Here is a 256,480-nt window from a genome sequence, read left to right as displayed (position 1 = left end):
CTTCATCCTGCAGGAGGATCAGCACCAAAGGAGGTTGGGAGGTATCACCCCAGCACCTGACTCTGTGTTACATGCCCCCCACCATGACCAGGACAAAGGAGGATTGTACTCCTGGATACTGCTGAATCACAGGGCTGAAATCCAGTCTCATTTGATGTCCCATGGGTTCTGTATGCCAGGCATAGCCTGGAACTCCACAGTAGCAGGCCAGAATGTAAAAAATTTGTTAAAGCAAACACTGAAAGATCAGACTTATTTTTACATCTTAAGCCATCTCCAAACAAACAGCAATACCAGGAAGCCGGAGGGATTTACGTTTCCCATGGTATGTTCCCTCCTCTCCTTCCAGCATTGCATTTTACATGTGAGGATGACAGACCTTAACCCCTGTGCCAGTCCTGGGTGGAGCAGCAATAAGAGCATGTGTTTCGCCACCAGACTCCTGAAACATCCAAATCAGCTACAGTGTTACTGGCTAAAAAGCTGAGAACCTAGTGCACAGAAAGGAATAACCACCATTTCTTTTTCACCCAAACAGGAATACATTTAATTTTGAGACTGAAGGCAATCTGGATGGGCAGTTTGTCACTGCTCTGCCTGCAGCCCATATAACCTTTAGCCATTATGGTATCAATGATGAATTCACCCTGTCAACACAGTCTCCTTGTAGCAACACCACAAAGAGCTGTATTCATGTTTAGGCTTGTGACAACAGCTGTTCAGACTCCATGAGTGGCAAAACTGCTTGTTGGAGAAATAATTGGTTTTCCTTCACTATGCACCATACAAAGTAGACCCTGCCTGCCCTCTTTCTGTTGTTACCCTGCACCAGTGCACACAGGATGGTTAAAAAACAGGAGGACCTGGAGGTCACTGTACAGCAGGAAAGCCACGATGTTGTCACAGAAATGTGGTGGGATGAGTTGGAGCTGGGATGGATGACTACAAGGTCTCCAGAAAGGACAGGTGAGGAAGGAGAGGCAGTGAGGCTGCTTTGTACACTGGGGAGTGTTTTGACTGTATACAGCTCAAGGATAGTGAAGATAAGGTTGAATGCCCATGGGTAGGAATTATGGGGAAAGACAGTAAGGCAGATATCCTGGTTGGAGTTTGTTATGGACCACCCAATCAGGATGAAGAGGCAGATCAAGTATTCTTTAGGCAACTGGCTGATATTTCACTCTTGCTAGCCTTTTTTTTCATGGGAGACCTTAGCTTCCTGGATGTCTCCTGGAAACTCAACACAGTAGAGAGGAGGAAGTCTAGGAGGTTACTGGAGTGTGTGGAAGAGAATTTCCTAACACTGCTGATAGGTGAGCCTACCAGGGGTGCTGCCATTCTGGACTTGCTGTTCAGAAACAGAGAAGGGCTGGTTGGAGATGTGGTGGTAAAGGTTGTCTTGGGCACAGAGACCATGAAATGACAGTTTTTGATTCTTGGTGAAGTAATGAAGGGGATTGACAAAACCTCTACCTTGGACTTCCAGGGAGTGGACTTGGGCCTGCTCAGGACACCGGTTCAGAGAGTTTCTCAGGAAACATTCTTAAATAAAAAAGGGGTTAAGGAAGGCTGAACATCCTTAAAGGAAGAACTCCTACAGTTGCAGGAGCAGGTTGTCCCTATGCACCAAAGACAAACTATCAGGGAAAAAGACCAGCCTGGCTGGGCAGGGAGCTTTTGCAGCAACTCAAGGGAAAAAAAGAAGGTTTATGAACTTTGGAAAAAAGGGTAGGCAACTCAGGAATAGTACAATGTTTTTGGGTCATATAGAAAGAAAATTAGAAAGCTGAAAGCTCAACTAGAACTCAATCTGGCATCTGCTGTACAAGATAATAAAATGTATTTTTAGAAATACATTACCAACAAAAGGAAGGCCAAGGAAAACTGAACATGGAGGGAGTACGTTGCTATTAAGGAGGAGGAAAAGGTTGAGGTACTTAATACCTTCTTTGCTTCAGTCTTTAACAGAAAGACTAGTTATCCTCAGGGCAATCAGCCTTTTGAGCTGGTAGACAGAGATGTGTAATCCAGAAGGAAGTAGTCAGCGACCTTATTTGCCACTTAGGCAACCACAAGCCCGCGGGACTGAGTGGGATTCATCCAAGGGTTCAGGGGGAGCTGGTAGAAGAGCTCACAAAGCCACTCTCCATTTTTTATTGTCAGTCCTGGCTAACCAAGGAGGGTTTGAAGCAAAGTTTGATAAGGGAGCTGGGATTGTTGAGCTTGGAGAAGAGGCTCAGCAGGGACCTTATAACTCCCTGCAACTACCTGAAAGGAGGTTGTAGCCAGGTGGAAGTTGGTCCCTTCTCCCAGGCAACTAATGACAGGACGAGAGGACACAGTCTTAAGCTGTGCCAGGGGAGGTTCATGTTGGACATCAGGAGTAATTTTTTCTCAGAAAAGGTTGTTAAACTTTGGAATAGACTCTCCAGGTAGGTGGTGAAGTCATCATCCCTGGAGGTGTTGAAGAAAGGACTGGACGTGGCACTTAGTGCCCATGGTCAATTTGACTCCATGGTGTTCAGGTAAAGGTCGGACTTGATGATCTCTGAGGTCTTTTCCAAAGCAATTGATTCCGTGGTTCTGAAAACTGCCTTCTCCTCACTCCTGCCCTCCTGGAATTGCGTGTGTCCAATACAGTTCCCAGGATGCTGTTCCCACTTCACAGCCCTTTGCACGAGATGTAGCCAGTTGGCTCCTTTTCTGAGCTACTGACATCCACGGCAGAGCAGGAGGGAAGTCAGACCTCCAAAAGTAGGAACATGTTTCCTACCCTGCCCAGCTACAGCTTTGCCCCATGGCTCCTTTGGATCCAGTCAGTGAGGTCCAGCTCTCTTTCAGAAAAAAAGGCAGTGCTGAGATCTCTCACAGACCCTTAACATCTTGAAAATCCTGGTACGGGTAGAGAGGCCAAGGATGCTTGATTTTGGCACCTTCCCTGATCAAGTACTGCCAAGAATGCTTCTAAGGACTTTCTGCTGGCAATTAAAGCTGTTAATTCATGCTCAGGAACTACCTGTGGAAATATGGCATAAAGCCCATCTTTTCTTGAAAGTAAATCCCCTGTCTAACAAGGGTCTCTTTGGCAAAAGCAGATACTGTTGACATACAGGGAATGAAGCCAGGCTTGGAATGAAGCACTTTTTTATTATTATAATTAAGTAATAATAGTAGTATTTCAAGTATTTTCATTCATTCAAAAAGTTTTAAGCTTAACGCACACTGCTCAGGTTTCTGAGATATCTATGTGTGGGCACTCAGGACAGAGTCAGACCTTATGAACAGTGTTGACATGGATCCATACAATATCATGTACCAGGTGACTGCTTATGATACCAAGACAAAGGGAATGGGTTGTTTTAGTTGTTAGTGAGCTTGTTCCTGAGCTTGTCTAACATTTTTGAAACAAGATGAAACTCGCCGTTTCCCTTGCATTAAAGGCAACAGTGATTATGTGTTCCCTTATTTATTGCCAGGAAGTATCTGAATAACAAGCACGTAGAAACTATGCGTGAAAAAGCAAATACAGCATTAATAGCTATCAGCTTATTACTTGAGAATGGACAATAGGATATCCAGCAGCATTACCTTCCAATAATAACATAAACCTGAGGTCAAGATTTCTGGATCTCAGATATATTGGCATTTGTTCCTACAAGGAGGAAGGAAAAAAAAAATAAAGCGAGGTTCCCACAGACCTTAAAAAGCAGAAACATCTGTTGCTGCTATGAACAGTTCGGATGCTGAGTTCAGCAGGAGAAAGTCCAGCAGCTAGGCCGGGTCTCTGCTTACCACCACATGCCTCTGTGCTCAATGGGAAATGATCAGAGACAGTTTCAAGGGACATATCAATAATTCAAAACAGCCAAAACTAGCGTAAACAAATAAGAATTAATGTTCTCTTCTTTCTTCTGCCAGCAAGACTGGAAGATGTTACTGATGCCTTAAATGTGCAGTCTCAAGCATTGTTGTCAGAGCTGTCCCCAGCTGATGAGTTGCTCCACATTGTGCATTTGTTTCATTTTTTTAACAAACAGGTTTGAGCTGAAACACTGAGCAGAAATTCCTAAGAAGTGATTCTTGTTCTCAGCAATACAATCTTCTGTGGGGCTCAGGGAAATGGCAAGTTCTCATGGACTCAGTTATTCTCTTTGTGAAATTAATCCCCATTTCAGTGATCGCTCCTTTCCCAACAGTTCTTCATGCTTTGAGTTTGAGATATTTTAGCTTACACAGTAAACATACCTTCTAACATTAGGTGACATGCAAATGTCAGAGATGCTGTTTCATTAGTGTACTGATGCAAACTGCGCTCCATAAAACTTTTTCTATCAGAACCTCTTTTCTAAGCAAAACTTTTTGGCAAACATCTCTCAGCAATTGCCCAGCAAGTAGCACGGGTAAATATTCACAAAGAAATTCCTGCTTCTACTTGGAAAACATCAAACTGCATCAAGGCTATAGCAATCTGAGTCTAGAAGGAAAATGTTGATCACTTGGCATTTTATACTGCCTAATCTCCTAAATATTGTATGAGGAAACCTCACAGAAGTAGAGTCCTGTCAAAGGAAAGAACCTCTCTATGCCAGATTTCTGTGTAAAAACAGATTTCCAAATACAGGGCCTTATTTTACTTCACATTCTTGTACAAAAAAACCTTCCAGTGCTATGCAGAGTTCAAAAGCAAAGGGAAATGAAACAAGACCTCTGGACCTGAAGGAGTGAATCTTGGCCCTGCTTTCTCCTCACTCATGTGCTGGCATTGTCTTGGACTTCTGCCTCGTTGCAACTAGCAGCTCAAGGAGACCCTAGCCCAGTTTCCAGGGAGAAGGAACCATGGAGTCTGGAAAAGGCAGGGATTAAAGAAGCACAGTCTTTGGAGTGTGGATTCGTTCCTTAAAAATATACCGGGCTGTAACAGACAGATTTTTTCGTTTCATTAACACATTGAAGGAATGGACTTAAAGATAAGAATATGATGACCTATAGTTTAGACCCATGCAAGAGTATTTATGAAGACATAGGGTTAAAGACAAGTATGACAAGAAATAGTGCTACCAGATATGCAGTTTGACACATATGTCTTTTGGCAGCAATGACTTTGTAAGAAACAACCCCTCTTCCTTCATCCCTTTGTTCATTTCCTAACACCAGCTCACACGCATTTTAACATGCAGCACCTGGTCTGGTATAACACAGGACCAATATATCTAAGGACCTTAGTGGTCAAGAAGGCAACAGAAGGAAAGGGCTGGCTCAGACACTGCTGCTGAAAATCCAAGTTCATAAAAACTGGTTGAGGCTTTACTTTGGGGTCTTTTCCAGAAAGAAACTTCCGTGTTATACTGACTCCAAGGCAATTTAAAGAAAACGTGTCCTATGCCTGCCTGCAGACCTCATCCCCTGAGAGCACCATCTCTTGCAGGACACTCCATCTCTATCTGGTCCAAACTTGAGGAACAGAGGGTGTGTTCACTTTTGCAGAACAACTGAAAAAAGAGCAACTCCAAGAGAGAAGCCCACCTACTCTCCTGTGCTCAGCACTGTTTGACAACTCTGTCTTTGCACAGCTTAGAAAGCAAGTAAAGACTTACAGTCTTTGCCAAGTGGTCTGGAGACACTTATGTTCACACAGCTCGGGGCTAGCCCTCTCTGAAGCAGATTGGCATGTTGATTTCAGAACAGTTGCTCTCCTTTGGGAAACATACGGTGTTCCCCTTGCCCTCAACCAACTGGTTGCGGTAGTTGGAGTAGGAAGAGAAAGAGGGATAGAAAGGAGGATCACTTAAGCATCTGAACTGATGTTGGGGCTGTGTTGTAGCCCACCAGTGTGCTGGTTTTACTGTAAGGTTATGTATTATTACATTTTATTAGGGTTATTAGGGCTACATATATCTATCAGTATGTCTATCAGTACGAGTCAGCAGCATGTCCTGGTAGCCAGGAGGGGCAACCATGTCCTAGGGGACATCAGGCACTGCATCACTGGCTGGTTGAGGAAGGGGATTGCTCTGCCCTGCACTGGTGTGGCCTCACCTCAAATCCAGTGTGCACTTCTGGACACCACAATAAAAAAAAGATGTAAAGTTATTAAGAGAGTATTTAAAGGAGGACTACAAGGATGGTGAAGGACCTGGATATGAAGCTGTGTGAGGAGTGGCTGAGGCCACATGATTTCTTTATCCTGGAGAAGAGGAGACTGAGGGTAGACCTCATTACAGTCTACAATCTCCTCTTGAGGGGAATGGGAGGGGCAGGCACTGATCTCTCTGGTGAATGGTAACAGGACCTGAGGGAATGGCATGAAGCGATGTCAGGGGAGGTTTAGGTTGGATATTAGGAAAAGATTCTTCACCCAGAGAGTGGCTGGGCACTGGAACAGGCTCCCCAGGGAAGTGGTCACAGCACCAAGACTGACAGAGTTCAAGAAACATTTGGACAATAGTTTCAGGCACATGGCTTTTGGGAAACCTGTGCAAGGCCAGGACAGCCCCATAATAATCATCCTAAACCTCCTCTGACACAGCTTCATGGTGTAAATGTAACATTTTCTTTACACATATGTACTGATCCTGAAACAGAGTCGACTGAGAAATGGGAGGCCACTGCTTAGAGATCTCAGCCCAGTATCAACACAAAGTTCCCAGGAAACAACTCTATTCTAGGAAAAAACTTCAACTGGAGACCAAAGTGGAAAGCAAAGCTCTCCTGCCCTTTCCCCAACTCCCATTGCACCAAGGAGCCATGCCTTGTCCAAAATTAGCAACACACAGAGTCAGAAGTCCTGGGTAAGTTAGGAGTCTTTACTTGATGTGATATAGATACACTGACAGTGGCCTGTTTTCAGGTCATCTCTGCAGTCTGATCAATACAGTGCCTTCTATCTTTTCCCTTTCAGTGGGGAATGGAGACGTGAAGGTATAGGGTACTTCCACCTCATTGTTCCTTAACACATGGACAACAGTCACATTTGCAGGCTACTATAGCCTCCTTATGGGTACAAGTGGACAGGGAGAACTTTGGCAAATGAGGGAACAAAAAAAGGGAAAAAAAAAAAGGAAGGAAAACAGAAGAAGCAAAAGAAAAGCACAACAGAAGTGGCATCTTAGTTGTTTGTGAGTTGGTCATACGAGAATCATTGCAGTCCAGTTGTTAAAATGAAGGCTTTAAATTAACCAGCTGTAGATCTAAGAGACAGACCTTAAGGAGCTTCTCAGTACTGTATCATTCACTGCTGCCAAATTTCACATTTTTTTACCTGGTTTACCAATTTAGCATTTCTCAAAGTCCCACCTCCTGAAGACACAGTTTGAAATGAGAAGAGCAGGATGAACTGCTCTAAAATATTCCATCTGTTTTAGTTTCAGAGAGATATTGTGATCTGAGCGCTACCAGATGGGAGCTCTCTCAAAAAAGTACTTTTTTCCCTTCAGGAAATGCTGACTCATTTAAGTTTAAACCCATCGCAGAACTCTAACAGTTTTGACAAAAGTTCTCAGATCCAGACTAGAATCATTGGTCATCAGATAAAAGGGATTCCTAAAGAATGTAACTTGGAAAAATTACTTTGAGGCATGCATCTATTAGTATGGGTTTACACAACCAATAAGACCAAGATCTACCAGGATATGTCATTTATTTGAGTTCATCAGAAAAGGCAAAGGAAGAACCCCAACCTACTCATCTTTCTGGACTGAGGTTATTTTTCTATCTCAGGCTTTGTGGAAGTCTGAAGCTAGCAGATATTATTTACTGAGAGTTGGACTTGGTGATCCTTGTAGGTCCCTTCCAACTCATCTTATTCTGTGATTCTTTGATTTTTGAACACACTGGGGTTGTGGCTGGAACTCAACAGGAGAGAAATAAAGTTATCATGGGCACCTTCGTATAACTAGTTTCACTTTAAATGATACTTCTATCATTTCCCTCCTTGACTTCCTCTAAAGTTCTGCCAAAATTTCTTGTTTCTGGGAAGTGCCAAAGCATTTTGCAGGCAAACTTCCTGACAAACTGATTGCACTCTGTTTTTAATTCCCCTCATTATTTCAATATAGATGACTCCCACCTGATCTAGATGTCTTTCTTCAGCTAATTTTTTTCCCTGTGAAAATACATATCCTGACTTTCTCTGTCAGAACAAAAGTCACTGGAAAAGAAATGGGGAAATTGAAAAGAAAAAAAAAAATAAAAAAAAAGACTTCACAGAAATTATTCACCTTCCGTCATTTAACACACACAGCCTTGCCAAGTCAGAAAATGACCAAAGACTAGAAGATGGGCAGAAGATGGAAAAGGGATATTCCTTCCCCATTTTGGGCTATATTTTCTAACACCAGTATGACTCAGCAGTCTAATCCTTGCTGGTTAGCAGAATCACTTAGAGTAGTAATGTTTCAAGAATGTGTTGAAACGTCATTATTTAAAAGTGTTATAATTTGCCAAATAATGGGGAGAGACATGTTTCTGTAGTAGAAAGCAGTGTTGGGCATGCCATCCTTGAACAGACTGTAATTAATGTTCATGTGGTGGTTGGTATCTCAGACATGGAAGTAGTTGTTTTAGTGAAAAGTAATTCCCCATTAAGTCCCAGCTTGCCAAAAATGTTCTCAGCCAAAACCAAGACTACATGTGAACTTCGGTGGGAGAGCACACGCTCCCAACACGGTGACTGTGAGCAGCAGTCAGCACTTTTATAGCATTGGTCTGCAGACCACTTACAGGACACAAGTAGTCTAGCATCGATTTGAATGGCACCAGCGTTATTCTGCCATCGAGTATTGCTAAGAAAACCTATAGGAAAAACATGATGTAATGACCAGAACATAGACTAACATTTGAAATTTTTGTGAGTAGTCCCAGTGGAATAAAAGAAAATAAGAATTGCCTTGGTTGTTGTGTTTTTTGTGAGGGTTTTTTTGTGGTTTCTTTTTTTTTTCTTTTCTTTTTTTTTTTTTCTTTTTTTTTTTTTAATGTGTTGAAAGGATTTGGACAAAAAAGGTGGCTCTCACAAGTTTAGCATCTATTTAGTGTAGAGTCATGCCATTTTGGCCAACTGAAACAATTAATAATGCTGTATTTGTGCTTAACAGCCACGAGAAAGCCTCAGAGAATGGAAAGTGCTGGTACAAAGGAACTGGGCAGACACAGAAAGAAATACTTGACTACAGAAAGTCTAAGGAGTTTTTATGGATGTGGAAAGAAAGGAGCCAAAAATAAAGTAGACATGCACTCACAGTTTTATGGAATCAGTACAGAAACTGCTCATCTCCCACTGCCCCAAAAAAGGAAACTTTTCTGGGGATTGGCATAAAGATCTCCAGAAGATCTTTTTTCACTGAACAGACTTCAGGCACACATCACACATATAGTTGCAACTCCACAATCAGTCACACAAGTCCTTTAAATCTACAGCACCTAATATAAACCAGCTTATTTAAAAATAAATCATTATACCCTTGAGACACTGCCACAGTCACACAGTTGCAATGGGAGTGCTCTTGCCTTGCAAGCAAAACAGATCTCATTTCATTTTCATGTATTTGATTTTTACATGAAAATAACTTCTACACATACACGTGCAGAACTCTAAACAGTTTCATATTGATTTCTTGTTTTAAATTTGTTCTGTACTCATACAGCAGAATGGCTACTGTACTTTTTCAAGTTATTATGAAAGCTTTCAACATCAGCTATATTAATTTGTAACATACACTATACAGGCTGTCACTGATAAATCAGACATTAGAATCAAACATTTTACCCACATAAATGTGGCAATTACTGCCATGGAGATGGCATATATAGCGAAGGAGACAGATGTCACTCATTACACACACTTCCTTTCACAGCACTTCATTATTGCTTTGTATGCTACAGAGAAGTTTGGCAACATTTCCCAGTCAATGTGGTTTGCCCAAGCCCAAAAACTGGGAAAAATTTGTTATTGCAGATTATCTCATTATGTAGATCTGTAACCTCAGAACAAAAATAGCTCTTAGGCTAGAACTGCTACTCCATATGGGAAAGATTTCTCGATACAAATCCATTACAATTTTCCCTTCTCACTCCCTGGGCTTTGTTCTTATCTCAGGTACAAAGCTTGCTCAGTGCCCAAACTACAAAGTAGTTCCAAAGGATGGAATCAGAACTGACTCACTCCTAATTGCAAGTCAATCTTTGACTCTGTCTCCCAACACAAAAGGGTGAAGAGATCATTTAAGAAGTTATACTATGAACAACCACCTTAACCTTGGCAGGCTCTTCCCTTTTATAGTTGGATCAAATCACCCCAAGAACTTTCCTTCTGCAATTGGCTGTGCTTGTAATGACTATCAAATCAACATCAAAGTGCTCAACAGCGACTGCCAGTCAATCTTTGATGCTATCTCTGAACACAAATAATTAACAATAATATTGAAAAAAGCCCAACAACTATTGGAGGGGGGAATAGCAAGGTCTGGCTTTTGGTAGTGTGGAATCCAATTGCCTCTCTCCTACAGCTACCTGTATATAATTTATCATCACAATCCCTTGATGAAGCAATGAATTATTGCTGTTCTTCTTCAGGAGTGTAAATGAGAAAAAACAATTAAATGATTCAGCCAGTGCCATACAAAGATGCTTTGGTGAAGACAGGTATTGGATATACTTAAAGCCCTTATGCAGGATCATAAAACTATTTCTGAAGAAGAAAAAACACTGTAAAGACTCAGTACATCCCAATGAGTTTTTGAGAACATTTCTGGATTTGAAAGTATCAAAAAACATTCTTAAGAATCCAGATTATTGTACACGGGAGAGTTGCTTTGCATTTGAATATACCTAAGTTGTAAGATACTACTATAGGCAGGAGACAGAAGAAAAGTTACACCTTTTCATGGAGAAGCCACATTGCAAAGGGCTGAAAATGTTACATCGTATAAAGGAAAGACACCCCAATCCCCCCACCAGTTTTGCAGGTTTCTTCTTTTTTTCCTGTATGCTTTTCATGGTAATTCAGGTTTAAATCAGACATCGGCCTTTTTGTTTGCTTCTTAATTGAAAAACAAAATTATCAGAATAATACACTCATGCTTTATAAATTAGAAAATGGTGAAAGGCCTTGTGAAAAACAGAGTGGGAACTTTATGTCTCTGGAAGCTCCTGTTCTCCCACTCAGGGTATTCATATCTTAAGTTCAGGTTCCCCACTGAGCAACCAAGAGTACAGGAGGGCATGGCCATGGAGCACCCATGATATCTTGAAGGCAAAGGTTCACTTTCAGTCACTCCTATCTGAAAAAGAGCTAACACCCCTTTGCATATTGTGCAAAATAAGCCAGAGGCATCAGTGGCTGGAGATGCTTCAAATCCATGACACAGCCCACTGAAAGGCCTCTGACAGCATCCCTCACAGTCACTCTTATGGATATTAGGAATATCCTTTAGGTGGATGAGAAAACTACCAGTGAGTTCTTAGTGAGAAAGTTTGCAGTGAAATTCTCCCTGTCTTTCCAAAGCGCTGTACAGGCTGGATGATTTGTCACCACATCCTGACACACAGGAAGCAGCTTACATGAAAATGACAGTTTCCACAGCTCTCTTCTTTCACTCATGAACAGATACATCTGTAAGCTGCTGGTTAACTAAAGAGGTCAATGCCTCTACGTTCCAGATGTGCATTTAGAAACACAGCCCGACCTGACAGCCCTGGCTTTATAAGTGTTTGATACAGAGTCTTTTGGAAGCCATTCATTGTGCTTGTGAAAGCATGAGAAGGCAGTGTGGGAACTACTCAGAAACTCAGATTTATTACGACTGGATATCCCCCAGTCAGAGAGTATCCTCTAGTAAACACACATGTTCCTCTCTTGCGTTCACCAAGGCCTCCTACACAAGCAGAAATAAAGGCAGAACATCCCAATCTGCTTTCTACTGAAGCCACAATGAGTGTTACCACAAATATAACCTCTAGTTGAATTCCCTCTCATGATTTCCTCATAAGGATTACAGCAACACCAAGAAAAAAGCATGGATCATTAAATTCCACACATCTATGCACAACCCACAAGACCATCTCCCTCTCTTTCTGGGAGGCAAGCTCTGCTCTAGAAACCACATTCTTTTTTGTCCTCACCAACCACCCTCTGCAGAAGCACAAAAACGAATATGAGACACAAATGAGGAACACACGTTTAAAAAAAAAAAAGAAAGAAAGAAAGAAAGAAAAGTCACTCCTATCATCCATCTACTAGTTCAGCGAATGACCCAAGATCAACCTCCTGAAAGAGGCACAAAACTGCACACAAAATGCTCCCCCACCACAAAAATGTGCTTGAAATGAAAACATGTGGTGGAAGAGTCATTAAACCTGAATAAACTGACCCAGAGTTCAATAAACAAGCCTTAAGACATTGATGATAAGAAGTGAAAACATCCAGTACAAACATGAATATCACTGCACAGCAAGAACCCTGAGCTACAAGCACTCAACTCCCTAGCACACAGAAACTGAGAGACTGTTCTTCCAAATATTTGCTGTTTATTCCCACTTATCTCTTGTTCAGGTACAACACAGTTATGTCATAGGGATAGTCTGACACATTCATTTAGTGTTTGGCATGTTTCTGATTACAAAGACTTTGATTACAGACCTACGCTGCTGCACTCCAATCCAGGCCTCTGATTAACTCACGTTGATACTAATCAGAACTGTAGATCCTTAAGTAGAGACCAAATATAGTTCATTTCCAATTCTTATCTCCTGAGGAAACAGAAGTTTTTACAGCAGCTGCTTTCTAGGTCTAACAGTTGAGATTGTGTTGAGCAGTGTCCTGTGTTCGGACTCTGAATGGACACAACCCAGGAGAGGCAATGGGACACAAGATCATCAAACCATGACCGGTGGTAGTGCTAAGGCAGATCATTTCCAGGGAAACCTGGGTGCTGGGGGTCCCCATTCAGGCTCCTGGTGGTATATTTTTAACCATTCACCCTTCTGCTTGTCCTTTATCATACACTGCTCCTCACAGACTTGTTTTTCTTTGTCTTAGGGAGGGAAGAAGGTCCTGAAAGGTGAGTTGCAAGAATCAGCAGTGTTTCTGCTCAAAAGCACTTGCACGAGTTGAACAACACAGCAGGCACTTACACCTGCTGCCATTAATCTGCAACCACAAAAATTAGGTCTGGGTGGTGTCTCGCACAGCTTAGCCCATTCCTGAGCAATGTTTCCAATTCATTTAACAAATTGTCTGTTGCAGGCATTCAGTAAGGCTTACAGTTGCAGGGAGAGAGGAGAAACATCAGTTCAGACTCTGCTTTGTGGGTTTTCACAGTGGGGCTGTACCTGTGACTTAGAAGAGTAAGAAGGAAGAGGATACAGAATGCCATGCCCAATACCTCAGATGGTCACTGCAGCATCTCATGGCCAGACAGCAATGGTGGTAGAGTTTGGCTGTCTTGATACTTCCTCAAGTGACTTGATACAGCAACTTCCCAACAGCCAAGGCTGTTCACTGAACTTCACAGTGTTGTCCCAAGTGACCCCTGAAGGACCCTCTCCAGGATGAATTTGAAACCTCTCATTTATGCAAATCTCACTCCTCCAGCAATGACTGAAGACAATTCCTGCCCCAGAGGACAGAATGTAGCATGTAATAGGCATTGCTAAGCTGGACCACAATACCTAGATATTTTGAGAAGCAGAAGTTGGGCACAGACCTCTTTTCACTGCCACAGTGTGAGGGTTGGTATGTGAAGAAGGAATCTCACAAGGAGATGACATACAGTGGACAACACTTCTCCTGCTGGACCACCAGTTCTTCTCTAATACACCCACACAGCATCTAGGTGTTAATTCTATGCTAGTCTAGATGTGATTTGTCTAGGTCTGACTAGCTCAGTGTCCCATTTGACATATGCCTTTGTGGAGACGAAGGCAAGACACCATCTCAGAAGGGTTTCGGTTACGTATTGGTGCTACCCATTTCCACGTTAAGGATCTCCCCACTCTCCCACTGCTCTTCCCCTTACTTGTGAGGACCTTTAATGCTTTCATTTCCTTATTTACATTTAAGTCAGGTAGCAGCTCTGTGTCTGACTCCTCGCAGAGCGCGTGATGGGTTGTGTGCACTGCAGAGCCCAGCCCAGCATCAGCTGCCACTTCTCTCCAATGTCCCTTTCTGTCCTATGCCTCATAAGGAAATCCAGTTATTTCCTTCCTCTTTTTTTCCTTCTCCTCCCTCCAGGTGCATATTTTTCTCTCGTGTTTTATCTCTTTCCTGGACTCTACCCACAGCACCAGTTGTCCTATACATTAAGATAGCTCAGGAGCATTGCATTACCCAGAAAAAGCGGATCTCCCTCTGCTCCCTAGCTGATTCACAACACCACTGAAAAGATTGAGATCCACCTTTTTTCTCGTCTTTCTTGTAGTAACAGCACCACCTTTTGGCTCCCGGCACAAGGCTGTGATTTCACATCAGCAGCTGAACGATGTCTCTGCAGAGTGTTGACATATTCCCAAACAAAACCTTGTGTGCCTTAACTGTGCTCGTATTTCATTTACAGTACTGTTGCCTGGAGAGAAGAGGATCCCAGAAGGCACTGAAGTGAGAAGTCACCCCCTCACCCAACCACACATCACCTGAGTATTTCTTCTCCTAACTCAATGGCTTTTCAGATAAGATAAAGGTTAGCAAAGAATTCCATCTCCACCCAGCTCTGCACTCTGAGTTCATCAGCAAAGCAGGTAGTAGCATAGCTCACAGCACACAGTCATTTTCAGCTCTGAACGTGCATAAACATACCAACCCTTTGACCCTTCCCTAATTGGCCTCCAAACATGAAGTAATCAAATGCAAAGCAACGGTGCTCATAAACAAAACTCTTGGAAACAATCAAGACTCAGTCATTTGTCTGGGGCTGGTGGTGCATCTAGGAGAAAAACAGAAACTGGGGAGTTTTTTTCAGGCAAGGCAGTATGAATCTGACACATGAGAAGAGAAATGACAACACATACATATTTGAAGTAAAAGCTCAATCTTAGTGTTCAGTCATGCTTGAAAAAAGCCTGAAACCTTGGGTGTTCACCTCCTTTATAGGTGACATCAGTCGTACAGCTACAACACAAAAATGGAAATGGTTTAGAACAACTACTCTAACACAGACTTTAATAACCCACGATACTGCTCTTTCCCTTCCTGCTCTGATAAATCAATCTGACTTTATTGATATGCTTCCCACCAGCTTGGCTCTGAATCTTCTGCCTGCCTCTGGGGTTAGCAGCACCAGCAGAGATGAGGCTCTACTGATCAGGGATAAAGCAGAACAGATGCACCTCTTTATTGGTGTAAATTCAACCCAGTTCCAGAAAGAAAAGTGTTTCGCTCAGAACTCAGCAGAATATGCTTTTTTGTGAGGGATTAACTTTTCTTTTACAGTCTCTGGTAAATCCCCTTTGGGAACATCTGTGACACCAGAACTAAACCACTTCTTAAAGATCAGTAAACAAATGAACCTGCAGATATCTGAAGATGCAGAGCAGACTACTACTGTCCCTGAAGTCTGAGATTAAAACCAATTACAGATTGACTCGTATTTCCTTGAAATATGACTGTGTGTCTTGACCTCTGCAGCAGTAGAAAAAGGAGTAGTCAGGTATACTTAAAGATGCTCACAAGTATCTACATTCTGATTAACAAGGTGTTCCAGTAACTTTGAAATTATGTCTAGGATTTTAAATCAAATTAACAGTCCGTGGCAACACCTTTGAAAATCTAAGCATAACTAGGCAACAGCTTTCCTTAACTACTTCCATTTACCTGGAAATGACCCTAATATCCATTATTGTGTTATTTTCTCTTGTGTTATTTCTATTGTGTTATTTCTCTTAGTTCAGAAACCTAGTTCTTCAGGAATAACACTAAGGATAAACCACCGGGGGACACAGACACTATCACTAACTTGATGTCCCCATTGCCGAGGTTCAGATGCTGTCAATCTCAAAAAACTGCTGTAAAAGTAGGCAAAATGTCTTATACAGTTTTATCTTTCCCAGTTCAGTCCTTCAGTGGTATTTTAGGGTCATAGTTGGGCTAATCAGCAGCCATCTCTGGAATGAAAACTTGGCTGAAATGAGCATATTAGCCTTCCTGTCACTGTATCTAAACTGAATCCAGAAGAAAAACAAATATTCAAAGTCTGGAACAATGTTTGTCTGTTAAAACAATCTCGATGAGCACAACATAGAAAGGAAATAGCAAAGAGTTCAGGTATACACAATAAAGTTGAACAGAGCCTTTCAGGCAGTTTTTTACAGTCTCTCCTGCCTACCCATAGCTGTACCTGGACAGGAAATTTCAAAATATCCTGTATTGCTCAACAGCTGCTCCTGAAGAAATGAACAGAGGGTTCGCAAAGGCCATCACTAACTACTGTCAGAAGTTTTCCTTTTACTTCTTCTAGCTCACAGAAAGTCTCATTGACTGCTTTAGGATTTCATATGGATGCAAGCCCCAGTTTTCAAATGGCTCAAAAAGAGGAGTAAAGCAACTTGTCCTTCATTTAGACACCTGATGATATGTTTGAGTCTTGATCATAGAATCACAGAAGGGTCTGGGTTGGAAGGGATCTTAAAAATCATCTCGCTCCAACCTCCCTGCCATGGGAAGGGACACCTTCCACTAGACCAGGTTGCTCACAGCCCCATACAACCTGACCTTGAACACTTCCAGGGATGGGGCATTCACAACTTCTTGACAAACAGCCTCATTGAGGTTTGTCTTGACAAACATAACCTTTGTTGGACTTCAGACTGGATGGCTTTTCCTGGGGCACTTAGGCATCCAAATCCAACAGGATTTTTCTGCTGCTAGCTCATTTTTGCCAGCAGCTTGGCAACCCCTTGTGCTGACTGACTTCTCAGTTGTTGCAGCTGGAGCTTGCAGAGACCATCCAGCCCCAAAGCTGTTTAATGTATGTTGTCCTGTTAACTTACTGAACAGAGTTCACTTAAAGCACCACTAAAATACTGATTGTTCTAATTTAACCACAGTAGGTGCGAGGGTAATGAAACAACCCACTTCAAATGCCCTGGAGGTAGCTTTGATAAGACACCTGCCAGCACACAGTCATCAGTAGTTTATTCTCAACCTAGTGCAGCGAAAAGTGCAACGTGACTATGAGAAGGAAAAGCAACACTAAGTGCAAACTGAAAACCAGCAGGATAATAATGAAACCAGCATGAAAATGCTAATATGCAGACTAATGATCCACTAGGAGCAGTCAACTCCCTTAGCAATAAGTTGTGTAAATTTACATTCTTCTTTAATTTTGTATTAAGCTGTTATTTTAGAAGTAGGGGGAAAAAACCCACAAAGATCTTCCCATACGAAACTGAAAATGTGAGTCTCCTAATAAACAAATGGTTATGAATGTTGGCAGTGATTTGTCTGGCCTCTACCCTGGCACTGCCAGCTCTGGTCAAGCTGCTGAGGGGTTGGACACCATCAGGAGAAATACAGCAAGTGAGCAACAGCTTGACACATTTTGACACAGGATTTCCTCTAATTTTTTTTTTTTTTTTCTGGAAACCACCTCTTTGATTTCCCTTGAAAGCCCATCCAAATCCTCCTATCTCACACCAGCTCACACACACAGCAGAGGGAGCCAAGCCACCAGAAAACTGAGAAATGCAGTATAACACAGTCAATTCACAGCCCTAAATCTTTTATTCACTACTGAAGTTCCACTCAGTAGGTGAGGTCCTCTCTTCCAGCCCAAACACCTCCTGAATGCGCAGCTGATGATCAGCTGATGTGCATATGCAGTGCATATGCAGTACTTCTGACTGCATTTCTCTGATTTTTCCGTTTTTCAGATTTTTTTTTTAAGGATTTTTTTTCAAGGATTTTTTTTTCCTACAATTTCCCTTTTATTGGCGTGTTTTGTTCTATATGTTGGATATAAATCCTGGTATTTTAAGGCACTGCAGAAACATTCAAAATTTTTCCTTTCTGTGTTCGCTGTAATCCAGCTCCAAATTCCCATTATCTACCAGCAAACCACGGAACTCTCCTCAGGCACTGACCCTATGCCAGCCTTGGCCAGACCAATCAGAGAAGAGAATTTCACATCAGAAACCCACAATTCCTTCTCACAGTAGCTACATTGCTTCCACCTATGAGGCCCCAGTTCTCATGGAGCTGATTTGTAGGTGATTTGTAGATGGTTTGTAGATCAGCCTTATTACTGCTGCACTGAGCTGCAAGATACTGCAGAATAATTTGCAACAGAATAAAACAGGACAATGAATTGGCATTAAATTAAAGAAAGGTAAATATGAAGCAGTAGACATGGTGGGGAAAAAATCCCATCAGAAAAAATTCTCCCTGAGATGGTCAAGCCTATTCCCCAGCTGAATATCCTGTATGAGGATCACCACTCCAAAGGCCACCCTACGGCAGGACATCACCTTTGTGACTTGCTGCTTTGGGGCCTCAGAATCAACATTTGTCAGCATAAAAAAATAACATTTATTTGCCCTATGTCGAATCAAATTGCTTTTGTATCAGAGTAGTTTAGGATCATGAATTTTTCTTTGCTAGTATAAGAATAGACATCCTGCCTTTTCTATCTCCATCTCTTAAATTTCAATCCACAGAGAATCAGAGAATTACAGAATCATAGAGAAGTTTGGGTTGAACAGGGCCATTTTCAACTCCATCACATAGAACAGAGCCCCACTCAGCATGACCTTCAGTGTTTCAGGGATGGGGCATCTACCACCTCTGAGCAACCTGTTCCATTTGGTGTTTCACCACCCTCATCATAAAAAAAATCTTCCTTATAATAATCTGAATCTACTCTCTTTTAGTTTAAAACCATCATACCTTGTCCTATCACAACAGGCCTATTAAAAAAATCTGTTCCTGTCTTTCTTATTAAATATTAGTAATTGAAAGGCCACAAGAAGTTCTTCCTGAAGCCTTCTCTTCTCCAGGCTGAACAATTCCAAATCACTCAGCCTTTTCTCAGAGAGGTGCTCCAGTGCCCTAATCATCTTTGTGGCCTCTGCTGGACTTGCTTGCCCAGGATGGTATCCCATCCTTCAGATGTGTCAACAGCATCTCTCTGCTTGGTGTCGTTTGAAAACTTGCTGAGGCTGCACTGGATCCCACTGTCTGTGTCACTAATGAGTAGTCCTGGTCTCAGTACAGACCCCTGAGGGATCTCCATCAGGATATTTAGCCACTAACCATTACCCTCTGGATGCAACCACACAGACAATTTCTTATTCACCAAATAGCCCATCCATCAAATCCTTCTCTCTCCAATTTGGAGAGAAGGATATTGTCAGGGAGCATGTCAGAGGCTTTACAGAAATCCAGATAAATGACATTTGTAACCCTTTCATTGTCCACTGATGCAGTCACCTCATCACAGAAGACCACTGGGTTGGTCTGGCAGAACTTGCCCTTACTGAAGCAACACCAGTTGTCTCAAATCACCTCCCAGTCCTCCATGTACCTTAGCAGAGCTTCTAGGGGATCTGTATCATGATCTTCCAAGCACAGAGGTGAGGCTGGCAGGTTGGTAGGTCCCAGGCTATCCCTTTCTATCCTACTTAAAATGATTGCCATAGTCATGCAATACGGAGTTGAAACAATAAGGAGATTTAGTCATTCTTCAGCTCTAAAATACCATTCAGGGAGTAAACAATGTGGTCTTGATGTATCAGGGAAGAAATCACAGGACTTCCACAATTTATGGGCAAGGGAACTGAATCACAGAAACAGTGCAATATTTTCCGGAGAAACTCTGGTCTTGCCCTTAGATGTCCTGAATCTGAACTCACTTTGCTATAAATATAACAACAAGGTCCAACAATCCTATTAGAGGACAAAAGTACTTAGACTCTCAAGTCCCCAAAATAGCCCAGTAACTGTAGCCATCTGCTTTAAAAGATCAATATTTTTAGATTTAGACACCTCTTGGAGATGTTACCCAGATGTGTCCAGTAGGTGTCATTTTTGTCCACCCTTACTTTCTTTACTACAGGTTAATAAGAGTAGCAAGAAGGCATTTTCCCTGGAAAGTCAGAGAGAAAACTATGGTATGTGTAGAAATTATGTGTTTGACCAGCAATCCCCCTAGGCTGAACAGGAATGCTCAGAATTAATTTGATCGCTGATTATTTCTGAATTGAACTAAAGACCTGTACAGGCAGATCCAGATTTTGCTTTAAGCTCAGTTCTGCAGGGTTTGGCACTCTGAAATAAGGACTGTCCTCTATGACCCTGCCCTTTCCACTTCTACATATCCTCAGCCACATTAAGTCTCAGCAAACCCTCTTGGTACCTTCCCCTGTACTGTTGAGATATGAGACATATGCACCACCCATGGGCACTTCTGATGAAAAATTTCTTACTTCATTCCCTTGCTACACAGAAAACCAGAAAGCACTGAAAAATAAACCTCTGCAGAGGGAAGTTAGCAGTCATGGCTGCTGGGATTGGAGTGAAAAAAATGGTTCCCTGTCTGGCAAGTATGCCATTTCTGCATTGCACAAGCCTCTGAAGCAAGACTTCAAGCACCTACTTCCAGCCTCAGCCAACATCAGATCAACACCATGGGTTGCTGTGGGCAAGTGTAAGACATTTTATTAATTTTATAAATTTTTTTTATATTCATAAGATTAATAAAAATTGTCCCCTTTGTCCCTGTACAGGGAACTTCCACCCAACAGGAGAGCAAATTGAAGGAAACACATACTTCTCCAGGGAGGAGTTTAGAAGTAAATCTGGCACCACCTGCCATCAAAACTTTCTAGACTGAGAGACTGCACGTTGGCTGGAGGTGCTGGAGCTCCAGCCAGACATGAGCCTAACTTTGCCAGTTTGGCAGATGTGACTGTAAGCTTGCTGCTCCCTGATCTGGAGGGAGAACACAAGTCGACATGGTAATGAACACCCACACGCAGAACAACTTCTCACAGGTTTTCCATGAGGCTCGCAGGTGGCAAGAGGCCCAGATACAAAATTAAATTGGTACCAGCCACAGAGCTGCAGCTGCCTGTGCAGTACCAGGGGGGCTGAACCCATCTGCTTCTCGTAGGCGGCTGGGGCCAGAGCTGTGGGCTTGGCTGCCACGTGGACTGTGCCCATACACAGGTGCCATGGATGTTCCTCTTCTCAGTCCCTGGCCTGCTTTGAACAGCTATGGAAACTTCACCTTGATGCTGTGAATGGCTCAAATGAGGCCAAGTGACCCCAAAAAGGGCATTTTGCCTCCACCATCCTTTCTTTCTACTGAAGTCAGAAAATTCATCCTTGACCGAGTGAGCTGCAAACTACAACCACACATCTAAAATTTCCACTCATGCTCCTTCATGACATTGAAGCAGAACTAGAAGCAGTGTTGCTTTCATGTGAAACAAAACCAGCTGTCTCCATCTCCCCACAGCTGTACCCAGCTTCTCTACAAAGATATGCCATCAGAAGCAAAAATTTCATTTGGCATTCCCAAAACTGAAATTATTTTTATTGTTCAAGACTATTTGACTAAAATTAACTCCCTCTTCCATGAATCCACACTAGTCATGAGACATCAGTGCAGGCTAATCAACAAATAGAATTTTGATAGATTTAGGTAGTTTCTCTGGTCAAGAACTATGCCTAAATACAACATTCTATTCCCAAACCAATTTTTCAACTTCAAATAATTAGAGCCTGTTGTTGCTCCTTTCTTCTCTTGCAGAGACAACTTGCAGCTGTTTGCAAACAGCTGACAGGAATTTTTGGTCGCCTGTCTAATAGCACAGCATTGAGCCTGCCTCCAAACTGAAGGAATTTATGCTACAGTGTGAATTTCAAAAATGCACTATCAAATTATCTATCGGGAAATAGTTCTGTGAAGGGGTGAGCCATGTCTGAAGGCCTCACACAGTCACACTGGAACTCAGCTTCCCAAGGTGGGATGCTGCCTCTTCAAGCCATGTTGCCCAGACTCCAAAAAACGTCCTCAGTTTCTGAAGGAACCTGCTGCTTTATCATAAGTGTCTTGTACTTCTTTCCTTCTGAGCGCTTTTTCTCTTAAGAGAAAGCATGGATCCTGGGTCAGGAAAACGGGCTCTTTTCACTTTCAGATGATCATTGCTTTTTCAACCAGCCAGCAACAATAAAGCAAGATAAGAGGCACTTGAAGAAGTCCAGGTAAACTACAGTCCTTCTTTTCAGCACCTCATTCAGCCAGATAAACTCCTGACAGCTGCAGAGGTGAAGGTCTTCTTAATCAGACAACACTGACCTTTGATTACACCACACAGTAACACTGAAGGGAACTGCTCAGCCCACTGTGCCCAAAGGGACCTTTGTTACTGATGCTGGTCAGAGAAAATAGCTTTATCACCAGTCAGACAGGGACGAACTACAAGGTGAAGAAAAACTCAAGCATCAACAATCATGTTTAAATCAAAAACATACATACTCTGAGAAGACTTCAAGGTGAGGTCTGAAGTTCTTCACAAAGTTATAAATAGAAAAGATTAATGTACTGGGACTCTGGGGACCTTTCAATATATATATTTACCGAAGTGTGACAAAACCAGGGTGACTGATTTCACTGTGCTTCAAAGCAGGGACTTTTTCAGGATTAAGCTTTTCAACAAGCGAGTAATGTCTGAAAGGCTTGTCACAGAGTCCAAGAATTTCAGTATTTATTTTCTCCCAGACTTGAAAGAGTGATTTTTTTTTTTGTGGTTTTTGTAACAGTAACTTGAAGTTTGACTGGATACACAACTCCAACAAAGCTGGAAAATGGATGGGAACTTTACCGGGCTGAGGGCTGCCTCGGGGGATGACTCACAGCTCTGCTGGGTGACTTCTGGCCAGAGGTGCTGTGCCCACTCATGCAGAATAATAAATTAACCCTCTGTTGAAAGTATGCAATATCTGTTTTCTAGGAGGCTTCACAGTCTCCCTCTGAACTATCTCCTGCAAAACCCTAATTTTCAAACCATTTTCTGAGTGCTCAGGCTTTTGTTTCCTTTTCCTCTCTGCAGAACAGCTCCGTGTTTCCACTCGGAGAGCACAGAACAGCCCTTTCCTGGGAATTAGCCCGGGAAAATCTCTGGTAACAGCTTCCTGCACTGAGCTCCGTGCATCTCCTGTAGGTTTTGCTTTTATCAGCTGTAAGACAGGAAGGTACTATTCAGGTTTTTATTACTGATTCCATGGCCGCTTGACCCCAGCACATGTAAACGTCACACTTTTACCCTTTACCATCTCCTGTACTTTTCATTTCACTCCTTGTCCTTTCCTCCTTCATCCCAAAACAGCTAAAAGGCTCTGGAAACGTCAAAATTTCCCCCAGCCCACTCTTCCCTTCCTCCATGGCGTCTTTCACATCCAAACTCCCAGTACATCTAGGTGGGCAGCACAGCACTGGAGATACCGCACGGTAAAGCCACGGGGTTCTCAGGACTGAACTGAAGAACATTCTCAGTGAGCACCCAATCTCTACCTCTTTTGGAAGCTGGAAAGGTGTTTTGGAGGACTATGCTCACCAAAAAAAAAAAAAAAAAAAAAAAGCAAACTGTGAAGCTGTGTTTGGAAACTCAATGCATTGCCATTATATCTGTCTGTGCCAAGTCTGGGTGGGCATCTTACCCTGAAAATCAAGCTGTTTTCTGTATCTTGTTCATTCCCCCTTTTTAAAATAAACCCTTTTATGTAAGCATGACTGATCGTTATTACGACCTGGCTAATACAAGGAAGGAAATTGGTTAAACTAGTTTTACCACTCAGAGGAAAAAATAGACTATTTTAAAGCAGTTTTCAAAGCGCTTTTTACTCTGACAGCACCTTTACTGCCACGGATCAAACTGTTGAACAGGGTGTTCGCAGTCACAAGGTCATCTTCTTCAAACGTGGGGTCAAATATGGACTGTGTGTCATTTCAGGTCCTCTTTGAGGAAACCTGAATATCAGGCTTTTCAGGCCACCCCAGTGAGCAAATACATGAAATTCTGCCAAAAGCTGTCATCTGCAGTTCCCCCATCCTAGGGCAAAATACAGATAGTTTTTTGCAGGTATCTGAGCAGTGCTGCTATGCAAAATGTGGAGTTTTAAGAAAGCAGTAGCTAGTATACTAATATGTTGTCTCCCAAAAGAGGAGAAAAAAAGGGAAAGGTGAAAAAAAAAAATAGAGAATGAGAAAAGGAAGGAAGGAAGAAGGGGGGATTGAAAAGAAGAAATCAAACAGTCTGTCTAGTGAAGTCTTGACTGGGAGCTCACAAAACTGGAATGCAGACAGTTAGACACCACTGGGAGTTCCTGTGATTTTATCACTTTCCTGTGGGCCAGAAACTTACACTGACACATATCGGGTGGCAGAAGCCACAGCAGAGGGCGAGTCCACTTCTCTGAGCAAGTGGCAGTGGTTGGCACCCACCTCTCTGGGCAGAAGAGGGGTGGCACCTTTTAGTGCATCTTCAATCCAGTGCCCATTATGCCAGAAGTAGGATGGGGATTTGAGGGCTCTGCAAGCCAACAGCAGAGGAGGAGATGTTGCAAGTGGGGTACGTTTCTATCCGTGCTGCTGTGGTCATATGGGTGACCCCCCAGAGCAGCTTTTTTGGGGATACACAGTAATATTTTAAGTCAAGAGGAAAGGATAGCACTGAAGTGATCAAAGTGCTTAATTGGGTAACTGGATTTGTTACACAGACAACAAATAACATGGTGTATCCCACCCCCTGCTCATGCATACTTGCTGCAATGCCGTGAGCCTGGCTCAGTTCCTAGCTCTGTGGCCAGAGACATGAACTTAGGGAAAGGATACAAGTATTCATCTAAAGCTTATGTCCTTCCCTGGGTGGCCTCTCCTTCAACCTTTGTCCTCTACAGCAATGGCTTGAAAAAAAGCAGTATCTTCCATGTAGCTTTTGTGCAATAAATATCAAAGGAATAAAGGAAAATGTTACCTATTGGGTATTTCCATTGAGAAGCTGTGGTTAGGCTAAAACTCCATGACACAGTGGAGACTAGAAAGGATCAACTTTAAGTAAAGACTGAGCATTCTGCACACTATTCAGCAATTTAATCAAGAGCAGAGCTTCTGACCCCACAACAAGAAGTGGCTACTTCTCTAATCTCTGCAGGAGGGAGAGAGGTAAATATATTGATTTCCATAAGGAGTCCTTGGAGTCTTTTATTTTTGTTTTCCCTTTATTTTCTCAGGTTTTGCATTTTCAGACTCTTAGAGAACAGAGTTTAATGGTCTTAGCTGACCTCAGCTTTCCCCACGGTCCTGTTCATACACATGCTTCATCAGCTGAAAGTACATAAAGATTGTCACCAATCTAAGACTTCTAAATGTTATCCTTTTAAAAGGACCCCTATTCCCCATCACTAACATTATCCTACACTAGTCTCTATATGGAGAGGCAAGAATTCCTCATAATTCAGTGTTAAACAACCAGAGAAACACTATAAAAATGGATTGTAGAGAGGCCTCTTCTCTTTTCTCTACCAGAGATTACTGTACTGTGGAAATATCAATTAAGCCCAAAGCAAAGAGACATGAAGATAGATTTTAATGGTGCTGGGTATAGGCTGAAGCATATTTTAAACATGTAGTTTAAAGTTGTTCCATTTCCTCTGTTTCAGTAAATACAAGAATCTGTATAGTCCATAATTACATAGACAAGTTCTTGATGACTGCTTCCTCCTTCACAAAAAAGTTTGTCGCAGTTTTGTTTTTGAAGAGATTCTCCCGTCAGCTGATTTTCTGTGCCGAAGGACATACATTAAATAGACTAACCAGACATCCTCAGAGACAGAACAAGCTTAGCCTAAGTTTATTTTTGTGAACATGTGTCATCATTCCTGGATTTCTGAAGTTTACTACAGTTATCCAGTTCAAGTGTCTTGCAAATTAGGAATGAGTCATACTGGCAGAGCTAGCAGAAAAACAATTAGGTGATGATTTAGAGCTATGATAACCAGTCTGCAGGTTGGTAAGTCCTGTGCAGAATTCAGCCACACTGCCGAACAGTAGTGTCCATGTCAAAAGGGCAAAAGCATTCAGAAGAAAACCTATTCTTGTAGGATTTAATGTAGTTATTTGTATTTAATAGGTAGCTTGTAAATATATAATCTGAATCAAGGAGTCCTTATTTTTCTAGATTGCCAGAAATTGGTAAACTAAAATAAGAGAAATCTATTCTTATCCTGTCTTCAGTAGTCCAATCATCTTCTTTCTCAGGTGTTCCATAGTCACCATTACAGGTACATGTTTGAACCAACCCTACCTGGCAATGCTTAACATGCTGTGCTGACTCTCCCTCAAGCCCAAACCATGGGTTCAAACACTCTACAACCACAGGAAAATGTGCTGATCCAACCATCCCGGAGATCACAGTGACTTTGATCCTCCATTCCAGTAACATTTCTCCCAAATACTCTTCGACTCGCTTTGAGAATTTTCTTCCATCATTACCACAGAATCACAGAATCACAGAATGGATCAGGTTGGAAGGGACCACAGTGGGTGGATCTGGTGCAACCTCCCTACTCAAGCAGGGCCATCCTAGAATACATAGGATACATACAGGATTGCATTCAGATGGTTCTTGAATATCTCCAGTGAGGGAGACTCCACAACCTCTCTGGACAATCTATTCCAGTGCAGAGTCACCCTCACAGTAAAGAATTTATTCCTCATTTTCAGGTAGAACTTCCTGTGCATCGGTTTCTGCCCATTGCCTCTTGTCCTGTTGCTCAGCACCACCGAGCAGAGCCTGGCTCTGTCCTCTGACACTCTCCCTTCAGATGCTTATAGACATTGATCAGGTTCCCCCTCTGTTGTCTCTACTTACGGCTCAGCATTCCCAGCTCCCTCAGCCTTTCCTCAAAAGAGAGGTGCTCCAGCCTCTTAATGATCTTTGCAGCCCTCCGCTGGACACGCTACAGGATCCTCATGTGCCTCTTGTACTGAGGAGCCCAGAGCTGGACACAGCTCTCCAAATGTGTCCTCACCAGGGCTGAGTAGAGGGGCAAGATCAACTCCCTCGACCTGCTGGCAGTGCTCTTCCTAATGCACCTCACAACTCCATTGGCCCTCTTGGCCACAAGGACACACTGCTGGCTCAGGGACAGCTTGTTGTCCAGTAGGACCCTCAAATCCTTCTCTGCAGAGCTGTTTTACAGCAGGTCAGCCCCCAGCTTGTACTTGGGGTTATTCTTCCTCAGGTGCAGGACCCTGCACTTGCTTTTGTTGAACTTCAGACAATTTGTTTCTGCCCAGGAGGAAGAACCATCTCTCCAGCCTCTCAAGGTCCTTCCAAAGGGCTGCCAGCCCTCTGAGGTATTGACCACTCCTCCCAGCTTTGTGTCATCAGTGAAATTGCTGAGGAGGCATCTATCCCTTCACCCAAGTCACTAAGGAGTAAGCTAAACAATACTGGGCCCAGTACTGAACCTTGAGGAACACCACTAGTGACAGGCCTACAACTAGACCCTGTGCCACTGACTATGACCCTCTGGTATCTGTACTCAGCCACTTCACTGTCCACTCATCAAGTCCACACTTCCCGAGTTTGCCTATGAGGGTGTTGTGAGAGATGGTGTCAAAGCCCTGCCACTGGGTGTGACCATACACTGGTCGTTGGTGGGGATGGAAGAGCAGCCAGATGCATCCAGCTGGAATGACCTTAGCTATTAAGAGAACAAGCACGAGAAAGGTCTCTCTCTTCATGGCTGAGTGCACAGCACTTCTTCAGCAGCAGGCTGCCTTCAGTGCTCCCTCCAAAAAGCTCTGCTCTGCAACATGCCTTAGCAACAAACCCCTGCTGTGCGAAGGAGAGGTAAATAGCGAAAAACTAATAACAGGTAAAACCCACCTTTTTACGGCACAGCTGCAATGCCTACAAGTTCTACTTTTATGAAAACTGCCCTTTTCCTCACACCATGAACAATACACCGTGTTCCACTCCTGGGAGAAGTCTGTAACCACCAAGGTCTCTGTATCACTGGAGGTCACTGAACAGGCTCCATTTCCTGGCTGCCCACAGCTTGCTTTCTTAGCTTGAAATTTTTTTCCCCATTCACCCAGAAACCAGGTTTACAGTTTGCTGGATTTGTAGGATCCCATTCTGTTGAGTGGATACAAACAAAAAAAACTGAAAAAAATGAAATAGAATCATAACATGGTTTGGGTTGGAAGGGACCCTAAGGATTATCTTGTTCCAAGTCTCCTGCCTTGGGCAGGAAAAACTTTTACTTAATCAGGTCACTCAAAGCCCCATCCAACCGGGCCTTGAAAATTTCCAGGGATACTGCACTCATAGCTTCTCTGGGCAACCTGTTTCAGTGCCTCACCACACTCAGCGCAAAGAATTTGTTTCTAAAATCTAATCCAATCTAATTTCTTCTCTGTCAGTTTAAAGCCATCCTCCCTTGTCCTGTCACTACATGCTTTTGTAAAAAGTCTCTCTCCATGTTTCTTGTAGATGCTTTAGGTATCAGGAGGTGCTATAAGGTCTCTGCAGAGCCTTCTCCTCTCCAGGCAGAAGAAACCCAACTCTCTCAGACTGTCCTCATAGGAGAGGTGTTCCAGCCCTGTAATTGTCTTTGTGACCTCTTCTGTGCTTGTTCCAGAGGTCCATGTCCTTATTACGATGGGGGTCCCAGAACTGGATGCAGCACTCCAGGTGGGGTCACATTAGAATTAATATAGGAAATCAGGGTTAAGGATATTTCCAATATTTCTCTAGTAATGAATCCTGAAAATATACTAATAAACAAGATGTAATACTGTTGCTTCAGTATTAGATGGGAAACTGTGGCAGATTTTCAATTTACAGTACACTTTGCCTATGTATCTGTGAAAGAATGGGATCTTCCTCTAAACTCTCATAAGTATCAGATGAAATGCATAATTTTGGTGTTTGCTCCAATTACATATCTCTCTCACAATTCAACCATGCTATTATAAGTTATCTGTAAATTAATAGTATAATTCGATCCCACATTAGTGAAATCAGTAACATTGTCAGTTCAGTCCCATGAACCAATAACTCTCACCTCAAATATCTTAGAACCATCTTAGAGCCTAGGATAACTAGATCAAAAATAGCACCCCACAAAAAAAAAGAAAAAAAAAGAAAAAGGAGGGGGGGAAAAAAAAAAAGGAAAAAAAAGAGAACAGTATGGTTATTGTTTATCAAGTCTGCTTAAGTGTTATTTTTTTCTTTAATTTAAGGATGTGGTTGATTGTTAGGACATCATTTAGAGGGAAGGGACAAACTGTTTCAAACCCAGAAGCATTAGAACTTACAAAGAAAAACAAAACAAAACAACAAAACTGGGGACAGGAAGAAAATCAGAAACAGGTATTGCGAAGAACACCATGGGTAGAGTTGCCAATACAAGATTCGGTACATTGCTTATTGTAAACAATTTGTCATTTGGGGGATAAATTCATAAAGATTCTCCCTCATGCCCTGCAACCTTACCCAGAACTGCAATGAGTCATTGACTGATAGCTCTCATGACTCTGATTTCACACATACGATACAAAGAACTTTCTAACATAGGCTTTAGAAAGTCTGACAAGGTATTTGGCTTGTTGTTTTGCAGATGATGTAATTTTCTGAGTTTGGGCAATTGCTGAGATACCACAAAGAAAGGTGGTTTTCATAGTGGTTCAGCCCTGAGCCAAAACTGAAAGCTGATGTTATTTTCTTTGACTAAGCATCCAAACTTCTGTGACTTTCTCTGGTCTAGAGCCTTCTGGGGTTTTAGACTTGACACAATCACTGCCAAATTTATTGGCCAGATGTGCAGTTCTATGAGACTGTGAACTCCTGGGCTGGAGACCCAGATGTCACCATTGCTGGATACACCGTGACTTCTGCCTGAGGTGGCCGTGGTCCCTGCTGGGCAGCGGGAACCTGAGGCTCAGGGTGCAGTGATTGCACTGACAGTCCTGAGGCCAGCTGGTCCCAAAATCTGTGCCCCTGCATGACTTCCCAGGTCACATACCATCGAGAGTACATACTCACCATATGAGGAACACATGCCATGGAGTCAGCAGGGACACCTCAGCAGCCACAGGGTAAACAAGGGTGCCAGGAGTAGCAGAGCCAGACAGCTGCTCTACCCCCAGAAGGAGGGGAACTCTACCAGGGGGGTGCAAAACACTGGCTCCCAATGCATCCTTTCAGGGTGTGAGGGGGATGTTTTCTGGGATACCCTGCTCCAAATGCCCCACAGAGGGGGCCAGTAGCTTTCTCATCCTCTCTGCCATGCTCAGTGGGACCCTATTGGCATCCTATTGGCATGGGACATCCTACACTGCATCTGCTCCCTGGTTCACCTCCCAGGTCACCTGTTCCTCAGGGCACCCTGATATTCTGGTGAGCACTTCAGAGCACCTCCCTCTGACACCCCTGCCAGCAGCATTGTGGTCCAGACAAGAAAAGTACCCATAACACATTACAAGCTTATCACTGCACAGCCTCTTGACTAATTTCTCAGGGTTCTGGCTGCCTCTATGTTGCAAAACTGTCCACAGCCTCCCCCAGAGGCTGCAGGGAAGTGGTCAGCTGCTGGTGACTGTCCAGGTAGGCTTCTCCACCTCTCACCCCTTCTCCAACCCTTTTGGAGGTCATCTGTCACCTCTTCGGCACAGCATTCCCCTCCCCTCTCCCTGCCCACCACCATGCTCTGCCATAACTGCAGACAGAGCCTGGTCACTACAGCCATCCCCTGCTGGACTCCTGACAGCACTTGACAATTAAGTTGCCTTATGTTAAAACAAAAATAAAAGACAAAATGAAAAAGTAAATGTAAAAAAAGAAAAAAAACCCAAGAAAATCCCTAAAAAAACCAAACAACCAAACAAAAACCAACAGAAACAAAAATACACCAACACTGACTTCCTGTGTCTTTGCAGATTGAGAGCTCCTTCTAGATTCTAGCAGCCCGTGTGCACCTTCCCCCAGTTCCACATCATTTCCCACCACAGGATGATGAAATAGGCAGGGAGGATGGCATCATGACCACAAAATATGGTGAAAACCAAGATGCTGTCACATGAAGTCAGCTCCTACACCTGTGCCTGTGGGATACAAGCCACACCTTTCCTCACCATGACTCCCTCTCTGTCATCCCTCTGGGCATCTGTGCTCCTCCATTTCTCTCCTGCACAAGTGGAGCAGGTAGGGATGGTGACAGCCTTGCTGAGGGACACAGGACACACCCAGAGCAACCCAGACTGACAAGAGAGGCATGGAGCAGCTGACACTGGGAGCTTCCCATAGCACATAGAGTCCAGAGTACTGAAACAGGTTGTAAAGTACCAAAAATACTTTGTTGTTGAATGCAACCCCCTTTTTCTTGTTTCCCTTATTTACTTCTCCTTTATACTCCTTGGACTCAGCCAGTGCATCTGCAGAAAGGTCGCTGGTGAGGAAGAACAAGGTGTCCTCACCAGTGAAAAGAGACTTGTTATTTCTCACTTTTTTATTTGCACTCTTAATGCCAAAGGTCACCGCCAGAGCGTTCCCTCACACATCAGCAACCAACACTCCCAGCAGCACACCCACAGCCAAAAGTGTGGGTGCTGGGGGCGAAGAGACACACACCCTCCAACACAGGATTATGGATGCATGGAAGAAGCTTGCCAATGTGGATACCAAACACCTGCTCTGTGCTGGCTTGGCATTCCCTGATGTTACCTGAAAACAAACAAAGCAGGATCTCAAATGTGAGGTTCACGTAGCAAAGAAGGGGTTATGAGCTGCAGCTGGTGGTGATACTACACAGAGCTGCTCCCCATAGCAGGGACCTCCTGAAGTCAAGAAGTGGATGGATCCAGCTGTCAGGTCCGCAAGGTAACACAGAGGCACTCAGGGAGGACAGCACTCCTGTCTGCACCTGACCATCCTTTACAACCACTTTTAGCATCTCCTCCTCTTCTCCATGAGCTGCTTATACCCAGGGAGAAAGGACCCCAAAGAGAGTCCTTTTTGGCAAGAAGGGACAAGCTTCCTTCCATTTCTGTGCAAGGTCATTGCCACCAACACATTTTTTTCTTGCAGCCCTTCATGCCTGAAGCTCCTACAGATTATCTGCAGAGCAGCTGTGGGGGACTTTCCATTTCCAGGGAGGCTTTTGTCTCCCATTTAGAAAAAGCAGCAAAAGTCACACCCTCCTCCCTCTCTGTGTGTTTCTGCAACTGAAAAATAAAACAAAAAAGGAAATGAGCTCATTTCAGTGCAATCAGAGGTAAAGACTTAAAGTGAAACTACCTCAAAACACGGGATGTTGTCAGCATTCTGATACTAAATCTGTTGTCAAACTAGTGATGAGTCAAGTGGTCCCTCTGCCTTCACAGTCTGTGCCACCCTGACAGCTTTCACCCTGACACAGTTTCAACCTGTCCTAATTCTCAGCCAGCACAGCCCAGATAGGGACCTTTCATGTAGAGAGGAAGGGCATACTGCAGGTTTCACACTGCCTCGATGCAGCATGAAGATCCTGAAAGGGAAATAGCCCAGCCTCCCCCAGCAATGTTCTGGTGGCTCGAGTTTGCTGGAACTCACCAGAACCTGAAGTGGAAGTGTGCATGTGTGCACATCCTGCTCCCATAGTCCTGCCAGCTCCTGAGTTCTGGACTGTGATGATCTGCTCAGAATATAGTGTCACATTTTTGTGTCTTTTTTTCCTAAGCAGACATTTTGAAATGAAACCTAAATCATATTCTCATTTCTATTTTTTACAGCAAAGACATGGCTTGAAGATCCCTAATCAAACACACCTAATTGCTCATTCATACAAATCACTGGCAATTCAAATTGTAGAAGAGATCCTGTACTCCTAATATAGAACATACTATCTGCCTTTTTCAAATGTATAGTTCTAATATTTACAGTGAATAAAATACTAGAACACTTTTTTAAGCCCTAAAAATTTCCAGGAAGAAGGTTTCACAAAGATAGTGTATTCCACCTTGGTTCAGTCCCTGCTTCCTCTTATTAAATCAGTTCACCTTTTGCCCTAGGTTCATAGAATCATGGAATCATAGAATCATAGAATGGTTTGGGTTGGAAAGGACCTTAATAATCATATTGTTCTAATCCCCTTGCCATGGACAGGGACCTTCCACTAGACTAGGTTGCTCAGAGCCTCATCCAGCCTGGCCTTGAACAGCTCCAGGGATGGGGCAGCCACATCTTCCCTGGGCAACCTGTGCCAGTGACACATCACGCTCACAATAAAGATATTTTACCCCTAATATCTGATCTAAACCTACCCTCTTTCAGTTTGAAGCCATTAACCCTTGCCCTGTCACTACATGTCCTTCTAAATATTTTTTCTCCATATATCTTGTAGGTTCCCTTCAGGTACTGGAAGACTGCAATTAAATCACCCTTAAGCCTTCTCTTTTTCAGGCTGAACCATCCCTCAGCCTTTCCCCATAGGAGAGATGTTCCATTTAAAAATTTTTCGTCTTTAACTCTGTTTTATGGGATTTAGGAGCACTAAATGATTTTTTATCCAAACAGAGATTGTTCAAACACTGCACTTCCAAAACTCAGCTCAGAGAAATTATTGTTCACAATAGTCTGAAAATCCTCTTCCCGTACGAAATAGCTCCTGTCACAACTGGAGAGCATTGGAAAGGTACAGGAGAGACACTGCAGCACTGAGTCACTGTCTTAGTGTCAGATTAGGAATCCCAGGTCACCATGCTGGCATCCAGAAAAGCTTGATCGGATTCTCAGAGTCTCCTGGTAGACTTCAGCAATTCCCTGCCAGTCACCGATAATGAGCCCTGTGTGGGTTATCAGGTTGCTGGCTCAGCTGCAAGGCAGCAGCATGCCAGGAAAGCAGCAACTGCCTCACACATGGGATTTCCCTTTTTTTTTTTTTTCAATCCCACACCTGCTGCATTGACTATACACGAAAATTATGACAAAGTGCAGAGGAGGTGCAGGAAACGAGGGAACCAGGAAACAAGAGAGCCAGAACCAGAAAAAGATCTGTCAGACCAGCAAGCAATGAAGAATTCCAGAAGTGGAGCAGATTCACATTCTGAACGAAGATAGCAAGACAGAAAATAACCATAGTCACCATCCAAGGGAAGACCTCTGCAAGAACCTTGCAGTAATGGTGCAGCTGTGCTAACACTATGCTTGGCGTTTGCCAAAACACCTACGCACAGGACAAGAGCTCTTCAGCAAATACCAGCCTGATAAACAGCGATCAATGCCAATATTTACTTTACTAATACCTACTTTTGGATAGCAGTTGCAAAGTCTGGCCTTTACAAGGATGTCATCACCTTCACAGGTGCCAAAACCCACTTAACAAACTACCTAGTACATCTTTCTATCTCTTACAACTTTTTATCTCTCTGTGAAGTTTTTGGACCCTACCAAGGGGCTGAATTGGGAATGACCCACAGTGTCTCTGCCTTCTGCTTCCACAGAAAACTCAGCTCACCAAACAACCTGCCCCGACCAGTTTTGAATTGACCATGTAACAAACCTAAGACCAGGAAAACTCTGTCAGTTAGGGTTCCTCACAATTGCTCCTTGATTGAAGTGCACACAGTCAATATAAGCTCTATTACACTCTAATTATATCAAGGAGGGGTTCTGCCATTCAATCCCATCCTCAAACAAATGTTCTTACTCTCAGTAGGAAAATTGTTTGGCCCAACCTGATGTTGGTGGGCAGCACATCAGACACCAATGAGTCATCTTTCCGTAGCATTTTAGCAGGTAACGAATTAGTGCTGCCTGCTTAGCGTAGAGGTGGTTGCAGAGGAAAAAGCGGGTGTTAATCCCTCTACCGGTGACAGAGTACGTAATATATAAGCACCCATGATGCAGTTCACCTTTTGCTAAGAAAATTATGAGTTTAAGCTTTCAAGGAAAGCAGGCAAGAGAAAACAGAACAGGAGGAGGGGTCTAAGAATTAATGGTAGGCATTAGGTAATATTTAGACGGCAAATGAGGTCCGTACAAGTGTGGTTACATCCCAGCAGGGGACAGGCAGTTCTTAGTTTCTTTTTCGGAGTAGTGCTGAATCAAATCATATCATCAAATCAAAGTCAAATTAGCTGGCTTATTTCACTTATCTGCTCAAAGCTGCATCAACCTTTACCCTTGCCATAGTGGAGTGTTGGCAGCACAGCAGTAGCTGCTGGAAGCTGAAGTTTTACTGCAGTTGCCACCAGAATATTGCTAATACAGAACAAAGCCATTTCCTTGAAAAGTAAGGTCAAGATTAATGCTTCAGGCTGGAGGATTAAGGAAGCTTTACTTGTAACGATGAGAGAGATCCCTGAAGGGAAGCTGACAGAGAAGAGCAAACCAGAGAATTAGAGTGACTTAAGAAAAATAATGATAATCAATAAAATAAAATAAAATAAAATAAAATAAAACCTAACAAAACACAACCAACCAAGCAGAAAACCCCAAACAAGCTGAAAAAACCCTGTCCAAGGCTATCATCACACTCTCTCAGCATGGCCGCACCCCGCTGCACTTTCCTGAAATGACCTTGCTTTTTGCTCCTGACAATAGAACCCAGTTTCCTGCTCGGCTGCAAAGACCTGCAAGGATCAACAAAAACTGCAGACTCTGCGGTCTGCAGAAACGGGAAAAGAGAGGGAGAAAAACAAACAGCTTCTGAGTTAACACAAGAGCTGTCAACACCAGGCAGCCTTGGGAAGATGAGAAGATAAACTCCAGTGATGAAACAGTACCAGAGATTTATTTAAGGTCTTACAAGGAGGCAGAAAAACAGCTTGAAAATGATTCAGCACAAATAACTGAGTTCAGAGAAAAAACAGCTAGTTTCCTTTTTCTCCCACTCTTGATTTCATTTCTTCAGATTTCGATTTCCTTTCAACAAGCCTGCCCGCTGGTGTTATGTTTACTGAGAATATGTCACATGTTGGCTTTCAATGACGTGTTCCTGGTAAAACCACATCGCCCAACCACATCACCCAGACACTGGTGAAGCTTGGGCACATTATCTTAACGTGGTTCTCTCCTCTCAGATGTGTAATTGCAATAACTCTGAATGGTGTTAAACAGAAAAAACCTGGAAGGCTGCTCCAAGTGGGCAGTGCTCCTTGGGCTGCTGCTCTGCTTCCTGCCATGGCTATGCCCTCCTGGGGACCCATGGTCCTGCTCAGTGCAGCCATGGCAAGAAAGAGGTTTTGTGGCTGCTCTGGTAGAGCACCTTCCCAGGGGGCTATGCTTCCCACAGATACACCACTTTATTTAGGGGAATTGAAACAAGAAAATGACAGAGCTCGCTGGTGGCTTGAAACCACTATGGACTTATTTTCGCTTTGCCGCTATTGCGCAATCCTGTAATTGGCAGCAGTCGCGTGGTGTGCTGTTCCCGCCGTGATGGGCTGTGCTTTACACATCGGTAAGTCCCTCTCACACCAGTAAAACCCCGTAGGGATGTGGGCCAGAGCTGGAGCTGGAGTCAGCTCTGCTCTAAACAACAGTGGGTCTCCCTGTGTTGCACCACTGCACTCAGACACACGGCTCTCCCTGCAGCAACCCGGGACCTGAACAATATGGGTACTCTGGCTCACAGGCAGGTTTATTTACCCATTTTGTACACTAAAGTGTCCATCCCTCCCTTTGTCCCCACACCCCATCTCCCACCTCCTTTCCCCACCCACCCACCCACCCCCTTCTCCCCCTTAAGGGTTCTTATTACCCTTAGCACTATTTTAAAATAAAACAAAGAGAATAAATTGATGCCTGCAACTTGACTGTCCCATTGGTTTGTGCCCAGCTGCCCTGACAGGAAAGAATCTCCTCTCCCACATATGCCAAAAGAAGGGTCCATCTCTTTGTGCGACTGCAGGAATACAGAGAGAAGTTGCCTTTAAAGCTCGTCTGCCTTTAGGGTGAGGAAGTGTTGCTGAGCAGCACAGGATCAAGGTTAATTTGGTTTTGACCTCACTGGAGAAACAGTCCTTTAAATAATTTGCCCAAATATTTGATCTGTCTCCAAATTCACAAAGAAGAACAAGCCGCAGGTCATACCTGGTTCTGTCTAAACAAGCAAAATGAATGAGCAAAGTAACACACGTGCCAGCAGTGCAAAGGACCAATGCGACCCCATGGCTTGACTTTGTGCCATCTTCCCTGCACTGGGGACTTCTGAGCACAGAGAGCAGGAGGGGCCCGTGGGGGTCTTGGTAAGGGCCCTGGCTGCATGTGCTGACATTCCAGAGGGGCTGCTGTGATTTGTGGAGCAGCCGTCAGGCTGTGGCTGTGAGATGCAGCCCCGAGCATCAATTGCTGTAAACACACACCTCTACCATGAGGAATGACACGTCATGTAGACGTGTTCCCGAACTGTGCATCCGCCTTCCTACCATCTAAAACCCAGCAAATTTTTTTTGGAAGAAACAGTTTCTTACGTAACAGGAATGACGTGGTCAAAGGGCAGTTCTGCCTGAATGAGACTGGGTTACTAACAGGGTTGTTCCTACAGCTGAAAAGAGACCCTGAACACATCAAGTCAAGCAAAATACATCTATATGCCATTTAGGTTAAATACCAGATGAGAGATGAAGGCAATGCATTCTCAAAAACATCAGAAATTCCTCCATGGCCAACCTAAGATGCCCTGACACCAGGCAGAATGCATTGTGTGATGCACTGACAGAGCCAGTGCCCAGCTACTGTCTTGAGAATGCCCTTGCAAAAGCCTCATCCAGCTGTAGCCTTCATTTAGACATCTCACCCTGAAAAACTGCCCTGTGAGCTGGCACTGCTGCCTCTTCCACATGCCAACCATACAACTGTGCCTGCTGCCTTCTGCCAGGCACCAACAGGGCTGAGGCTTTCTACACAGGGAGGGAAATCAGCCATGTTTCAGGTGTGCCATCATTTCTGCGAAATAGGCAGGGAAAAGGGTATCTGAACTGATTTGGTCAATGATTCCCCCTTCTAAGGGACTTCAAAGTCATCAGTTTTTCTACACATTTGACTTCAGATGCTCCTATCCCGTAGAAAGGAGATTCTTGACATCCCCTTGTGGGTCTGTAATACAGACCCACAAACTGTGCCATCTTTTCCTTTGTGAAGTTGTGCTTTGATGGGAGTGGTAATCACTTACTGACTTTCAGCCACAAATCAGTCCTTTGTTATGTCTGACTCATCTGTGCTTTCTTTACCTCAAGCTATTTTCATTTCCCCCTGAAAACAGAAGTCCATCCCATATGTCAGTGCACCAAATATCAACTCTCGCAGAGACAGGAGGCCGATGAGTGATCCATATATCACTGGCAGCTCTCCCAACATTGTGCAACAATCACAAAGACACGAGTGTGACTTTGTTCCAGCTCATTTCTTGCAAAAAGTACCATCTAAAATTACAGCAAGCACAGCTAAGTGTGCACTGGCATGTGTCAGCCAGCACCACGCAGGGTGCAGCAGTGGCAGGGTGGTTGCCCTTTGGTTGCAAGCAGTACCTGAATATGGGCCATCTTCTTTCTCTGTGATTAGTCTGAGGGCAAGGCCACCATCACCTTGAATAGAAAGAAGGTTTAGACAACTGGGGTTGTTCAGCCTGGAGAAAAGAAGCCTCTGGGTTGAATTTATTGTAGCCTTTCAGTACTTGAATGGGACCTGTAAGAAAGATGGGCCTTTTGCAATAGAACAAAGGGTAATGGTTTTAAAACTGGATTTAAATTGAAGGAACATTTAGTTTAGATTAGCTATAAGGAAGAAGTTTTTTACAATGAGTGTGGTAAAACCCTGCCACTGGTTGCCTAGAGAGGTGATCGAAGTCCCATCCCTGGAAACATCCAAGGTCAGGTTGGATGTGGCTCAGAGTAACCTGACCTAGTTGAAGATCTTTCTGTCCTTGGAAAGGAGGTTGGACTAGCTTACCTTTAAAAGGTCCCTTCCAACTCAAACTATTCTATGATAATAACAGACCACATCTCTTGCTTCTGCTAGTCCAAGCACACTCCATCCCTCCATCTTTTTCCTTACCATGACCACAACCCTATCCATCTCTCCAGGACCACCACCACAAGCACAGCCCACCCTCCCATCTCTCTTTCCCTAGCACAAGCCTACCCCATCCCTCTGCCTCTTCTTGCAAGGTGATGCAAACCCCACCTCTCCACCTCCGCTGGCCCCCCATGCCTCCATCCCCTCTTCACTAAGCACACTCCATCCCTCAACCCCGTGTCCCGCACGCACGCCCCATCCTCCCATCTCCTTCCGTCCGGCACACCACATCCCGCCGGGCCTTTTGTGACCGGGAGCGGAGGCGTTGTCCCGGCACGGTCCCGCTCCGCCCGGGCACGCCGCCTCCTGCCCGCCCGGCGCGGGGGGGCGGGATTCCCGCGCGTTTTCCACACGTCAGGACTCGGGGAAACCCCCGGCGAGCCGCACTGTAAAGCACCGCGCTCCGCCCCTGTGCCCGCAGTCCGCTGCCGCCGTCGAGGCGTGAGGACCTGTGACATTCTGCTCCGCACCGAGCCCCGCCGAGCCGAGCCTGGGCGATCAGTGTCCTCCCGAGCCGAGCCCGCACAGTCCGTGCCGAACCGAGCCGAGGCGAGCCCGCACGGTCCGTGCCACGCCGAGCCGAGCCCTCCGCCGCGATGCTGCCTGGCAAGACCCTGCGCAAAGCCGCGCCACCAGCCTCTCCTGCAGGTACCGGAGGGTGAAGCGAGCGGCTGGGGGGGACGGGATGGGACTGGGTAGGACTGGGACACACGGTTCTGTTGCCGGTCCGAATCCAGCACCGGGAGCGGGGGCAGCGCCCAGAGCGGCTGCGTTCGCTCGCCTGGAGGCGAGGGCTGTACAGGCACTGCTCTCAATGTTGTGTGTGGCGGGAGGGAGGGGGAGGTGTGTTTCGTGTTGAGAAAAGAAGTAAAAAGCTGAACAAACTTGTGGGGATTTCTTTAAAACGGAAACCACGGTTGGTGTCTGACGACTGCGTGTGTCCGCAGGGCGGGAGGCGGCGGCGGCCGAGTGCGCCCAGGAGCTGCTCCGCATCGGCGACAGGTGGGACCTGCGGCAGAGGATCCTGAACCTGCTCAGGAAGCTGTTCTGCCCGGAGATGTGGGCTGCCCGCGGACATGGCGCGCAAAACGGCAGGGGGTGATGACCTTGGCTTTGTGGTTTGGAACAAGAGGCTTCACAGACACTGGGAGATGAAGAAACCTCGGAAATCTCGTTGCGTTGTATTTAGCTGCCTGTAGCCGCCTAAGGTTGGCTATCACATGATTTCTCTGAAGAATGTTACAGCAATATTGGCGTATGAATGCCAGGTGGGAAAAAAAAATAGTCATGGGCAGAGCCCCTCACCATGCATTGGTGAATTTGGGGAAGACGGTGACATGGGGAGACTTGGGGCAAGACTGAACTTGCCTTTCACCATCGTCTGAGGAGCCTTCCAGGAACCCGGTTTCCCCAGTTGCCCTCTGCCCACAGCCATGTTTCACCGAGGAGCTGAGACCAACTTCAGGATGAAGCTAAAAAAAAATGGCAGTGTCTTGAAACTTGGGATCATGAATCGCACAGCAAAAGCCAGTTGCTGGGTTTTTGACTGCTCTCCTTTTCTAAAACCTGGATCCTGCTGGACAGGGATCTGGTGGTGGGATTATATAATTTATTCGAGAAAACCACTATCTTTGTTGAATGGTTATTTATCACAGGATTTTGCTTTGCAGACTAAGAGTTAAAATTCTATGAATTAACACAATGTTGCATAGTTCTAGCCTATATTATAAATATATAGTATAAGTTCATATATATATATATAGTATGTATACATAAAATACAAATATCTGCGCTACAAGTGTATGAAACAAGTATTTCACAGAGTTATTAACTGAATGGTGTTTGGGCTCAAAACAGAGTTTGAAAAAATGTTCAAAAAATGGTATAAAACTCGGTATAAAAATACATTACATAAACTAAAAAAAAGTCTGACAATAAAGGAAATAAATCACTTTAGCATCTTATAAGACATATTTCTGAATATATATTACAAAAATAGAGATATTGAGGTAATTGTGGTGGAAGAATTCTTTCAATATTACAAAGAATTTCTTGATAACAGTACAATTTTGCTGTGTCTTTATAAGTAACTAAATAACTTCAGTAGAAATAGATCTTAAAGTCTAATCTCAAGTTTTCTTGAGAATGTTATTTATTCAAAGAAAGCAACTACCTCTCTTTGAAGAAATAATATCAATAGATTTGAATGTTACAGGCATTACAGTAACCTTAGATTTTTGAATGTTTAATTATATATACTTATAAGGGAACGTTCTTCCTGTGTACTTTATTTCCATTTCATTTCATGGCAACCTCAATTCAGTTCCAGAATGATAAAGCTGCTGCAGCACATCCAGTGGATGGTGATGCACTATGCCTATCTCACTGAGGCTGGCTTCAAAGGAGCTGAATTAAACCTGCTGGTCCCTGTCAAGGCAAACAGTAACTCTGCCAGTCCATTCTTGTCAGACTCAATCCTAAACAGTATTTTTTTCATGGGTATAAGTTAACAAGAAAATGGCTGAAGTGATCCTGTTTCATAGCCACCTCTAAGGTGAATGGTCAGAGTTCCTTCTCTTAACTAACCTTGTATGTAAGTACATTTGCATTTTATTAGGCTTTATAATTGCACTTTCTGATATTTGCGTCTATTCAAAGTGTGGGTTTTCCTGCCTTGTAGTGAATTCTTGTTTGTATTTATAATTTATTCTTTGGTTAGCTCTTCTGAATCTGCTGTTCCAAAACTGTCATTACGTATCTCTGGTCACTCTCACACAAACCATGTATGTTATGTATTGACACTGATTTCGGCCACTGAGCAGAAGCTGACTGACTTTGACTGCTTTCCACGTGAAAAACTTAACCCCGTCCCAGTGATGTTACCGGGAGCCTTGCTGTTGGCTTGAGCCACGTGCATGGTTCCCTCCTCCTGTAAGCTAGCTAACACCTTTTGAGTGAGAAGAGAATGTTTCAAGAATAGTTGTTGTTTATCTTAGTACTGCAAAGTAGCATGTTTTGCCTACATGTATGCAGGTCAGTTTTTCAGGTACTGAAAAGAAAATGCAAAGAGTTTTAGTTCAGCTGAACACCAGCTCTCAGGCTAGCACTGCACACAGCTCGGCAAACTGTTCACTGAAGGCAGCTCCAGAAGTGTGGTTGCTGTTGTATGTCTTATGCTTGGTGGAGTCTTGTACTCTTCATCAAGGACACTAAACTATGACCATACCTCTCTGGAACTCTCAGGAAAATTCAGCATTAGCATTTGTATTAGCAACTAAAATGTGTTTGGATAAAAGTGTTCTCAGTGTATGCTGCTTTGAAATTCAATAGGAAATGAGGTGTGGGTTTTATATAGGCAACCCATTCCTTCAGGCTCTAGCTTGAAAACTATGAAATACTATGGAAGAAAAGTATACTCATAAATGCATTGTCATGGGGATATCCAATTTAAGTGTTAGCACATTATTTTTTGTCTAGATATGCAAAGACTTTGCTTTTTTTTGGAAACTTTTTATATTTTTCTGAGCATGGTTAAGACTACTAGCATTCACCAGGAACTCAGGAAGAAGACTTAGATCCAAGAGATCAGTGCCAGTATGTGACCAAGCGCTTGTTGATGTCTGTCCTAGGTTCTTTTTGTTACTTCTGCAAAGGATCTGCTTTATGACTTTATCAGCATGAGTTTGTTTTTCTTAAAGCCTATTCTGGATGCGGGCCAGATGTGTTGCTGTATGCCTCATGCACGTATATCTTGAATTCATGCTGAGATAATAAATATGAAGTGTTTACGAGAAAAATGAGTCACTGTTGTTACAACTCCCATTTTCTTTTGTGTATTTTGAATGCGTGATTGTATTATGCAAATTCCTTCCATACTTCCATGTCAGCAGGCACACACTGGGGCAGTAGCAGAGTGCCAGCAGGTGTGCTTTGGGAAATTAGGCTTTGACTTCTGCTTTTATGAGGAACAAGGTGTAACCATAACCTTGAACTTCAAAATGAGACACCTATTCTAATATTTTCTAGTAACTACTGCCTGCAGAATAGTTGGGTGGTGTCAGGGAGTCCCTTACTTCTACCAGAGGTGCTGCAGCTTTGAAAAAGAGTGTCCCTGCAGATCAGGAAGGGTAGACATTCAGGTTAAGGGGTTTGTCTCAGATCCAGGCAGAAAGGGATACAGCATTTTGTCAAAGTCAAATTTTTACTTTCTCCGAAGTTTGAAACTGGAGCTTTGGTAGAGGTGGAAATAACACCACTTACCACAAAGGAACAGCAAAGGGATAGTGCAGAGCATATTCTTCGCTAAAGCTGGGGCCCAGAGATGTGTCTGTGGACAGGAGAGCCTTAGATCCTCACCTGCTATGCTGTGCACTGACTCACTGCGCTGCTTCCCCCCAGCTTCACAGGCAGGGAGCATCATGCCTGTGGCATGTATTCCCAATGCAAGAAGAACTGAGAGCTTCCAGGCCAAAGGCTCTGTTTTCTAATAAGCAGAAAAAATCCCGAAGGGAAGTAATTCCCCATCCTTTCACAGTTAGTCACCAGCAGAGGCCTGGAAATGCTTTACTTCGTGGGACATCAGTGAAGTGGTCTTGAGAAGGACCACCTGGTGACAAGTGCTACCATAGGTACTACACAAAGGTCTGGTTTTGCAAAGCTTCACCAGCAAGTTAGACTCATATGACTCATTAGATTTGTGAAAATACCCAGACACCTTCACCTGCTGCCTGCTGGAGCCTGGCCCCTCTCCAGCCAAGTCACCTCCAGAACACAGTGCTTGTGACCTGCTCCTCCCTAAAAGGCAGGGGGGGGAAAATCCTGTCACTGGGGCATGACATTACCTTCTAAATGCACTTGACTCACCCGTAAGCACCTGATTTCAGAAAAAAAACCAAACCCACTTGTCAAAGCAAACTGACAGCGTGCCACCCGGTAGTACTCTCCATTAACCAGGCACAGCACCTGCCCCAGCAACAAGTGTAGCCCCAAACTTGCACTGTGCTCCCCTGGGTGAAAACCAGCCCAGTGCCCTTGGCCAGCTCATGCCTTCACACCTGAGAATGAATGCACAAGAGGTATTTCCTAAACAAATTCTAGACAAGGAGACACCTCCTCCTTCTTCCCCTCATGGGATATTTTTATAAATCAACTGAAAAACAATGTCTCGTGTGCTGTTTATTATTTTTAGCACAGGCTGCTGGACAGGACTATATTTTATCACTTTCCTCCAGCTGACACGAGAGGGTGTGAGAGCATGATGTGCATCCATAGAGGCGTAAGGAGGCCGGACAGGAAGGGCTGGGGATGTGATGTGTTGACGTTAAGTCTGGCAGGGTTTTCCATGAAGCAGGTGACTGTCTGATGCTGGGACTGTCAGTGAGCAATAGTTCCAAAAGCTGTTACAGCTGTAAACAAGGGTCCTCACCCAAGTGCGTCAGGACATTGTCTGGCCGATGTAAGAAAACGGCCACACCAAGGCTGCCCTGCCTTCTCATGCATGGTCTCTTTGCAATGCAATTCTCACCAGTCCTCAAACCCTCTCAAAGCATGGAAGCTGGTGTCACTCCTTTAGCAACAGGAGATATCCCACGAAATGACAGCAACCAAAAATAAAACTGGTTCAGCTGTTCAATCTTACAGGGGCTTTGGTGTCATTCCCTTGGCCCCATGAAAAAATGGTAGGAGCACCACCAGGCTCTGTTCCTCTGTGCCACTGTCACTGCTTGAAGGGGCAAGTCACTTTCCTGAATGGACAGGTTAGTTTTCAAATCTCCAGAAAATCATTACTTTCAGCAGTACTGAATAAGGCAAATAATAGGATGCCAGCTCCTCCTCCCTCAGCTTCTGGGTCCTAGCTGGGATCACAGTCCCCTACTACATGGGGCAATTAAGGGCAGAATTCTGCTTGCACCTTCCGCTTCATGCTTCTGAGAGGGATGTGACAAAAGCTGTGAAAAAGGCAGGAGGTCACATCCGTGTCCACCCTGCTCTGGAACACTAATTAGGGAGGCAATTTTTGACAAAAGCAGCTGGACTTTCCCCAGCACCACCACAGTGTTGATAGCAAATGGCTTTGATAGGTAGGGGAAAATGCAAGGAAATACAGCATCAGGTAACTTGTTTGCTCAGTGCAATAGCATCAGACTGATTCAGCATCTCAGTGAGGTGAGGCCAGCACATACGGGACTATTAGCAGAAAGGCAGAAAGTTCTAGTTTTAGTATTGACTAACTTCAGAAAATACCCTGACTGCCAGAAAATATCCTTCTAGTCACACCTTTACACATCATGGGATGGAAGGCTAAGTCCTTGTTTTAAGGAAGGATGTTTATTTGCCTCAAGTGTTCTTTGTTTTATGATCATTTAAAGAGAGGGATTTCTTTAGAAGGGAAAAAAGTTTACTATTCGTGAATTAATTTGTGAAGTCTTTTAGCCGAGTCAAGTGCTTTATGAACACAACTACATGGGAAGGCCAAGTCCAAAACAGGCTTTTACTAACAGCTGCTGGAGTTGGTCTTGTTTCAGCCATGCTCTTGATGAGGAGAAACACCTCAACCTTCTTTGCAGGGGGGACCAGCCTTAGATAACCTGCAAGTAGAACACCTGGTCCCCAGGCATCTATTGATATAAGACTGCTGGACACAGGGAGCAGGTGCTGCAAAAGTGTTTATGCAACCCAGTATTGCATAGAAAAAAAAAAAAAAGGCACTAAACTGCTGAACCAAAAATCTCCCAGTGCAGGCCAAGACAAGAGCCTGGGTTTGGCAGTGCAGAGCCAGGAGGGTGGACATGCCCCCCTGCAGTGATGGCTGGCTCCGGGGTTGACCCTGTGTGGCCATGGGCACCAGGAAGTGCAGCTCAGGGCTGTAGCCTGGGAAGGTTTTGCTTCCCCCTGTCATCATAGTCACATGCTGCCCTGTGGCATCACTTCCCTGCATTCATGGGCACTGTGCCCAGCCACCACCTGCCCTGCTCCTGCCCAGTCACCAACTCCAGGGTGGGCTGCGGGAACCTCCTCCCCACGGTCTCTCCTTCACACTACCCCTGCATGGCAACAATGGCCATTAGTCTTTTGTCAAATGCGGTGAAGTGGCAATTTTGATGAAATCATGGAAATAGAGATGAAGGAACAGCCACTCCAGACACATGGATGCTGTGCAGTTATAAGCAGCATCAAGTGATGCTTGCAGGAAACAGGAGAACAGCAAAGCTGTAAAAAACGAGAAATAAACTGGAACTTTTCAGGTAGAATGATCATAGAATCATATTTCAAATTCTGCATTTGCTCATGCCCCAAGGCCTTCACAACTGAGAGACGTAAAAATTTTCTGCTGCTTCACATGTCTCAGGGGACAAATGAAGTCACATATACTAATCCATTTACAGTTTAAGTCCATTGTGTCTTCTTGTTTTTGTATTCCTCTTTAATTAACCACTGACTGGAACAATTAAGATTTCCATTAAAGATGTTCAAGACTGATCTTACAAGAGCCAAACTGTTCTGAGGCTTGAGCTCTGTTGACCCCATGTGTTAGGAGAAATCAGAAGGACAAACAGGAAGATGGGTACAGGGGAGTCAGTGAAAGAGGAGAGAGGAGCTGGGCTGGCCCAGCAGTGGTGACAGCAGGGGAGAGGAAAAGGCAGAGGAAATCTTTATGACTCACAGTAGTTTCTTCCTTTTTCCCATGCAGCCCTGGGGGAGAAGCCAGGCTCCAGCTGGGGACAGACATGCTGAACTGAGCTCAAGGGGCTGCATGCACTATCCCACACCTCCCCTTCCCACATGAATGATTTTATGCTTTGCACAGTCTTGAGCTGCACAACAGCTCTGCAGCATCCCTCATCATGGCTGTTTGCAAGGGAGAAGGATGGGGGGAAAAGGGGTCCCCATGCAGATGAAAGACAGGGATACCACAGAACTCTTTCTTTTCCCCTCCAGCCCAGGCAAGCATTCCCATGGCCACAGGGCAGGCTGGGAGCCCAGGGCACTGACCTTTCCCACAGGATGAGTCAGCAGAAACGCTGAGCTTATCCTTCCTCGTGCGACTCTTGCTTGCACCCTTGCAGCGCAGCACCCCGAGAGGGAAACCGAAAGCAAACACAGCTTTTCGGGCACAAGCCCGCGGATGACTGAAATGCCCTTGGCGCCACTGGCACAGGAAAGGAAATCCTTCCCCTCACACAAAAACCCACTGGGCCCACCAGGCCAGCACTGTGCACAGGAGGAAATAGTGGGGTTTGCCAGGCACAGCACGAGACACAGGCGAGTGCCATGGGTGTATCAAGGAAAGGTCAGGACTGCGCCGTGCTGCACACCGGATGGAAATTCCAAACTGTGCTGCTGCCTCAAGTGCCCAACCCAGCATTCAAACACAGCAATGCACAAAGGCCTGCAACGCAGATATAAGCACTCAACCTCACAAGTTCCTTCCTGTAGCTCAGCCTTCCCCAAAGTGACTAGCTGATGTGTCTGTGCTGCCAGGCAGCATTGGATTCTGGGTGCCTCTGGCATTCCCCATGTCCCAGCAGCTAGCTTTCTGGGCTGACTCATGTTCCCATAAGGCAGGTTTGTTTCCAGCTGCTATGTAGTTACTGTGAAGTCACCTGTGTCTCTAAAAGAGCAGCATACTTGATGCAAACCTTTGGAGGTTGTGGCATACACTCCCCACTACGAGCTCCACTCCATCCACAGAGTGCCTCCCCACCAGCCCACTTCACTGTGGTTTTGAAGGGGAATTTATCTCCAGGGTAGTGGAAGAGAAGAATGCCCGGCTAGAACCAGTTGCATAAAAAGATTATCTACACACAGAGCCCCATTCCTTTACAGCCCATGGTTGGGGCAGGAGGTAGAGTTTACAGGTGATGTGCTCCAGGGACTGCTGCTCTTGATGAAAACTCCACATTTCACCTTCGACCTCCACATCTTCCTTGAACATGGGCAGGAAAAAACAAAGCATGGCTTCCAAGATATTGAAGAAGGTTCTACAAAACATCTTCTATCACTTCTTAAAAGCTTTATTCCCTTCACACTGAATGGAGGTTCTTAAGAGGGCAGTATTTTACTTCTAGCTGAGATGCACATCTGGGCAGTGTTAACACTTAAGTCTTTGTCTATGCTCTTCCTGACATCTTTGCTCCTGTAATGCCAGTTCCAACTGTGGACCAGACAAACTTTGGCATAACAGAATTAAATTTCTAGTGGAGTACTAAGGATACCATTTATTTTCAAAATCACTAAAAAACCCAAGCAAAACAGTTTATGGCGATACAGATTTACATAAAAGAGACAGCAAATTCAAAAATGTACAATCTATTTCATGTTATTGCACTGACTTTTTTATAATATACAAGGCATATTAAACAGTTTTCATTAAAAGAAGTTTTATTTATATAAATAAAAGTGTAAATATACAATATCATACAATAAGTGTATCAGACTAACACACAAAATCTACCTACAGTGGGATCCCCATTTCTCTCATGAGCTAGTCTACTCTTCATCAATATTTTCACTTGTACATTTACATAACCTAAACATAGAAACAGGTAAACATTCCCATCTGGGAACACTTCCTTCAGAATTTGACAAGAACCACTGCAGAAAATTAACCAGGGTTAATTTTAAGTGAGGGTCATTAGGAAATACGAATCCACTTAACAGTTTCTTAATACTTATCTGTCCTCATATTATTCTTTTTTAGTGACAAAATGATCAAATGTCCCCCATTCCCCCCCGCCCCAATTCAGGTCTAATCTCAGTTTTTAATGCAGATGCAGTTCCTACAAAAGCTGGAAAGAGCTTCAAGGTACAAAAGGCTGCAGAATGTGCAACAGCAGTATCGCACCGCTCTCATACCCAGGATGTGCACCCTCAGCTGCCCCAGGCCTGGATGCAGCAGAGCCCTCTAACACAACTTCTCTATCTAGGAGCAAATTCGCCTTGTCTGGAATGCCTTCAGCTCCCTGGTGAAGAAGTGGTGCATAACTTCATCTCGATTTTTTTTGGTCTTCCAAGATGCAGCTGCAAGTCTCTGGGGAGTCACTGCTCTCCTGGAGTTTGGTTAACATGCTGGTAGGGCAAAGAATCACCATGGGCACCGATATGCAAACAGCAAGGCCGAAAATGGTTGTGTACCTACCGAATACTGATGAACTAATGTAACGCCCTTTGTCACTTTACTGCGACCAGGCTCTCAGAAAAGTAACGTTTACTTTGCCAGGTGCTTAACCAAAGGTTTACTACATCTGCTTGGTCTACCCATCTTGATTGTAATAAAGCAGACACCCACAGTGCATAAATCCTGGGGCCTTTCTGGGGAATGTCACCCCATATGTCAGGAAATGCTACTGTAATCATATGAACACTGGTAGCCTCTGTAAAGATATTCCTTGTTCTTTCATTATAAAAAAAAAAAAAAGTTATTTTCAGAAACAGAAACAATCAAGGTTAAATATTATTCTTTTTCTTGCTCTAATGTTAGTAGAGAAGTGTTATCATTCTACCCATAGTAACTATTATCAGATTTAAAACATTAAACCTATTTTTTAAATTATAGCCACTACTGAATCACACACAAAAATCCCCGTTTCTGTTTGCTGTTACTCAGCCAACACTTATCTACGTGCATGTAAAATAAAATACTGAACAGTATCTGATTACTGAAAAATGAAAGCCTTCTAAATCACTCACAATGAACAGTACCTGCAAATAAGCATCTGAAAATATCCACCACGTATCATCTTAAGACACCTCAAATTAACTTTAATTTACAAAAGACTTTACCTTTGACCTCACACTGGTTTGGGAGTGAGGGAAACATACACCTCCCTGCGATGGAACCTCCAAAATTTTAGACCGTGGACTGAAAAAAAAGCCATTTCCTAAAACACAACTGTGATTTACCACATTAAAGTAGCAAAAAGTCAGTACTGCACTTGCACGTATTATACGTATACAGGTATGCATTCACTACGCTGCATTAAATTCCACATGCATTTTATGTATCTATTATACACGCTATTACAGTCGGATTTTGGTCATTCCTGAACAAGGCCTCACCATTCAATTGTCATTGCCGAATGTCTTCTCCCTGTTTTTCAGCAAATACAAAATATTGCAGGGGTAACATCTTCTATCCCATCACAGGCCTAGAACATCAGTGTGATCCTCCAGCCCCATGTCTGCATCCTCCTGCAGCCTCTCCCACCACGGAGGTGACTGGAGGCAAGGATCAGCCCTGACAGAGTGGCTGAGCTTTGGGTCCACAGGGGACCCAACTCAACAGTCATCTCACAGCACTGAACCTGAATTAACTTCAACAGAAATCCTGCAGGCCAAAGGAGCTGTAGGACTATGTACAGTATTGCCTTTCCTGTAACCAAGAGCTGCATATCTCCCTGGATTCACATGCTAATATGTCACTGAAAAAGAGTTAAATCTATTCATTTTTAGGCAAACGTTGCACAGCTTTTCTGTTCATGTGGTCTCAGGTTGCCTCACAGAACTAAATTTTCCTCTGCACATCGCAAGTTGCAGTCTAATGAAGCTGTCACAGAAATGAACCCAAGCGAGTGCTCCACTAACCTGGAAGGAATTGCTCCAAGCACTGTTGAATAAATGTAAATAAACTGAACTGTAGTATGATCTTGAGGTATGGCCAATTGACAAGCCCAGACCTTTTTGTAACAGCTACCCAGTGTCTTAGCCCACTATAAAAGTAGGCAGCACTTCAGACTTGGACTGGTTCCAGGCTGAGAGCTCTTCACCCTGGGCATGTTGGCTGCGATGAGTCTCCAGCCTAACGTGATGAACAACCTGAGCACTGTGAAACAAACAACTTGTTCTCAGCTGATAAGGACACTGGCCCATTTCCTCCCGTATGTATTTTATGTTGTTTAGCTATCCCAGATGTAGGAAGAGAAATAACAGAGTCTAATCTCTTGCACCCATACATTCTCCTCCCAGCACAGCAGACTATAAGTAACACTCAGCAGCATGGCCTGCTACTGATACCCCTACTGTGAGTAGACATGAGAAAATCCAAACCAAGCGCCCAGGGCACTGCAACCCTTTCTCTTTTGCTGTATCCAACACCATGGTTTCTGCCATCTACACAAACAGTGTTTGGTTTCACCACCCAGAACCCTCAATATCAGCCCAGTCCTGACACAGTTGGGTGCACTTGTGTCATCCACACACCATTCTCACCACTCTCACACAAGCAAAAATAAATACTGGACAGGAGAAAACAAAGAAGACCACTTAAAAGCCACCACAAATATGGCCAGCTCAGATTTAATCTGTTATAATCCCCATTTTTAGATCACCACTTTTCAGCTTGAGTCTTTCAAGATGGGCAGCCTTAAACCTCCTGCAGACAAATAAAGGCAGCCCAGCTTCCAGACACACTTAGTGATCACTGAAGTTGGTGGGATCTGTAAGTGCTCAGCACTTGAAATCATCCCCCTTTTAAAAATATATATATGTTTTAAAGGTGCCTAACATTAGAAGCCTAAATTTGAAAATTCAGACCCCAATTTTTATCGCCCCCATTTTAATCACAACTAACACATTGGTGGACAATCACCTATTATTTGGACATGATTTTCTTACAGATTTCTGCTGCATTAATGCCAACTGCTTTCAGACTCATGTTGCATCTGAAGGCAGATTTAGTTGTGGTGGATGCTGTGTTAGTTCATCAGTTTTAAGAGGAATTTTCAGCTTTGCAATAAAATGCTCATGTTTTAGGCATAAAAGTTGTGCAAAATTATACTCTTTTTTGTCATGCATTTTTAGCAAAACTGCACTTAGAAGAATAAAGTGAGATTGTTCCAGACATTCTCTTATTATAACAAAAAAAAAAGGACCAGACCCTAAGTAAGTGTCCTGAAGTCTTATTACAGCTAAGTGATATAGTACAGTCTAAAACCCATCCTTGTCAATAGGATGGCAACCAACAAGTTCTTTACCAACACTCTGCAGATACTAAAAATATCAGGGACAGGCACAGTGTTATTTATCTCAGTCAAAATACTTTAAATCAAACCCAGGAGAGGTCTTGAAGTTCCAATAAAACTGCCACATAATACAAAATTGTCTTTAACATTTGGCTTCCTTCATCCCCAATAATTAGGTGAGATTTTATGAAGCTCATCATATGCTTGCTCAGTGGTTCTCCAAGGCTCTTAGCACCTCTCTGTAGAGCATTAAGACACTTCTGTGTGACTTTAGAAACAAAGACAGCTTTTAGACAGTTTTAAATGGTTTGTCTTAGCAAGTGTGATTAGATGTGCTTCCATCATACTGCAGTTCTGTGTTTTCTGATTAGTAACTGAACAGGGCCCTCAGGTACAGATTTAATAATGTTCCAGGCATCGTAATGCATGAGGCCAAGTAATGACTTTCCACTAACAGCAAGAATTTCATCTCCAGTTTCTATGTTTCCAGATTGCTCCGCAGCACCACCTAGAAGCAAACGGGGAAAAAGTCAGCATTAGGAAAAAGAAACTGAACCCACAAAAAATGTGCTTTCCCCTGTGATGAACAGCAAATAAACCATTTTTCCAGCCATAACAATTTCACTACAAATCACTTATGTTCAGCTCAGCTCTAGCAACCTACCCCATGATGCACCTCACAGAAAAGGGTACTTTAACCATGATAAATCCTTGTTCTTAGAAAACCTGTCTGTTTTTTTAAGGAAGTAACATAAGTACATGAACTATGCTGGATGTCATCTCCATAGCTTTAAGAAAACGTGGTTGATAAAATAATCATGAAGGTTGTATGTGTCACGGATGTATTTTCTCAAGTGGAATTTTGACAGGGCAATAAGTAGATAATGCAACAGATTGTAAAACCTGGGATGAACAAACCAAACGCAGGTAGCAACTTAGGAAAAACACACCAGACACAGAAAGCTCCTAGACAGAGACACACCCTGCACTGCTGAGGAAAGTATGTTTTCTGGAATGATAATTAAACTAACATCAGGCATCACAGGGAGGAGAAAAGGACTGTATGTAAGGATGTAAATGAATGAGGTCAAAAATTAAACATGCCCTTTACCCTAAGAATCACTTTCTAAAGAGGGGAAAACAAATACACACACAAAAACAGATAAGCAATTCAGGAAACACCTGCTTGATTTTGTTCATTGATGGGAGAACAAATCACTGAAAAGTTATCCTGTAAAAATGCTGTGCACATACAGTTTCAGCTTCCTTCAGAAAGTGCTTCATTTTTCACTAACCTGACATATGGAAGTCACAGCATAGTTCTGGGATTGGTTTCCTTTCTATGTACGGTTCATGTAAGTTTAACTACATACTAACAAACAAAGCATCCAAGGTTAGCAGTTTTTGAATACAAAACCCACATATTTTTAGCAAAAGCTAGTACTAATATATTGAAAAAAAAAAAAAGACAAACATGGTAAAATTAATAATTAGGCATAATGCAGGGTGGTGCTCCAGAACCACACGATTATCTGCACTGTGTCCTTCTTACAAAAGAGAACTAGATAAGGCATGAATGTCTCAGGTCATTATATAGATTACTGCTGCTGTAATCTATTGTCTAGAATAGTGGACAAGCCCAGGAATGAAATGCATCATATTTAGTAAAGCAGATTTTTCCACAAACATTTACTAGCAAATGCAATCCCTAACCATTCCCAGAAGTGTTTTTTTTTTCTCTAAAAAAAGTGGCAATAAATGAGGACCATTGCTTCAAAAAACATTGAATACAATAATTAAAATGTCTGTAAAATTCAAACAAAAGGAGCACTAAGATAACATCCACTGCATGCCTATAGTACCTTTAAATATCCTTTTCACAAGCAAGGGTCTATCTCCAGCAATGGAAGCTTTTCCACCATCAAGACTGAATCCCAAGCCAGCAGAGGTTTTCAATAATTCAACGCAGATTACATCATTCATATCCAGATTTGGATCTGCAATAGAACACACATAACATTTTGTTATGCAGACAACAGTAAACTGCGAGTTGTGTTTGGCTGGGTTTAGTTTTGCTGCAGTGACCAGGCAATTCAGTGTTCAGTTCGTACTCAGACTAGGACATGTCACCTTGTTTCTCAGAAGTGAATGTATATTATTGTAGCCACAAATTGACAGTACAAAGTGCACAATGACATTTTCATTTTACATACTCAACAAAAGCCTGCCAAGGTAACTTAATTTGGCAAAAATTACAGCTAGCAAATTTAGCAAATACTCTAAACGTCAGCAAAATAAGTGAAAAATCACAGAAGTAGTGAGTGGAGAGCATCTTTTTCTTTCATTTGTTCCCAATTGCTTATTCAATTAGTGGTATCTTTTTAAATAACAGTAATCAATGAAATGTTACATTAAGCAAATATGTTCCATCCTCTTATGGAAAAATCTGTAATCACTCACTAGGGTGAAGAATAGTTCCTGGTCTTATATCTATGGATGTAATCATCATTTACTGCAGTTTCACCCTGTCTCCTACATAGCAGATATTTCTGAAATGCAATATTGCTGTAGCTGACATAAAATGTGACTTTGCTTAGGACAAAATAAATCTGCAGTTTTGGAAAACAGGACCCTCTTTGCCCCGTATGAATATAAAAATTATGCACTCCGCATTATTACAAATTACTGCTACTGTTATCTCAGACAACTTTAAATGTTATCTAAAACATCTGGAGATGTGCCTTGCCTTAAAGGATGGAAATATGTTCTGAATAACTCAACACTATGCTGTTTATGAGATAACGTTGCCCCCTAGTGCCTGGAGCCAGCAGATATTCTGCATTACTCAGGGTGCAGAACACAGGGAGTTTAGGGTAGAGAGTTGATTCTGAAGTAATTATATATATTATATCCATGGGGGCAATTCCAGAAAGGCTGATCCATTCACCTATGAAGTGCTTTCTATTTTTTTTTTATGCTGTGGTACAAAGTTGTAATCATAAAACTTCGTGTAAGCATAAAACAAAAGAAACTGCTACAGAAAAAAGAACCCTCCAAACAGCAATGATTACAGCCAACAGACTAAAAATGGGGGAGTGGCAGCTCCATGTCCTGCTTTTGGAGTGGTCTGAGCTGAGTTGCCCTTGAAGGTAGGGGAAGCCATCTCCCAGGGACACTGCAGCAGTGCAGGACTGAAGCAGGTCATCCCCTGCTCCAAAGGAGCAGAATACAGACAGGTACTGAAGGTCTTAAATCAACAAAAAAATTCAGAGATCTGTTTGTAACACTCTATGTACTGCCTTCACACCAAAATGCTGTCTGGTTCCTGAACACAAATCTACTACTCCACTGATACATGTCTGCTTTAACTATTTATCCCTAGCTTCCTACGGGATGCCTGACTTCAATATGGCTAACTTCCATTTACTGTACTATCAAAATAATTTTTCTATGTTTTTAGCAGAAACAGTATGAAATCTGCTATTACAAAGAACAAGTTCAGTCCCTATGCATAACAAACTGCAGAGCATGAGATTTTCTTTGAGCCTTTTTATTTTTTAAATCATTTTTGGTTGTGTGCTTTCTTGCATTTATCCTGGACTGGAAGAATATGTGCAATCACTTACTTAAGTAGAAATTGCATTAGGCCCTAAATTGGGTCTTCTAAGTTTGTGTCTAGTTATGATAATTAAAAAAAATCCAAAACCCAAACTGAATTTAGGCTCCAAAGAGAACAAATAATTTTAAAGGTAATTTCATTTGCTCCCTTCAATCACATAAGGCTTTTAATCTAAAACACATGGACATCTTTCCCTTCAGTCTGCTCTCCAAGGGAATCCTTCCAACTGCTCTTGGACAAAGATCATACCTGTTCCTATTTCCATGGAAACATCCTTTCCAGACCCCACACATTTTCTGCCAGTAGCTGATGTCTCAAGCTTGGAGGAATTGTTTGCTTTGTCTTTTTCCTTCTGGATGACGACGACTGCATATTTGTACAGTCTTGCGTGATGAAGAGTATTCAGGACATCCCCATGGACTGAGCTTGCAAGAGATTTGCCATTGACTGACAGAACAAGATCTCCTCGATGAATAGTCCCTTCTTGAGATGCCACTCCCTTTGAAAATACTCTGTGGACCTACAAGGAAGATTTTAACACATATGTTTTAACCTCATGACCCCATGTAGCATTCTATAGGCCAAGGTGAACACAATCACTCTACCAAAGTTGGCAGTCAGTGCCCACTGCTTGGATATCAAGTACGCAACATTTGCTCCAGTGAACACCCTTGAATATCAAGGACTAAGTGACTGGACAGACCTGGAGTTAGGGACGGGGGAGTTCAGAGGAAAAGATGCTATTATTGCATGGTCATTTCTAAGCCAAAACCAACCAAAAACAGCAGAGGAATACGTAATATCACAAATTACTTAGGCTTTCACTAAATTCCTCAAAGGCCTTCAATTAATGTATTTCAGGTGACACACAGTTTAAATCCACATCCATGCTAGAGCAACCACCAAGAAGAACACTGGTGTGCGACACCCAGTCCCCCCCCAGTTCCCAGTGACTAGGACAAGCATTCTGTGCTGTTTTCAAACACACACTTCTAAGCATCCGTGCACAGAAAGCTCTGACTTACTGCAGCTGCAAAATTGTTCATCTCAATTTGGCTGATCAAATACCATGCAAACAGATGCAGAGGGATGATTTAGTGGCATAAAATGCATTCTTCTAGAGAAAAAAATACTCTATTCAGAGTGGATTAAACTTTGAGTAAAATTCCAGCAAGTTTAGATGTGTGTCATTTACAGAAAGGAACTGACTAAAAGACTCAAGACTCAGTATTTAAGGACTTGCCTACTAGGCACTGTAATTTTAATTTTAGCAGCCAGAATATGGTTTCCCATGGAGACAGTTCTTGGTCTTCCAGGCAAAGGTTCAAGGCATCAAATCTTTGGTCTCAATACTGCATTTTCCTCCAGGAATTTATCCTATTACCAACAGTGAGGTTTCAGAAGCCTTTTGGCTCCTGTTCCCTCTCACTGCAGGGCCACGCTGAGAGGGGCACCTGCCACAACCCTACAGATCTAAGAAGATAAATTTTCAGCCAAACTAAGCAGGCATTCAAAGCTGGCATAATAGCTTCAATAACAGATGTAGACATGCAAATGCAAACAGGAAGTGGAATACAGGAGTTATGCACAGAACATCTGCTGTTTCCCCTCATGTGCTCCTCAATACTGTGAAACTCACCCAAGTGTGGGCACAACAGCCCATCTAAAAAGCTCAGCACCCAGTGGCAACCTTAAATCCAGCTGGGACCCAGAATCCTAGTAGGTCAAGAACGTTAAAATGTTCCCCTCCTGAGCAGTATGCTTTACACACACTGAACAAAGAGGATCTGTGAAGAGTAGGAGCTGATGCTTCCTTGGTCTCACAGCTAACAGAATTCAGGAAAAAGACTTTATCAGTTACTCCACCTGAGAGACTTCAAGATCTTATTTTTTAGGTGGAGTTTCAGTCTCTCGGTGAGGAACTCTGTGAGGCGGTACAGTGTCAAGCCCTCATCTTGCTCACAGCTGCCACTGCAATTGTTTGGGCCAGAGACATAGAACAACTGTATGAGAGAAGTAGATTCCATTCTCTAGACTGTGACCATGTTCTATCTTATTGACAGCTTAATATAAAATACAATTACTTATACTGGTCTTATCTAAAAGTAAAAACCAGAAGATTCCTACAAGGGCTGCTGCAGGCCCCAAAACTGACGACATACCCTGCTTCTAATCTCAGCAGTTAATGGATCTCTGCCTTTCAGGGCAGAATTTAAATGCATATCTTGAGCAAAGAAACTGTCACATGGGAGGACACCGGGTTTCTTGGATTTTTCTGTCTCACTGATCTATTTTTGAACAGTATCTATGTCACTTTTTACGCACCAACATCACTTAATGGGACACAGTACCTCTGGTTCAGAATGCTGTATAAGACTTAAAAAACTCCCAGTCAAACAACAACCTGCCTTTTTGGCCTACTCACAGGCCTCAATAATACAAAAAAAAAAAAAAAATTGTGATGTGAAATGCGAAATTTTTGCTGAGGTATGAAAAAATAATTCTCAAGATTTGAAAAATCCTTCAAAAACTCTGCTGCACAGTGCTTACTTTCAAGGGCTGGGAATGAAAGTCTCCCCTAAAAGACTGCATGCTCTGCAACTGCATGAAATGCAGAATTTTATTTACATGCACAGGATTTATATTGAGCCCATCCCATTCAGTAACAGATTTTTAAGGATTGTAAACATAATTGGTATCCATCTCCAATAATAAAAATTACACTTCCCAGACACTGATTTCAATGGCAGATGGTATGCTGCCGCCTCTGAGAGACACTGTTTTATGATTGTGAATGACTTGCAGTGAGCCTTGATAAATGAGCATTTGATCTAATCACCAGCCTGCTTTAAAGTGAGCTTTGTAAAAAGATGACTTGCAGCCATCACTTACCGTAACTGATTTCTGTTCCAAATCTATTCCTCCAGCAACACTAAATCCCAGACCAGCTCCTTCTTCTTTGTGCAAGACTACAAAGTACGTGTCTTCTTTGCTCTAGCAGAAAAATGGAGGTGCACGGGAAAGGAAAGATGAGACACAAAGTCAAAGACCAAGACCAAGTTCCCACACAAATGACAAATTACCAGAATCCACAGATTACGGCAGGTGAAAAAAAGCAACTCAAGGTATTGAAACAGAGATATTAAATATATTTCTCATCATGCTACAGATGACGAGAAGCCATCTAGGAAAACTCAGGTGACAGTAAAGGTTCCTTCAGTCAGTGCAATGCTAGAAGGCAAAGTCAAAATCAGGGTATTAAAATGGCATTAAACCTTGGGCAACCTAATTTTCACAGGCTGCAATCAATTTTGCATTGCTCAATATTCTGCAGTCAAAAGACAGTAATTCCCATACACCTCTCTGGACCTTTCTCTTCAGGGAATTACTAATACTTTTGTTACCCTAATTCTCCTTCCTCTGGAAAGACAGTTACATAGATGTAATGCAGGCAGTTGCATCAGCCTCTTCTCAGCAAAGCTGGACAATCTTGCAAGGCGAAGTGGATACATACTAAAAGCTTGGGAGGGTCAGATGGGACTACAGAAAAAACTGTTTCACTTGGGAAATAAATGTAAGGAGCCTATTAGTGACCTAGACAGGACTAAGCTGTGCTGTTGTAAAAACGGGAGCATCCAGCACAAAAGGGACTGGTGCAGGATTACACTAGGACTGAACTTGGTTCTGGACCAGAACAAAGGTGTAAAGCTGATTTCTTCAAAGTGATGGCTTGCTGCCAAAATACAGAACTGTAGAATCATTGGATACACCGAGTTGGAAGAGGCCCACAAGGATCATCAAAGTCCAACTCCTGGTCCTGTTCAGGACCACCCCAAGAATTCCACCATGTGCCTGAGAGTGTTGTCCAAGTACTTCTTGAACTCCATCAGGTTTGGTGCTGTGACCACCGCCCTAGGGAGCCTGTTCCTGTGCCAACCCTCTTTTGAGTGAAGAAGCTTTTTCTAATATCCAACCCAAACCTCACCTAACACAACTTCAGGCTACACCCTTGGATCCTGTCACTGGTCACCATAGAGAAGAGATCAGTGTCTGCCCCTCCTCTTCCCCTCACGAGGAAGGTGTAATCTGGTCTTCCCCTCGTCTCCTCCAGGCTCAACAGACCAAGGGACCTCAGCTGCCCCTCATAAGGCTTCCCCTTAAGGCTCTTCATGATCTTCATTGCCCTCTTTTGGATGCTAAGAGCAATAATATCCCTCCTATATTGTGGCTCCCAAAACTGCCACAATATCCTAGGTGAGGCTGGTCCAGTGCAGAGCAGAGCGGGGCAATCCCCTCCCTTGACCAGCTGGCGATGCTGGGCCTGATGCCCCCCAGGATACAGTTGGCCCTCCTGGCTGCCAGGGCACTGCTGACTCATATTCAGCACTGAATTGATTGTCACTGCCATCAAACAGGACCCCCAGGTCCCTTTCTGTAGCACTGCTTTCCAGCATATCATTGCCCAGTCTGCCTGCACATCCAGCATTGCCCCATCCCAGGTGCAGAATCTGGCGCCTGTCTTTGGTAAAATTCATAGTTGGTGATTGCCCAGCCCTTTAATTTGTCAGGGTCCCTCTGCCTTTTATAGAGTCAACAGCACCTGAATTTGCCATGAGAGAAAAGCAGTCCCATCCAGCAAGTCTGGCACTGTGTCACAGAGACCACATTTTGTGGTGTGGGGGTAACTATAAGAAGGAATTTGGGAGCAAAATGATAGTGACCACCTGTGCACAGAGCATCAGACACGGGGAGCAGAAAGCAGGTTTCTCAGATTTTCCCCAGGATCCCATCCAACATTAGTAATTTCCAGAAACTGCCAACACTAAAATTAATGGCAAATCATTAGAAACCAACCTCTTAATCTATTTAGCATTAAATGCCATATTTAGACCACTAAACACATTAACTCAGCACTTGCCTTTTAATTTTGTTTCAAAAGGCACAGGGAATCACAGATTACTAGGAAGTCAAATTCTTGCTCTAATTGTATGTTTTTTGCCAAATAGTGTCTGCAGAAGATTTCCTGCAGTGGAGGCACCCCTGCAATATACAGAGCTAATGTCAGAAACTGATGCCACCTGCTCCACATCACTGATCCATCAGCACTCGGAAAGAGAAGAGCAGTCAGGGCTGAACATCTTTGTCCACAGGGTTTTGTAGATGCTAAGACCCTTTTTACCTCTGCTCAAGTGACAACAGCTTTATGTCAGGCTAGAAATATTAAAATCAGTTAAGTACTAGGATAGCCCCTTTCCAAGTGCAGTGAGGGCAATGGAAACATACACATATCTTTGACTCTTAAGTACAATAGCAACCCTTTTTATTCAAGAGGTCAGGTTCTTTCCAACCCTTGATACCTCAATTTAATTTTCTTACACTTGGGAAGGAAAAAAAAAGAAAGTCAAAGATTCAGATGTTAAAGGAGTTATCCACGTTATCCATAGACCACATGTCCTGGGCCAGTCAACATGACAGTCTGGATGCTGGGTTCCCCATTGGCAAGGTTGTGCATTCCCTCCCTCCCCAGCACTCAAAGCTGCCCCTCGCCAGCACAGATACAACTAGGCACAGAGACCTGGCTATGGGTGCTCACTTCTTGACTTGGACACACAATGGGCAAAACCAGGCCTCCAGTGACCGCCTCTGTTTAGAATGGTAGCCAAAGATACCAGTCACAGAGACATAAATAAAATGCCTTTTTTTTTTTTTTTTTTTTGTTAGGAGTAGCATTTGTTAAGTATTAACAATAAATTCAGCACTGTTCAGAGCAAAAGATGATGACAAACTCTTCCTGGGGAAGCTCTCAGTCCAAATCAGGCAGTCCATCTCATTTTTCAGCAATTGCACAACTATGAAGAACTGTTCTATTGTACATTCAAAATCCATGATTTGAATAGCATAAAATTTTCCAGCCTATGTGCCATACTAGGCTTAAATATGGATAAGAAACTATGCAGACAAGGACTGCATTCCAAAAAGCATTCAGCTTTATAAATATTTGAGTTCTCTAGCTTTGAAAAGTGGTAAAAATAAATAATCTCTCCAAGACCCCCCGCAAAATAGTTTAAAGAGCACCTAATTACCTCAGGCCAGTTGCACAATCCAACACTAATTTTATCAGTAAACCTAGCAAACTCTCTTGGCTCACCAAGCTTTTGAGACTTGCATGCTTCAGCTATGCTGTACCCTGGAAGGAGATAAAACTGGATATTTTGGGGAGGTCCTTTTCCCCCAAGCCTGTTCTACGTTTGAAATAGCAGTCTTTGAGAATAAGGCTTAAGAACACTCTAGACGCAGCTCAGCCAGCAGTTACGCAGACCAGATAGCAGTTTCCCTTCCAGTGCTGTCATTATTTTATCAACTTCTGTTCTGATTTTAAAAGGATGTGGATGTATTCCACAAACAGAAACACTGAAATCAGGGAAGCAATGTTCTGGCCATCATTTCACTTTGGAGGCCTTCTTTAAAAATCCAGATAATGAAGCAGGTTATCTTGATGCGATACCCAGTTTCCACAAGAGAGAACAAGAAGGTCACAGGTGTCTCTTATAAACACACTAGCAGCCACTTTCCCGTGTTGCAATTCAGCATTAAACAAAATAAGTTCAGTTTCTGTGACTGCAGCTTCTAACAAAAGGCTGGTGTTTCCAGGCACAGAGAGGAACAGAGCTTCCTTTGCACAGCGGGGTAACTGAGTTTAACCCAGATGGCCGGTGGAAAGTTAAATTCTGATGTGCAACTACTGACAAATCAAGATGGAGGCATACTTCTCCACTTAAAATAGGTCTATTTATTCTGACTTGAAACTGCTTTTGAACTTTCATATATAAAAAGCCATTCAAAATTATTATGGGTTTATAGCAGGCACTCAAAAACCAGCATTAGTAAAGCTAACATCAGCTGCAGTTGATAGTAGTAAGCTACCACAAGACTACTGGAGTTGCTCTGAAACTGTTTGGAAAAGATTTTATCTGCCATGAAGAAACCCCTTAAAAATCTGCCAATAACCTCGTTTTATCTTTTTGTTTTTACCTTTACTTGTGCTTTGACTTCTTGGAGCACAGCAGCAACATCACATTTTGGTACTACTGCTGACAGAACAGATTGCAGTTTTTGCTGGTCCAGGCTTGAGACAAGCAGCTGATCCAAGCTAAAATTAACATAAAAAGATAAAAGAGCTTTATATTTCTCAACTGTATAGAGATACATTTCAGGTATACAGTGTAGGTTGCATAAGGATAAATGATAAAGCAGAAATCTTGAAAACCGGTAAGAAATGGAAGAACTGGGGGAATGAGAAGACTATTTAAGAAAAACTCTGACACAGTCCCTGTTCTGTTCCCCTCATCCTTCCCCAATGGTTTCAGCAACAGACACGAACAACAAGAGAGCTACATCTGAAGACTGCTTCTGGCAGGACAATGACCTTGTTTGTACCCACAGGCTGTGCTAGCAGCCAGTGCTGTGCAGCCTTCCCTCCACCACCGCTGCTGTTCTGTAATGAGGCCAAAAACCGACCAGCACCAGCTAGACGGGATAAGAAAAAGGATCATATCTAAGCCAGGATAAAATGTTTCATCCTGTACTGGATCACAGCTGCCAACAGACAGCAGCCTGGCAGCTCCAAGGCATCAAGAGCATGAATGACACCCTGAATTGTGAGGGGACAGAGGGCTGGGGCCACAGCTGAGATGTGCTTTGGGCCAGACCTGGGGCAAAGTGGAAGCTCTGCCCTGGGAAGGGCTTGTGGGGATGAAAATGAAACAGTGGTAGCAAACTGACACCAACCTGATGGACCAGCTGTTTTCCCTACCCAGAGAGCTGCCATGGGGAACATCATCATCCGAGGCAGAACCCGGCGTCCCTGACCCACTGTCCCGGGGGCTGCAGGCACCCCTTCCCAATCCAGCTGTCTCTGTAGGGCCGCAGTGGGCTGGCGGAGCTGCCCTGTTCTGGCCAGGCGTGCCAAGGGCTCTGCGGGGCGTGATTTCCAGCTCCGTTTTGAAGCAAGCAGGCTGTGGTGGACCAGAGAACCCCTCTCCACACAGCTTGTCCAGGTCAGGCATACTGAGGGCTCTCAGCTCCCGCAGCCTGGAGCGGGACAGCAGCGGTCGCCCCAGGCCCCGGCTGCGGCGCACCTGCGAGGCCAAGGCGGGGAAGGCAGCCACATCCATCCCGGCACCGCCCTCTTCACTCCTCTGGGGCTTTCTGTCCCCTTTGCCACCCTCAGCCACACGCACAGGCTCTGTGCTGGGGGCAGACTTGGCTGTGGTGCTGGCCGGGCTGGGGCTGCCGCCATAGGAACTCAAGCTGCGCCGCAGCGTCCACGGAGTCTCAGCGGTGCTGGATGGTGCGGCCAACCCACCACACGACCTCCTGGCAAGGGGCAACCTTGCAGATGAGCATATATCGATGGCCTTCACCATGGGCCGGTCAAAATTTGCCAGGTTTTCAAAGGATTTGATCCTCTGTTTGACAGAGAAGGATGAAATAGGGTCATGTGGCCAGTTCAGCTCATAGTAGTAGTAATTCCTTCTGAAGCTCCTCAGCTTATCGGCAGTGGGGTAGCTAATGTCACTCGCTGAGGGGGATGTGTCATGGACCTTCTGGGCACTTTTGGAGGTGTACGCCTGCTCTTTTCCGTTCTGGCTGTTCGGCAGATTCAAGTGAACTACCTTTAACGTCCCCTGGGGATATTTCTCCTCTGCAGCATGGCCGTGGGGGCCTTGCACTGGATGAACCTCCGTAACATGGCAGTCTTCCTTCAAGTGACCCGATAACTGGGCTGGCATTGAGTAGGTCCTTGTCACAGGTTTAGACAAGCCACAGAGATGTTTGTCTCCAGCACCATCTGCTTTTGAGAAATACTGCATGGTCCCCGTCTCTTCTGCGTTCACCTCTTCCGTTTTCTCTAGCAATGGCACCTGCAAAAATGATGCTGGTGAGGAAGAGGCAGATGAGGAGGAAGAAGGGGATGATGAGGAAGAAAGCTTCACCTCAATGAAAGTGCGCTGGATCTCCTGCCCTTCCAGCTGCTCCTGCTGAACTGAGGGGGGCCTCAATGAAGAAGAACAGCCTCCAGCAGATGGCCCTACATTTTGCAGATCTAACTGCCTAAGGTCATCTGCACTATAAATGATCTTGATTGGGTTCAGGCCTGTTTCAGGGTTATCAGTCCTCCCTTTCCCATATTCAACTTCTGATATCCCCTGAGGAGGTGAAGTGACTTTGGACTGATTGTCTCTGTCTCTGAAATCATCTGCCTTAGCACTCTTACCCTGACATGCCACAGGGGAAACCTGCTTTTCTTTTGGCTTTCCCCATGTTAGCTCCCCACAGCCACACTTCATTTCACCACTTGCTGTTGGGCTGCCAGTGCCATTCAGGAGAGGCAAAAGTGAATCTTCAGAAATGACCAGAGATGGTTTATTTTCTAGCTCTGATTTCAGAGTCCTTGAGCCTGCCGAAATACTCCTGCCAGGATCTGGATTTGTAGGTGAATTACGGGACAATGGTGTTTTCTTTCCCAGGAGTTTGGGAGACAGCTGTGGAGAAATAGAAGCCCTTTTCTGATCAGCCCCATTCACTTTGGTAGGATTAAGACCAGAAGAATCTGAATTTGTCTTTGTTTTGCTTTTGATGGTGAACCCTTTTAGCTTTGGTCCTGCTTTGGCCTTCTGATTATTTAAAAGGGTGTCCATTATACTTTTTTGTGCCATTCCCTTAGACTCCTGACAGGACTTTTTCTGTGAGGATGGGCTGTGCGGTACTGCAGCTCCTTTGCAGTGATTTGTGCCTGAGCTTTGGACTTTTCCATTTGAAGTCCTTCCTGAAGTCACAGAGTTAATTTTCTCAATTTTCCCTGGCAAGTCATGAGCTGCATTAGCCTTTGGATCTTTAGATCTAGTGGGAAAGGGTGACCTGAGTGATATTCCTCTTGTTGACGATGCATTCATATGATTGCTGTCTGTTTTAGACAAGTTGGACAAACTGCTGGTTTCTTTATTCACCAGGCAATAACTAACAGCATGATTACAGTCATCAGCCACTGCTTCGCTTTCGGACTTGGATCTCTGCTCATCATGATATCCGTCTTTCTCAAGCAAGCTGTTCTCCAAGACGCTGACATTTGTAGCAGAGCAAAAGCTTATCTTTTTGCAGTGCAGAGATCCTTCCTCTTCAGTGGATTCACAGCATTTCAGATGTCCATTACTCTTCCCCAAATCCATCTGTTCTTCTGTATGTAAGGCACCATTGTTACAGAAAGAGTAAACTTCAGGGATATTGGCTGAATTCTTTAGGATGTCTTTTTCTGGCAGGGAAACTGAGGAGGGAGAACACAAGGATGCAGAGGACACATCCGAACACTGGGAGGGGCATGGAGTGGGACCACTATGATCTTCCAAACCTAGTTTGTTGATGCTTGTTTCCAGTGATCCACACATTGCACAGCCCTCAGTCTGCAAAACTTTGCTGCCATAAGGGTGTAGTGGGGACAGTGAGGATGAGCTTTTTCCAGGTGTGAGATGCTGGTCCTGCACAGGCTTTTGCGGCTCATCATTCGTGCAGCAAATCTCAACTTGCTCCTCATCTGACTCCACTACAGTGCAGGCTGCAGGGACACTCGCAGCAGCACACTGCCCAAGCAACACCTCACTAGCACCATCAAAGGTTTCTGTGACAGACTCTGCGTCCGAGTGAGAATCCTCCGCAGCCCCATACATAGACTTCGGAAATGGGTCGCTCCTCTTACCTTCCAGAGAGTTTGCTGCAGGCAACTCATCCTCATTTAAACTGCTAAAATTCCTAGAATAGTTATTCAAAGAGTTTTTATTCACAGTAAAAAGTTTGCCTGTGTTAATGGAGTCCAACACAGATAGCCCCAATACCCCTTGTGCGCTCGTTCCACAATTCACAGTTTTTTCCAGCGGTTCCTCCTTGGCCACTCGTGGCTCGGACCCGGGGCAGCCTTCGTCGGTGCCGCAGCAGCACATTGTGGTGTACTCATCTCGGAGGGGGCTCTCTGCGCGTGACGGGGTGCGCGAGGCCCTGCTCTCGGGGGCGCCCATCTGGCTGAGCAAGTCGTCAATGTCGGTGACAGGGATGGCAGCGCAGTCCTCCTCGCGGCTGCCTTTCGTGGTACCTCTGTGCACGTCTCTGCTCGCGGCATCAGGCGGCAGTGTTGCTCTCTCCGCCGCGCAGCCGCCACCAGCGTTCTGCAAACCTGCTCGGTCTCGCTTCCCAGCACTTGGCTCTTCCTCACTTGTGAGGACGCTGCTGACATTGGCCTGATTTTGACTGTCTACCCCTGGAGACAGGATGAGGTTTGTAAATCTGCTGACAGCTGTATCATGATAAAAATAAAAAAGAATAAAAAAAAAATTAAAAAAGAAGCAAAATCGTGTCAGATATAAGAAGTGATACACAAAACACCAGCTTTTATTACAAAAACAGACACCCATGTAGTCAGGTTGCATGTTTTCCTTTTGCTCTGCAATCCTCATCTTCGGTAATGATGTTTACAACAACTCAAATTAATCATAACCCTGTCTATTTGAGAAGCACACAGAAGGGAGCAATCCACTTATCCAAGGTGAGTAGTCATGATCTGTTTAATTCTCATCTTTGAAATTGCAACAGCCAAGCAGTCAACTACCAAAGTGTCAGCATGCAGTAAGTCACGCTGAGCAGCACTGCTTCTCATTACTTGTTTGATCAAAGAAGTCTCCAATAGAGACTCCAGAAGAGTACAAAAAGCCCTGACATAGCAAAGGTGATCAGATAACACAGTGACGATCTGTGTATAAAGAACCTGACTCTGACCCTCTTGGCACTTCTGCAGGCGTTCAATGGGACATGCGTGGGTGACGTTATACACACATCAAGCACAGGGGCTTTACAGCATTTCTGGCACAGACCTTTCCTTGCTTCTAGTACATGTTTAACCCACTCTGGGCAACACACCAAGCTCCCTGTCACTGCCGCACTTCGACACATTCCTGCTCACTCATTTCTCCTATCTTCAATTTTCAGCACTTCAAGCTAAGCACCGGATTCCACCTCTCTACATTGCTCTGAGACATGCATCCCCATTTAAGCTGCCTTCTAGAGGCCGGTTACTATGACACAAGGCCCAGAAACTGCATGAAGAAGGAGAGGTTATTCACGGTGTCAGTATCCTTTCCTGAGCATTCAAATGTGCCTGCACATCTCTGTACTTCTTGCACAAATCTGCAGGATTATCCACATCACTGTATTTAGGTATACACATTAAGAAGCGCTGATTCTTCCTGGAGTCAACAAAGGGAAAGACACCTCAGTAGACCGATTTGAAGCAGCCGTGTTAGGATTTTAAGTACTGCCCTGCTTCAGCATGCTGGATCACACACTGAAGAGACTTTCTTTTCTGCCAGTAGGGTATGGCAAGGGGAAGGGTAAAACAGAAGAGATGCCTCATAAAGGAGTGTCAATGTGTCCTTACCCCAATGTCATTGGTTTGCAAAAGCTACAGCAATCTAAAAAAAACAAGAACTAGACTCTGCCAAGCCTGGAATTCCTTAAAAAACGACTGGAAGTCATGCATCTGGAAGCACTTTAGGTTCCCAGGTATTAATAGGTACACAAAGAAGATCATAAGCTAGAGCAAAGCAAAATATTATATTCTTCCTGAATTTGAAAAGTATGCTTTTCTTTTTCAAACACTCATTTCCACACCACATAGTTTGTACAGTCTGTGGGGATTCATATATTGCTGTAGCAGCATAAATCAGCCCTGAGCAGAAAGTAAGGAGGTATCAGATACTTCAATTCACACTAGAATCCTTTTTGTAAAGAAACATGCAAATAAACATTTTTATAAGAATTTAGTTTTCTTGGGTTTTCTATTTCATCTTCCTGTACTTTGGAGAATTCTGACACATGAAAGGGAAAGGAAGAAAGAAAGAAAAGAGGCTTTTAGTATCTTATTATTCATTCATAAAAATGTTACTTAAACTTCACATTTAAGAGAGAGAGACAGGTTTGATTATAAAGGGTCAACAGATTTAATGAACAGGCACAGCAATAAAACAGGTTGTCAGGACAAGGGTCACCGCAGTTTTAGTTCCCAGTCTGCACGAAACGACTCACACCTCTGCACATGCTGGCAGGAAGGACATATTCTATGTGGTAGCTTTGAACGCTTTGCACAGGAGTAGGTTCGCTCCCCTCATCACTGTTGCTAGGGAGGCCCCCTGAAGCCTGGTTTGGTGATGAAATGCTTTGCCTGGCTCACCAGTGCAGATACAATGTCCCCCATCTTCTTCTCTGAATCTGTGCAGGAAGCTGTGGCAGCAGGTCAGACACAGCTGATCTAAGGGCATTTTTGTCACTGGTACCCAGAATAAATGGTACAGAAGCGAAACTACTTTCTCACCTGATGCTGCTTTCTGGATCTCCAGGGTTACGGATGTGGGAAGACACTGCATAAGCAAGCAGATTTCCTCGTACGTCATCTTACTGACGGGGATACTGTTGATGGTGGTAATCTCATCTCCTACAGCCATCTTGCCCATTGATCCCTGATGCAATGAGAGATTCAAGGAAATTGTAAATACACACCAGAAGCCCTGCCACAGGGGTAAAGATTTCAGGGAAGCAATTAACAGCCTGTGAGTAACATCCCCTATTTCACATCACTGCAGAGCACAGGTACCACTGCTGTCAGTTTGCCAACACAAATAAAGAGCAGACTGTACTTCTGCCAGAAGGAGAATTAAAGATCAATCTAAAACAGGAAGGTCAAAACAGCTGCTGGTTTCTCTGAGAGACCAGTATCAGGATGGAGGACACAGGCCTCTTCAGTTATGTTAATTGGGATGAATAAGCCCTGGCTTCTTCAGGACTGGAACACTGTGCATCATTTTTGAATGCCATGTATGAACTATATTCTTGGTGGAACTCTCCTAAACAACTAAACTAGACAGGGACTGAAATCTTGAGGAAAAAGTCTGAGTATGTTTCTAAACACTGTACAGTAAGTTAGAGAAAAAGGAAGGAACAAAACCCAAATCCCCAGATCTCACAGCCCCATTCTAACTATGCTATATCCCCTCTTACTCTAGTGGCCACTAACAAGATTAAAAATGGTACATCCATGTTTGTACACCAGACTTTTCTCCTTCTTCTTTCTCCGCTTCTACACCTAGGTCAGCAATTCCACATCCAGCATGAAGAAAGTACCTCCACGGGCATGTGTGAGATGCAGAAGAGCAATGTGTTACTAGTACTACTGTGGCTCTTGGTGAACTTGGCCAGCACCTAAGGTCTCTTAGTTCCAGACCTGTGTAATACACGATAACGTGCATATAAGATAACAGAGCATAATAAACACTTTTATCACCAGGATATACTTATTTTATCTTTGCCCCTGGTGAAACAAATACAAGAACTGCATTTCCTCAAAACTGCAACTGCAAGTGAGGATGAGTCCATCACGTTGGATCTGCATCCCGCCTCTCTTAGTTTTGATAATCCTGGATGCACTTCTGAATCAGAAACATTTCATTTAGCACCAGCTTCGGAACAATATGGGGTGAGACACTTTGCCCAGCAAAGACAAAAACTTCAGTTGTACTTAGTCTCAACAGATCACTTGCTTAATAATAATAATCACCATCATCATCATCATCCCTTCAATGGGGAAGCAAATCGCAACAAGGCAACTGAAATTTAAAAATTACCATTTCTGCTGCTCCACCTGGCCGCATCCCTGTGACAACAACCTTTAAAGGTACAGCTTGGATTTCCAAATCCAGGCCGAATGACTCATGCTCATTGCGAACCAGAGTGACAACTTCAACCTGGCCCTGCCCAGCCCCATCAGGTGCTTCACACTTCTTGCTGTGAGGGAGCATCCTCGCAACAGGTTTGTTGTATGTGCTATGCTCCTCTGTCCTGTGTCTCTGAAGGCTTCGGCATTCTGTGCTCATCATGCTTTTCACTCTTGTGACTGCTCTGTGCTCAAGTTTTGGTGACCTCTTGGATTCAAGTTGTGCTTCCCGGAGCTCCCTCAAACTCAGGCTGCCAAGACGAACTTCAGGCACACTTGAGTAATCGAATGCTATGATGGGGAAGAAAGGAGATTCAATCTGCTCCAGTGTGCTGTCTGCAGACTCTACGGAGTTGCTGAAGGCAGGAGAAGATGTCTCCATGCCACTGTATCTAGATGACTCACTGTCCTGGCTCTCCTCATCGATTTCCACAGATGAGGTTGTAATGACAATGCCAGCATCCTCCTGGCTCTTGGCCCTCTGGCTTCTGTGCAAGTGGGAACTTTCGTCGTCATCGCTGCCATCCCCATCATAGAAAACAACCCTCCTCTGTCGGTGAAAGGGGCTGCGGGCAGATTTGGGGCTGTCACTGAGGATGCCAGGTCGGACAGACTCCACAGGCTTGTTGTGATGGCCAGTCAGTCTTCCAGTAGCTGTAGGAGTCAGGCCATTTGCTTTTGCCACTCCCCCATCTCTAGCAGCTAGGGAAAAGAGAAGTTATATTTTAATTGTACTTACGGATGATTCTTAATACCATGCCTCTGACCTCAGCAGAATACATGCGGCTCTGTTTTCAGAGGAAGCTTAACTTCTCTTCACAAAGCAAAAAGCATGTTTTGCATGTCCTGCTAAGTACAGGAGGGCTGTAGATAGCACTACCATTTACAGGTAACTCCTGAAATCAGTTCATGGCACATTTGGTTCTATTTTCAGTTTATTTCTAAATTATGTCTGTGCTCAAACAAGAAAGGGATACAAATTCAAATGCGTATTTTAATTTAAACAACAGATTTGCTTTTATATTTTGCTTAAATCTAAGCTCAGGACTGCCTGCATTAAACTTACAGAGAGTGAAAATTGCTCTTCTGAACAAAGGCTGAAGCATACAACAATCAGTCTCAAACTAGGTTCTAACAAACCCAAGAACCCTTTCCACATACTTTGTAGAAAGAACTGCACCTTATTTTGTAGAAAGTTATTTTGTTTTGCTTTGTTTGCTGACTACTAAGGAATGTAAAAATGCTTTTAAACATTAAATAGGTTACAGAGAAAAATAAACTCTAGACAAAGAAATTACCTGAGAACCATATTAAAGGGAGAACAAATGCAATATCCTTTGAAGTTTAGATCAGGTGCATGTCAATAAGGACACATAAGAATCTTTAAGTCAGTTACTAAGGGGAGAAAGACACACATGCAAAATATGTGATGTCAAACTGCACATTTGTTTTTACACTGCTATGTGATATTTCAAAATTGTGTTTTTGAGAGTGCTATGAACACTTTAATTTAAACGTAATAAACAGATGATCATCAGCCACTTGAAAAATACCAGATCTGCAGTGCTGTCAATCTAGTTTCAGCCAAACCAATAAAATAAAGTCATTTTCACATAATTAGAGCAGCAATTTGAACAAAATGTCATGGAAACGCACACCTATGTGTATTGTTGTAAAGCCCTTCAATTTCCCAGAATTTCCTATGATCAGCCACTGGTTTGCACTACACTGCCCAGCAGTTCATACCAGCACAGGGATCACCACTGCTCTCCTGTAAAGCACCCAGTGCTCAGTGACTCTCCCCTCATTAGCCAAATGATCAGATGTTTCCAGCACTTACTTAGGTTGCCGTCATCCGACAAACTGTTTCTGTTCTTGTGACGGAGCTGCTCTTCATCGCAGGGGCCAGTTACTGCATCAGGAAACGGGAGATGGCTTGTGCTGTCGTGTGAGAAGTACTGGGAGAGCTCTGCCTCAGAGCTGACAGATCCCTGCTGGAAAGAAGGGAGCCTGGTGACCAGCCATCATCGATGCCTAAAGCCCCTGCCTGCATGTGAGCACCACAAACTCCACTCTCATTGCTGTGCCAGTAAGGGCAGTTGAAAGCCAATTTTTAAAATAGAGGACTTGTCAGTGTACTGAGAGCCAAACTGTCAAAGTTGGATGGTGGAAATGCTGCACATCATTTTTAGACAGTATAATAAGTAGAAGGGGATTCCAAATCCCACCACTTTGCAGGTGTGGTTCAACGCAGAAACAAGGGATGAAACCATTCACTTCTGTAGTTCCCCTTAAGCACCTTCTACACTGAGAGAAGCGAAGGGTTTGTACCTCTGGAAACAGTGTCTGTGGCTTCCTTGGCTTTCTCAGGAAAAACAGACTTTTCCACTGCAATGGCTAAGTGCTCAACCTTTTGCCCACAGGCTCAGGTCTCGCCTGCTAACTTCACCTCTGTTTCCCACAGAGCAGGGGTGCCTTTGGGGTGGCAGGAGGTGGGAGCCCACAGCCTCATCTGCCATGCTCTGCACATCACCCCCAAAGGCTACAGTCATACAGACAGACCGGAGCTTGCTGCTGTCCCAGTTTGAATGTGTCATGCAAGAAACACTCTTATGTGACAAGGAAGGAGCATATAGGTTTGGGTTTGAACTCCCTGATCAAGTAAGAGCTTCAGTAAAAGCTGAATTTGAGGCAGACATTGTTTTTATTGCACTTAATCATTTTACCCGGCTTGCTGGCTCCAGGAAGCGTTTCATAGTCCAGCTGAGGGGAGATGATGTCTCTCCTTGCTTGGCCTTTACACTAGGAGACGGACTCTTTTGTACAGCTCCTGTTAAACATAGATGAGTTAGATGCCAAAAATTAAAGTTGTGGTCCATATACTCAAAAAAGCTTCTCATTCACCTTCTGAGCTGGTAGCTGTGTTTAATCCCACTTACTTATTATGTGAATTGCTTTCCTAATGTGAGATTTATTAAAGCTTTCACATGGTCTCGCTCAGATCAGATGGGAGTGTTATCACAGAGACATGTTATACCAGCCAGGCCCAGCACAGTGCTATGAAAAGAGAGGTGAGTGGGAGATGGTCTTCCTCACCTGTTGGAGCATCTGCTGACTAGGGGTAACCTCAAAAGGCAAATTAGCAGCCACTGCCAAGGTCAACTTCAAAATAGGTCTTAGCTGACACACATATAAAGGGGATAATTACTAATCTAACATTTCTGTCTGAACATCACCTTACTGGCCACTCTGCCACTGCCAAGAGTTTGCTTTGATCTGTCAGATTTTAGCAAGCACTAAGTCGAGAGTTCAAACACATCACAGAGATGCCAGAGCACACATATGGACATGACTTTAAATATTAAAATGGAATTAAAACATATAGTCCAGTATGCAACACCTGGACTTTTTCAAATGGTCACAATACTTTGGTGGGCAAGTGTACACAGATGGAGTAGATTCCTCCTGTCCTTTCCCTACTGCGATGTTGTGCTTCCCATTCACTTTGAAAAAGGACAGAACAACCACTTCTTGGCAACCCTACTTTCAGATCCTGGCAGCCTAGTGAAACAAAGGCAGTAACATGAGCCACAGAGTTGATCCACCTGAACTGGACGTTTGCGCTAAAATTTCTGCAATGGACAGAGTGATGACACACTCCCTACACTGTTCTGCTGCTTTGAGGGCTCTCAGAATATTGACGCTGGGGGAACTTCAGAGCAGGTCCTTAAACATTCACGCATCTGGAAAAGGACACACTCTAGAAGAGAACAAGTTGTTACCTGTGACATGAGAGGAGCTGGCATCCTTGCTCTCTCGGTGGGTAGTACGTGCAATTGCTTCATCCATCTCCTGCTCCGAAACCTGAAGTTAAGCGGAAGATAGAGTTCAAACTGGGTATGTGAAATGATGAAAGTCTTACCACTTAGTACATGACTCATTTGATATATGCCACCGCTTTTAAAGATGCAATAAGGAAGCCCAAGTTGAGAGCTCCTAAGTCCTCATCCCCTGACTCAGACTCCCCTCCAAGCCACTTTCCTCCAGAAACCAGGAGGCAGAAGCCTGCCAGCTACATGAAGACTGCATCCAAGTGCCACACTATACAAACAAATAAAACAGTACCAGACTTAAAGAAATCAAATGAAGTCATTACAGCACAATTTTAACTCAATTAAGTGCTCTACATTGATTTATTAAGAAAATATTACTTTAAAATAGACAAAGACTGCCTTTGCACAAGCATACATCAGAAACTTAAACTATTCTACATTTAACTTACAGGAAGAATACCAGACTTCCCATAATACTAGCTGTCTTTTTAATTTTCATTTCTCCTTGCTTTTAAAAAAAACCCTAAGTCAGTAATTGGTAAATAATGTTTCTCTGGTTTAAGAATAAATACTGGTTTACCATATTTGCTAATCTAGACCTTAATTACTGGCATACACTTAATTCTTATTACCGGAAAACATATAATTTTATAACAGGAACAACTACTCTGCAGGAATATATATTTAAGAACATAAAGCAAATTAATTCTGTCAAAAATAATTTCTATGCACATTGTTTTACATGAATTAAAATTCAGCATAAATAGAGACTAGAAACTTGAATCTTCCTGAACCATGAAGATTTGAAAGATTCTGAAGCAAACTCAGCAGTTTAAATATAGTGTAAATGCCATATTCACTCAGAATAACAAGAAGAAAGAAAATTTTGTGGTATTTCTCTTGGAAGTACATGAAAACACTGCAGTGAACATATTCAGCAACAAAATGTACTGTGGGCCTTTTGTGTTATAAAATAAGACATTAAGTATAAAAATGTCCGAAACAACATGAACATTTGTAAAAACACATCTCTGTTTCCAACCCGTAGTATGACCTTATAGCAAACCAAGAGCCCCTGGGCTCCTGGGGCACAGGAAGTTCCTACAGGACATGGACTGAGTCCTGAGACGATGATCCAGGGCCCTGACACAAACCTTTTGGTACAACATGTCCCAGGAGTAAAACCAGGTCCTGGGCACACTGCAATATTTGTTTAAAGTTAACCAAAAATCCATGCTTCTGCAAGCTCTGCCAGTTACGATTTTTCGCATCCTGTATCTCAGGCAGTTCAAACTGGAAAGGAACAAGCTAATTTCTAACTCTAATCTGCAGGCTGGGATATTATTGAGAGTTATTTAAATAAAATAAAATTTAATAAAATACTCAACATATCTATAGACCACCCCGTGCTTTCAGAAAATGGGTGACAGTAACAAAAAAATAAATATGGGTCCCCATATGGACACTACTCCAGAGATCCAGCTATGAGGGATGATGGATTCAATATTGCACGGAGGAAAAAATGCTCTAGGGTCTCTCCAGCTCAACTTTTCCTAGCATTTCTTGGCAAAGGATTTGTTGTCATCTTAAATATCACTTATGGAAAACTGTAATAGGAGCCATTTAATAGTTTCCCTCTGTTACTGAGTAATAGCAAGCAATTACCCTAACTCAGTTCATCCTTTCAGCAGATACCAGATTAGGTCCCTCGTCAGCTTTCAAGACCTCACCACAGCAAGATGAAGGATGGAGGAGAAAGGGCAGGCTGTACTCCATGGAGTTTTTATTTCATGCTACTTAGAGACTCTCCACAAAGTCTATATGCCTGAATAATGCAATGACATTGAACCATCATGTTTGGTTTAGCACAGCACACGGACTCCTAGAAATACTGTTATCTTGGGCTATAAGCCCAATTCTTACCCACTCCATGCTTACCTTTCACTAACAGAAGCACAGCCTCTTTCTTTCAAGCAGCACAAGGCCTTGCAGCAATGATAATAAACTCTGGGCAATAGACCCCTATTTGTTGATTGTTCGTATATATGATTTAGCAGAAAACACACGATTAATTATAAAATAAGAAACTTGAGTTCTCCTAGATATGGCTTTATTAAGGCCTCCATTTGCACTTTATGAGTTCAAAAGTCAGAGCTCTCTGGACCCACTAATGCAAATATTTTTACAGCTTCATTCCTGTTTAAACACTCATTCCTGTTTCATACACTCATGAAATTCTTTGAAATACTGAAATAAAAGAAGCTGTTATTCCCTATAGCTTGGCTAAAAGGCTTTCATCTTCTATCATCAATTTTTAAAAAATGCTTGAAAACACTTATTTTGTAAACACAGTCTTATTTCCAAATTGACCTTGCACGGATTTCACAGTAGCAGTACACTCCAAATTCTCACGTTTTAATTCCTGAAGGAAAGCTTTGATCTTTGGACAGATTTTACTTCATTATAGTTGATCAATTCAATCTGTTGATATTTGTTTCCCTGGCCTAAATGATATTCTACTCTAAGACAAACTAACTGCAAACTACCTTTTAGGAGGAAGAGGTCTTGTGCTGTATTTGCATTGCTACTTGATCCAAGTACTGAGAAAGATGGGAACACTTCACTCAAGCAGTTCCAGGAAAATTGCATTCGATCAGTGGGTGACTAAGTAAAAAGCAGCAGGAACAGTCCAGCATTGCTACAACCTACAAAACTGGGAAGCATCATTAAAATACTGACATCTTGCACAACACACGTCTTAGAGAGAAAAATCCAATTTTTTTCATTTGCTGCTTTCCCAACAGTGGGACTCAAATTACTGCCTCAAATGAAAGCAACCCAGATACATTAACTCCTTTTCTCCTCACCTTTGGGTTAGGATGACGACTAATGATTAGGCTGACCGGACCTGGTCCACATTCACTCAGTATCGCGTAGGCTTCGCTCAACGCCGCGTGACGCAGACTCACAGAATCTGCCTCCAGGATCTGATCCCCCCGACTGCAGAGAGACACAGAGCCAGTTAACCACAACCACTTTTTACACAAAAGCTTCTATTTTCAACCGATGGTCAAGCTTTCTCAAAGATACGAGTGTCTGGAAAAGATGTGACTTGCGAAGAAGCCGGTCTTGCTCTTGCTCCCAGTGATGTGAATGCTTTAAGTCCTTTTGACTTCATGAGGAAGGCTCCCTTCTGCACTTACCATCAGTGCTAAAAAATCTTATTAAATCAACTGAGAAAACTGGCTGCATTTGGACCAGGGTGAAACTTCAGTTCCACTTCTGGATTCAGAGACTTGTTGAACACAGAAGAGGAAATACGAGATTCAGACGGGCTGTTCCTTTGCATCATACTGAATTACTTAACATAAACACTGGTAAGAAATTCATGATTTAGATACGAGTTTCTTAAACTACTCAAGGAAAAAACTGAGCTTGATAAGCCTGTATTTGCTAAAAATTAACATATAGAACCCGCTGAAAAGAAAAAAAAAAGGCACAAAAATCTCCTGAAGGAAAGCACACCATCTGATTTTTTAAGGACAAGTAGTGATAGGACAACGGGGAATGGCTTCAAACTGAAAGTAGTGGGGTTAGATGAGAGATTAGGAAGAAATTCTTTACTGTTAGGGTGGTGAGGCATTGGAACAGGTTGCCCAGAGAAGCTGTGGATGCCCCATCCCTGAAAGTGCTCAAGGTCAGGTTGGATGGAGCTCTGAGCAACCTGGTCTAGCGGAAGATTCCCTGCCCTTGGCAGGGGTTTTGAAACGAGATGATCTTTAAGATCACTTCCAACCCAAACCACTTCATGATTCTATGATTAGTTTTGTGTTCCCAGTTTCTTAACTTTTTCTCATGGCACTCAGACATCTGGAGCTATTCAAAAGAAAATATCATCAACTAGGGATATCATTAAAGCAATCTCCACAATTGCTAAAGTATTTGCTTTGAACAGACGCTCTCAAATAATCTACCACTGGTGATTTATGATGGGCTACGTGTGACAATGAAATTGTGTTTGCACTGTGAATACACACACTAAAGGTAAAATGGCAACTGCACATGGCAGCCCTTGGTAACCTGCACTTCTGGTACAGGTTCAGGAAGGCAAAGGGTGACCTATCAGTTGTGCAATCACATTGCTGCTCTGCCCATCCTTTACACTTACACAGCTATTAGAAAGTACACAAATGGAGTCACTTACATAGCCACATGACTGAGAGGGGGAGCTCAGATACAGAGGAGCTGGATTCAAACCTCTCCTGGCACTGTAAAGCCAGTACTTGATTAACAGAGTTTTCCAAAAATCAAAACCATCCTATAAGTTTTGGCTTATGGAGCCATAAATCGTTGGTGGGACAACAGAAGCAATGTCTCAGAGAAGCAAGCCAGAAATCTGGGAAGCACGCCTGGATATAATCAATCACATAAACCTAATAAACAATACAGCTGTTACATACAGACGTAACCAGCACTGCAATCTTTTCCAAAGTGGCTTACAAGTAAGCAAGTTACCATTAAATACTGTCTCCTACAGACATTTCTATACAGTAGAAACTTTCAAGTATTTTGGCAGCAATGCCACCATAAAATTATCTTCTTCCCTTTCTCCAAGAAACTGAATTGCTCTATCGCAGTTTTCCTGATGAGCAAGGAAACAGAAAACACTCTCTAGCCATGTGAAAGCAAGGCATTTGCTCAGCCTCTCTGTATCAGTGCTCACACCACATGTTCAGTGTGGATCACACAGTCCCAGCGTGTTTTCAGCACAATCCCCCCTCTGGAGCGATGCTCCTGGTACCTGCCAGTATTTATGCAAGAACACAGAAAGGTGGGAGATTTCATCCAGTGGTTTTCAAAAATAAAGCCTTCAGGAGAGGAACAGCAAATGAGGCTCCATCACTTAATCCAATGTAAAGCACAAGGGAACCCTAGGAATAATTGCTTCTCTCTTATGGTGCCTTAAAGACATCCAAACTCCAGGACAGAGTAAATGAGTGGGGCAGGTCAGCCTGCAGCAATCCTACCAGACTGACAGTAAGGGCAGAAAAGTGCTGCTGCAGCCACAGGCACAGGCAGCTGCAAGAACATCTCCCCCAGCTCTTTTTAAGAGAGTTTCAGGTGACTGAGCTTTTAGCAAAGCTCTGCAAATTTCCTCCCAGTCTGGGGTCTCTGGCTGCAACTCTCAGAAAAAGACATGAGGCTGCACTTCTTGCTGCTCCCTTTCTCAAAGGGTGCTATTAGGCTCAGCTTTCTGTATAGAGAATTTAAAAAAAAAAAAAAAAAAAAGCAAACCCAAACCTTAATGATCAAACTGTTTCCAGCACACAGAATAATGTTTCCTGGGTATTTAATATCACTTTGGAATGTCTTTATTCAAATGTTTTCTTTTTGGTGAACTCTTAAGAATAAATTTCTTCTCTGCTACATCAACCAATTGGTGAAAACAAAGTCTCAACTGATTTTATTGTAAAATCACTCTAGCATGTTTCTGTTTTAACTAACCTTAATCTGCCATCCATTTTAGCCACTGATCCTGGGGCCAGGCTGTGAATGTATATTCCGGGAGAACTGTTTTCCAGCGTGAGGCAACAGGCACCAATGCCAAGCCCAACCCCCGGCTCTGTGAAAAAGAAGTACAAAGAAACGTGGCAGATTGCAATCACACAGGACACACAAGTGTTTGTGTTCCCACATCCCATCTGAGATCAGGACTCATGTATTGTTTCAGGGCTGGCCTTAGGTGCAGTCAGTCAGGAAGCCAAGACCAACAAGTGGAAATCAGGATTGAAAATAGCTGATCCTGACTGTTTTCTAAGATCCATCACTCTCAGAAAATACTCTGTGTGCCGTGGGAACCTCCTGGAAATGTCGCACACAGTCTGATCTGGTCCAAGGCACAAAGGAGTAGGGGCAGCAATCCAATAAAGATGTCACTTAAAAATTATTGCAGAAAACACGAGCACAGATGATACTGTATTGCTCTCTTTTGTTACATATCTGCATGGCATTTCTCAGCAAAGAGGCACAAAGGAAAGTGAGACACTATCTCTGGTTCAGTGATCACCTCTGTTCACTTTCATCTTTGCTTTATTTCAGGTAACAACATCCCGAAAGTAGGAATTGCTGGACATCTTGCATTCTCTCTCCAAATTTCGAATCCAGTCCTTAAAATCACCAAATTTTAAGTCTTAAAACCAGGTCTGTCTGTTCCAACACATATAGCATGTGCTTTATGTTTATCATGAGCAATTACTGAAACGAGAGCAACCCTCAATGAGGAGTTCAAACAGGTCATCTGGGAACTTTTCAACACTCTGTTCACCTTTGCCTTCCCTGGAGCTGCCCTTTACCAGAAGGGCGCAGCCCACTTGGGATGATGGCCATCCGAGAGGCTGATTCAAATTTTGTCTGGTATCTCACAGCCTCCCTGTTTCAGCAGCATGGGCACTGACTGCTACCTGTAAGAGCCTGCTGGCTCTGGAGCAGCAAAATGGGGAAAGTGAACTCTTCAGAAGTTTTTGTATTAGAGGATATTCTTCTCCCCCATCCTGCGGTTCAAGATCAGACGAACACAGGCAGGTGCCCTGGATATGAGTCTCTAGCCTACTCCCAAAAACTTCCCTAAGAAGCAGGAATTTGTTCTCTAAGACGATTTCAATGGACCCTGACCTTTATTGAGTGTCACGTCCATGACGATCCTGTCCTTTGGGCCAGGTCCTTTGCGGCTGGAGGAGGAACCATCAGTCTCATCGAGGCCGGGGACTGGGATGCCCCCACTGGCACTGGAGCTGGGGGAGCTGGAGCGGCTCAGCAAGGTGGGAGTCACGCAGGGCGTGAGGCTCGGGCTGCGCAGCCGCGTGCGCACTGTCAGGGTCACCACACCTTTCTTGAGTTGCTGCAGAGACAGCAGAGAACCCCAGTAAAGTGACACGATACACCAACATTTGCCAGTAAACCTGCCTACATTAAGTTGTGGCAGCAAAAGAATATAAAACTGAGGGCATGAGATGGCAATGAACGAAGAGGAGCGTGGATCTCTCCTGAACTACATCCATGTTACCTTAAACCTCTGAATGGCCTCCTGATGGGTCAGTCCTTGTAGAGACTCTCCATTAACTTCTAGGATTTCATCCCCTGGTAATTGGATACAAAAAATGAAGTCATCAATGCAAGACTATAAAGATTTAAACCATCTTTCCTGTACATTAAGTGATCCACTACAACAAGGATTCCAACTAACGGCTCAGTAAAAAGCCTTTTACTGTTCTCAGTTTATTTGCACTTGTACTAATGCCTCTACATCAGTAGTTAATAGTGATGAATTAGCAGAGTAGTGTTCTTCAGCAGAGATCCTTAAACTGGCATTCTCATACTAACAAACAAGCTGAAAACACTATGGATTTTAAGTAAAGTCTGAAAATAGATTATTATGACATGAAGTCCAATGGGACTATAAAACTGACTTTCTTTTGTAAGCAACAATAGAAGAAATGAGAAACTAAGTGAAACACTACAGCACATCACTTCAAAGCCTGGTCAGAGAAAACTAGTGTTGCATCTACACACAGAAAGCAAATGTGTTCTCTTACTAAATGCCTGCAAACTGAGAAGCATGTAGTGCACCCACTGTGGTAGCAAACGTCCTTCTCACCCCAAGGAACATGTCCTGTCAGACCTCTACCAGCTTCCAGGCTCTGGGTCTTACTACTTAAAACCACCTGTGCTGATCTACCTTCATTTTATTAAACGAAGGGTCAGCATGATCCAGACCCACTTTCTGCAATTTTACTTGCCTCTGTGCAAAATTAGATGGGGCAGTATCATCAGATAAGTCTACCTTCCCTAGCCTCAGCAAAAAAAAAAGAGAAGAGAGTATGTAAGCTATGAATAGCCTGCAAAGGCTTGCTGGGTTTATGGGACAGCTGCTACTTATTGCCTTCCCATGGCAAGTGCACAACCTATGATGCAGCAGGGTGAGCTTCCCTCTGGCAGCAAGTGTGAGAGTTGGCACCAAAAGCAGCCTCAAATACAACAAGTGTGATAAGATGTAAAGAGAGGAACAATGATATGAGGAGAGAAGTAACACAGGAGCAGCTGGAGAGAAGCAAAGTAATACAACCCCTGCAGGAGAGCTGTAAATCACCCTTCTGAACTCATGGCCGCTTTCTATTTTCAACAGTGTGTAAGAGTCTGTCTGCCACAGTACTCAGACCAGTGTACAACACACACAGAGCAGGTTACACATCCAGCTCAGAGATCAAGACTAGAAAAGCACTAATAAAATCAGGATATATCTGCTTCTCTAACCTGCTGAGTGATCTTACTACCAATCCTATGCTTCCATTTCTCTTTCTCTGGTTAGGACTCTTACTTGTTGATTCTTGTCAAAATCATACCAAGAGGCCCAGAGAGCACAAGGGCCCAAAAGAGCCTCTCCCAAACACGTGTCTCAATATAACCTCTTCTCAGACAAGCATCTTTAAGCCAGATGTTGGGTAGCTATCTATATATGTTTCCCTGTCAATCACCCTTTCCAACGGAAAAATTGCAGCTTATGGTTTGGGCAAATAAAGTTCATGAAAGAGGAAGGGAAAAAAACCAACCACCACTATGCTGCAGTTTCCCCTTCTCAATATGCAATATAATCATGTTAATTGCTATGAATGATCTTCCACAGGATGAATGAGCACGGTGTGTGTGTAACATCCTTCACAGCCTCTTGCTGATGGTCAGGTGCTTAAATAAAGCCATACTTAAATTTTCCTGCTGGATGGAAATAATATCCCACTGTGGTCCTTGCTGTGCAGGTGGATTCTCTCTGCCATACCTTCTTTAAGCCTTCCATCAGCTGCCGCTGCTCCATTTGGGAATATAGTCTTCACAAAAATTCCCATGCGTCCGCGAGCAGAATCCTGACCTCCCACAATGCTGAATCCAAGACCCTACAGAAAAGGCAGGAGAAGACACACAGCTGGCGTATTACTCCATTATCACCTGTGTAGGAAAGACTGCTGGTAACACACGAGACAAAAGAAAGATGAAAACCCAAAATCTTCTGATGAATTGCGCTGCCACCTGACTCTCTCCTTGCATTTCCTAACTTCTTTCACTCTAATATCAACACACTTACCAGCCCAAAACGTAGCACCAGGTACCTCAAGCCTGCATTTCACCCTAAGCTGAAATTGCACAAACTGTACTCTGAGATTACTCTGAGTTTTTTAAAAACACTAGGTCGATGGTTTTATGTAATTCCATTCTCATTTTATAAACAGTAAAACATTGCTTTTAAACTGACAGACAGTAGATTTGCACCCCTGAGATCTATATCCAGGATTAACTGTAGGTTTCTCTTATGTCACAGATCCTACATTTCCTCAGGAAGAAGGAAAGTTTAAGAACATGACATAAGGTCAGTGCTGCAATGTCAGGAATGTAGCTGAAAGGGGAATGGCAAGCGGGGGCTGCCATTCACATGTACATTTGTAATTATTCTGGAGACATGTATCATGTTGTATTTAAATAAATCTAGATCAATAGATTCCCCAGGGCTCCATCCGTTAAATCTTACCCCTGCACTGCCCCTGTTGGTGTGGGACCATCTTCAAAGCTGATCAGGGAATGGATGAGCAGAGCAGAATGAACCTCTTCCCCTTCGGCTGAATTATTTCCCAGACAAATCACTTCCTTGATTTACTCCCCCTGCCCGTATTTCCCCTCTTGTCCCTGCTGCACATGCATTTTACAGAATAAAGAGAAAAGTCACTGACCGGGTGGACAAGGGAAGTGGAAAACTGTTGTGCTTTAGTAATCTGAAGCCACAGGACATTATTAGTGCCTTGGGCAGTGCTCTCCAGCTGAGGGATGCTGCCAGGGTAAGCACTGTGTCGACAACCCAATACAACAACCAGCTCTTTTGTTTTATTCCATGAATATAAAGCAGAGCACAACAGTTTGTAAGTTAGTAATTTGATAAGACGTTACTTATTTCTAGAAAGGAAGCATCTTAGCTGTGCAGCAAAAATAACTGACTGTTCCCTGTGCAATTATCAACTGCAAACCTACAGAAAGCAGGAGGCTTCTGTCACTCCCCTACCTGGACAGAGCAGTTTTCCTCACAGCTCTGTGGGATGGGTTGGGAAAAATATGTCTGCAAAGTACAGTGGCTCCTGTATTAGCCCATCATCCCAGAGAAGTGCTGCCACTGCACAGCAGAGAACCACCCCTTGCAGATCTACCTACAGATGAAAAACTGGAGGCAAACATTTGGCTCCCAGTCACCACACCGCAACTCTGTGGAAAAACTTTTGAAGTCCCATATCTGCACAGAGATAACAAATCAAATGCTACTGCACAAACTGTACACAGGGCAATCCCTAACAGAGGTGATCACCCAAAAGGTGGGTGGGAGGCACCCACAATGGCAGCTGCTTTACATGGTTCATGACCACCAGAGTCTGCAAGCTTTCAACTGCTTCCCAAAACCTTGGAGCTAACTGCAGAAAGATAGGAGAGGGTGACTCATCCCATAGGAAGTAATAATCTAATTTTATGAGAAAAACAGGGTCAAAAAATAGGTATATGAAAAATGAAGAAATATTTGCTTGGAAATGTTATAAAATAGTTCAAGTTCCTAAACCAAGGGAAGTTAAAACAACTGTGAGTCAGTCCACCCAGAGAAATCACTATTTCTAACTCTTTGCTAAACATAGAGCACAACAAGGAAAAGCAAAACGATTTGGTTTGCATTTGTGCTTGGAAGTCAAAACAAGTCTTCTTAGTCCAAAACATATCCATCTGATGACTTTAAAGAGTATTTAATGAAAAGACATGCATATTTTTAGCATATTTATATGACAGCTCCAATACTAGTGTAGATTGGATTAGGGAAAACAATATACACCTAGGTTAATGCTTGTCTATTTTTTCTTAGCATTCAGCCAGCTGGTATCTACACATTATGGGGGGGAAAAAAGAGGACTTTTAGACCCAGGGAATTCAGTGCTCTCAGATAAGCAATAAACCAGGAACCTGCCTTTGAGTTTAATGTTTAATTTGCAGTAATTTTTATTTTTAATATATCCAGATTCCACAGAAAGAAAATACGCTTCTCCATAAATATGCATGTCAACAGGTACTCTTCTGTAGCTGCACCAACTCTGCACAAACATATGTATTTAAAGATCCATTATTAATTCAGTATCTCAGTAATGACGAGATGAACCATATCAGAATGAAAGTCACCCTGTGTCAAGTGCGTGACATGAACATCACCTCCCCTGTATTTTGCAGGTGTAACTTTGGCATTTATGCTTGAACACAGGATTTATTAGCATTACTATTATTACTGGCTACCTTGAGAGCAGCTGGAAGTCCTGGGTATGGGAGACATCTCTCAAATGCCAGCTCTTGCTACACGTGACAAACCAGCCACATGCAGAAATCCTCACCTTGCCTTGCCCTTTCATCAGGACGATGTTGGAAATGATGGACGGCTGGGTCAGTCTCCATGGAGACTCCACTTGGGCAGCACTGAAGGAACGGGTAGATTTCTTCACGATATGGTAGTCCTAGCAAACATCAGCAAACAAGGGAAGTTGCTCTGATTGCTTGGCACAGATACTGGGGACGTCATACCGGGAAAATTGCATGTGTCAGGGAAGAGAGACGGAGTATCTTACAGACATATCCAGAAAAAAAAGTTCAAGGGATGAAACTCCTGCTCACTACAGTCAAAGTAAATCTTGCCACAGTAATTTTCCCACATTTCGCACAGTAGAATAATTTTGTAATGTATCAGTCACAATTTCAATTAAAAAGATTAAAGGTAACCTCATGATATACTTATAGTTCTTATCTGGGAAAGGGAAAAGGGAAAAACAAACAGAAAAGAAAAAAAAGGAAGGGGAAGAAGAAGAAAAGAGGAGGAGAGGGGAGGGGAGCCTACATTATCAAATCATTAAAATAAAGAGAAACAGGATTTTTAAGTCAGTAGCCTTAAGACCCTGTGGCCACAGCAAGCATTATTTGCCTTCACGATCACCAAAGTAGTTCTTCACAGGTGCTCAGGCCTGGTTTCAGTTCCTGTGATGTACCTACATGGTTTTGTTTCATGACCCTCACTCCTGTCTATGAGCTCCAGACAGGTGTCACAGGACCGAGTACAGTGAGGTGCTCACAGCCAGCCTCGCCTTTCCACCCACCTGTCTGGCTCCGGCTGACTCCAGCTGCTGGGGCAGAGAGTGCTTTCTTCCACCTCGGGAATATTTCACCGCTATTTCATAATTCGATTCACCATTCTCCACTGTAAGCTCATCGTCTTCTCCCACAGACTCCAAGCGGGAGCCGGCACCTAGGGAAAACCACAGAAACACATCCTGCAAACATCTCACAGCTGCTTTAACCTCTCACCACCAGGCAATAATCACCTCCTGCAAATCCCAGCTTAAACAGTGCCTTAAAACAATGCTATGCAGTTCCCAACTGGGCAGTTAGAAACCAGTTTTGATCACACTCAACCAAGAACTTTTCTTGCTATTATAGGTTTTCTACAATCTTTCAGTGATGCTGAACTCTTCAGCACTGTCACTTGTGATAGTAAGGAAAAGAAGAAGATAATTGAGCCGGTAGCTCAGGGACAGAAAAGAAATTCAGCTGTTCATACCCAATGGCATTAGCCAGTGCACTAAGCTCTCAAGCTTCATTTATTTAAAATTAAAAGACCTGACACTGTAGCAGTATTCATTTCTAGAGGTGTCATGTCACTTTGAGGGAATTTTTACTGGAATGGAAAAAGGAAAAATGTGCCATATAAATGCTATTTTCTTTCCTTCCAGTAACAATCCTAGTTGCCTTAAAGAGAAGAATGTAGAGTTCACAAAAGAAACAAAATTATTTGTTTTGAAGGACATCCTGTAATTAGCCAGAGTATCCCACTCCTCACACCAGGGTTCCTCCAATTCTCATTTTCTCTAAGGTCCCTGCAGGATTCCCAGTCACAGCAGTTTCTGCAGATTTATCCTTGCCATTTCCCCACCACACAAGGGAAGGGCCATTAACTCCTATTTTACAGATGAAAACCCAAGACAACCACCAAATTTGCAGAATCTGGATTTCACAACAAGATTTTAAGATTACTTTAAACCAATGTGAAGTTGGAGCTGACACAGAAAGCAAAAGCTCTGATTTCCTTTCATCCTCAATGCCCTGTCTGTGCGCTGGGAACAGGGCTCACATGTCATAGGCTGAGGCAGAAACACTGCAAATTTGCCCAGGAGAGCACCAAACACGTTTTCTGCCACCTCCTCCTTGCTGGAGGCTGCACAAGCATCACTGCCGTTGCCGGGGAGGGATGGAGCACAGAGCTGGGGCAGCCACTTGTTTTCACTCGGCATGAAATCAATTCTGCTGATGCATCCACAGGCAGAATTCACACCCACTGCCCAGAGTGCAATTTAAATCCACTCCCTGCTTTGGGGTGTAAAATTACCTCTGCTTTTAAACTCCTCTTCCCCCAGCACACAGGCTGCTGCTGCTGCACACAGACATGATAGCCATCTTTGCAGGATCCGGCACTTCTTTCGCTCCCAAACTCTCCTGGCACCTACAACTAACCCTTTCCCATCACTTCTCCCTCTCTTCTTCTAGGAGAACAGTTAAATTTCTGTGTTTACTGCCCATCTCTCAATGCAGCTTCCCTTCCCATGCTGGTGGATGCTCCAGATTCACCCACAGCCCAAGGGCATCAGCACCCAAGGGAATTGGGGCTGGATCCCCAGTGAGCCACCAACTTAGAGCCGCAGGGGCTCCTGGCAGAGGAGCTCCCTGGAGGACGCTAAAAATACATGAGAAATAGGAAATTAAGGTGAACACGGGAGGCAGGGAGTCTCAGAAAGCATCAGGTATGAGAACATGAGCAAGCTCTGTACACACGTTACTGTTAAGACTTGGGGCCAAAGCAATAGAAAATGTGAGGACAATGAGCCATAATGGGCATTTTGGTGATGGCATCCTGAAATGTGTCCCTCCACCTCATTATCAGAGCACACTATAACATACAGGAACACAAATGTTCAAAAAAAAAAAAAAAAGCTTCCAAAGTATTGCATAATATTTTGGTCCCTGTAATAGTTCAACTCAGGAGGTCGAATGCAATCATCTTACACATGGGTTTTTTCTTCCAAAATAAACTAATATGATCTTCAAAGGAAAGAAATGTTATCTCACTTTTAGAGAACTAAAATAAATACACAACAGAAAAATTCTACTACTGCTATCTTTTATCAACCCAGCTTTACCTTGAGATCGACTTCTGTATTTCAATATGCCACTTCCCAGAGTGGGACTCTGGTTGTTTCCTTTGGACACTTCTGCACAGGCTGGATCTTGAGACTTCTCAGTTTCCATCACCTAAAAAAAAGAAAAAAAAAATCCTGTAAAATGGAGCAGTTGATGGAATTCCTCTCATTTTTACTAAGGGACAGAAAATTCCACTGCATATCATCTTTGTTTCCAAAACACATCATTGTATTAAGCCAGCATACATTTCTATAAGCAATTTTCAGCAATGCCTTTGGACACTGTTGCACATCTTGCCATGGGGTACAGGTAAAGGTACAGCTCTGCATGGCCAGGCATCCTCTGCAGGGCAGCACACTAATGTCCCCAGAATGCCTCCAGAACCCATGGCACCTCATTCAGGTGCTTCTGCATGCATTTAAAAAAAATCCAACATAGCTTTTTATTGCAAGCTTCCACAGACATCACATCTTTATAGAGAAAAAACACTTTTAAAAGGTGTTATTTTATTGTTACTGTCTGCAGATGAATGCCAGTGCAATGGATGAAAAGCTTATTTAACAGAAAGTTAAGAAGATTACAGAGCTAAGCACTTAAAAGCCTAGAAATGTGTAATTTAAATTTACAAGAGGAATCACAACCCTGCCACTCTGAGTAAAGGTACCAGGACAGGAGTCCTCTGTTTACCAGCTGTGTTTGCCCAGGTGCAGGTGATGAGGTCACATATCCCCTGCCTCCTGCTCCTATGTGGTCAGGGATCACCAGAGCTGCAAAGACTCTCCCCTGCCCATGCTTTTTGGAAGATGCTGATGAACTGCTTCCCCACTCTCTGCTTCCTTTACCAAGCTACAGCATCACGTTTTCCAGGATGTGCCATTTCACCGTAATCCTCAACACGCTCCCCCATGCACACAACCAATTGTTTTACACTCTCAGTCCATTACCCACTACGCATCCTCTATGTGATTATTCACAGAGTTCATGGCCAGGATGACAAAACTGCCAATACAAATTTTACTAGTAGCATTATACCTTTAATGTACTATTTAAATTGCTGAAGTCGGTTTCAAAAAAAATCCCACCCAAATGACCAAACACTTCACTGTAAAGATACTTTCTACTTCTACAAGTCAAGCTTAAAAATGTCAGTGCCTCCTATCCCCCAGTCCTTATCCCCAAGGCAAGAAACCCAAAATTTATCTTTTGAACAGAGTCCAGATGCCATGATTTCAGTTCAAAGGGTAGAAAACATAAAACTGGCAGAAAACAGGAAGCTGGAAAACTGCTTTTTATTCCTCTCCCTTCAACATGAACACCTAGACAAAGTTTACACATAGTTTGGACATTCTAGCTAGTTCTTGTTGATTTTTCAAGGCATTGCAGCAATTACTTCAGAGTCCACTTCTAGCATCAAAAGCTTTGCAGCTCACAGCTGCACGTACAATCAGATCCATCTGATTCATTCATCAGTCTGAAAAAACCCAGCACTTATTATGTGGTCATCCTAATGAGGGACTCATTCCAGAAAAGATGTAAAACATCAGATTCAAAACCCCACCCACCAGCGATTAGGCCACAGCCAAAGCATCACAAACTCTCCCTTACAGCAGACATCTGAGATACCCATAAGACAGCAGAAGCATCTGAAAATGAGGTGGGACTTCACGGATCTCACAAAGTTACAATGAAATTTACCATACTAGTAAGAACTTCTTTATGAAATGAGAACACCTTCATTGTAAGAATGTAGAAATCATTTGCACAAACAAAAAAATCGTGTAGCTGGAGGTTTAACAGGTGTACAATACAATCAGTGCAGAGGGGCAATGCTAACTCTGTGGTGGAGAAATATATGAAGCACAGGGATGAAGAAAAACAAGAGGGATGCCTCATCAAAGCAGACAGTTTTGCCAGCACGCTGTTCAATTATCCTAACAGACATGGAAAGGTCCAACCTGATTTTTCTGGAGATGAGCATAACCTAGCTCAAGTCTGGAGCTATGGAGCTGTTTGGTTTCTGCCATGTGCATGAACATGGACAGTTACATCGGGTAAGATTACCCAACTCCCAGCCCAAAGATGGACCAAAAATTACTTAAATTACTTAGTTTGTAGAGTGTGCAAAGAGATGGTGAAATAATCTCTGCTGGGGCCAATTTCCACCCTTAGTCCAGGCTCAAGGGTGATCTGTTTGGTACATCTTGTGTTTCATGGACTTTGAGTTTGGTTTGTTGCTTATATGATAGGTTTTTTGCTTACATTTATTTTGACCGTGCCACAGAAGCAAAGTACAGATGCATTCTGCAACTACATAGATTTCTCTCTGGTGGGATGGGAGGAAAAACAGGAAACAATTGCCACTTGCATTACAACTGTGCACCCCCTGCTCCTTCCCCTCATCACTGCACAACCCTGGAGCCTGTGAGCCTACAGAAACAAAACCCCCAAACCCCACATATGATCCCCAGAAGGGCATGTGTGTGTAAACATGGATGCTAGGCAAAGCCTCAAGACGTTCTCAGCAGCTTCCTGAAATTATATTTTATCTAACTTGGCTTGAGACTACAATAAGAAGTAAAACAAATTAAATTACCTACATCTGTGTTTCTTTCTTGTTTTAGCAAAAGTACTTTTCTGACATTAATTACAAACATGCAGGGAAAGACGGCCTAGCATTTGCAGTGAAGTAGATATTCTTTTTAAGTCGTTGAGCTTGCCTAGTAAACCACCAGGAGTTCTACACTATTCAGAAAACACTTAGAAATCCAATCTACAAAGCTTGCAAGAACTCCCCAAAGGCATGTGTCTGTAGTATTTGGCTCTCCTATAACTTAGACAAGAAGAAAAACCAAGCTCCACCTTATCCTTCTGGCCATGAATGTATCCTTTTACTGGCTCGAGGCGGCTGCCCAGGTTTAACCATGCCGTTTTAATTTTCCTCACTTTCAAGGAAACGAAGCTTATTATTCCAGTTCTGTAGGTCTCGTATTAAACTAAACCAATAAATCCTACCCAATGCCGTCCCGGTGTTAAGGACAAGGGGAGCTTTAACACGCACAGTAGTTTGAAGGGAGATCTAAAAATAGAGCCCATTTTGCCAGTTCATTAAGTAGCTCCAGGATCAAGTGACAGTGACATCTCAATTGATTTCAAAGGAAACGGCGCTATCAGGGACACACGGTCCTGGCACTGCACCAGGACGAACAACTGCCCTCGGAGCCCTGGCCCGGGCAAAGCTCCAGCGTGACCAGGCTCTTAATGAGGCGAGATGAGGAGCAGGATTATGACAGTCTGCATTGTTTAACCGCAAACAGCTTGGCAATTGCTGCCGATCCACAAAAACGAGACGGCACACAGGGGATGGTACAATTTAATAAGCAAACTGCTTTACTGCTGCCCTTGCAGAGTTCCTCAGCTGCTGCCTTTCCCATCTGCAAGCCCACCTGACTCCCCACGGCACAGCCTGGCTTGCTCTGCAGAGTGCTAGCACCACACAGACAGTTTAACCTGGTAGTCTGGGAGTGAAACAGCGAGGATCAGACTGAGAAGTCTGCAGCATGCCAAATTCAAATCTACCTGCACTGGCACAGCAAGTCCACTAGCAAGACCAGTGCCCTTCCTCAGAATAGCAAGGTGAAAGAGGAATGGCTGTGCCCCTGCACAAGCTCTGTAGGGTAATTCCTCATTTTCTTTGGCCCTGACACATCTAAGACAGTTTTTCCTTAAGCAACACTACTCCAAACATTTAAACATGAAACATCCCAGCACTGCTGTCTGTGGGGCAACCATCAGGATGGACCCAACGGGTCTACATGAACATGAGGTGCCAGCAGAGATCCTCCAGAGAAACACACCTAAACACCCAATGCAAACCTGGCTTCACCTGCTCCCTGCACAAAGTCTTTCTTCCTAGCCTCTCGAGACTGGCTGATGCCTTAAAGCCCTTAACCTTTCCAAAAGTTTTTGCGATTTTCTTCCAAGATCTGTTATAATTCTAACTGTTCCAGTTATTTGTGCAATTATTTATTGGTTTATGGGGCACAGCATGCTTTAAGCCTTAAATGCATCTCCTAGGCAGGGAACTCCACATGCCCCTTTGCCTTGCATAGAAAGAAAAATACCTTCACTTTTAAATTAGCTCTTTTTCAGTTTAATTGAATCCATCTCCCAAATAAATTACAAACTGCAGCACTATAATTTATGAGAATTAACATTGCAAGTGATGCAGAGGACACGGATTTTCTAATCTTGGATGGCACTGAGTTTTTCATGCCTTAGTGTTCTGTTTTAGGACACGGACAAAGCTGCCCTGACCCTGGAAGAAGACAGATGAGCTGGGACACACTGCATCAGGGGCTGCAGTACCCAGGGGCATTTTTCCAAAACACAGCACCTCCCAATGTCCATCAACTCAGCCATGGGGCTCACGAGAAGCCCAATTTAATCCCAGATTTAGTGATTTTTGGTGCAAGCTAGAGGACTCCCCTCTTTCAAAGGGCACTGCATCACTGCTCCCCACTGTCACGAGGGGAGAAACCCCCTCAGATGCAGAGAACCACGTGGAGCCATGGATGGAGGAAAAGAGAAGGAACATCACCTCCATGTCAGCAATAATTCAGTGCCTGAACTGGCATCTGAGAAAAATCCTGTGCCCTGGTTTCTCCCCCCACACCAAAGCTGACAGGACAGAGAGCAGTTCTGCATGTTGCCCAGGGCAGGCTCCACCAGCAAGGCTCCAGGAGGGCTCAGGTTTGGGCTCTATTCAGCACTGCTGGTGAAACAAAGCACCATCCGCCTTCCCCAGCAGCTCCCCTGGGAATTACATGTGCTGGTATCACCAGGTGTAGCCTCTACTTCCTCCTGCCTGGCCAAAGGGGATGGCAACCCAAGGCCTACATTACTTAATTTTAAAGAAAGTGTTGGAAAACTCTTGGTCCATGTGCAGCAGGAGGTCAGGAAATCTGATAAACAGTCAAGAACTGGAGCTGCCCTAAGTTCTGAATAGGTGGAAATGCCAAATAAACAAAACAAAAGCCTTTAAAGTGGTCTCTAAGAATGTCTAGTCTGCCACTTTACCAAATGCTTGCATTCAAAAGCCACCCTAAGCCTTCAGTGTAAAGCAGCAGTTGCTAGAAAGGGCATTACCATTCGCTTCAGGAAGCATAAAACCCCAACAGTTATTTTTACGGCTCTTTACAAAGTCCACAGAGTAGCCCCTGCACATGAAACATAACCTGGCGTTCACCAGAACAAAGCCAGCAGCGATACCTGCCCACGCAGCCTCAGCAAACAGACTGGAAACTATGGCAGAGCTAAGTTACTCTCATCTTCCAGAACACTCTATTTATTTGGCACAAGACACTCCAAAACCTCCTTAAATATGTTTGGTACCAAGAGCCTCAGTGTGTTGACCACAGTCCACAGGATACTCGCAGGTTCTTGGTGTAGCAGGATCCCAGCTGTGGTAGCTCCAGTGACTCACTGGTCAGTTAAGCGAAGCAGATTTCACTTTTAGGTTTCCAAACAGTCGCTAAAATTATTAATAATGCTTTGAAGAGAAAAAACTTTAAAAATATCATTTTAAATAGGAAGAAATGCAGGAAATGGCTAACGCAGCTAACTTCTCCAAGAAACACATAGCACAGACAGCATATGCCTTGGAAACAGTAAGATGCTCCCAGCTAAACAGTTCCCAATCCTTTTTGGACCAGATTACTCTTCTTCTGCAACATATTATGATTTTCTCTAGAAACAGCTTCTAAGCTAAAGGAAATCAAATGCACACAAACAGATCCCTGCTGTTCTCTTTTTATGCTTTATCCTTTTTTCCCCTCAAACATCAAAAAGTAGGACACATTTCCATGCAGTTTAGTCACTGCCCACGAGATGTCTCCATGTGCTGCAGAGAGGTCCCAGAAGACTGGTCCTGGTAAACAGTGAAAACCTAAAGGATTCCTTGATTCTATGACACCTATGGAACTCAAGTCGTGTGAAAGCTTGTTCAGCTCCTCTGTTACCCTCTGTAATAAACACTCAGTTTGTGCTTTAGCACAAATCTGGACCCTTTGGATCACAACAAACAATAAATTGCTTCTCTTTTTTTTTTATTTTTAATTAAATGACCACCTTTCTACTCACTGTGAGGGACGAAGCAAGCAATAATCAGTCCTCCAAATAAGCAACCCTCCTGAGAATAGAGAAAGACCTTCCTAACAACAACATCAACCCACAGCTGCAGAGTGTGTTCCCACGACACAGCTCATGGGAGTTTGCATTTCAGCTCCAAACCCACATTTTATACCACCCGAAGTACACATAAGGATATAGAATATGCAACCATTAAGTGTCTTTCATACCTGTATCAAGAATCTAAAGCCTCATGCATTATACAGGCTACATGTATTCAAGCACTGCACATCTCAAAGGAGTTTTACCCAAGCCCAGCCAAGACTGGACCATGTACACGATCAAGAATTTGCAGATGTGATGATGCGACATTCACACTAAGTCTCAAATCCTAGAGCCTTTATCATCCTTCTGTTAATGTATGTGAACTGCATGGCTGTGACAGCATCTCTCTTATTCCAGTGCCATGAGGGTGTTATTTTTAGCTTGTTAAAGGCAGTTCATCTCCTTCAAAACTGGGCAGTTATCCAAAAAGCCAAAGGAGAGACAGGCTGTACTGTATCTGTTGCTTTATGGGAAAAACCCTCATTCACAAAAACAAAGACCATGCAGAACCTGTACTGTAGATAAACTTGTGTTTCTATTGCTCTGCTGACTCGGCTTTCAAACATATCACACAGGAAGAGCAAAAATTATAACTCTGGGCATTGTCTACACTGATATTTATGGACAAGTTAAAAAGGTTATCTTCCACTAGCCCAAGCAACAAGAGATATTTCACATTTTGTAGACTGCATCACGTCTACAGAGAAATCTGCAGAGTATTAGCCCCTGGGGGACACAGTTTTAAGATGGAGGCAGTAGAAAGTGGCCCTAAAAGGCTGGGAACCAGGAGCAGGGAAGGATGGAAGTGCTCTGAGGACCTCCCTCCTCACATGAAGAACACATTCACGTTAATGTCTCCTTGACAGGTGAATTTCAGAATGTGTGAAAAACAGTAATTCAGTGACACTGTGCCCCTGGGGGCCTTTCAGCACCCATCCTCCTCCCCAAACTCATGCAATGTGTGCCAACACCTTCCTCCAGCCCTGACCAGTGTCACACCACCACCATCAGCCCATCACCGAACAACTCCTCCTCAACAAGACAATTGCAATTGCTTATTTTAATATGACAGGGCTTCTGGAAACAACACACACTGTGTGAACCAGATTTGGTCCCCAAATATTTTGTCATTTTCCCTTGCCCAAATTTCTAACTACACTTACTCTGAAAACTCACATCCGGAGTCACTGCAGGACCCAGCATGTCTATGCAGCTACAGCTATGAGTGAAGAGCAACAGCTCTGAGCCATGCTGAGGTGCAGCTGGACCCTGTCCCTTCCTAGGGTGACATGGCACATGGCAGGATCTGGAAACATCACCAGCCCTCACCACTGAAGAGGAAGGGGGTTACTGAACCCTTCTCCAGGACGAGGTATGGCCACAACCGAGACCCACATCAGGTTCTTCAATTTCTCTCCCTCTCCTCTTCCCCAAGTAAAGCACCTCACTGCAAAGACAAATTTCTTTCTTGAAAGAGCAAAAGCCCTTTCTTGCTTTTTTCCCAGCCATGCAGTGCTTTTTGAGGAGTGAGCTGTGTTTCTGCAAGCTCTGTTGAGACTGCAGTGCCCTAATGGGAACAAACACTCCAGTCCTCCAAGTAACGAGGGCCCCTCCCCACACTCTGCACACATTTAATTGTTGAGTTATGCTTCCTGTTCCTTCTCAGTGCTAATGCTTTCTCTGAAATTCTCTCCCAGTGTTTCCAGAAGAACTTTTGACCCCAAGACTGATTTTAAACTTATGGCATTGTTATCCTTGCCTTTATTATGCTTGCATGGCTACAGGTAATTATGTATGGATTCCCTGGTAAGGCTCACAGCAGAAAACAGTCAGTTCTACAGCTCAGAAAAAAACCTATAAATGGAGAGGGAGGGGACTTAACAAATGCATTTCTTCCTATTAAACAAACAGGTTTATTTATATGCTTTCAGCTACATGTCTAGCTAAAAAAAAAAAAAAAAAAAAAGGTAGGTTTTGGCAGGGATCAGGTAACGCAGATCATACAAGAAACCTCAACAGGATACATATATCCTGTTTCTGTTACTGGTAGGAGGATGACAACCTTGCTGTGTCATGGCCATCTCCGCACGCAGTGTGCTCACAGCTGATGTGAAGGGAACACATAATACACTTCAGGTCAACTCAAAATGATTAAACATCAGCAAAAGGGGCCTGACACGCCACAGCAGAGGATCACGCAGGTGGGGATGCTGCCAGAGGCTGTGTCCCCAGGGCTGCCCCCCAGCTTGGGCACGGGGAAGCAAACTGTGTCCCTTACCAGCTCCTCCTCAACAGGTAGGGATAATAATGATCTCTTTTCCCAAACAGGAAATTTCTCTTTTGCACAATTCTATTCTGCATGGAATAGACTTGGTTCGGGGTGGCCTCCAGCATCACGGATGGCAGATACCCAGGAGAGAGCACATGATTTAAGTACAGATGAACAGTCCCCAGCCTTCCATCCCTGCCTTCAGCAAATACAGATCCAAACCTCCCAAGGCAGAAGCACTCCTCCTATATTTCAGTTTATATTCTCAGCTTTTAGGGATTTCAAGCCATTAATGTGAAGCTGGTCACCGAAGCTGGACATTCAAAAAATACTCAGACCATCATATATTGAACTACATAGCACTACCAGAAAGAGAGACAAACAACTTTTGGAGCAACTAAGAACAGCACATGCTTCTGTTCGGGGACCAAAAATGCTCCAAATTCACCAGACACTCTGCAAATTCTTAGCAGATGAGCTTTCTCTTTAGAGTTCATTTTCCAGGTTTCTCAATCAGCCAGAATAAAGTGACAGATTCAATTTCAAGAAAAGAAATACTAGTAAAAGTGAATTAGAATTAAAAATAAATCATCCAAGGCAAATACTATCATATTATCCTATTTCACTTGGACATATACAATGATATTTTAAAACAGTAATGTCAACTGCACACAGGACCATTTAGGACAATGTGATTCTCTGGTCCAGTATTTTGTGTCTGAAGTTAAGGAATATTTTGGCCAAACTAGCTCTGAAAGAAATGCACTTAAAGGATATTAATGTAATCCTTTTTCTGCCTGGCAGCACAAGTTTTATTAAAGTTAGAACTTTAAGGGTCATTTCATGTTAAACAGGGCTTTACCTAAGGAGACTGTAAAAACAGAGCTCCAATTAAATTGTATTATGAAATTTTTATTAATGAAACTTAACAAGTGGACTTTCAAGCAAGACTGAAAGTGATATTTCTCCTAAATTACAGTTTTCAAGTGTCACTAGACCCTTCTGCTGTGTTCTGGGGAAGCTGACTAGCTCAGACTCCATTTCCCTTCTGAAAACACTGTAGCAGAACTTCAAGAGTTTTAAAAAACTTGCTCACAGGGAAAATTTCAACCTATAGCCACTAGAAAAGATAATTCTAATATTTTTTATTGTTGTTTCACAGAATTGTAGAGTAAGCCAGGTTGGAGGGGGCTTTTGGGGCGTCCCTGGTCCAGGCTCCATCTCAACTCAGATTCAAGTTAGATCAGACTCCTCAGAGCCTGGTCCAGCTGAGTTTTAAGTAACTGCAAGGATGAAGATTTGAATACACACCTTCATTCCAAGTGATTGGGTTTTTTTCTGTCTGGTTCAGCCTTTAAGCAATCAGGTGCTAAAGCACTAGCAGCAAGACTATACAGTCCGTCAGGTCTATAAATTATGGTTTTGAATACTCAGCAGTGAACTATATTCACAGAGAAGTTAATGAAAGAATACCCTGGACAACCCTAAGAGCTCCTCTAAGTTTTGAAGTATCTTCTTTATTTGCCAAAGAATTAGATATATACTATTCTGGTCAGAAAAGGGACAGTGAAGCCTCAGCTGACAATAAATCACTCTGAATTACTCATTGTTACATAACCACCCAGCACCTGACAGCATCCTTCTGGAGTCCTTACAAAGACCCACAGAGTAAACAAGAAAATCCATTAATCTCTTGTCAGAGGTGAGAAAGATAACTCCTCGCCAGAGCTGGGTGGAGAATCGGCTTCAAATCTAAGACATCTGACTCTTAAACTCAGGCTACAGTCTCAGTTACCTGGTCCAGCCCTTGCATACCACCCACCCTGGAAGTCTAATACAATTACATTCGCACTGATCAAAAATAGTCCAGCTTAACTCCTGCTTTAATCATCAGTCACTCTGTCATCCCTTATCTACAGTATAAATATGATGGAATATATATGAGAGAAAGAGAAGACATGAGAATATCATCAAGAGTGTGGGAGCAGCAAAGAACAGTGATTTCCAAAGAAATTTTGCAGTAATCTATGTGACTATACATATATTTTAAAATATAAGATCACGTGATGCTTTGAGTTCATACTGGCCTTGAAATAAGCTTTGCTATGAGAAATCCCCCCCAGGCCTGCCAGGTGGAAAAAAGCCCCGTGAATTTTATCTTTTCCATACATTCACCTTCCTCTGTCCTGCCTGGTGGTACGCAGGATTTGCACAGCCCAGCTCAGCTCAGGTTGTGATCTGATGAGGATGGATCAGGATGAGGGTAGAGCTGAGAGCTCTACACTGTTCAGAGGGTCCAGCCCAGGCTGCAGAGAGCCCTGTCTGCACTCTGAGGCTGAGACAGCAATTACAAGGGGAAGGCAAAGACACCCTGTGTTTCGCATCAGAAAAGTAATTATTTCATCCACAGATCAAGGAAAAACAGAAGAGGTCCTGAGAGTCACCAATAACTTATTACATCCCTCTAAATTACACCCTTGCATTAAAAAGAAAAAAACTAATAATAGGAACAGAGAAAAGAAAAAGAAAAAAATCTTGCTGCTACTCTCCCAATGTGTTTATTGTACCCAGATTTCTGTGATTTCCCCTCCATATCCCAGTGGTTTATTACAAAAGCACACAGCTACTGCCATCAGGCGTGAGAGTGCCAGATAGGCAGGCAAATCCAACAGGCTCTGAATTAGGCTACCACCACAGCCAGCTGCAGTGGCACTGGGATGGACATCAGGGGAGACTCCAAACTGGGGTCGGTTTTGAAGGGCTCAGGGAGGCTCATGTAGCTGTGTCTTCATGGTCATGTGCACCCCAGCTACCTTGAGCTTCCCTAAGCATTATGTTAATCTGGAAAGGAAACATCAAAAAAACCCATCACTGTCAACCAGGCAGAGCCATGCTGGAAAGACAGGAGCAAACCAAGTGACAAATAATTCCTAGCATGTGCCGAAACAGTCGCTGGAATGCCAGGGAGTTGCATCCTGAAGCCACACATAATTAGGTTTTGACAAAACTGATTTTTATTTTGAAGTGTTGCTGAGCCACAGCCTTATGAAAAAATTACCAGAATTTGCAACATGGCTTGTAGAAGAATTTAAAGTATTTTGATAGTCAAAAGAATGCTTAGGTGCCCACTCAAGTTAGCACATAAACACTACACCATCATCACTGCTAAGCATCCCCAGTTTATTTGTTTTTCCCCTCCTCCCCCTGAAAAGGTACCCTGGCACATAGACAATAAGACAGTGCAGAAATAACAAAACTTGTCAGAGTAAAGAGATGTGTGAGAGTGAGAACTGTTATAAACATTGACTCAAAGTATTTCAGAGATGACAGGCAGGTAGGAAGTGAACACCAGCATCAGCTAGACTACAGTGCAAGACCCATCCTGGGGAGCAGCCTTTTGCTCAGAAACAGGCAAGTGTAAGAATATAAAATCAAAACAAATCACCAAACCAGTATCATATCTGAGCCATCCAAAGGTTTAGGATATTTATTACAGCTGCTACAGAAGAGAGAAGAGAAAAAAAAACAAACAAGAAGAGAAAATTATAAATAGATACAAGCTCCAAGTGAATCCACCTGCTTTCCTTTGCTGGAAAACCAGTCTGCAAGCCTTTAGATTAGAAACATCATTTTATTCTTTGTCTGTACAATACAAGAGAGGCCCAGAAGACCGATGAAGTTTCAGAGAGCTGTTACATTACAAATAAATAACAATAACCCACTTAATCTCTTCTTAATACAGCCCTGAAGGGAATGCAAGTGAGATTATCAACTGGCAGCATTTATTCAGCAGAACTTCAGTTACGGTTCACAGCCAGGACTTCCTATCCCTCCCCTGAAAACTGTCTGTTGGCTTCAAAAAAGCAAATACAAACTTCAAGAGTTGGATCATAAACTGTTAAAGAGATTTAGTTACAAAAGAAGGGGAACGAAGAGCGTGTAAGTGCGTAAGCACTGCGAGAGACTTTGCATCAGATCCAACAAAAGCAGTGGAAGTGGGTGGAAAACAATCCAAGGGCAGAGAGAAAAACAAACCTCGATTGCAACATAGCCTGGAGGACACTGGAGCTCCTGCTCCCTGTGCTGCCGTCTTGTTGCAGCGCAGTGGCAGAGACGGCAGGTGCTGTGGTAGCTGCCATCCCCACTGCAGCTTCTCACCCTCATCCCATGCAAAGAAGGACTGGGTGGCACGGCCCCGTCCCCAGGACCTGCTCCGTGTCAAGCTGTAGAAGACCATGACAGATGCAAGCAGCCATCAGGGGAGAGAGTGAAAACTTCACACCAAAACCACACTTACAGCGACCGGTTTTTCAGGAGACACATTCACTCCTTTCACATCTTCTTCTTCTTCTGGCTCTTCATTTTCCTTATTGTCAGTGCAAGAGACAGAGTCTTGGACTGAGCAAGTGCTAAGCAAGTCTGGCAAGCTGGTAGATGGATACTTCAGAAAATCCCCTTCAGAAGGTTCCTACCCAAGAGACAACAAAATATGTTACATCATGTGCAGAAAAACACCAGTATCACAGTAAAACTGCTCCATTTCGTCTGCTCAGTGTGAACTCCCTGGTAATCCTCCCCTTGTTACACACTTCCATGTGCTCAAACTTTAAAGGCCCAGTTATAAAAAGAAGTCCTGATTTTAAAGTGCATATATAATAAACATGGGACAGTACATGTTTAAAAAATTTAGATTTCATAAAGGAGAATTTAAAATAAATGCTTCTCCAGCAGCCTGCTCCTCCTCACTTTGGGTTTATTAAACATTACTGCGAGGAGACTGAGAGTTTACAGACCTCATTACTCATTTCATTGCCTCCCAAATCACACCCTCTGCTCCCGCTCCCTCCCTGTGGATGTTCCCTTCACACATTTATTTACCTACACACATAAGAATAATACACTGAAACACTACTCAGGAGAACAAAATGAAAACTGAACCACCAATCCTCTACCAACTCAGTCCTGATGCTCCAGGATCTGTTTCCAGTCTTTGGCATCATTTCTGGCAGGCAAACACATGCATCAGCTGAAAGCAGTGGCCAGACAGACTCTCATTTTATTTCTTTCAGAACAAACTGTATGTTCCTGAGCACTCACCAGGCCAAAAGGCAAGGCTGCATTCCTATACCAACAAATAAGGCCTCAAAGGAGCTGCTAGGGAACACTTCACCTATTTACACCTTTTCTGAGGCTGCCTGAGACATGGCACAGGGTGGATTCCCCACTGCTTGCCTTTCCAAGTCCTTCTTCCAGGGACATGAAAACTGCCCAAGTGCACCGAGCACAGGACAAATAGATTCACAGCCTGACCAGGAACATGAAGTTTTATGCCATGAGCTTATTCATGATGAGGTCATCACGTGAAGAAGCTTTTAAGCTTCAGGAGAAATATATGCACTCTACCGCCTTGTGTTTTGGCAGAGTCCAATTATCTAAAGGAAACAAAAAATGTAGCTACTTCATGTCAAAGTGTGTTGTTTCCAGAATAAATACTGGCAGGGTTAATACCAGGCTGTGACCCTGCAGAAGATCTTCAATGAACTTCACCAAAATATTAGAGAAGTTACAGGCTCTTCACTTTCAATATGGTAGAATAGAGCTGCTTCTTGAAAAATAGGAGCATAAAGCATCCCAGGAAGCCGTAAGAGCATCCAGACACTAAAGCCACAGATGCATGCATTGGGATGGCTGAGGAAACCTAAAGGTGAAGCTAAGAAAAAATTTAAAAATAATGACACAGTGGCTTGCTGACACTCTGGAAATGTAGGTAAAGGAGTGTTCCGTTTGGACCAAGATGTTCCTGCCATCCTCTCAAAGGCCCTGATGAATCCACCTGGCAGGCAGGTCAATATTTAAGACCCCTGGGTGCTTCTGAGAGCCCACTGGCCACCCACCAAACACTTGCAGCAGCCCAAATTGGGGGGCAGTGGGATGTGATCCACAGAGAAGAGCAAACAAAGCTTGGCAGGATTTTCTTAAACAAAGGACAAAATACTACTTAATATCCCCTCAACCTCTTCTGTGATCAAAGCAGAATGAAGAGCCCAACTGATAAATGAGTTCCACTCTCATTTCCCTGAAATTTCATGCTCCTTTATCTGTAAGAGCTCCACTCCACGCTATTAACAAGGACAAAATAAGGAACTTGAGCCAAGAGATCATCATCAAGAGACCTCAGGCACACAGGCAGGACAGAGATGAGAGGTACAGGGGCTATGCAGGCAGGAAGCAGAAGAGGCTGAGAACAGCCTGCTTCATTTAGCATGTATATTAAGAAAATGGTTTTGGCCAAAACTTAGGTAACGTCTGTGTGAATAAACACAGACTCATTTGCACAGTGAACGACAGTGACAATACAAGCAAATCATTAATTTGGTCTATACTATGCCGATTTGCCACAGATTTATGGCAGCTACTGATGTATTTCCCCTTGCTGTACATTAAATTTAGTGGAGCAAATGTGCACATGTGATTGCCTATCAAAAATATGCCCTTTTCACAAAGCACTGGCACAAACATTTGCGGATGCACATCGGTGAGAGCACCCGGGAGAGGTCTGTACCTTGCTAGAGACCACCAGCTGCACCAGGCCAGCGGCCGAGCGAAGGAGAGCCACGGCCTCCTGGTGGGACAGCCCCACCAGCGACTGCCCGTTGATCATGAGGAGCTCATCACCAGCCATCAGCCTGCCATCCCTGCAGAAACAGAGCGGGAACACAGAGCTGCAGGGTGGTCCTCCCCCAGTGCCGGCTCCGGTGGCACGTGGCGGGACGTGGAGGCATGGACAAGACGTGATCTCGCTGACGCTAAGCTAGCACTGTGTGGTATTCTCCAAAAAAAAAAGGGGCTCAGAAAGTAACCCCAGGAAATCACTGTTACAGCCAGAGCCATCTCACCCTCTTGGCAGGCCTGAGATCTCCCAAGTCTTCTCTGTGACCCAATGGAGTTGGTCAGGGAGAAGCATCTCCGTTTCCACTCTGTGAAGGAACAGGGCCAGGGCTGGAAGCGAGCACCCTGAGATGCACAACCCATGCTCTCACACACTGACAATTCCATGGGAAAGACCCATCTTCCAAAAAGGGACTTAGGGAGAAATCCCTACAACCCATCAGACTCCTTGTTTTTTACTCCATCACCAAGGAAGTGTTCGATCTGTCTACAGTTTAGACTAAATATGCTAGAATAAGCTTCAGTGATCAAACACAAAAATAAATTTCTATGCTAAAAATGCCATATTCTCACCCTCACACAAGGGAGGGCAAAACGCCCACACTTGCCTCATGAACTTGGCTAACATGGATAGTCCATGGCTACCCGATCACGCCCACTCCCATGAAGGCACCATCAGCTCACCTGTGCGCGGAGCCGCCTTCCTCCACATGGGTGACGATGATGCTGTGAGGGGACCGCTTCGACCCTCTGCCTCCCGTTATCTGGATTCCCAGCCCGTCCGTCCCCTTCAGGATGCGCATCTTCCATATGCGGCAACCTTCTCGCTGAGAGAAAACGTGCAGAGAGTCCTTGAATTTGGATTTGCACACCAAGAGGGGGCTGGGAGGCTACAGGAGGGAGCTATTTAGCACTTGCTGCCCATCACCACACACCTGTACAGCTCAAGCTATACGGGTGTTTTTGCTGAGCTTTGCTACGTTAGCTGCAGTCCAAGCGAAGGAGGCAGAAAGGAGGAGGCAGCACAGAGGAGGGTCAACACGTAGCGGTTTCCTTGCAGGGACGTTTGCAGCTTTTCTGAGCCACGCAGAGGTGCTGCTCTCAACGCCCTCGTCCTTCCCGAAGCAACCAGTGTCCTCAAACCCCTTCGCCAAAACTCAAGGATGAGCTGTGCAGGGCTGCAGAGGAGCAAGACGTGGTTCAAGGGGGACCTTGAACACCAGGTAGTGCAGCTGCTGTTGCAGCAGGGACCAGATCAGCATCACACAGCAGCATTTCCCTCTCCGGAGGGGTTTGCAGGATTTGAGATGCAGGAAAGAAAACACCGGCTTCAAATTATCAGCTGCCAATCAAATATTTCTTACTGGGCAGCTGTTGTACAGATTGTAAATAGTAAATTTACCCACTGCAGAGAATAATTTTCAGTATAACCAAGGTAATAAGCAATGTTCAGGACGCTTTCATTAGTTTTGATTATTTTTAATTATTATAAATATGTATCCAAAAAGCAGTTTACAAACTCCAGAGCAATACAAAATGCAAAACACAAACTAGTTCCCATGAGTTCTACTGGCAGGATTGGGCACAAGGAAACACAAGTGTGACAGATACCAGCAGAGCAAAAAAAGGGAAAGAGAAAAACAAGCAAGTAAGACATGAAAGGCAATTGCCAAGACACTCTCAGAGAGGGGAAGAACCAGGAATACAAAATTATGAGAAACCCTTGGAAATTTTCAAGCTTGCAAGACAGCAAAATGCACAATTTGGAGGCAATTTTTCAGCCATGTGTTGTAGTCACCAGGCACCAGGTCAGCTATTTCTGACTGGGTGTGTTATGCACACAAGTAACGTTCTCACAGTACGCAAACGCCCAAGTAGCAAAGATGATTAAAATTTCATGGCAAACTGTGAAGAGCATGCACAAATTGCTGCTTGTTTCTGAGAAGGAGAACTTCTAAATATATCTGCAAACCCAAGGGTTGTGGCAGCAACCTGCAAATTTTAGGCCAGTGTTGTTTATCAGAGCCTTTATTAAGTGAGGAAAATGTGGGGGGTTTGCTTGGTTTTTTTTTCTTTCACCTAAACACTGAAACTTCTAAATGCAGCATGAGTTTTTCGGATATTAGAACAAAGTGAAAATTAACGAGAATAACTAATAATTATCAATACTAACATTACTAATGGGAATGCTAACATGAATATTAATATTAATTACTATTGTATTAAGGTATCATAGCTCTTAAACCACAGGTAGGAGAAACAGAAAACAACAACCAGATTTCTTCAGAGGTTACCCAAAAGTTTTAGCCTGAAAACACATACACCTGTGGGTAATTTGTTAACTTGAAAGCCCTGAACATGGGCAATATCCTAACAGGGTTTAACCGGGATCTTCAACGCCTGATAAAAGCCCAGTCTCCTGCTGAGTAACAGGATGTCAGGACATATCAGGACAGAGGATACTTTAAAATAAATTAGAGTGATACATGAGATACTGTGTTAAATACAGGGGTAAAAGTCAACTATATTTATCTGCTTTAAAAACAGAACTGAGCTACAGCATGAAAATGCTCCAGAGAGATTTTATTGGTATGAAGTACCTTGCACCAATAATGAAGACAGTATAACAGAGAAATACAATCCCTCTGCCTCCCCCAACCAAGCCCAGGCTGAAACGATGACCATCTATTCTCCTCACAAGATGCCACTTCAAATGTCCTGTTGTTAAACCCAGTTTGGAAGCAGACCTTCCAATAAAGTTTAACAATGCACTCATAAAATTGCCTTTAATGATCTGCAAAAGCTTTTTGGAATGTGAGTTACACCAAGGCCCACTCTGTGCAGTGCCTGGCTCACACTCCTCAGCACTCTTAACTATCACACATTTTATTACATTAAAAAAAAAAAATCCAAATTTACTCTTAACTGGCCCACTCTTGAATGTTCATTTACATAGCACTCAATAACAGCAAATGGCAAGACTCTGCTCCTCCTGTGCAAGCACCACCTTATTCCCCTTGAATGCCCACTAAAATCAAAAGTGCTTGACACTAAAACACTACTCAGTCTGAACATGGAGAGAAGAACACATCCACAATAAAGACAACAAAAACGTTTGGCACATACCCAAACGTGTATTTCTTTCACTTATTTTCGAATGCCATTGTCACTTGCTCCCTTGAAAGAAAAGGCTGTCCCTTGAGTCCCCACCGGTCAGCTGCAGGCATTTCACTGGGAATAAACAACTCAGCGTGGACTGGAATCAGAAACCCTCACTGTTCTTTCCCCTTTCCTCATAAAATATTCATAGCTCTTCATTTAACCACGCGCTGCAAAGCAAACACCCCCCCCCCACCAATACACATGTACCTCTGAGGGACGTCACTCCAAGATTTTGAAAGCTAAGTACTAAACAGAAGATTGCCAGCCTCTGCTTGAGGCCTCTGGAGGAAGGGGTGTCCAGCAGAATCCCTTTCCCTCCCCAGGAAGCTGCACAGAGCAGCACAGGATACTTCACAGCTGGATAAAAATGCTGCTGCTTTGAATGTGCACCTCATATGAGTTCATAACAGGAAAGCCTTATGAGTAAAGCTCTGTGCCAATTCCAAGGACTTGTAAATGCATTTTAATTATTCTTAAAACCAGTTTTGTGAAGTTACTGGGGACTCCCAGGTTCAACAACACAAAGCCCAAATGCTTTAAAGAAGAAGGAAAAAAAAAAGTAGTGATGTATGTGTTTAATTTTGAAATTTTTTTGAAGTATCATATTTTCAAACTTTCCCTCATAAACAAAAATACTACAAACTCAGTCTTTAAATGAAAGCTAGGATTCTGGGGCATTCACTCCACTCCCGAGACTTACAATACTCAAAGGAAACACCAAGTGTAGTTAGATTTCACAGTTTGCAGGTATGATGTCACTGCCCTTGGAGCCTGCATAATCCCTGCCCAGAGGACAAGTTTAAATGCTGACCAGTCTCTTTTGATCAGCTGCACAATTCTGGTTGCTGCTTAGCTGCTGTCAGTTCCATATTTCTATTAACATCCGAATTTTCCCATCTTTTCAGAATAATTCTCACAGCTTCATTTATAAATTACTCAGAATAACATCCCCCCCCAGCTTTGTTCACCTGTGACACAAAAATGCACACATGTGCCCACAGCTCTTGGTACAAAAACACTTCATGCACAAAGCACAGATGTGCTGATGCCAGTCCAGTCAGGTATCTCAAACTCCAGACATCCTCATCAAGGACAGAGAGCGAGGCACTACCAGCTCCTGCCGCAGCCAGGGAACAGGCAGTATCCAGCCCTGGTCACTCTTAAGGAGACTTAAACTATATCCCTCTGACCAAAGGTAGGTCACAAGCACAGCAGCAGCAGCATTTGAGAAAGAGCTCACTACATAACACGGAACGAATAGTTGTGTTATGACAATCCAGAAAATTTCATTCACCTGAGATTTGGCCAAGATGGACACTCAGAAAGACACTCCTGTGTGCTGTAAGTGTGCCAAAGGAATAACAAGCAAGAATGCCCCTTTAGAGACTTGTTCCCCACCTCCTGAGAGTAAATGTTAATTCTTCTCGGATCCACCCCACTGACTTTGCTTATAATCCCAGATCAGCAGCAGATCTGCCTTCATGGAGGGACTGTGGATTCCTCCCAATCAAGGATTTCATGGGCACTATGAACCAACATTTGTCAAAGTTGGTCTCAGAGAAGGAGATGAGATTGGGCCATTCCCTGAAATCCCTTCCAGACTTGCATTTTTTAACTACCCTCACACAGCAAGGAGAAACACAAATGGTCAAGTCAGGTTGCAGCTGGGCTAATGGCTAACTTTTGTTCTCTGCAGTTACATCACTTTTAGGTGACTCAACTTTCCTCCCAGCTTGGCTCTTTCAAGAAGGCAGCCCTTTGGACCAGATTTTTCCACTCAAAGCTGATCAACTTCAAAGTGCCTTAGTTACAAATAATTAAAACTTTTTTTTTTTTTAAGACAGTATAAATATTCTATTTGGATTAATTGCGGGGGGGGGGGGAACCCAACCAAAAACAAAGGGTCATCTTATGTAACTGACTGCAAGTGAGAATAGAGAATACAGCTGGCAGCTTCTAGTGGGTCCCTGCAGGCCATTTCTCTCCACGGTGTAGCCATTGTACACCAGGCAGCCTCTGTTCAGAGCGAGCCTACATCTGGAATAAACTAGTGTGCTGCAGATCAGAAAGCGAGCGCACTGCCAGCGCAACGTGGGGAAGCTCGCCTTCTGCCTGCTCCGGGTGCATACCATCAAAAGCTCCATTTCATAAGCACATCATTAATAAAACAAAAAGGAACGTTTTTCCTCTGAGTTGTTGAGGAAAAAAAATAAATAAGTGAATGAAAGACGCCGGAGCCGTTCTCCCCCCCACACACGCTTCCCCTTCGCTAGCTAATTGCAGGGGAGTTTAAAGGGGGTTGACTGATTTTGACTGTGCCGTGTTCAAGAAGCTGCAAATCTATATATACAAAAGAAAAAATTGCTTTGAAATCTTTTATTAAAGACAACTTGGCAGGAGCAAGGTGTAAACAAATGGAAAACAGAAACTCGGTGTGTAGTTAAAAAGCCAGACAGTAAAATGGAAAATGTAAAATAGTTGTCTACGAAAAAGCACTTTCTGTCACAGCAGCAATTCAGACGAACCTGATGTAAACATGTAACAATTTTAAAATAAAAACAGAGATAAGCCCTGATCAGAATAGCAATAACCACGTACTGAGTCTGTACTCACACACTGACTGACTGCCATGGACCCAAATGCAGCCCGCAGGATGTCTCCCTCCCTCCACGTTTCAAGGTGGATTTTTAGTGTCTGTCTGCAGGGACCAGTTCCCACTTTCAAACTTCACAGGGTTTCTCATTAGGAGCAGCAGAAGCAAACAGTGAGATCTTACTCACAAGCCAGGAAGCTGCTTTGGAAACGTGACATTTAAGAGAAAGTCCTAGGTTCCATGCATTACCAAAAATTACTTCAATAGGCTTCTCAGCAGCTGGCAGCTAACGTGCTGATCACACACAGCTGAAAACCAGCACAAAATCCCCCAAACATAAACACAGAACATTTAGACCAGTACTACAGCATCCTTCTCTCCATGAACAGGGAGAACACTGGGATGGCCATACTAGCACATACCACTCGCCAGAATCCTTCACTGATGTGGGGATAAATTAAAAGCATTACTCCCAGCTGCCTGCCCCACCTTCAGCCACATCACCTCTCCTCCCATCTCCCCAGCAGATAGGTGGGAGAGACAGATAGGTAGCTGGGGAATTAACTTGCACGATCACATACCAGGTGAGCAGCTTGAACGCGTCAGTCTCAAGATACAGTCAAAAGCCATCACTCTTCACATCACAGATATTAATGTGAATGACTCAGTACCAGAAAATCATGCCAAAATCAGATTTTTGCAGATTCTTAACAGGGCAATTATTTCATTAGTGGATAATGAGTATATTTTTCGTCTGAACTTAGCCAGGTTATTTTTAAGGCTGATCTGACAGCAGGACTCCTGCTTTCATCTACTACCCTGGGTTTTGTTTTCATTGTTGCACAAGCAACCTAAACAACTCCAAGATAAATCAAAAGTAGCGTGGGGTAGGGGGAATCTAAATTCCTTTATCAATAAATTATTCCAAGACAGACAGGAGTTTTTTGTCCATCCCTACTGCTTATGAAAGTTTCTTAGCACTGAACCACTGAAGCCTTTGGCTTCTGCCTCTGGATGATGCAAGCCACACAGGGGGTGTCTCCTACACCACTTAAAATACGGGAGAAAACCCCAAACCGAAGCAGCCCTTAATACGAATTACACTTCATTGAGGATATGAACTTTCCATGTCCTCAAACTAAGTAGGAGTCAGGAGCACAGACATAACTGTGATTGCTTTCAAGTGTCCACTCCTGATCTCACAAGTCCCCTTGTTTGGACAAACAGCCGCCAGATAGTTGGCATCCTTCCACTGAAATGTGAGTACTTTCCCCATGAAAAGAGAAGTGTCCTAGGGGATGAAGCCTGGGGAACAGTCAAAAGCAAAAACATACCCTCCCCCAAACACAAACACGTAATTAAAATACACAAAACAGCCATCACAACAGAGTGAATGAAAATTCTGTGACTTAAAGCAGACTGTCCCCCAGGGATCCATCTCCTGAGACCGACTGCACGTTGACATCATTTCCTTGGCAAGGGCTTTAAACATTTTATCAACCAGTGCAAGCACCTGAACTATACCATCACCCCTTACAAAAATCTGCTGGAGTCATTTGTCATCCTGAGCCATCACCATCTGGATTGCACCTCTCTGAGCTGCTCCACTCCTGCCTTCAACTGAACCTTTATTGCGAGATCAGATGAATGGTTTCTCAGCTGTCTCCAACCCTGGAGTGTTTTGGTCTGGCAACTGCCCCTGGAAAGCTTAGGCTTTTAAGGGTTACAAGTGTTTGCACTCCCTTGAGTACCTTACCTAGTCTCATTCTCTTGCTGGGCTATTGGGAATGGCTGGTTGGTTGGTCTGAAGTTTCTCAGAAAACACTCTTGCAGCTTACAGTAGATTAAAGCCCAGCTTAGAGTAGGTCACCACACTCCAGTGCCAGCTGAAGAGGTGTCACTTGTGGGGACTGGGTATTACATCTGTCAGCAACAGGAATCTTTTGGGTTTGCTCAGTACTTTCAGCACCCTGCCTCAAAAATTAGGTGTATGTAGCTTTATAATTCCGACTAAAAGCCTGAAACATTAGAGCACCTAAGCAAACAGCATGCTCTATTTTTAGGCATGTCCACTTGGTTTCAAGCATTCACACTTAATGATTAAAACATAAAATGGTGTGAACTTACATTTCAGCAAAAGCTAGTCGTTTGCATTCCAGTTGTGGGTTTCCTGAACCTTTAATGCAACACACAAAATAAAAAATAACCTGACCCACTTTCTGTGTAGGTGGGAAGCGCTTTCCCTACTGGTGCTCTCACCTATGGTTGAATGATAGCTGAGTATGGCTGAGACCTCCTGCAATCCAACCTGTGCTGCCTTTGGGGATAGCTCCTTTCCACGAGCGAGGACCTGGCTGCAAGGCAACACATTAAAACTAACACATTACAATATATGCATTACCAAACTATCTCTACATCCAACTCTCCATCACACCCTTGGAAAATTCACTACAAAAACAGTATAAAATGACAGATTGCTACTCAAAATTAAAGTATACAGCTACCACAGCTGTAGCTATCACTTAAATCACAGCAAAGGCAGGCAGAACCTTAAGTCAGTTGAAAAAATTGGCAGCAGGTGACTTAACCCCAGAAAGTTGTGACGACTGTTGTTTTATGGCAAGGTGGAACATAACTGGCAGCAAAAAATATTAACTGTAATTTCACTACAAGCTACATCAAAGTGCCTCCTAAAACCCCAAGCAAAAGCAAGGCCAAGTTTTGTCAGTGCTGCACAGCTACAATTAAAAGACAGTCCTTGTCCCTAAGAGAGTTTACAACCAAAACAGGCAAAGAAGAGGGAAGACGTGCTTATCGCAGTGCACATTAAAACTTCAAGACAGTAGGTAGCCCCAGGATTCACGTTAATGAAAGCTGGAAGAAAGCACAATAGATATAAAGATGTTAAGAACATAATCAGATTCTAAGGAAGGCCTTTACATGACTAAAACTATCTACACTAACACCTCAAACCAGTGTTATTTATGTCTAAAACATGTGTCATATAAGAGTCCAATAAAAGCCTTGATGAAACAGTAATTACTGCTTAGGTTGCCAAAAAAAATTGATGTAAAGCAACCTTAGCTTCAGTAGCTTCACCGGAGTACCCTGCTTACATCAAGTTTTTCATTTTGGTACAGAAAAAGGATGACAATTTTTTTTCCCATCAAGTTTAACTAAATAGTAAAATGCTTAAAGCCATTGTATTATTTCAAGCCTCATGTTCTGATTCTTGTAATGCCCTATTAGCCTTCCTCTTCTGCTTGGCAAGATAAGGAACATTTTCCATTAACCAAAACTCAAGGTAAGGCTGGCATTTACCAACACTAATTGGCAAGTACTGCTACAGAAAGGCTGTCAGCCTTTCCTAGCTGCAAAGTAAAATGCAATTCAGAAGCATTCATCCCCTTGCGAGACAAGCCATCTCAATAAGGAAGCAATAATGGGCTTGAGGAATGAAGAGAGCTGCTGATGAAAAGAGAGCAAGCACCATGCAGTTGGAGCAATACAAAGGCAAGTGCTGGCTGGCAAAGACCTGGGTGGACTCCTGATCACATGCACGTCTGTGTGCACCTGTGTACACACTGATGAGTCTGGAGAGTGCTGTGGTCTATGCAAACTGGGCTCAGATGGGCTGTGAGCAAAGCTGGCTTGGCAGACTGTTCTGGTGGCTGCGACACTCTGCAGAGTAATGAGGTTAACAACAGGGAGGCAAGACCTTGAAGCATTCCTCTAGTCCAGACCTCCCCAAAAGCCTCTGGGAGGCAAGGCATTAACATTTCCTTGCCTTTCCCCCTCTCTTCTTTTGTTAATGGACATTGACTTCAGGAAAGCATCAGATACAGCTTGCAGGACCACCAGACGCTGACTTATTATCATATTGGAGAGGCATCCCACCACAGCCCCACACCATGGTGCTACCAGCAGCCAAGACACCTGGTGCACACCCTGAACTTCTCCCATGCCACATATTCCTGCCAAAGGAGAAACACCCAAATAAACAGCCCCTCTCAACTGCCTCCCTTCACCATTAAAGCACTTTCGTCCTGCCCAATCTCTTTTACAATGGTCACTGGTAAACCTGGATCTGGATTTCAAGCCCTTATTAATTTGGATGCTTATGAAGAAGCAAGAGGATTCAAGGTCATTCTGGGGGTGTCTTGTTTTTGCTTTTAACGGTTGGTGTTTCAAGGACTTTCAGAGCACCCTGCAGCGGCTGGAGGAAGCCAAGAGGGCCAATCTGCTCTGGTACAACTCATCTTCAGCCAAGCTGTTTCTGGCTTCATCAATGAGAGCATCTCATCCTGCCAGCCAGACCTGGATCAATTCAAGTCCCCTTCGACAACCAGACTCCCTCCCTTCACACTGCTAAATCTGGTTCTTGTAAACCTCAGTCCTACTTCTGATCCCTGTCCATGCCAGCTGTATCTGGCCACCTCTGGGCTGAACAGCAACAGAAGTAGCCCACAGATCTTCCAAAAACACCACGATAGAGAAATGAGAACAAAACTGAGGGATTCTGTCCTACCACTAAACACAGTGAAACCACAGGACTGCTCTACTGTGAGGAAAACGCCGTTTCCTTTTATTTATCATTTTTTAGTCAACTCCAGTAGTCCCTTCCCATATTCCTCTTCCATCTGTGCCTGTATAATTATCAGCCTGCAAAACTACACCATGTCTCAAGCCACTGAATAAAAGAAGTGAACTTTGATTTCTGTGTTTAAGCTCCCCAATCTTCCCAGGATGTGAGGGATCATTACTCCAGCTCAGAGACTGCCTGATCTTAAATCACTGCCCCGACTCCCACTGCTGCCAGCCTGGGTCCTCTCCAAGGTCTGGTTTCCAGACTTTAGAGATCTTCCTGCCAGGCAGATACAGCTTTGCTGCTTTGAATCCCCACATTTTTGAAAGCCATTTAAGTTCATCCTAAAAATATTTCAGCATAAGTTAACCACCTGTAAACATTACATGCTGCCTGCTAATTGACAGGTACAGTATTAACTGAAGGTTACATACCAGTAAACAGCCTGGCAGATTTGTTTATGCACAGTGATAGCAATGCCAAGTGCACAGGAGAGACAGATCAAGATCTGAGAGATGAAAGCAAGCCTGAAGAAGGGGACTGGCACATGCACACAAACCAGTAACACAGGAATCTCCTGGCAGGCTCACTTGACGAACAGTATTCATCTTGCCTGTCATTTCACAATCCAGCATTGCTGTTGTGAGCAGCACATATGGAGGAAACGGGAAAATAACCCCACACTTGTGGGAGGGGTTTTCACTTGTGGGAGAGGTACCCTGAAAGTGAAGGGCACTGAAATGACATATGGATGCCTCAAAAGCACTCCCAGCACAATATCCCCTAGGCACTGGCCATGAGCTAGCTGCTGGGATCACCAAAGCAGTGGCTGAAGACACGCAGATTCAACCCAACCTCCTTGCCCTCATTTTGGTTACAACAACTGCATAGTAACTTTCTACAGGCAGAAAAAAAGTTAATTTCCTGGACTCGATTATCCCTTTTCAGTAATGCTCCCATTTGCCTCCTAGGGTGGGAAAGGGGAAAGGAGCAGTGGGAAGGACCAGCCAGGTCCTCCCACATCCACGCTGGTCGCTGAGCAGCTTCTTGAAACCTTTCCTCCCACCTGCAGCCAACCTCCAGTCCGCCACAGGCTGGCTCTCCTCCCTTCCAAGTGGATATAGTGCTCCCCAAAGGCGCAGGACTGACAGCCCTGGATATTCAATTAGTCAACGTGCGGAGGAGATGGCGAGCTTGGGGCAGGCAGTGGGGACGGAGCTGCTTTCCCTGCGGAGAGAGTGCCCTGCCAATGCACCCCGTCCCCGCACGGGAGGAGATAACTCATCCCGCGGCTATGAGAGGTTTGGCTTACGCTTTGAAGCCTGGAAGGAGGCTGCAACTTCTGACACGACATCCTGGATGCCGTTTTCAAAAGGCTCCTGACACGACTGGATCTCACATGCCTGAGTGCCAGGTCACGCTTTGAAAATAGAGCTGGAAGTGAGATATGAGGATCCCAAGTGTCTTTATTCCTGGTCTTTTTTTTTTTTTTTCTTTTAAACGGGATACAAATAATTTTGAAAATTTTATTCATTGTCCCTACTGAATACTTCTTAAGAAACTGATTTAAGCCACTCATTACTCTGATAGCAGTAACCCCACAGATGCTAAAGTGACAGGACTCTATAAGGCCCCTGGTCTCTAAAAAGCAAAGGATGATCAAGGCATGCTATTCAGGCTCCAGCTATTCACATTTCTCCTCATTCAGATGTCAGGAAAATGTAATTAGTACTGACACAGACAGAGGTCATATTTCTAAGCAAAATATTAAGGGGGGGGGAGAGGGAATTAAAAAACAGAGAGAGACAATTTTACTAAACGACTGCACCTTCCAACAGGCTCCATAACCAATACACCACAGCTGAATAGATTATAGCTTTTAAATTTTTCCAGTGCCTCAGCTATGTTGTTATGTTTTACAAAGCCATCTTGTATGTGCTTGGCATTCAAAATGTATTTATTGCTCACATTGATACATACATGTTCTGAATTTAACAATTTACTTCTCAGACCAAAATGACTCAAAACATCGAGGTAGCACTAGCATGAGATGGCTCTGGATAAAGAGTTTTTTTTTTTTTTTTTACATACATACATTTTTGGCTTTCCACTTCAAAAAAAAAAAGTCTGATCATCTTCATTTATAACATGTGTCTAATTAGACATCTTCAGAACAGATTCAAGAAGTTTTTATATGGACCAGAGCTTTCAAAATACCAAACGATTCATTTATTTATTTTTATGCTTTTCATGTTTTCTTTTAGAAAGACTACAATTACAAGGCTTGCAAGAACAGTACACAAACACTCTACCCTGTTGCACCATAAAATCCAAAGTGCCTCACTGATGGGAAGAGCAAGTTTTTGCAATTACAGTTCTTTAAAACCAGAGGTTTTTTTAATTGCTTTTAGCTCCTACAACGTACTTTAAATTAAATTACTCTAAGTTCACAACTACCAGCACCACCACCCTGCAGTAGTGCCAAGGAGCACTAATTCAGAGGACACATTTAAACCCATGGTTTTCTCAACAGAATTTAGTGATGAAATGTCCACTCACACTGCTTTGTTACCAGCTTTGAAGTCTTAAAACCAAAACCAGCTGCTGCAACCAGCCCCAAGCCCAACAAAGCAACGTTCATCTGTTTATACTATTAGTGCCTCTGGAAAGATTGGCAGACGGTGCTTCTGGTGATAGATGCATACTGAAACCCGATCAAGGTTTGGGTTATTTTTCTTTATCCAGCAACACTGCAATTCTAGGCAGGCAACAAACCCCAAGATCTCCATTAGGACAAAGAGAGAAGCAATGAACGCCCCAATCCTGCTGTCGTCTCAAACATTAACAAATCGCCTATCTCATCAACTCTGAGAAAAATCTGCAGTTACTTCCATGTGGTTCCCAAACACTGGCCAAACAAGTTTCGTATCAGAAATACATGCAACGTGGTCTGGTGCATCAAAAAGGGAAGCTTCAATTCCAATGTTAACATGAGCTATAAGGTGACATCAATTCCAGGCAGAGCTAAACATGAAGCCCCAAAGGACAAAATTACCATCTTCCACTGACATCTCCTGCCCCAGTGTCACAGGGTCACCAGTTGTCTCAACAAAAGAAATCCTGAGACCAACCCTGACAGGTCAGAGATACGAGGACCTTCCCCCTCCATCACAGATGGAGTATGATAGAGGTTTTTTGACAATCATTATTTAACTCTTCAATCCTCCTGCCCCCCTGCTTTGGACTACATCCCAAAACTTGGTGCCCTGACAGCTTGTCTTGTCCCCTGGAGGCTCAACCCAAGGACAGAGCACTGAAACTATGAAAATTGCCTGGGAAATTCACTTAATTCGCTTGCATGCCTGCCGCTCTTCCTTCTCTAGAAAAACCAACGCAAACGTACCTGGGCAGACTGGTCCCCAATGTCTGGCATGCCACCATCTGACAGCCGGCACCGGTAGGATGCCCCAGTGCCTTGGTGCTGCTCCTCCCCATTGCTTTCTGCTTCAGAGGTCTCCGGCTGAGCAACCTCCACCTCCATCGGGGTGCAGTGCCCGTTCCCGTGCTCCGGGCCCAGCTTCTCCTTGCTGTCCTTGCTGCCCGGTGTCCTGGTGATGACCCCAAACTTCCTGGTCCTTTTCCCATTCTGAGTGGCTCTGTCGCCGGGCTCAGGGCTGGGCTTGGCCTTGGGGTCGCAGCTGTTGCTGTTGTTGCCGTTGGAGGGAGGAAGAGGGGCCTTGCGCTTGATGCGGCGCAACATGATCAGGTAGACGAAGCCGCCATTCCAGCACTGCTCGGCCAGGTAACTGCAAGGAAAGGGATGCACGAGGATTACTAACTACTCGCCCCACAGAGCCCACATCCCGTCCTGGCACCCCAACATTCCGTATCCTGTGATGTCCAGGCACCACCTCAGGCAGCTGATTTGCCTGATGTGTGGACATGTTATCACACCCTGAAGCATTGGCAAATGCTCCCTTTCTTCAGTATTGGAGGAGAATTCCAAGAATAATATCAGGAATAATAACAGCCCTACCAGCCACCTGGGCTGATCCCGCTGCGGCATAACATGACAGCTGGTAAACGCCACCAAATGTGTTCCTACCACCTTGACCTCCGTACCTGCACCAGAGCAACACTAAAAGGTGAAGCAAGCAAAATTGAGAGGGTTTCCAGTGGAGTATTAAAATAAATAAATACTTTTTTAAAAACTGAAATTCAGGCAGGCTTCATCTGTGCAGCAGCCCATAGAGCATTTGCATCTGAAATAAACATCCTTAGTAAAACTAATCTGCTTCAGCATACGTAAAGGCTTTGAAGGCCTCAGGGAAAATGAAAATTCAGCCACTGGGGTAAGCAGGCATAGCACCAACGGCCCCAGTACAGCAAAACATGGCAACAAGGCATCCCAGCTGCTGAAAAGGAAATCAGGTGGCTTTCCTTCATAGCAAGCATATTCCAGTCAAAGGAAGGGCCAAGTCATCTCAGCTGTTCAAGGAGTAGCCCCCAGGCACCAGAGCAAAGCATCATCTCCCCTCCTGAAGTTTCTCCATGTGCCTTGAAGGAATTAACATTTCTGCTTCAATCAAACCCTTGGTGACCTTAGAGAAACTGCACCCATTGATGTAAAAGGGGAATCTAACTTCATGCCTCTTTTGGGAAAGGATATACCTCAACACAAATTCTTGAAATATTTGGGTTCTGAGCCAAGGGTGTAACCAACTGAGAGTACAAACAAGCTGGAATTTGTACTTAGCAGGTTTGTATGTGCCCTTTCACAATAATTCAGGCCCCCAAAAATATATCGCCTTTCTCACTATTGAAGGCAGCAGGAATTTCCCAGTGCATCAAATAAGCCTCTGCATCAAATAAGCTGCAGCTGCAATAAACTCTCCACTGATACAGAGCAGTTGCTGAACCTACAGATTTTCGAGATGAGAAACTAGGTGTGGTTTTGCACCGCAGAAGATTCTAAGAGAAAATAACAGCACTTGTGCTTGAGAGAGGAGGAACAACTCAGGAGTCTGCCACCAATATTTTCCCCTCCCTGCTGCTTGTAGGCTAATTTTCCTCTTCCCTTTCTTAAAAGTTGTTTGGCCTCAAATAAAACCCTGCAAACTTAATCCTGCGCAGAGGTGACTTAATGGCAAAACAGGAAAAGCAGCTATGATAACCCCTAAAGCAAACTCCTGCATGGAGGAGCGAGGAAAGTACTCTCAACCACTAAAGTAATCCAAATCAGCCTGGCAGTGCCTGGAAATAAAACAATGGGTGTGTGCTTCTGTCCAGGGACAAGAGTTGATATTTTCACTCCACTTCTCCCCTAAGCTTCAATGTCCCCCACAGACAACATCAGCATTCAAATCACATTTAATTAAGCAGACCAATGTCCAAATGAATACTGCAACTACATAACCTTAAAAGCAGCCCTGGAGCAACAGAAGGGAAAGACAAGTACGTGCCAAAGTTCCGCAATGAATTTAAACCAAACTCCAGCTCCCTGGACAGCCCATTCTGTTTTCACCAGGCAATTCTTATTTTTTAATTTTTTTTTCCCAGACATTAAGACTATTTAAATAAAGCCCTAAAACCACCTTTTTTCAAAATGGCTGAAAGCAGACAGCCCCTCTGGTTGAGAAGTCTCGGCAGCCAAGGTCAGCTCTCTGGGTGGCCATGAGGTGACACTTGGCTCCAGGAGACACACGAGGCTAGCAGGACCTAAAGGGTTAGCCAAAAAAACAAATCCAGAACTAAGATGGAAGTATTTTTGATTAGCAAGTTAAAAGAAATATTCTTTTAATCACCAGAAAAGGGGCACTTCTGTTCCAGAAACAATATGAGCTGCCTGTTTTTCACATTTATCTTTCAACTCAAATTTCAAGGCAGCCAGTAAAGTTGATTAAAATTCATGACTTTTGCTTGCAGCAATACCACTGCACTCTGATCCATCACACATAAGCCTGATAGCACTGCTTCTCCTGGCACATGGAAACAGGAAAGCAGCTCCTCTTCCCACAGTCCTGTGGCTTGCATGGGTGCTGCCCACCTTGTCCTTATGCAGAGTCAGGTCTGCCTGACTTGTTTCTGTGCAGGTGCACGTATGTGGGGTTTTTGAAACACCAATCTCTGAACTAACCACTGATGTATTTTTTACTGCCAGTAACCAAGTGCATGCATTAATCAACTACTTGATTTCGGAAGTAAGGGGAACAAGAGGCAACTTAGCATATGTCCAAATAAAGTATTTCTATAGAGGCAAAAATAATTTACTGTATCACCTCCACTTGTACATTTATTCCAGTTATAAAGTGTAAAGCTATGAAAAGGGAATAGAAAAGGAAGGTTTTTTCCTAGCCACTCTTCACACAAAACCATCCCTCCAGTCTGGAGCAGGGTTACATCAAGCAGAAATAGATGCAGCTGCGCTGAAGTCAGCGGAGCCGTGCTGATTTACTCCATATGTTGAGATGGCCTGCATGTTCCAGGCATGCAGCCTGTAGTAACTCATGGGTTTATGTTTTCTTGAGTACTTTTCAGCAGTTCAAAGCACACAGTAAGTTTCCATGAAAAAAAAAAAAAAAGTCTTCTCTGGGTCAGTGAGCAATTACCTTTGCATGGCAGCAAGTCATTGCATACACCAGATCATGTCAGGTATTTCCGGACAGGGTAAGTCCTGCTGGGACCAATGATGCAGTAAGTGGCATCATTATCTCAAGAGTTTGTTTTGAACCAAAGACCAGGAAAACCAGCACTGATACAATACTAAACTCATATGATGAGATAGCAGACAAGATAGGAAAATAACATACCACGAATCTGTGGTCATTTATTGTATTGCCCTCCAAAGACAGGACTGATAACCAAGGAGCCTGAGCCACCTGTAAGTTCTGCTAAGTACATGCCACCTCCTTAGCTGGCTTCATTATCCTTTTCCAATTCTTTCCTGTTTAAGTAAGAAGACAAAAAGCCCCAGGGAAGCACAGCAATCTCTCAACACTGGACAAAAGACAGGTAAGGTTGTATTAAATGAGTGAGAACCTTCAGGTTTTTAATTGCTTTCTATTAGTCCAGGAGTATCCCATACCAGAAAGGAGTGGAAGGATGGATTCGATAAAATGTAATTATACACTCTCTGGACTGCAGAAAACTACAAGAAGACAGACTAGACCCCAAATCCCCCTTCTCAAGGGGTTTGTATGTGTAATGCAGACGAGTCTTTTTTTAGATTTGGTCCCTGTAGAGCACTCACAGAGATTTTAGCAATCAATATACCCAACAGTGTCTCAGGCAGGGCAGGATCAGAGATGATGAGCACACACGGCAGCTCTCGGCACAGATGTGGTGAATCAGCTTCAACCTCCCAGCCGCCTTTTAGTTTGAATACAGACTTCAACTTGGATGGAGAAGGTGCACAGAGCAAATATATCCCTAATTCAGCTCTGACTGATCCAAATTTATTGAAAACTAAGACTCTAAAACACACTGTTTCCTGCTTTAGTTTGCAGGGTACGGAGTTGGGTTTGGTGAAAGCCTTGGATCTCACACACCAGAGAAGAAACCTTGGGCAGCTACTCCAACTGCCACCAAATCACAACACATAACAAATCCTATTATCACTGATTTTAAGAATGCACGAGATTTTACCAGCTCCTCATACATCTCTTAGTATCAGTTATCAAAGTAGAAGATTTTACCAGCAAATACTCATCCACACTTTCTGTATTTGCCAGTCTTTGCAAGGTAATGTCAAGTCTCCATGGCACAGCTGGGAGTCCCCTCAGACACTATGGCATCATCTTCCCAATCAGAATCTAAAAAAAAAAATCACTGAAATACTGGCTTGGAAACATTTCCCATTGGCATGCTCAGAAGGAAGGACCACCCAGCTGCTCCTGCTACTTTGATCTCACCCTGGCACCAGTGCTGGTAAAACACCAGCCCATATAAAACGTAACCCTTAAGCAGTGGGGAAGACTTGTTCTTCTCCATAGGAGAGAAACCATGAAAATGTTAATAATGCTTAAAACCAGGGGGAAATTGTTTTACACTTGAAACAGAACCAGAAAGTTACCTCTTGCAAAGCTCAACCACAGGTTGAAAAATGCAACTGGTGGCTGATATCAAGGGGTGTTTAATACTCTTTTGTATCAGAGCTATAAAGAGAGGGACACGTTCACTTCCTTCGGAGCCTATTTTGAGTTATTCATCCAAATCCCATTTCTCCCCTACACAGCTGAACTGACTGCTGTGATCATAAAAGCTGATAAACTCACTGAGTTTATTCCAAGTTCCTTGGCGAGCATGTGAAGTGTCAGACTCGGAAATGGTGTCTTAGACTAAGACAGTAATTTTTTCATTCTTATATACATATATATATATTTGAGCATATGAATGTATAAATATAAAGGTTTAAAGGCTTGACAAGAGCATGCTGTGACAAGCTCTCTGTCACATCCTATCTCAGTTGAACAAATGCAGACAGCCACACTGAGCCATGGAAAAACCAAAGCAGATCCAGCAGCCATAAGAAAGCATCTGGATCCACTTTAGGGTCAGAAATATTGAAGTATGTTTATTTTACACTAATGATACTATTTAGCATTTCTCCAGAACCCTTCATCCTGATAGATCAGAAAGCGCTTTGGATGATACACACAAAGCATCACTGACATCTCGCCAGCCAGCCCCTCGTGCAGCTCACCAAGGCACGGAGTAGAAACCTCAGTCGAGACGACCACTTTCAGAGCCCCCGCCTACCTCCCCTCAGGGACCTGTAATGTCCTTTGCAGGACAGACAGACTACTGATTTTCATGCTCTTCTCTGAAAGACTTTGGCATGGTAAAATGTCTTGAAACTCAATCTTCTTTAGCCTGGAAAGATGAAGGGCAGTGCTGATCCTTGCAGAGCTGAAACCTCCAGCCCCAAGGGGGATTTTAAAAGCTAAACTTAACAAACCATTTCTCCATGGCACTGGCAAATGAGCTAACTTGCTTTTCAGGTAAGGCAGGGCAAATTAATGACTAACAGATAGTGACTGATTGAAGGATCCTCATGAAACCCTCTCCTCACTGCTGTCACTGCACAAGAACATCCACCCTACTGAGCACAGATTTTGGCAAGCACCAAGGGGTACTTTCCACAGATTGTAATGTCTTCAGGCAGGAGTTAAGTCTGCCTTAACGCAGGCAAAGGAAATCACCAAGCTGGGGAGCTGCATCCGAGCTTGCAAGAGGTTCCACTTCCTCAGGGCTGCAGGGACACCCCATGATCAGCTCTCTCATCCACCTCCTCGGAGGACTAAGCTCTCAAACCATAATTTATCTTAGCACAAAGCAATGATGTTGGTAAATCTGGCTGCTACTTCAACATACTCTGTGGGCACAGAGCTGCAGCACATCAAGAATGAGCCTGATCCAATATCTCATCACCAACAAGCCTTTTCCTGCCCCAGGCTCTGCAGGCAACGGCACACACAAGGGACACAATGTTCTCTGCCTCCCTTAATACGCAAGAGGAAAGGCAGAAAGGGCAAAGGAAAAGTCAGTCACAGAGCTGAGAGGGTAATAACACCCAGGGAGCGCATTCAAATAGCCCAGGCACACAAGAGGTGCTCCCACCGGCCTTTCGAGGATGAGCAACCCTCAGTCTTCAGCTCATGGCCAAGGTTAAGCAGCAACTCCACAAGTCTCACAGGGGCTGTGGCTCTCTATGCCAGGTTTTTCTTGGGATAGCCAAATTGGTGTATTTCTGGAAAAGAAAACTCTGGAACCAGTATTTTTGACCATGGCATATTTTTTTCACTATTAAATTTATAGCAAGGAATGCTACTAGACTTACTGAAATTTTGAAGGAAAAACAACTTGGAAAGTTGAATTTCAAGGTATATTTAGTAAGGCTGGCAGGAGGCCTGGGGCAAGACCTCTTTGCCCTCCATGAAATCCCGAACTCTAAGGAGTGGCAAAAAGGGAGGAGAGAAAGGATTACTGCTGTGTTTTCATGGACTCCCTGGCCTGCATGAAGCTTTTGCTCTAAGATGGCATTCAGCTTAGCCTTTCGACACAGGACCATGACAAAGCCTGGTGAAACACCTCCTTCTAGTCGGTATCAGTGCAACGATGTGGCTTTGAATTTCAGAAGACTGAATTCCTTTCCCCTTCCTGTGCTGCAAATCCCTGACAGTACCCCAGGCAAGTCTTTCCATGAAAAAAATGGGGCCAACAACATGGCATCCCACAGAGTTGCTGCAAGGTCTGAGGTGGTGAAGCCACTGGCTTTAAGTATTGCAGTTTCACAATTACCTTACACCTGGGATCAGCCTACACCAAACAACACCACAGCTTCCCTTCCACCCCATATCCTGCCTGCTCAGGTGCTGGCACAGTCATAGGGACAACAGTATAAATGAACCCTATCAGGGAACTGATCCAGCTTTAAGCTAACCCAGCCACAGCAAACTTTCAACAACTCAGACATCAAGATGGGTATTTTAAACACAGCCCAGTGCTCTGATCTGGTCACAGTGGTGCAGAGGCAGGAACAGGAGAAGACTGATGGTAGCAAGGGACAACGTTTCCGCTTGCACCAACAATCCCCACCTATGCAGGGCTGAGAGACGAGTGTGGCTGCAGCCCCAGGGAAGGGAGTAGCACACACAGCGCAGACAGAAGTACTGTCTGGCTTTGGCTGAATGGCATTCGTATCTCCTCTTTCTAAAACCCAAAGGATAGGCACCCTTTCCGCAGACAATGAAGCCCAGCTGAATCACGTCCCCATCACAGGTGTGGAAAGAAGACAGGCTGGATCATTTCCATTATGCTGGTACAGCAAAAAACCCACACATTTTCTGCCCTGCGTGTTGTTGAGATGCTTCAGAAACATGTCGAGGGCTTTGGCAGAGCAACCAGCAAAGCAGGGACCTCCAACACACGCTGCACATGGATGAAGGATATGAGTGGCGACACTGACTCCCTTCTCCTCCCAGAACACACATCTGAAGAGGATGACTTGAGGAGCTGCACAGCTTCTCCACACCTAAGGAACCCTCCAAACTCCGACAGACATCCTAAACCTAACAGATTTTCCAATTGTAGTCATCATAAAGTCCCTTGGGATTTGTCAATGTATTGGTTGTGCTAGCAGGACAGAGCAGTAATGCTGAGAGACTACAGAGATTTTGGACTTGAGTTTTACAAAGGACCTGATTTTATTGAACATGCAACTCCCACAACTGCATCTGCAAGTCCTAGTAGGTAGAGGCACATGGTGCTTTTTGAGTTTGGGTCCTAGAGACAGACAGGTGCTAAAGAGACAAATTCTATTTGTTCCTTGGTTAGCAGCAGAGTGCACAAATAGAAGTGGTCTAATCCAGTCAAACCATCCCAGCACTGAATGTTTCAATTTGTTAATTCATAGCTCTGCTGCAAATGGATATTTAGCTGGCTACACGGCCATGCTCACAAAAATCATATCTAGTTGCAAGAAAACTAAATTTCGAATTACTAGTTATCAATTTCAAAATAATAAACACTTTCTACTTCTACTGCAACAGTAGTAAATGATACTAAGTTACACCTGGGCATCAGCATCTATAGACATCCCTTGACCCCTGCTGTGTTCCTGCTGTTCAGATGCAGTCTCTCCCACCACGATGACCTCTTGCCCTTCAGAAGGCACTCATGTTCCTGAAGCTCCAAGCGATACAAGCAGAAGCTTTTTTGTTTGCAGTTCTGTGCAACTGCTCCTCATTCCCAACTGCTGTCTTATTGAGGATTTAGAGGCAGAACGAGTTTTACACCTCTTCTACACTTTTGCCAAAGAAGGTGTCGATTTCTCTTCCTCTTGAAGCCCAGAGGTGGACAAGCCTTTCCTCAGACGACTTGGTTGCTGATGCCTCACAGTAAATGCAGCTGCCACACAGGGGCAAATGAGTAATACACATCCATCTCTGAACACCACCATGGTCAGTGACAGAGAAGCTTTCCCATTACTGCATTTTTAGCAAATATATTTTGAAAAATGTCTTGAATTGACCTCCTCAAGCAAGGCTGTACTGGGCTCTCATGCAGCATGGAGCAGTTATCTTACAGCCTTGTTAATGAAGGATGGAGAGAGGAGGAAAAATACCCAAGAACTGCAGATGAAGGGGGGTGATCAATCTCCAGGGAGCATGCTAGCCACTGTCCTTCCCAACACCCCTATGATGAAGGGTTGCCATCAACAGGATCTAGGCTACCACTGTAACACAAATCAAGAGCACAGCTCTGAAACGCGTTTCATTTTCCCTTTTATGGTGTTTTGATTTGCACGCTTGAGCAGCCTCCAAGCTCCCACCAGGTTCTTCTTAAAGACAATCAAATGGCAGGTGTGTGCCAGGAGCACACTCAATGCACTCTGGCTGCTGTGCCACATGATCCAGCTGAATGTCCATCAGCATTTGGTCACTGGAAACGCAGTAGAGGTAACCCAAAATAACTCCCAAAATAACCAGTGTGGAGGTCAAGTATCACCTTAACAGTTTCATCCTCCCCTTTGCATGCCTCCCTAATGCAGACATGCGGTTACTGCCCCTGCCCTTAACGAGAGTGTTTGCCAATGTATTGATCTGAAGAAAGTTCACAAGGACCAGTGCTATTATCTGTTTCATCCACACATGACTTTCTGCCTCACAAGAAGTGCAAGGACCCAGCCAGACAAGATTTGCTTGTGGGCATGCCCAGCACACACAGGGGAACACAAATAAATTCCTGATTACTTTTTGTAGTAGCTTCTTAAGTTACAGAGCAGTGCTCAAAGTGTTTTCACTGCTGCTGGTAATTGCAGAGATCCAGCTTGTTGTCATTAGTTCAGATGTTTGGCTGTTTTTAAAATGGCATTTCTGTATTGCACAGCATATCACAAACGTGAGCGAAAATGGACTGGAGCTTTGACTTTCAAACTGAGAGAAATAAAGACTTCAGTGTATTACAGATTTGCATTAAGTGCTATCTTTCTGAAGTCTCCAGATTTGCATGGTAGCAACTTTACCTCTCCACAGTGTTCCTCCCAAGTACAAGACTCACTCCAAACCAAGCTCAAATGAGTTCACATTTGCAAAACATGAAATAGAACCATAGAACATCCTGAGCTGCAAGGGATCCTCCAGAGCAACTCCTGGTCCCGCAGAGACAACCCCAAGAATCTCACCATGTGCCTGAGAGCATTGTCCAAAACAAATCACCCAACTGGAAAGTACATTTATCTTGCATGAAGGAAGAAGGTTTAAAAGACATCCATGTGTGTCACCTGTGTACAAAGTACATTCAATGTGTAATGTTGCTGCCACTTCACCCTGAGTACTCAAATCTTGTCATGGTGTTTCACACCTCACCACCCTATTTCCAGGGCCCTCCACCTTTCCTCCAGGCTATTTTAGGATCACCCCTTTAAAACAGCTTCTTTCTAAGCATCCAGCTCACATCCTTTCCTCTTCCTCCCTGCAAATCTTTTATCTAATTCTGCCCTTCGTTTCAAATCACACCAGGCAGCAGAGACAGCCAGGAGTAGATTTAACCGGAGAGAAATGGTTTGTACTCAAAATTGAACGAGAAGTTCACCATGGGAGATATTCTTTACCATAATCCAGGACTTTTCACTGACAGACACAGCAGTCTGGGAAGATATCACAAAAAATTGCCCTTGTGAATGTGATAACCCCCTATTGCCAAGCTCAGTGGTAGGAGGGCTGCAAGCCCATAGGGGCTGGATCTGCCCCTAGACAGTGCTGGTACAGCAGCACAGGGTAGTGCTAGTAGCAGGTACAGGTTGTTCCTGCGCAGCAAGATTGCTCCCTTGGGATAAAACAGTCTATTTTTCCCTCTGCAGAAATTATCACAAATGCCCAAATGGGAGGAGAACAAACACATCTCACTTAAACAGCTCTTACTCTAGCAGCAAAGTTTTACAATTTATTGTATTTTAAATGGGGGGAAAATAATAATAAAAAAACAACCACACTAAACAAAACAAAATAATAACCTCTGCAACATTGTTTTGGCAAATCACATTCTTTAGGTTTTAACATTACTTGCAATTCCCAACGTACCTCTTTCCACTGAGAAGTGGAGGTTTGGATGTCTGCAAGCGATGAAAATGAGAGCCAGAAAATTTAATCAAGTCTATTTTACAGCAGGAAGCAGTATGCTGGGTTAGAAGAGACTTATTTCCAATGCTTTTGCAGGCTTACTTGAGCTCCTGAGAGGAGCCCTATTAACAGACAGAGGCCAGGCTTCAAATAACTCTGCAACTGCTGGGGGGCAGATAGGGAAAGAACAAATTCATGGCTCTCAGATTTATTTGAGGGGACCAATTTTAGCAGCAAGGGTTACTTGCCTTCCGAAGATTGCTCAGTTTTGAGTATTTTCCAGGATTCTTCCTAATACCAAAAACGGCAGCTACTTCCACCAGCTGCTTCCTCCTTTCTGGAGGGGAGTAACGCCTGTTACTCAGCATCCTCGGATCTTGTGATTTGACCATGAAGCTCAATAAGCCAGAAATATGTATTTGAGATGAGAAATGCACCTCTCAGCTAATAGAAATATAAAACCTAACCCTCTGTCGGAGCAGGAGAAAAGTATGATCTGACAACACTACAAAAGGCCTTAAACACAAGGGGAGAAAAGAGCCTGAATTGCTACAAATGCATCCCCACATTACTTTTTGTGATTTCATGATGGATTCCGGGCTGTAGAAGACCTGAAGAAGAAGGAAAAAGGAGTGAATTTTCCACAAGTGGTGAGACCCTCAACAGGTCCAGGCAACACTGTCACCCAAAACTCTGCTCACAGGCTGTCCCAGACTCAGCCCTCCCTGCGAGGCTGTCAGCGTCTCGTTTCACTTGTACCCACTCTCTCAAAAGATAATTTTACCTTTTGAAGGCCGTGGCCTGCGGGGACAGGAGGTTTATTTAGCTATTTAACGTCGCTGTTTTGTTCTCTGCGTTGAGGACGGGCTGCGCATACAGTAAATCCCGGGGATGAACTGCTTTCGGCTCTGACTATGGGCTTGCTGAACCGTGCTTCCTCTGCATGCTGCGACAGGTTTCTAACCATAATAACCCTGCACAAAGCACCATCTCTTGCTCAACAGTTTCCGTCAGTCACACCAAACCCTTCCTCTCTCCCACTGCCTAAATACATCTTTGATATTCCTGTCGTTTTGGCCAGAACAAAGGACTCGCCCTCCCTAAAACAAGCAAACTGTGCCGGTACTCATTCCATTTTACAATTCCCCACAAGAACAAACATTTCACATCTGAGCTCCCCGGTGACGGGGATGAAGTTACTTTTGCCCAGGCAAGTGCACAGCCTTGAATTCAGGTGCTTCTCTGATGGATGCTCAGGATTCCCTGGAGGAATCAGATCACCTCCAAAACAAGGGCACCTTGCTGAGGCTGTCACCAACCCAGGTGGCAATAATCACTCCTGCTTGGGTGACAACTGCCCCCAGGATGACACCTCTACTGCCACTGTACACACCCCCAGAACCCAACGCTCAAGTAATTGTAGGAACTACAGCCAGGACTCTACAACAAAACAGCCTGCAAAGGCAGGAATTGGGCAATGCCAGATATACATGTGCCTGTCTGTTGTGAGTTTGTCTCTTTCCTTGGATGCTCACATTATAAACCAGCTTTTAATTACAACCTCACTTTCTGTTTTTACCACAGAGAGTTTGAATGAGGCCAAAAGGGAGAAGAATTAAGGAACACACATGGCAGCAGCCATAAACATTTCCTAACTTTCACTTGGTTTTGCAACACAAACAAGACAGACGTGCCCTCCTCGGAGGACCCATGGATTAAAGCTTGCAGACGATTTCAACTTCCCAACAAACGCTTTGCACACGGTGAAGTTTCTGGATTTAATACAGATTTTGCAGACTGTTGTAACCACTCTGCCAGCTACAAAACACACAAGCACCCCTCTGACAGGCCACGATGGGGACTGCAATCCCAGAAACTGCCTTGGGACAGTTCCCAGCAGTATCCCTGAAAGCAAACATTATTTTAACCGTCAGGAGAACAGACAGGATTATGCTTTCTGCATCTATTCACAAAACTGGCTCTTCCCAGCACCAAATCATCCTCCCCCTGCTGCTGCTGCAGCCAAAATTCATCAGTATTTGCCCCATGTTGTAGCTTCATTAGATGTTGCCAAACATAACACAGGTGCAATCCAACTTGGGACATGACAGCAGAGTTAAATATATAATTTTCTTTTAAATTAAAAAAAAAAAAAGATTGAGATCGCAGCTCTCACCCTCCATCCCTCATTAGGATATCGCCCCATAAACTTTTATGCCTGACTTTTTTCTGCCTCACACCTCCATCACACCATGACAACAGGGGTGGTCATTCATTGATTTCTGCTCCTTGTGGACTCAGGAAGGAGCTGCTTGCAGCCCTGATCCAGCCTCTGAGCAGGGACCGATGCTGCCACCCAAAAGGTGACACAGGTACGTCAGCCCAGTGACCAGTTAGGACCAAACCCACGACCACAGAAGCAGGTAAGGCAGACATTGCTGCACACCACCCCAGTAGAGAGGAGTCCCTGGTACACAGTGGGACACCCTCCTGCTTAAGCAGGAGACTGTCCTATAGGAGAGGCATCACCCAGAACTGCAGAGCCCACTGGAGTTGCTGCCCGGCAGTTCCTGGTTTGCAGGAAATGTTTGGTGCTGTGGTACCAGAAGCTTTGCAGGTGAAAATACCCCTAGGAGCCCAATGAAGAGCTGTGCTAGGTGGTGAAGAGGTGCAGCACCAGCCCTGCTCACCTGGCACAGTGCAGAAGAAAAGAAAAGATGGTCATGGGCATCCCTTTCCCTCCAGCTGCCGGACCCTGGCGCTATGAAGAGTCTGTTTGCTGTCGGGGCGCTGCCAGCACATGAGAAAGCCAGAGCCAGGGGAATTTAAGCATACATCACTCTGCACTGTGGCTGTAGCTCCCAGTTCATCACACCATCAACTTAATTTCCCAGAGTGACACAAAACAGGGAACGATTGTCCTCCTTTTTATTTTTTTTTTCCTTTTAGATTTTAGGATCCACCCAGAAATCTCCAGCCCTGGCATGAGACAGACCAGCAGCACGTCACAAGAAATCCCCTGTAAGCCTTTTGATGACTTTCATCTATTATTCACTTACCACAAATCCTTGCCATTAACAAACTGCACTAAGGGAATCCGAACTTTCAAAGCCACAAATCTCCTAATAACTATGGCCGCTTTATACATGCTTTAGGATTAACCATGTCATCTGGTTAGAAACTCAAAGCTGCTCTTCATTATTGGATTCAACCCGCCCGCAAACAGAGAGGAGACTGGTAATGCTGCCACTGATTTCAATGGTGCACAGGCATTCATTACATGACACCCTTTTCCTGGACACATCAAGCCCAGTGGCACAAATTTATGCTGCACTACTGTGCCAAAGACCCAGAAACCTCCCTCAAGCACACTAAGACCAACCCTGGCAGACGGCATTGGAATGAACTTGACTCTAAGCACACTCAGACTTCGCACTGGCTCCTAGTATGCAAACTGAAGGCAGTTTTACAACTAACTATCTGCTCTGTAAATTAAGAGTCCCTTTAGTTGCTTTGAAAAATAAGAGCTTTATTAGTCAATACATCGGCTTCTTCAAAGAGCCTTCAAACTAATTAGCCATACAGAGTTACTATTAAAATATAGAGCTTACACTCAATACTCCTGATGATAACAGAGCTGGTGCTTTGGTACTGAAGCCATAGAATTAGCACAAACTTCATCAGATGCATTTTCCTATAGGCTCCAAATTATATTTCAAACTGAATATTTTCCTTTCCTGCGGTGGATGTGGGAATTAACTTAATTCATTTGTAAGTTCAAAGCAATAATGATTTTTAGCCCATGTGCAGATCAAGACTTTGAATATTCAACAGTAACAGATAGCACGAGGGGATGGAAGACAGACACAAGAAAAGACGCTGAAAACAAAAACAAAAGCTGCAATAAAAAAATAAAGAAGGTAAAAAAAATAGTTCTGTACTACAGACGAGCCATACAGCTGTTCTAGTTCAACTTTCACAGGACAGAGGAGTGGGGATTGCTCAATTTAATGCAAAGGGCACACTAGCCAGTAGCATACCCTCCCTCATAGATGCACATAGGCTGTCAAGCAAAACAAAGTTTTCAAAACCCCAAAAGATATGCAAAGCCCAGAGAAGCAGACTGTAAGATTCAAATTTTAATTCCAAGAGTTCCTGCCCATGCCTGCTTCTCACAGAGCGAGTTTATTTGGCAGATAAGCCTTTGCTACTTAAAAGAGAAAGAAAAGTCAAAGTCAACAGCATCACAGGAAAAGAAATTTCCTTTCCCCTTTTGACTTCCATTTATCTGCCTAGCATGCAGGTTTACTTACAGAAGAGACCAGCAGGTATGCATCCGAGGGCTCAGCACCACGACCACTCCCTACAACTCCAGTCCCCTCTCCTCTCCTCCTCCACCACCTGCCCCACCCACAGCACTCAGCTCTTCCACCAGCTCTTCCAGCTCACTTCCCTCCCCAAGGGAATTGCCACCTCTTGCTCCAAAGGTGTTACAAACCATAACTCTGACTTCCAGGGCAGAACCTGGCAGCAACTATGCGGGGGGAGGGGGGGGCAGGAAGGAGGGAAGCAAGTCCTGACAGGGGGAACTAAAAATTACCATTACAAATCATCACAACTACTTCATTATTAGCTTATAACGTCACAGAGCTGATTTCCTTCCCCTCCTCTTGCTACACTTTCACTGACTGTATTGATTGGACTTGTCAGCATGTTCTCACATAGGACTGGGTTCAATGAAATGAAACATAACGAACAAGACAGCAGGTATTCGATGTTTGCTTAGAAATATCAAGTAGCAACACGCGCAGGCAGTCACTGTAACCCAAAAGGAGGATGCCCCCTAATGTATTTAGTATCTGCACAGAAAAAGCCAGGAGCAGACTTTAACTAGCAACTCTCTGCAAGTGTCAGGACAGCAGCAGAGCACGACCAACTACTGAACCTTATTTCACACACTCAATCAGAGTTTAATCTGAGCAGCAGCCACATAAATCCAGAGGGGCTCTATTAAAAACTAGTGCAGTGACTCATCCCATGGAGAGAAGCATAAATTCAGACTCTCAGCATCTATATATTTCTTTAAAAGCCTTCTGTTTAGCAACAAGAATTTCTTTGTTGGACAAGCAGGGGGCTGGATCACATCCCTGTGGCAGGACATTTCTGCTCCTTTAGCAAGACAGAAGGGCATTAAAACAGCCCACATGCAAAGCTGAGACTGTACATGTGTATGCCAAGCAACTCTGCCGTGGGCACTTCAATGCAGTGCTATTTTCAATCCTCCCAAAACAGCAACTGCAACCCTACAGCAGCCCTAAGGCTGTCCTCATCCACCCCCATCTCTAGCAGTAAAACACTCACAAACTCTCACCCTCCGCAAAAGTAAATGGGCATTTTGCTGCCTGCCCTGAGAGACTGGGATTTCCTTCCCAAAGCACAGTGATGGCTCAGAGCCACGTCTGCTCCTTCACAGCCCTTTCGAAAAGCTTTGCCAAGAAGTGCACAGGGTTTTTTTTCAGAGACATGTCACCAGGAGACACAAGATTCTCCTCCCTGCCAGCCTGGACAGGATCCCCCAGCCCGTACACCCAGTACAGGAACAACTGTCCCAGGGACTTCCAGTTTCCACTTCTCACCAAATACCAGGCTACTGCAGCAAGGAGGTTTTGGGTCCACCACCACACAACTGCCCCCCTCCTCCAGGCAAAATTAAAGCAATTGAGCGTAACATCAGCTTCTTTGAAGACAGAAATATCCAGCAACACCACCACCCCAAGGCCTTCGTGTTCAATGATAAAGTCAATTTGTGGATGCTATTTGCTGACATTTACCCAGATGAGAAACACCAAAACACATGGTCTTCATTTGCTGTGCTCGTGGAAGTCACACACAGCAGAGAATCTCAGCAAACTGCACAAGAAGAGACACTTCAGAAACTACACTCACCCCAGAAACAGAAGACCCACATCCATCTTAATCACCATCGTGCTCTGTTTCCATGACAATGATAACACCACCCTCATTATCCATTAAGACCGAGGTATTAAAAACAAAACCAGAAAAATACCAAAATCACAGGATGGGCACCTCTTGATTATCTCCTTTTTTGTTTGGTGCTATCTTGATGTTAAGGCACTATTAACAGCTTCATCTGTTATATGCAAAATCTTAAAATTAGCCTGCTACAGCCTCTACTCTGAAATATTGTAGCACTTGCTCTCCGGTGAAAAATTTTTCTTTGGCTGGGATATCTGCTCTCACACTGATAAAATACAGAAACATACACATACAAAAATTCTGCATTGTGCTGCGTAACTTGTTTTGGTTACCTATAAGTCTGGGTTCCAGGTTGAATTCTGGGGTCTGGTTGCTAAACAAATTACTTATTAAATCTATAAATACTAGAGGACTTGGCATTTAATGCAGAATAACAATATATACATTAATAAAAGTTAAAGGATACTTAAAATTCCAACAAAATTGTTATCCAAACCATTATAGTTATCAAAATGGTTATCAGACTCCTCAAGTTTGCTTAAATTTGTTTTATCCTACTGGACTTGCACCTATCTTGAACTTACATAAAACACACTTATGCTGTGCAGCAGAACACAAAGCCCTTGACTACCTTGATGGGACTGAGCCAGTACTAGATCTGCTATCTCATCATGCTGTTTGCAAACTCATGCTTCATTTGACCAAGCAGAATTGCCCTGCTCCTGCTGTTCCTGCATTTTTCATCCAAGACACTGTATGTTCCTGACAACAGAGCTGGCCTAAGCTGCCTGTGACACCAGAAAGCAAGAGGGGACAAGGGGCAGCACTGTACTCACAAAGCCCTTTTTGTAGCGACTGTGACTGAAGTCCCTCGCTTTGGGGAATTTTTTGGCAAGGACCCTATGGAAATAAGCTGGCAAACAGCAGAGGAAGATGCTGTCAGCTCTCCAGATGTTCCTGGCCCTTGAAAATCCTAACCTACCTCCCAGTTTAGAGGTTCACGTTCCTCTCCAAATGTTTTTCTCCTTAATCCCCCCAACATTTTCACTTTTTTTGCATGGAAAGAGGCACAAGTTCTTCTTTCCCTCTCTAATTCTAAATACATTGGCGGATGTTGGGGTTCAAGGCAGCTCCTTGTTCAAGCAAGAAGAACACAAAGCCAAAGCATGAGGCCAACTATTTGATCAATACTCTTTGATTTAATGAGCTTTGGACCATGCTCAAAACTGATGCCTTAGAGGAGTTGCCACAGGCAAAATTCAGTTTGCAAGAGGGATTACTTTCACCATCTGAGAAATATAAAAAAAGAAGACATAAACCCTGGAGTGACTGAGGACAATTTACCACCTAGAGAGATTTGCCTTCAGCAAAGCAACAGTCGTCTGACTTACCTAATAGCTGAACTCCTACAGAGAAAACAGCTATCACACCAAATTTATTTATATATTTTGTGCCATTTCGCTTTCATGTTTCGACTTTGTTAATACATTCCTCTTATCTTCCTTCTGTACCTTCCTAAGCCGGGTCTTTGGATAGGAAGGCAGTACTGCCCAGCATAAACCTCCAGCTCTCTCCAAAATGGGTCACAAAAGCCATTTGCTGCCCATAAAAGCTTGTCACTTCCTTCAGTTTATTAAATTTTATCTAAAAATCAAGACCTCTGGGCATATATATAAAACAGAGCTGTTAACAGAGCACACCAATATCTCACTAATATCTACCATATTTTAAGGTCTATTTACCCTCGCCAATATACATATATTAATCCTAATGTATTGGATCTGGACCAGGAGCTAAAAGCCAGGACATGAGGCTTGAAGTAGCAGTCTGGATACAAGTCCAAACTTGGCAGTTTAAACTCATACATAATCATCATTACTCAAACTCAATGAAAGGAGGGCAGACCCTAAACCCCTACTAGATTTACTGACTTAATGACATACTCAAGTATATTAATTTTGTACCTTTTCTGACGGTGTCACAAATGATGCAAAACGGAGGTCCTTAACCTAAGGAAATGATTACTGTAGTTGAACACTTGCTCTACATCATTAATGACACCTCCAAGAAGGGTCAACCACCACTGCAGACTCATGTGCCAAGGAGACCCTGCATTTCATCTCCAAATAAGCAGTGAAGCCTGTAGTGGAAACCGAGTGGAAGTCAGGAGCTGGCAAGTGTCTCCTCACTCATCCCATTGTACCCTTTTACACACTACTCAACATCTGCTAACACATCCTTGGCACCCACATTGCAGAGTTTGCTCACTACTGGTCACAAATATAAATGACAGAGCACTTAATGAGTTCAATGTGAAATAAATCATGACTTCACAGTATCGACAGTGCATTAATCTCTTACACCAAAGCAGTGCAAGTATACAGCTGGAAAACCAGAGCCTCTCCAGGCACTTGCTGTGAATCCCCCCCCTACAGACACTGAAGGCAGGCCCAGCTTCTGGATGAGCCCCACTCTGCGGCAGCCAGGATCATGCACAACCTGCACCCTGGAAATTCAGCTCCATCTTCCATCTTCGACACTGCCTGAGGAGCATCAGGAGCAAAACCTGCAGCTCCCAGCACCCAGGGCTGACCTTTAATCCCCTCACAGGAGGGCAGGCAAGGTCTGAGTAGGGCACCATGAAGAACTCTGGTCTCAAAAGATGTGCTGAAATGGACAGATGCAAAGATGTGACACAAAAAATGTAGGAACGTCTGCATTTCTGCGAGGGTCCTGACCACCAGCTCTGCTCCCAAGTGATCAGTGGGAAAACTGGGGGGGAAGAAGAAGGGAACCACAGCCAACCTCTAAAGTCCAGAGAACGTGGGAAAACCCAACTATTTCAAACTCGCTTAGCACGTAAGAACTGCTTTTGTCTGCATTAAAAGCTGCATTGCTTTCACCACCAACGTGACCAGCAGTTACAAAAGGAGAAATCCCAACAACAAAATGCTGAACTATGCCATGCCAAAAGGCTGCTGTCCCACGCCAGCGATATTCAGAGCTGGGCTGTGCTGGCCGCTCACAGCCACAGCCTCTGCCCACAGGACAGAACAAAAGCCGTGTCCCTACCGTGTATGCAGAAAAAGAGACAATAGCTCTCATAAAAAGCTGTGAAAAGCTTTTTAGTGAGATTTCTGGTCTGGGATCTGATCTGATCCACCCCTTAAAGCTTTAATCAGCTGTGCAGTTTGTTGGCATATTACCATTTTAATATTAACCCTTTAAATTATCCATCTGAGCACTCTTGCTGCATTCTCCTCTCCCCCCATGTAGTGGGGCACTGACCCCACACTATCCCATATCTGTACAGAACATCAAAACATTTTGGTATGAGGTATCATGCCTGTAAGGGCATCAGCCAAAACTCCCCTCATCTCATCTGTTGGGGCTCTTCTGTATGCCTGTTTTCACTTGGCCTCCTCACAACTCTGCTAGCAGCCAAGAAAGCTGTTTGACCACAGCAGCTGGGCAGGATGAGTCAGGGCACATGAATGTCTTTTAACCCCTTTCCACCTGTGCGCTCAGAGTATTGGCTGCTCAGCTGAACACAGCTGGGGTTAGCTCTCTCCCGTGAAGGAAAAGTCAGGCATTCCCAGCAAGGTCAAACCTTCCCAATTCTCAACACCCTTCAGCAGGGTTTCAAAAAACCAAACCAAACCAAACAAACAAACAAAAAAAAGAGACAGACAAGCCTCAAACACAAAGTAGACTTTCCAAATGACTGACAAAGAAATGCAGCCATCAGAGTGCAAAACATGCTGTGATAGCGCAGCACATAATATGATATAAATCGAGCACACACCAGAGCCTTAGCCAGCTTTATGCTTTGCAGAGCCCACAACTTTTGAATTCATTGAAATAATAAGCACCCTGACCTTAATGCAGTCATCAATGCTAAATAAAGCCAAGCACAGTTGTGGTCCTTTGATCAGTCTTTTCATAAAGGCAGTATAAATAGTATTGCTCCTTTTCCATATCTTAAGAGGCTTTTACATTTGGAAAGTGTTACAGCGGCACACCAGGAAAATAAGTAGTGTTTTGTTTCTTTCTCCTTTTGGGCTTTTCTTTTTTTGTTGTTGTTTTTCAAACTGCAGAGAGAAAAGTTAAACAATCGACTCCCAGTGATCCAAACAATGAGTTTACATAAGGGTTTACAAAATGAAAAAGCAAGTTACTCCACATTCAGATATTCTGTGCTCCGGCCAAGTGTCTCAACAGACTAATGTCCTCTGAGACACAGACTTGTGCTATAACGTTTCTGGCCAAAGCATTTGAATTTTTAAAGTGAAATACAAAGGAAAAGAACCCCAGCCAACTGCGCAGCAGTGATCCCTGGTCAGAAGCAAACCACAGGGTTCGGGTTTGCTTGGGTCAGTGTTGCTGCTTCCTTGCCAGCACCACGAAGGCAGGTATCAGCTGAACCGTTCCTGTAGCCTCAAGGATTTTAGCAGCCTGCATAATTACCTGGCCCACATGAGCTCAAAGAGCATCCTGCAGGTCCCTGTGGCTGTCAGCCAGGCAGGACTCCTGTGCTGACCTGGTCCCCCAGCCACATTCAGCACAGCCTCTGCAAACTTTTGGCAACTCCACCTTCTTCAAGGAATACCAACACCCACCCATGCCAGTCAGCTTTGGTCCTTGAGCCACACTGCCTTCTTTCCACATAGTCCTTCCACAGTTTTTCACAATGCCTCAGTAATTCAATCAGCGCTGCGAGAAAAAAAAAAGTCAGCAAAGCATTCAACTTCTAGTTTTGCATCTCAAAACCAAATGTGCACGTGTGTGTGTTTTATGCCAAGGGTTCTAGCTTGGCCTTGCACGTGCTACTCAGTAGTGTGACCCAGCTTTACCTCATTTAACCTCATTTCTGCTAATTAGTGAAAAAACATTTCCTTCTGTAACAATTAACACTTACAGCCATTACCCTTCCAGTTGAGGCACACACACTTCTGAAAGATGTTTTCATGAAAGTGGTATTTTAAAATATTACTATGTACAGAAATCAAATTTAATCACAAAATAGAGATGTTTTATGATTACCATGACTAAATACATTAGTGAGTATTATCAACGAGTACTGAAGTCTGTGACACTGCTCAGTGTTTTGATCCAAGTCAAACACAGGCCACTCAGCACAGAGACCCAGGGGAGGCAACAGTGAAAAATCTTCAGATACTGTAATACCATCGATCTTTTGAAAACAGGGCTCCAAATAATCCTGGGTAAATTACACAAAAAAAGCAAGGAAACAAATCTGGGTTTCCACATCTCAGTTACCTGAGTGCCCTGGCTACTTGGGCTAACTTTACAGCACATGAAAGGTCTAAAATGAATATTTGAGTTCCTTCCCGACCCAATGGATTAAGGCAGCATCAAGGGAATACGGAAAGAAGGAAGTTATTTCCCCTCATTCTTCAAAAGCCTGTGAGTTCCAATATTCTTCATCTCATTTTCTCACTTCTCCACCCCAGTCAAGTCCCCTGTCCCAAGCACATACCCAGAGGCAGCCTGACCTCCCCTCCATCTGCAAAAAACACCTTCAAGCCTTGACAAGGATGGAAGGAGAGACCTTTTTACTTGAAGTGTGGGGGTCAAAAACGCAAGTAATGACAAAAAAAAAAAAAAAAACACCAACCCATAAAGTGTATGAAGTCCCCAGTCCCAGACTCAGACCAGAGGGTCTACACTGTTGAAAGCAGCCCCACACCACAGCAACTCAGCCACCAGTTAACCAGAGAGGTTAAGAGAAAATCTCTCTAAGGAGCAAAATTTCAGAGATGCACAGCCTGGAGAGCTGCCTGCCAACTTCACCCCCTACTTGTGGGGAACCATTCTTTCAGAATGCAAGTCCCAAGAGCTTTTTTTCCCTGAGAGTGATTTTTCCATTGTCAATCCTCTAACAATGCTATTTTTTTCTTCTTTTTTTCCTTTTTTTTTTTTTTTTTTTAACAAAAGCTTTATAATCCTCTGCTTTTTCATCTGAGTGGAAACCACTATATGACAGCTTTAAACTTTTCTTTCTTTAAACCCAGCACTCCCTCCTCAGCTATAATCCTGCTATTGGAAAGATCAGTTTGCAAGTCCTTGCCTCCAGGCAGCAACATCATAGCAGTGATTACAGACCCCAAAATCCAATCAAAAACCCTCATCTTGTAGCTCCATGGCCGTGACTTTAATTGCATGACAATAACAACAAGAAAATTAAGTGACAATTTGCAGTTATAAACTGCTCCCAACCCACACCATTCATCTGTGTCTCCAGGGTCTTCTGAACTCTGGGGATGGCACATCTGAAAGTACCAAAGTGTCTTGACATCAGTGTCCCATTTTTAAACCCTCCCAGGCACACTGGCTTCTGAGACCTTTTGGACTTTTGATCATCCCCTGGCTCAGCCAGGCTTTTCCTCCTCCCTCCAATTTTATCCACAATGGCAAACGTTTCGTAACTCCAGCTGCACACTCAAATTCTTGCATTTTCTTTGTAGCATGATATGAATGGTGCCTGTAGAACTGAAATGGTAGAATTTTGTCTCTAATATTAGAACAAAATTTTACCTCTAATTCTGTGAAGTCAGAACTCCAGGATTTTTTGTGGGGGAATAAAAGGAGAGAAAGCTAGCCATGCCTGAATCAAAGCTGGGTTAGTCTTCTCCTCAGCAAAAATCAGGGATACATATTATTTTTAATTCAGTGACAATGCAGTTAACACAATTTTGCAGTGGATGAAAAACACAAACCCCTCCTTTTTTTTTAAACTGCAGTGAATTCAGAGGAATTGCCACCATCCAGAACAAATCAATGACACACCCTGAAATCAGGCAGCTCCGAGAGCAGAGCTTCGGTCAGTCTGCTGAGATCACAGGGGAAAGCTGCAAAGTTCAGCTCAGGATCCCATTAGTCGCAGCTATGCTTCAGGTCTGCTTTTCTCTTGCAGAAAACACAGGGTAGAAAAAAGCCCCTGTGGAGTTCCCTGTCTACTCTCTCCTTCACGGTACGTTCCAGCCCCAGAAATGTTCACTTCTATAACCCAAATAATCTCCCGTCAGTGCAGTGGTACACATACAGACAAGACTCTCCCAGATACATTATTCCCTGCATTCCCTAACCCTGACTGCAGGACCTTGATACCTCCAATCTGTATCCCTAGCCTGAAAAAGACCTGAAATCACCTTAGGTGGGAAGCAAAAACTAATCCCCTGCATCCAAACCCTTAAAATTAGTTTGGCAACGATTTTTTTTTTTTTTTTGAGCTGCTGATTCGCACTGAAGTTTTTCCTCACAGAAAACAGTTAATAACCAGAGAAGGAAAAGAAAGCATTCCTTTGAATAAAAAAATAAAATTCTGGAAAGGAACAGCATGAGATACTGAGGCAGTTGTTTGAAAGCTCTCTCCCAATACACATAACATGGGAGCCAAATCTTACTTTAACAGCACTGCCCATTTGGAACAACCACCCAAAAACTGGGGGATTTTTCTGCTTTATTTGTACTTCTCTTCTTGTTCTAAACTCTCACTTTTTTCCTTTACTAGACAAGGAGTCTCCCTCTGCACCACTGATCCGACCTCATTCTTAACTACATGGCAGACAGCTGCATGTTCTGTTGGCTCTCATCCAGATGTCACAACAGACAGCACCAGCACCACTCCCTACACACACCCTTTCTCCAGCAATTTGCTGTGCTAATTAATAATCTGTCTTCAGAAGAGACAGTAATCAATGAGACCTAATAGACTTACACAAACCCTGTACATCACAGCCATTGTCACACTGAAGTGGCAAAAAGGCTCCCAATGACACAAACGGGAGCTGGGAACATTACGATACAGAGATCCTGGATGCACTCATGTTGCAGGCTGAAGTGTCCAAGCTGGCTTTGTACACTCCAAACATAAGTGTATGGATTTGGCCACAGCATATCTTACTCTGTTTAGCAAGAAAGGCCACGGTTTAGCAAGAAAGGAAAACTAGTCTTAGGTCCCATAAAATGGGCGTAAAATTGTGCCAACCACACTGTGCAAAGGGCCAAGTTATTGCAGCTCCTGCCAGGTTAACATCCCACTCTCTAAGACAAAAAACACAAAACCTGAAGGGTTAGCTATAGGCTGGTAGTCATATGGTCATGATGTCAGGTATCATCTGTCCTTCTGCACAATCATGTATGCTCGCTGGTCTAACAGATGTCAAAGGAAGTGCGAGGGGATCAAGGCATGCACAGATCCAGCATTACTGACCAGCAATGCCCACCCACAGACAAGTCTCCCTGTGTCAGGGAGAATCCTGTGAGGATTCATATATCTACCACAGCCTCTTCCCAACACAGGTAGTAGGAGGTCCAGATGAGGTCTCTAAACGCTCTGGGAACAACACAAATGCCTGAGGTTACACCTAACAACGTGATGCAAGACAAAGAATCTCTGCTGCTCAAAACACATGCTCTCCTGACAGCACTGTCTTACATACAGACATGGAAAAATCCTAACAACATGGCCTCAGTTTGACCTGAGAGGAAATTACGGAATCTGAGTCTTCATTTTCAAGTGTCAGAAAGCAACTCAAATATTGCACTGAGATTTCTTTGCACATCTCCATTTAAGTAGTCTCTTGTGTACATCTTCGCCCCTCTCGTGGAGCAAATTCAGTTGAAAATTAAACCAGTAAAGAAGTATTAGAATGTAGTTCCAAAAGCAACTTCCATAAGGAAATACTACAGGTACAGAAAAAGAAACAGTTCAGAAGGCCTCACTCTTCCCCATTTTTGTATCACAGTTCAAGGCCAACATTCCAACGGGAAGAGATGTCTGTCATTTCTTCTCCTGTGAAGTGAAGCATTATTTGTAGTGCCTTCAAATTTTGTTTGGTGTATCAAAGTCATTAAGCATCACCGTACAAAGCCCCAGAGGACTTCAAGCTCTTCGACTTGGCTCCTTGTCACATCATCTCCTATACCTACACTTAGCAACTGCAAAGCATCCTTCAGGTAAAGATGCAATGGCTGATTTAAAAGCTTCCACCATCAAACAAAGGACACACAATGAATACAGAAGTGAGGAAGCAATTAGTATTGCTGAAGAGATGGTGCTGAAACCTCCAGCTTTTTATTTGATTGTCAAATTGGGTCTAGGCAGCTTCAGTCAAAACATCTTTGTGCTTGTACTCTAAATATCAAGTACATGTAACTAAATCTAACACTTAAAAAACCCCTTCCCTATACTTTGAGCTAAAAGTATAATCACAGTGCATGTGGCATTTAAATAAAATAACCATTAGCACAGGAAACACACAGCATAAAAGTACCAGGTCAAGAAAAGACAGATGAATACAGAGAAGCAGCATGGGATTGGATTTAATGCCATGTTTACTAGGGATCTGCTGTGCTGAGAAATGTAGAGGACTTCCTCTGGCAGACTGAGCTCAGTTACAGGATTAGAAAGGCAGGCTATGACTAAAAAAGGGAGATTTAATTATCTGGCTTAATTGGACAAGGAGGAAAACCAGCTCCAGCTTTAAGAAACAGCAGACTAGCAGCAGATAGGATACCTACAGAGCTCTTAAGGCTTGAAAGGGTTTTTTTATTTCCCATTAAAACATATAGGTATCTATTTGTTAAATACAGCAATGGAAAGGAGCACTGGAATTTAAAAGGAGAAACACGTTACTCGAGATGAATTGAATTACACCATACTAAGACTACAGATTAGCATGAATTAGGCTCTACTGTCAGCAAGTCCTGGCAACGCTCCGACCCATCATCAGAGAACAACTCTGTAAAATTTCAAGTCACATTTACAATTATTAACCAAATCACATACAGAACTGGCATCAGCACACACAAACCAATCACAGAAAAACTATCCTCCTCAAAGCAGACACCGTGCCGAACCCTACCACTGACTCATGAAATGCCCCGCAGCAGGTCATTTGAGGTTTTTGTGCCTCAATAAAATATGAATAATACTTTTGTGCCTTCATACTAATTGCCACTTTAGATCTATAGATGAAATACACTATGGAAATGATTACTAATAAATCACATCATGATATTCACAGCCCAAAATTCTCTTTGCTCATCACTTAGCAATGAATAACAGCACCTTCCTCTTAAGTATAATCCAATTTGTTACGTCTATTTTCACAACAGCCACACTTACTTTCACGGCCATGTAGGGCTTCCATGATATTCTTCTCATCAGTGCACACCATTCAAACAATCCCATGCCTCAGGTTCCCTATAGGGATGTAACTGACAGCTCAGGCTGCTCCAGGTTTCATCAGTTCCTGCACGGGGAAGTGATGTTTGTGCACACCCCACACAGATGTGGGCTCCTCCATGGACCAGAAGTCATGAGGAGATAGAAACAAACAAGTATTTCACCAACAAACTGGGCTTGGCTCTCAGCCCTTATTAGTCTACATGCTAAACTGGATTACCTAAAGCTGGATGCATCCCTGTGCTCCACACAGGTCACTAGCACTAGCCCTGTTGTGCCATGGAGAAACCTGTGATGGGATTGCAATGACTGCCTGAGGCCACATGGCAAATCTGCGCCAGAGCTGAGAGCAAAAGTGAGATCAGGACAACCTGAATCAATGCTTTTGCACTGCTATCCATGTGCCATGACCAGGGCACACACAGCTGCTCCATCAGCACACCAGGAACGTGATGCAAGTAAAAACTGCAGCCTCCACTGGGATGTGGGAGAGTCCACATTGCTAGAGGTTTTCAAGATGTGATCAAGGCAGGTTTCTCCATAAACTCACCTAGACTCCTATACCCATGAAAGGCTGGACCAGATGACCTCTCAGAGTGCCTTCCAGTCTGGGCTACTGTATGAGAAAGCAATTTGGGAGTGTAGCACGAAGGGTTTGTTTTCAGTGGCACTGCTCCCTTGACCTGTTTGACCGTACGCCCACACCACCACTGGCATCAGCACAAGGGCAGGGTGAGAAAGCATGGCCACAACCAAGGGAAAGGGAGGAGAAACACGACATTCCTGTTTCCCTCTGAAAGGGTTCTCTGGAGGCTTCAGGAAAAAAGCACCATGTGCTAATCCATTCCCAAGTTCCTACAGGAAAATAGTAAGTGTGCTAAGAGGCCTGAACACTGCCTTTGCCAAACAACTGCTCTCCCACTTGTTGTGCTGCTCGCAGAGATGAATCACTGCCTCCCGAAAGCTGTAATTTACTGGGAGGACATCAACCGGCTCTTCATGGTAGGCAGGTGAAACTGATGCCTCCCCACTTAATTGCCTGTTTTTCTTCAAACTCAAAACTGGTTGACGAGTAGGATCTCATAAGGATTACCAAATCCAAAAGACCGATTTAGTAACATGGTACTTTGCTAAGACACTGCCCACTGAAAAACAAGACACCTCTGGAGGAGTTCCTTAAATTCAAAAGCTGTGATTTGGTCCCTTCTCTAGCTGATCCAAATGACCTGATTCCCAAGACATAAGATCTTGTCTTTGCCAAAAGGTCTCAAATGTTGGCTGATGAGGCACGATGCAACAAAAACGCCGAGCTAATTAATAGGATGCAACTAGCTTTCCTCTCATTAAAAAAAAAAACCAAAAAAAATCAAAATCTACACCATGAAAGAGAAAACATTTGGATTAGGGCTTTAACAATGTCCTCCCATTTAATTGTCCATGAGCAAGTGCCCCAATCCCAGAGCCCCAACCCCAACAAAAAAAGCCAGGTGTGACCTCCTCTAACAATTTTTTTCCTTTTTTTTTTTTTATTTAATAATTAGACGAGTGGCCACAAGAGCTCACCTGCACACAGGCCCTGTTGTGCATACGTGCATGACTGATCGGCACACCCAGAGATCACCTCACTGATCAGACCTGCGGGGAATTAGGGCTAAGAACATGCAGTTCATGAATTACTACAGCATGTCCAGGCATGAGATCAGCACCGAGCTTCCTGACCCAGCCACAGGGGCACTGGCATCGAGCACGTGCTGCTGCAAAGCGGCTGAGAAGCCCTGGAAAACAGGGACTGAATCCAGGCCGTGTGGCTAAGTCACATGCCTGCTGCTAGGACAGGACAGAGCTCTGCTGGGGGAGCACATAAGCACTTTTTGGTGCTTACACATCTTTTAATGTGACTCTTGCTCAAACTAAGCAGTTCCCAGGGGAAGGGGAGCAGGGGACACTGTGCCTCATTTCCTAGATTGTAAAGGAGATCAAAAGCATTTCCTTGGTCTAATTTCTGCATCTTGTTAATCCGCCATGAACAATTCAGTACGGCGATGCTGATGGATATCTGAGCTGCTTATGGAATTTGAACTAAGGGAGAGAAATATCCCACCCCAGAGCTTGGACTAAGCGATTACAATATTTCAAACATCACTCAAGAAAGTCTACAGCTACTTTTTATACACAAGGTCACACTAAATGGAAACAGCCGCCCTTCAGACCTGACAATCTCTCTTTTTGCATACCCTGTAATTTCTATCCCTTTCTCCACTGCTTCCACTACTGGTTCAGACATCAGAAATAATCAGGATATTTAAGACAATTCAGCTTAGATCAGCTAATTCATTGTATCCTCTGGGCTAGAGGAATCACTAAAGACTAAAAAAATCAGAGATGTCATTTGTCAAAGACACTTTGAGTGAATTTATTGTATTGATACAATGAGCTTATCAAGTGTTTCCCGATGGAGAGGCTATGAGTGGAGATCCATTTTCCCATTACAATACAATGTCATTTAACGTAAGTATATAGACTGTCTGTGTCCCATCATCACACATTTAGCAAAGGAAATTAAGGACACAAAGGAGAGAGGAGTAATGAATTCTCCAAATGCAATACTGTCCAGACAGTAGGAAACATTGAAAATACTGTCTCGTGCATTTGGAGCCGAGCCTTCCTGAATAAATTAGCATTCAGCCAGTGAGGACACATGGAAGGAAACTTTGCAAAGTGCCAAAAACGACTTGTCTGAAAAGAATTCAGTAAATAAATTCCAGTGTCTGACAAGTGTAAGCTGCACCGAGTATTATCAGAGAGCAATACCTCTTAACCACGTGGACTGCCTTGATAAATGGCAGCTCCTACCAGCTGAAGAGATAATATGAAGGGTCCCAACAAGGCAAGGCAGGAATGAGTACAGTGACAGATGCTGCCCAAGCAGAGTACTCAGAAGTCAATGCATGAACCATATCAATGTGTTATTTATTTTCACAGACTCGTTCCAGATTGTATTTCTGGCACGAGGGGTAAGATCAAGAGCATTTCTCTCAAGAAACTAAGCTAATGAGGATAATTAACGCAGCTCCTAAATATATAAACCATGCAGATAACGAGCTTCATTTTAATTTTGCTTTTCTAGCAAAAAGCAGATGGATTGATCTGACCTGTTTCATGGGACTTTTGCCTTGCCAAAAAAAGACAAACACTCTCCCTTTAGCTAAGGAGCCACAACCAGGCCAACAGTCTTCTCCAGTGCTCTGAGGACGATTTAGGCTCCACTTTAGCTTACTCCTTGACTTCAGCTTCTTCTGCCAAGCAGCTGGCAGCTGGGGGAGCAGGGGATCCCCCACTGCTTTTGCTGGCAGCAGCATCCACATTGTGTGCTCAGCCCAAGTCCCGCAGAAACACAGGTTCCATCCCTCAAACAAGTGAGCAACATAACAGGACTTTGATTCAAAATTATGGATTAAGGCCAAGTTAGCACTTCAGCCATGAGGTCTTTCAGGGTGCAGGACTTCAAAAGATCAGCAGATACGAGACAGCCATGTAATGCAGGGAAAAAATGAATAATGCAGTATTCCATTTCTCTGAATGGATGAGAAAAGATCTAAGGATAATAATGTAGTACTTATGATTAATAATGGCTGGACTTTAATCAATTTTGGTACAGGCCAAGAACCAAATAAATGATATGTGGATAGTGTTCCTCTCATAGTGCCAATACAGAATCAGTTAAGTTGAAAAAGACCTCTAAGATCACAGAGTCCAATCATTAACCCTGCTGCCAAGCCCAACACTACACCATATCCCCAAGTGCCACATCTACACGTCTATTAAATACCTCCAGGATGGTGAGTCCACCACATCAAGGGGCAGCCTGTTCCAACACTTGACAACCCTTTCAATGAAGAACTGTTTTCCTGATATCCACTCTATACCTTCTCTGGCACAGCTTGAGACTTTGTCTTCTTGTCCTATCACTTGTTATTTGAGAGAAGAGACCAATCCCCACCTGGCTACAACCTCCTCTCAGGTTGTTACAGAGAAAGACATGGTCCCCTCTGAGCCTCCTTTTTTCCGGGCTAAACACCCCCAGCTCCCTCAGCTGCTCCTCACAGGACTTGCGCAGCAGACCCTTCATGAGCTCCACTGCCCTTCTCTGGACATGCTGTGGCATGAGAGGAGAGCAGCCAAAATGTCACAGCACAGATCAAATGATTTTTGATCCCAGTGATTCACCTCAACCAGCAACTGCTAAGCAGACCTCAGAGACCACCCCTAGAAGCTGCTTACCTAAACCTTGACCACCTGTGCACACACACACATTTTTTGAGTGCATTCTCATTAATATTTGCTAAGTGGCCCAACATCCTTACTATTAAACTGTTGGAAAATTTTCTTCTGGCCATTATCCACTGAGCTCTCACCAGCCTCCTGTCATGATCACGGAACTCACAGACACCCAATCCTGGCCATCCCTGCGAGTCACACACAGCATGTAGGTCTTCCAGTGCCCAGCACAGAAAGGACTGAGGAGCATGCCTGCGTTACCGCTCATTTCTCCCAGTTAAAGCAATCCATCCCCCTGCAAATGCAAAAGATTTACAGCACCCAGAGGAATATCACATCCTGCACCAAAACCGCTCTGAACCCCTTGACTGACAAGAAAATATCCAAAAGCCTCATCTGCTAGCAAATTTTGGCATCTGATGGGAGGCAGCAAATGGCATGCTCCCAAAGCCTCCTCTCTCTGTTCTCAGTGCTTTTTTAAAAGGCATCCACACCACCAAAATTAATATGGATTACATTTAAACGGTTTTTAAAATGCTTTCAATGCACACAGAAAAAAGAATCTATCATGTGAAATCCCTGAAGATATATTAAACAGAACAATATAGACTATAATGGTCTTTATTATTCAGACAGTAATCCTGTCCAGAGGTTCCAGTGAGACAACTGATCCCTGTCAAGTGCACACCTGGTCACGCATATGGGTCTGATCTTTGCCCACAAATCTGTGACTGCATCTTCAGAGCTGGTACGTATCCACACATACCTGAAGCAGCACACGCTGTCAAGAGATAGAAGACATGCTGCAGCAAACACACTGTTTGTACTCAGCAGCTGTCACAGCAGATCTTTAATCACTTACAAGAGGTCATGTATTTTCTTCAGTTTACATGCTTAATATTAAAATGGATTGAAGGGGGATTCCTAGAGTTGGTTGCCACAGCCTAGGTTTGTGGCCACAACCTCAGATGCTCAGGCTCAAAATAGCTAAAAACATAGTCCCTAGCCTCTTTCCACTCCCAGGGCACACAGTTAGCCCTTCCATCTTTTCCCGTTACTAACAGATAAGAGGACTGTTGTACCTGCATGGTCTGTACTTACTCCTGCAGGAGTTGGGTTGAATGGAGGAGCAGACCAAAACTCAGTACCATCACTAGCCAAGTTACCAGACACCACAGGACCACAGACACCTTCTGATGTAAAAAACTCTCACTCAGTAGCCCTCCCCTGAAAGCCCAGATTGAGCTAGCCCTATTTCAGGTTCAAGCAGCTTTTTTTCTCTTTTTCTCCCACCCGCCAGGAGGAGCTGGCCCAGTCCTGTGGTCTTTTTCCGTTCCACCCTTCTCCCAAAGTATAAAACTCTTTTCTTCACTTTTCCTTCTATGCATTAATTCACCCATTCAGATTTCTCTTCTCCACTCATTTCTTGCATGATGCCCAGAACTTATAAATCTCCAGTGCTTTCTCACAGATGACATTTTCACAAACAATGACATCCCAGTCATTTCCTCTCTGGAGTTCTCTGGCACATCCTGTTTATTCTATATCTTTCTTGTTTGCATTGCAAACTCTTCAGAATAAGGACTTTCCACATTTTGTGTCCTATACTGGCTGGAAACATGACTGGTGCTACTCAATTCAAGGTTTTAAGGCCAGAAGAGATCCCTGAAATTATCTAGGCTGACCTTTTGCCCACCACACAACAAATTTCATCAAGTGACTTCTGCATTCGGCCCCTGATCGTCCTCACAGAGGTATGCTACCAATGGATGATGGTCATCAAGTCATTTTTTATTTTGCACTTTCCCCAATTTTGCTGCATATTCAGTATTTCTCTCCTTCATATTTAAACCCTTCCAATACTTTCAGCCCTTAGCCCATGTTCAAATTTTGAGACATTCTAAAATACACACATACCTTATTTCTCTGATGCCTTCACTGAAACAGTTGTTGTTAATTGTTTATTATACTTTATGTTTTCCCAGTTTATATTCAATGTGCTTTTGCTGAGATATGTTCAAGAAAATAGAACTGTATTACAAACAATAGACCTACAATCCTGCTTGTAAGAAGGTACATCTGTAAAAGATTAAAGAATTGAAATGACCTGAGAACAAAGTAAAGGGAGAGAACGAGCTGATGGCATTGCTGGCATGCAAGGTATTTTTGTGTTAAAAACGTATATACAAAAACCCATTCATACACTTTGAATACCTGTATTAACTTTAATGTTCAACATGCTATAAAATGATCATCCTCTAAAGGAAAAAAAAAAGATTAAATTCCTTTGAGCCAAGTATTAAAAGCATTCTTAAAGCAAACAGACACAAGAAGAATGCTCAAAAAAATCTGGTTTTCATCTGTTGAAAGTATGTACTGGCTTCAGCTAAAAGCCAATCAATCAATATCCAAAGAATAATAAAAAAAAAAAAGTTCTAGCCAGTTATAAATATTTTTTTAACTACAATCATCTGGCAGTGGAGCACCACTGACCTAACTTCATGAGCATCTGTCAGCTGGTGATGGCCACAGTGCTGTCAGGAGAAGAAAACAGTTGACACTTTGCTCATTTTACTGAGCAGACAAGAAGTGACCCACCACAAATCACAGTGAGTGGCACAGTCTGGAAGGGAAAAATACCCGAAACAAATGCACAAGCAAATGCACAAGGAAACCTTTGAGCCTGCCCTGCCCCGTGCACCCAGAGCTCTAGGAGGCTGCAAGGTACCAAAAGGGTCCAAGTATGAGGTGCAACAACTGCACTCCATCACCACTAGGTGGTTATCCACCAAACTCTAATTCCATTGTTTCTTCTAAAAAAAAAGGCTATATTATCCCACCCATAGTTGAAGTTTCTATGAACATGGCATCATGTAAGAACACAAAAAGCACTTCTCCAGTTTTCTTTTAATTGCTATGGCAACTCTGTTTATGTGAATTTAAACATCATCCTGGGATGTTTATAATGCCAACAGCACATCACAGTGAGGCAGAACAGGAAAGGGAGAGCCAGTGAGACTCTCATTATGGCTAACCCTGGTCCAAATCAAGTAATGCAAAATCCCACAGTCAACAGCAGTAGTGAAAAATACAGAAGGATTAAGAATCGAACAGAAACAAACATTTCTTGCCACTTGCATTTTTTTAAGAGTTCTCTCTCAACTCTGGCAGCCTGGAAAACTAGGAGAGCTCTACCAACTCGCCCAGGTACCCTTCTGCATCTTCACCAGTCTGCAAAAGTGGGATTTTTAACTTGTGGCATCATGTAACTGCTCTGCACATGGGCATTGAGGACCATGGAAGGTACACCAGTTTACTGAAGGTCCATTGCACCCACCCTAACAGTTGTGCTTCCCACCATGCTTGTAAACAGGAATGACTGAACAGCTTCACGGGACACCAGTGGTACTTGCAGCATAATTACACCCCTCAATTCCATGCAAGGTTAGGCTAAAACCATATAAGCAACACTCAAGACCACTGTGAAACTCATGCAGCAGCACTTAACTGCTCCTACCTGAAGTGATTTGAGCTCAGGATGCTGTACTTGTGGGTTGTGTTAAATGCTGCATAGACAGGCAGTCCCCAGCAACACTAACCTGTAATTAATTTCACAAGATATCTACAAGTACGTGCAAACTCCAGGAAGCACAAGTTACAGAGCACAAAGGATCACAGAATACCTCAAGCTGGAAGAGAGCCATATGGATCATTGAGTCCTGCTCCTCACAGAACTACTTTAGTTTTAGCTAAACCATATGACTAAGAGCGTCGCCCAGTTGCTCCCTGAACTCTGAGAGGCATGGCACCATGACCACTTCCCCTGGGGAGCCTCTTCAAGAGGTCAACCACAGGAGAGGCAGAATTACCAACTTCCACCAGATTTAAGATTCAGCAATGCGGGGGAAAACAAAAACCAAACCCAACACCAACAAAAAAAACCCCAAACAAACAGAAAACAAGCAAGTAACCTAATTTACAGTTCTTCCATGGTTAAAATTAAGAACTGAGCAATTGTTTTCAGCCACAATAGGCAATTGTTGAAAAAAATCAAGAACGATTATCCTGCAATCCATCTCGGAGACTATCCAACAACTTGGAAAACGGTCTGCCACTTCATCTGTCAGGAACTTCTACCACCCAAATGGCTATAATGTGGCTATAAAATGACTGGCAGGGAGTAGGACTGATGTCTCTAGGATTCTAGAAATTGAACAGTTTTACCCCCTAAACACAGAACAATCTACCTGCACATTTTCCAAAATTACCACTACAAGGAGACTGCTCTCAGTCAAACACTGAGGGCAAAGAGAGTTTTGCTCTGGTTTTTTTTTGTCCAGAGTAGCACAGAGAATTAGCAGAGGAAAGACCAAGTAATTGCCCCAGGCACACTGTTTCCTCCTGCACCAGGAGCAGGCTATTACTCCAACTTCTAGAGTTTCAGCTTCAACATCAAGCTTTTGATGAAGGAAGGATGTTTGCCCAAGCCCCACTGCGGATCTTTGTTACCTTGGAAGAGCTGAAGAAACATTTTGTCTGCACCAACCAATCTCACACACCGGCTGAGGAATAGGGCAGAGGTAGGGTGGGGTCCAGCCTGCAGCAAGCACTCTCTCATACAGCCTCTGCACTAGGATTAGGACGTGCAGAGTTTAGATGCCTCCATGTAAACCACACAGACACAAAAGAAAGAAGAGTCTTTCTTTCAAGTGACCCTTACAGCCTCAGTGCAGCAGATAGGATTCTGGATAGTCTCCAAGCAAGGCAACACACATAGGAAACCCCAAACCTGCAATTACAGCAGCCCATGGGGACAAGAAAATCACCACTATTCCAGGAAGATCAGGAACCACAGAAGAGTTCCAGCACAGCCTCCCAGTATACCCAGGAGCACAAAATCCATTGTCACAACTGCTGTGTCTTGCTTGCTTAACTACCCACACAGAACCAGTTCTGTTAGAACTTCATGGAGAGACGAGTCATACAGGACAAAGGCAAATGTCTAAAAACGGCAGCAGGGTGGGGATTATTTTTATTATTATTTTGGAACTGAAGTGCTGCAGCAGAAAAAAAAAGTTTTGACACAGAAAAAAAAAGTTTTCCTCAGAAAGCACAATGCTTAAAAGAGTCTCTTCACAAATAAACCGTAACAGTTATAGGTGCATAAAAAACTCCATTAGCTTCCAAAGTGACTTTTTTGTGACTGGTCAGCCTCAGACCTAGGAGTAAATTGCAGCAGTTCTTTCTAAAGAAAGCACCTCTAGCTGCATCTGTGAAACAAATGTGTAGAGGTTAGAACTGCATGGAAAACCACTTCAGCAGTGAACCACCCCCAAAATTTTGAACAGTGTATTTCATTTTAGTACCACCTCTGCAGAACACTGTTAGTTAATCTCACATTTAACCCTCTGTGCCAACATTTGTATAGTTTCTGTTGCCGCGCTGGAATCCACGCATAATGGGATCTGGCTCAGCGTTCGTGGTGCTCCGGGGATCAATTACCATTTTATACATCAGTGTTTCATTACTGAGATGTGAACATCCTCCAGCCAATCATACCCTCAGCTCTGCGCTCCAAGACCCTAATCTTTGAAAATTAGGTATTTGGCAAGATATACTGTAAGAAAGGAAAATTGCCCGACTCATGCTGTTTTGAATGCATTCAGCTTCCATTCACAAATACTGCCATGGCGGTGGCCACTAGATATTTGCAGTAATGTGATTAAAAAGAAAACGATGATAATTGTGGAGTGGAAACACACTCTCATCTGTCACTTCTCCCGGAAAATAATGAGCTCTCTTCCTTGTTATGTTCACTGAAATATATCTTTGCAAAAGTCTTATAGAGATTAATGCTCAATTGCTGTAAATGAGTTTAGCTTTATTTATTTTAGGAGAGGATCTGGCCCCAAAGTCCCAATAAGCCATTGCTTCACTACACTTATTAAAGGAAAATCCTATATGGTAGCTAAGACAGGACTTTGGCCCTGTGTCTCGCCTGTAGATTCAGCAATGGAGATTTGGCATGCTTTATATCAACAAGCCAGGCCTAAGTGCACAATTTAAATGAGTCTGCCATACAAGACAGCAAACACTATAAATCTTCGCACAATAAGACAAACTCGACATTTCTGCTGCTCATCTTCAGCTTTGCTGTGTCCTCCCCATGCGCTGCAACAGGACCGGGAACCTCACTGAGTTCTGACTGACTACACAGGAAATTCATCTGCAGCACTGTAAATATCTGAAATAGCTGATTGTTGAGGAGAAGTTCTGTAGCAGAGACTCTGGGGAACAGAGGCACCACATGCCCAGACAGGCTGGCTGGGTCCCCACTGGACTGGAGGTACCAAGAAGGGAACCATGTCACCAGGAGGAAGACCTCAGGGAGAAAGTAAGCGTGCTCCTAAAAACCACTGTGATTTCAGTCATCTGTTTTGAAATTGCAAGTGCTGTAAAGTGACAACACACAAGTCACAACCACATGTTAGAGAGTTCGTTTTAAATCATGAGGTGAAAATAAGAATCCATTATAACTCTGTTTAACATTCCCGGGATGGTATGCAACTACGCAACCCACGCAACGCCACAGCTGTGGTAGTGAGGTCTCGAAAATCTGCTCCAAGAGAGCGGAGAAAGCACCAGAACCAAATGTGAGGGCACTGCCAGAAGTCTCACACGGATGGCTGCATTCACACCCACCCAGCCTTTCCTCCTCCCATTGCCACTTACACTCCAGCTGCATTCAGGTGGCAGAACAAAAACTGGCTGACTCTTTGGGAAGGATTTTTAGCACACATTTCATGGTTCAGCAGATCTAAGGCTGTGGCTCAAAGCCTCTTACACTGGCCACCCAAAGTACAAATGTTCCCTTAAATAACCCTCATTGAGAACTGGGGCTTTCCACACCTTTTTGGAAAGGAACTGGACTTAAGCAGAAATTTCTTTAAACTAAGTGATAAAAACACTCTGCCATGTGACTTAAAGGGATTGGCCTCTACAGCTTCAAGAGCCCCCCCAAAAAAACCAAACCAAAAACCGTATACTGAATAACTGATACACAAATGACTAAATATTAATGACCTAATCATGTGGCTTTTCCATGACTTTAACAAAGATTCTGTGAACCAGCACTGGTGTTTTGATGAGCAAATATGTACAGAACAACAGCAGATGTCAGGCACTGAAAAAAGAAAAAAAGTCCTACCTTTAAATGATTCTTTTAACAGAAAAAGATGAGTTGAGTACAAACTTCTCCTTCAAATATTAATACAAGGACAAAACTCTAAATTGTCTCTTCAAGTACAAACACAGGGAGCAACTTGTCACACATGGATTTTTGTGGCTGGACAGCAAATGCTGTTCACTCTCAAACTAGCACAGTCCAGTCTCTCATCAACTCAGCTGAACATCTCACAGATGCCAAAATCTTCTAATCTTCCTCCAAGCTACCAGGAATGGCATGTTTGCTCCTTCTACCTGTTAGAATTCTCCAGGTGAGCTTCAAAGCTACTGAACAAAAGAAATACAGCGGTTAAGAGTGGATTGTAGTACTTTACCTTCCACAAACACTGATTTTATTGAATGTCGTGCAAGTACAGCCCTCTCTCTCTGACTCATATATGTTCATGAAATGTATAAAGCTAATACCCTAGCTCTGTCATGGTCTTCATTAATAATTAAGATTATTGGCCATTTTAGGTATATACAACATATGTTTCAAAATCTAGCTTTTTTTCTTTTATGATGACCCACTTGGTGTGTTTGCTGTTTTTAGAAAGGGCTGTGCTGCTCGCTCAAAGCTCTGGGAGACCACAGTAATCCTCTCTCACCTGGAACTGGGCTTGGATGAGGCCCACACAGATTATCTATTCTGGTCTTTTGGCACTAGCCATAAAGGAAGACAGAGATTAAGGTTTTCAAGATGATTTCTGCCAGATAATACACTCAAATAAACAAGTGATACAGTTACAATACTATTTCAGTAATGCCTTCAATGCTTAGAGCTGACACAATTGATATTTTCAGCTCTGGTCATTCCTACAGTTAATAAGAGTATAAATTAAAAACACCATCCTCACTATACATTCAAATCATTGATTTCATGTATCTGTGATTTTTTCTGTAATTTTCTTTTTTCAGATGAAAAAAGCCTTCTCCAGGAACTGTTAAGTGTTGATAGTAACAGACCAGAACACAAAGCCATTTTTCACTGTCCAAGAGGAAATATTTAACATCATGGCTCGGACACATGTATGCCTGTCACCAATATCCTGCACATGCAGTGCCTGGCTGCATGTGGATCCCCCACCAGCCCAGCTCCACAAGCCATCCTGTTTACTATTTAGGGACAACATTAAAGCCAAACCAAGCTCCACCCCCCCAAAACCCAGAAGAAGAGCAGCTTGTGCAGATGTTGAAATTCTGGTGAGAAAGACAAACTACAAACAGATTTCCTAAAAGAGATGCCTTGGGACAGTCTTATCCAGCAATTCCACTAATTCCCTTGATAGAGAAAGTAGAGGACTGCAAATGAAATCTGCAGACAACAGATAGCTGGGAAAAGTCTGTCAACTCAAGAGGATGAGCAGAAGTGTACTCAGAACATTCGGGGACTAAATCAACTGAGAGGAGGTTCAGCTTGTAATAAAGCCAAGTGCAGTCATGCACTTTGGGATTAAAGAAATATGTTCTGCAGCTTGGTAGCTCAACAGTTGGAAGTGATATAGAAAGAGAAAGCCATTGATGGTTTAGTGGCTCATGGTAAGAGTGTAAAACAGCCTGATGTTGCCCAAGGTCTCAGTGAGACACAAGACAGCAGAAACGTCTCAGCTGGAACAACGTGCAGTTTCAGGCTACCTAGTTCAAGAAAGATTAAGTGACACTGGAATAACGCAAGAAAAGGTCAGCAGGATGACCTCTCCCATGAGACAGAGAGACACTGGCTTTACTACTGGAGCAAAAAAGGAAGGCTCTCTTTGAAGGGAAAAAGCAAAGATAGAGGAGTGTGAACCACCTATAAAGAAGTTTAGGCTGGAACTTGAAAGGAGACTTATATCCACCAAAATAATACTTTTTGAGCAGAGGTTGCAAAAAAAAAAAAACAACCAAAATTAGGCTGGTGGCTGACTGTTCAGTACAAGAAAATCTACAGCATGGTTGTCTGAGACAGCCAAAAACATGGCCAACCATGCAGGAGATCCAAAGTTGGTCCTGATAACATAACTCTTTACCATATACAGCCCAATGAGCCTACCAACCAAGGTGCAGGAGCCGCACTGCTACTCCAGAACCCCTGAGACCTTCCCTCACCTGCCACCAGGTCTTCCGCTGTCACCAGAAGGTCATGGTACTTTAAGTGCATGGAGAGTTCAGACTCATGCTACCGATACAGTAAAAGCTACTTTGGCTTCCTGAGTCACTACACAGTGAAAAGGAGGTGACTTTTTCCACAAAACTTGAGGTTTTGCCCAAATCAAATTAAAGGAAGACAATGAAAAGAGGTTGGTGCAAAACATGGGAGGTCACGTGAAACGACTGGGGTTAGAAGAGAAACAGGTTTAAAGGAAAGGAGAAGGTTGGTAGCTGAAGGCTTTAGAAACCATCACTGTGATAGCAAGCAATTCACTATCATGGCTTAACTCCACCACTGACTCCCCCACACAGCCCAACAAAATTAACAATGCAGGCAAGTTCAAACGAGGGCAGTTGACAATCTTGCTACTCCAAATTAATCTCTCTTTCAAATGAAAAACATGAAGTTAAAAAGGGGACTAGGGTGAAAGAAAGAAAACATAGAGGCTAATTAATGTCAATCACTATAAAAACCCATGACTGATGCTTTTGACATGACCCTTCCAGACAGGGTTTCTGCAGACAGTCGTGTGAGCGTGAGGGGAGTGCCAGAGTGCCGCATGGGAAGCAGGATTAGGGAGAAGGTGCCTTGAAATCCACACAACACAAAAACATCTCGCTCAAATATTTATATACAAATACCATGTCCAGATGTTGCAGCAGTGACCCGTGAATGTTTATGCCTTCTGTACCATCTCAACAGCAAAGGCTTAAAATGCCTGTGTAGCACGATAGGTGGAAACTAGACTCCAAATTAACTACCACGAACTACTGCTACTGCCCCAGGAGATGTGCAAAGAAGGAGAATTACCCCTATGAGCTTTTCTTCTGTGAATTTACCATCCCACTGCCACCTTAGATGTAGAAAAGCCAGAAGGAGAATTACAAGCTCATTTCAGGCTTCTTTTCTTAAGTCCAACCAAGTATTTTGCCCACAGAGGGGCTTCATTTGTACCTTTTTTACGGTTGTTACACTCTACTCAATCTTCAAACCCTACAACAAAACGTACAGTATTTTTAGGTCACCAGGTAAGATTTAAACTCTCTATCCAAGAGAAGAATATGAGTCATTAGTCAGTGACATAGTTTACGGAAACAGAAATTACCAATTTCCCTCTACTCCTTGGACCACAGTCTGTCGCTTTCACTGCAGCACTGGGACTGGTACATCAGACATTTCCTTCATTAGGTAGCATTTGGAAAGTCATCACTGCAACACCAAAGACAGTGATTTCCTACTCTTAACCGAGCACTGTCAGGAGGCTTTGCTAAGCAACAGGATTGCACAGCAGAAATTGCTCTAATATTAAAGTTTTTGAGATCTAAATTAAATTATAATCAGCTCTACAAAGTGTCCTTAAAACTATCAGTATGTGTTCCCACATCCCCCAAGTGCTCTCTTGCAATTCACCTGCAATACAAACAGCTGTCTTTGGCCAACTTTGTGTTATTTTTTTAAAGGTCAGCTGAGCTTATAGAAGACAATACAAATTTATTTTTCTCTGTTCCTCCAGAAGGGCCCTGGTTTCTCAAGCCAGCTGCTGCACTTTGCAGGCAGATGGACTCTCTTAAATTTTAGTTTTAATAGCAAAACTAACTTTTCAGCCATGAAAAATTCAGCTTTCTGCATCCCCAACAGCTGCTTCTAGAAGGCTGCTCAAGTACTGAGGCTGAGTGGCGGCTTCTTTAGAAGTTTCTTCCCTGGAGGGTAACTTCAGAAACCATCTTGGCCAGTCTAAACTCCTGTTTAAAACCTGCAGTGGAAGGCGCTTCATGCTTTTTACATGAAAGCAACACTTTAAAAGGATTGCAGCAGCTGGACATGAGGAGAGATGAGACACTGTCTATCCAAAGTTCAAAACTGAGCCCACAGCTAGGAGAGAGCAGCCGCATTCTTACAGATTGGTGTAAACCACAAATAGTTTCATTTAAGTCCGGCTGGAGAGTAAGGACCCTGAAAGGAGGTTTCCCTTTGAAGCCCCACAACTTCTGAGCTCCCTTGGAAGAGCCCAGCAATACCTCAAGCAGGCAGAAGATGCTGCTGAAAGGACACACACATGCTTTGTCTGCAAGACACAACCTACATACCTCACCTTACTTCCACTGCCAGCAGGCACTTTTCAGAGTTTTTCCTTTGATTCCACTCAGAGATGTGTCCACCACCCTAGAGAAGTATCTCATCCACAAACCCTTTCTTGCTCTCTAGTCTGCTATTCAGATGCCAGCACAGGGAATTCAGTAGGGCAGCACAGTTTTAAGTCTTGCGTCACTTTTGGGTCTTATTAGGCAGGTGGTGCCTATCAAAAGCATTTAATGCTTTTCACCTTTATTTCATCAACAACATGGAAGAGCTGAGGTGACTTCATGCAGAAAGCATTTCTACATCCTTCACAGTTCTCTTCCCAGGAGATACACAGGATGTAACTTCCCTCTGCTGAAGAAAGCAACTTTCCCCAATTTCTTATCAGTTGGCTCATCATCAACCAAGCAATGGAGAATTTACACCGGAGATGCCAGTTAGTCTACAAACAAATCTGTTTTGTACTCAATCCCAGAAAGGCCTGAGTATCAGCTCAGCATGTCACGCTTATCCTGAGGTCACTGGTCAAGACCCACGGAATCAAGACATCACTTTCAATAAATATTTTCACATTAAAACATCTGGTAAAGAGCCAGGAACTTCAGCCAATCGGATGAATATACAGTACAAGCCAAGCAGTCCCCTATGGTTATCCTGTCTCTGGAAGTTGGCCTCTTAGCAAGTAATTTACATCTCACGCTCATTCATATTTTAAACAGGTCTTTTAAAACCTGTTTTCTACATGTCAGTGTGTTTAAGGATCTCAATAACTTTCTGCTTTGGTGGCTGCATCCTCCTCCCCTCTGCTCTTTCAGCTTTGACCTATAAGAACACCCGAGCTATAACTGGGTCAACCCACATCGCAAAATATCCTGCCCCAAAAGAGGAAGGTCGGTGTTCAAAGACACAGGACAAAGGTCTTTTGCCTGGTATTGTTAGTTGGACTGCAAGATGACCTGTGAACAAGCAGCACAGAAGTCTGACCCCGCCAAGGCATTCTTGACCATCCTGGATTACAGGCAAGAACTTGAAAATGAGCTTCCTTCCTGTTCAGTAGGGTGAGATTCCTGCTCCTTTCTGCAATTCCTGTGTCAGAAATGTCAACAGTGCCCTTGCTGCTCTCCCAGTTCACCAGCAACTGCAGGGATTTGCAGATACATTCCCTGAGTATTTTGTACATACTCACAGTAGTACTTGGAAGCCACACCCATTTCTTGAGACAAAAGGTCAAATTTTGCAAATTACTGCATTATCTTCAGCTCTGGCATAATTCATCTGGAGCCAAGAGCTCCTCAGTGCTGTAGAAAGTGCTAGAGATGCTGTGGGACAAACCAAGTGAACTATGCCAGTGTGAATCTAAACCTCTAGAAAGCAACGATGGCAGCTACACTGACAGCCTTCCCCTTGCAGTGTTCAACTTCTGTTTCAGATTTACATTATATTTGCATAACATTAGATTTAGTCCATCACTGTCAAGAGAAGAGCTGCCTATAAAATAACGAAACATGACGTGGGATGACATGCCCCAAAGCCAACACACCTGGGCCAGGTCGCTCCAGCACAGGGCTAAGCAGACACAGCCATGCTGCATCCCATGCAGGTCTAGAAGTAACAGAGCCATGTTCTCTTAATGCTTCAGGGATCTACTTGACCTGAGCTGGCCCTGCATTGAGACAACACAGAGTGCTACAACCACCATCCCAACAACCACAAGTCCTGGAGATGGCCCTCTGAGACACCAGGTGGGCTGAGGTTCTGTCCTCAAATCAAAGTATTTCTACACACCCCAGTTCCCTAGAACTCTGGAAAACAGACCAGGACCTGTGCCAGGTTTTGGCTCATGTGACTTCAACCCCTGATCACTATCACCATTCACAGAGCGCTCTGCAGAAAACGTAGCATTTTCCCTGAATCCTGGACTAAGCTCTCACTCATTTACTACATTTTGGCCTACAACAACAGAATTCCACTGTGTATTTTAGCTGAATGTATTATTCCTCATTAGCAGTCTCAGGCTGTTACAAGTGTTTAGCCTAGCAAAACACTGAGTGCAACTACTCCACGAGTGACAGCATTCCTATGCCAAGCAAAACATTTCTCGTTCATCAGGTAGAGCAGAGGTACCAAATCCTGCTCCACAAGTTGTGTACCATCTCACAGGCAGTGAAGGCTCTGCTGCAAACCCAGCCTATCCACTAGAGCTGCAGCTACCACAGGGCAAGGTCTGGAGGAGGAGAAGGAGGAACAGGGAAGAAGAAAAGTGACAAGCTTGAAGAAAGGGGTGTCAGCCTACAGTGAATGAAAGCACATGTGTCTTGAGTCTGTGTGTAAAGTCAGGGTGTATTCAGGTAATTCAAACTTCACTAGGGTCCGTGTAGCCAGTACTTTCGTGAAGCTGGCTGTAGGCAGCTCCCCCTTGAAGAATTCCTCAGGGCATTCTGCCTTTCTTTAGTCCTTCAGGAACACACAACACCCACAACAGCATCCATTTCTACCCACACGTGTCAAACAGGCTACCACCTCAAGTTCCCTGCAATCACAGCTCTATCAGGACTGTGGACCTTAAATTAACTTACAAAACCAGACAGAGAGAAGGCAACTCGACTGTTGTATCCCAGGGCCAGAAAAAGGGAGGGGGAAAATCCTGACACCCAAACCAGCCAACAATTCTTTACGCCAAACAAGCAATTTTATTAAGGAAATAACATCTGAACAAGACACTCTACACACATACGTTCTGCAGCTGTAATCTCTTGAGCTGATGTGTCTCTTGGTGATACATAATTCAGAAAATAATTCAGCTCAGCCTCAGAGGCTGGTGGTGGTGGCTCTGTAGTCCTGCGAGGCACAAAGCATGGTAAAAAGCTAGGCACAGACTTTAAAAGATATGCAGAGCAAATCTGAGAAACATCTTTTTTCTCCCCCTGCAATGGACTTGGTGACACGCTTTCAGTGTGTCACCAATGTTTAGCCTCAAGGGAGGGGTTCTGGATGACTAGAGAGAAGCCCTGAGCCACCACAGCACACCAATACCCCTCTCTGATCCCCTCTGCCTCCAGACTGCATGTGATAGGAGGAATGTCTCTGCATGCAAACAGGGGCATGCACTAGGGAAGAAGAAAATAGTGTCCTTAAGTAGGGTTATATACACTTTGACTGAGAGTGCCACACAAATAAAAAAACATAGGTAGCACCGACACCACACCATGATGTCTTCTTATCCCAATACCACATAATTTATCATACTTTAAGCAATAACAGTGAAGGACTAAACAGCACTGATATAAGTAGGCACATAGTGACATACTGACTGGCACTTGCTGGAATACACAGGGCATCTACACAGAAACAAAACAGATCTTCGCAATTTCAGAGTTGTACCTTATTGCTTTGCTGCCCCCATCAACACCTCAGGGACCAAAGAGCAGTGACAGAACAGCCTGTCACCTTCCCCTTTCAGTTTGGGGTACAGTGAGCAGATACAGAAGTCTGGCTGTGACAGGCAGGACACATACCCTGATTCTGCAGTCTGCTTAAGGCTCTTCTCCTCCTGTCCTTGACACATGAAGAAAGTGGTTCTCCACTAAAGACAAGGCACACAAAAGATCCTCCACAAAGGAAAGATCCTGCCATCCCACTGTACTTGCAGAGTATGATTCCCTCTGCTCACACCCAAAGTCCATGCACAGTCATACATCTGCTAAATCACAGCAAGATCCTTCCACAGCGCCACAGGTTTTCTTTTTCAAGTGGATTCATAATTTGCAGGTAACGCACTTTCCTGACCATGCAGAAAAATCATGACATAAAAGATATATCATTAACACATTTCCACCAAAAGATCACACATAGAGATGTATCAGGCGAGATGACTAACCCTTCCAGCAGATCCATGCGAGGAATGAAATACTAAATTATTATTTTCTAAATACCATGATAATATTTACTCACTAAGTCAAATATCCTTCTAAGACTTAAGAAGTAATAACATAAGAGACCTGCTTTCTTCCCATGAAATAAAGGTGAGGACATAATTCCCAGTCTCCAACTAGAGTGAGGGTACCCTGGTGCAACAGATCCCAAGATCATACAGTTCAAGACGAAGAAAAAGCCTTCATCACCCTTCCCATCCACTTTTTACCAATACCATCCAGAGGCTTCCCATCTCTCCATACCTTCTCAATTAAGGGGGATCCTCTTTTTAAGCCAGGAGATGGAGCCAAAGGGACACTCCCTACTGTGAAGAAAAGGTGAGATGCAGGGATAGAGAACCTCAATTTCTGTTGTCAAAGGTGTTACTATCAGTCTATTACTATCAGTCAATATGAAACAGCAATCCAGGGTGATGCTGTAGGGTTCAAGGGACAGGTGCATAACTCACAAAACAGCTCTAGAAAAGTTGAGGCACCACCCACCTGAGCCAGCAAATCCAGTTACTCTTCCTATTCAACAATTTGATATCTTGGAATTAAAAACTTAGGACACATACACGTTTCTAAGAAATGCACTGACCAGAGGTGTCAGGCATCAAAAGTACTGTCAGAAGAGAGATGAATTAACCTTTATCATCAGAACTGCTGCTGTTCTAGACACTAATGCATGATATTTCTGAACAGCACAGTGTCCAGCTCAGATTGTGAATATATTCAAAAACCCCAGAGTTTTGTGAGCCGAATGGCACACACAGAGAGTGCACTGTTGTGCAACACAATACTTAAGAGGCTTTCCATCTGCACTCCATTTCAAAGCATATTTTACTTGTTAGCTTCATTCAGAAGGTCCCCCAGTTCCGCTGCAAAAGACGACCCTGCCAAAATGCTGGGCTGAGCAGAAGCACTGAATCTGTACCAACATAAAGTAACTATGAATTAAGAATGAAGTACGGCTATGCCCTACATGCACCAAACCCACTAAACACCAACAGACTTTTGTTTGCTCGGGGATTAGGAGATATTTAGGGAACATGATGGCTGTGGCACTATGGCCACCGAAAGCTCTCCTAACTGAAAGCCAGGAATCATGATAGATTTAGGAAGTAATAATTCAGCTCTATTTTTTGCATCCAGTTGGAAGACAGTATATTCTCCTTATTAAAAGCGTACGCAGGCTTGCCAAGTGAAGCTCCTCTTCCAAGGCTTGCAGCAGCGCTTTCATTTTAAAAATCTGGTGCTCGTGTGTCCTACAGGAAAGCATTTTGTGCCTTGAGTTGTAAGGGTTTCCTTCAAACCCCTTCCTCCAAAACCGCTGAACTGTTCAGCGGTTTTGAACCGAGCCCCGTCCCCACGGGAACGCGTACCCTCCTGCCAGACCCCGGCTGAAGTTTCTACCCAGAAGCGAGCCCGCAGCCCCCAGCCCGGGCTGGGGGACGTCCCGCACCGGGCGAGCGCGGATCCCGCGGGGCTCCCGCCGCCCGCCCGGTGCCCCCGCACCCGGATCAACTTGCGGCTCCGCGCACCTCTCCGCCTCGTCTCCCGCCGCTCCGCCGGGATCAGCCTCCCCGCGGCAGCCGGCTGATCCCCGCCGCCCGCCTCCCGCCGCCCGCTCCCTGCTCATCCGCTCCCTGCTCATCCGCTCCATCACCTGCCGGCGCCGAGCCGGTGCACGCCGGCGGCGGTGGCTCTGGGGTGGCTGTGCCTGTGCCTGTGGCGGTGGCTGTGGCTGCTGCTGCTGCTGCCACTGCTGCTGCTGCTGCTGCCACTGCTGCTGCCGCCGCCGCTCCCGCTGCTGCCGGCGGGGAGGCACCTTCGGCGGCGGCGCCGCCGCCTCCCGGGCGCGGGGCGCGGCTGCAGCGGCCACGCAGGGCCCGAACGCCGCCCCGCCCCGGCCCGCCCCGCCGCGCAGGTGGGAGCGCTGACCCCGGCGCACTCCGCCGAGGGGGGGGGGAACGCAGGGGCCGCTCTCCTGCTCGCTGCCTGCTGCCAGACCCTGGCCCCGGGCCCTCGGCGCCCACCCCTTCCCGGAGCCGTCCCCGCCGGGGGGATGCTCTGGGCAGCCTTTGCGCTGCCTTCGGGCACCTTCGCAGGTCGCTTCCCAGCGGGACCCGCTCCGGACACGGTGCTTTACCCTTCGGCACACTTGCTCCACCCAAACCAGGCTCCTGTTGAGAGCCGTCCTCCTTATGCGCCCCCCCGCCCCCTCCCGCCCGTGAAAATGTTTCCCACTCGGGGCATCCAAATTGAAATCCCTAGCGGCTGCCTCCGCACAACTCCCAGGAGATTGTTCCCTTTTTCCCTTTTCCGGAGCCTGGCCTGATGTGCCAAAGCCAGGTGTCTTTATCACAGGCTGTCATTTAACATCTCACGGCCATTTTCCAGGTGCGTGGCAGCCGGTTCCCGGCAGACCTAACAGCAGCCAGGTTATATCCAATATTGCGTTGTTTTTTTTTTTCCTTCTGCCATCTAAACTATACAGCTGCGGTCACAGCCATCTTCTGGTGACAGAAGTTTTGACCATATACAGGGAGAAAACCCACTGCTGTAACTTAAAAAAAAAAAAAAAAAAAAAAACCAAAATAAAAAAGAGAACTGTATTTGCCCAAGGAGTGACAAGGAGTGAGCAGATCAGGCTGTAATCAAGATGGACAGGGATTAAATTCCTCTGCTGAGCCCCATGCTATATTCGAGCCATCTTTTTAACAGCTTAGGTTTGCTCACAGCAGTCCTGGCTCCCACATATAGTACTATCCTGCACAGAAAAAAACTGTCCCTCCTGTTTTTCAGGATTTTCAGCGTGATTTTCAGCCTTTCATGAGTTCAGAAGGAGACAGAAGAGTCTCTGAACTTTGTTCCTTGGAGCAAAATGCATAGCCTGATGTCAGTGCCTTAGCTCCCAGAGAGCACAGGCAGTTAATTAGGTGCCAAAATGGAACACACCAATGGTTAACATACCTAGAGCTAACCCGAAGGGAAGCTTTCAGTCCTTGGGATGTGCCTCTTTCTGGGGCTCAACACTGCTAACCAGGAAATGCCTCCCTTCCCACCATGATTCATGGCCTGACATCTCCCGAGGAAAAAAACTCATAAGCCCCTTCATTTAAAAAGCAGAGATCAGATTTTGAGCACAGTAAGAGGAGGGTGTGATGGCTGCATCCGTCCTCTGAGCAGCAGAGGGGCTGGGAAGTTCATCCAGCACACAGCAAATTCCACAGCTTCTGCTCAAGAGGAGAGAAATGTGCACCAGCATTATTTTCCTAGGAAAATAAGGAGCTTTCAGATGACTCCTGCCTAAGCCCTCTCCAACACCTCTTCTTTAAATGTATTCCTCTGTGCAAAACAGAATCCAAAATTCAGGATACTCATGTGGGAGGAGAGGTTTTCCTGAGTCCCTGCCCTAAAACTGTTTTGTTTTGCCCCCGACCTGGTTATTATAATAATACAAAAGAGTTTTGGAGCAGGAATGCCTCCTTTGGTCTCCCTAACTATTTAGACTACATTCATAAACAGAAAAGAGACCATAGCAGTTATTCTGCACAATCTCCTATCATACTAAAAGTCTAGAAGGATCCAGGAAGTGTTTATCCTATAGGCCACAAAATATGACCCAATTTCCTATCCAAATGCAAAGTAAAATGCAAAATCCTGCCTGGTAAAATCTTGGCAGAATAGGGAGTGAGAAGGGGGTTTCTCCTCCCAGCTGGCCTGAGGAGGCAAAGCAGAGAGGGAAATGGCATGCAGAGTGCCCGTGGGACAAGAAGACAGATAAGCTGCTCTGGCTCAGGCAAGACCAAAGTGTCCTGGATGAGAGCACAGAAACAGGCTCTTGGGCATCAATAAAGTCCAAAACTGTTTAGTACCTCCCAGCTTGGTGACAGCTGTGCAGGGCTTTTCTAGCTCTGTTTTGGAGCCAACATCTCACTGAAATTTTGGGGGATTGGGCCCCAAATCTCTTTAGCTTTTATTTTAAAGAATATCAGTAGCATTTACATATTTTACGCACATAAATGCAGCTGTGCATTTCAAAGTAATCTGTTGTGCTATAAGCCAAAACAGGATTTGAGTCATACAGGGTTTTAAAGATAAAGCATTGATTTATCTAAAGAAATCTGTCTAAAGAAAATTGGCTTCATACATATGCAAGGAGAACTGCTTAGTGCAGATCATCTTCTTCTGCCCCACAGAGTTGGGTATCAAGTTCCTTTCTAGCTTGAATTTCAGGAGTACAAAATGAAAAATTAGGAAAATTAGAATGTCAAAAGAAGGATGCAGAAAAAAACAGTTCAGTGCTTAGCTCATGAAGGTGCTGTTGGATTCCATGCCATGGCACAGGGACAATGCTACATGGCATTTTTAGGACTGCCATTATTTTTGGTTCTTTCCTTATCATTGTCTGCGCAAACAGGTTTTTGATTCACACCTAAAAAACCAACTAATACAAATCATTCCAGAGCCACATTTGTACAAACTAAATGTCACTGCAATCAGTTTCAAGTGCAAGTATTAGAAGTTAACACTTTGAGGAAGCAACTGAGGAAGCGTTACGTCCATTCCTGAGCTTCTTAAACTGCACCACATTTAAGCCTTATCTCAAGTATTACCTTCAGAAGCTGGAAGCACCAGAAACATTTGTTCTTTACGACAGACACAGACATTTACATTCTCCCAACACACTGCTGTGTCCCAGGCACCGGATGCCTGACATCCCTGACACACAACACACACAGATAAAGTCAATTATATGGTACATGTTCCCAGGACCCAAGACTTTTGTTGATATGATGGACAGCAAAATGAATATGCACATTTAAATTAAATTCCTTTAAAAACACAATAAGCGTTCAGGACCGCATACAACCCAGGACAACAATATGATGTTCCATTTTTTCTTCCTAGAAGAAATCAGCGAAGGTCAGAACCCAGCTGGAAACCACAAAAATGACACAAAAGAGGGTTAACACTGCATAGAAGCCCAGAGCTCCAAGGCAGAGCCAAGGACTGCAAAGGCCACGCTCCACTCCCAGCCGTGCCAGTGTAAAATACAAAGATCCCTTCCCTGACCTCTCCGTGGATCTCCTCACCGTTCACTCAGATGATTCGGTGCGTTCAGGCCACCGAGTTCCCTGAGTCCCCACAAACACCTCCTCCAGAAAGCCCCAATTCTGCACCACATGCTCTTACACTATGAGGTGACTGCTGTAGGGAAAACCTTTCCCTTACCATTTCTTCTGCACACAAGCATAACAAAAGTAGGGCTTCTGTTTAAAAAGAATGCTAGTTTAATAGCTCCAACACACAATTACCAAAAAAAGCCCTGGAGAGCTGGGTACCACAGCTCACATCCAGCATGCCCCCAGAGCCACCCAGGGCTCAGCTGGGAGTTACACCCTCATCCTTTCCTGCTGGCTGCAAGTTCATGGAGTGTACAGAAAAATTCCAGTGACCAAAAAAATTCGAAGCAGCTCCAGGTTTGGCTGAAAACACCCCAGTCCTTCATCTTTAGTGGAGTTTTATATGCAAATTGCAGGCAGACAGGCCTTTACAAGACTTCTACTAGAACTATTTGTAAACACTCACTTCTCCCTCCCACCATACAAATAGTAGGAAATGTTTTTTCAGTGATTTTTGGGAGGTATTCTGATGTCTCTGTGTGTCAAAAAGCTTTTCATCTGTGCTCCTTACTTACAGGGCCCACAATCAGAGATGTTTTCTACTACAGAAGGCAAGATTTCTTAGGTAAAATATGAAAAGTAATCCATGGGAAACTGTATTGACAGAGCTGCTGGGAAATTGAACCTCTGGATTTTATTATTCTGTTCACTTATTGATAATTATTATTTAAATAGCACTCAAAATACAGTCAGTAGTTTCTAATGAAAACACGGACATAGGGTCTTTGTCCCAGAGAGCTGACACTGCTACTACTACATTAAGACCAATTGTTATTTAAAATGTATAAGATCTCTAGTCTCCAGTAGACTGTTTTTCTTCTCCTTCTGCTTAGGGGTTTCCTTTCAGAGGGGTGAAGTAAGACTGACTCTCTCTCACAAGCCCTTTTCTGGAATACTATCTTCCAAATTAGCCAGAGGTTGAGCTCTGTAGGCATAGAGCTGTTTGTGAAATATTTATATTTAGTAAGCAATCATATTAGAGCTGATTTTACGCATTTACAGTTTATTTATAAGCTGGTAATTTTAAAAATCAATTATATACATGAAGAAATACACCCTTTCAGAGACTATTCCATGAAACTCCAAACTATGATGCCATGTATCTACATTATATAGCTTTGACTTCACTTTTTAATTATTTTCTTTATGTGCTCATAGAATTTATTTAGAGGTTACTACAAATCTATAGGGGATAAAGCCTTCTCACCCAGCAGTTCTCTAATTCAGGTTAAGTGTGTAGTACCAGAATAATATGATATCATATAGTACCCAACAGCGGAGATTTACATGGCATTAAGTATATTGTATTTAATTTCAAAATACAAAGCAGTATCTCCAGACTGGAGAGCAGAAAACAGGTATAAGGAAATGTACTAGTATTGCTGAAATAAAACAGAGAGTAATAAGCCAGAAATCACACAGTCTTAAAGCAGTTTGCCTTATCTGATACATTTAACTCCAGTTACAGTTTTTAAAATGAAGAAATCATCAAGCCATCTTTCACAACTCAATCCCTATTTACTGTATGCATTTCTCTAGTAATGCCCTCTGTTTAATTTAAATTTCTGTTCACTTAATACATTCTTTACAGTGTATGACCCGGGTCTGAGGTCCTCCATACAGGAACATGCATTTGCTCAAAACAATCCTTTATCACTTATCTAAGCTCGTTTTTAGAAATTATAACTTGGGAACCAAATTTAAAATTTAAATTACCCTTTAAAATCAAACTAAAAGTGAAAGGCCAGGCTTTAACCTTCCTTGAATTCAAAGACTGCCAGCAAGACCTTCATGTGCTATATAGAGTTAGACATTTTCTCCCAGATAAAATTTCAAGCACTGAAGGAAAAAATACTTAACAAAGGTATAATATCTTACCTTATGTACTCACCCTTAGATCCCTGTTTAAATTCCATTCTTTCTCTCCCCAAGGTGATGCCAGTTTTCTCTGCTCTTAACCTTTCTCCCATATTGCGCAATTAAGACGAACTTTTTTTTTTTTTTGTGGCGTTAAAGGCTGTGTTCTGATTTTTCCTTACCCTAGCTGGTCCAAAGGTTACCATTTCACGAAGTATCCTAAGGACATTTTTACTACCAAGAAATATTTTGACAACAAGAACTATTTTTAACTCCGCTAAGCTCTGCTGAGTGTAAAATGTTGCACGGGATGCTCAGCAGCCTAGGGGAATGCAGCCATCAACGGGGCTTGTTTTCTCTGCGCGAGAACAGCAGTCTGAATGTTCCAGCAACACACAGCACGCAATGTACATCTCATTACAAACCCAAAGGGTCGAAAGATAGGGGGAAAATCTACCTCAGGCCTGCCAACCCCAATCTGGAGGCAGCCAGGCACTGCTGTGGGCTGGGAGGTTTCTGCACACCTCTGACTGTCCAGGTCTCATACTGGGATATCCAAAACTATCACAGAAAATTAATTTGGACAATAGATCAGCTAACCCATCAAGATGCTGCTGGCAATCTACTCCAGGATGGCGCCTCCAGGTGCTCTCCCTACCTTCCCCCACTTGCAGTACTGAAAGTGATTTAGCCATGATGCGAAATGGAGCGTGACCACACATCCCAGAAAAAGCACAAGGGAGATTAAGCATAAGGTAAAGATGAGAGATGGAAGGGCCAGGGAGAGGAAGGCTGGTGCCAGTTCATAGTCTCAGCCATGACCTCGAAGGCACAACGATGCTGGGCCAAGAGGAGCAAGGCCCACCCCGCTGGCTGAGGAAGGCTGTTGGGAGCACACCAACACCCAAACACACCTCCCCGGGGAGTAATGCAAGCTCTGGCATGGTGGATTTTCAGAGCAGCCAAGGGAACAGAGCGTTTTACCCCTCTGCAAACACCCAGTGGGATTCTTAGGCACCACTCGCACTGCCAGCTAGTGGGACTTGTATAGCACATCAGACTACACGAGCTCTCAGTTTAGGGGTTAACTCCCCCTTGGGAAATTCACTGCCCATATGTGGCTGTTCACTAGGATTTCCTACCAAAGCAACATTTTTCCCTTCTCTTTAACTACATAATAATGTAGGTTACAACAGTGGCTACTTCCTCCAGCAACCTGTGCTCCACCCTGGAGTCATTTTATATTACTCTCCCCAGTGTTCCTAAACCAGGGCTGCAGAGATTGTTCCAAATGTGGCTTTCATTCCATGCTAGGATAGCCTCCATTAATGTAATATGCTGTGATCCTTATGATATTCAAAGTGGAAGCCCACATCTTGTTTGCTTTCTAAACATTGCAAGCCATCCTGCGTTTCATCTGTGCATACTTCCCAGCACGTCAGAATGTGCCATCCACTCGCCACTTATTAATGTTTCAAGAGCCTTGCTTAAAACATACATGAAATTTAGGCAGGATTTTGTTCCAGGAGTTTTCTGAATGCTTTGTGCAGTCAGAAAGAGTAGTTTTCTTTCACAGACTGGATTTAATATACAGAAAATTACTGCATCTGTTTCCAAATATTTTCTTTCTAAAAGTGTTATGAAAAAGTGGTGCCAAAATGTGCTCGTTCCTCTTTAAGGAGGAAACCTAATTTGGCTTTCTTGATCCAGATCATCTTAACACCCAGGCTCAATTTTGCTTGCTAAAGCAATCTACAGGCTCCAACTAATACAAATTTAATCTGCAAGGCTTCCTGCTTGGGCTGAATGGGTCCAGCATGCCTTTGTTACAGGCTCCACACCACATCAGTAGCATCTGGTACTGATTGCAGATCTCAGACACTGTGCTTATGAGCTCCATGGGCAGGATCTTTCTTGAATTTCTGATCTGGTTTGGATTTTTTCCCTAGGCTATTTTTTTATCTTCTTGGATTGAAGATTTATGATTTTTCCTTAGCTTAGTGTTAATTTCTTTGAGGTGTAATGTTTTCCTTTGGACCTGTCTGTGGTGGCTGACCATATCTGAGCATCCTGCAGGCCCATATCTCCTTTTACATGGTCATATACCAAGAGTCACCTTTTTAGTTAATCAACTTGCCCTGCCATAATGCTTACCCATATAAAAATGAGGAACTGCTCCTCTGTCTCCTAGCATTTGGGAGAGACCTCCTTCCCTTTCAGTGATTATATAACCATTTTACAAGGGATGAAAAATAATTTGCCTTTTGATTGTACTTAAAGAGAGGTATGTTGTGTGAGCAACAAATGCTCTTCCATGTTTTTGGGCTTTCATTTGGTAAGGTCTCAAATATTCAATCAAGCTATTTCTCCAGAACACAATTTTCAGGCTACTTTGATGAATGCCACTGAAAGAACAGGTGGCAAAATGTGACCAAGATAGAAACTCTCAGCCTGACCTCATGTTCACCTTGTGGTCCCATTCCCTGCACCAAGTTAGTCCTCAGAAAAGGAGCCTGGGGAACTGCACTGAAGAAACAGAATGCCCTGGACAACATGAATGGCAGCACAAACCTCCTCCCTGTGTCTGCACCTGGAACTGCTACACCATTCCTGCACATTACCCCTAGGATCCATGACCAGCAAACTGGGGACCATAGAACAAGGGGGACATGTGTGAAGTGAGCATGAGAGAGGGTAATGTTTGGGGGCTGGGGTAGGAGGATGCCCCCAGCATTACCAGGCTGTTCCCAGTATGTGTCTGGGAAGCCATGCAATGATTTATATGGTTATATTTCATCCTGTTTTTCTTACATGCTTATCTTTGCTACTGGTTCCTCCTCAGTTTCCCAATAAGTCTGCTGGTACTTGCAAGAAAGTTCTCACCAAATAAGAGTAGTATTGAATAGGATACCATTTCATTACATTTTCCCCCAAAAAGCCCATTTTTCCTCAATAAATACACATTTCCCTGTCCAAAGCTTCCCTGCTAGACTTTTGCACTGTTTCAGCTGTAAAAGATAACACAGGGAGGGTATAATATGCAAAGCTTTATAAACTAGAGCAAGCAAGCACTCCAACCAGAAAACGGGCAGCTCCAGCAGGCTTGGCTTTGGACCTTCTCACTTCACAACAAATCTCAAATACCGTATCTGGAAATCAGACTTCAGCTGTGTTGGCTAGAGCACCATGACAAAAACAAGGCTGGTTGGTTTTTTTTTTCTTTTTTTTTTTTTTTCCACAAAGCTAGCACTAGGGGCAGAAAAGGACAGGCTTTTGGCTTCAAGGGATTGGAAAAACAGAATTCAGTCTTTCCATTCTGTCATTATTCTAGGAAAACTCCACAGGTAAATAAGTCTCACTTGTGTACACTGACGCCTCTTGGAGACACTTGAGAAGACTGGATAATAGCTAAATTCATAACCAGGCAGGTATCTCCTAAGCTAGGGCTTATTTGTGTTTCTCAAATGTACTTCTGCAGAAACAGGTATTTCAAAGAATTTTAGCCCTTATGAAGCTGCTCTGTCTTTATAACCCTCCAACAGACAGGCAGGTAAGAAGTGCTCCACTGTAAACCCCACTATTTAATAAAGTACTTTCCCCCAGAGATCTCAAGCACCTGCAGAAATGAGAGCTGCTGTCATCACCTCCCTGTCACCAGGGCAATGACTTGTTCACAGCATGGGGAAAAGGCTTGACCAGGACCCAACACTTTTTAAAGTCCACACATGCTATCCATTAGGCAGTAAGACCCTGACAGGAGGTAGAAACATAGCGCTAAGTCATACACAGTTTATGCAAAAATAACTTACACATCAGTGATTTAAAACAGAAGCATGCAGAAGAGAAATGGAAGGTAAAGACGGAACCAGCATGGGCTTGCTGCAGAGAGCAGTATGAACTACAAGGAAGTAGTAAATGCCACTAAAACGTGAGGGAGTCAAAACTTTACATGGAATTTAAACTAGTTCTTTACATTGGGCTCATGCTAGATTCTTACAATAGCTTATGACTCAGATATCTGATATTTTTTAATCTAGAGATCTTGCCTGGGCTTCACAAAGTCACACATGACTCCTCTGATGTAGGACATGGGCAGTGGGTCCCAGGTGTGCTGCTGTGCATGTTGAAGATAACATAAAAAGGGAGAATATGCCTTCTCATATTCTTCTTTAATACTATTATTGATACTATCATTAAATGAGAGAATATCCCCAAGGCCACAAATGCCTTGGGGAATGTGGGAGCTAACACCTGGACTCAGGATTGGTTTCCATGATTATTAGAGCAGGCTGAACGGTTTTAACAGCTAATGATATCTAATTTAATTACATATTTGACAAAGCATTTCTGATTATTATTCAGTAGGCCAGAATTAATGAATTTGTAAGTCCTTCTTTCATCCTAAATTTTTTCTACCCTCTTGTTTACCTCTTTTGTTCTGAAGCTCTGAAATCTACCACTCTCAAGACAAAAGTTACTTCTTTACTAACTTGAATGACTTCTTTTTTTAATGATGATGCCCCTTAAATTCATTTCCACAGTTTCTAATTTGAATCTCAGGTCATCAGAGAAAGCATTTGAGTCACAGAATGGTTCTAATAAAGCATTAAGATTCTGCCTTTCTCATCTGCTATTGAAAGTCCATTTATATATTTAAAGCACAGCCCTGTAGTAAATCCTTGTTGATTTTGAATTCTACACACCAGCCATTAACTTCTAATCCATTTGGCAGCTATACACTTTTTAAAACTATAATTTCTTCCTCCACAGCATAACTGGTGAATTCTTGAAATCCGATTTATTTTAACCACATGGTTCATCCTGATGAAACTGTCTAGATTACTAAATAATTTTCTGCTCTGCTGTATATACTGCTTACTTTCCAAACACAGGCCACGATTGAAAAACAGATCAGAGAGGAGACTATTTTGTATATTGGTGGGACATATACGGAGTGGCAGGAGGAAATTTGGAAGGCAAATTGGAGGGAAGTGGGATGCAATTCCACCAAAGCCTGCAGTGTTATGGAATTGTCAGAGGACTTGGGCATAGCAGCAAGAAAGCTGCACTGCAGACCACTCAGCAGCAAGGAGGGAAGAGAGAGCGAGCAGGAGGAGACAAAATTGTGAACCTTGGTGGTTCCTTCAGGACCTGCAGCCAGGCAAGCGTGACATCCCCTGGGCTACCCACGTGCAGAGATCCCAGCTCAGGGTGAATCAACCTCCCCACACACCTACAGCCCCAAACATAGCTCCTTCCAGCCAAAGGCAAAGAATAATCCCCCTGTGATTAAGCATTAAGCTGTCAGCTAATTTAGAATCAGTGAGATCTAAACACAAGCCCTAAACCAAGGTGGTGATGAATAAATGGTTCAAGCACGAAGCTTCTGATACAGCATGAGAAATGAACCTATGAATAATTAGTTTCCACTAGTGTCTCTAAAAATTTTTCTCAGGAATTTAATATTTACCAACTGCTTATCATATTTCTATTAAGACATAGTTTAGGAAAAAGTCCTTCCTGGCCAGCAGCAGTAATTAAAAAGCAATTATCACCTATTTAAGCTTGTAAAAGCTGCAAAAAAGCTGTGTCCTCAGATTTTTCTTAGAGCTGCTGTTACTCAAAAGGAGAGGGCAAATCTTGCTTTGCTACCTAATGCCTGCTGGCTTTGAAGCCAATGCAACTATTGCCTTTTTTATTCACAGGCCATTGTTTTCAAATAGAGCACTTTTGGGAGTAAGTGTTTTACTTGAATTAATTGCTTTTCCTGTTTGGGGAAAAACAAACAGGTTTATTCATTTAGAGACCCTGGCAACTGCAGATTGCCCACTACTACTTTGGAAAAAGTATTTTACAAAGAATTATAGCCCACAAATTTAGTAAATGTATGAGATTTGCAGGTTAATCCAATAAGGCCATTATAATGATTCTCCAAAGAACTAGTGACCGTCAGGAGGGGAAAGGAGACTAAATTCTAAAAGGATTTTCCTAAAGCCATTTTCATGTTGGGATGTCAAGAGCAAATTTCCCTTTTAGAAACGTCAGCCTGGGAGAAGGGAGGAAGGTAATGAAACAGGCAAAAACCAAAGAAGTTTAAGCCCATGGAAATGTTTCAAATTACACACCTGAGCTTTAAGGAAAGCAAAACAGCCTTTGTCTGTATTTGCCATTTCTATACTACAGTGACTGAAAATATCCCTTAAGTTACATCAAGGTCCAGAGTGGCCACCTTTGATCCATACTAATTTTAGCAGCTGTTTATATGGATAACTAATTTGAAAATTGCATTGTTACTAACAGCCATCAAACAAGCAATATGGTTAACAAACTTGGGAATACATAAATTTTGAGGGAAATAAATAGTAACACATACCCTTCCGTTTCCTAGGTTCGATGAAGCACTTACACCAGTATTTAGAGTTATCCTCTGCTCTGAAGTTCCAGCTACCAACATAAACTATAGCAACTGGTAACTTCATTCTTAGAGGACTGGACTATAATCTTTTTTACAATTCTTACATAAAGAGTAGCCACTGGAAGTCCTTGAAGTTGCACAGGTAGAGAAGGGAGTCAGGTCTTCAGCAGCAGTTCCCTCTCTGCATTCTGTCATAGGCAAATTTGCCCAAAATGCATTTCTGTGCCCCTTAAAGGGATTAGGTTCTGCTCTGAACAAGCCCAAGAAACGGACTATATTATGTATATACACATTCTAAACGCATGTAAAGAAACACTTTCCACTGCTGTCTTACAAATTCTTAGATAAGACAGGCTAAATTCCTGGTTGACAGAACTCAAAAATTGCTTAAAATATTTATAGGACATTGCCCTCTAGAGGAAACTGAGAAAAATCTGTTTTAGTACAACTCTACTACAGATGAAAACGTGAAATGTTGTTTTCAGCAGAACAATTAATGTTTGTGGGAAGTCATTTTCAGTGAGAACATCATGCACTGGTTTGGGTCCATTTGTCATCCATGAGTTTTCAAGAAGGAACTCTCCAACCTCTAGCCTATTTTCCTCATCTGGGCTCTGTATTCATATAGATGGTAACACGAAGTTTACTGGTAACCACATGTCTGTGTTTTTCTCTTCACTACCAGAATAAAAATAACCCAGGGTATGAAAAATTGTCAAGCACTTAGTAATTCTTCAGTTATCGGAGCACAAAGAGACACTGATCAAAGCGTACAACAATGAGAAGGACTTCACTGACTTCTATTTCATCAAATAGTTACTCTGCCAGCCTGAACCCATTCCAGTGATCAAGTAATGGACTAGGAAACACTAGTCAAATTTATTGCTCTATTAATCAATTATTTGTTTTGCAGTTGTTGTTGGTTTTTTTAGAAGATCATCTAGTTATCTATAATACTTGCTATGTGGAAGGGGAAAAAACAGACCTTGCCACCTTCTTAAACAATAGAAAAGAGTCTTAGGCATCAGCAGAAACAATAATCTCCTTCAGTCACATTCCAACAATTCGGTTTTATTTTGAAAAGGCCTGAATCCATTTCAACCTCTAGTTTCTCACAGTCTTGTTAAAAAGGCTTCAATGTGGCTGGCCTTCCTGAAACCTGTGTGCTCTAAAGTGAAGTTTGATGGTAATAATCGCATTTGCCCTGCTCTTGTCCTGCCTTGGTAGGTGCAAGTCCTCTTGAACAGCCCCAAACTTTGTGGCAATGCCTGCCAGCTTATCTTTTCAGTGGTTCTGGTCTGTTAAAAGTGTTTCCCATTTCAGGCTCAGTTGATCTTGCTGAGCATCATGAACTTTACCCAGAGAAAGCAGCAAGAACAGTGAGTGATGCTGCAGAGTCTGCAATTGATACATACACCCTTCTCCTCTTAGCCCACATCTGATAAAAAGGAGACAGAAAAATAAATTTCAAGGACCATGTGATACATCACCTAAAATAAGCAGTGAGTTTTCCATGTTAAAAAAAAGCTCATCCCCAAAGCCATCCACTGCAGCAGCTGTCTCTGTAGTTACACACCTGCCTCTTCGCTGATTTCTTATATTTATCCTCTCACTTATGTTTGTAGATGGCAGGTTCACCCTGACAAATCACCTCTCTGAGGCTGATGTTGAGCTTCTGCCTGTGGAACTGTCTCCTGTTCATCATCTTTCAACCCTCCCTGCTCCTGTCCTTCCCAATCTAGGCCTGATTCCCAGTGACGGGATAATTGGGTTTTAAGCTGCCATCACTGTTAATGCTTTTAGCTTTGGAGGGTCACAGCTCAGTTCTAGTACATGTCCAGGACAGCAACCATCACACCCAAAGGTACATGAGGTGGCAAGAAGATATGATCATGACCTGCTTGCAGCTTGCTGCTTGAGCAGCCCCAAAACCCATCTGAGAAGGGGAATGCTGCTTGCTTAGCCCAATCCTATGAGAAAAAAAATATTTTAATAACAACTGGAGAAGCTGTGCCTTTCTGGAACTCACAGCATGTCAGTCAGTACAGGCTGGAAATTACAGCCTCTCAGTAACCTGGCTCCATTTGCCTCCTTCTCTTGCAGCAGCTCAGAGCTTCTATCTCATGGAAATCAGTCTTTAGCCCAGAGCTTTCTGTGTGCAAAACTTTGGACTCCCAGAATATGAAGAGAAATTCACATTTACAGATTAGAAGAGATGCTGTGAATGACTGCACATTGCAAATTGGTGTGTAAGGGCACAAGCATTATAGAAGGAGTAAGAATAAGGGGCATGGAATGTTCCTTGCTTGTGTTTTTGAACACCTGTATTTTTAATTATTGATGGCTAAAACACTGTTCTGTGCTAGCAAATGCAATGTTGGAGAGGTGGTGAAAATAACTGCTGCTGTAGCTGAAGGCCTCACCTGTTCATTGGCTGGGCAGTAGAAAAAAGGGACTCTCTTTTGCACATTCCAGCAGTTTGCCAATTAGCTATGTTCTGCTGCATCCTGACTGTGCTTCCAGATGACCTGAGATCATGGGATGCTTGCTGTGTGTGAGGCTGAAAAGCCCACTCAGGATGGAAAAGGGATCTTGCTGGCACTTTGGTATGAGGGGTAGGTGGCAAGTCACAAGGCCGATTCACCAAAACAGGATGTTCCCACAGCGGATGAGTGGGGAGGGCAGAGCTCCCTCCCAAACACTGGGCTTGTTCTCTTGTAATTACAGCGTGGTCAGAGCAGCAAATTAAATGTAGATGCACAGCTGCACGTTCAGCAGCAAGGTACAGCCTTCTAATCAGAGCGTTCACAGCTCAATAAAACAGAACCAAAGCACACACACAAAAAAAGTGCAGGACAACCCTCTTATAACCTCTGGAACTTTTACATCTCCTAAGGCAACACCACCAGCCTCTCTGTCCAAGTCTTTTCAAGCCCGATGCAATCCCTCTGAAAAGCAAGCGTGCGGAGACGGGGCTGGGAGCAGTTTCAGCAGATGACCCTGGGGATGTTGCCTACTTGTACATGTATGCTCCTGGGGATCACGCTTCCTACCAAGAGAGGACAGCTCTGCTGTTCAGTGGCAGTAGTGTATACAAGGCAATGACATAGGTTTTAGATAAAACTGGGCTAAGCAAGAAGATAAATGGGATGCAGATTTGAGGAGGATGAGGGGTTTGGGAAGTGGTGAAGAGGCAGCTGTAGTGGTGGAAGCCTGCAAATGACTATGGCTACAAGGGAATGAGTTTTGCTTCTGCAGATGTGGATCTTGGCATGGAGAGATGGAGATGAACGGCACAAACTGGAGGGTGAGGAGGGGAAACTGAGTGAACACACACTCAGATTAGCAAAGCAAAGAGGACAAACAAGCTAAATGATCTCTGCTGAGTCTGGGGATTAGTGACCTTCTGCTTAAGACTTTGGCTCTTAAGAGAGGATTTGGAATAAAGCTCATTTCTTCAGAGCAATTTATTTCTCAACACGTGTGGCTAAGTCTGCTCATACCTTTCTGGGAGACATAAAAGCAGGGAAGAAAAACAACTCCTTTTTAGTTTCTTAGTCCTGCAATACTTTAAGGGGGAGAGAGGGGGAAAGGCAGAGGAATTAATATCCAAAATAAAGGAGGGGGATTTATATCAATTATCAGTGTAAAATACAGCAGCCAGACTTCAGGAGCACAGCAAGACTTAGGCTGTGCCTGGGAAATGTTAGACATATACAGGCTTTCTCTCATTTTGCACAGGTTGAGCACACATTCGCTGTATCCCAGCTCACAACAGATCAACTGGAGGAGAAAACCCTCTTCCAAAATCCCTGCGTGCTGCTTGTTTTCTATCCTCAGGACTCACACACCAAGCAGCTTGGAGGGCATGTCAGCATAGGCTTCTCATCCTTGCCTGTGATAACAAGCCCCAGGTCTCAGCCTGTGTGCCCTGATCCATCACTTAGCAGCATGAAGATGGTAATATGATATAAAAAAAAAAATTAATTCAATACCACAACAGGTTGGGGGTATTTTTTAGGTCAGTTATGAGAAATCTATTCCCTGAGCTTGTATTTGGAGGCTACAGTCTCCAGGACCACTGTATTTGTTTTTCTCTGTGTAGTCAGTGCTGTTAATATTTTAACAAGGAGCTCCCATAGAAGTGTTTGCCCCTTGGCCAAGGGCAAAGGGACAGGATAAATTTCCATTTGTTTTCCTAATAAAACAAAAATATTTTTTTATGAACATAACCAAGGCCCTGCTAGCACCACACAAGGCAGCTGCTTATACTGAGCAGCACTTTGTGTTGGCAGCACATTTGCTAAATTTAGGGAGGTGAGGAAACAGTAAAACAGAGCAATCAAACCATGCAACCTGACATGCCTGGGAGGTGGGGTGCAGTGAGACAAAGCTTTCTGTGATGACCACAGATAGTTTTCTTGGGGTGATTTTTCCAAAATACAAATTATTTATAAAGGAGAAGCAGAAAAAGCCAAGCAGAAAAAAAAAACTTAAAGAGAAAAACAATGCCATCAGAGGCACAGAAAGCTGAAATCCTCCCCTTCCACCATAACACAGCTAAAGACCTGACTCTACTAAAAAAATGGATTTGTTACCCAAAACTTAACCTGAGGGCCCCAGCTGATGCGCTTATCTTTGTTCCCATACATGTTATCCCCACACGCCGTTTAGGGCACGTGGAAGCATTTTGAACACACTGCTGAACAACAGGGTGCAACAAAATCTTGCAGATGCTCCAGAGACAAGCACGGCTGCCAGCACAGGAGCAAAGTAACCATGGTGAGGACATCCAGCCTCCTGAGGCAGTGACAGTGTTTCACCACAGCATGGCAGGAAGCAGCGCCCCACGGAAAATGCAAAACTGCGGCACTGCACTTGAATATCAAATAGTGACAACATCTGGAGGGGAAGAATGTTCTTCCCAACAAGAAAATGCTTCTATTGCTGGAGCAAAGCGGTCTATTTTAAAAAAATCCTTCCATTCAAACTTCTGAGGAAGGGGGATCTCAATAAAATAGTGCCTTGAAAGGAGTGCTTTTCTGAAACAAGTTTTCCAACTCCACTGTCAGATTTTTGAGCAGCTCTTCTCAGACACAGCAAAGATCCCTGTACTCTGCTCCCATTGTCACAGCAGCTGTACTGCTCTGCAGGCACAGATCTGCTCCTTGTGTGCAGGGCTTCCAAGGGGACAAAGAAGAAGATAACCCTCCTGAAGACAGCTCTTCAGAGCAGAATTTGTCCCCAGTTACAGCCAGGGACAGCATGTTGTGTTTCCAACACCAGCAAGAACTTTTCTGATAAAGAACCTCAAGACTTCATCCAGCAGAACCCAGGACTGTTATTGACTGCCAAAGCAAGCAGTCACAAAGTGACACAAAGTGCTATGTACATTTTGACACCCGTGATTTTGTTAGACATTCTGAAATATGTTCTGTAATCAGCTGTGAGCACATACAGAGAAGCAGTATTTGTGTTTAGAATGTCCACATACCACACAACTACTAATACCACTGAGCTGTTTGGAGGAACAGAACATCACCTTCATAGTTTCAACTATCCTGGAACATGCACATGTGATGTGAAGTAGCAGCAAGCATTCAGGAAAGACCTTGGCTCTGCTGAAAACCATCAACTTCAGGTAAAGTAAAAGTTTCACCTTCAGCAGTGGCACCTCAAGCTCCCTCTCCGTTGCAGACCTGATTCCTGAAGGACTTTCTCAGTGTCTTTGAAAATAAACTGGTTTCCCTGACATTTGGCATGCCATATCTTGTGCTGAGGAGTCCTAGCAACTCCCCCAGGACACTGGCTGAAGAGGAGCAACTAAGAAACACTATGCAAAGGTATGACTGGCAAAACATTTCTCGGTTCAGTTTTTGGAAGTGACTCCAGTTTGTGGGTTAAAAAGAAGTCCTCCTGTTCTCTGACTGTATTCCTACATATGGCAGTGTTTGGTCATTTTTGGCAACAAGAAATATATTTTGAAGCAGTGGTTGGGTTTTTTCAATGACAAAATAATAATAATACTATCTCATGTTTCTACCACACTGTGAACACTGGTAATGTATCTTACTCTGCTTTCTTCAAAAATAGTTTGAATTTGGAAATGTATTTAGCACCAACTTTTAAGATTAGATGTATATGGTAGCTGTGTCTAAGCACTGCAGCTATGCTTGATGAAATTCATAATCAAATATTTCAAGCTGAATGGTATTCATGACAAAATAATTCTTTTGCAATTCTCCCAGGACTTGCTCAATGAAGCCCCATTCAGTTATGCTCAAGAAATGAAGGATTCATCTGTCATCTGCAGAAATACTAAGGGCCTCCCTCCAGTAAATGAGTAAGAGCCAAAAAGAGTAGAGTAGTTCCAAAATAATACATAGGAAGTTGTTGTCTGGGGGAACATAACCCATGTGTTTCAGAGATACAGTTGTATAGACAGAAGATAAATAAATAGGCAGAGTTTTGACTAACCTTTATTCCATACTCCAATACAGCTCATTTCCCTGCAATTGTGTTTGATAGACACACACAATTTTCTAACTCTGAAGAGAGCAATTATTTTCCCTAAATCACTAACATCACCAAAAATGACACCACCTACATTATTCCTCTCTAATGTAATAATACCCTGTTAAGCAAAGAGCTTTGATGATTTTATTACCACATAATGTTTCTCTAAATCAAAAGAAAGGAAAAAAAATAAATAAGTTCAGCAATAATCAACCTGTTACTGCTGTTTACATGGAAATCAGGTGGAATTTAAATAACTTGTCTTGAAAGAAGTCAGATTCAGCATTCCTAGCAAGGAGACACAGATGAGTGATACCCACAGCCAGCTCCTCCACATATTGTGCTGTTCTTATGTGCTGTATTGAACTCCTTGGATTTAGGAATAGTGACATTTGGCAAAGGGGAAACAGCAAACTAACTGCTTTCAGCCACAAACCCTCTAGAATCTGGAGGTGCCCACTGACTGATACTGCCACAGTACCAATATTTATACATTCACTGAATGACAGGTTAGGAATTACAGAGGGTTGTTTTCACACCTATAAAACCATAGATGGGTTGAGCTGCCCAGTGCCCACAGATTGAGGACTCACTGCTTTTATTCAGCCACATGGCAGCACTGGGATGATGGTTACCCCAAACTCCTGCCACATGCACTGCCTGTTGGGAGCACTTCACTAGCACTTGGTTTCCAAAACTGTCCACCCCCAGGATAAACCTGCTTTGGCAAGAGAGGGAGGATTTCATGCCCTCAGGTACATTGGTGTGAATGAACATTTGCATCCTCATCTTTAGCAGAGAAAGGTTTTTGCCTTTGCAAAGGGAAATGTGAGAAAGTCTGCCAGCCCACAAAGAGCAAGACGGGGACAATAACAAATTTACAGCATGGAGTAGCTGAATTAAAAAAAAGCCACAAGAATAATCTATATCATTGCAAAAACCTTCACGTCTGATTTGAAGTCTTAAAGGTTTCACGTTTTCTAGGACAGGAAACAGCAGAAGAGAGCAAATGCATTAAAATCAAAGGGAATTTATTAAGTTGTTCCAATGTGGAAAACACAAAAATGTCTTGCTTTGAAGAAGTCTCAGGCAACATTTAGCTGTCAAAAAAGCTTCCCTCAACTCAAATGTTTCAACAAAAATAAAAAGCACCTGTAAAAATATCTTCCAGTGCTGCTGCATCTGTGTTCATTTTTACTTAAGGAAACAGTTTTATACAAACCCAGGAAGACTCCTGTTTTAGTGGAGCCCCTCTGATCCTTATGACGTACTGTTTTTTGACACAATGACCTCTGAAAACTTTGCAGTGGAAGTGTGAGTAGCACATGTGGGCTAATTATCAATTTGCTCTCATTACGTATTTTCTGCAGACCTGAAGAATGAACCCAGAGCTCTCTCGGGGCCTGGAAAAGCAGAGGCCAAAACATCTGCTCCTGACTTTCATCAGTACCAGCTGTGACTTGCAGCATGTGCCACAGGAGACAGCTGCTGGTGGCTGCTTTTCCTCCCTTACCTTGCTCCGGTGACATCCACACCGACCATCAGCTGGCCGTTCAGAGAGAGGATCTCGTCTTTCAGGCGCACTCTGCCGCACTTCCCGGCCGGGCTGTTTTTCTTCAAGTCCGTCACCCAGATGCACCCAACGTCAAGCACAGGCCCCTTATGCCCCTTCCTCTTCTTTCCTACCCGACGCTTCTCCCCGTAGTCTCCCAGAGCAGGGATGTTCCCAAAGCTCAAACCTAGAACCTCGTTTTTTCGCATCTCCTGGGCCAGGTACATGGTGCAGATCTCTGTATCCGGAGTCCCACAGCTCCCTGGCTGCAGTGTGCTCTCATCCACAGAGAAGTTGAGCTGGATGTACTCACTCAGCTTCTGGACGGCCGAGCGGCAGAGCTGCTGCTCGGCTCCCTCGGCCCCCTCCCGATGGCTGTTCTGCAGCCACTGGCACAGGAGGGGGAGGAAGACCCCGGCGTTGTCCTGTGTGATGGGCATCGCTGTCCCTGTGCATCCCCCTCACGGCATCAGTCCTGGACCCAGTCGACTCCCTGGTCGTCTGCCGTGGCCCCCCGCAGCCCCTGGGGACATGCTGGAGTGGGGCTGCAGATCCAAAGCAAACTCCATCTAATCTTAGGGAGATTTTTCTTCTTTTTTGGTTCTGAAAAAAGCACAGTCAAGGCAGGATGTTTGGTGGACTGGCTGTTGGTGGATGAAGCAATGGGGAGCGTCTCTGGCTGTCCAGGTATGACTGCTGTCGGGGTCCCCACTCCGCTGTGAACAAAGTGTCCTTCCTGCCACGGTCACCACATCATCTTGTCCTGCAAGGGGAAAACAGCACAGTTAGAGCTGCCAAAACCACTGCAGGCGTTCAACAGCCCCCACCCAGCACCCCAACGCCGGTTCGCAGGGCCGGACCGCTCTCCTTCTGCGATTTGCCACTTGAGGGCACCAACTGCTCTCCTCAGCAAGGGAATAAAAGGTCACCATTAGCTCCTGACCTTCCCGGTAAAACGGGAATTGGAGAGCCGAGCGGATGCTCCTGCCGCAATTCCAGCGCTCTTAGTGAAGCAGAGGAGACACTCCAGCCAAACCCATTCCAAGGACCGCTGAAAGGGCAAAGCGTGGCACTTCAGTCTCACCAGTGACTGAACCTGGCTGATGCCACTGCTTGGAGGCAGCTCTGCCTCCTCCGTGCCAGTGGTTTTGGGCTGGGATAGTCTTAAACCGGTCATTTCTCTGACTTAGCTCCCCACCAAGCTGCACGAGGGATGGGCAGCAGCACACGTGAAGGGTGAGGACACCAATGGGCTCCCTCCTCTTACTGGCACTAGTGGCTTACAGCAGACTGAATCTACCCACCTAACTACCCAGTCCCCTGGGACAAGAGTTGGGCAGGTGAATTCCCCAGTTTCCCGCAGTTTGGAGAGTGAGGCACACAGCTGGGAAGCAGCAAGAGCTGGGGGTTAGCAAGCAAGAAGGTGAGAAAGGGTTTTTTTTCCCAGGATCATTAGGATCTATGAAACAAGAAAAAAACCCTGATGCGAGTCAAATCTGGTTGACTGGATTCTTTCAGGGATTTATTTTCTAGCAGTGGATGCTGCTCAGTGAGCTGTGCACCAGGAAGGCAGGAGAAAGCAGCAGCTTTGAGCTTGAAGCCTGCAGGCCTGCTCTTGCAGATGTGTATGCAAGGCTCACTTTGGCAGAAAAGCTGTAGAAGGAGCTTGTAACCCCAAGAGCATGAGTATAAAGGGAGACTTTTGCAAAATGCTGCTGCCCAGAAACTGTATCTAAATTTCTACCACATCGCTGGCTGCACGGCACTACTTAGACGGACAGGAGTGACCCCAAGCAAGCTCAGGGAGGGACAACAGATCAGGGCCACATGTGCTGCTTCTGGGAGGACACCAGCATCTTCACCAGAAAGGTGATGCTACACCAACAGCTCTAAAGGGATGGGCATCAGCTTGGGAATGGAGGAAATGGCCCACTGCCTAGTGAGAGGGACTTCTGAGTTAGCACATGTCCAAAAAGAAGAGGTGATAATAAAGACACAGATTGACCATGAAATAGGCTTAAATCCTCTGAGCATCTTAGATATTTAATGCAACACTGGTGAATATATTTTTTAACACAGAACTTAGGTCCTATTTAAGATCTCAGATTTAATTTAAGACAAAAGTGATGATTTAACTGACATAACTGGAACTCGCTGTAGTAAGACCTCAGTTTGGAATACTGATCTAAAGATGCATGGCTTATATATGGACCAAAAAAGAAAAAGTAGAGGCACTCTTGACAGACCGAGGATGATCTATATACTTGCTCCGAGGTCCACAATACAGAGGGAGGAAGAACTGCTAAATTATCTGGTTAGTAATAAAAGCGAAAAAAACCCACAAAACAAAACAAACACAGTGGAGGGCACAACAAACCCTAAATGAAGAACCTGATACAACTGACTCAATGGCAATGGGAGAGTACAAGCATGAGATACATGCTAGGAAAGGAGAGCAGTATGAGACAGAGTCCTGATGCCTTCAGAACAAGATTCTCACATAACAGATAGGTCAAGTCATCAGGAGGGAAGAGCCTCCAGAAAGGAATCTGTTGGGGGCAAGAAGGTGGAAAGAAACTCATGTAAGAATGCCTGTAAAATCAAGAGACTGGGGACAGCAAAACAGAAATTACTGGCTTCAGTATATTAAAAAACCCTACTAGGTAAGAATTCATGCAGAAGAGTTTAAAGGAAAAAGAAATCAAGGTGAGCTGTAGTTTCTCGAAGAAACAATATTTTGTGCTTAAAAGGCACAGGCACAATAGCATCTCAATGCAGAAGGATCAGAAGACTTGGCAGCATCACGAGCTTTTCATTTTCCTCAAAGACAAGAAGAAAGAACTCTAAAAGGTTACCGAGCAGGAGTTTAAAAAAATAGTGCGAACACATAGGCAAAAATAATAGAAACATCAGGGCATAAAAATGAAATGAAACTTGCAGAAGATGAAAAAAGAAAAAAAAGTTACCCTTTATATGCATATTAATACCACATAGACAGTCTGGAAAAGTGTTGCTCAGAGGGAAAGTTATTGAAAAATGACACTGAGAAAGGCAACACTGGTTTGCTTTTTGCTTTAGTCCTTGTTAAAATTGACAACTATGCACAGGGGATTAGTACACAATGCTACACAATATCAGTACAGAGGTATACTATCCTCTTCTCTGCCTGTTCCAGGGTGAGATCAGTCCTCTGTCCAAGTCAAGTATTTTCTGTCCAACAGAGGGACAAACCATCACTTAAATTTCCTACAAAATCAGCTGAAACCACCTCAGGTACCTCCCTGCTGGTCACCTGTGACAACTCAGGCAGGTAAGGTGCCAGAAGGAAGGACAATGGCAAGTGCAGTGTCTGCCTTTATGGGTGGAAAGAGAAGCAGCAGAAGAATGCTACATCACTCAGTCTAGCTTCAATCATCTTAAAAATTCTAAGTCAAACGAAACAATCTGCATGTATGTGGAAGAGAACAAAAATATAAGAAGTGGCAGATACAGACGAGACAAGAAAAAAGTAATATAGAATCAAATTAATTTCACAATAGAGAAGTTGTTGGCTATCATTTATCTGGGCTTTATTATAGCTTTTGTCACTGTCTCAGACAACTTTTTCATAAATAAACTAAGGAAACCTGATTAAATGAGACTACCATAAATCCATACCCAGGGAGTAGTTATTAATGACATTCTGTGAAAACAGAAGGACACTGTGAGTGAAGCTCTGCTGGATCTAGTTCTGCTCAGCACATTCATTAGTGACCTGGACAAGGAAAGAGAGTACACGTATTAAATCTGCAGATTACACGAAGCTGGGAGTGTCTGCAAACACACCAGAGAACTGGATTAGCATCTAAAATATCTTGGGAAAAATCAGGAAAACATTCTCTAAAAATTAGGATAAAGTTCAGCAAGGACAAAAGCAGAGTACTACAATAGGAAAAACATGCTTAGATAGGTTGGTTTTCATAGGTGGCAAATCTCTGGGAAAAGATGTGGAGTTTCATAGAACTACAGAATCAAAGAATGGCTTGGGTTAGAGGGGAATGCAGTTCCAACCACGCTGCCATGGGCAGGGAAACCTTTCACTAGACCAGGTTGCTCAGAGTCCCATCCACCCTGGCCTTGAACACTTCCAGAGTTTCTAGGGAATCATTCCCATCAATAAAGTCTTGCTGTTGGGGAAATAAAAGGGTCATTGTCCAAGGATGTGTCAACAGGGACAAAGCCTGTGAGGCATCATCCCTGGAAGTTTTTAAAAAGAGATTGGACATGGCCCTTAGTGCCATGATATAGTAATTAGAGTTGGATCAGGGGTTGGACTTGATGATCTTGGAGGTCTTTTCCAACCCAATCTATTCTATGATTCTATGATTCTATGTGAACTATCTCTGCAGCTTCACGCATGGCTGGGAAGTTCTCAGCAGCAAAACTGTCCAGTTGGAGCAGAGCTCTGACATGACTGCCAGTCTTGAAAGTGTGACTTATTAGGAAATACTCAAGGAATTAGGGCCTGCTAGTCCAAACCAGAGAAGGCATTGCAGGTGGGGGATGAAAGCACAGGTTAAGGGTCCTCGTGTACTTTAAAATGCCCTACAGTGACCAGGAGAAGAAATACAATCTGTTCCCCTTGCCCATGGTCGAGTAATGGGTGCAAACCATATCAAGGTAGGTTTAGGTTAGTGGTTAGGTAACATAAGGATAAAGAATATCAAAGCACTGCAGAACACTGTCTAGAGTGGCTGGAGCCTCCATCACTCATGGTAGCTGCAGGGGGTTGGACAAATATCTGCCATGAGCAATGACTAGAGCCAATCTCTCTTGGCTGTGGGGGAGAGTAGATCTCTCCATTTCAATCCCTCTTAATTTTTTCCTTCAACATCATCTTAGCAGGAGCACAGTGAGTGGTTATTTAATAGGTAACATCCAGTAAGTTATAACAATGACACCCTTATCATTGCTTCAACAGCAAACATCAGTATAGTCCTCAGTAACCACACAGGGTTTAAAATGATTTCAGCTCCAGAGATCAGATCAGATCATCCTTTGAGGTCCTTTTTGACCTAATAATTTAAGGAGTTTTTGCCCTCAGCTGGTTACCAATTTTGGGATTGGGTGGACATGTTACGGGCTGTCTTTTTCAAACTATCCCCAGACCAAAAGCACTGCCCCAGTCTCCAGCCTGGAGAACTTGGGGCTCCTTGAAAGCAGCGGAAAGCTTTAACTCCAGAGTCTCCAAATCTCCTCCATATTGGCCAAGGGCACACCCTGATGTTGACTTCAGCTTCAATCCTGCAGTTGGCTGTTTAGAGCATTCAAAGGCATCTGCATTCCATGCAAAACTCATCCATCATTCATTTAGCAACATTGCTGGAGGGCTCTTCCCCTCCATGCACACACATCCCTCTGGAAATAGCGGATGACAGCCCCCTCCACACCGCCGGGGGCAGGCAGCCTTCAAAACCCCATTCCTGCTCCCCACAGGAAAAACTGCAGGCGTTGATACGCCGCGGGTTGCCTGTCTACGCCCCCGAGCTCACTGCAGAGCCATGGCAGACACTTAAATTAATCATGTAGATAATTATACAGTACTTTCAAGGGATTTGATTTTCTCAAACAAAACCTTCTGACTTTGGAAAAATGACTCCAGAGAAGCATAAATAGGAAATACTCCTCCCAGATGAAACAGACAGTGCAGTGCTGAGCTGAACACCTCTGCACTGCTAAGAAGAGCAGCTCAGGTGTCCAGTGGCAACAGAAGTAGCAAATAGAAAGGTGGCAAACTGTTCATCAAGGGAAAAAATAGATCTGCCTGATAAAAATGGAAAACTCTAAGAAGAAATTTATTTTTACTCTTGATTTCCACCAAAATAGACTCGAGACACACGTGAGAAAATTTTAACTGAATCATCACCACCTTGCTTACTTTCTATAGGTGACAGACCTGCAAAACCACCCCACCGCCTTGCATCAAGTACAAGACCTATGTACAAAGTACTGTAGCTTTATGCCCACCCTGATATTGCCTAGAATTGCCCAGAGTAAACCAAGCCAGAACTAGGAATGGGCAGCCCAGTAGGTCCTTTGTCCTGGGAACAGGAGTCCCTCTTCCTGGGGAAAATTTTCATCCAAAGAGATTTTGTCCTGGTTGCTCTGCATCCTTCTGAGACTGCTGATTCACACACTCTAGTGATTAAATCTGCCAGATTACCTATATCTCAGTAAGTGTGGTCCATTGAGATTTTTGTGTTTCAAGGATAAAGTAAGTGAAATAAGATTTTGCGGATAGGATGTTTACAGGTACCGAACATCTCATTTGGGAAGATACTGGGGTGGGAAATCTCAATTACTGAGTGCAATATAGAAACTATTAGTCCTCTTCAAATAGCAGGGTCATGATGGGGCAGAGACAGTTTGAGGAGGACCTACAAAGGGGATCACCCTTCATGGGATCTCACTTTAGAAAGACACTTACCATGCTGAGTATTGGTTTAAGGGTTCAGGCTTACTCCCCACTGCTGCAGGAGCCCTGGATTGTACCCAGGGCCAACTCACGGCACAAGACAGGCACCATCCTTTGCACAAAGTGAAGCTTTTGGGCCAGATGCTCTCAGAACATCAAAAAGAAGCTGATGCAAAAACTTTAAAAAAAAAAATTGGTCCCCTCTCACCCATCAGTGCCAACAGCCAAGTGCCACTCCTTTCTGTCCAAACATAAAACAACAAGCCACTTTGGTCAGCTGCATCCTGCCCAGCCCAGGTGCCTGCCTCCGTCCAAAGATGTGCTGCCACCACCCAGTGAGCAGAGCAGCTGCTACCAGCCACAAAGGTCCTGCTGGGCACCATCAGAGCTGGACCCCAGATACCACAGCAACTTTTTCACCCCCTACTCAACAAAACTCATCAAATTTTAACTAGAAGTAAGGAAGATTTACACCTCTGTTATTCTGCTGGAAAGCTGTCCCAGCACACTGCATAGTTGGAAATGGTCTGTATTCCAGCTAAAATGTATTCCTAAAATCATTTTATACCCACAGACATGTAGCTGGTACAGCTCTCTGCTCTTCTTGGTGTTTATCAGCTCTTCTTACCTTCATCCCTGGAATATTTACAGCCAGAAAAATCAGCTTATACCTTGCACTTTTTCCACCCAGCACACACACATAAGATATGCTCTCAAAGGCTGCAGTATCACCACGTAAATAAACTCGCTACCTTCTTCTCCCTTCCTCGGTGAAAGCTTTTAGTTATGGCTCAGAAAGTAACACACTTACTTTCTTCATCTCCAGCCTTTTAGTTCAAAGTACCCAGTGAAACATAGGTGCTGTAGGTAAAGAGAGGCGGCTTCTTTTACGTTTTCTTAAGGAAGCAAAGAAGCTGTCTTAAAGGATTGTTTATCACAGAATCACAGAATATGCTGAGTTGAAAGGGATCCACAAGAATCATCAAGTCCAACTCCTGGCTCTGCACAGGACCATCCCCAAGAGTCACACCATGTGCCCAAGAGTATCATCCAAGCACTTCTTGAACTCTGTCAGGCTTGGAGCTGTGACAACTGCCCTGGGGAGCCTCTTCCAGTGCCCAACCACCCTCTGGATGAAGAACCTTTTTCTAATATCCAGCCTAAACCTGGCCTGACACAACTTCAGGCCATTCCCTTGGGTTCTGACACTGGTCACCTGAGAAGAGATCAGTGCCTGCTTTTCTTCTCCCCCTGATGAGGAAGTTGTACCCGCGGTGAGATCTCCCCTCAGCCTCTTCTTTTGCAGGCTGAACAGACCAAGAGACCTCAACCTCTCCTCATACAGTTTTCCCTTTAAGGAAGAATAAGAGTATTTTCTTTAAATAAGTTAGGCTGGAACTGTCAAAAAGCATATCTGGATATTCAGTGCATAAGCAATAAACTTTTGGTTTTTTCTGACGAGCTGAGCTTTTTCTTCCTACATTGCCCTCAAAGGGATGATGTAAAGAGTTTCAATAATCACTTTCTCATAGGGGGAAAAGGAAATATAGAGGGTCATTAAAATGTCCCATTACCGATTTTTAAAAGGTGATTTGTGCAAACAGCCAAGACACAATCCTCCAGGACAAAGCCTTTGGCATTTTCAGCATAGCCTAAACCTCCAGAAAAACATACATACAGTTATTCCAAAAATTCTTTTCATCCCCTGAGTGAGATCACTTTATAACTGCTTTAAAGGTTATGTTTGACATATACAGTTAATCTTTTTATATATAGATGTAGGCATCGTACTTGTTTTCCTAACGTCATCTGGGCATTTCATCAGCAGAGAAATAAATCCACTACCAGCAAAAGACGTTAATTTACTAATTCCTATTCAAGTGTAGCTTTCATTTCTTCTACTTCTTAGTCAGAAACTAATAGCAAAGAAAGTAACAATGGGGAAAAAAACCACCTTGGAACTGGATTGAGATTTTTCATTAAAAGACACACTAGTGCTGAAAGACGGTTTTGCTGTAATGCTCTAAGGTTTGAAATCCTTCAGGAAAGTAGGAAACCTGTTTTATTCTGGATTACCCAGTGGTACAAATCAGATCTGGGCACACAGTTATGCTTCTGCTGAATTAGCCAGAGTGCACATTTACAGGTCAGCTTTATGCCAGCCATAGGAAGACTTCTGATATTTGACCTGGCAATAAAAATTTAAATCTGATGCTGGGAGGCTTTGAGAGGTTTTGAACAAATTTGAATTGACAGTGAGTTTTATAGCAGTCAGCATTTTATATTTCATGGCCTCAGTGCTTTTCATCCAGCCATAGGAGCCCTAAAGCTGGATTTACTGCACAGTCAAACCACAGCCTCAGGTTTGACCTCCACACAAGTAACCAACAGGAATACAGGGACATGAAAACTGGGATTTCTGTTACTTAACATCAGGCTGAATCCTCATCATGAGGATCCTGAGCTTGTCACCATGGGTTCCATTTCTGGCCGAAAGAGAGGAATAGGCACTCTTGGGAGGAAATGGTTATCTGATCTGCTGTAGATCTTTATTTTCAGACTAGATGCATGACATCTTTCATGTCCACTTTCTGCTCCATTGCCTGAAAAATGTGTGGCTAAGTAAAACAGAGGTATCTGAATTTGATCAGATAGAACCTGATTTAAACCAGTTAATCAGGCAAACTGGGCACAGAAAAACTCTATATCAATTCTTGCAGAAAGGTTCCCTGGAATGCTTTCTTAACTGCTTTGAGTTTGAAGTATTTATGTCGACTATATTAAAGATCAAAAGATCTGTGGAAACATCTAGACTTCCTAAATCAAACCTAGCAACTGCCAGGACATTTGCAATATCAGGCCAACCAAGCCCTGAGAACAAAGAACAGTTCACCAAGAGGACACACAAACAGCCAAATGCAGAAATGCAGAATTTTTACAGGAAATGTTACACTATAAAAGGGGACAGAACAGTTAGGTAAAAACCTAGCCATATACTTGGATTTGTTTGGAAACTTTACCACCAAATGACTCTCTACAGGAGTTATTTATTTCCAGCTGCTCTCATAGTATCTGAAATGCTGGCAATTAGTAAAATTTTTCATTAAGGAAATGGGATTGTGCCCATTTTTATACAGGGGAATGGAGATACCAAAAGGTATGCATCCCATACAGCCTCATGTGAAGCTTTCCTGTAGCCATAGGACCACTGGAAAATTTTTTAAGCACCATAGATGCCCCCCTTATCAGTCACCACATGGGGCTCCATGTCCCAACCAAGGATGTGAAGAGAGTAAGGCTCCCCTAATTCCTTCTACCCTTGATCCAGATCATCTGAGCACTTGGTGACAGAACTGCAACACCAGATTGCTGTCAGTCCAGGAACAGTGGCTTTGACACTACTGGAAAGTCTGCAAGGGCTTCTAGCACCAGTATTACCTCCAAGGCCCTAGAGTGTGTCCTTGTTAGCAGCAGAGCTCCGGAGGAGGTGCCTCAGTTCTCACAAAAGCAACCAGTGCCCCTTGGTCGAAGCTGCTTATTACTCCTAGAGCCCTGAAACCACCTACTTCCTCCTTTCTCTTTATTTCTATGTCCATACAACGTAAGCAAGGTCATACAAAGAAACGCATTTCCAAAACGTGTTGTGTGAAATTATACCAGAAATCAAGGATCATGATATCCCAGAAAGTAGTTCCACTGGACAGGAACGTGGTGGGGTTTTAATGATATCACTAAAATAAGGTGAATGGGTGAAAGCTGAAAAAACATTTGCTGTATGACAGCAGGTAACAGTAAAACTCCAAAGCATTGTGTTGACCAAAGGCTTCAGCCACCACACCAGGTCAGGCAGCACAAGCCCTTCCCTCACTGCATATCACTGCAGTCTTGCCTGTGTTCAAGACGCTGGTGCCCTCTGGGGACAGCAAGTGTGATGCAGTGTTGGGATGGTGAGCAATCATACAGGCATCCCTGGTCTGAAAGCAGGGAGAGCCAAAGCCAGTTGTGTTGCAGATGGCAATAAAATGCCGAGCCAGGGCTGAGATGATGCAGCTTTGTGGTTTTAGGTCTTCTGTGCACTAAGCAACAACTAGGTTGTTTGACCTGCTGAGCTTGGTAAAGAAACCTCCCAAGTGCACTTTTCAACCTGGCAAAACTGCTGTGCTGCAAGAGGAGGTTCAGGGACAGACACAGTGAGCTTTTAAACTGGAGAGACAGCCTGGCTCAAACGGCTGGGCTGTATTTTCCACCATCATTCAGATGAATTGAAGAGAGACAGCAGGGGAGGAAGAATCCGTCTGGCCATCCATTATTAATGAGAGGATCAAATCTAAAACTCTTTCTGATACGGATACAGAAGCCCTTTAGTATAATCAAATTATTCTCTTTCGTCCTCACCCCCTTTTTACACAAACCGTCTCCAGCAGTCAGCCTCTTCTCCCAGTCCAGGTCAGGTGGGAAAATGGGAAAGCTTTGTAATTTCTAAATTAATTTTTAAATCTTTCCTATATTCTCTTATGCTGAATGTACTTTAAATATTGAAGGAAGATAGCCTTGCCCTTTTGCATTCATTTAAACCAGAATGAAGCAACTTTTTTCAGACAAGACTTAAAATCACCCAATTCCCACATGATCCAGTGTCCCAGACTGTATAAAAGCAAAGTTTTATAGCTGTCAGATAGTCAAAAATACGTATCCACCTATAAGCCCTTAAAGATTATTCAATTTAACAGCAGAGCAGAAAAAGCTTACTTAAGGAACTGAGTTACTGCAACCTTGTTCAACAATGGAAGAACTATATTTAAAGAGTTTCTTGAACAATGGTGCCCATCCAATTCTACAATTATTCAGCATCCTCTGTACACCACCATGCCTAATCATCCGCTGGATCTCTTCCACTTGCTGAACAGTTCAGAGCTGGTGCTGGGAACCACCATTGTGAATTTTCAGAGTATTCAGAATTTGTTTCTGGCATGATTTATAGGAGCAAAAATCTGGAGTAACATAATTAAAGTCAGTAATGCTTTTCTGGATTTACTTTACAGTTGTGTAACCACAACGGAAATCTAATTTTAAGTATGTAGGTTCCAAGAAACATCCCTTTTCCATGTTTGAAAATAGCACAGCTCTCTCTCACACACATATGCACAGAGAAAACTAGTCAAAATTACAGACATGTAAGTGAGTTCAAACTTATGTTTCGGCACCTAAGAATAATCCAATTTTTAAAGGCCCTCACTGATGCCACCGACTTCTATATGACCTTGAAATAAGCACTCATTTACCTAAACCTTTGTAGCCACAACCCCAAATTTCTTGATTGCAAGGCTTCCTGAAGGAATGGATTTTCATGTAACATTTTGAACACTCCTATAGAAAATTACTCCACACTCCAGTTCTTTCTGAAAACAAAAAGGGACAAAAAAAAGGCTTTGTAGATCTGCAATTATTTTAAAATACTCCCACTCTTCTCAAGATCTTCCTGTGGGAAAGACCTCGGCAATAATTATTCATAAAACAAGAAAATGTAAATAACATGTTAAATTTGGACTGCATTGTCTGCAGGAGTCATGAATCCAGTATTACAAGCAAACCACAAACATCTGATGTTCCAATACTGTGACTCTATATTAAACAAACAAATGTCCCCAACAAATTGTTTAAATTAAATTTTGATAAGCACCAAGAAAACATACAGCTTAAAACCCTGAAACTGAATAAACTTGGAAGGTGGACTGATGTGATTTCATTGTATTACTGGAAAGGCCAAAATAAAATGAAATAAAATAAAAAATAAAATTTAAAAAAGTTGTTTTCTGTTTTCTCTTAAGTCTGAATTAAGACCAGCAAAATTATTACTATTATTACCAGATTTAACAAAACATATTTCCATATCACTATTCCCAAAATCCATTAATCATGTCCAATCTGACCTGAGCATTGGAAATAATTAACAGCCTACTGTTAGCGCTCCCAAGCAACTGTGCCAAGTAGAGCTTAGGAAGGGACTTTCAAGGAAGATCCTTCCCATCTCAGCTTTGCCAGATCCCGTAATGCTGCTCACTGACTCATCACCACAAGTGTTCTCTTTCACCTCTCAGTGAGCTGGGAGGAGAAAAACCTAAGGATGTTCAGACAGCAGTTTACATCTCTACCACCAGTATCTACCTGGAGGCCATGCCTGCATTTGCCTTCAATACTGCACAGTTACACCTTACTCTTTCTTCACGAAGGGTCAGTCCAGCCTTGTGAAGCACTTGGACACATCAGCAGAGCTCAGCTCTCCTCCACACAGCCCTGAGAGGCAGGAGTACACATGAAGCCAGCTACCCATCACCTCCTTAGGGAGTGCATCTCTGAAGTCAGGACATCACTTCAACTGCAACCAACAGCAAGATTTCCACAGATGGAGAGAAAGTCTCTGCACTCTGCAGTTTTAGTTTAGTTCCTTTTCCTGCTCTCAAGTCAATGCAGAGGTTTTTGTGGCAAAAAGGGCTCATCTGTGACCTCTGAAGGACACAAACCACTGAACCATAACCCTGTCATTGCTGCCTCTGTCCTCTTAACCTCCAGCTGAACTACTGCAGCCTCCCAAAGCACACATGCCAGACTGAATTCTTCTCTCCCAAACTGAAGGTTAACCCTGCTGGTAGAAACGTGCTGGAAGCAATAAGCTGTCACCTCTCAGAGACAAGATGCTGCTGATGCTGACTACAGCATCCATTTCTTTTATAGCATCATAGAATCACAGAATCATTGAGGTTGGAAAAGACCTCTGAAGTCATCGAATCCAACCTTTGACCGAACACCACCATGTCAACTAAACAAGAGCACCAAGTGCCATGTCCAGTTATTTGTTGAACACTTCCAGGGATGATGATTCTACCACCTCCCTGAGCAGCATGTTCCAGTGCTTAACCACCTCTTCAGTGAAAAATCATTCTTGATGACCAACCTGACATCCCCCAGCATACATTGACACTATTTCCTCTTGTCCTGTCGCCTGTTATCTGAGAGAAGAAGCCAACCCCACCTGGCTGCAACCTCCTTTCAGGGGTTATAGAGTGGTAAGATCCCCCCTGAGCCTTCTCTTCTCAAGAGTAAACAATCGCAGCTCCCTCATCTTCTCCTCATATGACTTGCTCTCCAGACCATTCCCCACCTCCTTTGTCCTTCTGTGGACTTGCTCCAGCACCTCAGTGTCCTTCTTGTGAGGGGCCCAGAATTGGACACAAGACTCAAGGTGCAGCCTCACCATTGCCTGGTGCAGGGAGATGGTCACTTCCCTGGTTCTGCTGGCCACACTATTGCTGACAGAAAAGGTGCCATTGGCCTTCTTGGCTACCTGGACACACCCTAGCTCACATTCAGCCACTGTTGATCAGAACCCCCAGGTCTTTTTCCACTGAGCAGCTTTCCAGCCACTCTGCCCCAGGCCTGGAACACTGCAGGGGGTTGTGACCCAAGGACAGGACCCAGAACTTCACACTGTTGGCCTCAACCCATCGATCCGGCCTGTCCAGATCCCTCTGCAGAACCTTCCTACCCTCCAGTAGATCAATACTCCCACTCAACTGGGTGTCATCTGCAAACTTACTGAAGGTGCACCTGATCCCCTTGTCCAGATCATTAATAAAGATATTAAACACGACTGGTCCCAATACTGACCACAGCAACAATTTCTTTCTGCAGCCAGACCTTTCAGAGCATGGATTTGGGAGCCTCCCAAGCTGCTTCTGACTTTCCTCAGGCAATGTGTGGTCAGGTTTTTGGAGGCAGCTGAATTTTACAGCAGGTTTTTTTGAGGTTTCACACAACCAGGACCAGGATGGTCCTCTGGTTCCAGAAATAACTGGACACTGCAGTCTTTAGTCCAGTTCCTCTCAAAAAAGTATTTTTTGGCTGACTGAAAATTATCTGTTAAGAAAAAGGAGGGGATAGTGCAGCTAGAGATAGAGTAAATTTAACTTCTTAGAATGAAAGGGGTTTTTCCATATTTTTGGCAATTATGAAGTACTTTCTGCCAGAACTGTAGGACCTACATCCAACCAGCCTGTGTTCTCAGGGTAACTTCAGGAGGTGCTTGCCTTCCTGGAATTCTTCACACAAGCTTTAGCAGAGTCCAGATACAGCAACAGATACACACAGTGCAGACATCGACTTCATTCTTATCACTGTGTATTGGTCAGGAGACTCATTTTTTACACTCTCACACTACATACAATCTCACTAAAACTTCACACAGTCTGGGGAGAAGGTTCCAAGCACAGAAGTTGCTGTCATGGTCATTCTTGTGTATCTCTTTGTTGCTTTAATGCAAAAGACTTCACTCCTGAATTGAGCCCCTATTAAAAATACATAAATAAATGTTATGGTCTATAAATAATGACTCTATGCTTTACCTAATCATTTGCTTTTATGCCGTTATCATCTCTGCAAAGACAAGGAGCAAAACCTAGAGAGCAAAGTCTTGCCTTCAGGCATTTTAAATATTCAGGTTTCTGAGTCAATGTTCTTACAGGGCTGGAAGAACAAAGAGCAAGTCCATTCAGAGCAAACACACATAATAATCTTTACCATCCCATGCAATATTGGTATATTAACCCCACACTGGACTTGGAGAAACATCATATGCACTTTCATGTATTATGCTGTTCAGATGTGTCTAACTGCAACTCATATTTAAAAGAAGCCAGGCAGGCTTTCACAGACATGCCAAAGATTTAAGAACATGCAACAAGCTGACTCTCCCACATAAGCTCTCATTATAATCATTCTCAACAGGATATAACCACTAAAAGAAAAAGACACAAAACAGAACAACCACACACCCCTGTTTTTCCCCTTTAAGCTTCAACCATGAAGCTTGAGCTTGAGCTTCAACATCAGCCTCATTTAAACCAAAGACTTTTTAAAACTAAATACAGAGCTGCTGCAATGTTGGACTCAAATATTACAAATTAAATACACTTTTTTTTTTTTTTTAAGAAAAAAGCAAGTGCAGCATAGGCAAAAATCCAAATACTGAAAACTAAAGTACTAATCCTTCAAACACTTAAGCAATTATGTAATATTGCTTATATCAACAGACTTACAATGCATCTGTTTTATCATGTGCTTAGTAACATTCTTGGGATCAGAAGCTGAAATATGTGCACGTTGTCACCAGAATATTCCCAAAGACCAGTATTCAACATGTATTTCAGCACTAGAAAATTCAACCCGCCTCTTAGTATTTGAAAACCCTTTTCTTAAACACTTTGAGCTTTGAAGCCCTCACAGCATCCCAAGTGAGAGTCTAAGATGCTGCCAAAGAGAGAGATTTGATAGCCTTATCACTGCACTATGTATCTAAGCAAAAAAAAAAAAAACGCCAAAAAAAACCCACCACCAAAACACAGTTTTAGTGATGACTAATGTTTTACTGTGAGCAATCCACAGGCAGGGAAGACCCAGAGCCAACAAGAACAACAACAGAGAGAAGGAAACACTCTGAAATTGCAGTAAGAACTGTTCTTCACAAGCAGGAAAGCTCAACAGAAGTTGCCAGTAAGTGCTGACAACCCAGAAAAGCCAGAGTATGACAAAGTGTTGTTCTTTCCACCCAGCACCAGACAAAGCAGGTCCACCCCTCTCTGATTTGCTAGTCCCACATTCCCCTGTTCTGCAAGAAGCAAGCAGGCACCTGATTAAATAGCATCTCTTTTGCAATAGCTGCTAGCGTGGTCCACTGTGGGCAGGGTGGGTAGAGAAAGAGCAGAGACGTCACACACAGCATTGAAAAGACCCCATAAACCCTAAGCCATCCCCTCCAACAAAATGAAAAAGGACAGGTGACAAACCCAGAAGCAACCACACAGATGGCAGAGGGTGGCAGAAGACGATTTGCTCCCCTAGACCTGATCTGCCCTCAGAGGTACCAATGGGAGGTAGCAACCTCTGACCCTCACTGGATTATTCAGTCATCTTCAAAGATCTTCCTAAACTGGCTCAAATCCCAGGGGAAACAGTGTTGTGTGGAGGTATTTCCCCAAAGGGGAGAGGCGAGAGCACTGTGGAAACCCTCCACTGTACCTGCTCTCCCAGGTGCCTCAAGCAAACCTACAGCTGCCAGAGATCAGCCTATCTCAAAGCCCCACCCAGGCACTAAATCAGGACTGAAACACCCCTAACTCAAACTAATGACGTGGCAGCACCACGAAACCATGTGGCAACAGCAGCTTTATCAGCAGCCTCAAAATGAGCTGGGCTGACCTGTACAACACCAACCTCAGGAGGGCAAGGTCCTCTTCTGTCTGTCTTTGTCTGTCTTCGCCCACTTTTCTTCCATTAATTCTACTACAACATGCAAGGCTCCCTTCAGATTACTGTGTTACTTCATATTTTGGCTGATAACTTAGAGGATACCCATGGCAGGAGCCATCCTACAGCTGTGCTGTGCAGAGAGAGGCAGAGACACGCCACAATCTCAACTTCGCCCCTGAAACTATTTAATAGGAAAATGTGCTGAATGAGACTAAAAAAGACAAATCGGAAATTATAATTACAACTTACAATTAGAACAGCGATCTTATCGCCTGGAGAAGGGAATTCTACTTTAATTCGCTTTTTTATTTTTACTGGAGCCACCAGAGCCCTTGTATGAAATTCTGTTGTTGAAAAGCATAGGAACTCACTCTGTTATCTTCACATCCTCTGAAAAAACAACAGTCTTGTAACTCTGGGCTTTGTCAGGTGAACCAGTTTGGTATCATAGCATTTATTTCACATATTATAGCAAATTAGTTTGTAACTTTGGTTTCACTTTCTTTGTTCTGTCCCATGATGAAACACTGGGTAAGTACGTATATGTCAGCATGGCTCTTTGTTTCTAAAAGCTGATTAAAAATACATTCTTTAAAAAGGAAATACATGGAAGTGACTTTGGAGGCCTAGATTTTAAGCTTCTTTCTTTTTTTTTTTTTTTCTTCATCTGTTTGCTGAGCGCATATAATTTCTCCCTTGAATTATTTAAATGTGCCAGTGCTTTTTTCATGAAAGGAAAACTGAAGCCAGATGCCCAGCCTCAAAATGGAAAACCTTGAAAATACAATAAAGTGGAGTTGATAAAAAATTTGAATTCTCATCCACTGGGAAAAACCAGTATTTTAAAGAGATATATTCACTGGAAAATCATGTTTAAACCCCTGTAGATCTCTGAAAGTTACAGAGAACTTTTCTACGAAATCTCCAAATATTTTCTCTTCTTTTGCCTTTTTTCCTGCCTTCACCCTTAAAAAGCCAAAGAGTCCAGTACTCATCCTGCCAGTCCTCACTCCAGTGGAAAAAGCCCAACCTGCATTGCAGGAGCCAGGCCAGAACAGGAAATGTTGCCTCTTGTGAGAAGCAATGTCCCCCAGGAATTGCCACTGCAGGCTTTCCCACATGGAATATCTAATTTATAGACCCTCTATCCTCCACTGACAAAACACACAGATGGAAATTTTACCCCGCTTCTACAGAAAGCCTGAAAGTGCAAACTATAACAGGAATACATTAAGAAAAGTAGCAGAAATTAAATGGGATTTCTTAAAATCACAGTCTGACAAGATTATTTTGAATAGGCTTGATACACTAGGTAACAATAGCTTTTAAAGAGGAGAATTAAGCGCTTGTTTAACCCATCTCAGCTACTGATCCCTGGGGTTTCCAAACTTGCAGTTCTCCTGGGACAGGCAAGTTGCTCATAACTCAAACACCATATTTTTACGTTAGCATCTTGAAACTGCTAATCTTTAGTTAAAAATTAATTTGATTTAAAAAGAAAAAGAAGAGGATGCAAGCAAGCTTTCTGAACTGTCATATAAGAGGGATAAAAATAAAGCAGAGCAGTCTCCAAAGCAGTAGTGTAACACTTGGAGAAGAATAGGGATAAAAATGCTGAAAATAAGGTTGCTCGGATAAGTTATGTTGCAGTTCATATTTGCATGATGAAAGGAGATGTGCAAGATTTAGTTTTTGCCTCATTATCCGTGTGGTCGCAGCTCATTAGGACACCAACTCACCCCCCAGGGCACTAAGCAGCCCCTCAGGGCAGCACGGAGTTGCAGGAGTGCAAACTCCTTCCCTCAGACCTCAGCTCGGGTGCTCAGGACAACAAACAAGGGACTACCAAGCAGCTTCAGTATGTTCAGGCAAAATCACAGAAATACACCTTAATTAAGATCAAGTGAGTGGTCACCAGTCCTCTGCTTCAGACACCTTGGGAGTGCGTGCTGTAATGATAATCTTTACATTCAAGGTAGTAAAGCCTTTGCAAAGCAGAAATTCATTTAAGAGAGCAGACAGAAATCCAGCCAGTCTACCCTTTTCAGCTGGCATGCAGTGAATCACAAGCAAGACCATGCCCACAGAGAGGCATTTTGCTTCCTTCCTCCAGCCTGCCCAACACACACACCAGGAATCTTCCCCCACCCCTCCTCTCTCCCACCCTCTCTTCATACCATCATTACTTTGGGAGGCTGCAATCAAAACCCATCCTGCTGCACTTTCCACGCCTGAAGAGCTCCACAAGCCTGAGCCACAGCAGTGGTTCTGGAGGCTGAGGGCAGGATTTTCAACCCCCTCAAAGAGTATTTAGAAACCAAACCCCTCATGTTAAAAGCAATGGTTACTAAAAACCATAGGCAGCCTCAGCAAACTTCAGACTTACTTTGCAAGTCACTAGAGTAGAAGCAAACCTCATCTGGCACTGAGAAGCATTTTTTTTTCCTTGGAAGCTACACAAAACATTTATTGTCATGAGAATGGTGAGAAAGTAGAAATTCAAAATCTGACAATTTTGCTACAAAAAAAATTCAGAGCCCAAGCAGGTCATCACGGCTGAGCAAGCTCCCTGCTGCATCTTTGGGAATGCACAGTGTCCTCATATGCTCTCTCATCCCAAGGATGTAGTCAGCATCTGATCTGGGGTGGGATCCTTTCCACTGCTCCGGGGGTTGGAGGGCTGGTGGGTGCACACAGTACACACAAAAGCGTTACTGCTTGAGAAGGGGAAGGTACAGGACTGTTCCCTGGCAGTGAACAGGACAGGAGCCCTTCAATAGCCTGGTCTGGACCCCTCACTGATTGTAAAAGGTAATCATTGAGCCCCAACTATCACAGCTCTGCTGACCTCTGTGAACTGCTATCCAATACAAACTCCACTGTGTGAGCCTGAATTTCCCCTCCAAACATAATACAATGGCTCACTCTCAGTCACCTCTAATTTTTATTGCCTGCTACGAACCAGGTTTCAAGCAGTGCTGTGAACCGTCTGTTGGGGATATTAGGTTTCAAGGTCTCACTAATCAGCTTTCCATTGAATAATGAGTAAAAAAAAAAAAAAAACCACTTTAGTTTTACTTACATTTGTATCACTTGTTGAATGAGAGCAACTGAACAGTGCAAGGAAATCTCTCATTTACATTTGTATGCAAGCATGCACAACCAGGTGCTGAAGAGCATGAGAAAAAAAAGTCATCTCTCTTTTGGAGATGAAAGATATCTTGGGCAATAATAAACAGAAAAATCTTCCTGAAGGACCAAATAGGGAGCTTTTGTCCACACTCTAGTGAACTATAAAGTCTTACAAACCTAAGAATAAAAGCTATTTTAACATCATGGAAAACAGTTACTTTTTGAGGCTTATGACCTGTTTAGGGTCAGGGAGTTCCAGTAAGGCTGTAAATGTGTTATCATGATTACTACATGTCTTCTTGGACTTACATTCAGCAGAAAAATATAAAATGAATCTCAGGACCTGCCAGCTTTAGACTACCCATTCTCTGAAGAGCCCTCAGGCAGAGAACTTGCTGCTAAGAAACCCAAAGGTCTGGAAAAAAATCAAAGCGACTTTTTGCAGCCATGGGGATCTGGACCTTATTCTGCTCTGGTTGTACATAATTTTTTAATGTCAAATATTCTTTGCATTAACATGCTTTTCTGTCTTGGGCAAGGACAAAGGAAGGTAAGACTCCTGCTTTTTTGATTTTAACCTAGTATGACCATCTTCAAAGGCTGACTGCCGTTTTTCCATCACAGAAAGCATACTAACCTAGTTTGGAATGTACCTCAATGGGCCTCTGCTCGATCTCCTTGCTTGAAATAGGGTTGAACAGAGATGGCACATCTCTGCAGATTCCTGCACAGCAATCTCTGCTGGTGTGGATTCTCCAGCCTCTAGGTCACTTCACGCAGTGACTCCAGAATTTTCTTCTCTAGTATCTGAATTATCCCTCCTTTGATGCAAACCTGTGTGCATGGGCCATTTTCCCTCTGGCATTAGAAGGGAAGGGAACAGGATCTTTCTCCTCTTCCAGATTCTTGGAAAATCAAAGGCATAGAGCAAAGGAGAGAGAAGACCAAAAGACACAGACTGAGCAGAATTTCTGCGTTAGTTTTATTCTCACATTAGACAAATTTGTCATTTTTATTTTATTCTAAATGCTAATGTGTGGCAACACCAGCTGCCAATTTAGAGAGACATACTTGGCACGCCAATATTTATGTCACTAAGCTTCGCATCCCTTACTTAATTCTCCTGATAGTCACCAACCCTTCCAGAAAGACAGATTTACTTGGCACTCTTCAAAAAACACTTACTCGATGAATGATGCTACTCAAGTCAGGAGCCTCCCAAACTCAAAGCTCTTTGTCTAATGAAAACTATTACTGCTTTTTAATAAGTTCTTCAGCATTTAAAAATAGCACTCCTAATTTCCTGCTCCACCAAGCACCACCTTGACTTCAAGTCAAATTATTCACAACCTCTTCTCCACCAGCCCTGGGGGATACAAGTCTTGCATTTTGGGGCTAAGTACTTCTCTCAACAGCTGTGAGAAGCTCTCTGAAGCAGGAAAGAGCAACTCACTCCTAACAGTATGAGACAACAAAGCTAAGCCACCCTTTTTTTCCTGCTATTTTAACCCAAATGTCGTAGGGTAGCAAGCAGCAACGCCAGCAGGATTTCTTTGAGGCAGCTTATATTCAACTAAATTATATTGTGGGAGAGCAATAGTATTAATTCAAGACTCCAAGAAAGAGATTAACATTACCGCGCAGGCAAGATTCAGCAGCTTCAGATTGCTCTAGTTCTCACCAGGCACACGTCTCTCAGGAAAACACCAGAGGCAAAATACTCACAATGCAAAACCAAGCAGAAGTGTGTTACTGTGCCACAGTGTCACAAGCCTTAGCAGTGACATTTAAAGCATCTGTTTCGTCCAAAACAGAACAAAACCAGTACGTGGGTCCTGCACAAAGGCCTGCAGAGCACATCAGATCTCCTTGCACAGGTGTCCTACCAAGGCCCAGGCATGCAAAGCTCCAAGAACTCACAGAGCCCTCGCCTGGGTTGAAACTTCACCCTTCACCCTGCATGAGCAGGACCGGGACTCATCACACCTAGAGGGCACAAACATCCCCAGGACTAATGATCTTTTTGTCCTGTTTCCTTACCCTTTTTCCAGAAGTTGTCCCTAAACACTTCTTCCACTGCTTCCTGAATTTTGCCAGACCTCAAAACCCACTAAATTTCATTACATATTTTTGTAAACTACTTTTTCGGTTTCTTTTTTCTTTCACTTCAAGATTTTCTAATATTTTTACAGTTAATTGAATCTCTTAAAAGTCTGGTCCTTTCCCAAACTGCCTGTTTTCCTGGAAACCTGACATTCATCAAATATTTCTACAAATCTTCCTGTTAATTGCTTCATTAGAACATACTTCTGTGATTACATTTTTGTCTGTTAGACACAAAAAGAAACAGTGCACCCTAGTGTGACCTACTTTTGTGTAAAACTAGAAAAAATGTTTTTAACAAACATGGGAGAAAAATTCTCCACACTGTCTGCCTTTTTAAGTTCAAATAGAATTTTTCTAAGGACTTGAAGGAAAACACTGCTTTTCTGACAGAATATGTAGCTGAGGGCTTAGTCAAATGGTCAATAAGAGCTTCCCACCTTTTTCCTAATGCTCATCTTACATTATGTTTGATTCTGTGACCTATGCAATAGGAGAAAAACTCTCAAGTACAAACTGTCTGCATTTTGGGATTCAGTTATCCAACATCTCTGATACGACTTCATACCCCAAAGCTGCTCATCTACAGAACAAATACCAGCAAGTTCTTTCTCTGCAAAATTTTTGTTTGGGCTATTGACCCATGGAGTTCATGCAAACTGCTTTTTCCTGAGCACAAAAGTTGTGCATCCTCAGGAAAAAAAAAGTAAAATCCAAAGCCAACTCTTGTTTTTCCATGTGGATAAAAATCAATCTGACTTGAAGGGAACTACTTGTAAAGGTTGTAGCTGCAAAGGTGAAACAACATTAGAAGGACTCTGCAGGAAGAGGGCACATGAACACAGTGGGAACACATACTCATAAAACATGAGAAGGCCCATTTGCAGTATTTAATGCTGACCTTCAAAATACATTATAAGGTACATTAGAAGCTTTTATTCCAAAAGCTTGAAAAAAATTACTCCATTACGTCGAACAGTACTGTTTATCCAAAGCTTCCAGCAAACTCAATAGCAGCTTCTCCCTCATTTTCCCATTTGCAAGCAGAGACAACCTTCACTCCACCTGTGCACATGACTTTCCTGTGCTAAGAACACAAGTTTTACATAAGTTTTACATAACTCATGAGGATGCCATGCCTAGCACGTGGCAGGTCCTGCCTTCATTCTCCTCTCTTACAAACCTTCCCTGAGGACTATTTTTCCTTTTTGCTATGAATTGTCTTGCTGGACACAGACTGCTGAAAAAAAAGCCAAAACCCAGACTGCTGACATTTTCATTCAGATTTTTCTTCAGAATATCTTTCTGAAGATAGATATGATTGATAGATAGATAGATAGATAGATAGATAGATAGATAGATAGATAGATAGATAGATGATAGATAGATAGATGGATAGATTTGGGGGATTTTAGTCTATATGCTAAAAGTAGTATGAAAAAACAGCCTCAGACAGCTAATTAAAAAACAAACTTTTGACACTGTGTCTAAGCATGTACATACATACACAGGTATGTATGTGTGTGTGTATATATATTTACAGAGACAGGACAACCTATTTTCCTATACAAAAGTTATAAAAAGAGCTAATGATTCTAAAATAAGGCTAAGTGAGTGTAGGACAATTTTTTTTTAATAGCTCTGCTAGGGAAAGGACTTGTGATAATAATTACAGGTATATGAATTCCTTAAGTAACTGCCTTGGCCTTATTATATATGCAGAAGAATCTGGACTTTGGCCACAGAGCATTTTTGTACTGTCTTTAACCAGAACTTCCTGAAATCAATAGCATCCATACGCTCCAGTGCATCCAGCTTGTTTCTCCAGGGTCAGGGAAGAGGCCCAGTTTAATACACACTTAATTCAATTAAGAGCTACACAGCAACAGCCTTTAGTACATTTTAACCTCCTCTCCACGCATCGTTACCAACCCACCATTAATTAAATACAGTTATTAAAGTAGTGTGTTTATAATGACTGTATTTTCAATGAATGAACAAAAGCTATTTATGGGATCCAACCAAACGGTGCTTGTTCATTCACGGCGCGGGGCTGAGCGCGGATGCCCGGAGCCAGCTGGCATTTCGACAGCACAAACAGCAGTCAGTAGAAGCACAGAGGCAGGTCGGTACGAGTATCTTCTGCCCAGAAGGAAGCACCATGCTGGAATGTTTTAAATTCCTGCTTTGAACATTTGCTGCTGAAAAAGGCACCGCTGCCAGGTGCCTGCATACCCGGAGGACCCAGTGCATCGCATTAATAATCCCAACTCACTAGTATAACCCTTCTGCAGATCTAACAGGTTGCAATCCATTGTCTTTGTGAGTGCATTTGAAATAGCTTGGCACAAAGTGCCATTAGATACTAGGAAATATTAAATACTAGTGTTACCACCACCTTCAAACGTGTCTCTCATCAAACAAGCCTCTGGAAAGAATCTGCTTAGGGTGTTGAGTGGTGGAGAGGATGTGGTCACAGATGGTTGACTGACAACTCCTTTGCGTAACAAGTGGCACATCATGTCATGAAACACACAAACCTGCATAAGTGGACAGGGATACAGGACATGCAGCCCAGATCTTCCCACATTCAGCACCTTCAGGTAAAAAGATTAAGACTCTTCAGATGACACAGCAGATTGCTCGGAATGTAGGTTTGACTCTGCATGTGGTCTAAGGCAGCTGAAACACCCAGGTTAGCCACAGGTTTATCATCATGCATTATAAAATTTAAACAAACTAGTCAAGTGACAGCAAAGGTAGAGAAGCAAAGGATTTTTCACTTACCCAGAAATGTGTAACAAACACATGAAAACTCAAGCACAGATCTGAATTTAAAAAAACATAAGTAGTTTTGTCTGTCTTTGCTAAAGTGAAATGCTAAAAATGTTTGTGCGTGTGGTTTTTCATTCATGTGTAAATATGACCCAAGTCCCCCACATTGTTCTATCTCAAACGCTTTTAGCATAAGTGGAGCAACAGGAAACTTAGTTGAGACTTAGTTAACAAAGTCAGAAAGAAAATTGCCCACGTTTCTCCTAGAAACATAGTTAACAGGGCATATCGGGTGGCAGTATGACATATTTGCTACACTGGTTCCAAAGCCCTCACAGGGAGGGAGATTACACCCTGGCCACCTGCCTCTTGGATGGTTCCCATTAACAACTTCTGCTTCATATCAGACACTTCTCATGTTTGGCATGGATGGCTCTGTAAGGCAGGTGAGGGTAAGACTTTGGCTGCAGGTCCCTGCTGCACCAAGCACTGAGGCACAGTGTAAAAGAGAACCTTCAACACTGAAAGAACCACCATAATTCTGTCCACTTGGGTGATAGTGTCCTCAAAGCGGTAGAGGCCTTACATGGAAAGGAGGGTGAACAGTCTTATCATGTGGTCAGTGGACAGAAAGTGATGATCCTGACTGATGATGTGCCTGCAGGTCCTCCACTCTGAACGCAGAAGCATGGTTTAGCAAACTGAGGGGCAGCTCTTGCCACAAAGTCACATCTTGCAACAGATAAACAGCTCAATGTCAAAATGGAGAATCAGTGAAGAGTGGAGTCCCTCAGGGGTCTGTACTGGGACCAGCACTGTTTAATAGCTTCATCAACAACATGGATAAGGGGATCAAGTGCTCCCTCAGCACGTTTGCAGGTGACACCCAGCTGAGAGGTGCAATTGACACACCTGAGGAACGGGATGCCATCCAGAGGGACCGGGACAAGCTCGAGAAGGGGGCCCATGGGAACATCACGAGGCTTAAGAAGATGAAGTACAGGGGCAACCCCCAGTATAAACACAGGCTGGGGTTTGAACAGATCGACAGCAGCCCTGCTGAGAAGGACTTGGGGGTGCTGGTGGATGAACAACTGGATAGGACTTGGCGATGTGCACTCACAGCCTAGAAGGCTACTGCATCCTGGGCTGCATCCAAAGCAGTGTGGCCAGAAAGCCCAAGGAGGTAATTCTGCCCCTCTACTCCACCCCACCTGGAGCACTGCATCCACCTCTGGGGTTCCCCAACACAGGAAAGACATGGAGCTGTTGGAGTGAATCCAGAGGAGGACAAGGAAGATAATTAGAGGGATGGAGCACCTCTCCTATGAGGACAGGCTGAGAGAGTTGGGGTTGTTTAGCCTGAAGAAGAGTGGAAACCAGGGAGATCCATTTGTGGCTTTTCAGTGAAGGGGGACTTGTAGGAAAGATGGGAGCAGATTTTTTATTAGGGCCCATTGAGATAAGACAAGTGGTAGAGATTTTAAACTAAAAGTGTGTAGATACAGAGTAGATATAAGGAATATACTTTTTATGATGAGGGTGGTGAAACACCGGCACAGGAAGGTGGTAGATGCCCCATCCATGGAAACATTCAAGGTCAGATGGGGGCTCTGACCAACCTTATCTAGTTGAAGATGTCCCTGCCCATGGCAGGGAGGTTGGACCTAGACGACCTTTAAAGATCTCTTCTAACCCAAACTATTCTACAATTATACAATTTGCCAAAGAACAGCAAAATGTAGCCACATAGAACAAGACCACGGTATCTATAGACCCCATCCTTGGGTCGCTGCTTTAACAAAGGGGAATGGTTCAGAAGAATATAGGCTAAATAAGAAGGAAAAAAACTTTAAGCTTACTCCTTATTTTAAAATTACTATGAACTCCTTCTCTTGTTTTACTTTGTGGTCAGAAAGAAGCATCATTCTGCTTTGCCAGCAGCATTAAAAAGCTTTCACACATGTTCCCAACAGCGTTGCTACACAGCCCCTATTCACTGAACACATTTGCAACTCAGGAGCAATTACTTGTGGAGCATATTGCCTTTTGGCCTGCTCGTTTGTCTTCTAACAATTATTCTGTTTTTTAAAGAACAAACTCCTCCCCTCGCACGAGCAGATGGGGAAATGTCATCTCTCGTTCTTAGAGAAGCTTTGACCAATATTCTGACTTGGGCATTAAATAGAGCAGAAGTCTGCAGAGCTACCTATGCTTTATGGCATAATTTTCTTTATGCATGAGCTCTGCTGTCAGCAATGTCAGCGGGAATATGCATGATTTTACACGCAGTGTTTGTCAGCTGGTCGCTTACTATGCAACAAGGGCCCGGGAGCAGCGGAGAGTAGAAAATCAGAGCCCTCTTCATTTAAATTTATAATCTGCAAAATCAGGGCAACTAAGGAAAACAGCAGAAATTGGCCCAAGTAGCAAGATTTAGACCAAGATTCAAGATGCTGAAGGTGCAGGAGTGCTCAGGAGCAGTGGTGATGACTCAGCCTGTGAAAAAATGTGAGAGGCATGAAACTGGAACAGCTGGAGGCACACACACAACATGGACCAGCAAAGGACAAAAGCAGCTGACTGATAAGGAACACAGGGAAAGGGGCAGCCTGTGAGGCATCTCTGCTCAGCCAGGGCCACAGGAAGACGAGTGGAAGTGGTGGGGACTTGCCCCTGGGGACAGTTGGAAAGGGTGTCCCCCCACTCTGAGGCAGGGTGTGAGGGGATGTGCTTGGCACCATTCATAGAATGACTGGAGATTACAGTGACAACGAGGGGACACAACAGCACTTTATTGTGGCCAACAGCGGGCAATGGTTGCTACACTCTAAGGCTGAAAATCAGCTTGCATTATAATCTCCTGGGTTTGCGTGCTCAAAACATACAATTTTGGTCTCCAGAGAAAGATCTGCCACTTGTTTTTTTTTTGTTTTTTTTTTTTTTGAGGAGGAGGAGAAAGAAATAGTTTTCATTAAAAACTCCTGTACTGCAGGTGAAGATGAGTGGAAAGATAAATAGCTGCCAAAATAAAGGGGAAATATAGTTGCATTTCACTGAAAAAATCTCCCTTGCAACCTGAGATAGGGGTTATCCTCTGCAAGAAAGCGAGTCAGTGACAGTGGGAAGGAGGATGCAAGCAGCTGTGGGAGAGGTGAGGTTACTCCCAGTTGAAGAACATACACCTGGACATAGCATGAATAACTGCAAATATTTGTTAAAACAAGCATAAGAAGAGTTTTCTTAATCATGTGATTCTCTAAGCTCACCATCAGGATGTACCTAACACTTTCAATATTCAGCTGCTCTTTATAACCAACCTTACCAAAACTGCCTTAAACTAAGTCTAACAGTAGTTGGGGAGAGAGTGAAGCAGCCAGATTTAGCTCCAGTATACTGCATATCTGCAATTTTTCCTCTTCCTAACTATTTGCTAAAGATGTATGTCATAAACTCGGTACATGAGAGGGCAAACTGTGGTAAGCAAGCCGCTATTGTTACGAACTTTGCTATCTCATTTACAGGTTGGATCGGTTTACTTGGTTCTTACATCAAGCATCAGGCAACGGGGGTAAAACAAACAGCACAAAGCAGTTAGTCAGCCAAGTTTCAGTGCCTCTGGTGGGACCCAAGCAGACATCTCAGTGATGTGCTTTGGCTCTCAAACCAGACTACTGGGAGCATAACAGAATTGATAAAACACTGAGCAATTATGCATAACAATGGCTGAAGCATGCAGTTGCAGATGCAGATGCTAACACATCTTTTAACTATTGTCTTGTTGGTAAAATGAATGCTTAGAAAAAGTAAAAATTACTGCAAATGCCAGGAAGCTTGTACTGCACATCCTTTCTTACCTCCACAAGGGTACAAAGCCCTGTGTTGGTAGGGTTCAAGTCTCTTCCTAGGTATTTTTTTTGTTTTACTTTTAAATTGTTCTTATACCATAAGTGTTCTCCTTTGCATACCCTAAGGGTCAACGTGAGGTTATGCTTCACCTTTTTGGAAGAGATATCAGAATCCTGGTTGGAAACTTGCCCTTTTGCTGACCTGTTCTGAACTGTAGGGGTTTATATATGCATCTGTTTCTCCCCTTGTTTCCAGCCCTTCTTTCAGGGCTCTGCTTAGACTTCCTCTCTTGATCACACCATTTTAAAAAACCATTTGCATTGCCAGTAATGCCTGTACTATATCTGGGTACCTAAAATCCCTTATTTTCCTGGGATTTGAGCACCGAGATTTTCCTTCAGAGAAATGAAAGGCCCAAAAAAGGTGAATTTAACCATGCCAGCATCCTCACTCATCCAGCACATAAGCTGGGTTACTCTGCATCCCCTCCAGCAGCATCCCACTGGATTGCACTCTCGACAGCATGAGTTTAGAACAAGGCATGAGAACAAGGCTGAATTTGCCCCCTGAACCTGCCATCTCTGTTCCTCTTTCCTAACTTGGCATCACCCTCCATCCCATGGCCCTTGTCTGCAGGGCAGAGAGACTTCAACTGAGTGAAGAGCATGGCTGGGGAATACACCTCTGCCTGTCCAGCAGTCAGGCCACCTCCCAGCCAGTAGCATGGCCTGCCCAGCCCCAGGGCAAGCTGCACAGGGCAGAAACTCAGACCTCTAAGGTCAGAAACTCAGACCTCTAGGTCAGAAAAGCTTTTTGGCTGTTTTCAGTAGCATACTGAGTACCACTCCTGGTGCAAAGGAGCAGACAGATCTGCCCAGCCTGGGGAGGACATGAATGTGCCACCAGCCACAGCAGGGCTGGGCTGCATCGTGAGACTGCACCTGAAATGCCAACAGGACCCAGGCTCTTGCAGCAGGCAGACCAGGAATCTGTTCAGGGAGGTTATAACCACTCTCACCCCCAAAGAGTCTGGAGCGCAAAAGATATTCCTGTATCAGACAAGAGTAGGAGACTCTGTAGGGAGGTTAGTGAGACAAACACAGACTTAATTTGAGAAGTTAAGCCATTTTATTCATGTAGCTGCTCTGCAGCACTTGCAGTATTGACATGAGCAGACAGTAATTGCCAGGATTGTTTTCTGCTGAGCTCTCACTTTCCAAAAAGTCATTACCCAATCAGTATGGAAAGTCATTAGCTAATCCCCTTAGGATCACACTGTTAACAGAATTTGGTGGGCTGCCTGGACACTGGCTGAAAATACTATATATCAACACACAAATGAAGGAGACATCTTAAGGATTACTCAGCTGCACTGGGCAAAGCCCCTGCCAGGTTCTTTTCTGTGCCAAGTTCAATCCAACTTCCCAACAAAATTTTAGGAGAATTTCTGAACTGTCCTAAATTGCACCATTCTGTAATTCCCCATAGTCACTGCTGCATTTCTAACAGCATGTCCCCTGTGCCAACAAGAAGAGCTGCAGAGGTGGCTCTGCACTGGTGGGGAAGGTGACCATCAGTGGGCAACCCTGAGCACACTGGGTGCCAGAGGGCAGCACAGAAGAGCTGTCCTCTCTTAGACTGCCAGAGAACAACTTACAGAGCATCTGTGCTCATACAGCAGAAGCAACAATATGCTCACTCTAGATCCAAATTAAAACTGTGTTGCAAGATAAACCAGGCATGTGCAAAACACAGATTAACTAATGCAAAACCACAGGCTAAAGAAAAAAAAACCTCAGGATTAAAGATTAGAGCGTAGGGAATTGGCTGAGGCACAGGGAAGATATAACAGGCAAGGGATATCAAGGATACCTGGATTTAGCAAAATCAGAGAAACTAGGGAAAGAGAAAATTGCAATTTGAGATGAGGATTTGCAAGGATTACTTCTTAAGAAAACAAATTCCAGACAGAGGCCTGTGGTTTGGTGGGAGACTATTGCTGGCCACGGTACAGGCAGCAGGGTGCCAGCTTGCCTAAACAACTTTTCTAGAAGTAATGATTTAGTTAAGGCACATCTTGTCTCTAAATGCACAGCTGCTCTGGGGTTTTTTACCAGTTATTTCTCCATAAAAAAATGTATCTTCTTATGAAAGTCAGTCATTTGTGCCAAGCAAAAACTGGTGGTTACCATGGGAGAGAAAATAAAATTCAATTCCCAGTAGGTCTGCAAATTCCAAGTACTTCCCTAAATGAGCTGCACGCATGTGAAACATCCCCCCTGGGGCCCTGACACACAGGAAGGTGCACTGATGCACAGAGAGGAATGTGATGGTGGTTCGATGACCATCTGCACCTAGTGGCATCCCTAATATGATGGTAATGCTAACAGGTAGAGGTAAAAAGAAAAAATAAAGGAAAAAAACCCCAACACAACAACAACAAACCACTCTAATTTATAAAGTACAATTTCACATTTCTAAAGAGGGGGGAATGCCAAGCCAAGCAGATGCACTAAGTGCCCCTTGGTAGATATTGAGGGTTTTCTTGTTTTATTATCCAGACATCGGCCCTTATATTTAACGGAGGCTTTCTGTGAGCATCCCAGCTGTTATGAAGCTTTCTCTCAGTATTTCTGCACAGCAGAAATCATAATATACAAAGCACTTTGTCTCGGACGCAGATATATTATTGTCTGCATGTAAGCTATTATACCAACTGTGTTGCTCTCACAGGCACTTGTGTCAAGTCCAGGCAGTACCAAGCCCAGGCAGTGCCTATTAGTCTTTTATCATCGATGTATTGTCTGCAACAAAGCACTTAAAAATATTTTGCAGAAAAGTGATTGGAAAAGAAAAGAAAAAAAAAACCAAAACAAAACATTTCCTGCCTTCTGCAGATGCACATCCTCAGGTTAAGGCTTCACTTTGTTATACCCAAAATACTTAAATCTATCTTGGCTGGAGGAGTAGATCTAGGCTGTACCCTTTTGTGATGACCAGGCACCCACGAGGGACTGGAACATCCTTCCACACCAGTGCCCAGGCTTCCTCCATGGGGAGCAAGAGCAGCAGCCCAGGCGGGCAGATGCCCATCCCATGTTTTATACATCAGCAGCCCAAACTTTGGAGAGTGTAGCATTGGAAGCTGACCAAAAGGCCAGGCCAGGCAGCCACCAAGCTGGCATCACACTTGCAATTAACTTTGACTGTCTATAATCTGAAGAGAGGACGCGCCACACCACATCACACAGCACAAAAATCCCTCCATGTGGCACCGACTGCGCTTTTTATAAACTAAGTACCACTTTCCGCTGCAACACTTCTCCCAAGAAACTACGGCAGAGTGCAAAATAATGCCTGGAACATGCTGATTTTGTACATATGGAGAATCAGGACAGCTACATCATAATATTTTGCTGAAGTGAAGTATTAATTGCAGGTCTGCGGCACTACCTCCTTTCTTTGTGGGAAATATTAGTGATATAATCTGTATGCATGGTATGGAAGCTGTGATCTGTTGAATAAATTTGGAACTGTAATTTGGTTAGTGTTTTCTTCCCCACTGTTTTTTCATTGCTTTTAGGAGAGAGTAACTAGAAAACCCTCCCACACAGTCAAATATTCAGCTGCAAGGAAATAGTCTGGAGTCATTCAAATCCACAGAGCAACTCCAGCTCTGGTTGCCCCCACATTTACAAAGTTGCCCTGTGGTATTCTGGAAGATACACAATTTTTACAGCAGGGTTTCGATGTAAGAAGGAAGAAAAAATGTTCATGATTCTCTGAATCTTTCCATTTTATATTTTGACAGGAAGAAAGAAGAACTTAAATTGCTGTTGTATGGAAAGGATCTTCAGTAATGCTTTGTCTTAGAGAAGTTGTTTTGGTTTTGGTTTTTTTTTTGCTTACATGTGTACTCATATCTGGTAAAGTCATCTCTACATAGAGGTTCAGAAAGAAACTTCTTAGAAATAAAGATAGCCATCATAGATTATAACCAGCATTTTTCCATGAATCACCTCCACTGTATAGAGTAAGAAAGCTTCCCAGACAACCTACCAGGCGACCAAGAGAAATATTCCAGACTTTGGATATTTTACTGCAGGTGTGGGTGTCCCTCTGAGGAAAGGCTCAAATAAAAAAAGTGTATTTATTCGCAGAAAGAGAGGTCTGAACACAATAACACTCTTCAAAGCCATGTAAGGTTATAAAAAGGACAGCAGTCAATTGTACTACATATCCATTGAGAGTATATCAAAAATTAATCAGCTTAATTGCCAGCAAGGAATATTTAGGCTACACATTAGAAAAAAAGCTGCAAGGACAGGGCAGTGGAACAAGCCAGTGAAAGATCTTCTTGCCTCACGTTTTGAAAAGAACAGCCTAAGTAAGCTAGGGTCCATCCGTCAGGGATGGCCTAAATATATTGTTCTTGTTCCAGGATGGAAAGTTGGATTTCACAACTCTCAGTATCCCCCTGGATCAACATTTTGTTGACTTTCTGGTCCACACATCTCTGTGGAGCAAAAATAGATACCCAGCAGAAAACAGACAAAAATCCCTACAATGGCTGAGAGCACTCCTATGAAATGCAGTGTCCTCATTAAGAACACTGGCGTATATTTTTCTATACTGATCTCTAAACACAGTGCAGGAAAACAGATGTTCATGGAGTTCCACTCAATAGCCATCTACACCGTGCTAGGCATGGGTAAAAACAAACACCAGTGGAAGAAAAGTTTGTGTTCTGACTTCAAGAGCAGAGCAGACACTTCCAATCACCAAGCAAGCAGGGATCATATCATTCAGCCAGAGACAACCATTCCCATAATGCCATCAGAGGCAAAAAAATCCATGAGTGAAACATGACATCCAGCCCCACGAGTGACCACGAGTGCCATTGCCCTGGTTACAGACCCACATCAAATTCAAATAACTTGCAGTAGCAATACACTGGAGATGATGACTCAGAGACCCAGCCGGTCCTGGAGCTCAAAATAAAGACAGAAGATCTTCTGGCTTCCTACTGAGCTCCTGATGTACAAGAGCACCAGCTCTGTCCATAGGCAGCACATATATTTGGGATCCACCTAATTTTCTGCAGACTGTACAGCAGCAGATCACACCAAAAGGTTGAGTATTTTCAAAGATATTCCCTAAGGCAGACGAAAACATCTGGTACCCCCCCTTACACAGTGTTCCCTGCCACCCACACAAGGGCTGGACACCACATTGTGCTGTCAAAAACCTCAATCTGTTTTTAACAACTAAGGAAAAACATTTCCGGCAAAACGAAACTTAACCTAAGTGTTCCTTCGCCAAGGGATGCCGCCTCCTTTCTGGTTATATTTATGGGGGGAGGAAACTCATGAGTTAGAAAAACAAATTTAACTCCCAAAAAAATAAAAAGGCTCTCAAATGAACCTAAGTTCTACTTTGTCTTGGTTTCTAATTGATCTAAAACTTGCAAACCTCCCACGTGAAATGCCAGCAAGGCAAGGCACAAAGCAGGACACCAAATGCTACCCACCCCTGGGACGTACACAGACTCAAGGCGACAGCAGCAGCGGATTTTCAGCCAAACCCCAGGGAAACCAGCTGTGAGAGTTCTCCCCCAGAGGACTGCAGAGCAGAAGCCAGCAAGTCCCAGTCTCAGACAGATTTTAATTTTCAGGGGCTGAGCTCAATAAGCTGGTGTTTAAAACAGAGACTTACTCTTTTCTTGCTTCTGGGGAAAGTCAACTAATTCACAAAGAGGAAAGAAAAGCTGAAGTGCCTTTGAGGAGGTGATGGTTCTGATGCACTGGCCAACTGACAAGGTTTTCAGGGCTCAGCACTATTTGCTCTTTACAGTCTTTTATTTCATCCCCATCCTGTAATGCCTAAATACTGCATGTGACATCATATACCCAAATGCACACTGTTACATATTCCTGGGGTGGGTCACTGGATGGGGTTATTTGCCTCTTGCTGCTGCTCCTCTGTGCCCCTTCCCCTTGTAGTGCATTTCCAGAGTTTGAGGATGTGGAGCTGAACCATTCCACCCATCAAAACCTGCGCCCAACACCAACACTGTTGCTGGCCCCAGTGCCTCTCCATTAAGTCTCTCCTTTCAGTTTTACAATTGGCACATACTTCCCTGTAATATATTTAAGAAAAAGGAAGATAAGCAGTACACAAGGCAGCCTTGATACTGCAGTACACTCCTTTCCAAAACAAAGACACAGGATTGTAGCATTCAAAATCATAATGGCATCTTAATCCAAATCAAGGGTGCCCAGTACCTACCCTGGATGTGGGCTGGTGATTTGGAGGGTTACCTGACACCCTACCTTCCTGTCCTACTTTTTCCGGCTATCTGAAAAGGATTTAATTAGGATTTAGTCCTTCAAAAGGATATAAGAAGCACAAACTTACAATAAAAGCTCACAAATGAACATTCAAATTACTGGGTTTTTTCTTTTTATTACTTAAATGGCGGTTGAAAACACATGGACAAGCATGAAAAGGAAGGTCAGTGCACAAGCCTGCTGTCCGTACAGATGAATGTTAACACCAGGCACAGGGTACCACTGAGTGTTAACAACCCCATCAAACAACAGGATGAAGGCATGTTCATACGTAACATCACCAACAGACAATCTTGTCATTCCCTAAAAATTCATGATTTCGTGTACCTCAGACAGGGATCTCTATATCTGACTGTACAGATACAACCTGATATTGCAGATCTTCATTGCATTAATTCCCTGTTATTGAGAGGATCTGATGTTAATTTTTACATTCATTCAATTTCATAGGCATTTGCTAATACTTCTAAGACAAAATAATTAAAAAATCACTACAATTAAATCCTTTGTGATGGTTTCCAGTTAAAAAGTAATAGTCAAAGCCATGAAAGAGAGGCAGACATTAATTAATAGACACACTCACAAAGCAAGCTCTAAACCTCTAACAGGACTTTGTCAGAAATACTCAATAGCCATAAGTTTCTGATGAAAGCCACATTAAGTCAGCTTGTAAATCAATTCCAGCTTTTCCTCTGTAACTCGGATACTTTCAGAAATTACGGAGTTTGGAGAGGGGGAAGGGCAGATTGAGGCCACAAGGCAGAGGAGTCTCACACCAGATTTCCTTGGAGCTATTACAGTGTCCATAATCATTTAGCTTAAAACCTCTTCACAGTATAGGCCACCTCAACAACAATCATCGCCAGCAGCAGTCCTTTTCTAGGAAAGGTGCTTGTCAAAGCAAAAGTAAAGGGGCAGTAGTTTGCTCGTGGCTAGAAACAAGCCTTTTAAAGTCTAACAAGGGTCAAACCAGGACCACTCTATGAGCTGCTGTTTTCCTGTCTGGTTTTCACCTGATCAGCTGGTGGTGGCTTCCCCCAACAAGTATTTTTGTCAGATAAATAGAACATCACATGTCAGGGCACACCATTTCAGCCATCAAGGTGTGTCCCCCACCAGAGGCTGGGTGATGGAGCTGAGGAGTGGAGCCAAGCCCAGCCGCCACCAGCAGCCCCCAGCCCCGAGTGTGCAGCACTGAGGCAAGTAATGGCCCCACCCTGACACCCTTCCAGTGCTGGCAAACACCGAGTAGGCACACAGAGACTTCAAAGTAAGGAGAGAAGGGGGTATTTCACAGGAGATATTTTAAGTGAGACAGAAGTTTCTCTTTTACGTACATTGTAAGCAAAAATTTAGATCACAGCCATTTCACTTTCCCTTATTTGTTAGCAACATTTCTGTAGATGCCCTCGCAAATTTAAAACAACATACTTAATTGTCCTGTTGCATGCTCAGCTTTTAAAGAGAACAGTTCATTGTATCAAGGCAGAAAATCCAGTTTTGTAACCACAGTTAAATAAATTACTTAAGAAATCATCCAGCTTAAATGGGTTTTCCACAACTATAATAAATTATAGATGCACGTGTGCTGGTCTGCTGGCCAAAACACTCCAAGATCAAAGGAGAAGATGAAAATGGACAAGACTATTTATTATCTTGATGAACATCACGTTCAAAAAGTCATCATCACAGCTGTGGGCTGTACAAGTACAGAATAAAATGATACTATCCTAAAAAACTCAGTGCTGAAGCAGAAACCATGAAACAGACCCAGGTACAAGGCAGGGATGAATAAATGCATCAACACTCGACTTTTTAATTTCGCTGTATTAAAAAGTATACTTAAATCTCTATCACTTCATCATGCTGCCTCTGTCATCGTGTAACAATTATGTAAGGCAGTATAATTAAAAATAAACTTCTCACTCCCCAGCAGCAGTTATGCAATAGCTTTGATTAACTGAGATCCTTCATGCTTAAGAGAACATTTAAGGAGTTAAAGTTATAACTCAGTGTCCTTCCCCATAGCTTCACATTCAAATCGTCCAACAGAAACTATCCACATTTTTCTTCTCATCTCTCCAGTACAAAGACGGTTTGTCAGGTTTTATTTGGTTTTATCTGCTTGCAAGATGCTGTCTCGAGGTCCTGAAAATGCAGGGACATATTTTGTGCAATCTGTCAGCAACTGTCTTCAGATGCAAGGCTACAGGGAGCTGATGAGCTCTTTTCTTATCAGAATGAGTCACAAAAATGGATTATCCACTCTTAATCCTCCTTACACTGGTGAATTTCCTTATTTTTTTTGTTCAATAAAAATAAAATAAAATGAAAATTGGCCTGGTGAAACCTTGTAAGAACAGTTTTCCCTCAGGATGCCCTGGCAGAAGAAAACATCACTGCCATTTCAGAGAACCAGAGAGCTTCCAGAACCCATTCCACTCTTCCACAAAAGCAAGCATCTCACTCCTTACAGTACCCATTCCAGCACTGTGGATGGTTTCCCCCACATCTTTTTTTTTTTTTTTTTGGTCACATCACATTCCCCCACATGATGTTCAGTAGCTGTGTTTTGGGGGTTCTTTTGCCTTTTTTGAAAAGTCCTCTTCTCTCCACAAACTAAACGAGAAATCATTTAACCTGTTTTCCTCACAAAACCATAACAGCCTTTTTCACCATAAAAGTCTTACTAATCTACATTTGCTTGAAATGCAAATATTTTTCACAAAATCGTTCTGCTAATTTTCATGAAAGCCAACACCTTACAGGATCACAACCCCCACACTGAAACTCTCTTTCAGTTAAATCCCAAAAGAACAAAACCTGAGCTTGGGTAACCTCCCTTCAGTTTTGAATGGGGATTTAGAAAGAGAAGTGTGAGTTTTGCTGCTGTTTGCTAATCCCAACAGAGAGAAAAAGGAATCCAAACTGCCTGAAAGCTCATCCCTGAATATAATGTGATTTTCCTATAAGATTAAAAAAAAAATGCATCTATTCATAGATTTGAGCTTAAAGGGGGAAAAAAAAGAGGTCTTCATATTTCTAACACATGGTCCACAGCCAACTTTTAGTCCAAAGCTGCCCCATCAGGCAGTGAGCTGATGGGCAGAATGGAAACCAGGGCTTCATCTTTATGGTTATTTCCTTGCTTATTGGATTTGGATTTTTAGCTTCACTCTGAAACGCTGCCATGCTACATTTAGTATGCAGTAGCTGGCATCACTTTAAAGGCCCCGGCAGATCCCAGTCAGCAAGCCAGATTAGTTACACCATGCAGGAAGGAGGGCTTGTGTGTTTTGGGGAGCCACGGGGAAGCAGGAAGACATTCCACTGCAGTGGTACAAGCAGCAATGGTGGAGGGAGAGGGAGGGGAGGAAAACAAGCCTGTTCTTGGACTTGATTTTCATCTCAGGCAGTGTGCTCTACTTAACTGCACAAGGCCATTACACACGGATACGACTCAAGCGTCCTGGGAGACTCTAGCAGACTGCACTGCACATGAACAGCCCCACTGCCAGAGCAGAAGTTGGTGCCTTGTCGTGCCACATCAGATTCCAGGTTAATGCGTGCTGTCAGAGCCGTGGAGCAGCGCAATCAGTGTCTGCATCAGTGCAGCCAGCGTCCTGCGAGTGACATGTGAAGGCAAAGGTGGGTGAGCATCCTGAGGGAATCCAGCAGGGAAGCAGCACCTCTGGCTAACATTCCTCCTCCTCCAGAAAACATCCTGCCATTCAAGGTTTCACCTTCCACCCATATGAAGGAGGCTGCCGTAGGACACCGTTCCACGTGCCTGTGCCTACCTAATTTGCCAGTCACTTCCAAGAGGGTTTGGGGCCAAGTGCTTCCTGTAAATTACTCCTTCCTCTGCAAAACCCACTTAATGGAATTAAGTGAAGGATCTATTTGGCCCATGGAGCATGAGAAGAGCAGAATTAGATTTTATCTCATTCCATTACAGAAAGTTCCAAAATGGAGACAAATTTTCAGTCATAGGCTGATGAAAGTTATTACAAAAATACGATGCAAGAATGTGAAAGGCTTTTTTCTTTTACAAATAATTTAAAAACATATGGTTTATTCAAAGCATGTACATCATTAAAGATTTATAAATTACAGGTACAGAGGAAGTGGATAAGGAGAAAACTTTAATTTTTTTAAAACTTTCTTTCCCAGTTTTTCAGATAGACAAGAAAAATCTTTAAAGCAGAATCATAAAGATTACTCTGCAAGAAGAAAATAAAAAGCCCCTCACTTGCAACTTAGACACCAAACAAAGTTAAACATATATTTGACAATCTTCTATTCATTAAAATATACATTTGGTAATCCCCTTGAGCTTAAAAATTTCCAAAATGTAGCCAAATGCATCCTGGGCTGCATCCAAAGCAGGGTCAGCAGCAGGTCAAGGGAGGGGACTCCACCCCTCTGCTCTGCTCTGGTGAGACCCACCTGAAGCACTGCATCCACCTCTGGGGTCACCAGCACAGGAAGGACATGGACCCATTGGAATGAGTCCAGAGGAAGCCACCAAATTGATTAGAGGGACAGAGGGACCTACGAGGAAAGTCTAAGACAACTGAGATTGTTCAGTCTGGAGAAGAGAAACTTTGGGGTGACTAATTGAGGCCTTTCAGTACCTGAAGGGAGCCTACAAGAAAGATGGAGACATCAGATTTTTCAAGGGCATGGAGTGATAGGATACGGGAGAATGGCTTCAAACTGAGAGTAGGTTTAGATTAAATAACAGGAAAAAATTCTTTACTGTGAGGGTGCTGTGTCACTGGCACAGGTTGCCCAAAGAAGCTGTGGATGCCCCATCCTTGGAAGCATTCAAGGCCAGGTTGGATGGGGCTCTGAGCAACCTGGTCTAGGAAAAGGTGTTCCTGCCCATGGGTTGGAACAAGATGATCTTTAAAGTCTCTTACAACCCAGTCTATGATTCTATGATGTGTAACATAAAATTAAGGTACCACCTTTTCCCTTCTATCCTGTCGCTTTGGTTTTGAGCATTTCTGCATTTTTTCCACTGATGCAGGAAGACAAAGTTATTTTATTATTTTGGACCTACCCCTTGGAAACACTGCTTCCTCAGCAGTCAGATTTTGCCTAGGGTGCCAGAGGATGATACCCTGCATGTGAGGAGATAAAGGAATAGCAAAACAATTGCATGAAATACTATGACTATCTGGCAATTATACCACCTTATCAATACACAAAAAGCATGTAAAAGGATAAAAACATATCAGGTCATGTTTTGGCCACCAACCACTTCAGTGATAAGCCTCCTGGCATTGCCTTTGTCACCTCTGACAATGCTCTGGATGCCCTCACTGACCATCACTCAAAGGCGGTGTGACAGTGCTTACTGCACACCTGTCAGGCTTACAGCTTCTTCACCTCCCCAGGAGGAGAAGTATGCAGTGTTCAGATGGTAAAGATGGTCCTTAGGAACCATACTATTATTTTAGCATGACATGCACACAGAGTGCCATCTTGGGGCAACCTGGTACCAAGTAATCCTGGTATTTTGTCACTGTAGGAACTGCAGACTGGACTAATTTCAGTTCTGTTGCCTATATTATAGATATGAATGCATGTTTGAACCACTAGAGAAAAACATGCCTTTTTCAGGGAACAACTGGTTGGATTTTTCTAGACATCGACTTGAAGGCTACCTGAACTGCCCGAAGCACTGCCAGATTTTACACACTGAATGTAAGAGCAAAAGCTCTGACAGCATTTATTTTTGGTCAGATGATCCCAAGCCTATACACCTGTATACTGATTATATTAATAAAACCACAGAAAACACGCCCTGCAAGAAATCCAGCACCTGCCTCCAAGAAGTCAGCTATTGCACAAGGGAAAAAAAAAAAAATTCACAGCTAATTCTTGAAGAAATTACTAAAGATTAAAGTGCTATATATTACTGGCATAAGTCCTGAGCTACTCCTACTATTTTCTTCCTGCTGTGGAGGCAGTGCAAAGTGCCTAGTCTCATAGCTTGGCTCTGCTGGAGTCCAACCAGGATCAGTCCAAGAGCAATGCAATGTCTTACCTCTGATGTTCAGCTTAGCCCCACACAACTCTCAGACTGGTGTCTGAGAAACACACAAAGCCCACTAACAATCCCTTGAGTGGAGCAGCATGATGATGCAGAGGGGTTTCCAAGACCTGTGTCTAACCCACAGAAATACGATGATCCAAAAGTGACCATCCAACATCAGCATCACACAGTTATTAGACAGCAGAGAAGAAATGCTCTGAGGAGATGAAGAACTGCATTTTAGTAACACTTCTATCCTTCTTACAACAATTTAATACCAACAGGAAAAAATACCAGCCCTTTCTATAAATATACATGAAGTATTACTACCATGTGTGTGGGAGAAGGGTTTTTACACTTTCTTTCATTGCAGAGCTTAAATCCTGGCACGATCTCAAGAGAAAGATGAAGCCAAGGGTCTGCTGCAGAGCCTGTGTGTGCACCACAAACCACCAGGCGCCCTGGCACAGCCCAGCCCCATCAGCAGCTCTGCTCCAGAGAGCCAGGACCAAAATAACCCTGTGGGAAAACTTCCAGAGCCATTACCTACCCACTTTCACTGTACATACAATTCACACTAATCTTCAGAAGTTCCCTGTTTTGTTCAGTAACAAATCTACATGAGGAAACCAGCAGTGGGATTTAGAAGAAAGAGGTTCAGTGCTAGGAATACACCCCCAAGAAGAAGTACAAGGAGGCAAGGGATAGGCAACAAGAGAGGCTACAAAAATAAAAATAATATCATCTGTAGAACAGATACTGAAGCACTTTTTGCTTTAATACACAGGGATGGCATCTCCTACACAGCAGAATCTGCATACAGCTGTCCATGCTCAGAACCTGAACAGCAAAGCACACATATGGGAAATGCCCCAGGTTGGAACAAGCTGGTTTCTACCTGCCAACCATCAGGCAGATCTGTAAGTCTATCTTCCTGTGCCCTCCTTTACAGGGTTGAGTGCTTGGACTTAAAGAAGCATTTAGGAGAAGGAGGGATGGGCTTTGAACAGTCTCTGCACCATGACCACAAATCAAGCAACAGCATCAGAAGGCTAAGACCACGAGTGCTATCAGAAGGGCAGCTGCAAAGAAGCCCCACATGGGTGACCTCCTGCCCACATGATTGAGTTTACCAACCATGTAGAAGTCATAAGTATGGCCATGAAACATAAGCTGCTGTCTCCTGGGCTGAAGGGTTAGCAAGGGTCAGTCAAAGGCAGCTTTGCTGCCACAGCACCAGACCAGCTTTATACAGATGCAGATCCTCTGACACCCCAAAGCACGTCTACACAGGAAGATTCATCTAGGTTAAAGTAAATTTGAATGCAAACCGAAATTACTCTTCTTGGTTAATGGGACATGGAGGGAAATAAAATCAATTTGTAATAAAAGTTCCCAAAGGCCAGCTGTCAGGGAATTCACTGTGAACAGTATCTCATGAGGACAGGCCCTTAGTTTCCTCCTACACTACCTGAAATCCTTCAGTGGGGCAGGAAACCATCAAATACCAGCAGAACCAGTGAAAACAAATGGTCTCATGCTTTTTCTGGAGACCTGTGCAATGAGAAGTGGGGCCAGTGCCAAGCAGAGAGAATGAAGACTGGCACCCAGAGCTAAATCATTCCCCGACCTAGCCTTTTGGAGAGAAGTTTCTGCAGCCTGCAAAGAGAAAGTCAGGTCCCAGACTTGCGTCATCCCACCCCTGAGTCATCCCACCACGCAGATCCTCTCCCTTACCATCACTCCTCAGCCAGGCTCACATAATTATTACTGCAGAGCTGCAATCATCCCTGTGCAGCCAGAGCAAAGCCAGCATCTCTGCCCACACACAGAGGAAGGGGCACGCTTACCCCAAATTCAGCATCTGAACGTGAAACTGAGACCCCAGGATAAGAAGGGGAGGTAGGGAGGGCTCCCCACAGGCTCCTGAAGGGATTCAGGCAGAGATACAGGATGCCCTACATACAGGGGATGGGAGCAGGGACAGAGGAGTGGTGGGGGATGGATGCTCTGTGCCTTCCTTGTGCCTATGACCAGGTTATGTCAGGTGCTATTAAGGCATGAAGCGTGAGCACGCGTGTCTGAAACCCCACTGCAGACTGCGCCAGCAGCCTTGAAATGAAACCTCCTTTGAAAAAAAAGGACTTAAAAAAAACCAACAACAACACAAAAACAAACCAAAAACAACACACCCTATGCAGCAGTTAAGAGAGAAAAACATGTGCCCAAAGGTGCCCAGGGGAGCAGTCCAAGGGGACTTGTGCCTCCAAAACCACCCTTCTCCCATGGGTTGAGTGCTGCTGCCGTTTCGTCTGCTCAGCTCCTCCGCCCGTCCATGTCCCCCGAAGGCAGAGCTGCAGCCGCCGGGGAGCTCCGCCGTGCCTTCAAAGAGCCTAAAGTGGGTCAGCGGAACGGAGAGAAAAAACCTGATTAAAGCATGAAGGAAGCAAGCAGACCTGCTGGCTGAGAGACTGCAGAAGGCAGGGAAAGGCTCTCGGAGGCTCCACATCTCCTCGGAGGCACAGAAAGACAAGGACTGCTGGTCCCCCCCTTCCACAATCGCAGGGCGGGACCTGGGTTTCTCAAATCTTTAATGGGATGCAGGGAACATAAACACATTTGGGGATGGGGAAGTATAAGAAGATAAGTGTGTCCCTCTGTCCTCCGTTCCACACTTCCACTTAATTTATTCTCATTTGAATCGAGTGAAACAATTTAAACCCATGCAAATCTAAAACCCTTCATGAGCCTTGTGGCTATGGTTTGCACCATCCTTCCTTGTGCCTGAGTAAACCCAGAGACACTGGAGGAAGAACCCCAACAGTGGCCAAATTCAAGCAGCACCTTTTGGATGCAATTAAAAATGCTAAACAGAATAAACAGGACACCACAAGGATGGTTTGTTTTCTTCATTTCTCTGACAGAGACTTCTGACCTTAAAATAAAACAAGCCAAATCCACTTCTGCCTTGGTAGGCGGAGCGTATCAAATGGATTTGGGGGCTGCCAAGTTCCAGGAGTGAGGTGGACCCTCAGGAAACACATGACTGCCAGAACCATAATTGAGGTGACGTTTGAAAAGAAAGTTTTGCAAACCATGAAACTTGGAGCAGCTGAGAGCTCTTGCTGGGTCCAAGGCTCTGCTGGTGTCCAAACCAGGTGATGATGGATAATAGAGACCTCGTTATCCCCCCATGCCACCAAAACTTCAAGAACTATACACCCCACCTCCCCACCTGGGCTTTTTGAAACCTAGCATAAATATGACCTCGCTCTGGAAAACACCCTCCCAAGCCACATCACTGAACAGAGAGGCAGGTTTTTCTCCACAGATCCTGGGTAAAACAGCTCAGATCCCCTAAAAAGCTGCACACCCACCAGTGTGGTCTGTGGGCCCACACAAAACCATTGCACCCTTGTCCTGACCGCTGGCTCCAGGGTGGGCTTTATATTTGTTTAAAGACTTCCAATGAAAATATCAGCTTAAGAAATCACAGCAGCACAGGATGGGTGGGGAGAACTTTCCCCATGAGTAAGAATCTGAGCTCTGTAATTGCACATATCATATCTAGATATTGTTGTAAAGAGCTCTGCCTACAGAAGGAATAGGAGATTTGATCTAGTACGCAAATAAAAATCAGAAATCTCTCCTGCCAGCCATGAAAAAGGCTATCAATAATTCATTTTAACAAAAAAGGAGATCAAAGGAAAACGTTGTGTTAGTTTGACATTTTGATATGTTGGTTCAGTGTTTTTCTTTAATGTAATATGTAACAAACAGCAGAGTTCATCTATAAATGCCAGACACGCTTGTAAATTGTTGAATATAGCAGGTCCTATTAATATTCACTTAGACTTTTTAAATTAATTCACTTTCACTGCCTTTACATCACTTTTACTGCCTCTACCCAGCAGCTGTAGGTCAAGTGGAGCTCTCAGAAATGCTACACAGAATTTCCAAAGATAAAGTTTCAAATTTGTAACCATGTTTCCATTTATTTCTTCATTTACACACCACAAAGCCTAATGTCCAACCCAACTTGTTTGACTATTACGTACTTGCTGTGAATTGCTTCTGCAAATTGTAGAGTGAAGAGCCAGAATGAGGTACTTGTGTCCTAAATCAACTGCCTGTGCAACTTCAGTCTCCTATATTGTGGTTTGATTTCACTCACAATTTCCTTATGGGCATTTGGTGGAGTGGATGAAGTATATTATATTCCAGAAAGCACAGGCTTGCAATCCACAGATTTCAGTGTTATGTTGCAAGAGGTATTTATTGCAGCGGAAGACTGTTGGCAAATTTAAAATATATTGCTCAAGCTCAGTCTGCATTCCCTTCGGTGTGCAGAAGATACAAGGGGACTGACATCTTCTAAATTTAAGTAGGATAAGGCAAATTTCTTGCAAGACAAAATCCCCTCTAAAATGCAGAGAATGGTTAACTCTCTGTGACTTCTCTGTTCCAGGGTCAAACAGAAAAGTAAATACTCCTGTTGTTGCATCACTTTGATTCAGGATTCTCTTTCAAGTACATTTTTAGGCAATATTCAGGCAGCTCTTTTTAACACTATTTCCCTAGAGGAAAGTCCTTGATGGTAATAACCTTTGTTAGAGGCTGACACTTGCATGTGCTCTCTTTGGAGAGAATGCAGTGGTTACTCAGGTTCCGAGCATGGATCTTACAGCCTCTTGCTTACAGATTTGTAGATCCATGAGTTTTCTATGTCTTGTACATAGAAGGAGGGGCAAGTTACAAGAATGTGATGACAGTACAGATGGTAAAACTATTACCTGATCCAGATGATAAAGTCATATATTTTTTATACCCAGTCTGTTGTGACCACAAAGAACCAAAATGATTTTTCTTTATTTTTTCCACCAACTCTTTACAGAGTACCATGCCGACAGAATGCTATGGCACTGCTGACGCTCCAAAAGCAATGCTCACAAAACTGTGCATCCCTTGGTGGACTGCTTTTAGCCATGTAGGCAATCAGGGGGGTCATCTTCCCCACCAGAGATCAAACTGCCAGAGGTGAGCCTTCTCCTCCCACACTTCAACCCCAAGAACTCCTATCCTCAAGAACTCTCATCCCCAGGAAATCCCAGTTCCCAAGAAATCCAATCCCAAAACCTCCCATGCCCACATACAGTGTGTCTCTTGGTTCAGCACTGTTTATAGGGAACAACGCCAAGGACAAGGTCTTCAAGCCTGAGCCACCCACACCTCTATGCCCACCTGACTGTCTCTTGGGCATCCCCCAGGCCATGCAGGTGTTGCACCATGCTGAGGACAGCAAGTCCTGGCCATGCTTGCAGATGATATACCTGCAGGTGGGACCAGCTGGTCCAAAAGGAGGCCTTGGGTCTTCCCTTAATAACATGTGGAATATTATGCACAGGGATCAGATAAAAAAAATGTTTAAAGACAGCTCTCGAGTCCTTCTTAGTCTGTTTTTGCACACGTCAATAAATTCGTCAAATCACTTGGATGCTTTTGGAAATTTTAGTCACTGTTGGAATAAACCCAGAAGAATCCCAAAAGAATCCCAAAAAAGCCACTGCCACTCACTCAAAGGGCTAGTAGTGTAAACTACAAATCTCTGAAACCTGCTTAAAAAAGCCGCTCCAGAGCAGGAGGTGAGGAATGGCCACATCCGGCTGGCATGTGACAGACTGACATGCAGCAGGCCCCATCTGGTAGCACAAATTTTATTTCTGATTATGAAAAACATGGCCCAGAGGGGTGGTGGCTGGACAAGGATCTGGCAGCTCAGACTGCAGCCCCCCACCAACATGACAGTTCCTTGGGATTGGGGTCTGAAGCAGGTACCATGCCCTGGGCCTACCAACATCAAGAGACAGAGAAGAACAGGAGCACTGAGCGAAATTTGTGGGTGTTTAAAGCACAAGACACAACTTTACATAAGCCTGACCACTCTCAGATCTTTACTTGTATCATGAAAACAGGAGTGGGGGAAAACATTTCCCTGACATGCAGTATGGGCACAAACATGTTATTATTTGAAAGGCTGTACAAAGGTTAAGTCTTTAATCCCTTTAATCCAGATGACAAACAAACAAAACCCCAAGAATAGGACCCTGTAATACAGCTGAGCGCCTTCCAGGTCTCTTGTGGGGCTCTCTATTCACATTGCTGAAGCCATTTATGAGCCTCCAGCTAAAAAGTTGCTGTGAAAGAAATAGATGCAGGCATGGTTTTATTCCGAGTTCTTTAAAGCTTATCATGGGCAATTTGGCAGCCTGGGCTCATGTTTCAGTGAGCAGGGTTTAATCCTCAGGTCAGTGGGACCAGGTTACTGGATTTCCAGGTCTGGCTGCCGTTGCCCTCTTACTGACACCAGGGCTCTTGAGTGCAGTGACTCCTTTTACTTGTTACTGATGCATAGAGAAAATGCAGACTCTGCTAAATGAGTGGTCAAGGCAGGGGAGAAATCAGTAACAGAGAGCATCAGAAGATAAACTGCAGAGCATTTGAGACTGAGGAGAGCTCCTCTTTTGGTACACCCCATGGAAAGAACTCTGGTCAGTGCATACAAGAATTTGTACCACTCTCAAACTATAGTGTTGTGGTAAGCAGACATCACTGCAGGCATGTGAAGTGTTAACTGGATTTAGGACCTGACCTGGCTTTATCAGAATACTGGGAAATTCTTCCACCTATTTCAGCAGGAATTGGGTCAGCTGCAACCATGCATCCTAAATGAACCACAGGAAGAGTGTCGCTAATTTCAGCAGTAGTATTCATGCAATTCAAAGTAGATGTGTGGTTATGTACCTGAATGAAGTCCACAGCAAAAGTCTAAGTCAGTGGTATAAGCAGCACATTTAAAATGGCAATACCCTTTCTACCAAACAGCCAATCACAAACTGGTGAGCTACCACAGATGAGGTGCAAGAGGCAGTAATCAAAAACCACATTTCCTCTCAAACTGTTTCTCGTCTTATCGAGTATGAGCCATTCAGTGCAGATTCTGCCAGTGTAAAAGGAAGAATGGGTGGACACGATCTAAACAGCCACTAGTTCAGCAGTACATAGATAAGCCAGCAGAGGAGTTAACAGGACTGGTGCAGCTCAACTCTCAACAAGAATTTCTAAGAGTCTTTTTGGAACCAAAAGAAGTCCCCTTTCTCCTCATTTTGTATACTCTCTGGGATGGTGCAACAGCTCCCTAAGCCTCACTCCACTTTGCTTCAAGTTGAATTGGACCCAGTCTCTCACTCTGAGCAGAGGTCAGGCCAGTCATGCTGACAGAGCAGCAGAGCACGTGAAGGCTGGAGGGCTGTGAGATGTTCTCTGGTTGTTACATCAGTCGCTCTGGTGTGCATCAAGCACACCAGATCCACATCAACAATTCTTACAGTGGTACAAGGCCATCACTGCAGTCCTGCTCACTGTGTCCCCACTGCAGCCAGAGCTGCCGATCACAGACAGAAAGGAAAATGTAAAAGGCAATTGGAAGATGCAGATACAAATTATGTGATCATGCCTCCACATCTCAGCATAAAGAGTAGAAAAAGGAGAATGCAAAGGGTCCTACCCCAGCTGATGGGACTAACAGTAACCAAATTCAAAGGGATGAACAATTATACACAGAGTTAGTGCTCTGCACAAGCCTCCATCTGTCTCTGGTCTCAGCAAATTCTGCTAAAGCACGTTATCCATTTGAGATTATATGTGCAGTGAGGGGGAAAAGTAGATGGGGGGCAGGAAAGAAAAAAAGATATTCAGTGCAGATCCCCATTTGTAACTTGGCCCTGAATGATGCTCCCTCTGCCATGGGGATGGCAAGTGTCTGAACTCATTTGGTAAAATTGCAAAGGTCACTGCAAAATGACAGCTCAGTTCTGGTTTTATTTGAAAAAGTAAAAAATTCCATGGTCCAGTTAGATCATTTGGGAGCAGTCACCATTCTCCCAGCTCTCAGCACAGAAGCCCCGTTTCCCCAGTTTTTCATTTCACTTTCACAGAGCCCAGCAGCTGTGTTTTAAGATTTATTATAAAATCAAAAGAAAAGGGGCAATGACCATACAGCCCAGAAAGGGTAAAAAAGCACTATGAAGGCCAATAAAACCCCTTATTTACATGAGGACCGCTCATGCCATACGCTATCAGGCTGCCAAGCTCCCTGAGTGCTGACAGCCTTTCCATCCCTGACAGTTCACAAGGTCATGGTCCCTGCAGACATTTCATTCCACTTACCAGCCTGGTTTTCCTCAGCCCCACCAATTTCAGCTCTGATCTCACAGCCAGTCACTCAAGAATACGACAATTAAAGATTAATGCTATAAATGCATGGAAAGTTGAAAAATCCAGATTTCTTGAATGTCATGTCAGACATATTCATTTTTCAGCCTTACCCTTGTACTTTTAAGACACCAGGCCAGGAGTGTCACTTTTCCCCAGCAGACTGTAAATGCTTTCTTCCTTTCAGCTGCCAGCTAGTTTTTGTAGGCTTAGATATTTTTCTTTATTTAATTATTCACTGTAACACATGAAACATTAAGCAGCTTCTTTCCATGAAGAAATGAGTGCTGTTTCCCAATGACAACATGCTAAGTATCCTTAATAGCAGGAATAAGGAAAAGAATTGACTAGAACAAAGGGGGAAAGGGCAGGGAAAATGAGAGAAGCTCTGAGTAGCTAGAATTTACTAACACCAAAAGAAAAGAAAAAAAAATAAATAAAAAAAGCGCTGAGATTTCATTTCTAAGAAAGTAGTCACTGTCACAATGAGCTGATCTGGGAAATAAAAGCAAAGAGAAACAGACTTTTAAAGTGTAAAAGTGTTTTCTGATATGACTTTCGGACGCTGGTGGAGATCAGTGAGAAAGAAGCCACAGATGCAATGTTATGATATGTAACAGTTGTGTTTCCTTAATGGTGTTAAACCCCTGATAGCTGTGAGAAATGTCTGTTCTTCCAAAGAACAGAAAGTTAAGGGCTGATGTCATCAACAGAAGCCATTCCAAGCCACAATTTTTCCTGTGAAAGCGGGATTGCATACACAGCTTCCAGTGTATGCTCTGCTCGTTTCATTTCTTTTGCAGCAGCAAGAGATGGTCTCATCAGGTTACAGAGTATCGTGACCCTCCTGAGAGCACTCCACACCATCGATCTAAGACGGGACAAACCTGGTGACCTTGACACCTCTGCAGGCTTTGAGGAAAGTCTTTACTCCGTCCTTGAAAGCCTGGGTAGGATTGTGTGGGCGAAAGGATTTTTCCTGATTCTAGTGTTTATTTGTTGGGTCACAGAGGTAAAATTATCTCTGTTTGATTACTTAAAGCTGTTGGCTGTGGAGATAATCTGTGCATTAGCGGCTGTACAGTGGGTGGTTAGCAGTTCTGAATCTGTAGTTGGAGGCAAAGAAGTCATTTTGCACAGCACTGTAAAATAGCAAACTGAGCACACAGGGCAAAAATCCCATCATAGCTCCATGCAGAAGTTGCTTTCTGCAATGAGAAATCCCCTCATTTTCTGAGGAGGTGGAGGGCAAGTGCCCAGTCGTGTCCTCCTGCACTTCCCCATCTCCCATGGCTGCACCCACAGAGAAAGAACACCTCGAGCAAACACTAAACGAGCCTTAACTCCTGCAATTGCAACATCTGTCCCTTTATGCTCACAAAAGGAGACTGATTACCAGAAGCACAGCTTAAAACAGTAGGTCTCAGCAACTCAGTTTAAGAGCTGCAAACTTGCTATAATGAAGGTAGATCCCATTAGCCTTGGGAGGAAAGAGGAATCAAAACTCCTACCTGGGCATGACTTCTCTGGGAAAGGTGGAACAATGCTCCTGTGCACTGTGGATAAATATTTAGAGTACAAACACTGCTGGAAACAATGATCTAGACTCTCAACCTGCTAATTCACCACTCATTGCCCATCTGTATCTGCAGGAGAGCCAGAGCATGCCGCTCCTTTTCCAAGCCAGTACAACTTTGGTTTGCACATTTTGTTCTGAGGATTTGCAACTTTATGTCCTCTTACCCTCACTTTTTCTGCAGCTGCTGAGCTTTACTCCTGGCAAAGAGGGCTGGGAACCAGGGCAGGGTCAGTGATGGGCAGACTTCAGGCTGGAAGGTTTATGAAGAACAGACATCAAGACCAAAGAGCAGGAAACTGATAGAAGATAGCAACCGACATGAAACTTCCCAGGGAGAGGAATGACAAGAAGCAGAGATGCATAGTTGTTTTATTAAATATCTGCATATGAAAGCAGAGGGGAGCATCCTCACACACAACAGACCTTCCCCGTGCTATCTCTTCGCTTTGGCATGGCCTGAGATGGAGCAGAGACACACAGCTCACATTAGAGTTTAGAATATCACCTGCATATAGCTGTTTAGGGGGTGGGTTTAGCAGTTTTGCCAGCTCTCTATGTGCAAGTGCTTTACTGAGGTAGATGACTGCACAGACACGGGCACCCTTGACACAGCCATAACTGCACCAAAGGTCTGTAGGCACAATTGATAATATCTGGAACACATTAAAAAGTCAGAATGTATAGTTCCCTCAGCAGCTGTACTACTTTTCTCACAGTCTTTACTAATTAGCATACATTGAGGAGCTACCAACCATCACAGACCCAAGGTCGTGTTTAGCTTCCTTTTTAAACAAGGCACAGAAAAATACCTTCAGCATTGACAATACTGCAGTCTCACATCACAGAACTAAAAGTTCAGAGAGTTTCTTTGCCAAAAGCCTCCCATTTTCTTTTTCTTGTTTTTTCAATCACATAAATTAATCAAATACATCGTATTTGTGCAGTAGCCTACCACCTCTCATTTTCCAACCTCACCAATTCAAATCCTTACTGACTTTGGAAGCAAAACTGAAGTAAATTCATCCATGTGTATTTTATAGTGCAAATTATCACACTCTGAAAAATGCACATCAAGGAAGGCAGCCAACAGACAGCTCATTTTCATGAAAGGGGTAGGAATGGAGGACAGAGAGGCAGCCGGGACGAGAAACTTCTGAGGTTTGCAGATCCCAAAGGCAAGCATTAAAACCCATTTTGAGGCACTCCCAACATTCCCACTGCCATCTTTCCTGCTCTTTAAAAGCTATCTCGACCATGCAACCAATTTTTGTATCTTTTAGTAAATCATTTAAGATAGCTTTACATGCTTAATACCTTAAAGAGTTAAAAGTTACACGGTCTGTATTGTCTTATGATGAGAAAAGAGATAGACAAGGCAAATGTTTTATTTACACTTTAAAATTGGATGTGGAAAGATTTATAAATGGATTAATTTTAATTAGTGTCCTCATTTCATTTAAAAAAAAAAAAAGAAATCTAAAAAGCATGCCTTAAAATTAATGCATTGCTACCCTGAGTATTAACAAATATGTCATGTCTTTGCTTTTTTTAAAGCCCCTTTGTTGCTTAGAGTTTCTTTATGATATATCAAAAGCAGCCTCTGATGAGTAATTTTCAAAAACCATGCTGGAATAAAACATGGGACAAACCTTTTTTTTTGTTGTTTTTTTTTGTTTTGTTTTGGAGTTTTTTGTGGGTTTTTTTGTTGTTGTTTTGTTGTTGTTGTTGTTTTGGGTTTTTTTTTCTTTTTAACAAGGCAACCCCCTTAAGCATTCTCCTATGGTGGGGAATGTTTGCACTGTGGTCTTTGTGTCCTATCTTGCAGGATGGTGGAGGCAAGTTCTCCCTCCAAACTCATCCCAAAGAACCTCTTTGATGTTTGATAGTTAAAACTAGATACTAGCCCCATATCAGAAATATTTAATAATGGGTTTAACATTTGTATCTCCTTGAACTGTTTCTCTAGTGGCTGCAGAAATTAGATTCCTCACAGATAAAGAGCAGGTGTGATACCTGCAAAGATTTTTAATAGAAGACCACATTTGATGTCTGGGTATTTGTGTTATGTTTCATTAGGGGCACCAAGGAAAATGCAGTCACAGAATCACAAAATTACAGAATATGATGAGTTGGAAGGGACCCACAAGGATCATCAAAGTCCAACCCTTAGCCCTGCACAGGACCATCCCCAAGAGTCACACCATGTGCCTGAGAATATCATCCAAGTGCTTCTTGAATTCTGTCAAGCTTGGTACTGTGACCACTTCCCTGGGGAGTCAGTTCCAGTGCCCAACCACGCTCTAGGTGAAGAACCTTCTTCTGACACAACTTCAGGCCATTCCCTTGAGTCTTGTCACTGTCACCACAGAGGAAAGATCAGTGCCTGAGCCTCCTCTTCCCCTCATGAGGATGTTGCAGAGTGGGACGACACCTCCCCTCAGTCTCCTCCAGGCTGAACTAAAAAAATGCTCTCAGCTGCTCCTCATACAGCTTCCCCTCAAGGCCCTTCACGATCTTTATTGCCCTACTTTGGACACCCTCTAACAGTTTAGCATCTTCCTTATACTGTGGTGTCCAAAACTGCACACAATATTCAAGGTGAGACCACTCTAGTGCAGAGCAGAGCAGGACAATCCCCTCCCTCAATCGCCTGATGATGCTCGTTTAAACCCAGCAAGGCCAAAATGATGAGTTTGTTTTTCTGGGACTCAATAATCCAGATCCTAGCCATCTGAGTTTCTTCTGCAGATGCCATGACCTCAGACAGCAGAGCTGCAAACCATCAGCCTTTGTCCCCATCTTCTCCAGACTGATTCCTGGCAAATACAGAGAAGTGTCTGCCTTAGAGGGTTTACTTTTGGTACAAACCAGGCAAGAAAATCTCAGGCCATTTGCTATCTACAGGATGCCAAACCTCAATTCCCTTACACACAAGTTTGCTTCTTAGCCTTTTTGACATTCTAGGACTGTCTCTGAAGGCATCCTCTCTCCTAAACATAGAGTCCCATGAGTAAGCTCTCTCATCTGAGCTGCTTTGTCCTGTGTAAGCTAGCTGAGATTTAGCCTTCCCCACAACCCACATCACCAGCACCCACCAGCACAGTTCTCCTCATCTCCCATTCAGTTGCTGCAGTGTCCTATCTCCTCACAGTTAGTCTGATTTGCTCCCTCTACATCCAGCACCACAACTGAATTAATACATTTAAAAAATTAACATTGTTCTATTCCTGTTTTTTCCTTCTTCAACTCCTTGCTGCAAACATTTCCCACTTATGTTAACCTTGACATATATTTTATACGCACCTTGACTTTGGATATAAGTAGGGCTCGGCCCCTCAATCACAGCAGCCCATTTCTCAGGCAAACCTCTGCAATTCCTTCCTGTGCTGGAAAGGGCTAGAGAGGAGCTCCCACCAAAGGCTCCTACAGCTCCGATGCCTGAGGCCTCCACGGCCACCGTGTGCTACCTATACTCATGTCACGTGTAAGGGACCAACATGTGACATGATGCCCACGCCTACACAAACCAAGGGGTTGTGGTGCTTCCAGAGGGGGGACGGGACCTCTAGACACTACTACATTCCCCTCATTGTCTTCCTCTCTTCCATGCTTCTCCTGTGAGCACCCTGCCCTCATTGCACTGCCCCAATACGTCAGTGTGGCTACTCTCTAGCTCCTGGCAGCTTGACTTCAGACTCCTGCTCCTATTGTGGCAGGCACGCGGGCAGTCCAGGCATGAAATGAAGCCCCTGGCCTTTCCAGAGGGTGTGCTGCTGTTGTGACACCCCCAACACAACCCGCCTGAGCATTTTGGGATACCACAGCTGTGAATGATGGGCTTGTGAAGGATGAAGTCTGGCACCTTTCTGTGCTCCAGCCAAAGAAAAGGGAGGAGGAAGAGAGGGAAGTGACACTTTCCTCTCTGCTTGATGAAAGCAAAATCTGATGGAGGCAGGCAGGGAGAAACAGTCTGGGCACTAAGCCCCTTATTAATTAATGGATGTTTTGAAAAAAGAAATGCAACAGTGCACTCATTTCGTCTGGTTTCTAGGAGCTCTCGTGACCTTAATAATTGATGTTTATGCAAGCTGCTTATAATGTTAAGCAGTTGTTTTGTGTAGATTTTGTCCATTGCATTTAACTGAGATGAATAGATCAAGCTGTGAAATGAGGTTGGCCATAATACTCACAGGGAAGCTTAAAAAAAAAAAAAAATTGGAGTGTTTTTAGGAGGACAAACAAAACTCACAGCTTTGTCTGAAATAATTTTCCATCCATTACTAATACACACAATTTAAGTAACAGAAAATATTTTTTTTTCCCCTCAGATTCATCCTTTCCCTTTCCTCTTTGAGTTTTGGCAGCATTTCCAGCACCATTTCATTGTTTCTCAAGCACATAATCAGTGTCTCCTGCCTGTTTTGCCTTTCTTCATAGCTACAGGAGTGTAAAGGGAAGATTACAAAGATTAAAGTGATCAGGAAAACTAAGAAGCATGTAGAACTTATATTTGGATAGCAACTTAGGCTCCTGCAATGCAGAGCAATAAGCAGCAAGAGGACTGTTAGCACAGGGAGAGGGTTCATTCTTCCAGGCTTGTGCCCATTGCCCATGGACACAGAAGTCCCCTAGAACATCACTTTAGATAGTTGCCTGGACTGAGGGCAGCTTATACCTGACCCACCAGGTAGGCAGAAGAAAGCATGCCAGCAGCCAGAATAAGCTGTTCCTTATTGTCCTGAATGTTTCTGTAAGTCTTTCCCAATGCACCAGATAGGACTATCCCTTACCACACTCTTCACTGAAACAAACAGGTCCCTGAAAAAAATCTACATTCACTTTGCATCAACACAAGCTAGAGAACTTTTCTCACTCACCCTTCAAAATTTGGCCAGATTTAAGGGAAACTGAGAACCTGCTCTTTTCTAGGCAGCTTCAAGAAGGAGACAGGGATGCCACTGTGATGGGTCACTGCTCCAAAATGCTGGCAAGCTCATGCACAGCCCTGCCAGGCCATGTAAGCTCTTCCATAAAGACTCTTAATTGTTTTTTAACCTGATTTTATTTGAATAACTTCTTAGTTAAGAGTAACAGTGTTCATTCAAACTGAAACTGTAGTTTGCTCCTCAATGCAAACTGCCAAATGCAGGGTACAGCTGCACTTCCCAGCAAGCAGAAAGTTTCCAAGTGCAGTGGAGCAAGAGCAAACTGTCGCTGCAGTGCCAGCAGCTTCATAAAATAAACGGAAGTGGGGAGCTGAAAGAAAAAGATAACTACAAAAGACAGGGGGGGTTCATTCCAGGTTTTCTCTGGCTCTAGCAGAAATGGGCCCTAATGGATCTTTTTTTTTTTTCCCCCAATAAATAAGGGATATTGACTCCTAACACAGCCTACACACACACTGACACTCAGACTGTTCACAGTGACATACCAACCACTTTTAGCAGTCCATGCAGCCAGGTAAACTCCAGGCAATTACAGACTAAAATGAAACCAGGTGATTTTAAGGCAAATATTAGGTCTTCCACAGAAAAGCTCAAGTTCAATTTTGACAGACTCAATCATTACAAATAAAAAAATAATAAAGTACTCAGTCTTAGCAGCTTAAGTATTTTTTAGAACAGCTCCCTCCTTCCTACCCACAACAAAAGCCAATGGATCCAGGCAGATCCCTATGAGTATGAGCCCATGCCTAAAGTAATGTCCACTGTCTTGACTAATAGTACACAAAGCTCAGAAGTCTCTTAATTTTTTTAATATATTTCTTTGTGTACTTAAAAGACTCAATCTAATAGTTTACTCATTATAGATTAGAGGCCCAAATCAGCTGGCATCTAATCCAAGCTCCATCAAATTCAAGGCCATCCTGACCCCAAGGTAGGATTATCCCCAATGAACACTGAAAGATGCCACATCAGACCTTCCAACCAGTACTCCCTGCATCCCATCAGAGAGATTACCTCTGGGCTATCATCCCATCTATAGGAGGTATTAAAAGGCTACAGATAAAATCATTAATCACAAAGCATTCTGTTTCAAGGCAAGGCTTCCTACTCACAGACTCCATTTTTCCAGTCTCTGTACACACTGAAAAGCCAGTCTATTAGAGGACCACTCAGAGCAAAAAATATCGATTCTAAACAGTATTCCAGTGTTTCTTAAGCTAAGCTACCATTTTTGATACTTGTCCACATCTGTGAAAGAATCATGTAGGACATACAGGGCTTCAGACTGACAAATCAGCTTCAAAAAATAGTTCATATGGGAAACTTGCAACTGCAATGCCTAAACCTTTTCCTACCTCACGCCCCAAGACACACATTTAAAAAAGGGCAGTTGCCACCTCTTTGGCAGCAGACAACCAGTGACTGCACATCCATCAGACTGGAGCACTGCATCCATGCTGGGAGCACCACCACCAACCACAAGGCTCTTGCCAGTGAGTGTTCTCTTCTGCAGCTGTAACTACGGGCCATTACCTTTCACATAAAATACATTTAAAAGTAAATAAATGTATAAAATACCAAATGATTTAGTGGCATGTTCTCCAGACAAACACTGCTATCTACAGCCAAAACTCGAAATTAATTAGAGGAGGAAGAATCTTCTGATTGATATAGCCCTATATTGTAACACGGCACTTGAGTGACAGGCAATTACACTTCAAGCAATTTCTATTATATAGTGTGTAACAGAACAGATACAGCAGGAAAGGAGAAAAAAGCAAGCCTAAATACCCCAAGAAATAAAATGTGTGCGCTGTCTGTGTGATCAATGCAAACATAACCACAAACATTTGCATCACAATAGTACAGTAAATAACAACCTCACAGCTGAGACATTTACAGCCACATTAGTAAATACGCTTTCATGTCTCACAGAGAGGACAGCAATTTATTAAACCACCCAAATAAAACATGTTGCAATCACCAGTCGTGCTTTAATTAGGAAGGATCCTTTTGAAAACCAAGCAGAGGGCTAGGTGACCCAGCAGGCCCTTTCCACCCTACATATCCAGGAGCTGTGATTCACCCCACTTCAGACTACTCGATGCACAGAAGTCTAAATCCTTTGATGAGCACGTGGATGTGGCCTGAAAGACAAGGCTGCAGGCCAAGACAAGCCCATCACACCCTGCTCTCCACAGCCCCACACCTCACAGCAGCGACAGTGCACCAGCCGGAATAACTGCGTTTTGGAACGGTACCACTTTGTTGGTGCAGTTTGTTTGCTGCATTTATTTATTTCCAGCTGAGCTATGGGACAGACTACCCATACAGAAACGCTTGTAGCTTTATTGAGAAGAGAAGTAGGAGGACGTCTGTTACTCCGTAAGAGAGGGGAGATGGATTCCTGCTGGAATATGACGTGCCACATGTCACCTCGCAGCCCAAGTCCCATCACAGCAACAAAGACATTCCTCTGCTCCGCTCCTCATCCCAAGACGTGGCAGATCTAAATACAACCCATACGGAGGAAGGCTGCTCAGTGGTACAGAAGAACAAAGGGTGGGGAGGATTATTAAGGGAAGGGGAATGTCATCTATGCTGCTGGCAGCCTCAGAGACAAACTGAGAAGTGGCCTGAAGTGAGCCTACCCACATATTTGATTTTCCAGATAAACCTAGTGAGCATGTTCCTAGTAGAGACACCTATGAGGAGAGCCTGAAAGCTGGAAACTGGCACTGCAGATCTGGGATGACCATGAGATAGATACTCATCACTCATGAAAGTCTCAAGTCCTTCAAACCCAGCACACTGGGAAAACAGCTAAGAGCCAGGATTAGTATTTTAAAGATGAACAGTTGGTTAATGTTTAATACCTGTCCCACTTGTCATCTGAAATCCTTCATGAAGGGAACTGAGTTCAGATGAGACAGGGACTTTAGTCTTTAACATGAGGTCAGTTGCCATCAGAGCTCCTGCCAGCCCTGATTAAAGCTGAAGGGTTGACAGCCAGGTACCACAACATGCAGAGAGTGGCTCCCACCCACCCTCCTCCCCCAGCACAGGTGAAAGAGCTGCACCATGTGCATCAGAATGTTAGAGAGGCATTAAGTAAGGAAAGTCTTTGGAGCTTGTGCTTTGGTACAGACTTTGGACAGAAGCTCTCTCAAAACCCATGCCATTTTGATCTTCAATTGTATTGAGAAGTAAATACCCCAACAGATTTTGGTCATCAGTTTTCAATGGCAGCCTCTCTTCCCACACCTCTCAAGTACATGAATAGCAGGATGGGGACTGGAAGAGTCAAGTCCCCATCAGGTTCAGGATCAGGTTCATGACTACCTGAGGAATCTGAACAGATGTAAGTCTAGGGGATCCCATGAGATGCATCCCAGAGTCCTGAGGAAATTGCCTGATGTAGCTGCCAAGTCACTCTCCATGGTATTTGAAAAGTCATGGCAGTCAGGAGAAGTCCCAGGTGACTGCAAAAAGGGAGCAGAAGAAAGGAGGACCCTGGGAACTACTGACCTGTCAGCATCACCTCTGGCCCTGGAAAGATCATGGAACAGATCCTCCTAGAAGATGTGCTAAGATACGTGGAGGACAGGGAGGTGATTTGATACAACTATCACAGCTTCAGCAGAGACAAATCCTGCCAGACCAACCCAGTGGCCTTCTATGATGGGGTGACTACACCAGTGGACAAGGGAAGGGTTACAGACGTCATTTATCTGGACTTCTGTAAAGCCTTTGACATGGTATCCCACAACATCCTTCTCTCTAAATTGGAAGGAGATGGATTTGATGAGTGGACTGTTAGACGGACAAGGAACTGGCTGGAAAGTCGCATCCAGAGGGAGGTGGTCAATGGCTCAGAGTCCAAAGGGATCGATGACAAGTGAAGTCCATCAGGGTCCATACTGGGACCAATGTTATTTAATATCTTCATTAATTGACAAAAGGATCAAGTGCAGCCTCAGCAAATTTGCAGATGACACCAAGCTGAGTGGTGCTGTTGACACACCTGAAGGACAGGATGCCATCCAGAGGGACCTGGACAAGCTCAAGGAGTAGGTGTATGGGAATCTCATGAGGTCTAACAAGACCAAGTGCAAGGTGCTGCACTTGGGTCAGGGCAACCCCCAGTACCAACACAGGATGGGGGATGAACAGACCAAGAGCAGCCCTGCTGAGAAGGACTTGGGGGTGCTGGTGGGTGAGAGGCTGGACATGACCCAGCCGTGTGCACTCACAGCCCAGAAAGCCAATCCTGTCCTGGGCTACATCCAAAGCAGAATGGGCAGCAGGTGAGGGAGGGGATTCTGCCCCTCTGCTGTGCTGTGCTGAGACCCCACCTGGAGCACTGCAGCCAGCTCTGGGGTCCCCAGCACAGGAAGGACACTGACCTGTTGGAGCAAGTCCAGAGGAGGCCACCAAGTTGATTAGATGGATGGAGCAGTTCTCCTATGAGGAAAGGCTGATAGAATTGAGATTGTTCAGCCTGGAGAAGATAAGAGAAGGCTTCAGGCTGATGTATTTGCAGCCTTCCAGTACCTGCAAGGGAGCCTGCAAAAAAAGATGGAGAGAGACTTTCTACGATGGCATTTAATGACAGGGCATGGGAGAGTGGCTTCAAACTGAAAGGGAGTAGGTTTAGATTAGATATTAGAAAAAAATCTTTACCATGAGGGTGGCAAGGCACTGGAACAGGTTGCCCAGGGAAGCTGTGTTTAAGACCAGGTTGGATGGAGCTGTGAGCAACCTGGTCTGGTGAAATATGTCCCTGTACATGGCAGGAGGGTTGGAACTAGATGGCCTTTAAGGTTCCTTTAAGGTTTCTTCCAACCCAAACCATTCTATGATTCTCAGACCAGCACATTTAGTAAAATAAGCAGCTCAGTATTAAAGCTAGATTTTCCCCACGCTGCTGGGCAACCACTTTTGCCTTGGGAGCGGAGAGAGAAGCAGCAGTGTGTTCCTTCAGTTCCCTCAGTTCCTTCACAATTACTGATTTATACAAGTGTTGCATTTGCATACAGCTGGAGGAGTGGGAAAACCCTGCTCCAGCAGGGAACAAGCTGTCTTTTACCCATCTGGCAAGATGAGAGCTTTGCTAAACTTACAGACAACGTGCAACAGGATGAAGGCACTGATAAGGGGATACCCTCGAAAGTCCAAAGTATTTACAGAAGACCAAGCAGCTGGGCTGCCCTCATACAGATCTGTAACACCAAGAGGCAACAGCAGGATGTTTCCTCTGGAAGGCGACAGTGAACAGAGTGGGTTTGGCATCTGTTTCAGTAGGTCCTACCTCTGTCAAAATTCTGGGCAAAGCCTGTTTGTCTGAGATTTTGTGAAGAGTACAGCGAGCATCAAAGCTCTCTTTCGTTTTGTAGGCCAGGAAGGCTTTGGGGTTGGCAGAGTGTCAGCTCACAAGTGTTCTGCAAAGTGCACTTTTAATTTTTCATTGTAGCAGCACCTACAGACTTTGACTGAAATAAATAATGAACCAATTTGTATCATGAATCTAAGAATCACTCTCTTCTGGTCCCCATCATGGAGAGGATTTTCTTCCCAGTGACAAGTGTTAATGCATTTATGCCCTAGTTTCCCACAGTGGGTGTCACTATTGAAGTGTCAGGAAGGAAGGTTAGAGCTGCTTTTTCAGACTGTTCCTGTCAGCCTCAGCAGTCCGTTTTGGATGAAAACATCCCGGCAGAACACAGCCTGAAAGAAAGCTGGATTTTAAACAGCACAGCAAAAGTCTTTGTGTTGTATATGATTAAAATGTAACATTGAATAGGTCTTTCTCCAAGTCTGAGTCAGGGAGGATGGCTCCACTGTGTAAAATTACAGGGTTTTTTTGCAGAACGGCAGAAGTTTCACAAGTCTTTAATGTAGTCAGAGACCATTTTCTACGCTTTTCTCATTTTTCAATGCTGTTCTTTCTGACAACTCCCTCAGCACAAATCCTGACAGGTACCGTTCCACTTCTGAGAGCTGACAGAGGACAGCTGGCCGCTCACCGCAGTGGGACCCCAGAGTGGTGCCCACCTTCACTTCTCACAAAGCAAAAATGGCCAAAACCAAAACCCAGTGGGATCCAGACACTCTGTTTGACTTGAACCATTCTGACTCTGTGAATCGTGATAATTTTAATAAACACAGTTATTGGGGGGGGGGGGAAGTCAATTATCAAAAGCAGCCCTACTGTAATTTCAAAGCTTTGCTGAATTATTTTAATACAATTCCATTTAAAGAGAAATGGAGGTTAAGTGCACACAATAAGTGCTGTAACCCAGCCAGGTAGTAATCCCCTCTGCAAACTGTCTAACACTGCAGAGAAAGGGAACAAAATGCTGGCCAAATCAAACAGTAATGAAATTAAAGCACAATGTTGTGGCTTACAACAGTGCTCTAGCAGCATCTTTGGGAGGCTGCACCAAAGAGGAGCCATTGCAATTAGGCAGGTATAACAGCAGAAGTATTAGGTTGCAGAATTAGAGCTGCTCCCACTTCCCTTGCAGAGCTTTACAATGTCACACCAAGGCAGCAATAATCAGAGTGCTGATACTAGATTAGAAGCCCTTTTTAGACAGAAAAGGATAATTATTTTCTCCTGGAGAGTACCCATAAATTAATTCTATTCACCCAGACCACCTTTGTCATTGTGGGAAGCTGCTGCTGAAGAACCACAGACTCTGCCCTAGATGACACCACATCGCATGCAAATCTCCAGCTCAGAACGGTGGTAACCACAGGAGATATAATGCCTTGTGACATGGCGAAGGTCAGATTAGACTATTTGACCTTCAGGCTAAATTTATCAATTTACTGAAATATATTAATAACCCAGTTTTTAATTAAGACAACATAATACAAAGAGCAATACTGCTTGGTCCATTGCAGATCTGTGTTAAAATACAATATGCATGTAATCACTTTTGTACATGATCTAGTTAAAATTAGCCGGGAGAGCTGTTACTGTAACACACGGGTAATACAAGTAGAAAGCTGAGACTCACCAAAGCAAAGCCACTGCACTTCATTACAACCACAGCAGCCTCAGCAGGGCCAGACACGCCAGTGGGAAATAATACAAGAGGGAACGCTTAAGGGTCATACATCCTACAACTCCTACAGACCTTAAGGAACAAAACAAACTTCATTACTCTGGTATTGTTTTGACAGAAACAAAACCCAAATTACTCATTTGCTGCAGTTATTTTTACTCCATCAGCAGTCGGGTGCAGCCGAGTCGGTGCTGGACGCGCTGCCCAGCACGGAGTAAGGCAGTGCCAGGCTTTCCCAGGCTCTGTGCAAGAGCCAGCTGACACAGGGACAAGGGGGCCAGAATCAGAAAAATACTCTTTTCTACTCCTTCTCTGCATACATTAATCTGCATGCTTATTCCTGTTTACATTATGAGATGTATGTCATAAAAGAGCTTACAGGATGTGTATTGCAGCCAAGTTAATATTGCTGTTGGAGCCTCAGCCTCTGGATTTCCTGACTTAATATTGCCCAGTAAAACTACTTTTTTTTTTCTTTTTCTTTTTTTTTTTTAATTCTGCATTTGTCTAATGAAGTTTATTAGTGGTTTAAACCCATTTAAGGTAAGAATATTACACAGAGCGCCTACAACACCTGCAGGAAACCCATCAAGAGAACAAGCCCTACACTGAAGATAGCAATAGCATTCAGAACTATTATCTACCTAATATCAGTATATGTACAAATATAGCAAAGAAGCTCTTGTTAATAACAACATTCAAACACAATTTAGAAATGTGCCTGTATTGTAGAACTTTCTCAAAAATTGCTTGGGCAAAACCCACAGCTTTTCATTGAGGGCATCTCAACTGTCCTTTCAGGAGACAAAGTGTGCTGCCTACAAGAACTATAGTTAGTAACAAACAGAAGAAAAAAAGGTTTTTTTCACAGACTTGGATGCCATGGCTCAGATTTTAAAAGCAGGAAGCATTTCCCAAACCCTGTGCAGATGACCTAAGGCAGATGGACCTTAACATTAAAGCCTTTCCTATCTCTCAACACCCAATGTGTGCTCTTGCACCCAGGCGGACTCCTGCCCAGAGATGTTTCTCATTTCATAAAGCTACTGAAAAGCTAGCAAGACACCTCTGGCAATATCATGAAGACACGCAATACCTTTTAAATTTGGCTCTTACAACACCAGCATTTCCAAACAGCCTCTGCAGTAGATACCTGCCATGCAAGATAGCTGCTGCTCTCTGCACGCCTAGGAAATCCTTTACAATACCACATGGACTTTGACCTTCTCTCTCTACTTCATCTTAGTTGAGATAATCAGTGCCCTGGGACTCCTGAGCATCCCTGGCTGGACTCAGCCCTGCTGTGCCCCGGCAGAGCTACTGGCAGCTGTCTTTGCCAGCTCAGGAGCTGGTAAACCAGACTAAACATCTACTCACATATCAAGTTCCTCAGACTAGCAATCCCCTGTCAACATTTAAAAGGTAACCCAGAAAAGACCTCATGTCATGAAAACTGAAAGACTTTAAACAGAAAGGAGAAACAATAAAATCACTTCCCACTTCTGTAAAATGCTAGTGAGTTTAATAAAAGTTTAAAAAAATAGGTTTCCTCCCGGCTAGGCACTGAATAATTTTAAAGAAAAAAAGACTTCAAAGACATGTTTTCCATTCTATTTGCATTCAGGCATTTTGTTTTTCAGAAAATTATTAACTCAGTAATATTGCAGGCTATTCTTACACGCACTGTGAGCTTTGGCTACCCAGAAGATAATTTGTCCAGTGCAAAGACCCATGCAATAGAGGCAGAAGACACTCTAGAAAAAGGCAAAGTTAGTGAGTCATCTCAAGGGATTAGCACAATATTTGCAAGGACATGCATCCTGGACATGAAAGTGAGGGTGTACAGGTATTGCACTTTGCCTTAAAATGAAGGCAGAAAAACTCAGACCAAAGCTGTTGAGCATTTTGACAAGATGGCCTACTCACAAGCATTCCAGCTCCCCTTTGCAAGGGGCAAAGTGAAGCCCAAGACCTGGATGTCTCCACTGCCCTGGGAGTGCCCTAAAAGCAAGATGCTGATGCAGGGACAGCGCCTTAACCTGCTGTGACTGCACTGGGCAGAGCACACCAACCCCTCGTGTGGATCCTTCCAGGAAGTCTCCTCTCTCACAGCCTCGCCAAGCTCTCTCCAGCCAGAAGCAGAGAAGATCTGACAGCCCGTTGAGAGAAATTCACGAGCATTGCTGTTCATTAAAAGTATACCGAGGGAAAGCAGTGAGGTTAACGGGATGGGCTATATTAAGCCCATTTACAGCTTTATGGCACCTTCAAAGGGGCATCAGAGCTTTCTGCAGCCACGGGTAATGGACAGATAGTTACAAACGGAGACAGGTTTTAAAAGAGTACCCCAGGCCACCCGAAGGAGAGACAGCACAGTTAACTTTGGAGTCTGAGGTCAGCTCCTGATGTTTTCCGATTACACATCTCATCCACAACTGCTCCCGGGCTTACAACGCTGCATATATCACAGCCTGCTTTGTGCAGACAGGAGTTCTTAATGACACTGAGAACTACCTTCTGATGATCGGGGGGGAAAAAAATCAGACACATGCTTCATGCTGTCTGATTTTATTAAACTGCTGTGTATAGCGAAGGGGGGGAGGTTGCTGTTTTTTTCTGCAACTGCAACCCCTCTCCTCGTATCCCCGGGCCCTGCTGCACTGCAACACCGTAACAGGCAGTGTCACGACATGACCTAATCCACAGCACGGGGAGATAGCACGAAGTGTCACAGCATGCAGTGTATGCTGCCCTTTGCCCGGCAGGCAGGCACACTGAGATCAGTGGAGCAAGAGCTGGGCAGAGACCCTGCAAGCACCCCCAGATCAGGGGATATGCTCCACTGACCCCCAGAGGAATGAAACTCAACCAAGCCTTGTGGGATGGACACTACTAACACCTGCCCCATTGACCTACAAAGGGATGGACCCCACTGGCCCCTGGGCATGAACTCCTGCAACCCACCAACCTCCCATGATGATGGGGTACGCATCCCCCTGACCCTCTACAGAGGGAATGCCACCCTCAGGCCCCCTGGGGACGGAGCCCCAGGGATCATGGTGGAGGCACCCCACCGACACACGGAGGGGGGATTGTTATCGCTCACAAACAACTCTGGGTAAGATAAAGTGCCTCAGTCCCAGAGTGGGGAGGTTCTCTCTGCCCACCCGCAGCTGACGGAGCCCCCAGCGTACCGGGGGAGGCACCCACGATCCCCGGGAGATGCCACCTCGCCGGCAGCGGGGACGCGGCTGCACCTCACCGAGCGCCGGGGAACGAAGCCCCCGGAGCCGAGGGGGGACGGGGGTGGGGGGCGGGGAACGGCCACACCGACCGCCAGGAAAGGAGCCCCCGCGTCCCGCTGCGGCAGCGCGGGGCGAGCGCAGCGGGGCGAGCGCAGCTCCCAGCCCGGCGCAGCGCCCAGTGCCCGCGGGAGCGGAGCCGCCAGCGGGGCAGCCCCGGCCGCCCGCAGCCCCCGCCCGCAGCCCCGCGCTCCCCACTCACCTCGGCGGGCTCGGGGGGCCCCGGCGCCCCGACCACCTGCTCGGCGTGCCCAGGGCAAGCGGCCCCGGCCCCGCCTCGGCTGCTCCGCCGCCTGGTGCGCCCTGCCCGGCCCGGGAGCGGCGGGGGCGGGCCCCGACAGGGCGGGCGGCGCGGGGATCCCGCGAGGAGGCGGGCGGGCGGCCTGCCGGGGCGGTGCCGGGCGGGGCTCCCCACCCTCCGCGGGACCCACCGGGAGAGGCCCGGAGCACCTGGGGCTGCGGGGAACCGGGGAAGGTCAGGGACCGTGCTGCGGGGGCCGGCCGGCGGTGGAAGAGTTTGCCTGAAATCCGCAGCCCACGAGGAGCAGGCGTTGTGTGCTGCCAGGGTTTTGATGTTTTCGGGCACGTCGGGGTTTATTTAAAGTCCTTTAAACGTTTTGCTTGTATCGCTTTTATCTTCTGTTCTCACTCAGCAGGCAGTGCTAGTTCCAAAGATGATTTAAATGAAAAGTGAATTACCTTTTTTTTTTTTAATAGAGCTTTCTAATTTTTTTTAAGTTTGTTTTTTTATTTTTTACAAGAAACTTAAGATTATTAAAATGAAAGTGCATTCTAGAATATTTAGTTGCTTTTTCGGGTTCACTTTTCTTAGACACTGGAAAAGGGAATGATCAGTGACTCTGTTTTCTTTCAAACCGGAGTCCCTTCCTGACTTATGCCCTGTACAAGGTTCAGGGAGTGTGTTTCCAGCACTGCTGTTCTAAAATTAAATTTAAAAAAAAAAAAAAAAAAGAATTCAGATCAACCAAAGTGTCTCTAAAGTATTGTCTTTATTAAAAGCTCTGTCAGGTAATCATGTTACAGTTTGGCCCAGATGCTCTGCCTATCACTCCTTTGAAGATGATTGCTCATGATGGCAGTGTCTGGGCTGATAACTAAATCAAGCTCAGCATTTAGAGCAGAGGGTTGTCTAGAGGCACTTGTTGCAGTGACAGGCTCGGCACGAGGTACCAGGCAGTGCCTTAGGACTCTTCAGCATGGGAAGGATACTGTTAGCTGAGCTGAATTGTTCTGTGGATGCAGAATGCTTCCAAGCTAACAAAACAGCACTGCAGAGCACACCCTGGACCACCCTCCGTGCAGAGCAGGAAGGTTTGCAGTGGTGTTTGGCCAGGCCATAGCCTGCAATGAGTAAAAAAAAACACAAAAGCACAAAACTCCTTTCACAGTGATGAACTCTGGGATGAGGTGCATAAAAACAGGTGTGTGACTCCTGACAGTGACCTTGTTTCAGTGAGGAAATCCGAGGCACACAGAGCAAGTAACAACTTCTGGGACAGACGGGAGAGCAGCTCCCAGAGAGCTGAGTTTTTCCCAGCAGTGCTGTTGGCAAACACGCTGACACCTTGCCAGGTCACTGTCAACCTGCACAACCCAAGAGGACCACATCCCACCCTGGCTTGCCCCTGCACCTTCACACTGAAGTGTAAGCCCCTTAGGTGGTTCCCTGCAGTGTTGATCTGGCACACGATTCAATGAAATGTCAGTGAAAAAAGATTTGGAGGTCCATGAAGTTCTGCCACCGCTCAAGACACCTCCAAAGGCACTGCAATATCAGACTCATTCAGCCTTCACCCATGACTTTTTCCCCCCCTGTTTCTAGGAACCTGCCTTTGAACAATGCTCTGTTCGTTATTTATCCGCATGAGAACAACCACGCTTGCAAATCATTCCTCTGTGCTGCCAGGTAGCTCACTGGAAATGGTGCTGGCTCACAGCAACAAGACGGATGATGGGGTGAAGCAGAAGAAACTCTGAGAATTGCACCCTTTGATTCCCCAGTTCAAAACTGTGATTATCTCCCAGTGTGACACAAAAAGTCCCCAGAGGGCCCACAGCACCTCGGGATAGCAGCCTGGAGTTCTGACAGCCTTATTTCAGGCTGTCCCTTGTGGTCAATTCTGGCAGGAAATAATATACAGTAGCCACACAAATGTGATGATTAACTTCAGCAGCAGCAGTTTATGGATCAAAATCACCAAATTTACATGTACTAACTTCTGATTATCCATTATCTTAATTTTAAAAGGGCCGTAAGTCCAGCCTATTTGTTTGGCTCTTTGCTGAGGCAAGGGAGCAGATTATGCATGAACCAATCCTTATTCAAATCAGAGCAATTCTGTTCATTTCAGGGGTTACACCAACACAGAGGCAGCATAGAAAGGGACTGCTTTAGCTTTCTTGCCTTTCATGTAACAGTATCACTTAAATCTCTCTAAAGTCAGTCATGATCATTTTCCCCATTTTCTGCATCAATTGCAAGATAACAATATGAAGTGTTGAAGGTTGGATGCTCCTGCTGCAGAGCGTTTGGCCTCTGGCAGGATTATACTACAGAGTCAAAGCTGATGCTCATAAACAATGTCTTTTACTAAGTGCTTTCATAGGCAGCTGTTGGCATTTGGGTTTGTAATGTAAATCAATCACTGCTTATATCTTCTGATTTCAGGCCAAAAAGTGGAAAAGATACTGTGCTATACGTGTTGGGTTTATTCTGCAGATCTCTATGGAAAGGTCAGCTTTATCTACAACCAGAATCAGTAATTCTGAAAGCTGCTGGCAATATTTTACGTTCACCTCTTACATATCTGAAAAACACTATTTTTCTACTGCTCTTCCTGAAGTTTATGCAACTCTTATGGAATATGAGCATCAAAATCCTAATTAAATGGGGTTTCTTGAGTATGGATCTCGCAACACTGTTATATAGGAATTTCAGCACTTGTATTTTGCAACCTGGGCAGATATTGATAGCATCAGTACTATTCCCTGTTTTTCTCAGACAGTTGAGATTAAATATATCCCCTAGTGTCTTTCATACTTCACCTCCCAGACAGCGCCCACAATCTCATTTTATTTTGCTTTAGACAAGGGAAGGATGCTGAAACTAAAGCAGTTATTTGGACCCCAGAGGAACCTGGAAGGGGTGCTGGAGCTCAGAGAAAAAGGGAGAAACCAGAAAGCAGAAAGAAAGATCAGATTAGGCCAATGGAGTATTATTCGGCTTTCGAGATTCAAATGCTCCTGAGAACATACAACCTTGTGTGGCTGTACCAGTGGGACAGAACTTCAGTAGCATATTTTCAGAAACATGGAGTACTTTCAGAGTTGCTACACAGCAGTTTTTTGTCACCCTAACAATGTTTTATCCCAATGCCATCTCCAGCAATCTGTAATTTTGTCACATTTTCCAAGCACAAGCAGGATTTTCTGCCCTGACCCATGCCACCCTGGCAGTGTTCATCGTTGGCCGAGAGCTCTGGGAATGGCTGGACAGCATCCAGCAATCCAGGCAGATCTGCTGAGCCATGACCTGCCCTCAGCTTTCCCTGAAATCCCCAGATGTGGGGGTTCACATTATTCTGAAGTGTTTTTGTAGCCGATTTGGTGGTGCTTGGGTCTAGTTTAGGGGACAGACTGTCTAGCAGTAGGTACAAAAGAAAGCATGAAAAATGAAAAAGCACAACATCTTCATATCCAGGTAGGGTGTACGTAACACTGCCACCACTGACAGCAAAAAGTGGGGCAGTACGTATCTGGGGCTGATTAACCCAGAATTATGACTTCCTCCCAGCAGCTTCCAAATTTCAGGTTGTGATTTAAAAAACGCAGTGTGAGTCCTGACAAATTGTGAGCTCCACTAGCAAGACTTGTGCTTTCCTGTGTTTATAGAACAAAAGTGGGACCCTTCATCTTTAGTATGATATAATAATCTTCTCTCTCTTCATATATCTGCCCTTTACACAGACTGCCCCATGAACATGGCTGGTATAAAATAGACCAAGGACAAGCCACTGCTGGCTGTGCTATTATAAATTCCATTCACAAGGAGGCTAAAATGAACTATTCTGAGTGGAAAAATTAACCGGCATGATTACAGTAATAACCTAGAGTTATCACGGTCCTCAGGTGGGCACAGTGTTCCAATTTTATTTGGAAATAATTACTTCAAAAGCAGAACAATTTTTCCAGGACGCTGTCTTACTTTGAAAGAGTGCATCCGTGCTGCTTCCACTGCAGCGGCAGTGACAGCGATTTTCTTTGCATAGGCAAAGCCCAAGAGAGGGAACACATTACATATGTCTCCTCCATAATGTGCTGCAGTAAATATGAGACTAAAAGGGCTGAAAAAGAGAAATCTTGGAAGTCAGATAGAGCCATGCACGGAAAGTGAACAGTCACGCCAGGCTCAGAGTCACAGTCACAGTTTGGCTCTGCGAAACCTTGTGTCGTTTGTAATAGTGACACTCCGCTTTGTTCCAGCTTTAATTTGGACCATCAGCTACAAATGGGAGCAACAATAATGAAAAAACAATCATTGTGATCCAATATTTTTTTTACTCCTTTCTGAAAACCTACTACATCTTTACAGCAAGGGGGAAAAGCAAGCTAAGAGCTGTGAATCCATCAGCAGGGATTTCTCTGCATTTATGTCTCTCCTCCTGAATTTTCATAGACTAACAGCAAGACTAACTAGGATGTAAAGTTCCCC

The 256,480-nt window shown here is 43.8% G+C and overlaps 2 protein-coding genes across 6 annotated transcripts; one reads left to right on the top strand and one right to left on the bottom strand.

The window, feature by feature from the left end:
* The first annotated feature begins 39,603 nt into the window (after positions 1-39,603).
* On the top strand, positions 39,604-40,714 carry PMAIP1 (phorbol-12-myristate-13-acetate-induced protein 1). Its single transcript, XM_050329422.1, is given in 3 exon segments — positions 39,604-39,699; positions 39,999-40,166; positions 40,169-40,714. Coding segments are annotated over 3 exon segments (258 nt in total). The 5' UTR covers positions 39,604-39,647; the 3' UTR covers positions 40,207-40,714.
* An 8,737-nt stretch (positions 40,715-49,451) lies between these two features.
* On the bottom strand, positions 49,452-252,024 carry PDZD2 (PDZ domain containing 2). 5 transcript variants are annotated; one of them, XM_050329169.1, is made up of 26 exons: positions 245,780-245,939; positions 185,528-186,329; positions 117,485-117,887; positions 104,426-104,568; positions 103,635-103,767; positions 101,370-101,540; positions 88,572-88,683; positions 86,478-86,626; positions 85,725-85,844; positions 83,102-83,216; positions 81,335-81,408; positions 80,944-81,169; positions 79,777-79,894; positions 77,139-77,271; positions 74,221-74,302; positions 73,165-73,268; positions 72,279-72,432; positions 70,350-71,140; positions 69,044-69,188; positions 64,626-66,973; positions 63,418-64,553; positions 62,662-62,779; positions 58,522-58,623; positions 55,879-56,149; positions 53,873-54,007; positions 49,452-52,518 (listed from the first exon to the last, which is right to left on the bottom strand). In XM_050329169.1, exons 2-26 carry the CDS (start codon positions 186,004-186,006, stop codon positions 52,352-52,354), a joined length of 7,929 nt encoding a protein of 2,642 aa, XP_050185126.1. In that variant the 5' UTR covers positions 186,007-186,329; positions 245,780-245,939; the 3' UTR covers positions 49,452-52,351. The 5 variants fall into 5 exon arrangements, with proteins under 5 accessions (XP_050185126.1, XP_050185124.1, XP_050185123.1 ...); XM_050329167.1 differs by lacking the exon at positions 245,780-245,939 and adding an exon at positions 251,951-252,024 and having other exon boundaries at positions 63,418-66,973; XM_050329166.1 differs by having other exon boundaries at positions 63,418-66,973.
* Positions 252,025-256,480: the final 4,456 nt, after the last annotated feature.

Source organism: Myiozetetes cayanensis, unplaced genomic scaffold (assembly GCF_022539395.1).
Source record: "Myiozetetes cayanensis isolate MyiCay16 unplaced genomic scaffold, myiCay2020 scf4, whole genome shotgun sequence".
NCBI classification, from domain to species: Eukaryota; Metazoa; Chordata; class Aves; order Passeriformes; family Tyrannidae; genus Myiozetetes; species Myiozetetes cayanensis.
This window is presented reverse-complemented; position numbering and strand designations above follow the sequence as displayed.

What these genes read in the sequence shown, in the direction of transcription:
- PDZD2 (XM_050329167.1), bottom strand. Translation starts at nt 186,006, where the DNA reads ATGCCCATCACACAGGACAACGCCGGGGTCTTCCTCCCCCTCCTGTGC. An exon ending in GGACGTGACACTCAATAAAG is followed by an intron (nt 79,895 to 80,943) that starts GTCAGGGTCCAT and finishes TCTTTTTCACAG; the next exon opens with AGCCGGGGGTTGGGCTTGGC. An exon ending in TCCTGGAGCCAGCAAGCCGG is followed by an intron (nt 72,433 to 73,164) that starts GTAAAATGATTA and finishes CCTTCTTTCCAG; the next exon opens with CAGGGATCTGTCAGCTCTGA.